The sequence below is a fragment of the Scardinius erythrophthalmus genome (assembly GCF_964197995.2).
Source record: "Scardinius erythrophthalmus genome assembly, chromosome: 1".
Classification (NCBI taxonomy): Eukaryota; Metazoa; Chordata; class Actinopteri; order Cypriniformes; family Leuciscidae; genus Scardinius; species Scardinius erythrophthalmus.
In genome coordinates this window covers 32,179,606-32,436,790 of record NC_138221.1, presented here as the reverse complement: position 1 = coordinate 32,436,790, position 257,185 = coordinate 32,179,606, and the positions used below count along the sequence as shown (strand labels likewise).

Genomic DNA, 257,185 nt, shown 5'->3' with positions numbered 1-257,185 from the left:
TAGATTGTAAAGATGGATAGATAGATAGATAGATTGTAAAGATGGATAGATAGATAGATAGATAGATAGATAGATAGATAGATAGATAGATAGATAGATAGATAGATAGATAGATAGATAGATAGATAGATAGATAGATAGATAGATAGATAGATAGACAGACAGATAGATAGATAGATTGTAAAGATAGATAGATAGATAGATAGATAGATAGATAGATAGATAGATAGATAGATAGATAGATAGATAGATAGATAGATAGATAGATAGATAGATAGATGGATAGATAGATAGATAGATAGATAGATAGATTGTAAAGATGGATAGATAGATAGATAGATTGTAAAGATGGATAGATAGATAGATAGATAGATAGATAGATAGATAGATAGATAGATAGATAGATAGATAGATAGATAGATAGATAGATAGATAGATAGATAGATAGATAGATAGATAGATAGATAGATAGATAGATAGATAGATTGTGAGTTCATCCAAAGAGATCATCCATATGGCCTTATGATTAAATATTTACAGGCCACCACATTTCCAACCAACTCATGAGAAATTCATGGAGATCTTGCATTATGGGATGGTTCTATTCCTCCTCACTGCTGTTTCCCATTCCCACAATAACTGGAGGACAACCAAGGGAATTTCCAGATGTCATCTCAGTAAACATGATGATCTCTCATGCTTTTAATGTGCGCACGATGACCTGTAATACTTACATTTCAAGTGCCATACATGTGTGGTTTTGATTTTAATGACGCTTTGTTCAGTGATTGCATTTAAATGTAGTTATTTAGCAGATGCTTATTCAATGCAGCATACAAATGAGGGAAAACACAAGCAATTTATTATCGTACATGAGCGAACAGCTGAAATGCTAACACTTTACAATAAGGTCTCATTTGTTAACATTATAATGCATTAGCTAACATTAACTAACAATGAGCAATATATTCTTACAGCATTTATTCACATCTTTATTAACTAACATTAACAAATGTTCACAGTGAATTTCAAGCTTTTTAAAGCAGAATGGATTCTGATGTTTTTATTGTTCATCAGCCAGTGTAAAATCGTTCTGAAAGTGATTCCAACAGTAGTTTCTCTGTGCCGTTATCATTATAGTTGTGGACTACACTATTCTTTTATATTTAGAAAGATTTTTAGAACTGTTTATCTTTATCATTATCATTATCGTTATCATCTTCTTTCTTCTTTACTTTGAGATGGAAACAGGCTTCCAACTATGGAAAAATTATTCACCAAATGTCCATATTTTGTTGCGCGGCAACACTGTTGTAAAATTGAATATAACTTTACACAGAAAAGGTTAGTAACCCAGATATTTCTAACTCTTTTATTGCATTTAACCCACAAAAAGCTGTTGATTAGGCTATGCCACATAAGAAAAAAAGTTATGCTCTAGTATCATAATTATGACATAAAAAGTCAAAATTGTTTTGTACATATAAGTATGACAAATGTTGAAGTTATGAGATAAAAAGTTGAAATAATTTAGCATACTAAGTCAAAATTATAGCAAAAAGAAATGACATAAATCATAATTTGGACTTGGAATTTCTATATAGGCCTATGTCATAATTTTGACTTAGTATGTCATCATTTTGATATTTCATCTCATTATTATGATTTACCAAAGCATGTTTTTTTTTTTGTTTTTTGTTTTTTTTGCGAAAATGGGCTTCCATAGTTTAGAATTTGTTCAATCTCTTAAATATATGCACTTGTCTTGTGGGTGTTTTGTGGTTAAAATGACTTGATATGACTGGCTCGTTCATCACACTCTGGAGCTAGAAAGTCAAGTTGAGCACTTTGCATTTTGAGCTACAGGATCTCTTTCAGTGTGCGGCTGTAAACTGCATCTGTGTGTGCGTAGAACTGTGTAGTGCACACACAATATATGGTATGGTAGTGTGCCATTCTGAACATACTGTAGCCATATACTGTCAAGATGTTTGACCGCTCCATAAGAAGTAAATAATCAGCGACGCACATGCAGAGTGTGACATTGCTCATGTTCTCATCCTGCAGGCGGATCTGGAAGTCTCCATGTCATTGTTTAAATGATTCCCCTTCACTAAACTGGGAACGAACCCAAGCAAGAAGTACACGTGAAAGCACCTCAGGAGGGGAGCATGTTCAGCGGGGAGCTTTTCAATAATGGATGTACCACATTGAGCTCCCGTTAATAATGTGTTCCTGTCACCGCGGGAGACAGAAAACCGCATTTTAGAGGCGGACGAGAGAATAATGGGATGCAAAGTTAGGGAAACTTAGTCATAACTCACTCTGGCTCCTTTTCAAACATTTTCTGTGTCTTTTGGCATTGTTTAACAGGCTAAAAAAAAAAAAGACATAAGCATTGTGATTTTTAGAGCACAATGGCTTGTTAACCCATGAACCTCATCATCGAAGCTGTTATTATCGTAATTGTGTTTTTTTGATTATAGTGTTTTCATCAATCAAATTATGGATTGAAGCAATGATCCATATGTCAGTGAACATTAGTGTAATAGACACGATTTAAAGGAATGTTTCAGGTTTGATCAAGTTAAGTGGAAAGCTGTTGAAAATCATTAGTTTGTTAAAACAAAAATTGTGTTCACATGAATACATTGGAAATCTATGGGGTCAATGGGCTTTTAGTGGTGGGGCTACATTTCTAAAGCTGGATGCATTGCACACTGTACAATTTTTCTAATAGTCCTTTAGAATTGTTGCTTGTCAGACTGTATGAACATGATCCTCGCTGTAAGCCATGTCACACTATGGGATCTCAGACAGACAAATCGTGGCCAAAATCATACAACATGCTTCCAGCTCAAGTTGATGAAGTTCACGTTCCGAGTAAATTTTAAAGGGGTCATGACATGTTTTTTTCTTTTCTTTTATTGTGTTCCCTTAGGTGCAATTATAGTATTGCTATAGTTTTTTGCACAAAAAACGTTTAAAATTGAGTGATTTATGACCTTTTCCCACCCTGTTTCTCATGCTCTGATTCAAACAGTCTGTTTTGGGGGTGTTTCCCCTTTAAGGGTTCAGTGTTAACACCCACTGTTATGATTGGATAACGTCAGTGCCTATGCATCAATTGTTAACGCCCCCTTGTCAAAATGTGCGATTGTTCTCAACTGTCACTCATCGTTGAAATGTGGAGAACACACGCTTAAATTAACACTGCCGTGACTGGGACTTCCGCGAAAAATAAACCGCATCCATCTTCCCCTGACGTCTGGATCTTTCAGCAGCGTATATTATTCAAACATGTTGTTTGTCCACAGCCAGGAACAGCACATGCGTGACATGCAATCTTCTTGTAAATGCAATCTTCTTGTAAAGACCCACTCCTGCACGTCGACTGAACACATGTGAAGTGCGTGACAGATGCGATGATGAAATGAGGTAGCCTAGTTATCTTGCGCTTGAAGCGTAGTTGTCTACGCTGGAGGCGGTCATATGCAAACGACTGCTACGTCACTTCGTACCGTGACGTCACTTCATACCATGGATCCAGAACGAGCTGTATTTAGAGCTTGATTAAATAAATGCTTCGTTTATAATGGGGAGGACGTCTTAAGCTATGAAACTTGCAGGACGTTTTAATGGTACAAAGACCTCTTATATACCAAAAGATCAAGGCAAATTTGGTTTCTCATGTCATGACCCCTTTAAAAAATGCGGGTCGGGTACAATATATATATTTTTGCGGTCCGAGTTGCGGGCGGGTTAGTTGAAACCGTCGGTCGGGTGCGGGTTGTTTAATACATTGACCCGCGCATCACTGTTAAACATTGATTGTACTTAAATTTAAGGCAGCAACTTTTTTTTTTACAGTGTGGTATCCTTGTGCATGTTGTGTGGAAGACATAGTTAGTTATTCATGTTGACATGTATAATGTTGAAGTTTTGTGGCTATACTTTTTAAATGGCTTTAATGTTTATCCCAGTGCAATATTTCTCTATAGACCTTATGTGCTAGAGAAACAAGCATGCAGCCTTCTTTAGATTTTTGTTTTTGAATTTCCGTTATAGCGGCTTTGTATATTTCTATGGCATTGCTGTTGAAGAGTAATTAACTTGTGTAATGGATTTACTTACTGTATAATGAAAGTTATCATGAGCATTGTAATGTTTGAAGCGGATGTCATGTCAGTTGACCGAGAAGTTTTTTAAAACCGGCGGCTCATTCATAAATCCGTAAGATCTTACCTTCATGCTGTGGAAATACAAACCGGAAGACATAGGCTAACACAACGAGTGCAACGCTGAAAAGGGGCAGGGATACATTACATATGGTCTATAGATTCCATTATAGGCATTACTGTAAACAAGATTTTAACTTGGGGATGAGTTTAAATTATTTTCTGTGGTAATTGATAGCATGTCACTTATACAATTCATAGAGCCTAAAGTGTTTTAAACTTGAACATTGCTTAAAGGGATAGTTCATTCGGGGATAGCCATTGAATTTCATAGAATGGAAAAAAATACAATGGCTACCGTCAACTGTTTGGTTACCCACATTTTTCAAAATATCTTCTTTTGAGTTAAGCAGAAGAAAGAAATTCATACAGATTTAGAACAACTTGAGGGTGAGTAAATGATGAGCGTATTAGTGAACTATCCCTTTAAGTAAATTAAACTTCCAAATTAAATGTGGAGGGAAAAAACGATAGCAAAGCCATTTCTTCTGGTTTTTAAAACTCTTTACCTCAAAAACATTGCCTGTTTGTCTTACCCCTCTCAAATGTGAGAGCAGATTTTGTTCCCATGGCTGTGCATGTCCACATTAATAAGCGATTTGACATTTATGTCATGCTCTCTGTGTCCGTCTCTTGTGTCTTTACCCATTGGGGACCGAGCCGGGCTCATCGTCCAATCAGAAGCCGAGCCCTTCTGCTGATGCTTTGAAAATGGATGCAATGCCAGAGGCGCTAAATACAGTTAATGGTCAATGAATTCAAATGTCACCATTATCTGATCGCATCTGCAGTTCCGAGAATAAATCCATGTCCTTTTAGTGCTTCCCTTCCAGTCCACTTCCAGTACTGGATCATTCATACTGATAAATATAATACTATACCTAATACCTGTTAAAGATTTACTTTCTATATGTAAATTATATCAGCACAAACACAGTTTTTCTCTGCTTTGATTTCGATGACAGGTATAAATGCAGAGATCATATGAAGCGATCAGATGTTCTCACCTTTGTCAGGGTTAAGCTGATCTCCCTGAGAGCTGACTCATCTCACACACACACACACACACACACACACACACACACACACCGTCCATCCATTGCTGTGGGTATTGTAGACTGGCAGAGGGTGCAGGTGGTGCTGGACTGGTGCAGACTTCGTCCCGATGCTCCCATGCCAGTGCCATCTGTCATCAGCTACAACATCTGCAAATCCAAGGTGCCCTTGATGCCCGGTGCCACTGTGGCCCGCTTCGGATTTCTGCAGGGGGTCGAGTGGGTAGAGAAGCTGCTCCCAGAGCACTAATCACATCTTCATCACTAATCATCATGGTTTGATTGTTGTTGATTTTTATTATTCTAGCAGTGCTGTTACAGGATTGTTTTCCCACTTATTTTCCCATATCTCATATCGGATGGCTCACCTCACACCACCCACCACTGTTCAGTTGAAATATATTTGTTATGTGCAAAGCGAGCAAGACAAAGGCAATTGTGGCTTGGAAGTTATAACTAAGATGAGTTGAGGAAACTATCCATTTCAAATGAGAAGAGTAATACTCATCATAATGGAGTATGCTGAGGTCTTGAAATCCTTCCATACCTGCAAGGCATCCATTAGACCACATTGCAATTAACATTCTTGGCTATGATCCTGATTACTTTGTAAACAAAGCTCTATATTGATTTAGCAATAACATGTAACTAGATTTCTGAAGTGGTGTCTGCCCGTGCTGTCATGATGATGGGGTGTTTTAGGTGGTTATTAGTGCATCAACATGAGACGCTGTGTGTCTCAAGCTTTGATATTAGCTGCGTTTAACTCCAACACTCGTGAAAAACCACAAGCCGCGTCTCAGACAGCGCATGATGCCGAATTCAGTTCTCTTCCACAGCTTATATGGCCAAATAGACACAAAATTATGTCAATATATATTGGAGCCATACAGCTCTTAAAGTGACAGCAGCCTAATGAACCTGCTTCCGCCTGTGTGCTTTATGTTAATCAAACAACAAAAGAAAAGAAAGAGAAACAAATAAAATAACTCACTGCTTTTTTGTAGCTTTAACAAGAATCAGTATGTATTTAATTCATACAATGAAAACTAAACAGAGTTTTATTTTTACATTTGATTATTCAATTTCTGTTGTTAAATAAGCCTAATGTGGGATTACCTGAAACCCTAAACCCCCTTGTTTACACTTGCATTAAAATGAGTCTTACTTTTTATCATAAATTGTTAAATTATAACATTATTGCAATGTAAATCACAAAAGTTTTGCATTAGGGCATTTATTGAAGAAAAATGCGATATGCGATAACTTAATGCGATATTTGATACAATAATGCTTTAAGTGTGTAAAATAAATTTGTTTTACTGTTGCATTAGATTTACTAAGTTAATATTAAGACTTGTGTCAAGAAAGAATTTTTTATATATATTTACGGATTGCTGTTTTTCCCTAAACTGCTTTTGAATCATAATGTGTACTCCAGACTTAGGGCCAGATTTACTAAACGGGGCAGGTTAGCACGAGAGCGCAATGCCACAAAAGCACCGATGGGAGTGGAAAGTTCTGCGCATGATCTACTGATGATGCACAAATGAAAGAACACAGCCGGATTATTTCCATAAATGACCAACGCAATCTACCAAGAACAGTGCAACTTACTGATTTTTTTTTGGGACAATAAATAATAGCGCAAATACCAGTAAATTGACGAGCGCAAACCTTAGTAAACACCTTGCATGATTTATTTAAAAACTCTCCTTTAGAAATTTTGTGTCTGAAAGGGTAACTCCTACAAATGCATATGCAATAAGGTCAGCCGCAAAAATAACTGTGTCCATGCCTTTTCAACACTAATTTTTCACTGCGTGTCTTTAGTAAATCCTGACAGTAGTTTTTTTAACGCCAAAAGAGGGGTTGTGTTGGCACAAGTTGTTAGTAAATCTGGCCCCTAAGGTTGCAAACTAAAAGCAGATTCTCTTTTGGAAATGGGAAATGCAATTTATGATATTGTTACAAAATAAATTTAATATGAACTTAAATATGTTAATTTGCTGTGTGATTGCAGGGGACCAAAACAACCAATTGAAGAAAGCGAGGTGACATTTAAAATCCTGCAGAGCACCAAAAACAGTTAGCGAGGACGGAAATCTAAAAGAGAAAGGGAGAAAAGGATGTCTGTTTTGTTGCCTAATAGGCGACTGGGGAAAAAGAGGCCTAAATCAGAAAGAGTAAAGCTCTGAAAAGGGAAGACAAACAAACTAAAAGCATCGGCACCAAGATCTCAACAAGCCGCGCCAAAATTGTTTGGCACTCGTGGTTTTTAAAAGGAACACCTGCGAAGCGGCAGTCGCTCCTTTACATTCTCCTGAAACCCCGCTGGTCAGCGCTCCACTACTTGGCATCTGATCCTTTAGCCTGTGCCTTCAGACGCCAAGAAGAAAGGAAATTGCTCAAGACATAAGCTCGCGTTTCTGTGGTGATAAAAGATTCAGTTCCCCCTGCACAATTTGTCACCTGTGTGTTTGTTTTCCCACCCCCTGAGTCGAGAGCCCACCTTAATCTAAATGAGCTCATTAGTTGGCAGCGTTCGCCGCACAGGTTCACATAATGAGGCTCATAAACACGGGCGCCATCCACTAAATGAGGCCTGTCACCTCACGTTAGGCGAGTTTGCATAAAATACCGGCTCATTTAAATGAAAACATTTTCATTCGAAACTTTGCCCGGAAAATGGTTGTTTTGATGAAAAATATGTTCAGCTTCAGTCTTCATGCTGAACTCACGGTCTTGGAATGTGTAGGGTCGACTGCTTTATGCTGAATTCCCAAGAAGAAAATAGAGGTGGATTTTTCGAGGTAGACTATTGTGCCTGTTGGACGCAGCTCAAAGGAAAGGTATGGAACATAAAATGTGGGTCTTCTCGGTTTCCTGTGTTTGGGTTGAGGTCCCATGGCGCCGTGCAGCATGCTGGCAGCGGCTCGAAGCATATGGCTCCATAAGGTGATTTGTGGATTGCTTTCCTTGCATGGTGGGCAGGAGGTTTGGGGTTCAGCTCAGGACAGCCCGGAGAGACTGAGGAAGGCCTGAGCATTGTGTTGAATTATTGGGGCCTTATTTTGTTACTAGTAATGTTTTTGTTTTTTTTTCAACAGTAAAAAAAAAAAAGATGCTTTTTAAAATCTGAAAAATGCATTTAAAAGAAAATGAAAACTGGACTTATATTCTCTCGCCCCTTTACCAAACCAGTAGGCTTTAAAAAAAAAAAAAAATTTGAGTAATTAATCAAAGTACATTTCCTCTCAAACTGGGAACTATAGGTGCATCCCATTTCGCGTACTTATGCACTATTCTATGCTATTTTGCACTAGAAGTAGTGCGAGTACGAGTAGTGTGTTCACTCTGAAAATTCCAAAAGGAAAAAGTTCACTTTAAATACCCGGATGAAGCACTTAATTAACAAAAAAACGAAGAGTGGAATGTGTTGGACACTTCATGCACTCAGCTGTCGCAGCTTAAATTACGCAGCTGAGGTAAAGAGGCTATCAGACTCAGATGTTGGATGACAAAATAGCCGTATAAAATTCATACACTACAAGGTTGAAAACAGAGTGCAGTAAGTCCGTAGAGCATAAGCCCAAAATGCATAGTACATAAGAACATGGTGCATAAGCCCATAGTGCATAAGCCCATAGTGCATAAGTCCGTAGAGCATAAGCCCAAAATGCATAGAACATAAGAACATGGTGCATAAGCCCATAGTGCATAAGCCCATAGTGCATAAGTCCGTAGTGCATAAGCCCATAGTGCATAAGTGCATAGTACATAAGAACATGGAGCATAAGTCCATAGTGCATAGTGCATAAGCCCATAGTGCATAAGCCCATAGTGCATAAGCCCATAGTGCATAAGCCCATAGTGCATAAGCCCATAGTGCATAAGTCTGTAGTGCATAAGCCCATAGTGCATAAATCCGTAGTGCATAAGCCCGTAGTGCATAAGCCCATAGTGCATAAGTGCATAGTACATAAGAACATGGAGCATAAGTCCATAGTGCATAGTGCATAAGTTCATAATGCATAAGTGCATAGTGCATAAGTTCATAGTGCATAAGTTCATAGTGCATAAGTCCATAATGCATAAGTGCATAGTGCATAAGTTCATAGTGCATAAGTCCATAATGCATAAGTGCATAGTGCATAAGTTCATAGTGCATAAGTTCATAGTGCATAAGTCCATAGTGCATAAGTGCATAATGTATAAGTTCATAGTGCATAAGGGCATAGTGGATAAGTACATAATGCATAGTATAAGTGCATAGCGCATAAGTCCATAGTGTTTAAGTACGTAGTTTATTAGCGCATAAGTGCATAGTGGATAAGTTCATAGTGCATAAGTGCATAGAGCATAAGTACATACCTAGTGCATGGCCAGTGTAATGTGCATCTGGACACAACTGTTATTTAATTTTTATTGCTGAAAAAGCGCTTTTGTTTTTAAATGGTAACCAGGATGTTGCACTGCAGTTGCTAGGGTGTTCAAATTGGTTTTTAGCATGTTGTGTTTATGAAAGGGAGTTTTAGGTGGTTGCTAGGCTATGCATTTACTGTACCAAATAGTTAGAAGTGTTTTTTGGCCTGTTGCTAAGGTGTTCTAGATGGTTTCTAGGTATTTGCTACACAGTTATAAAGTGTTTGAACGGCACTGGGGTTGAATACATATAGGAACGAGATCTGAAACTCAAAGCAGATGGTTGTGTTGGCACCTGTCTCACTCTAAAATCTGTTTGGAGCTGTTTTCCACATGTATAAAACAGTCAAGACCTTCATGTGCCAAAAAAATAAACACCTCAGATTTAACCCTCCACGCACAGCGAGTCTGTCTCAGTAACATATACATCTAATGTGATTTGAGTTCTCATGTGCCATCATGTCATGTAAGCTATAGTCGCCTCATATTTCAGATACATCAACTTAAAACAGTGTGAATGGTCTTGAAGACTAAAAGTTAGGCCTATTTGCTTGCTCTCAACAGGTCATCTTTGACTTACAAAATGTTCGAATCCAGCAACCAGTTTTAATGGATAAAACGGAAGACGGTCACATTAATCTGCATTACGAATAAACGCCTCCAGATGAGACAACGGTTATTGTCATTAGATTCTCATTAGTTGCTGAATTTTTACGTACTAAAACAGCGACAGTTAGGGAAACCACAAATTGTCGCCACATTTTAACAGAGAGGAAGTTGTGTTACAGTCCCAAAACACACTTAAACTGTGTGTATTTATTGCTAATTAAAATGGCATTGAAACTTTTACAGCTGTTCTGCGTTTAGAGTGATGCTTGCTCATGGAAAACTTACTGCCATAATGCAAGGGTGCAGCCAAAGTATTGTGATGTGGTTGCCAGGGTGTTCTGAGTGGTTGCTAGGTGGTTTCTTATATGGGCCCAAGTCAGAAGATTCCGTTCTCAAGTCTCTGTGATATTCTGGTCTCCGATTCCTCCGTCAGAGGGATTTTTGCTGCCCATTTTGTCTCTCATATGTGAAAATCGTCTGATCACTTAGAAACTGAAGAGTAAACAACAGTAGTGATGATTGACTTTGCAAATACTGACAGTTTTGATCTAGAGCCGTTGACATGCAGACAGATGTCTGTGGTCACAGCATTGCAGCCTGTGCTGTTTTGAGCATCTCATGACATGAGTGTCTTAATCCACAAATTTCTCTTAACCTTTGTGTTCTGTTCTATTCGCTAGTTGATTTAAAAAGAAATGCATAGTGTTCCTTTTATGTTTTTCCAGTCTCTAAACTGTCAATCAAATGTTTGGGATCAGTCAGATTTTCAAATGTTTTTAAAAGAAGTCTTTTATGTTCACCAAGGCTGCATTTATTTGATGAAAAACTGTTTTCAACATTGATAATTATAATAAAAAATGTTTCTTGATCATCAAATCATCATATTAGAATGATTTCTGAAGGATCATGTGACACTGAAGACTGGAGTAATGATGTTGAAAATTCAGCTTTGATCACAGGAATAAATTACATTTTAATATATATTCAAAAAGAAAACAGCCTTTTTGATTGTAATAATATTTCACAATATTACTGTTTTTTTGTTTGTATTTTTTAATCAAATAAATGCAGCCTTGGTGAATATAAGAGACTTCTTTTTCCCAAACTTTTGAATGGCAGTGTATATGTTACAGGTTTTAATGTCACATTTCGTAATATTTGCGTTGTTTTATTTTTGCAATATGGATTATTTTCTCATCCAATTTTTTTGAGGATGCATTGTCTAGCTTGCCTCCTTGGAGGAAGGACCCTGATATATATATTTTTTCATAAAAATATGCCCTTCTTGTTTTACACTTCATGCATGTGTGTTGAATGTTAAATAAGTTAATAATTATAAAGGAGTTATATATTAAGAGTTATTTCTTTTCTGCCAACTGGCTATTTTTTACTCATTTAAGGGTAGGCTATATTTACACAACAACGATGTACTAAAAACTGTTTTTTTTTTCTGTTTGTGCTGTTTTTTTCACGCAATGTTGTAAAACGATCGCGTTCACACGGATCCACGAGAATGACTAAAGATGCTGTATTATCATGCCAGGCCAGTAGATGGCGATGTCACATTGTAAATAAATCACCGCTTTCACAAATTCATACTTTTGTAGTTTACACCAAGACAATAACTGTATCTTTTCCAAAACGTGCTTTTTTTTTCATACCCGTTTTCAAAAGTTCACGTTTTCAGGCCCCCGAACGGCCGTTGTCGTGTAAATGAACGTCCAAAAGAAAACCGATAAAAAGTTTTGCATTTTTTTTTGAAAACTATCATTACGTAATAAAAACAAAGCAAAAAATCCTTCACCAGGACAGCCCTATTTAAGGGCACCCTGTGGGTTTCCTTCAAAAAAAGTTTGATTTTTAAAAATGAAGAAAATCAGTGCATTGTAATTTTACTGTTGTTATGTAAAATAATAATAATTTAGTCATTTCTAAAATAGTAATTTCTAATTTTTTTATATAATAATTTTTACATTATAATTATTTAATTCTTAATCGCATTGTAAATCACAATTGCAATAAAAAAAAATAAAAAATACAATTCATTCCCCACCCCCCCAAATCGTGCAGCCATTGTGCACCTCTTTGAAATGTTGTGGAAGAGCAAAGTTATTTAATTACAAAGGACACCCTTAGGGAATATATCTAATTTTAATACAGGTTAGTTTAATTACACTTGTTACTTACCAATTATATTGTTATATTAGCCTATATTATATTAATTATATTACATTACATTATATTATATTATATTCTGAAAAGGCTAGTATGAACAGAAAAAAACAAGACATCCTGAAAGTGAAAAGCTGTGACGGTATATTGATGACGAGGTTTCTTCTCTTTATCCGCTCCGGCTCCGTCCTGAACCTGAGTGTCACACGGGGTGAGACACGCTGCTCTGTGATTGGCTGACAGTGAGCAGCACTGGGGTTGAAAACATGTAGGAAAGAACGAGAGCTGAAACTCAAAGCAGATGGTTGTGTTGGCACCTGTCTCGCTCTAAAATCTGTTTGGAGCTGTTTTCCACATGTATAAAACTGTCAAGACCTTCATGTGCCAAAAAAATAAACACCTCAGATTTAACCCTCCACGCACAGCGAGTCTGTCTCTTACAGTAACGCTCAGAGTCATATACTGTAAACATGAGAGTGCTGTTTTACACATGCAGCTTATAGACATCATGTGTGTTAAATTAGATATAAAAAATGCCAAAGCAAGTGGATGCTAAAGACAAATGAGTCAATTTTTGCTCTATTATTGTATTATATTATTTTATAGATATTTTATTTCAGTTTTAGTTTAGTTTGAGTTATTATAGGCTACATCAAGTTAAAATGAGGATTTTTTTTAAACAATATATTTTATTATTTTTAATAGTTAGGCTAATGTCTATTTTATTTCAAGTAATGAAAATGTTTTTTATGGTTTTATTTTAATAAATAATAAATAATCAGTTTTTTAGCCTGTTATGGTTGTTATAGATGACACTATAGTGTTTTGCATTGCATTGCAATTGAATATCTTTTTTTTTTTGTGAAATATTTTGTGTACTTGTGCTTTCTTTGCACTTGTTAAATGCCATTTGTTTTGAATTTTTTGTTATCTAATTTTTGTTTAAAATTTAGGAAATGTGAATGTTTTTTTTTATGTTGTTGAAAAATAAATCGAAACTTATTGTCAGTAGGTTTTATCCTCTAAAGACCTTTGGCCACGCCAGGTTATTAAAATAAAACCATAAAAATAAAACATTTTCATGACTTGAAATAAAAAAGACATTAGCCTGACTATTAATAAAATAATAAAATATATTGTTAAAAAAAAAGACATTTCTCATTGTCATTTTAACTTGATGTAGAATGAACTAAAATAACTCAAACTAAAACTGAAATAAAATGTCTATAAAATAATAGCGGTGAGACTAAAATAAACCTGCTGTTGGCTTTAGATTTGCATTGTTTTAGTGTTTTTGTGCATAAAATACCACAGCAACAATATTACACATCATATTTTATTAATGCATAAATGAATTATATTAACCATTATTTTATGTATTCTTAACATTTCATATTCTTCTTATACATCCAAATGCTCTCAGAAAAATATAGAAAGGGTTGGCTTCAACAGTATATCTGTGTCGGTGGGGGTCCTGCTCCATCTCTATGTTCCTCAAGTGTGTTAAATCGGCTTGAGTCCTCTGAAGAGATTCGTGAGTGCTGTGATCTGATCCAGCAGAGGGCGCTGCAGCACGCGCTTCACATGCACGCGCACCTGTCCAGCTCAACCCTCACCCGAATAACGACAGCGAGTCAAACCACTAATTGCCACCATGTTTTCACACATGGTAAGTCGTGTTTCAATTCCAAATACATTTAAATGTGCGCTTTCATTGCGAATTAAAAATGACATGGAACATGTTACAGCTTTCATGCCCTTAAGGTGAAAGATGAAAGAAAGAACTCGTTCACTTTACAATAACACACATGCAACGTGAAACGATATAAATAGTGAATCAATTATTCACCACAATGCCAAATAAACAATGCATAAATAATTGTATAAATGCTGTCTTAATCATTATATTGCTGTTTAAAAAGTAGGTTGTTTGTTTATTCATTGTTCACATTGTTAATTTTATAGTTATTAAATCTGTAGAAAGGTTAAACCCGTAAATATTAATAGTGCTAAATGTGAATGAAAGTGTTTTTTTTTCCTGATCTAACTGAATGTCAGTGAGATGACTGTTTAGGCTACGTGGAGGTTTTCTGTCTTCACCCTTTATTTTTAATATTTATCCCAATGTTTGTCATCAGATTTTGAAGGAATGTCCACATGATTTGTGTTTGCTTTGTAGTGATTATCAACACATGAGAGATGCATTGTTCTGTATTAAAACCAAATGGAGAGTATAACAGCGTGATGGACTGCTGTGTAATGTTTCTCAAATCTATTACCTCAACATTTCGGAGAAAATGATTATCTTGATTTAACCAGGAAAGTCTCCATGAAAACATTTGTCTGAGAAACAAGGGTGAAATAATGCTAGAAATAATCCATGAGAAAGTTATTTAAACACGAGAAAGGTCTAGTCTTTTGTTCATATCTTGTTAGTTATCTGACTGTGTGGAATACCAGGACATGCTTTCCTATTATTATGATTTTTTTAAATGCATATTTATTTTTATTTCTAAAATGATTGTCAAAAGCAAAATAGCTCAAATGTATAACATATGTCTCAAATAAAGCATGGCAAAGTGCATGTAAATATATGATTTCTTTCAAACAGAACTATTCAGCTTTTATCCAAATTGTATAATTTAAAAAGAATAATGTTTGTTATGACAGAAATGTTTAGAGAGTGTGGGATTGGGACATGATCCTGGCTGTGCTGTTTTTTTTGTTTTGTTTTTTTTGTTTTTTGTTTGTTTTATGGAAGTAACGGCTTTTGGGATTGGGAAATAATCCTGACTGTTTTTTTTATTTTATTTTTTTTTTACTTAAAAAAAAAATTGGGACATGACCCTGGCTGTTTTGTTTTGTTTTTATGGAGGTAAAGGGTTTTAGGATTGGGACATAATCCTGACCTTTTTTTTTTTTTTTAAATAAAATTTTATTTTATTTTATAAATAAACATTTTTATGGAGGTAGAGAGTTTGGGATTGGCACATGTCCCTGGCTGTTAATTTAATTTAATTTAGTTTTATTTTATTTTATTTAATCCTGGGCAGACTTAAAAATTTGTGAGTCTTGTAATTTCTGCAATTTTATCAATATTATGTTGCACTAAAGTTCAGTTTTGTTCTAAGGGATTATACAGTATTGCGTCTGTCCATAATTTCATACATCATTTAAGTCAGCATTTTGTGGGATCCGTATAATCAGTTCCTTAATGAAGCAGGTGCTCGGACAGGTGTCGTGCTCCTTCTGCACAGCTTCCACACTTTGGGAAAATCCATATTCGGCTTAAAACACACAACAATAAATGCACATTTTACAGATCTTTCTTCAGAGAAAGGGTTCGCATAAGAGGAGCTAGGCCTATCTATTGTTTGCTTTGCTGCGAGGCATCGCACGTCATTGATCAAGACCTTGGCTGGATTTCTTTCGACATGCACTTTTATTAAATTGGTTTGCTGTTGGGTGAAGGCAGCTGGAGACAAATCAAGTGGCAGATGAGCTGGCAGGCCGTGCCACAAGTGTGAGGTGAGCGCTAGAGAGATAGACAGATGGACGGACAGATAGAGCAATGATTTCCAGAGGAAAGACAGGAATGGTAAGCTAGCGAGGATAAGAAGCAGCCTGGCATTATCCCGTGCCCTTTAGTATTTAAAGGATGCTGGCATAGCATTTAGGTATTTGGGGTGGCACAGCCACGCAGAAAGCACGCTCACACAAACCCCCCAACAATCATTTGCTTTATGAGGTCTGCTGATGCCATGGTAACCCTCCTGTCCTGGGCACGGCTCAAGCGCTGATGTGCCAAAAAAATGCCATGGCAACTTTTTTTTTTTTTTTTTTTACCCACGTTGCCCAGGAACCTTTGAGATTTAGTAAGTGAAACCAGTGGATTCACAAATTAGGCTCTGAGAGAAACGTGAAGTTTAGTGTTTCCAGTTTCTATGCACAAATTGCCCAGAAACAGTGTGTGAATTATACTGTGACTTTAATGGAAGCACTTCGCTTTTAAAAACAAAGAATTCTAGTTAGGGTAAAACTATAGGGCTGCAATCCGTTCAGGTTCATTCATCTCGCGTAACTCAGATTTTCCTTGGGCGCCCTTGCATCAAATTTAAACTCAACATAATATTTGTCGTACTCGTATTTACTTTCGTTCCTCATCATGAACGGTTCATCAGTCTAGTGTTTTATTAAAAACTCACTCTGCTGTGAAACATCTGACCTTTTCAGACAACAACACCATGAACCCATATTTTATTAGCCTGGTTCTACCAGACTCTCGTACATTTCATTTGTACAGAGAGTCTGGCCTCGCTCCATTGAGAAACGTTTACTTCCTTGTAGGCGGGTTCTCTGTTAAAGTTCAAAACTATTGGATCTGCCCAGAGTCACTCAGGATCTGCCATAGCCAATCGCTAACGTGTGGTCGTCCGAATGATCAGAGGATTATGTTTAGAATAAGATGTCTGTCTTTTATAAAGTTTATAAAGCGACGAGAATACTTTTTGTGCGCAAAAAAAAAAAAAAAAAAAACGACTTTATTCCACTATTCATTTCCTTCTCTCTGTTCCTCGAGTCTTGATAAAGCAGCGCGTCTGTGTGTTGTACGTCACACGTAGGCTCACTATTGGCCGACGCTAGTCATGTGTGTGATCACATCAACGTCATCGTTCTCAGCCACTCCCTCTATTCGCTGATTGGTCCTACAAAAAATTTGTTTCTGGAAACCTAAGAATATACAGCAGTCCCAGACGTAGTACTGAAGGAAAATGAAATTGAGCGGAAGTACGTAGGAGGGCGGAGCCAGGCTAATATTTTATACCCCCTCTAACCATTTTTTATGATTCAATCAATTTCTGATGGACAGCCATTTTTTTTATATCCTGTTTCACTCAGAAAAAATACGTTATATTGTGAAAGTAAAATTTTACAACAAGTTTGTAATGTGTAAAGTTAATTTAAAAGTTATAATGACATGTAGGCCTACTCATGTCTGATACAGATCCTCAAGCCATTTGCTGTTGTTGTTGTTTCCACTCCAAGTAAATGCGAATAATCTAAAATTACATTTACATTGACTTATTTTAACTTTGTAAAAAAAAAAAAAAAAAAAAAAAAACCTAACCCACCTGTGGCCGTGAAGTGAACTGCAGCCAGCAACTAATTGCTCGTGCTCGCACTCTTGCGGATGTAACGTACTTTTTGTTCTTTGCTTAGAAGTAATAAATAAGTTGGAAATACCTTTGCAGCCATACACTGTAAATGAACATCCAGCGTCGCTAATAGTATGTAGCTAATGTAACTATACTGTGCTTTCTTCTCAATAACACAAATTAAACACAACAGAAATGACAGCGGTGAGAAAGCAGCAGTTAAGAAAGCATCATGGCGATGTGGATGTGTTTGCACGAGCTCCGCGATTCACCGGCATAATGTCGACAGAGGAGGAGGTAATTAAAATGACACTTTTATGATAGTTTGATTATATATTTGAGAATGAGATTATATAGACTAGGCCTATATCTGGCTATGTGAGACTATAGTTTAAATTAATCCCTTTTCTTGGCTTGACACATTGACATTACAGTACAGAATGACTCTTTCTGCATTATCCTAGTGCTGTACAGCTGTTACCACACAATACAAATATTAAAGCAAAAAAAAAAAAAAAAAAAAGTATCAATGCAACTTTCATGAAGTAAAATAACTAAAAGCCTTCCTTCTGCTGGAAAAAATAGTCCCTGACCTTGAACAGCAACAGAAGTTACATTATTTCGCCCATAGATGGCGGAAAAGACTGTCTTTATGAGTGAGTCAGTCAGTAGAGAAGACTTTTATATTGAAAGAAAGGACTGAAACTTTAGCCTGGCAAGCCAGACCAGAGCCTGTCTACGGAGAGCCTTGGCACTTCCTATTAGCCCCATTGTATCGATCTTGGTTGCAGTTCCATTAGAATTCCACTGGAGGTGATCGCGGGCGAGGGCAGACTGAATGGGAGTCTATGGGGCTAAACGGCTAAATGTGTCTCTTTCACCTGATAGCCGTTGAGAAATCTCAGAATTTATTGTAGGTTTTGCAAAGGTCGAAAGTTGAATGAACGAGCACTTATGTCCTTTCGATTTCTTAGAGGTTGAGTTGTTGTTGCCCATAACACGCTAGCATTCTGCTAATGAACGCTGATTGGTCAGTGAAGGACTGATTACGACCAGAGATACCGCTTGATGGCATCGTGGCATCCGCAGCGGGACCAGAAACAAACAAAACAAAAACTCGTCTAGCACATGTGTATTTACCTGTGTCAGCTGTGTTGTCGATGCCTCGAGAGAAAAGAAAGTGCAGAGCGCGAACGCACCAGAGTGAGTGAAGGATTGCCGTGAAGCAGTATCTCTGGTCATACGATGTGTATGACGTCATTGACATTTTAAAAGACTTTTTAAAGCAAATAAGTGACTCTAAAAAATCTAACACCCAGCAATGTGTAATTTCTTTGCATCTCCGTTCAAATACAACATTCAAATTACTAGACAAAAAATTATATCCTGAGAAAAGTGGATTTTGATGGGTATAGCGCCATAGACCTCCATTCATTCTGCACTTGCCTACGAGCGCCCCTGCATGGACAGAGATGTGTTACTGCAGCCAGTCCAGAAACTGGAAGTAACCAGAGAGTGCCCATTCATTCTCTTCCTATTAGACATTCTCTGGCCAGACCTACATCAAGATGTTAGGTCTGGCAACTCACCATAGACACGGCTCACTCCGAGGGGCGGGATAAACAGTTGTCTTTCAAATTCCCTCTGCACGCAATAGGACAGCGCTTCAACCAACCAGAGCGTTTTCCCAACAGCGGCGCTAATGTTAGTTGATAGATTCAACTTTTGAATCTGGCCGGCAAAACTACGAACACATCTTCCTTTTTAAGAATGACTTAAGTGCCGTTCTTTGCTCTTTCTCAAAGAAGAACTTAACTCCAAGTCCTCCAGAGTCGCGGCTAAAGCCGATTTGAAAGACTGTTTTCCAGCAGCAGCCATTCTTTGTTTTCAAGCAGCGGGGAACCGTCGCAACTCTGTCGTCATTAGGGACTTTAAGCAACAGCTGCGAATGGAACGGCTACGGCGACCGTATGCTGTCACACCGCCGTAGAACGTAAAAATCACTAAGCAACCATAAACAGGACAGCGCAACTTGGCATTAATTCATTTTGAGATACAATTGATAAAAAAGTTAAAATTAGCTTAAGTTTAAAACATTTTAACACATATTATATAAAAGACTGGTACAATCATAAACGGATGCAATTACAATGCCATATGCCATAAAACATAACATTTATTTACCTAATCTCTCACGTTGAAGCGACTCCGGCAAATCAGCTGTTCTCTCGTAGTAGCCGTTACAGTAGAATGTTGCAAAGTAGCAGTTAAATTCGCGCATGCGCAATACAACGCCAGAATGCCGTTGCCGTTTCACCAGAGGCTGTTGCTTAAGGTCCCTAATATGTTAAGCCCGCCCCGCCTACTCTATACATGATGTGATTGGCCTGACCCAATTCAGGTTTTTACAGCTCCGAAAGTCAACGGAGAGTTGCTAGACTACCCTGGCTGCAAAATACATTTTGTTGCCGCTAGGGTGCGTCAAGATTTCTAGGCTACTGAAACTTGTGAACATGGAGAAGCAAGACGCAACTGACAAATGACTAGCGTGTGTCAGGCACTGGAAAACTCCTTAACTGTAACTTAAAGGACAAGATATTGCAGCGGACTAGTATGTAATTACGAATATAGGACTGACCTGAAGGAAAATGCTCTACTGTAAATGCAGGTACACTCACTTACTCGATCTCTCACAGTACTCTACTGTATAAGCTTCAATGAACAATATCAATGAGACTATGTTCACCTTGCTAATAGTGGTTGCTAAGGGTGTTGTGTTGTGTAGTACTAGTGATACATAGAACCGTTGGGTGAAGCGGTCATAGCCGTGTTTTATCGTGAATAAAACACAGCTATTGACCAATCAGCATCAAGGACTGGAACTAACCGTTTTACAACAATTTGTTTTTATCATGACGTGTCATTGGAAGAGATGCTCTCGGGACCGCGCGTATTCGTCACATCCTTTTGTTTTCCCGTCAAAAACGTCCCTAGTCCTTTACATAAAAATTAGACTACAGGCTTTATAGATGAACTAGGGGAAAGTTGGGGAAAGTCTTATTTTAAATTTTTTTTTTTTTTTTTACAAGCTGTTCACATATTAGCAATAAAAAAAATCGATAATACACTAAAATTCTCACAAATTGCCCCCCCCCTTTTCTTAGTTTATTTGAAAAAAAAAATATATATATATATACAGACATGCATACATATTTAAAATTAAAATAACAGCTAAATAAAGTCATGTACTTCTCAGCACAATCTTCCAAAATTATTGTAAGTAATTCAAATTAGAATTTAAGTGGACATTGGTGTTTAAAGTTTAATTACATTAAAGTTTAAATCATGGCACTAAAAGTGCCAGTTCCGTAATGACATCATATTCCAGGATGTGACAGTTTTTGATGGGAAAACAACAGCACAAACATCCGTAGTTTTTAGTCTATTGTTGTTTGTTATTCATTGCTTGGTTTATGACCCTCTGAAATGTTAGAATGACAGAAACATTTGATTATTTGACCAATGATCTTTGAAAATACCAACATTTTAAAAGAAGTTTAAAAACAAATATGAAAATGAACTTGATGTCCTCATTAGGTGTAAGCTGACTGGCAATCCGTCACTTTAAATAAAAAATAAAAAAACTTGCAGAGGTCAAAAGGTGCTGGGATAACACCTTATGGTGCCGACTGGTTGGGCGCAAGTATGTTTATTGATCATACCAAGCCGCAATATTTCTGTGTATCTCTATGAATTCAAACACACAACTGTTTAAATGACATGAGCCCGTCACAGTATAACATTTCCATATTACCCTGGGTCATCTAGACGCTCTCTCTCTGAGGCCATGCCAGCTTAGTGCCAGTCCTGCATCACACACTCTCTCACACGCACACAAAGAAGTCTTGTTTAGCTTGTTTTAATTCCCTTAAATTAGGGAGCCGTGCCAAGTCCTGCACCAGCAGCCATCCCACCACAAGCAGACTTATAATTGTCCCTCATCTGACACGCAGGGTCTTCGTCACAGCTTTGTGTGTCTCTAAAGAGCGCTGCTGCTCCCAGGACTGCATGTGCTCTCTCATTCACTTTCACACATTACATGCATGCATGACTGCACCGTTTAGATGCGGCTGGACGAGGATAATCAAATAATCAGCACGGAAATATTTTGAACTGAGGAATGCCACTTAATTAAAAAAAAAAAAAAATGAAAGAATTGACATGCTGCTTTCAAGCTAAAGGAAACTGTAGGACGCCTGCTTGTGCTTTACATTTTACATTAGGGACTGCAGCATGAACATTTACCACGGTAACCAGAGTTACTGCCAAAATAATTACCATATAGTTAGTTACTGCTTTCTCATCATAGTAAATTAATGTGGAATCTCCTTCAGACAGTGTAATCATTCTTTGACTTTTTGTGAAATGTAATTATGCATATTTTGGACGAGATTTCTCTTAGTGTTTGTTCAGTGTAATAAAAACGATGGTATTTATGTATTTTTAAGTAACTGAAATCATTTTAAAGAAAATGTTGTCTTTATTATGTTATTTTACTCATTATGTTTTAAATAATTAAAACATTTTGTATTCATTTGGTCGTAATTATTGTTTTAGATGTTAAATAATAGAAATCATTTTCCAGCAATTTAGTCTTCATTTTATATATTTAATTCATGATTATTTTTAAATAATTAAAATGATTTAAATGCAATCTGACTTCATTTATTTAAAAAAAATCAGTTTTTATATCTTATAAGTAAATATAAAAATATATTTTTATTTACTTTACACATAAAAAAAAAAGATTATTCATTGACAAGGCTGTCTGCATTTAAATATATTTATATATTACACTGTGCAACATTTATAGCCAAATTTCTGCTGGCTAATCAGCCTGATCGATATATCAGTCTGATACAACTAAAGTTACTATAATTTTTATTTATTTTTTTCAGTTTCCTATTTATTTGCTACAACGTTACATAAGTTTCGTACATCATGGGTACAACATGCAAGTTTTCAGTGCAGCTTAAACTGTTAAACACACTAAAAACCATTGTAGGATCACAATTTATCCAGCCAAACAAAAGTACACATCAGCTTCCGGCCATCGCTGTACAATAGGCCTCAGAAGAGCCTGTGTCAGACAGCAAGAATTAACAAACACAATATGTGTATACCATGGTGGCAATTCAATTTCACTAAAGTCAATTCAAATGAAAAATAAGGCAGGTAAGCGTAGGAAGCGCGCAGATTGACCACCCGCCGCTCCTGTAAACGCTGTCTTTGAAGTAAATATGTGTTTGCATGTACACAGAAACACTCTGGTGACACCCAGAGCCCAGTGTTGGTTGGCTGTGTGCGATCGGTGTGTGAGTAAGTCTGATGGCTGGCGCTGGCTCCGGATGGCTACAGCTGCCCGGATTGAGCTTCCTGGCGTTTTCTATGTCAAAGTCCTCTCTCCCTCTCGCTAACACATACTCACACAAACACAGGCATGCATGCTGGCTGCATCCTGCATCCTGCACGCACGCTCCTTCTGATTGGTGCTCGCTGGGCGCTTTTTCTTTTTTATTTATTAATTTTTTCCCCCATCCCAGGAAGAGGATTTCTTCTGGCAGGAGGCCGCGGGAATGGCGCTGGACAGGCAGGCTGACCCAGGGTTCAGGTGGCAGCTGTGTTATGACTTCTCTGCCAGGTCGTGGCTGATGGTATGACCACCCTCTCTTTCTTTTTGCTCTCTTTCACTCGCTTATACCACAATGTTTCCCACTTTTTTCCCCACTTCCTGAAACTCATTTTACACCAGATTGCAAAACATCAGTTTTCTATCTATCTATCTATCTATCTATCTATCTATCTATCTATCTATCTATCTATCTGTCTATCTGTCTATCTGTCTATCTGTCTGTCTGTCTGTCTGTCTGTATATCTATCTATGATAAGATTGTTGCTGGTCTTCAAGCTGCTGGTAAATGAGTTTGCTGTCTATTGAATTGCTATGCACTTTCTGATTTATTGTGATTTTAGTGTTTTATTTCTTTATATGATTATTTTATTTCACTTTTTATACTATTAGTTGTATAATATAGCAAAAACATTCCGTTTCCGCATGTTTTAATCCTTTCACAAATCATATGGCCTTCCTGAGGACTGGACTCTTTCAGCGACAGCAGGTAAATTATTTAGTATTAATTAGTATTAATTAATAATTAAAATTATTAGTATTATTTAATCTTAAACTAGGTTAATTACGGTTTTAATTCATTTCAGTGGTCAAATAAGGTAAAAAAAAAAATCAATTAAGGCAACAACTACACATTTCCCCCTGTGTAATTTGTAACAAGTCAACATTTTAATATAATAATTAAATTGGGATTATTAAATCCAATATCCTAATTAATCATTTAGAAAATCTCTTCAGAAAAAGGAGCTGTTTTATCAAACCATTGCATTATTGTTGGTTCTCCCAAGTCTGGATCTGAGAATATTTACATTTTTGTGCTACTTTCCCCTTTTCAATTAAGCCTAATTAATCATGGAAAGGGATGTAATGCACAACCCCTAAACACAGAGGGTCCTCAGATGAGGGATTTCAGAGACTTCTGTATACAGAGCCTTATCGGGGGATCTGACACAGTTTAAACCTCATGGGCCTTTCATAGAGACTGCCTGCTGTGCTACTGGCTATGTAGGGCAGCGAGAACCAGGCGCCCTGTTTGTGTGTGTGTGTGTGTATGTTTGTGAGGAATAAGACCGATGAAGAGCTTCAGTCCTTTGAGGACATACATGGAGCAAACTGGAGTTTAACGTTGCAAAATCATGGGAGAAAGGTACTACAGGTTGTGTCTTCTAGAGTTTGAGCAACTTTGGTTTTGGTTCCAATTAGAACCTAAATGCTGCTTTAACAGCATGATGTCATAGAAGAACCAGCTCGAGTTCCACAAAGAACTTTTATTCCTTAGTTTTAATGAAAAACATCCATGAATTGGTGCTTTAGAACACAGAAACCATGCATCAGACTGATCTGAAAAGCTTAGAATGAAACATCAAGGACTTACCGAACCTCCAAAGAACCATAGTCAAATTAAGAATCTTATGCAGATCATTATGCATTTCAATGGACTACTTTTCCATTTGTTTTCTTTGTGTTTATGCGCTAAACGGACGTCTTTGACCATTGCGCCCGTGTCTTTTGCATGCGTTTTGCACACGACACATCATTCCAAAAATGAGGCACTCAAGTTAAAATAAGTTAAACTTCAAAAACTCATCTCGATACTTTTACATTTCACTGCTCGCATCTTGCGTTTTTCAATGCAACAATGTGTTCTGTGTGAATGGCCTCTAAAAAGGTGCGAACCATTGAAGAACTTTTAATAAAGATGAGTTTACGAAGATAATACTAAGGGTTAGTGATCGGAACAAACCCCTAACCCTAACTATTGAACCTACTGCAGGGAATATTATTCCTTAAATCATATGGAGATGTTTACTGTTATGTTCCTAATTGCCCAGACTTAGCAGGCAATGAAAAAATCCCATAGATTTACATTGAAAAATGAACTCATGTTGGTTGACTCTTTTGACCTAACCTGCCAGCATCCGACTTTTGCATTATGTTTTCATCTATAAAAGGTAAAATTCTAGTATGCAGGAACTGGCCTTACATACGAGTATACCACCATTTTCCCCCCAATCCTTCAGCGATCTCTTTCTCTCGCACGCTAGCACATCCCTGTCATCTGTTCAATTAATCCTGCTCTCTTGTCCTAGTCCAACTTCCTCTCTTTTTCCTTCTCGTCTCGCCTTTCCTCTTCATCCATCCAAGTGTTTGTCAATCCCTGGCTACAGATGTCCACACCTCTTCCTCTCGCCCGGTCCATATCTCTGTCTCTCTGTGCACAGATGCCCGCTTTGGCCTGCAACAGCTGCCCCGCCATGTGCTGCTACCAAGTGTTGATGCGCTGTTAGGAAAGGGGGGGGGCTCATGAATATTCATGTTAATTTGGAGCCATTCTACCAAACAGAGCCTGGCACTGCCAAGGAAGCCCCTCCCCTTGATGAGATGGTGGAAGAGAGGAACCGTAAGACTAGGCCAGACTCTGTGGCCTGATTCCACGAATTAAGGCTCGACGCTGAGAGTTGTGAAAGACAGCCGACAGAAAAGCCAGAGAAAAGAGAAGACGACACACACTGCCTGAGATATTTGGAAAAAAACAATATTCATAAGGATGTGCATGGATTTTAGAAAATTAGCCCATCATTTGGATGTTTTGAAGTTCACCAGTGAGCAAACAAAATGAACCAATATTCAGTTTAGATTATTCAAGTTATTCAAATGGATATTATCTCGACTGTTTATCCTAAATAGTGATGAGACTAAATTGTCTTAAACATGCTTTTGATGATGCATTTATAGATTTTTTTTTATATTGACATATTGGTTTCCACCCACAGAAAATCAAATATTCCCAATGAGATCTGACCAAAATTGGCCCATCTTTTGAAAGTTTAGGAGTTTGCATTCACAAGTGAGCGAACAAAATGAACCGATATTTGGTTGAGATGTTTACGTTTAAAAGTAAGGTTCTTCAAATGCTTATTCGTAGCACACTGGAATTGTCTTAATGGTTCTTTGTAGATTAAACGTATTTTTGATGATGCATTCATATTGACATATGAGATCTAATGAGATCTCTTTAACATCTTGATAGTTTCTCCTAAACAGTGATGAGACTAAATTGCCTTTATGGAGTTTTCGATGCATTTATAGGTCCTTTATATTGACATTTGTGTTTATCCACAGAAAATCAAACATTCTTAATAAGATCTGACAACAATTGGCCGATCATTTCCAAGTTTTGGAGTTTGCATTCACAAGTCAGCGAAGAAAATGAACCGATAATCAGTTTAGATGTTCAGTGAGTCATTGGAGCACATTCAATTATTCTTTTTGAGCACGTCGGAATTGTCTTTATGGTTCTTTGGAGATTAAACATGTTTTTGATGATTTCTTCATATTGGCATATTGGTTTCTCAATTGTTTCTCCCAAACAGTGATGAAACTAAATGGAGAGCAAACACCAAAACGTTTCCTTATGCTTCTCTTGAGAAAAAGACCCAGTGATTTCCGTAGAAATGTCAGAAGAAATCTAACTAATGTCTCAACTGTGCTCAAATTTGCCTTAATATGAACTTGAGCACTTTTCATCAAAGACCATATGATCTTTTATAGCTCTAAACTCTTACTTTAGGCTTTTGACAGGTCTATCTCTTCAGCAGAAACATCAGCAACAAAGCTGATACGTGAAACACAACTGAAATCTCAAATAGTGTTCTGAACTATGAAAGTGCAACCGGTGAGCAATCAAAGTGGGTTCTTGGAAGAATATCACATTGTACATTTATCGGAAGTCAGTCTGTGTAGAAACCAAACTGAAGTTTTAAAGGATGGAGACAGGAAGATTAAAAAGGCTGGAGCAGGTTTTAAGCACAGAAGACCTAAGCCGGGAAGGGAGGACAGATGAGGATTGAGGGAGAATGGAGGGAAGGAGCAGAACGGTAGAGGTATATGGTGATAACAGATGAGAGCGGCTCGAGCTGGAGGAGGGGGTCAGTCTCTGGTGTGTGTGTCCTCTGCTCTCTTTCATGAAGAGCCAGAGAAGCAGATTATAGCAGGCCTCCTCTTTCAGTCCCTCCAGGGGAGGACAACCCCTCTCCCCCAGCATCCACTGGCTTTAATGCTCGGCATCCCCCTGGACCAGCCTGGATCCAGACCAGACACACACACACACACACAAGCTGGACATCCCAGCCAAGCCATCTGATGGATTTGATCTTGACTTTTTTTTGACCCTGCTGCACTAATATGCATATTGAGGCCAATGCACTGCATTTCTTGTTGTTTTCGATTAGCTCTAATCATTTCTGTCTTTATAAGCATGCTTAGGTAAGAAGTCAGATATGTGCAAGTTTACTAAACCGCATGCAACGAGTTGGGCTCTCCTCACGGTCTCTCTCTCTCTCCCTCTTGCTGGTGTAAGATAAGCGTAGCGCTCGCAGGCGTTTTCTCCCGAGACTCGCTCTCCTGCAGCAATGCTGTGCACCAACCTGATAAGGTGTGAGAGCCGAATTCTGCTCCAATCCCGATGGAGCCTCACCACAGGTGACCAATCACTGCGCAGCTCTCCGTTGTTCATCTCATCGCTGAGCATGCTTGATCAGGTCAGGCCGAGGTTTATATCCCTCTTCTATGATGCATTAGCCACACATGTGCTGATATGGTAGATTATGACTTTACAAACACGTGTTACATAGCTTTCTTTAGACCATGATAAACTTGCAAAATCTTTATCCCAAATATTGCTTTAACTTCAATAGTCAGATAGTTTGATCTTACCACGTCTTATCAGCCTCTGCTTCATTCCACTTTTTCAAAACGCTTTCAAAGTCTTCTCAAGCCTTTGCCAGATTAACCGCGTGGTCTTCAGGGGACTGAAACATATACACCTTTAAGATGAGAGGCACTTTGAACATTTAAATTAGGTACAGTTCCCAGGGAATATTTTTTTTTCCCGGAGCCCACAAAGGTTAGCACACTTTGCTTTGAAGGTAAAACATTTTTCTCTGCTGCAGTCAGTCTGTTGGGGAGCTGGAACATTTGCTTTTCTGTCATATTTTATTTTATTTGATCACTTTCATTGCCTGTTATGGTGAAGTGCATGTCAGTCTTCTTTGGATTTCTCTCTTACTCTCATAAAATAATTATTTTAATAGATTTCAAAACTAAATTAATTATGGATCCTTTTCACAGACAATTTTAAAGAATTTATTGTACATTTGTACTGTAATTTGTGTTATATTACCTTGACATTCAATTTCAGAAAATTAGTCAGTGCTGTTGCATGAGTTTTGTTTTATACAATGGCTGCTTTGGGAGTGAGAGGCAAATTTGACATCTTTTCTTTCAACGCAATCAATCTCTCCATATTTTTTTCTCTTTTGGAAAGAAATGCTATCGTGGAGTTTTTCTTTTGCTATATTGGAGCAAATGGGAATGCATAAATTATATTTGCAGTATTTTATGCTCAGCACTAAATAAGTTTACCCAACTATGACAAAGCCTGGAAATTTTAAAAAGGTTTATTAATTTAAGTATTAAAGTGGCAATATGTATTTTCATGTACAGCCTATTAATCGCTTTTTTTATTGCCAATATGTGAACAAGCTTACAAGTAACAAGTAACAACCCCTAAAAACTGAGACCTTCACTTCCTAGGCTGTCTCTGAAAGCCTGTATCCACCTTATTTTCGAACGCGGAAGTAAACATGGGTCCAATATCCGGTTTTTGTGCGGCACTTCCGTTTCCTCGCTTCCCTGGGCTAAATAACATATCGATCGCGAAGGATTATGCAGAGTTGATAGAAAATGTTACACATGCCGTAGCAGATGAATACTACAAAGAACTAAAGCCCCGCCTCACTCAGTTAGGGTACCGGACCTGGTTGAAAACACTCATGCATCTAGCTGGCAGAGTGACAAAACTTCACCGGCGCCTTCAGCCCCGCCCTAAACATAGTCGAGCCAACGCTGGACTAATATGGAGGTATTTTGTCATGTCAAATGTATTAATAATGCCATAAGAATGCAACCAAAGCATAGGATGGATAGCAATAAGTAGATGGCTATAAATAGTTGTAAATCATACAAAATAAATGCCATGATCATGCCATTATGCCATGATCACTAGATTTTATACAGGGGTTACTATAATGATTTTGTTTCTCCTTGGAGTTTTTATCATGGTTTTTATTGAGACTTCATAGCCCAGCCACTTTTCTGGTATCGGGTGGTCTTCTATAGGTGCTCACGAAATGAAAAGAACAAACATACGGTCGTTTCGATGGTTTCTTCAAATGTAAAGCTTTTAACCACAGGCGAAGGGATTCCTCAGGCCGGCGACACACTGCGTGTCCGTTTTTATTTTGGCTCCCACGTTAACAGTTTAGAACGTGCACACTGCCTGCGTGACATGCGCGTCTCACAGGCGCGGAAAACGCGTGCATGCTATAAATAGAATCGACGCCTATTTTTCACGCGACACGCAAGCGTTTTGGAAGCGTTTCCAGACAAAATAGAATAGGAAAAGATCTTTGTATTTAATTTTACATGAATACATATTAATAAATTACATTTTGATGTTTGAAATTTTAGGTTTTGACAAATGCAGATATAAATGCAATGAAAAAAAATCGATTTTCTAAGGGGCCGCTCACATATCGCGTCTTTTGCGCGCGCAAGTTCGTTATTTCAAATGTAGCCGCGCGGTATGCGCGCTCATAATGGAAGCGACGCGGTCGCAGTGCGACGCGCTCGTTTTTTCCAAGCGCGTCCGCGCCGCATCGAGATAAAAACATCTCAACTTTTCAGAATGCCGCAAGCGCACCGCAGGTCACGTGACAAGAACCAAGCTTAGCAACGACAGACGCCTCCGGAGCGCAACCACCCGAGCGCTTTGGAAAAAAGGAGAACGCGGCGCGCCTAGCGTTTTCAACGCGTTTTTAGGCGCGATATGTGAGCGGCCCCTAATATTGCACCTGTCAATACAGAACGAAATATTCTGTAGCCTGTTTTGCCGTCAATACTGCCGACGTTGTCTTTGCTGCTATATATATGTTTAACATTAAAGGCCTTCCACAACTCTCTCCCCATTATGTCGAATATAATCACCAATGAATGAGGATCATATGTCACCTAGCAGTGCCGCGTCAGACACGTTTCTGGTGTGCAAAGACATGTAAAACGCCACGCAACAGAAACGCCACGCAGCCAGTGTGTCTCTGGTCGTAGGGCGCCTGATTAAAATGTCAATGATTTCGATGATTAAAACACTCCTGCTCCAAGTAAACCTTTCTTTTGTATCAGTTTATGACAACCTCTAACTGCACAAACAATCCCGGTCTTCCCCGAAGCCATGACATGAGTTAGTTGTTAGGAACACTTGTTTAATTAACCGATATGGTGAAAAGTGATCAGCGCGCCAGTTACCGGAAGTCTCGCACAAAATACCGTCAACTGGCTGCGTCCGTATTTCCGTTAAAAATAAGGTGAATAGACACATTTTTATGTGGAGGACTCGTGAGGTTTTTGCCGGGAAAATCAAAAGGATTTGACCGAGAGCATCTCTTCTGTTCAATGACACATAAAACGATTATACAATACCAAAAGAGCCATTCTGTACTGTAATGTCAATAGATTTATAGCCAGATCTATAGTCTCATTTCATAACAGTGTAGGCTAATTTTAATGAACTCATCTGTCGACATGATGCCGGTGAATCGCGGAGCTCGTGCAAACATATCCACATCGCCATGATCAGATGCTTTCTTAACTGCTGCTTTCTCACCGCTGTCATTTTTGTTGTGTTTAATTTGTTATTGAGAGGAAAGCACAGCATATATTTACATATTCATCTAAACGTCGCTCTCAGCAGCGTGGACGGCGTCTGGATGCTCAGTAACGGTAAATCACTGTAAAGGTAATTTCCTTTTTACTTCTAAGCAGAGAAAGAAGAAGAACTTCGCCGTGAGTTTATCGGGGCCTTGAATCACGTTCAGTCTCTTGTACTTTACATGAGCATTAGCAATTTGCTAATGTTGCAAGTTGCTGGCTGCAGTTCACTTAACGGCCACAGGTGTCGCTAATAACGGGTTTCTGAATTTTAGAAAGTAAAATAAATTTAATAAATAAATTGTTAAATCTACAAGAAAAAAACGTTTTGATCTTGAGAATTTGCCCTTGTAAGTGTAAAGGTCTTGTGATATATTACATATATCATATCATATTACATATCTGACAATTAGATGAAACGACTTTTTTTTTTTTTTTTTTACACTGTCCAAAATAATATTGCATTGTCCGTTTTACATGATGATGATGATGAATTGATTTTAAAAATTTTAGAAGAAAAAGCATGCGAGACTTGTGTGTAAATCTTAAGGCATTTCTTGATGGTTGCTAGGGTGTTTTGAGTGATTCACCACCAGTTCTCTGATATTCTTATCTCTAATAATGGCTCAGATCAGCGGAAGTCTGTGACAGTCATACCCACATGTATTGTCTATCAAGTGAAAATAATAATAGTGATGCTTGCCAAATAAAGTCTACATGGTGTTCATTATGCACTGTATCATGGGCAGTGTATTGCAAGTAATATACATTTTTGGACGGGAGGTGTAATGGTTAATCCAGACATTTTCAAGGCTCAAATGGTTCTTTTGCTTTAGGTTGAGGGAGGTTTGCCTGATGTGTGATTATAGCTGTGCACTACCTCAGTCTTTGGCCCGGTTCACTCGCCAAGGTCAGCATTCCTGGCCCGGCCGTTGCTTAGCTGAATCTGAGCTTCATGCTCTCAGTAGCCCTGCTAAATTAAAGACAGGCAGTCAGAAATTAAAGCCAAGCCAAGGAACCGGCAGTAGAGCCTAAATTCAATCTGGACTGTGCTAAATAAATGACACTCCTGTTTGAAGTGAAAGGAAAAATGAAACGGCGTTATCTACTTAAAAAAAAGTAGTCTATATGAGAAACTTTGTGACTCTTTGGTTTATACATTACATCTTACATTTTAAGCTTAAAATAAGCCAGTGTTAAATAACATGCTCTACTAGTGAGATTTGCATTTACACAATTTTTGAGATGCATTCAGTCTCATGATGTAATCACTTTGTTACCATCTCAGTTACTCAAATAAAATGTGTTGAATTTTGGCCTGTTTTGGTGCAGTTTACTTTACATCACCCTGTGGCTGTTTTTTCCCCTCTTAAATTGTCCTTTAAGATAATCATATATATATATTTGAAAAGTAATGAATTATTGAATAATTTACTACAAAGCGCAAGGGGAAAGAATTTGCAAAGGTCACATGGGTCATATCGATCTACTATTGGGTATATATATCAACTACTCTTTTTCTCAGACCCAAATTAAGCAATAAATCATGCATTCAATTCAATAACATTTTACATTTGAACATGCATTTTTTATCTACTTTAGTTAGTGATCCTCTGGCTGTTGCAGCTCTGGTAAATGAAACGCCTTTTCTTTCTTTCCTCACTTTTTCTTTGATTGAACGTTTGCAGTGGCGGTAAAAATCAAGGATTCGATATTTAGATACAAATATAAACTAGTGTAGTTTATAATAACATCAGTTTAAAATTCGTAATACTTGTTTAGAGAGAGATTTTTTGGTAGTGTTTGTGAAGTCAGTATTAAACGCACCTGCACAAATCATCAGTGTGTTCTTTCTTCCGTCCAGCATTTAGTTCCGTTCAAAAATGTTAGGGGAAATAATCATTATTATTTTTAATCACGCGTATTAGCGTTCAGATTTATTTTAAAAGAGAGATCCAAGACGATTTTTGCATTCTCTGTTCTGATGTGAATCATTTCAATTGCGATCAGTCTAAAATGAGATTATTATTATTTTTTTTAAATGATGTTCGTAACAATGACGCAATGTAATTGCAAATTATAAGATTTCCCCTGCTTAAATATAATATTTTAACTCTACACAATCCAGAACTTACACTATTTTTCTCCATAGCCTAGTCTATGATGTCACACGGAACAAATGTTCTTCGTTAATTAATGAAATCATGAGCATAATAAAAACATAGGCATATATTTACATTAAGTGTTTTAATTTCGTTTAAATTGAATTAGTACACATTCGTGATTTCGTTTTTGTTTTTTTGCTGTTTGTCTGAGATGTGGTGTCGGACAATCACCGAGCTGATGTCATATATTTAATAAATGAAGAATATATTAATACAATAAATTAAAAGAGCAATAATTGCTCATAATACACGAAGTGATTTGTCAGACTGTTAAATATGATAATATACTTAATGTTGATTTAAACTGATTAATATATGAACAGTATTTGTAATTAACAAATATATAATTAAGGCACTATATATTAATATTATTATTAATCTTTTTTCATTTATTATATTTATATTTCAGAATACTGTGAACTGTAAATACTGTGATCATTTTATTTAACTGATGTTTTAACACTAAGGCTCAGAAAGCTCTGACGCTCGTTTGTGTTTTTGACGGTGTTTGATTTTTAACGCCCTAACGAATATTACTCACGAATAATTATTTAAGTGTTAATTCATTTTCTATTGGCTTAATGAAAAATGTGATATGGCATGTTTTCAGAAATGTTTAAAAACAGGTGAGAGCGTTTAGAAAGAGAGAAAACTAATACTGGGTCAACAAACTCAACCGTTGGGTTACATTTTTAAATGACATATTAACCCAACGTTTGGGTTTGTCCATATTGGGTTAAAACAACCCAGCATTTTTAGAGTGTTAAATTTCGTAGCTTAAATCTGCAATCAAAAATGATTAAATAAAATATGCCATATAAGAATATAATATGAAGAATGCCATGATTGGCTGTTTAAAATTGTGTTTATTAGATATGCAATGCTTATATAAATAGCCTATTCGATTTCAAGCAAGGAACAATATTTTTTTTTCTTCTCCCCTGATTTATTATTTATTATTCTCTTCTCAACGTGAATTATTGAAGACAATTTCCGTTTATTAATTCCTTTTTGTTTTGTTTCATCTTTATCTGTATTGTTTGTTTCAATCATAATCATAGATTACAGGCTCATTTTGATATATAAATGCAGTAAATAACTTAGAAACGTTACATACATTTGTTTCATGACATGAAAATTACAGTTAGCAAAAACATAAATAATCTCAGTGAGTCTAGAAAATAATGAATGCTAAACAATATATTTTAAAAGGATTTTGCTAAGATGTGCCATCTTTATATACACAGGGAAATATAATTCAGTTGTGTTTGTGTTTTTATTATTTTATTTAGCATTTGTTTCTTTTGACAAAAGGAAAATGAATTTGTTTGATAATGTAGTTGGCAGGTGCATCAGGGCTTCGCTGAAGGTCAACGCGTGTCTCCTTCAGGTCGTGTGGAGGTCTTTCTTCTGTTTTAGCCCAGGTATGTTCAATTAATTAAAACAGCCACAATTAACCCTCAAATAAGATGACCTTTACGAGTTTTCCTTCATCTGACATCTGGCTTACATATATTATGAATTAATTAAACCTTAGGCAACCAATGGGGCCTGACTATACCTTTATAAATTACCGTTGAACAATAAAGTTTTTTGTTGTTCTTCGACTAAAGCATCACTTTTTACACCCATGTAATATTTTAAATGTGAGGTCGACAGCAAATCGTTTATTTGAGAATATTAAATATAGTGAACAGAACTGTCTGCACACTACACCTGTTCACTTCTGCTAAACACTTTCATCATTGGAGAATTAGGGTTTACATTTTACTTTTGCACCACTGTATAGACTTGACTTGATAACATAAAAATAATCAGATTTACGTCACCGTTTAACAAAAACTCTGCACACTTCGTACAAACACATCTCTCTCTCCCTGCCTCTCTCTCTTTCTCTCTCCGGTGAACGGTATAATCCCCTGCCGTTCCTGCTTCTCTCCAAGCCCGTATTTAATTCCCTTAAACCCCCAGCTGCCGTTCTGGTTCCTCTGTGAACACGACAGACTGTGAAGCGCTCCCGGTTATTAATAATTCACCAGCCACTGCACGAATCCGTCCACAGATCAGCCCGACCGTTCCGCACGGGCCACGCAGGGCTAGCGCGTTTATTTTGGCAACTACTCTTACTATAGGCTACTTAACATACATTAATTAGTTATTCGAAACCTTCGCGCGTTATTCGTTTTGGCGACATAAAAGTCCACGTTCCTCTCGCGCGTCGCGTGTGATTCCGCAATATTGCCCATAATGACGTCCTGTCCATAATAATTGATCGTGTAATCCATGCACTGAGGAGGAGGAGGAGGTCATGGAGATCAGGTCTCCAGTGAGATGGATGGAGACTGAGCACCAATTCACCCAGAGTCCGTGAGCTGAAACTGCGCAGGCTGAAAGTTGCTGTCGGTGGCGCACGGCGCGAGCTCGACTGAAGCCACCGGACCGGAGAGACGCTCAAACCGGGGGATTCGTACCAGAGGAGCGGTCGTGCTGAACCCGCTCCGGCCCCGAAGCTTTCGCCCCTTTTTTGCATCTGCTGAAAGACAGAAACGCGCCGGCTGATTCCTGCGAAAGTTTCTGTGCGTAAAAGTTGGTCGTTTTCCACGATCCACGGGCCCGTCCCGCAACCCGGTTCTTCTGCTTCCGGTATCAACGGAGAGAGACGACTCATTTGCTTTTCGTCTTCTACCGCGCTCCCTTTTTTTCGGGGCAAAGTTTTTTTTTTCTTCCTAAAGGAGTAAAATGGGTCTTTGAGACTGTTGGCAATATTCCCCGCTCCACAATGGTACGTGCTGTGTAAATCAACTTTGCTCTTTTTATTTCTGCTATAACATGCTGGTAAACATGGAGAGAAGGGTCTAGATTGATAATATGCCAAGCAATAACTGTCCCAGATTAGTTTTTGGCGGTTTTAGTTTTAGCGCAACTCTTGATGCACAACAACATGTGCAATCGTTATCGGTCGCCTCGATGCACATAATGCCACTGTGTGTGTGTGTGTGTGTGTGTGTGTGTGTATACTGAATAACGCTCTGTTATGGAAAATGCTTGAAGTTGTTCATGTTGATTGGGAAGTTAGTTTGAAACTGTGCATAATGTTTTCCTGTATCATGGCATTATGACATTTGCTGTGCACTATTTTATACATATCATTTATTATATGGCCATAATATATTAGTCTAAAGTGAATACAGAAGCAATGTATTATCATAACGCAATATCATAGTTTAACTTTGACCCTGTGGCACTCCAACTTTCATCATCACTGGTGTTCTGGATTCATCTCTTTATATGTCGGTGGATAATGAAGTGTTGTGTAGGATAATAAGCCTTCAGTTTACACGCTTTCCAGTGTTATTGGGATTACAGGCGACACATGCACATGTAACATGCCATTACTGAAATTGTTCCACTGCGCAAGCTTGTCACGGGACGACAGTCGCCGCCCACATGTCGTCTGTCAAAGAGAACAAAAGCTCTGAGGGGTTATATATAGAACAATAGTGCTGGATGCAACTTATTTCGTGCCCATGCTAACTTTTTTTTTTTGGACTGCAGAGTGTTAAAGTCATTGCAATGCATTTTGATTAGCACTGATTAATGCATTGCAATTTTGCTTATTTATGCCCATGTTGTAGTTTTAACACTAACTTTTAAATAAGAATAATTGGAACAATTATAATTGGCAAAATATTTATATATTGACTAGGATGATAAATCCATAGTTGGCCGATAACTGCACTCTTAGAAAAAAGGGTTCAGTACAGAACCTTGACTCAGTTTTAAAGACCCCTTTATTTCAAAAAGGTTCTATAAGGAGACATTTCTTAAATTATTGCATTATACTTTCATGTTTAACTGGTTATTTAATTTTCTTTTAGTGATAAAGTATGGTTGCAAGCTTTGTGTTTAAAAATAATTAATTAAAAGAAAATCTAAATGATCCCATGATGGGAACCCAAATGTATATAGGCATATGAAGAGCCTGACATAAACCTTTAAATATGTATATAGTACCTTATCTTTTAAGAGTATGTGTGTGTCCACCTGGCCGATTAGCAGAAGTCAGTTCAAAAATCTACAGCTCAGTCCATGTATTTAAAGCGCAATTTGTTTTTACAATTTCAGAAAAAAGTGCATTGTCATGTCAGTTGCTATAATTCAATTCTATAGTCTATATATGCACTAGTGTTGTCACGATACTGGACTTTCCAACTTCAGGGAGGCTTTATTTGAATCGTAAACTACATTTACAAAAAAAGAAAGGTAAACAGCCAGTAATAAAATAAGAACACATATGGCAAATGATAGCACAAATAAATACAATAGAATAAAGAGACAAATGACATGAACAGTGCTTTAAGTTTGTCAGGTGGGTCTAACAGTAATACTCAGGTAAGACACACTACAGAAACGTAAGAAGTCAATGTAAAATAACACTGGATATTTTTCATTCTAAAAATTAAATACAGATTATTGCTTACAATTGAAGCAACAAAGTTATTCAGTCAAGAGCAGCGAGGGATTTTCTCAGAAAGCAGCAGGTTTATTAGGCTACTGTCACTTTAAGAGTTAATGCACTGATCCAATATACTGTTACACAACATGCGCTTCCTCTCAACTATTACTTTACAAAACTGACAAGATGATAATATTTGGCAAGATGGGCATTTTGACATAATTTTGAATGTTTAATTTGGAACTCGCAAGCTTTTTGAGAGGCGGCTTTATGAGAGCGGTACTTATCCACGGTGCGCTCGCTTTTGCCGTGCAGCGCGAAACCATGTGAGAATGACTAAAACGTTGTGCAATACAAGCACTTTTCAACCAGAGCGAATGGCGCTAGTGAGTGAGAGGAGGTGGGTGTGTGTCTCGCCGTCGGTGAGAAGAGAGAGTGAGAACACCATTTCTTTGAGTTTTTAGGATTTTATTTATAGGACAGTGGAGAGGACATTTTGCAGTCTGACACGTGCAGCTCTTTCAAAACTAAAAACACACGGAACTTGCATTTAAATATCATATCGGCTGTATTTTCAGATCTTCAGGAAAGAACATCTGTTCGGTGTTAGCTCAGCTCTAACCTCAGATAGCTCGGTTTTTACTTCTCACCAGACAGGCCACGAGAAGCCGATCTGAGGAGACATCAAGCTATTGGCAATCAACTAAAGCACATTACCCAGGTGTCCTCATTTCAGAGTCTAAACGTTCAGCTAATTTATGCATCGGCCTTCTTTATTTTCAACTCGCTGCACACATAGTTTTCAGTTCTCCTCCACTTTGACTGGCTTCGGAATCCGGATTATATTTGATTGCATGACTGATGCAATATAGGCTTGTACTTGTTGATGATTTCCAGATGGGCCTGAATATCAGCACATTAATGTGGATAATTATTTGTTTACCCGCTCTCTTAAATGGCACCAACCCAAATAGGCCAGTGCAGAAAGAAACGAGGGAATCTATTCAAAGCTGACTCCACATGGGATTAACTTCTTCTCTTAAAAAAAAAACAAAACAAAAAAAACAATTTAATTAAGCTTCCAAATCAAAGATATGACGCTAGATAGTTGACGGCATTGAGCTATAGCTGGCCTCCGTCAAACAGCGACAGAAATGCATCTGGGTTATACTTTGATGACAGTTGGAATGAAGAAAAGTTCTACAATAACAAACAAGGCATCCTATAGTTTGTTAAACAAAAAGGTTTTATGTTGACTGCAAACTTGGAAGCAGAATAATGTACGTCTTTGACATCAAAATCCTTTTTTTTGCAGTCAGTGATTGGTTTGTTTATTGAGAGAGTGGATATATTTATGTTAGTATAGCAATTATAACGTTCAATTGAAATTTAGATGTTTTGGAAATGAACACACATGTATGAAATAGCATGTGTGCCAAGTGTTACTGCCCCCTCTGGTGAAGTGGTGTTAGTTCACCTGTCAACTGGACTTGATTTTATGACCAATCAACATTATGACCAAGTCATTTGACACAGATGTCTCTGATTAATTGGCTGTTGGTTTTAGCTTTTTCTTCTATTGCAAGCCAATGATGTGATGTTAATGAAACGCTGGTTATCTGCATGTTGTCATGTCCGTCAGTTTCATTGTCATAACTGCATAACTAGTCATGATGATTAGTAGCATATAGCCGTACATTAGTCTGACATCAAATAGCATTTTAAGAAGTCTAAATCTGCACAAAGCTAACGGTTCCAAATCATCTTAATGCAGTTGCTTAAGTACAATAGGCCAATAAAAAAAAAAAAAAAAATCAAGTCAAATTTAATAACCAGTCTGAGACAGTTCAGTGAAGGATCCATCAGACTTAATCAAATCAGTATCTCATCGGTAAAAGAACAGACTCATAAGAGCCATTTATTGAGGAGTTACACTAGCCCACGTTATGTTTTTGATGTAGGCTTCTAAAAAAGTAATTTGTTCAACAATTGAATGCAAGCCTTGAAAATACAATGCATTAAAATGTATGCACTGATAATGAAATGATTTTTTTTTCCAATTATTGCAATTCAACATGCTTTTTTTTTTTTCTTTTTTTTTTCAAAGACATTTGTTTACAGTGTTTACTTCCATGGGACTACACTGCATGCTCTTATATTTTTTTCATTCACTAAGAAAATAACCTGAATCACTAAAAAGAACTGGCTCATACGAGTCATTTGTTCAGAACTCGGACTACACTGGTCACACTTTATGTTTTTCAATCACTATACAGAACCGGCTTATATGCTTATATACACTGGTTGCGCTTTACGTTTTTGAATCACTAAAAATACTGACTCATACGAGTCATTTGTTCAGGAATCGGACTACACTTTTGTAACCGGTCCTACTCGACCTGCTCCAAGTGGGATTCGAACCAGCCTCTACGGCATGGGATGCGGGTGCGCTAAAAGCACGGGACACATCAAAAACTAGCGGCGACGAAAGCTGACTGTGCTGACTGCATCTATGCGAACTTGAACACAACAAACGGTCTAAAGATGACTCTCAAGTAACTAGCATGTGCTTTCTGCTCCTGCGTTTAAGTAAACCTCTGTCTACATCAGCAGGTATCAACAGAGCCGGATTAACGCAAAGGCAAACTAGGCACGTGCCTAGGGCCCGATTGGCGGGATGGGGCCCAGACAGAGGGACAAAAAAAATAAAAAAAATTAAATGTCCTATCTACAATTTATTTCAAAATGTAGCCTATTAATCAACTAAAAATAGTGACAATGTTTATCTTAACCATAGACTGTTACATTACGTCACATTAACGCCAGCCCATGACTGTATAGAGGCGCCAGCCAGTTTAGTCCGAGGGGACGTCAGAGGCGATCAGAGGCGGTCAACGAACGCATCCATCAGGTGCTGCGAGTGCGAAGCAAAAGCAGAAATAGGCACGCAAAGAAGCACAGCTCGTAATGCAGGTCATCGATTTTGGTGTGATTGCAATGTATTTTAAATATAAACTTGTGGGATACTGTAGATCAGCGTCATTTCTGGAAAAATCATTCACCGCTTTGTGAATTTAAAAGAGCGCGCGAGCGTCATTAACGTGCCCAGACGCGACGCTTTGAATTTGCGCGTACAATCAATGAATAACATCGCGTCCAAAGCTAACTAGTAAAAAAGCTACAAAAGTAAAAGACAAGACGTTTGTATTCAAAGTTAAAAAACCAACACACTGCAACATTTTTAAATGTTTCAAATAAAGGATCTCATATCTATGGGTCTATCTTCTATATGCTGATGCTGATGATTAGATAATACCCTGACATCATAGCCTATACGAATATCAGTTTAGATTTTTTTTTCCTGCTCAGTAGCGATCGTGTCTTTCTCTTCCACTTGATTTGTGTATAGCATATTTAAGGTAGCAATGCAATACATAATAACATATTACTGATATTAATAATATGACAATATCTGCAGTCAATATTGATTAAATGGGAGGGAAAAATCCTGCCCATAACGCAGAAAAATTATAAAAGCACGTTCATGTTCATCTACTGAAGTGGTATTCTGGAACTGTGAATAAACTGAATAAAACAGCAAAATAACAACAAGAACAATAACATCTTCATTAAACAAAAAAGAGATTAGCTTAGATAAAGTTTGATAGGCTACCAGTAACAAGTCTGGACCCATTACTATTTTTAATGTTTTTGAAAGAAGTTTATTATTATGCTACAAGCCTGCATTTATTTGATCAAAAATACAGAAAAAAACAGGAATATTCAGCAAGGATGTGTTAAATTTATAAAAGTGATATTGAAGACTTTTTTAAAACAACTTTTTAATAATCAAAGAATCATGAAAAAAAGTATCACATGTTATAAAATAAATATTAAGCACCATTTCTAACATTTGATAATAAATCAGAATATTATAAAGTTTTCTGAAGGATCACGTGACTCTAAATTTAGCTTTGCATCACAGAAATATATTTTAAAGTATAGCCTAGTAAAATAGAAAACCATTATTTTAAATTGTAATAATATTTCACTATATTATTTTTCTGTATTTTTGAACAAATAAATCCAGGCTTGATGAGCATAAGAGACTTCTTTCAAAAACATTACAAATAATTTGTCCAAACTTATGTACTGTGTAAGTAAAAATATACTAAATTTAAAATTAAATGTTTTATAAATAAAAAGGTTAGGAATCATATTTGTTTCAAGTGTGTTTTATTGGGGGTGGGGGGGCCTCCAACATGAATTTTGCCTAGGGCCTCCAAATGTCTAGATCCGGCCCTGGGTATCAATAGTCTATTTTCGTCATTCAAAAAGGGAACTAGGGACTGCAGATATACAGCTCTTGCTTACATTGTTGAATATCAATCACTCTGATCACTTTCTTCATTCCAGTCGGCTCATGTTATTATGAAAATATTTGTTCATTCGAATGCTCAAGATGTCGTAAAATTATAACTGCCTTCTGTCATTACGGTCTTGACTTCTTTGCTCGCTTTCTTCACTTTTGCTTTCATTCTCGTGCACGGACTCGTTCTCTAAACGGAACAGCCTAGCAGAGCTCTCTCTCTCACTGAAACCAATTCAACATGCTGAATCGGCCCCCCAAAAACCCCAATGGCATCTGACAAGAACCAACAGTGTGGATAACACAGAAAAAACTAAGCCAACCAATGCTCAAAAACGTCTTGACATTGCCGACCGCCGGCTTGGTGTGTCTCGGCCTAAAGAACGCACGTCTCCAGCATCCCACTAAACATTGGACGTCGGATAGACGTGCAGATCATGTCTATATTGGGTCCGTTGGTCCATGACCAATTCTGGACATCTATTCGTCGTCCAAACTAGGTCCACTATTTGGACGTCCAACCATGACCCAACTTGGACGTCATTTTGACGTTCAGCATTGGACCTTTGAACTGGGTAATTTTTTTCGACGTCCAAACTAGGTCCACTATTTGGACGTCCAACTATGACCCAACTTGGACGTTATATTGACGTTCAACATTTGACCTTTGAACTGGGTATTTTTTTTGGACGTCATTTGGACGTCTATGACAGGTGCAGGAAATTTACATGATTATTTTTTTTTTTACGCAATAAACGCCATTTAAAAAAAAAAAAAGAGTTTGTCATGTCATTTTGCTGTGTACTGAACCTATTCGCTCCATCCACGTTTCATGCCAAATCTCTATTTCCTTGTTTAAAATGCGCCGAACCTATTTTTAGCCTAAACGCGATATATCCTCTGGACTAATCAGAATTATCTCACTCTCTCTCGCTCTCTCACCCTCAAATCACTCGCACGTCCGCGCCGCGCTAAACGCCCCATTCGCGCATTATCAACATGATTAATACATATTCAAATAGGCCTACAGATTGTAGCTCAAACAGTAGTGCATTGGCGTTTGTAACGCTAAGATCACGAGTTCGATTCCCAGGGAAAGCAAGAGTAAGGGTTGTGTGTGTGTGTGTGTGTGTGTGTGTGTGTGTGTGTGTGTGTGTGTGTGTGTGTGTGTGGAGAAGCCGCTTTTTTCTTTTTTTTTTGAGCGCGTTTTGATTGAGCGCACTGAGCGCGATTATTGTTTGGAAAAGACGCACAGTATCTAATAAAACACACGATCCACAGCAAGCCAACCCCGTCTCCTTCCTTCTTCCCACAAACGAACTTTGGACGGACGTCAACATTAGACGTGCGGAAGACGTCGGAAAAAGACGTCATCTGGCGTCACAGTCTGCACCTTCAAGGGGAGCAAAATTGGACGTGCAAAAACGACGTAGAAAATACGTCGTTTCGACCTGTCTATGCGCAGTGGGATCAGTCGCCAGTGCGCCTCCTGAGGCCAGGGGAGTGAGGTTTACTCGCACAGCTCTTACTGACTGGCCTCCGTTACACTGGTCGAGCTTTGTTTTTGAATCACTAAAAAGAACCAGCTCACAAGAGTCATTTGTTTGGCAATCAGACTCTACTGGTCGTGTTGTAGCCTTGTTTTGTTTTTGCTTGCATCTCGCAAGGACTCAACAGAAACACGTTTCTACACGTGTACAGAACACTATATTTGCATTGCTTTGCATTCAATGCACACAGCAAACTCACAATCACAACTGAGATTTTTAGAATATGAGTTCTTTAAAAAGCCGCTGATATAGGCCGAATTTTCTTTTTGCTGTGGCGCAGATTCAGCAGAAGGAGAATCGCCGCTGTGATTCTTAAAGACAGGGCTGGTCTTGAATGAACATCAGTGGAGAAAGATGCCTTTTGTGTCCAAATGGTGTAGTTACGACATCTACCAGCAGGGGCTTAACTCTAACCACAAGTAGTCATATAGATTTTTCTGCACTTTTTGTGCTGCATCCATGAATGACTCCTAACTGTAAGGTAAGGAACCCAAAGCACCAATCAGAACACTCGGCATCAAGGTGGAGTATTTTGTGTGGGCATGAAATAGTGTATCTAATTATTTTTAATGTCACTCTCCTGCCTTAGTTTTTCCACTAATGATAATGAGCCATTTACTTAAAAAAGGTTAAATATATTATATTTTGATTTTAAAGAGGTAACATAATGATTCATCCTGTTTAATAGCTTATAATCAGACACAACTCTGGCTTGCAGTTCCTGTGCGGACAGAATCAATGTTTAGTGCCCAAAACAGCTCTGAAATCAAACAATAAGCAATCTAACAGCCCACCCTCCTCCTCGGGTTCATTATTACTGCTGCTCCTCGCTCATTTCGCTCTTGCGGCTCCTCTAGAGATGGAGGTATGAAATATCACATTTTCCCAGCATTTCTCCCTGAAGTGGCCCTGGCACGCGTTCACACGGCATACATTTCTGCTTTCATATATTTCCCCCTCTCACCGCTTTTAAAAAACAAATCCCCTCCCTCCCTCGCTGGGCTTTGATGTGTCTGCTGTGTTACCTGGGTTTGTAGAGCGGTAGCAGTTGTGTAGAAGTTCTGTCGACTGTCAGTTTCTCTTATCTCTGAACACATGAATTGGGATGTAAAAAAGGTGGATATTGTGAAAATAGTTTTAATTGTGGGTTGTTGTTGTGAAGTTATACATTTAAATGAACGTATATACGCCAAACCATGTCCAGGTCACGTTTCACTCCAAAAACAAAAGAAAAAAGCAAATAGCAAATTATAATTATCCATAAAGAAATTTTTTACTATTTTGAATAGCTTGAGAAATCACACCTGTTTCTGTAACATCACTAAAGATTCAGGAGCGTTATCCGCGCTTTTTTGCCAACCAATAAAACCAGCCAATAAGAAACACCCATTGATTCTGAATAATTTTGCTAGTTCTGGTTTGCTGACGTGTTTTAGTGGGCGAGGTTTTTGAGAAAGGGTCCATCGATGACTTAAACAAAATGGATAAAATATAACGTCTTGCATTGTCACATTATTTTCATGACAATTAATACAAATTATTATGGTAGCGCAGACCTTTTTTCCCTAAATGCCATTATTTTCGACGATTCTCATAAAAAGTCTAAGCAAATTTTCAAACCAGCGCTATTGATATGTCACGTATTTTAGATCTAAACGACAACATTCTCACCTAAAAACTCTTAAAACTGCATTTCGTGACACAATAACAGTAGTATTTCAAGGTATTTGACAGGAAACCACAGTCATTTCACCTTTGTCCAATTCTTGAGAAGTATCAACTACTAAATTTTGAAAATCTTAAAATTTTTAAAAATAGCTGTCTTATTTATAAATCTATGAATGGAATCGCCCCACCACCCCTCTGGGATTTTATCAAAAAGAGAAATAGTGAGATGAGGACTAGATCATTTACCCAGGGGGATTGTGAAGTACTATTTAGAAAATCTTCGTTTGCACAAAATGTCCTCTCTATTAAAGGCTGCACAATTTGGAATTGTATACCAACGGTAATTAGAGAGAGCCCCACTTTTGTTTCATTTAAGAAAAATCTTAAAAGATGGCTGAATAATAATCAAAAATGTAATCATTAAGTATGCAGGTAAAATTTGATAGGTAGTTTTATTTATATATTTATAATAAGCACTTTAAGATGTCTATGTACAGGCATTTATGCACTTTAAGTTAATATTACAATAAGTACAATAAGGTATAGGAACTTTTAATGTTTTTATAGCTATATATGTATATTTGTTGATATGTATATTGTCTGTTTGTTTTTTGGTTTGTATTTGTTTATGTTTGGGACTACAGATGGAAATTAGCATTGTGCTAAATCCGGCGTATTTACGTTCAACTTTGATTGTACGTTCATGAATATGCACTGTCCCATTTAAATAAATAAATTGAAATTGAAATTTGTAAACTTAAAGGTGAACTAAGTAACTTTTTTTTACCTTAACTAAACAGCTTCGGAGTCATTGGAATGGTTATATTACTTATTTCGGGTTGAATGGTGGTCGTTTCGCACCCCCCTGGTGCCCGTGAGCGTAAAATACGCACTTGCAACTTTGATCAACTCCCATCTGCTTTGATGTCGTTGATCTATAGCCTCTGGTGTCTGAGAATCACCAACGAGTTTTTACAACAGTGTTGTCAAATATCTATTGCGAAGCTGTGGGGGGAGCTCTACAGAGGAACCTGCGAGAGAAAAAGCGAGAATACAGCGCAGAAATCCCGAAGCTACTGAGTGCTGCTTTAAAGTAGGTTTGCTCCTCCACCATTGACGCAGTATAGATCATGCAGAAACAAGAGGAGTTATACACATTGTAAAAAGGTTTTCGTGTGATATTAGTAGAATATTGCATGGCTGGAAAAAGCTCTCATCCAATCAGATTCGAGAACCAGAACTAGCTGTTGTATATCTTTTGATTGCAGCAGTTGGTATCCTGGCAAACCTGATCACACTACTGAGATCACTTCTGGAACACTAGTTCTGGTGTTGACCTCATGAGAAACATCCAATCCATCTCACGGGAAAACGTAACTATTTTACAAGGTGGCGATATCGTATGAATTTGTACTATATGAATCATAAGATTTTTTTGAAAAAAAGTAAACGTGTAGCTCCACCCCTAAACTTAACTGCCAATGGGGAGGAAGCTGATCGTATGAAAACGTACAAATGAGATTATACGAATTCATACTAATTAGCCACCAATTCGCCAAACACGTAAAATAGTTACGAAGTGCCATGAGATTGCGTTGCAAACATCTGAGGCTTTAGCGAAGTCTCCATTTCATTGCTGTCTAGGAGAAACTATTGAGATTTTGAGATTGGCAACACTAAAAACAACACAGAATACCTTGCCAATTAAGCACCACTCGCATTTCCTTCAGAAAACGTAAAAAAATCTGGTCCATTCAGCCAATTCAAATTCTGAAAGTTTTATCACCAGTCAGTTTTATCACCAGCCTTGATCATGCAGTTTGATAATTTAATGATTTTTTTCAACCCTCATTTTCAAACAGACACATCTCACATTCGTCACGCTTTGATTATGATTGCTACACTACTCCCATTTCCTATTATGTGTTAAAATCTTCATATCAGGGCAGTTTTGAGATCCCCTGTGAGCAGACACGAAATGTAACAGGCCCATCATTGCGCATTAGCAGACATTTTGAATATGGCTGTTCATCGTTCGGCTCTAAATATGTTTGTGTTGATACTCAAGAGTTAATTATGACGGGCCTAGGGACCGGTTTCGCTCAGGGCTGTCCATATGGATCGGGCATATGCTGCATATATATAGAAAAGGGTGGCATGTTTAATTGACGCAGTTCCACGCTCCATAAACATCCACAGCGAGGGAGAAAGAGGACAGATCTACAGGGAACTACATCAAACAATCAGCGGAGACTCAAACACACCATCTTACTTTAAAGTGTGAAGGCAAACCAAGCGGAAGAGAGGGACTCATCTGTCTCTTTGTTTCACCTGCCCCTGTTTCTCTGTCCATCACTTTTAGAAAAGCTGTTTGACATGAATAAAAGAGTACATTTTCATATATTATGATATGGAGCACAGTAGTAAAAACCCCAAACCTTCTTTGGAGACTAAATAAACACTGTTTCTACACATTCTGAAAGTATAACAACCAGCTGAGTTGGTTGAACCTTAGTTCTCGTTCTTCAGTTTGTTTAGTTAATCGCTTTGATTTATGGATGTGTTGTGAGAGGAGAGAGAGAGAGAGAGACAGAGAGAGCGTATGCAACCTTTCATTGCTGTGGATATGAATAGCTGGTGTTGCAGCCACATTTTGGTTAGCCAGTGTCTGGGATCTATTATAGTATCGTATGCGCACACACACATCTTTGCGTCTGTTATTTTAGTGCTGCATGTATTTTTATAGGAGTGCATTTTAGAGACAGGTTTAATCCAGGGAATGTGTGCAGCAGAGTTTGCTTGCACTGAAATACAGTATATATGTCTTACTCCTGAGGACAACAGGAATTCTCCATGTCTGGGATGCTGGGGGTTTCTTTAGAGGTTAAGGGACGGGTTATTAAAAATATCAGATAACTTTAATATCTCAAATGGTTATTTTTAGATGATACTAAGTGCTTAGGTAGCTTAGAATCTCATTTTATACACACACACACACACACACACACACACACACACACACACACACACACACACACACACACACACACACACACACACACATATATATGTATATATATATAGGATCAAATTGAAGATGTAACATCTGTATGTTTATTATATTATATATTTATGTACATATTTAAATATTTTTAAATATGTACAGTATGTACATTTACATATATAATATATGTGACGTTGTATTTATAATAATAATAATTATTATTATTATACATATTTTTAAATCCATCCATCCATCATAATTATTATATATATTAAATATATTTCCATCCATCCATCCATCCATCCATCCATCCATCCATCCATCCATCCATCCATCCATCCATCCATCCATCCATCCATCCATCCATCCATCCATCCATCCATCCATCCATCCATCCATCCATCCATCCATCCATCCATCCATCCATCCATCCATCCATCCATCCATCCATCCATCCATCCATCCATCCATCCATCCATCCATCCATCCATCCATCCATCCATCCATCCATCCATCCATCCATCCATCCATCCATCCATCCATCCATCCATCCATCCATCCATCCATCCATCCATCCATCCATCCATCCATCCATCCAAGTAAGACATATTTAGTTGATTCTGGAAAAACATTCCTGCCCAAAAACATAGTCCAAACCCTATCCCTACCCTTAAACCTAACCCTAACCATAACTTATCCATAAAACAAGAGTGAAATAATAGGTGAATAACCTAACCCTGGTTGTAAGCCTAAACTTGTCATAAACTGTAAATGTTGTTCCAGGATCAACAAAGATGTCAATCCAGGAACATGTTGTACTTGGTGAAATTACATTCACCGTTAGTACAGTTTATTTATGATGAAATACAGTATGTTTATAAAGCCAACCAAAGTATGTGATTTTTGCATAAGTGTGGTTTCAGTTGTTCTTTCATTTTTTCTATAAACTTGATGAATCATGTTTTGTTCGTGAAAACATTTGCATGCAGATTGCACACAAATATTGAGCACGCTCGTGGTTAATGAATGAGACCCATGTCTCGAACTGTGCTCTTATTTGCCCAGGCACCAAAATCTGCAGTCAACAGTCAGATTTGTTAATCTGGACTCAAACAAATTCTATCAAGATCAAATGATCTGAGCTGCTATCCACATTCATTTTAAATCACTATATTCTCACTGTGTCAGTGTGAGTCCCATTTTATTCCTCAGGAGACAAAGCTAATACTTCAGATCTTGGTTAAGTCTTATTAAGATCAACCCATGTGAGCTAGAGTTTCCATCTGGGTTTTTGTGTACTAGTTAATCACTTTTACTTTAATATCAACTGGTATTGACCTCTCGCCCCATAATGCCGCTGTGTGAACAGACTTTGCTTTTGCCCCTGGCTTTGCTGTGGGATTTAACATCGTCCCACTAATGGATAAATTGGAATGGGGGCTTATTCAGTTCCGCACACCCAGTCAGTGCACCTCCCAGCATACAAATGAACTGGGATGAATGGACACGACACTCTGAAAAAAAAAAAAAAAAACACCTTGGCGGTCGTGTCGGGAGAAAGAGTCGCTGTGTGAGAGGTTTGTGCTGAATAAGTCACGGATATACTGGGAAGTCAGGAGGTGTGAACGGGAACCAGTTTGGAGAGTCTGGTCTGACTGTGCACAGCATGCAGAGCTGAAATAAGTTTAAGATGAAACCCGCTGATTACAGGCGCACGAGTCCAACGCTGCACATGGGCGGCATAAAGTTTGGCCAAGATGTGTTCAGTCACAAACTTTCAGAATAGATTTGAATCTTTCTGAAGAAAACCTGTGGTGTTTGCACATGGGTGCTAAGCTGTTTCATTCTTACTGGCTCAAGTGATACGAGTCCACCTTCAAATTTCTTTTGTTATATATATATTTATATTTATTAATTATTAGATATCATCTAATTTTATTTTAAAATGATATAAATAATAAATTTTATCTTTATGTACTTAAAATTAAAAATTTGTAATATTTGTGTTAGTTTATATACATTTATAAAAAAAAAAAAAAAAAACGAAATATAGATAATATAAAAAGGGTGCAGGATGAGTTGTATTTTTAAAATATTTATGTGATTTATTTATTTACTATTTCCATTTTTGTTATTGTCCAAATATTATTATTGTTAATATAATATATTATTAATGCAATGCTGTGCAACGAAATTAAATTTTGGTATGTTTTAGCTTACCTCAAGGGCATCCAGGTGTCTTTTTTTCCGAAGTAGTTTCAATTTTGATATTTTTAGGTCAAACCGTTCTTGTCTGTCAGTCATTTCATGCTGGTCTATGGTCACTGTCTCAAAGAGCATGCACAGAGTCCAAATTAAAACAATTCCCCATCGTCCAAATTAAACAATTCCCCTAGTGTATATATTTCTATGCACCAGTCTGCGCACACAACAGGAAGCGCGCGCACCCTCAGATCACTTGGACGTGGCTGTGTATAAGAGGTAAAAACGATATAAATACTGTTCGTTTTCTCACACAAACCGCTCATTTTGTGTCTTAGGCCATCAATGTGTACTTACGATGGGGAATTGTTTAATTTGGACGATGAGGAATTGTTTTAATTTGGACTTCACTGTGCATGCTCTTTGAGACAGTGACCATAGACCTGCATTATACGACTGACAGACAAGAACGGTTTGACCTAAAAATATCAAAATTGAAACTACTGCGGAAAAAAAGACACCTACATCTTGGATGCCCGTGAGGTAAGCTAAAACATACCAAAATTTAATTTCAAAGTGAACTATCCCTTTAATCACATCCAAAATAAAGGTTTGTGTTTACATAACACGTGTGTGTGTGTGTACTGTGTATAATTATTTTGTATATATAAATACACACATATGCATGTATATATTTAAGAACTATTTGCATGTATATATATTTATACATAATTTATATTATATATAAATATAAATATTTTATATATTAATAACACATTTTTCTGAAGGCTGGCTGTGCCACCGGAGGCCTGGAGATATATACAAAATATATACAAAATAATTATACACAGTACACACACGTGTAAACACAAACCTTTATTTTGGATGTGATTAATCGTTGAACAGCCCTAATATATATTATGCTTAAAAGTTTATATATACATTCAATATATCTTTATATTTATGCATAATTATTTATTGTATTTAATATAAATATATAAATATGAGTTGTATTTGTAAAATGTTCATGTGAATTATTTATTTTTCCAATATTTGTTAGTGTCCAAATGTCAGTTGAAAAATGTTAAGTTAAAATGTTTTTAAGTTTTTAAGTTCTACAAAGGGCGTTTTTTTCTCTCTTTTTTCTATGATTTGAGTTTTAAGAACCCAGAATCCAAAACACTGATCTGAAGATCTTATAAGAGAATAAAGAGCTTTTTGAACATCTAAAGAACCACATAGCATTTCAAGAACCCTTCTAAAATAGTTGAAAAACAGAGTGAATGGTAAAAAGGAGCAACAGTATTGTGATTATAATGCTGATGACTTCTATCTGTTATATTATATTTCAGGCCACCGAACCGTTCCTGGTGAATGAAGACCCGTCCAGAGGTCCCGGGATACCAGAGTACCAGAGTGCTTCGTCGTGTCTGATTCCTACAGGGTACGTCTCCATATTACTCCATTATTCCTTCAGCATTGTAATTGATGTTGTGTTGAGTCAAAAATATAACCATGATTATTATTTCCATATGCACATATGCATATGCAGTAAAGCACAGTGAAAAAAAAAAAAAAAGAAGAAATCCTGCAAAAAAAGCAAGTCTCATAATTTTACCGGAGCACTGTTTTCTTGTGGGAAATGAAAATTATAACCTGCATACTTCTATAAAATGAGAAGTATACATGAGGGTAAGACTGCAAGGAAGGGAGGGCGAAGAAAAAAATACTGCAAAGCAGAAAGAAGTGCAGCTTTTAAAATTCCACCCAGCGAGCGAGCTGGATTTACAGCGATGGGAGTGAAATAAAATGGTCATAAAAACAGAAGGGCGGGACGGAGAGATGGAGAGATGGGAAGGGGAGTCTGTGGATGACTGAAAATGAGACTGTTAATGAGCTGGGAGCCGGTTTTCTATTCCTCGTTTCCAGCGGATTGCTTTTGCCAACGTTTCGGGAAAAAAAAAATCTGGGTTGCTCCGTCGTCTCAGAAAGCAGGCTTTCGCAGAAATGGAGGGAAAAATGATGAAACGTGATTGGCTGACAGTACAGAAAAAGGGCTGAGGTGTAAAATATAGCTGTGCTGGATATCAGGAATGTGTCAGACTGCATCGTCCTTCAGGGTAATTTCGAGGAAAAAGGAGGGCCTGGCTATATTTTGTGCTGATTTTTGTAGCAGTGTGTTTTTCTGTTTTTATTTGGTGTAGAAACCAGGAGAAGTTCGTTCATTCTAAAAGTTTTGCCATGATGTTTTAGTAGCCGATGAATCAGTATGTAGATTTGAATTTTGAGTGGATCTCAAATGGTGGGTTGTGACCCAAAAATGGGCCTCAGTTTTGATATATAGAGTCTCGGACAGCAGAGAAAAAAAAAAAAGCTAAATGCAAACAACAAAATGCTATTTAACCATTTTATCATGCATGTTTATGATGCTTATCAACCTATATAAGGGATGAGAAAACGGCTAACTTTTGTTGTTGATGTCCGTGCCTTTAAATCCAGCTGAGAACCGCTGAACTTGACCATGTTTAACGCTGAGAACAAAAAAGAGCAAGTAATATATCAAGCTTTTACTTGCAGGTTAACAGTTTTCTTCAATAGCTCAACTGCAAGCAACTGCATAGAAGCTTAAAGGTTTCTATCAAGCGCTAGGGGTTCCCATCACTTTATGGATTTAGTTCATTCAATTTTACTTTTGTTTTAATTCATTTCTAATTTTAATGACATTTTATGAATGGAACGGCTTGTAAACATACTTTATCAGTGGGAAAAAAGTAAATAACCTGTTAAACACAAGTATCACGCAATCATTTAAGACATTCTCCTTGTAGCTATATAACCTTTTTGTCATAAGGGGTTCTTTAAAAATGAGAGGGTTATATATAGAACACCATTCAATATTTTTCTAAGACTATTGGCATTGATGGTTCCATTAAGAACCTTTAACATTCATGTACTTTCTTTTTTTTTTTTTTTTATTGGTAAGAGGCTGTAAATATGCTACGGTAAAAAACTGTTAATTGTTTAACAGAACGTTTCTGTTCTCTATACGGTGAATAACTGTAATAGATCTAACCATACGTTTACACTTTTTTGGGAGTAAAAAAGAACAAGTCATTGTATAATTTACAGTGAAATACCGCACTTAGAAAAAATGGTTCTTTTAAGAACTGGAGGTTCTTCAGGTTCTTTCTTTGGGGAACCAAAAATGATTCTTCTATAACATACTGGGGCGGCAGTGGCTCAGTGGTTCATGTAGGTTGTCTACAAACCCCGTTCAATCCCCGTCCATGAGCAAGACACCTAACCCCAGTTGCTCCCGACGAGCTGGATGGTGCCTTTGCATGGCTGACACCGCAGTCGGTGTATGAATGAGTGAATGAATGGGTGAATGTCAGGCAATATGTAAAACGCTTTGGTGGCCGTGGGTCTGTTGAAAGCGCTATATAAATGCAGTCCATTTACCATTTTACATCACTGTGAAAATTCCCAGTTGGAGCCTCTGCTTTTAAGTGTAAAAATCTGCCAGATGAGTAAATGTATCTAGATGTAAAAGCTGTTGATTTACTCCTCGTGTGTGGTTGTGTCGTGTGTTCGTTTAGTAGTCTTGCACCCACTCAAACCACTAAATATGGGGCACATCTTGAGAGGTGGTACACGAGCTATCATGTTGTGTTTGCCGTTGCTTTGGTTTGGAGAAACCTCCTCTCCTCTCACCACTGCAGGGCTTTGAACTGGTTTTGTGGAATTTTGTTACAAATCAGTTCAGGATTTTGTTGTGGAAAAGACTAGGATATTCTCTCCATCCATCTAATCCCCATCCATCCATCCATCCATCCATCCATCCATCCATCCATCCATCCATCCATCCATCCGTCCATCCATCTAATCCACATCCATCCCATCCATCCATCCATCCCATCCATCCATCCATCCATCCATCCATCCATCCATCCATCCATCCATCCATCCATCCATCCATCCATCCATCCATCCATCCATCCATCCATCCATCCATCCATCCATCCATGTAATCCACATCCATCCATCCATGCATCCATCCATCCATCCATCCATCCATTTTTGAAACAGTCTTAACTTTCTCTAAACTGTAAGCTCAATTGTCACAATTGTTCAATTGTTGTTTTCTGGAGCATCAGAACATGGCATGTCTGCAAAAATGCAGTAACTCACCCAAAACAGATATTCTTTTATCGTATAGAGAACAGTTATTGTGAAACCTAGTTATTGTGTCAATAAATTTGCAAATTACACCAAAATAAAAAAGTGTTTTTGTCATTGTGTGAGCCACACTGGTCAAAATGTTTGGTCCCACTTTATATTAAGAGGCGTTAAGTACTATGTACTTACATCTAAAAATTAGTACAATGTACTTATTGTGTTCATGTTGTATTGTAAAACACTTTTGCTGCTATTGAGGTGTGATACGGGTAAGGTTAGGGACAGGTGTGGTGGATTGGGTAGGTTTAAGGTGTAAGGAAAGGGTCAACTGTGTAATTACAAATGTAATTACATTAATTAATTACAGCTGTAACTACATTTTGAATTTTTAAAATGTAGGTACAATGTAAAAACATGTAGTTACACAATAAGTACATTGTATCAAATTATTAATTTCAATGTAAGTACATAGTACTTAAAGCCACTTAATATAAAGTGGGACCAAATGTTTAGATGTTTTTTTCTTTTTCACTATGGAAATATTTGTTATATCTATGTTCATGTTTTTTTCTACTTTTTTTGACTAACTGCTTTCTATACTATAAAAGAATATCTGTTTTGTCTGTGTAAATGCAGATTCAGAGAGTCAAAGAAGAGTAGGAAAAAGTTTAGAAATAGTTCCCAAACTTGATTGGTTGGTTGGTTGTACAGAGAGCAGTTTTCTAGCAGTAAAAAAAACCATGAAATTTGTATATAACAAATATTTCCATGGTGATTTTGATCACTGAATGGATCAGTTTGCATGTGATGGCTCACACGATGAAAGAAAATTTAGAAGATGTGAAGAGTTTGACAGTTTCACTGATAATCCAACTCATCAGCTTTGATCAACTGCCCGGCATGTGTATTTAGTAATTGTGCAATTTATAGACAATTGTACTCATTGTACTCTTTTGCACGCATTTGCCAAAGCACATGCAATTTGCTTAAATCAATAAGAAATTCAAATCTGATGTGTTCAGAAATGTGAACTTGTTTGAAAAAAAAAAAAAAAAGCCAAAGCGATTGTGAAAAACCTAAAAAAAAAAAAAAAAAAAAAAAGTAAATGATACGATTTATGGCTGACTCAATCTGACCAAATTAGAATCTTATAACAAAACGGACAGGTCATGTGGAAATAATTCCTTTAACAACTGCATGTGTTCTCTTTTTACATTATATAGTGATTAAAATCATATTACAAATGACATGTTTGACAGCTAAAAGGAATAGTGAAAACGAGTAAAGTATACATAGAAATCTATACATCTGAACCTAAAACGCTGAGCTTAAGTGATTAAAGGTGGTTGACAAATAACAGGTGAAAGTTCACATGAGGTAACGGTGCGATGCGATGACGATTCACACAGGTATGTGTTTCCTGTGTGGTCGTCCAGAGCACTTTCCTCTTCTGCAGTTCTCTTTCCCCCTCTCTCTCTCTCTCTCTCTCTCTCTCTCCCGGGTTCCCTGGATCTGTAATTGGCCACACAGAGCCCAGTTCTCTTTGTTTCCCCTGCAGTGGCTTGCGGTGGAACTGCACAGGCCTCATAAATCTCCAGGCCTCCGGTGGCACATCCAGCCTTCAGCTCCGGTTCTGCTCAATGACTTCACCCCCACCAAAAATACCCACCCAGGGACACGCTCCAAAACTTTATTCCTCCACTCGCCGCCTGCTCTTTCCTTAATGTTCACTCCTTTCATGTTTTTGCGAGGCACGTTCATTTCGAAGTTTGAAGAAGGACAGGCGCTGCCATCGCTACAGTGTGTGTGTGTGTGTGTGTGTGTGTGTTGTAGTCCAGATGATTTTCTGCCCGTCTTTTACTGCTAATACAATACTGAGTACAATACATTTGCATTTGACAGTCATTAACAGACACAAATACATATATTTACTGGTTTTATTATTAAGATAATTTACATTAAATATACTTTTTTTTTAAGACAAAAACACACAAAATGATAGCATTTGTTCATGTTTTTGTTTACTTGCACTTGCACAAGTCTGCGTGCCATTGCAAAAACAAAGTGTCGTAGAGACCTGCAAATGACAGTAACACCTTCCATTATTCATGCATGACACGTTCACTTATTTAATATCTTCGTATATGTATTAAAAATATTACTCAAGATACATAGATATGCAGCAGTGCATTACCTATATTTTTGGTTACTTAGAGTACTCTATTAATTAGAGTTTTATTTGGACTGACATTTGTGTGTTTGCAAGTTATTCATATATATACAATATATACAAACTATTTTTTGTAGTTATAATATTATAATATCTATTATGTATATTTAAATGTATTATATATGTAATTGCATATTTATGTAATAATAATATTTAATTGTATATGTAAATCTTTTATATTTTAAATATAAAATATTTTAATTTATAGTTTACTTTTATCTTTTATATATATAAATTGTATTACATATTTGTTTTGTACATACATACATATGTGTGTGTGCGTACGTATATATGTGTATGTATATATATATATATATTTATAATATTATATATGTATATTACATATGCATGTATGTTTTAAATATAACTTGTTTATATATTAATACAATTAATTGATAAATATATTAATATATTATATATTAAAATTTGTCCTATATTTATTTAAATCTGTATGTGATTATATCTATCTATCTATATATATATGTATATATGTGTGTGTGTGTGTGTGTGTGTGTGTGTGTGTGTGTGTGCGTGTGTGTATGTGTTTTATAATTATGTATATTACATACTTTGTGTGTGTGTGTGTGTGTGTGTGTGTGTGTGTGTGTGTGTGTGTGTGTGTGTGTGTGTGTGTGTATAAGTTGTACTCAGGTTGATTCAAACATATGACTTTTGACCAGAAAATGTAGAAGTCACCACGTCTTTACTTTACCTTAATCTACTCTACATTATTACTATGCTAATCTTACCCTGTACAGCTCACGTGTGATAGTCTCCACACATGTATATATTTACACTGAAATCTCATATCGGTTAGGCTGATAAGACGCCTATTCAGTCAGAGAGAGAGAGCGAGAGCGAGAGAAAGAGAGAGAGGCGCGCTGTGGAAGAGGGAGGGAGAGAAAGTTTTCCTCCTCGCAAAACTTTGTGCAAGCTTTCACTTTCAGGCGCTTTAGGCGGAGTTACAGCAGCGCGCAGTGAGCGAGAGCGGGACGGCAATGCCACTTCCATCCCGCGTCAGTCACGCATCTCACATATAACATGTACTCTCCATACTGCCTCACACAGGTAAAGCATTCCTTATTCTTCTGCTTGAGTGATTCGCGTTCGTGTCTGTCAGCTGTTCCCCTCGACCTCGGGACAGTTTCAGTTGTACTAGCGCGTGGAATCGTCAGCGCGTTTGGTGGCACGTCTCCAGCTGACCTTCTTTACGCGTTTTCAGCGCGCGCGTGGTTTGGGCAGAAAATGGCGCTTCGCTGGAAATTTATTTAATATAAAAGGAGCGCAGAGGAGGTGGAGTGGATATGTCTAGAAAGACTTGAACTGCGAGTTTAGCTCTTCGTGTCATTTTTATTTTTGATTTTTTTCTCTCGCTTCGTCCCACTCTGCATATCTTCACTTGGAGAGATTGTAAGACGCGCGCGGGCTTCGGAAAGTCTAGGGTTTTGACGTTGTTGCTGTAAAAGTTGAACTTGATCGGTTCGCCTTTTTTTTTTTTTTTTTTTTTTGGGATATGTCAAGGGTCGTCAGCATTGCCCCAAAATACCACTTTTACCAGCGTTTCTTAGCGGAACTGCATATTCTGTCTTTTTAATGCATTAATATGGATGGTTTGTTTGGGATTGTGACATTGTGAAGTATGACTGGGGATATTTCTGAGGTTGTAACTTGGTTTAAATGCAATGCATCTGTATAATTCCTCAAGCACATCTGAAACCTTTATCGTTTATACATGCGTTATAGTTTCCTGAGGTGTTTACAAACGTATAAGATTTGCAAATGTATGCCTAACAACATAAATTCATGTTCAAATACTTTTCATGAGAAATTATTTGCAGTTTTTTATTAGTTGATGTAATTTTATCTTCAGAATGCAGCACTGCAACTGTTTATCTGCGTTTTTGACTATTCTAATTTTAAATTGAATAACAGCAGAGTAAATAATGTATTAAGGGTTATGTTTTTGTATTGTTTTTGGGCAGTATTTTATGTGCAAGAGTCTTTTCCCACATTTTCTGGCGCAGTCAGCTGTTACAGGTTTACCTTTTCTCTAGCATTTTGCCATAAACTACTTTAAGATATCAAACTTTTACAAATGTATGTGTATCTGATTATTTGATACTTTCCTGTTGCTACAATAAAAAAAAGATAATGTATATTATAGAGCTTTAGTTTCAGTTGAAGCAATGTTTGCCATGCAATCAGATGTCATTACTATATTTGTTGTTGTTGTTTGCATATATATATATATATATATATATATATATATATATATATATATATATATACATATACATATACACACACACACACACACACACACACACACACACACACACACACACACACACACACACACACGCACACACGCACACACGCACAAACCAACATGCTTTTACATGCAAACTCTGACTCAGTTTTTACTGAAAAACAACAGCTTTTAAAACAGGTGTTTTCATATTATCACTTCAGTCACGTTAGAAACAAAGAGACATTCTCATTCATTACGTCTGCTTCTAAACTCACAATCGTACATCATAGTGCGCAGCTGAACAGGGCTGACAGTGATTTTCCATATTTCTAGAGATTCTTTGTCTTCAGGAATATAGCTGGCTCTAATTCACGATGGTTCCTCAAAGTTGTCCTGCCGAAGTCAGTGCCGTCTCTCTGTCATCTGGCGCAGTTGTTTATATTTCTGCCATGGCGTTGCGTGTGTCATGTGTAATTCATTCCTGAGTTTTACAGTGGTTCTATTAAAACAATTTTAACTTCCATGCCCCTACCGCATGCTTGCAGAACCAGGGAGCGTGTGTTTTTCTTCTGGGCATGCAAGCAGAGGCCTGTTTCCCATTTAAAACACAATAGTTACTGTGCACAGCCCTGTTCCTTAATTGATTTGAAGTGGTGCAGTTTGAACAAGGAATTATTCTGTTATTTAATAAACATCTCGAGTCTGAAACAGGACGCCATTTATAATGATGTGCTTGGTCATTTATGGCCATATATCACCATTCTTTTTAGTGTAAATGCATGTTTATGTTCTGGCACTGTATGTCTTATACACATGCATATTACTGTAAGTGTAGTGTGGGTGTTTTTTTAGTAAGCAGACTGCAACAGATTTATCTCTTGGGTCTGAAATCGACATATTTTCCTGTTTATATTGCACTGAATCATACCTGTTTCGGCTCCAGAGAAAACAACGGCAGTGGGTCAATCGCAACTGGAAAAGCAAATATGCTGTATTATTATATTATCGGATGACTTCAAGCTTTTATTGGCTCGATTAAAGGCTTTAGAGCTGAGCTGTATAAGTTCTATCTATCTATCTATCTATCTATCTATCTATCTATCTATCTATCTATCTATCTATCTATCTATCTATCTATCTATCTATCTATCTATCTATCTATCTATCTATCTATCTATCTATCTATCTATCTATCTATCTATCTATCTATCTATCTATCTATCTATCTATCTATCTATCTATCTATCTGATAAATAGTCCTGGTTCTTTGTTTTTTTTTTTTTTTTGCATTAATTAACCACAGAACCTGAAGCCAAATATATTGCATCAGCTGTATATATAAATGCTAATCACCGTTTTAATAAATTTAAAGGAGGTTTTGGATATGGAGAGTCCTTGTGCTTTGAGGGGAGAGAGAGCAGGTCGCCAAGTCTCTAGTTTTGCGCTTGGATTTCAGAGCTTCGTGTCTGATGAATACATTTACATTTTGGCTGTTCAAAATCAAAAGCAGGCCTAGAAGGTCATTCATGATATTAAATGTAAATTAAAAAAGCTTACTTTTCTCGAGTGAACGGCTCGAATGTGAGGAGTTTTGGGAATAGTGCGTATATAGAGGAGCTTGCATTAAAGCGATGTCAGATGTAGATGGTGAGGGTCTGAAACTGAATATAGTTTATTTGATTTAAACAAATGCAAAAACAGGACTTTTCCTTTGCAGAAAGTAACATTTATTTTATAGCTGTGAAAAAACTGCTTCCCATTTACATTTTACTGCCTAAACATCTAACATACTTAGCCATTGTGAGAAAAACATGAAACCACTTAATAAATAAGTTTTTTTAATTTATATGACCATAGTGTCACCAAACGAGTTTCCTCTTATTTAGTAAAGAAATGTTACTGGCCATTGAAGGTCATTTTGAATGAAATTAATTTGCTTCATGCCAAAAATCAGGGTCGACATCAAAAATTATATCTAATTATGTACTTGTGTTTTGTATAATTAAAGAGAGAGTGTGTGTGTGTGTGTGTGTGTGTGTGTGTGAGAGAGAGAGAGATTATCACATACAGCTGAAGGGTCACACCTGCCTTTTTTAAGCCTGGCTGGATGTGCAGCTCACACTCAGTCATTAACACTCAGTCATTAAGATTTCAAATCCTGAATTCAGAAACATTCAACCACAGTCAAGAGTAAGCCTGTACCTCGGATAGAGTTGATTTATTTAAACACGGATAGATTTGGGAACTGACATTTCTGTTAACTGGCCTTTCAACATTTGCAGACAATTACAAATCAAAATCACAGAATGGCCACAAGAACCGATTTGGACATTTTAAAATGATTTTAAAATGATATATTTTTGAAAGCAATTTTAAAAAAATCACCACGATTTGAGGAAAATCTGAATATATGTAGTTAGTGATTTTAGACCAAAAGTGCAAAAATCTCTTTTTATTAACCCCAGCCAGGTGTAACTTTTGTGAATCCCGTGGATTTGATTTGCAGCCATTTTTTATGACCGTTCCGCATCTTACGGCAACCGGATCTGAATTTCACAGAGCCGAGGAAAAACCTTTTGTATCTCGCTTCAGGAAACTTTAATCAGCGGCGAAGAATATCTGTGCATATTCGGCCAAATAAAAATCTCGTGTGAGATGGATGAGGCCGTTCGGCCATGACAGGCTTAACTTTCTCCCCAAACCTGACTTAGTCACTCTAGAGTCACTCTAGATTCTCCGGTATCGCTCGCTCCCCGGGCCTGGAAAATGAGTTGGAGCAGCTGTTCTCAGGATTAAAATCTGATGGAGCCGCAGTCGGAATCAAGACACTGCTTTGATATTTCAGACTTTAGTACTTTCATCATCTTTCACTCTCTGATTCACTCACATGAAACTGTGTCTCTAAGCTTGAATTCTTTCTTGTTCGTTCCTTCTTGTCCTTCTTTTTCCTAATGCTGAAGCTCAAGTGGTTTTATCACAGGATTAGGGAGCATTGCAGGACCATGTTGAGACTCTGGTTGTCCCCTTTCAGTCTACCCGTTTCTTTGCCTTTCTAAGTCACCAGTGGCAGAATCACACACACAAAAAGTATAAACATGTTTTTTGGGACATTTTACCATGGTAACTGCTTGTTTTTTATGGCAAAAGTGTGCAAATCTAACCCAAGTGTAGGACACAATGAAAAAAAAAAAGTATGTTTGCTTTTTCGAGAACTATATTAATACCTTATGAATATGTATATGAAGATGTTAATCATTTAGTACCCTGGAATTATCATCTGGACACACACACACACACACACACACACACACACACACACACACACACACACACACACACACACACACACACTCTACAGGTCAGAAGTTTGGAATAACTTAACTACATTAAAATAGAAAAAAACAATTGTAATAATATTTCACAATACTACGGTTTATATATATATATATATATATATATATATATATATATATATATATATATAGAACATGTATGGTGAGCATATATTGTGTGTGTAGGTATATATATATATATATATATATATATATATATATATATATATATATATATATATATATATATACAGTATATGCTCACCAAGCCTGCAAGTATATCAAATTATATATAAAAATATCATTAATTAACTGAAAACAAAACACACACATTTTTTTCAATTAATTAATTATATTTATGTATCATTTAATGTATATATTTATGTATAATTTTATATATATTTATGAGTATTTCAGGTGATGTTTCTTGTCACCTTTTCTTTGAATTTTTTTCATTTTTTTACCACCCTTTTGTCTTCACTAGTTCATTTTGAATTATCCTGCTGTCTGAAATGAATTTTTAAAAGTGCAAAATTTCTGAATTAGAGAAAAAAAACCTGAATGTTTTTGTAGCTATGCAAGAATTTGTATACTTTCTCATTACTTTCAAATAATTTTGGATCAATTATAGGGTTTCGCACCACGGGACCCTTGATAAGAAGTGATTTTCACTTATGAATATTGTTTTGTATTGATAAATAGGACAGCATCAAATGTTGCGGTTGGATGATCGCAGATTTGGTTCCTGTTGAATTTCTCAGACGGGGTACGGGAGCGACTTTTGAAGAGGACAACTAGTTGATCTTACATTTCACTTCAGAGGGCCGTGACGGTATTGTGCGCTCATGTGATAGGCAGTCTGAGTCTGCCGGTGAAACCGGAGTCTCGCGTTTGTCCAAATGGTGTCCAGTGGCGTTGAGTCGAGCTGGTTTGATGGCACAGAGACGGAGAGAGGGATGGTTACAATGCCAGACGGGCACAGGGACACTCTGTTCCTTTTACTTATTCATTCTCACGGGGCGTCAGCCGCGTCCCCTAGCCGAATGTCAAAGCTCCTGTTCACCCGCCGTACGGTCAACAATAATAAAACACCACAAACAAAGACATTCCATAGCGCTGTTCAGAGACTGCAGGATCATATCGCATTTATTTCCCTGAGCTGCACTTACAGAGGTTTTTTTCCCCCTAATATAGTTTCTCATTACCCTCTTTGTTGCATGTTTTTTTTCTGTCATGTTTTAACTGAATAGTTTTATCATTTACTCCTGTCGTTCCAAACCTGAATGACATTTCATCCTCCGTACAACACAAAATGAGGAGTTTAGCAAAAACAGCATCATAAAATAGTCCATCCATTCAAAAAAAGGTCTAAATGTAAGATTTATGTATTTGAATTGCATATAAAATGTCCATCATTTTTAACAAACTTAATGTGATGCAAATTTGTCAACGATCATACATATAAGAAACAGGTAAGAAACAAGCAAGGTGTTTCTATATATTCCTAGTCTTTTGAAGATTTGTGTGAGGATCAAATTGATATTTAAGGCATTATTTGCTGAAAATCTTCAATGCAATATCTTCAAATGCAAATGCGATTTAAGAGCTGTGGTAGAAGGGAACATTTTCAGCAGATAAACTGGCATTTCGTTTGGTTCCTCACACAAAACTATCACATGACTTCAGAGGACTTGGAATATAGTCATATGGACTAATGGTCATTTTGGCATCTGTGCATATGAACTTTTCCTCTTAAACGTTCTCATTTGTCTTTCACAGAAGAAAGAAAATCATCCAGGGTTGGATGATATGAATGATACCATCCAGTGCTGTAACTACATACTACACAGACGGAGAAACGTTCATCCCGTTTCTCAGAATAGCAGTCCATGCATATGGGTTTATGACAGATTCTTAAGCTCTTACATTTGGTCCAATATTTTTAGTTTAGCTTATTTGGTTTGAATGTGGGTGGTCACTGGTCATTAATATATTTGGGTTTTGGTGATCATACATCCAATAAAATGACATTTTTGCAGATTAGTTTCAATAAATGCCCTTTTTGCCCTGGGAAGTTTTAGTTCTGCACAATACAGTTTGTTAACAGTGAGTCGAACCCTTTTTTTCCGATAAAGTCAAGAAAATGTCATTTTTCATTACACAACCCTTATAAGGCCATTGCCACCTATTACATACTCTCTCAACTAGGATTGGGTATCGTTTGAATTTTAACTATTCCGATTCTGTTTATGCTCATTGATACCGATTCTTATCGATTCCTAATTTCGATTCCAATAAGGTAAAAAAAAACACATCTTTGATATCATTCATATTTGTTCTAAGTCTTATTGCAAAACATTTCATTGTAGCTGAGTACCATGAACAAAAATCAACAGTTAAACAAGGAACTTCTGACTATGGTTTAAAAATACCATTAAAAAAACCTAGCCTAACTAATATAAATGTCAAGCATTATTAAAGACAAGTAAACACTTATGAATTAAAAAAGAACAAATAAACAAATTAGCAATCACACAAATAGATACAACTGAACAAATATACGATTGAAATAAACAGTGTTTTAAGATTTTCAGGTACAGAATCAAATGTAAAATAACTGCACTTTATAAATAAAATATACATTACAAATCCAGTTACAAAAGTTATTCAGTCAAGAACCGAGTTAATTTTTTCTTTTTTTGTTGTTTGATTAACGTTATTATGGAGACGGACCCGCCCCATAAGCATGCCGTCAAAAAAACGCCTCTCTGTAGACAGCCTAGGCTCTGAGATCTGCACACAAAAACAATTGGTTTCACCAACCACTCAAAACCAAAATAAATAGGGTTCCAACCAATCACCGACAGGGGCTGGGTGTTGTGAGGTTTTGCGCAAAACCTCACAACACCCACCCCCCTGTCGGTGATTGATTGGAACACTATTTATTTTGGTTTTTGGTTTCCAATATACTGATACACATGCGTTTTCTTTCTAAACTGTTTACGTTCACTTAAGACATAACCGACTGTGTTTACGAGGATATTTTGACTTTGTCCATTTAAGCGCAAAAAGAGAAAGAGAACTCAGTTCAGTATCGCTCACTTTTCAGTATGAGTGGCAGCTTTCTGTGCGCACGTTTTTGGATGTGTGTGCAGCACAGAAAACAGAGCGCGGGTCTTCTTGCGCTTGAGTGGTTTAAAATCTTATTAAAATGGATGCAAAGGAATCGCTAAGAGGAATTGAAATTATAATATTGCAGCAAGTATTCGTTTCCTGACCTTAAGTATCCAATTCCAGAACCCTACTCTCAACTCAAGTCATTCCCTCACCTTTTTCCACATAAAGACCCTTCAAACAAACACATCAAGGTTTATAGTGAGACAAACACTGGAGGAAATTTTCAGTCCATAAAGGACATAATAAATGTGTCAAAGAGCTGTTGTATTTCTGCTGTTCACTGTATTAGGTGGTGGGAAACACAAAGCCGGCCTGAGTCAGATGCACGTTGGCACGGAAGAGGCCGGCCTAGAATAAAGTACCTAGTTTTTATCTTAAGCTTTAATGCAGAAAGGCCCAAACCAATCGGCTCTCATCTACTATCTGCACAGCTGTCCCAGTATCCGTGGAGAATGGATTCCTACTGCCATTGCCATGGGAGTCTCCAGCCAAAAGAATAGGAGGATATCCAGTCTGTGTGTGTGTGTGTGTGTGTGTCCTCCTCCCTTCCCCTTCGCTCATGTCACTCCTGGCATGGATTAGGCCTTGGCATCGGCCTGGCAGTGCCCGTAGCTCCACTGCGGCTCTGTGCTTGCTGATATGTTGTGCTGTTTCTATGGTAATGGAACACACACTCGAACGCAAATTACATAATTTAGCTCGCATATACATAAGCCGTGAAATGTAGGTTTTTGTACGGTCGGCTAACAGTGCTGATCAAAACCATCTTTGTGAAAACAGAGCAGGCCTCAGTCCTTCAAACGGGAAGAAATGGTTCCCATAGCAGCTGTTTGAGGGCTCGGGATAAAGATGGACTGATAGACATCATAGCAATCGTGTGTTCTACATGCAAAATCAGATCCGTTTGCATCCCTAAACCTTTGATTACTCTTAAAATAATCAACAATTCTTTATTGGCATCTGTGGTTCCATGAAGAACCTTGGAACCTTTCCATTCCATAAAGGTTCTTTAGATTTAGAAAATGTTCTATACTCTGATTTTTTTTGGGGTGGTGGTGGTGGTGGGGGGGGGGGGGTTTGGGGAACCAAAAATAGTTCTTCTATGGCATCCCTGTGAAAACCCCCTTGTGGAGCCTTCCTTATTTTTAAGAGTGTAGGACACTGTGCTTTTGGGACTCCTCTGTGAGGAGTTTTCTGGATTTATGGGTGGGATGGCTATGCCAGTGTTGGCACTGGTTGGGTTTGCGGTGTTGCTAGGCAAATTTCCCCGCTCTGGCTTTGTGCTCCGTTGGTCCCATCTCTGTCTGAGCAGATCAGTTTCTCTTTGTTTTACTTTGTTTTTGTTTAAGTGCCACTCCACGACGGACCACAGCGGGATGGATCAAACGCCCTAGACGTGTAACCCGCCGACATGCTTATTATGAGACGCAGCCAGAGGTCAAGGCCATACGACCCTGTTGAGGGACGCTGGAAAAGCTGGATGTAGTTCTGAAATACACTGATCCTAATATAGACCGTGGTATTAAGAGTGGGCGCTATGAATATTAGTTGTTCATTTTATTTGTAATTACTAAAAAAAAGTTTTTATTTTTGTTTAAAATAAAAATAATAATTTGTATTAAAATTTTAGGAATGACTGATTAATAATTATAATTTTATTTGTTTATTACAATTGCGTTTTATATTAAATCATTACGAAATTATTCATAAATATTAAATTGTTATTAATTATATTTATTCATATATCCACCCATCCATCCAGTCGTTCCATCCGTTCCATCATCCATCCATCCGTTCCATTCATTCATCTAGTCTTTCAATCTGTTCCATCATCCATCCATCCAGTCGTTCCATCCGTTCCATCTTCAAAAAAAAGACTTTATCAAGCCTATATTCAAACTATCTTGACAAACTTAGATTTTCTTAGTTAGTAATTAGTTAAAAATCTGATCATTTTAATTCTGCTTCCTTCCAATGAATATGAATTGCAAGTCTGCATTCTGTTTGCAACTTCAATTCAAATTCCAGATTTGAAATTGAAATTTCATATTTTTCTGTTAAACTGAAATTGAAGGCATTCTCAATTCCGTTCTAAATCATGCACAATTCTAGTAGAGAATTCACAGTATGCAACTCAGTTTTCATTGTTTCTCTTCGTTTCCTTCCTTTTTGTCAATTAACAACGCAAATTTAAAACACTCTATCCTTATGCATAATGCATCTGGACGCAAGCACACGTGTGCACACCCTCGCACCTGCACACACTTAAGCGCATGAGACGCAGGTGTGCATTCTTTACTCATCCGTGCCAATCTGGTGGCAACTGCACACATCACGGCCGGCACCGATACAGCGCATGTGAGGAAACGCTGCCACGTGAGCCAGATCCTCGCCCGACCCATATGCCCTCCACAACCTCCGACAGCCAGTCAACATGCATCACATTAGCACATTTACTCTGAACCTGGCCACACCTACAGCTGACTGTTTATTGTTTACATTGTCAAGGAATATGATTGGCCATGATTTGGATTTCCTGAAGAGTTCCAGATTTCTTTTTTGAAAGAAATAAGAAAAGAAAAATCACAAATGAGATCTTGTTTATATCCCAAATGTTTCTCCTAGACAGCAATATGATATAATTTAACATTCACTGAAAATTGACCTGTTTATCTTTTTAATACACAGTCCTGCGCTTTTTTGTGTATGATTCATTGCAGCACATTAATCCAAATCTTAATCTTTCATCAAAATGCAATAACTTGCTCTGCCTCTGAAATTACTTTCTTTTTTCGGCTGCCTTCACAAAACTTATTCAGCCCTTTCGTTCACCTGGTGTGCAATTCTAACTCTTCTTCATCATTCAATCTTTTCCCAGTGGGTGAAATCAAATCCTGTTGAAGGAAGAAAAGTGAGTTGCAAATGGCATTTCATATCAAGATTCAATGTCTTCTGCTTCTCTCCAAGAATAAGACTAATCTCACACTGGTCTTTTGTAGTTTCAGAAAGATCTCAAAGATTTACCAAGTTCCCAAAGTTTGCAATCAAAATCTTTTAGATATTAATATTTCTATAGACCAGAATCCCAGAATACCATAGAAGCACCATAGCACATTTTCATCAAAACATTATACTTTGTTGTCTGAATTATGCTATTCGCATTAATGTCATCATTGCTCTGTACTATGAAATTGACTGTGTCAACAATTGTCTCACTTGCGTCTACTTTTATTTTCTACCACAGGATTTTAAGAGAAACATCTGTGACTAAATTAAAATAAAGTTACAATTGTGAGAAGTTGCCACTGAAAGAATTTAAGTTTAAATCGTGAGAAATTAAGTTGGAATCATGAGATGGAAATGTGCAATTACGAGAAATGACGTTGCGATTGTGAGAAAAAAAAAAGCTTTTCTAAAAGAATAAAGTCTCAATGTGAGCAACAAATTCACCGGTGTGAGTAATAAAGTTGCAATTGAAAGAATTTAAGTCTAATTCATGAGAAATTGTCACAGTTATAAGATAGAAAAAGTTGCAATTGTGAGAAATAAATCTCTTTAAAAAAGTTCTCAATGTAAGAAATAGTCATAATTGTGAGAAATAAAGTTACAATTACCTTTTTATAATTTTTTTTAGTCTGACGTGGAAACAAGGTTCCATAGTGACAAATGTGCCTAAATGAAGCAGCAAAACTGTCAGTGCAAATAGAGTTTTAGCAGTGAGTCTGTGACCTCTGATGAGCTTCATAAACTCATCTCAGATAAGATTATTGAGCCCCAAAAATCATTAACTAAAACATAAATGTGTTCACACTGAGGTATTTCTCCAGCGAGTGTCTCACGAGTGAACCGTGCAGCCAGAGACAGTGTTCCTGTCTTGGGATTGGTGGGTGTGGAGGTGCGAGAGGAAAGCTGCATCTCTCTCTCTCTCTCTTTTCCTTTCTTTCTTTTGCTAGAGTCTATCAAAACTCACAGAATCGCTGCGCAGCAACCTGAACGATCTGCATGCGAATGTTTCATGAAAACAGAAAGCAGCAGCGAGGAAAGACAGTAGATCATAAACAAGCGTGTGTGTGGAGTGTTACTCCCGGCCACATGGCGTGGCGCTCCGTGCTGTTTATCCAAGCAGTCCTGCAAGGAATCGCTGCCTGTTGCTGGCGGGAACAAAGCCTCGTCAACAGCTCTCGTCGCCTGTCTCTGAGCGAGCAGGAAGTTGGCCAACCTCCAGTGGTGGAAAATCTATACACGGTTGCATAATATAGCATATCTTTACCTCGCATGAACCCTGAGGAGGCCCGGCAGCTGTGAGCAAAGAGAGTGCGAGCGAGCAAGGGAGGGCGTGTGTGTGTGTGTGGACAGGATTCCTGTGAGCGTCTGCTGGCAGTGGTTGCAGGCCACAGGCTTTTTCTGACAGGCTCAATGTAGGGTAGAATAAATGCAAAGAAAGTTGCCGCCCTGCACCACTATGACATTGTGCGGCTCTACCAAACGGTTAATCATCGGTCCCGAGTTTTACAGAAGGATGTTATGACCGAAATCCATGCTGGCAAGCAAGTTATGGTGCAATGTTTGGGTAGGCCTACTAGTTTCAGTTTTCTTCTACATTGAATATGACGTCCATTAGGTTTAAATGACTAGCATGATCTTTTTAGTAAATGAATGTCCCTCTATTAAAAACACATGCATGAAAATTCTGCACATTCAAAATTGAAGAATTGTCTCATTGTGAAATCATGAGTGTGAATTTGAATTTGAATCGAATTGGCCACACCTCTCAATTTGCATGAATTGTAATTCAAAGACATTCAACATAGCTGATGCATTTATTAATTTACATTTACATAGGCTTCATATTTTTTACAATGCGTTGAAAGAGCAACTAAGCCGTTCAGTATCAGTCTAAATGTCTATATTATGATCTTTCCATCCCATAAATATATATAGAAAACAGTTATTTTATATTGTAGTAATATTTCACAGTAGTACTGTTTACTGTATTTTTTTTTATTTTTTTTTTGATAAAGTAAATTCAGCCTTGGTGAACATAATAGACTTTCAAAAACAAAAGTATAGTTTATTCCAAACATTAAAAAATATATAGTTTCATTTAAACAAAGCCAACATTCATACCAATCTTTGGTTTTCTAGTTAAAATTAGTTATATGATTTCTTTGCATTTCAGTTCATTTTAATTCTACTTCCTTACATTCAATTGCTATTCTGCATCCTCTTTGCTTCCTTAAAGGGTACATAACATGTACAGTTTCACCTAATCTCATGTTAATCTTGAGTACCTATTGAGTAGTAGTGCATCTTTAAAGGGTTAGTTCACCCAAAAATTACAATTCTGTCAGTAATTACTCACCCTCATGTTGTTCCAACCGCGTAAGACCTTCGTTCATCTTCGGAACACAAATTAAGATATTTTTGATAAAATCTGAGCCATGTTTCACTCCTCCATAGGCTTCCAGTGTGACCGAAACTTGCTGGCCCAGAAAAGTTATTAAAGAGATCGTTAATATAGTCCAAGTGACTCCAGTGGCTCAATCTTAAGTATATCAAGCGACGAGAATACTTTTTGTGCGCAAAAACAAACAAAAATAACGACTTTATTCCACTATTCATTTCCTTCTCTCTGGATGTCTAGTTGGTTCGCGTAGTGTTTTTGCGCAGCGCGTCTGTGTTACACGTCACCACGTAGGCTCACTATTGGCCGACGCCGGTCATGTGTGTGTTGCGTGATGACGTGCAACACAGACGCGCAGCGCAAAAACACTACGAGGCTCAGAGAGAAGGAAATGAAAAGTGGAATAAAGTCGTTATTTTTGTTTGTTTTTACGCACAAAAAGTATTCTCGTCGCATGATAAACTTAATGTAGTGCCACTGTAGTTACTTGGACTATTTTAACGATGTTTTAATAACTATTCTGGGCCGGTGAGTTTCGGTCACACTGGAAGCCTATGGAGGAGTCAAAATTCTGTCAGATTTCATCAAAAATATCTTAATTTGTGTTCCGAAGATGAACGAAAGACTTGCATGGTTGGAACAACATGAGGGTGAGTAATTACTGACAGAATTTTCATTTTTGGGTGAACTAACCCTTTAATATCTCCAAAAAGTGTTTAGTTTTATTATATTTATAAAAGGAAAATACAGCTTTCCGATTCTCTCCGGAAAAAGCCGAGCTCCTGGAGGCGGAGCTATAGAGTCAAGCGGTAGTGCATGATTTCCAGCAAAAGACAGAAATCTGATCCAGTTGTACTTACATGAATGGGGTCTTTTATCACTGGGACCGCTCCACGTTTTAATAGCAAACGATTTGCAAATCCAGTGTCGACCTGGGCCTTGTTAATAAAACATTTGTCACTGAAATGACCAGAACACACAACCGCACTTCCTACACTCCGTTGCTGCCCCGGAAAAACAAACTGCATCCACTGTCTGTTCCTGTAACACTGGGTTCTTTGGAAAGCTGAACACGGTAAGCTTTCCCTCACATCCAAAAACACACTTTTTTGGAGACATTCTTGAACAAATCCTATGCAGCGCTGGCTGCCGATGATTTCCTGTTGAAGCGCGTTGATGTGCGCGGTCTCGCTCTCCTCTGGTCGACGTGTTCGCGGGCGAGCTTTTCCGAGAGAAATGCTCATATAAGGACTTCCACTCTCATCTACGTCATTAGATCCACGATCGGAAAAAAAACAGCCGAAACTTGTACCAACCCGGAAGTAAGATTTTCGGCACAGAAATTCTCCGTTATTCGTCCAAAATATTTTTTTTTTAACTTTGCCCATGTTTAGCATGAGAATCCATCTCTTTAACACTGTAAACAACTCTGAATACATGAAACACCATTGTACCCCCCCTTTAATTCAAATATGAGCTGTGTTCAAAATCACCCCATATTCACTATTCTCCACATTCCTCCACTAAATATAGTCCACTGGAAGGAGTGAATGAAAACGAGAATTCGGACAGTGAATGCGCCGGAAGGGCTGCGGCTTTTTGCATGATTTGTGCTTGCTGTTTAATAATCATTTGAAACTTAGGAAACTCCAAGGTCCAATAGTAATGAAAACATTTATCTTGAACTCTGTCATGGAAACTAGCATGTATAAACCTTAATTAAACAATTTAATAATTTATACCTTTATGATATTACACTTTTGCCACATTGGACCAGCGGTTTGGAAAATGCATGGATGGATGATTCGGCAGCAAGCGCCATCTTCTGGTGAGACGCTGGAATTCATTCGGCACGACCCTCACTGTGCATTATGGGTATTCTCTAGCCATTGAGTGTTCATCTGTTGTTATTGCAGTGCATTATGGGATTGAATGAGTGCACTCGATAACGTCCACTATAGTTTCGGACGCCACTACAAATGTCTGTCCCCTCAAATAGTGCCGCATTTAAGGGGTATAGAGGGCGATTTCAGACGCAACCTTAGTTAAAGTACAGCAATTGCATTTGCAATCTCAATTTATTTAGCTCATTAGCTTGCTACATTCTCTTGAATCTGACAGTAGAAGAAGCCGCTTTACACTAATGCCCTTTAGCGCCCCTTGTGGCAGCACTGAGTTCTTGCATTGTGACACATTTAGTAAAAATTCCATGAAATTGCGTTTGCATAGCTAGTAGCGTTTGTGTTCGTGTACATAGTGTTATATGTAACTCGCACAAAAGAACAAACAGACTTTATAGCTTTGTGCACATTCGTTAATGACCTGCTCTGGGACAGATTCAGTTAATGTCCCTCTACATATCATCTGGAATAGGATCTGGACTGAACTCAAGTTAGCTCATGATATCACATTTGTGGCTCCCTATTGGTGATGGAGTGTGTGTTAGACTAATCATGGCTCCACGCTTCAAACGGGTCAGGTAAAAACGCTCCGTTCCCTATCCGACCGTTCCCCTAAAAGATAACCAGATGTCCAGCTGTTTTTATTCCTGTTTTGGTTCATCTCTTTAAGAACAATGTCTTTCTCATATGACTGTACTCCTAGTCTATGTAGTCTAGAGGCATTTTCCCCATTTTGTCTTAACATTTTAATGGGTAAAGACTGTAGTGAACCAATAGGAACCTCACCTTGGTTCACCCGTCCTCCCATCGGGCTTTGGCCGTTTCAAGAGAAGTATAAATGAAATACAAATGTGCGCCAGCGTAATGCAGGATGACATTTACCATGTGCCGGGACTTACACAAACAAAGAGAAGACGGGCCATCCAAGAAAAGTTCCACATCTCCTTCCTTACATTCGCTTGTGTTTGCTTTCATATGTCATTTTTTTATTTCCATACTAAAGTTAGAACGGCATTGGCTGAAGCTCCGGGAGTCTCGCAGAAGCCAGGAAGTCATTTGGACCCTTTCGCTCAAGTCCTGTGGCCAAGTGTGCGGTTGAATTAACCCCAAGACGACATATAAAAATGATCCGAGAGCTGCAAACAACAGACATTTTAGGATTTTTAGGGTTATCCTATCCTTGTTTGACCTGAACTCAGAGATTGATATTTGAACTGGGTATTTTTCTTTAAATATGTAGCTAGTATTAAACTATGTGTGTGTGTGTGTGTGTGTGTGTGTGTGTGTGTGTGTGTGTGTGTGTGTGCAACTCGTCCTGCACCCTTTGTGCTGTAGGCTTGAATAATTAGGCTTTGTTGAGGAGAGGCTTGCTTGTTCTTTTCTATAATTTGTTTGGACATTTGATTTTCACCTGGTCAATTATAAAGTAGATGAAGTTTTTTAATTAAATGTAATTTATAGAGACTGAAAGAGTGACTGAATCAAATCTGTAGACATTTTGGAACATTCTAGCATAGCAATGCCATAGTAACAACCCAAAAACAATTTAGCAATGCCTTAGCAATCATTTAGAACATTTTACAACAATCTCTTTTTAGAATCTGCCTAGCAACGCCATAGTAACAACCCCAAAGCAATTTAGCAACCACCTAGCTATGCCCTAACAACCATTTAGAACATTTTACAACTACCTCTTTTTTGCATCTGCCTTGCAATGCCATTGTAACCACCCAGAACAATTTAACAACCATTCAGACCATTCTAGCATTTACCTAACAATGCCATAGTAACAACCCAAAACAATTTAGCAACCACTTAGCAATGCACTAGCAACCATTTAGAACACTTTAGCAACCAACAAGGACATTCTAGCATATACTAATGTAATAGTAACCACCCTGAACACTTAGCAACCACCTAGAAACCACATTGAACATTCTATCTGCTACCTAACAACGCCATAGTAACCACCACCTACAACATTCTTGCAACCATCTAGCCATGTCATAGTGACCATGCAGAACATTTTAGAAACCAACTAGCAACATCCTAGCAACCACCTAGTAACATAGAAACGCCCTAGCAACCACACAGAATGCCCTAGCAACTGCAAAAGACCCACAGGACTCTAACATCATGTGATCAACGCTTGGACAAGCATCCCTCACATATTCTTTAGAAAATGTCGAACTCTAGTTGGCATGTGCTGCTTTCTCAGTATTCACTGGCCTCTTTCTCTTGCTCTATCTTTCGGCGGCGCTCTCCACCCAGCTGCAGACAGCCTGACGTAGCTCTGATAAACATGTGGAATAGGAGCCATATGTGAAAGCAGAGGAACGCACAGGGCCCAGAAAACAGGCCGTTGGAAACCACAAGTGAGAGATCAAGCACGCATGAAAATCCAACCTCATTTTAATCGAAAGTCCCATGTGAAGAATCTCCACTGCTGTGCGTCAGCATTTTGTATGTGCAAAAGAACAAGACCTGCTCAGGTCAAACATCCTCATAGTTCAGCCGTTGAGTGTTGTTTTCCCACTGAGATTCTTTGGTCATAACATGAGAAGTTTGTGTACAATGTTGTTGCTTGGTCCAGGAGTATCGCATTTGGTCTTGATCTGTAAAGTATGCATCATAAGCATAATATACATCAGTTAAGGGCACTTTACAATGTTTGAAGACCAACATCTTCCTCCTCTCTAAGATCTTAGTGAAGTAAGCGGCACGACAGCAATAACGGCCAAACAAACGAGATGCCTTCGGCCTTAAAATACATTTGTTGTGAGAATGCCATGTCGCTGGTACAATCCATCCACTGTAAAAACAATGGTGCGGTTGTGCTCTGTAACCCAATTACGCCCCTCTGGAGTGCGAGAGAGAGAGACTCTGTTACTGAGTCTTGATCCATGGCTTTATTCATTTCGCTCTGTCGGTATTGCCCACCAAACTTGAGATTAAATTAGGCATTTTTTTTTAAATAATATTTAATAAGTATAATAATTTTATAATTAAGATAAGAATATGTTTCAGATTAATTCATATTTATACTTATTATTTAGTATTATAGTTAGAAATATTATTTAATAACTATATTTATACTTGTAATATTATTATTATTTTGTACTGTCAAATCAATGAATTGTGATTAATTGCATCTAACATAAAAGTTTGTATATATACAGTTGTGGTCAGAATTAATGGCACCAATGGTAAATATGCCCAAAAATGGCTGTAAAAAATAAATCACATCATGAAATAAATGTTTTTTCTCCAAAACACGTTGGCCACAATTATTGGCAACCCTAGAATTTTTTACGTGTAAAATATCTCTGAAGTATATTCTCATTAATATTTACCTTTATTTAGCACACCAGGGTGACTAGGAACATGAAATTGTCTAAAGGCGGGCGTACACGGTGCGAGTTCGGAATAGGATCGGACACTCGGGAGGTCGTGAGATATTGCACACGTTGCAAGTCAGTTTAACTGATAATCGCGTCAAAGCAGCTGGTACACGGCACGACTGTCCTGCACGAATTTTATCCCGAGCCGGCAGCAATCACGTGAGCTTTCGCGCTAAACACAGATACCGTCAATGTTGCATGTAGGCAAAGCTTCAGATAGAAAAAATTACAGAAATGTGTGTGCAAATGATTTGTTGTAAAGCAGAGAACAGTAGCCATTCCTTTCAACATAAAAACTAGAGAGAGAGAGAGAGGTGTGTGTGTGTGTGTGAGTGACAGTGTATGCACACGCTGTGTGGTTGCTGCCACTAAAGGCGGGCATACACTGTGCGATTTTCGTCCGATTTTGAGCCGAATTCTGACTCGTGCGACTCTTTTTCGGGTCGGGCCGATTTTCAGCTTTGTCGTGCGTCGTTTGTCGTGCAGTGTTCGTGCAGTGTACAGGGGGAAAAGAGAGGCGATTAACCTCTCACGACCGGCAATCGGATGGTCGGATGAATTTCAGGCATGTTAGAAATTTTGGTCGCTCCTCGTGACTATATCGCACAGTTGAAGCAGAGCTACGAACCGATTGCCCTAAACTCAGTGTTTTTTCCCTCACTGCGCCTGCGCGAAAACAATTTCATCTGCAGCAAAAAAAAAACCAAAAAACCTAACCCTAACCCTAACGAAAAAAGGGAGATCTTTAAGTTCTGTAGTTCAAAGCTATTACTGTTGCTTACCTCCAGTTCGTGTTGCAAAATGGATTAACCATTACCCACTTCTTCCAAGCCACCTGCGATGTAGCCTACACTTTGCCTCTTTTATTATTAAAAAAATGTTTGGAAATAAAGCTGTTTTTAATTTTCATTGATGAATTATTGCAGTGTTCGGACATATTATAGACTGTTAATAATTAATTATATGTATAATTCATTGTAATCGACCTAAATGTTTTAGACAATTTTTAATGAGGAGAAGTAAAGCTTCTATGTAGGCTAATATTTTATTATCCTCACAGCGCGTTAGTTATGCGGTGATGCGCTATGAAATTGTTGCGTGGCTATGTAATTATAATAGCCTATCAGTTTAATAATAAAAGTAGCCTTCCCTAATAATAATAATAATAATACAAGCCTACTAATAATTTAATATATAAATTGGAAATGCTAAATCTTCTTGATATTGATAGCTGATGCTTGTTTTGACAATATCTCTGGATAGGCTACATGATATCGTCCATAGGCGCAACCCAGCACGAGGATTTATCGTGCTGATTCGCGCATATTTCACACGTATAGTGTGAGCAGTCAAGTCGCAGCTCGACGTTCGGACCGTACAGTGTGAGCACATAAATCCTGAGCTTTGGCTTTACATCGCATGCGATCTACTCGTTCAGTGTGAGTAGGTTCCTTGCTGAAATCGCACAGACATCGCACAGTGTATGCTCGCCTTTAGGTATAGCCCCACGTGGTTGTGTATGTTTAGCAATAGGGGACAGCTGGTGAAAATCGGGCCGACTCCCCGAATTTTTTAAGCATGTTTAAAAATGATCGGGAGGTCGGGGAGGTGCTCATAACGTACTCGGCTCGGCTCGTAATTCCTCTCACACGCTGCGAGCCGCGACCATGCGAGCATCACCGATTCCACTCGATTTCTCCCGAGTGAAAAAAATCATCTGCGAGCTCGTAAAAACAGCAAAAATCGCACCGTGTACGCCCGCCTTAACTGTGACTTCTTGTTTCACAGGAGTTTAAATATGAGGAAACACAAAGGCCAAATTCCCTTAATCATCCATCACAATGAGTAAAACCAAAGAATATAGTTCTGATGTGCAGCAAAAGATTGTTGAGCTTCACAAAATAGAAAGTGGTTGTAAGAAAATAGCTAAAGAACTGAAAATACCCATTTTGACCATCAGGGCAATAATTAAGAAGTTCCAATCAACTAAAGATGTTACGAATCTGCCAGGAAGAGGACGTGTGTCTATATTGCCTTAATGGACGGTGAGGAGGAAAGTTTGAGTGGCCAAAGACTCTCCAAGGATCACAGATGGAGAATTGCAGAGATTACTTGAGTCTTGGGGGTCAGAAAGACTATAAAACAAAAAACCAAACAACCCCTTCATCCCCACATGTTGCTTGGGAGGGTTTCAAGAAAAATGCTCCTCGCTCCACAAAAAACAAACTCCTGCATATTCAGTTGTTAGACACGACTGGATCTTCAAAAGGGACCGCATTCTATGGTCAGATGAAACTTAAAAAAAAGCTTTTTGCCAGCAAAGCCACCAGATGTGGTTGGTGCAAACAGGGATAGCAAGTACCCCATGCCTACGGTTAAATATACGGCTGGATTTTATATGTTGTGGACCTATTTTTTTGCTGGAGGTCCTAGACATCTTGTTCAGATACATGGTATTATGGATTCTAGCAAATACCAACAGATAAAAAATCAAAACCTTACGGCCTCTGCTAGAAATCTTATAATGGGCCATGGTTGGATCTTCCTTCAGGACAACGATCCTAAACAAACATCAAAATCAACACAAAAATGTGTTACAGAGCACAAAATGAAGCTTCTGCCATGACCCCGTCCCAGTCCCCTAAACTGAACCCTATAGAAAATGAGTGGGCTGAACTGAAGAGAAGAAGCGCCAACATGAACTTGTGAATATGAAGGATCTGGAGAGATTCTGTTTGGAGGAATGGTCTCTGATCGCTTGTCAGTTATTCTCCAAACTCATCAGGCATTATAGAGCTGGTAAGTCCCGCCCATCCGTAAAACCCCAAGTGGACCTCTAGGTTGAAAAAACGTCAATGCAAGTGAATGGGAGAAAATAATTATTTTCTGGTCCCGTTTGAATTGTGCCCTGAATGTGAACGTATGTTGTCTGTGAATTTTGTAATATAATTTTTCATGTTACGAGTTTGACAGTATATGGTATGATTCTTCAGCTAGCAGTTGTGGAAAAGACATAACGAGAAAGACTACATGTCGCCTATGTGACGTCACCCCATAAAGTTGACTTACCCGTGGTTTTCGCCAACCTCAACGATTTTGTCCTCTCCCTGAAAGAAGGCGGTGAAGTGCACCAAAGACACAGCCATGTTTAGCGGGATCCGTGAGCTAGTGTCCGTGTGCTAGTGGTGGTGACGTTTCAAATGCGTCGAAAGCAAGAGTTGTAGTCCACAAAGTGCTCTCACACAAAGTCTAACCGTATCAAACTTCTACCCGCTAAATTGTAGCATTCTTTACACGAAAAATTATATTAAAAATTCACAGACAACATATGTTCACATTCATGGCACAATTCAAACGGGACCAGAAAATAATTATTTTCTCCCATTCACTTGCATTGACGATTTTTCAACCTAGAGGTCCAGGGGGGTTAGCGGAAGGGGCGGGACTTACCAGCTCTATAGGAGGAGACTCAGAGCTGTTATCTTGGCAAAAGGAGGTTGCAAAAAGTATTTAATAAAAGGCTGCCAATATTTGTGACCAACGTGCTTTGGAGAAAAACATTTATTTCATAATGTGATTTCCCCCCCACTTTCAATTCTTTTAGCTTAATGAAAGGTTAGATTTTTGGCATTTTTTTTAATGAAAGATCAAAAGGATAAACAATGCAGATTTATTTTTTACAGCCATTTTTGATCATATTTACCAGTGGTGCCATTAATTATGACTACAACTGTATGTGTGTGCGTATATATAGCCTACATGCGCACACACACACACACACACACACACACACACACACACACACACACACACAATCAGTATATATAACTTTTATGTTAGATGCAATTAATCACGATTAATCGATTTGACAGCAGTATTATTATATTTAAACAGAGTTGTGATTGTGAGATTGTACTCTAAATTTTTGTTAAACATAGTCCAAAAGAAAGATATATGTTCTTGGGAACTTGGGAATTAACAGCTGCAAGATAAAATGCTGAGTAATTTATGTAAAAAATATACATAAAAATATAGATAAAAAAAAGCTACTACTACTAAAAAAACCCTATTCTTTCTTGAATATATGGGGATGGAATTGCATTGTACTATTCTTTAGAGACTCACCTAATTGTTTAACCAAAAATTCTGAGAAATGTATAAATATCAAGATCTCATTTAATATCAATATCTCATTGTGAGAAGAAAAACTATTTAGATGAAAATAAATGAATGCTGTTGCTTGAATTCCAAGGTGTGGTCAAAATCTTTAGGCTAAAACCTATGTCATTGAATAAAGGTCACAACCTTTGAAATGTGGTCAGATTTAATCCATCTGTGCTTATTTTGTTTTATCCGACCTTCCAACTTCTGATTTAATGCTTCAGATAAGCACTGTGAGTTCTCACGTTTGCTGGTTCCTTTGTTTTGTTTACCTCCCACCGCTGTCTGTCGTCGGCCCGCTGGTTTCCTGGAGAGGTGAAGTTGCTCTATCTTTATTAATTCAACAGGAGGAAGTTTCGGCAGGAAACAGGGAAAGGGATGTGGGCAGTCATATTTACCGATAGGAAGAGAGTGTTTAAGTTGAACCGCTCTACTGAAATCTCTCACTCCAGTCTGACCTCAGCATTAACACTTCTCTCTTCTGGTGTCACCATTATAGAGGGTGGGAAAACTATTCATTTTTATTACTTTAGAAAGTACTAACATATAAGTTACAATGCGTGTTATATTGTACTCTTGTAAAATGAAATTAAAGTTTTTGTTTCAGATAGATAGATAGATAGATAGATAGATAGACAGATATTTAATAGCTCAGGTGTGTGTGTGTGTAAGTGGTTTCCTGCACTGTGTGTGTGTGTTGGCACAGGTCTCTCTTGTGCCTGCATAAGGGTGACTGCAGAGGAAGAGTCTACTGGCCTTTTATTTAGGACTTTCTCCTTTTGTCCGTACTTCTTTCCTTCTAACACATATCAATAACCTTTTTTACCCAAGTTAATCAAGGTTTGTTTCAGCAAAACAGTCATAATTTTGTCACACCCATTGTACCATTTTTAACAAGGGGAGCATTTTGCACAGAACATTTTGTTAAAAAAAAAATCAATAAAAACAAATCCTGTTGTCTATGACATGGCTCCTTTTAAACACTAATATGTTCCACTCAATCCTGATGGACATAATCAAGTCCTTTCCTACATTTGTTTCTTATTGAATATCCTATTTCGCTTAGAAATACATCACATTATGCAAGTAAGATGAGTTTCAAACTCACTTTGTTTTAAATTTTTTGTTTACTACATCCCAGATTAATGTGCGAAAGTCAGTGTTGTTATTGTTGGCTAAAACTAGAACTATTAAAGGGGTCATATAATGCCATTTTTGTACAAGCTAATATGATTCTTTAGGGTCTAAATTAAAAGTTTGTAATATACTTTAATTAAAAATTCTCATTAGTATTGTAAGAAAACACTCATTTTACCTGGTCAAAAACAGCTCTGTTTTCAGCACGCCGTTTCAGTGCATGTGTCTTTAAATGATAATGAGCTTTGCTCACCCCGCCCCTCTGTTCTGTGCGTACACCGTATTAGACATTCTCTGACCGTATCTAACACAATAACCACGTGTTATTCGTTATAAACGTGGGATTATGAATTATATTGAGAACGTCGTACATAGAAAACATGCCGTAATGTACCCTGAGTGTAAACCTTAGACGCATTCATCATGAAGCCTGCAGCAAGGTTTGCAAATTTCGCAAAGATTAATATAAATACTAATATAAAGGTTAATAAAACATTACACTCACATCTTCTGGAGGTTCAGCAGGAACACGTTGGTACCGATCCGTTTTTTTCTCGTTTGTAAAGCTGTCTGGTGTGAAATGATTCGCGCAAACATGAAAGCACAGACGATTGTGGGGAATCCCCGTGAGGGAATCCCCGCGTCAATCCTTTGGGCATATCGCTTCAAAAACAAAACTCAGCCACTGCTTCTTCAACGGCTCGGATTTAGGAACATCCAAATGACTGCTGTGTTCCTTATTACATAAGAACAGAACACCACAATCGCTTAGACGCCATTCTACTCCAGCATATCAACAATGGCGGACTACTATGACGACAGCTGTCACAGCTCGCTCAGGGCGGGTCTTGTGTTGAAACACGGCTGTCAATCACAATCGCGCGAGGGGCGTACGATCTTATGACGTCACAATATCGAACGGCTTGATTTCAGAGATGGTCAAACATATAAGGAGATTAAAACAAAACCACTGGATGGATTTTTATCATGATAGGATGGTTGTGTACAGGCACTGCCAACAGACATTTCAGTGCAATCAACTTGTAAAAGTGCATGTACCATTATATGACCCCTTTAAAACAAATTGAAATGAAATGAATATGAAATAAAATATAAATATTAGATGAAAAAATTAAGTTGAAGTACTAAAATTACTAAAATAGATATAAATTAAAGCTAAATGCAAATAAAAAAATGAAAAAAATGACAAAAGAACAAAATGACTAAAACTTGAAAAATAAAAAAGAATTTAAAATATTTGTAAATACTATAGTAGTGTACAAATAATAGTAGTCAAATCGATTAATTGTGATTAATCACGTCTTTATATTTACTTTGTAAATATATGATATACAGTATGTGTGTATATGTGTACACACACACACATACCACACATACTTTTATGTTAGAGTGATTAATTGTGATTAATCGATTTGACAGTTCTCAATAATACTAAATTAACTCTGCTGTAACTTAATTCGCCCTCAATTTTTTGCATCTTAACCAGCCTAACACAGCTACATTGATTGAACCAATGGTGCGTGTTTGGGGGCGGGACTATCTGTTTATCTGACCAATAGCAGAGAGGGCAGTGTTCAGGAGACTGTTTGAAAGTTATTACTTTTTCAATTTCATTTGGAGGCGTTTGTGGCACAGAAAGAGTGCTTGATATTTAAAACACAAAAACAGATTTCAACTTGGTTTGTTCTCTTCGTAATTAGTGAATTTTTAAAGGGACAGGAAGGTGCGGCATCGTGCGCAGATAAAGAAGGTGTTAAACAGAGACAACACAAGGCTGCTTAAAATGACAGACAGAGTGCCACAGACCCAGCAGAAAGGAGACAGTAGGGGTTGTGATTTGGGGATGGCAGTAAAGCATTTGCATAAAGGGCAGGGCAAAGTGCCCGGCAGTGGAAAGGGTTGGCAACACGCCTCGCAGACTGGCAGAGGGGCGACTGAAGAGAGAAAAATAGTAGAGAGAGAAAGAGCGAGGAGGGGAGGGGGATTTAGTCAATAGTGCATCCCTTGTTCTGCGAGAGGAGGGCCCGGTTTGTTGGCAGAGGCGATGGGGAATCTCTTGTTTGTGTGCTAGATTGCCCCTTTATTTCTTTGATTGCGAAGCGTTCAACACTCGGCAACTGTAGTGCCTGTGTGAATTTGCGTGTGTGTGTGTTTGCAGGGGCATCTGTTCCTGTTTCAGAGTCCCACATCGTGCTTCTAAACTGTGTCAGGGTGTGCTTTAAGTTTTTGCCCCTTCTCTCATTTAAATTCATTTCGCTACGACCACCACAATCAATTTATTGACGTATTCAGCCTAATACGTGATGCTAAAGCTATTAAAAATGGGTCTCTGGGTAATCTCCTTCATTCTAGGTTCTTCATGGGCACAGCTTTGGCATGGCGACTAATCCATTTGCATGCAACATCTCTCTGCCAACCAATCAGAGGGTTTTAATCAAGGCAGAGACCCGTGCCTTCGGCTTGACTCACAGATCCGGCCTTCAAGGTGACGGTCAGCACAGTTACGCTGTAGGCATTTCATGTGCTGCTCGCTGTTTTCTTTTTTTAATACTTTTTTTTGCTATTTAAAGGGTTTGTTCACCCAAAAAATCCCATAATTTACTCACCCTCAAGCCATCCTAGGTGTATATGACTTCTTTGTTTCAGCCAAACACAATCGGAGTTGTATTAAAAAATATCCTGGCTCTTCCAAGCTTTATAATGGGAGTGAATGGAGGGGTGAGATTCAAAATCCCCCCAAATAAAGACCCAAAAAGGGCATCCATCCATTATAAAAGTAATCCATCTGGCTCTAGTGGGTTAATAAAGGCCTTCTGAAGTGAAGTGATGCGTTTTTGGATGAAAAATATAAAAAAATACTTTATAAACTATAATAACTGGTTTACGGTAACAGCCGTACGTGAGTCTAGTTTCAGCGGACGAGTGACCTCTGACCCGACACATGACGTAGGATGTAGGAGTAGCGTAAGCTAGGTGAGAGTAAAGCCTCTCGCGGTTCAAATAACAAACTGAAGTTCCTCCCACATTTCTCTTTTAAAATTCTCTTTAAAAATTTGCTCTATCCTCTGCGCCTCCGTGTTCATCAATACGTCATGCGTCGAGTCAGAGGTCACTCTTCCGCCGGAACTAGACTCGCGTACGGACGTTACCGTTATCTTACTGACCCCAAACATTTGAAAGATCTCTTTGACTATGATCTTTTGACTTGACTTTGAAATATTGACTAATTTGATTGCACTTTAAACTGTTGAGAGTTTATTTAATGTCTTTTGTCTTAAATATATTTTCATGAGAACTAACAACATCGACGCCCATTGACTTTTCAATGTATGGACAAAAAAATAAATACTGAGACATTGCTCAAAATATCTTTTATGTTCCAGAGAAGAAAGAAATCCAAAATTGGATATTTCTCTGCCATATAGTAGGTGAAAAACAATGTGTGACAAGAGTAGTATGTACAAATTCACAGTACTCATAAAAGAGTATCCTAATGACCTAATACTTCCAGCGAGATTCTGAAGTGTGCATATTATGGATTTATGAATGGCAGTGAATCGACAACTGACGCCGTAGGTCGTCATACTACACACACTCATACTATATAACATACTTTTTAGGAGTCGCAAAGTACGTACTTGTTCAAAACATGTGCCTACTCGAGAGCATGTGATTTGGGACGCAGCCAGAATTTTCATTTTTAAGTGCACTGTCCCTTTAAATCCACTGCAGAAGGAGACGTCTGGGCCTGGTTATCAAAAGCAAAGATATGCAGGACTAATGATGTTTCTGAAGGTTTCCTGTGTTCTCCGTCATGCTCTGTAAGCAGTGCTAAGCCTCAGTTTGATTCTCAACGCACATGAAATCAGTGCAGTGGCGGTGGTGTGCATCGGGCCGTATAGATAACTGTGGTATGTCGAAATCGGACACAAGTTAAGTAGGCTCAAGATTTCTGATAATGCCCTTACAATGCAATTGGACGATCAAAAGATCTTGGCCACCAGAGATTAAATTTTTTTTTTTTTTAAATTATCTTTCATTCATTGTAGCAGTAGTTTAGTATAGTATTTTCACTTTAATTTATGTAAATAATTAGCATTTTTTTTTAAGTTAATGGTAATATTGATACATTGGAATCTTTCATATTTTAAAGTCAGCATGTAACAGATGCAATAGTCCTTTCTTCTGATTTTATCCGAGTGAAATGGCTTCACAAATTAGAAAAAAAAAAAGTATGGTGGGACTTGATTTTGTCCATGTGCAATTGATTGGGTGGTTGTGGTTTGCTATTGGTGGATCTCATGTGAGTGACAGGTTGCCCCGCCCTCACACCAATAAACACATCATCAGAGAAGAGAAGAGCTGCAGGAGGGAGGGCAAATATAACAAAAATGAATCATGTGCACGGATAAATCATTTATACTGCAATAGTCCAGAAAAATAAGATTTGTCATTTTTAATTTGATTCCATGGTGACTTTAAAGGAGAACTCCGGTCAATTTTAACATGTTAAACGAGTAATCGATTGTCGAGTTCACGCGCGTGATCATAGGTAACTAAACCTATGCGCGTGAGCTCGACAATCGATTACTATGGACTTCGACCGAAAACAGGAAGTAAACACAGGTATGTGCGCTGGCTGAAATAACATCATTTTTATTAATATCTTTCACATCTACTGCAGTCAGATTCACCGTGTTCACTCTGAAGGAATCACTCACATTGGCTGTGCACTTGTAATGACACATCAAGGATGTTTAGAGGCTAAAAGCAGGTTTAAAACTTGCCCCATTGAAGTCAACAGGGTGCAAATTTTAAAAAGAGGATAACATGGTGTAGGCACATAGACTGTAAAAGTGTAGGCAACACCGATTTTTGTCGTTGTTCTCTGTATTGACAGCACTCCAAATTTACAAAAAAATTAGCTCAATGTTAAAATCGACCGGAGTTCTCCTTTAAGTGTTTCTATCTATCTATCTATCTATCTATCTATCTATCTATCTATCTATCTATCTATCTATCTATCTATCTATCTATCTATCTATCTATCTATCTATCTATCTATCTATCTATCTATCTATCTATCTATCTATCTATCTATCTATCTATCTATCTATCTGTCTGTCCGTCCATCTATCCATCCATCCATCCATTCATTCGTTCCATCCATCCATCTGTCTATCCAGTCGTTCCATCCATCCATCTATCCATCCAGTCGTTCCATCCATCCATCCATCCATCCATCCATCCATCCATCCATCCATCCATCCATCCATCCAGTCGTTCCATCCATCCATCTATCCATCCAGTCGTTACATCCATCCATTCCATCCGTCCATCCATCATCCATCCAGTCGTTCCATCCATCCATCTATCCATCCAGTCGTTCTATCCATCTGTTCCGTCCGTTCCGTCCATCCATCCATCCGTCCAGTCGTTCCATCCATCCATCCGTCCACCGTTCAAACTATATATTTTTTATCTGCACATGAATTCCCTGGGAATTGAACCTTTGACCTTGGCGTTACAAGCGCTAGTCTGCCATTTGAGCTATACAGGAACATCACTGCCAGCCTGCGTGTGCAATCCTTCATCCCTCGTTCCTTTTGGAATCTCTTGCCTCTGGCTTTTTTTGTTTTGTTTTTGCTAAACTACATCCTTTGCAACAACACCTACTCAAGGAATCATGCAGTAATGATTTTCATCAGCGAGCCATCATTGTTTAGTGCAATTACGTGTCTCCTGTTAGCCAAGCGGAAAAGAAAAAACATGTGCATGTATGACATCACAGTTTCACCACAGTATGTTCGAAGGAACTCATTCTGTAGATTTAATCTGTCATCTCCTTTTCTCCTTTCTCTAAAATGTACTTGTATCTAGTCGAGTTTCAACGGCACCGGTGTTAATCCACCGTGTAGCGCAGCACACCTTAACCATTTCCTCCTATTAGTCCCAGGGAATGTGTTGACAAATGAGCTGATGAATTTGGGCTTGATATTTCGCAGGCCTTAACCCTAAAGTGCAGTTCTTCCCAGAGTGCCGTGCAGCTCTTGCGCTCCAGTCTCTCAGGGCCCTCTGGGATACATGTGCTCTCTCTCCACTGCCACAAATTGCTTGCAGATTTTTCACACGTAGTAATGTGCTGGTTTGTAAACTGGGGTAATTGCAAACACCACCGAACAGCTTCAGCTATCGTCATGCATCACTAGCTAGCCACGATCTGTACGGGACGGGGTGCGTCCTCACACCCAAACAGTTTATGGTGGTACGCTAGTACTTGTTAATTCAAAAAGGAAATCTGCATTCATGCTATTAGCAAATGGGGTTGCATATAAAGAAAAGAGAAAGAAGTGTGTGTTTTAGTTCTCTTTGTATGTGTAAACGGATCTGAGAAACAGTTTAACTGATGGTGAAGACATTTTGTTAAAGTGATTCTTGCACTGAGAAGATCCTAAATGATGGTCGTGTGGGGGTATATGGGGCACACAGGGTCACTGGGGCTAGTTGTCACACTTTGTTCACACATATTTCTCAGAGTATAGGTTTATTTTTTAAATTTAAAAAATCTGTAGACACATACTACTGTTCAAAAGTGTGGGGGTTGCAAAGGCTGAATATATTTAATGAAAAATACAGTAAAAACTGTAATATTATTACATTTTAAAATAACGGTTCTCTATGTGAATATATTGTAAAATGTCATTTATTCCTGTGATCAAAGCTGAATTTTCAGCATCATTACTCCAGTCTTCAGTGTCACATGATCCTCCAGAACTCATTTGATACTCAAGAAACATTTCATATTATTAGTATTATCAATGTTGAAAACAGTTATGCTGCTTTATATTTTTATGGAAACTTTTTCAGGATTATTTGATGAATAGAAAGTTCAAAAGAACAGCATTTATTTGAAATAGAAATAACATTATAAACTGTCAGTTTGGATTTATTTAATATCTTTGATGAATAAAATTATTTCTTTTAAAACAAAATTGCACCATTATTTGTAAAAACACAATTTTTGAGTACTTTTGAGTACTAAGTTGTTAAAATGAGAATCTGACAATTCATTATAAGGCCTATATAAAGCCCTAAATTTCATATTAAAACAATCATAAAGCAAAATTATTAATGAAATGGCAATAAAACAATAAAATAGCTCAAATAAATCATATTTAATGATTTTAGTTTATAAAATTATATCCTATAAACCATGTACAATGACTTAAATGTGACAACCTGCTCTGGCATTTATGAAAAATCTTTCAGTTAAAATCTTATTTATCCAATATATATTTTAATGTATCCCAAAAATATTACTTTAAAGGATAAAATTCACTTTTCCCCCTGATTTTAGACTGTTAACAACATGCAAAACCAATTCTTGCTCCCATGTGTCATTGGTAAAAAAAACTGCTGTTGTTTGGAATTGCACATAAACTGCAGGTGTGTGTCTCTGATTGCGTTGATCACCGTTGATGTCACTCGTCGCTGCAAGCGCTCAGTTTTTACTGCGTCTGACTCATCTCAGACTGTCTTTCAGAACTCAGACCTGGAGCGAGAGGAGGCACATGCTGTGCTTTACCTGTGCCAACACACACACCTGCTCTAACCTCACGCTTACACACCTTCACACACGGCCCATGTCTCTGAGGTGAGAGGTTATACATGAGAGTGTGTCCAGTGTCAGACACAATAGACGGCCGTGTGTGTGTGCGTGTGTGTGTGTGTGGGTCAGCTGTCTCTTTACCGCCATGGTTTTGTCCACGCTGGCATGTCCTCCCGATAGCGCGTGTTAGCACATGATTCTCCACCTCCCTCAACGTCTGTCATGTTGGTATTTATCACATTTTTACTCTGTCTCTCACTGTCTCATTCGAGGCCGGCCTCCTTCCTCTTTTAAAAATGATTCCAACAGCCTCTTTGTCTCTTTATTGTCAGAGTGTCTTTGGCCTGTAAGGGGCAGAATCGGCCATCACGTCTGTCTTCATTATGCAGTTTGAGGGTCACGGTGGGTCACACCCGCAGGGAGGGTCACGGACGCGCAGCGGGCAAAACCAACAAAACCCAAAATCTCTCTCATTAAACCTGCCTGCTTTCCCCAGTGGTCCACACACCAGAATTATACCTGCAGATAAAAAGACACTATATGACCCAGAAACAATATCTAATATATTGTAGAACATGCATACTTATTCATTCATCTTCAGAATTAAATATTTTCAATAATTAGTTATTCATTTATATGCGTTTCAAAACCTTTTAGGATGTAAATGTAGCAATCACTTTAATTAGTTATAAACTAAATCTAGCAAATATACCACCTTCTCCAAATATTTAAATTCATGTTTTTCTTTTGCATTTGACTAAAACATTTTAATTTGTGATGTATGATCTTTCAGGCTCCAGACTAATTTGACTCATTTAGCTTGGGTGTTTAAAAATAATAATAATAGTAAGAGGAGGAAGGCCTTTTATTAGCTTTTTTAGAGTAGGCTAAATATATTTCATAGGAGAAGACATGGTCATTTCCAAGTATTTAAAAGCATTGATGGTTCTGATATTTCTTAGAAAGTGAAGTCACATTTTTAAATCTAACATTTCACCATAACACAATTTTTTTTCACTAGCTGTCTCTAAAAATTATATTCATTCATGATAAAACAATACCATGATTTTAATATCCAATATTTTAAAAAGCCTTTGCCTTAAATATCACTGCTGCATTGCTGGCACTGAAAAGCGAGGTAAATGAATTTTAACGGGTGTGTTTTTATTTCGTTTTCTGTTTCAGTAAATCACGGTCGGTGAGTTTCACTCCTCTCGTTTTGGGTATCTCAGAAAATGATCTTATTATTTTATCTGATATTACGCGATATTGCTATCTAACATTTCGATTAAATCTGTTTCTTATCAATATAATGATATCTTGTTTAAGCTAGACTAATCACTGCAGTTGTCAGGAGTTATTTTTAAAGCGCTGGACTGTAATTGAATTCGTCTTTCGTGCTGTAGCCTGTTCAATATTAGGCTATGTTCTCTTTCCCCCCTCTAAATAACCCGATAAAATGCGCCTGGATTCGACATCGTTCTATTCAGTAACCGAATATAATAATTTAAAGTGCTTTAACAGAAAGCATCCGAAAAGATTCACAAGGGAAAATCATCAATATTCAACTACCAAAGGCGGCCGCGCGCGTTCTCGTGTTTGATTGAATCGCCAGTCAAAAATATCTGAGAAACTTTTGTGGATTCTTGAAAATTAGTGTTTTTATTTTAGGCTTCCAGTGTTTATTATTTTTGTTTTTCATGTTTTTCCCCCCTTTATTGTTGCGTCAGCTCTGTAAAACTAATGATCACATTTCCTTTAGCCTAGAGTGCAACTTTGCCAACTTGACAGCAAGTTCTCAGTTTAAATAGGCTAGGCTATAGTCCTCTATTGTTATCTATAGCTCAAATATCTAAACAAAATTTAGTTAATAACAAGATTAATCATGTGAGTGGGTAAAGTTTTTGATTGGGCTAAGAAAAGTTTGATAGGCCTTACAAGAAAAAAAAAAGTCTTTCCATCACTGCTTTGTTTCTCCTATCGCAGCATGTCGTTTTAGACTAAGTGTGTTACTTGATTATGAATTTTGAACATTTTATGCCAGGAAAATGTATTTGCTTTAAGCCTATATGCCAATAATTTGTGCAATTTTTGTTGTATAGCCCAGCCTACATTATTCCAAATTGTGCCTGCTTGGATGATCAAGTAATTTTCTTTGGCCAAACAGTTTTTTTCCCCCTGCATTGATTGGAAGGTGCTTGTGTGTGTTTTTGTTATTATTAATTGATTTTACCGTCAGTGACAAACTAACACAAATGATTCTCTGGCGCGCGACTCCAAACACTCTTTCCAGCTCGTTCATTTCCATCAGACTGCTGCCTGGCACACACTTGAGAGATGATGTCTTCTCTCTTTTAAGCATTAATATTGTAAGAAACAGGCGAAAGGGAAAAATAACAGCTATTATTTTTAATTGAGCTGGCAGAAATCTTGGGCTCCTCATCATTTTTGTTCAAAATGGCGGACGTGATGCGCACGTATCACGCGCCGCTGATGTTACTTGGCAAACGTTAAGAAACAAACAAGTAAACGTTAAACGCTGATTTTCTAACTGTGAACGGTATTTCAGGATTTTCCTGACCTCTTTGATGAGCAACAGGCCTTGTGGTGGGATCTTAGGTAAGAAACCAGGCCATTTATTTGGTGACAGGACAGACACAGGGTTGGAAATAATTGCCGTGAATATAAAAAAAAAAAAAAAAGAAAAAGATTTAACTTCAAACATTTAAACCCTTCAAATATTTAACCTTTCAGTTGGCTTACTAGTTACATTTTTGGTGAAAATCTTTTTATATGTTCGAAAATCTCATTGAAAGCAATGACAGGCCCAGAAGTAAAATAGTTAGCCTAAAGCGGTTTATGAATCTTCCATGATTATATTTACAGTAGCAAAAATAAAATGCACAAATGTTCAATTGGCTAAATCTAAGGCCAAGTAATAGTAGGATATATAGTTCATTAGCCTAATAACTTTGTCAGCTGTTTATGGTTGACAAGCAACGAATAGCCTATAATATCGTTAACTGTCTAGTTGGCCTATAAACAGAATATTTGGACGTTTTTGTTTTCAACACTTAATTGGCGCTTCGCAAATTTTTAGACAATAATAGATATGTTTGAGTGTCCATGAGACCTTGATTTTTTTCTTGATGTTTTTGGCAGGAATGACAGCCTACTGGAGTGGGTTGCACCTTAAGTTTATGAGCTAAATGTGTAACATATAAACTACTTATGGATATTATTGATTTATGATATTTTAGTACACAAGCAAAGGACAAATCATGTGAAAAATCACTTTGTTTCAGCATCTAGTTTTTGCATAGTGACATAAAAAGCAAAAAGTGTCTCTACTGTACTCAGTCTACCCCTAGCTGTTTGTTATACTGTTATAGGCTACTTAATAGTTGTTATTTATTAGTCTGTAGGCCTAACAGTTTAATATATTTTAAATAACTTATTTTTTAACAATAATAATATATATATATATATATATATATATATATATATGTGTGTGTGTATATATATATATATATATATATATATATATATATATATATATATATATATATATATATATATTTAATTATTATATTATCTTTTTTTTTTTTTTTTTTTACAAATCAATAGGTCTACTAATTAAAATTTAATTAAAGTATTATTCAAAAAGTAATAGCATGTTTTTGATTTTGTAAAATGCCTATTCTCGGACGCTGCTATCCTACAGAATAAGTGATTGTGCTTTAGGCAAGTGAACTTTCAAATGCACATGTTGATCAGGACCTAATTATCTCATACCCGCACTGGTAGGAAGCCATTAAGGGCTGTGTTTCAAACAGAGAAGGGATTGTTTGAAATAAAGGTGCTGCTTTTATTGAATCAAATGCATTCATAAACAAATTCTGCTCTCCTCTGGTTGTGTGCTTCAATTAGCATCTTATTAGAGACCTCAAGCAGGTGTTGGTTTTGACACGTAGGCTCAGATTTGAAAGAGGAAACACTAATGAAGAGTTTTACTGCGACGGGAGAGCGTTATCACCATACATCCGTCCAATGAGGCTTCCTTGGTCTCTCATTTAAGAGATATTTGCATATGTTTGCTAATCCAGCATTTCAAATCAATTTCCTTGTCTTGTTTTTTTTTTTTTTTTTCGTGGGAAGAACAGCATCCAAGCAGTCATTCAGTGATTTTTTTTGTTTTGTTTGTTTGTAGAACATCAACAAGAATTGATCAGCAGCTCCGTCTATGACTCGTTCAGGTTTCAGATCTGAATATCTCCTGCTTTATGCTGTAAGCAGCTGTTGTTTTAAATTCTTTTTGACTGCATGATGATAGTATTCCCGAAACTCAGATAAAAGTTTACGATTACATGTGCAGGGGAAAAAAACACACACAGTATTTGCACTCACAGTTAAATCAATCAGTCGAAAAGCGTTTTAGATCATTCACTGGCAGATTTCTGATACATATTAACTTTGAATTGAATGCTGGAAAACCTCACGGATGTGACCAAAACAAGTTCTCGTTTTTCCCTTTGGAGGGATCTTATAGAATCTGTCGTCATACTCATTAAAACCTTCACGAAGATGGCTGATGGGAGATTTCAGAGCTGACACAACTTCTGGTACAATAGTTTTTTTTTTTTCAGCAAACTCAATATTTATTCAACGTCACCCCGAACAACTTTTGCAAAGTTTTTTGAGCAACTAAGTCAGATATGCTTCATTGCGCTCCTTTGTGTTGGGTGTTTTCGCAGACAAACACAGCATATGTTTGTTTTAAATTAGAGATGCACATGGGGAGCGCGGGGTGCGCGGTCGCTTTCGTCTTTGTCTCGGCCGCTAAATCCACAAGCAGCTGCCGGCTGCAGGGTCTGCTGGGAGTTTTCGGAGCGCTTTCTCCCATCAGCCCGTGCCAAGGTGGCATTACGCAAGCCGGGGAGAGGGGAGGTGGAGGGAGGGTCTGGTGGAGCCACAGCGTCGGTCAACGCAACCCAGACTTAACAACACAGTTGCCATGACAAGCTTGATGGGATGCTGAACTTTGCCTCGGTGGTGGATCGGAACTTGTCAAACTGGCAAATTGTGCACCATCGGACTGGACTGGGTGCTCTTGCTCTCTCACTCGCTCTCTCCCTCTCTCTCTCTCTCTCGTTCTGCCACCAACCCCCCTCCTCCTCTCTTTCCCCTCCCTTTCAGCTCTTCAAGCTAACGTATTGGCTGAGCTACAGGCATCTTGTTGCCAAATAGGTGGGCCCTATACTCGTGTTGGCAAAGACTCAGGCAATGGTTAAGGAAAGAACGCGGAGAGGAAGAGAGCGATCGAGGGAGAGAGAGAGAGAGAGAGAGAGAGAGAGAGTTGGAGAGAAAAGGAGTAAAAAAAGCAGCAGCACTTGGGTTTGCCAGCGGTCCTGCGAGCTCGTCCAACATTGATTCGGTTCTCTTTTTTTTCCTGCCTGTATTCTGTTCTTTGCATTAGCCAGCTAACTCCCCCCACCCCCCACCCCCCTTCGTGCATGCATGTGCGCGTGTGTGCCTGCGTTGTGTGTGTGTGTGTGCCGCGCTCTCTGAGTTTTCTGCCGGATCCAAAGATCTAAGAAAACACTCATTGGTCTTTGCCAAGGATTTTTTTTCCCGGCATTGTTTAGATTTTTTAAAAAAAATAATTTGGAAAGCAAAAGCATTTATTTTGAGCGCTGCCGCCTTTCTAGTTCTATTTTTTTTTTCTGGTGCACACACACCTTAATTTTTTTCAAAATTATTATTTTTTTTTTTCTTCTTTCTTTTTTTTCTTTTTTTTTTTTTTAAATCTTGTCATTTTACCTGGAACCTGTTTGCGGCAAAAGCAAAGCAAAATTTCCTGATCTTGAAAATTAACTTCTTTCCGCCGGCAATTGGAGCATCTCCAGTCTTCTTTCCTTTTTTCCCCAAGTTTTTTTTTTTTTGTCGCCAATTCTTCATCGTTGCCAAGCCAGCAGTTGTTGTTTCGGCGTGAGTGGCAAAGAACTGGTGCGGGTGGAATTTTTTTTTCTATCCTGAACGGCGTGCCAAATTTATGATGAGAGTGCAAAATGGTAACTACCAGCCTTTCTCTCTCTTTCTGCTCCTGTCTGCAGTGTGCTTTTCATGGTGCTATCTCGATTGTGGAAATGTGAACATGCCTGGATTTCTGCAGCACAGCAGCCCGCAGAGAGCTTTTGATGGCAGGTCTTGAAGGGACGCAGTTTAACCGCGGTCTTGTTGTGGCGAGAGTTGGCGGAGAGGGTCTGGGGCACGGCGGGCCTGGCACTGGGGCACCGTGGCGCGGTTTAGGCTTTGTCACTGAGCGTTGTGTGGTGAAGGTATTATTGGAGAGCTGAATGAGTCTTCCGTTGCCGTGGGGATCGCCAAGCTTTTCTTGGCCTGTCTTGAGCTAAAGAAGCTGCTTTCTGTGAATCGCAGAGCCCTGGAATTCCTGCACTGGCTCTGCAACGTTTTACTTTGCAATTTACTTAAGTATTTTATTCATTTAGAGTAATTGTGTCTGAGCTTAAGGAGATTTTGATGCATGCTTCTGTGAGGAGAATTTTCAATTGAAAGTTAATCCTTGTAATGTAAATCCTTATTTTAAAGTATAAATATCTAAACGTCGGGATAAATGTAAAATGTAAAAAACGGGATAAATGTACTTGAGGAACAAAATTGATTAGGATAAGAAAATATCCTGAATTAAGCTTACTTTATGTAAATGTTTTTATACTTTTGATTTCAGCTTAAAACTCTCAAATTTGTGAGCTTTATGCTTAAAACTGAAAACTTCATTCAGCATGCATTCTCTAGTATTTGAACTATTTTCTTTTTTAGGATGTTTGAATGTTTTTACTGGAAAAGCAAGACTAAAATAAATATAATTGCATGCAATGCACTGTTTTCCAAAGTTCTCAAATATCTTCTCATTTACTTGAGCTCTGAAATCCCTCTCTCTTTTTTTGTTGTTGTCGTCCACCAGGATGAATTTCATCCCTTCATCGAGGCTTTGCTGCCACACGTCCGTGCGTTCTCCTACACCTGGTTCAACCTCCAGGCCCGCAAGCGCAAGTACTTCAAGAAGCACGAGAAACGCATGACGAAGGACGAGGAGCGCGCCGTCAAAGACGAACTCCTGGGCGAGAAGCCCGAGATCAAGCAGAAGTGGGCGTCCCGTCTGCTCGCCAAGCTCCGCAAAGACATCCGCCCGGAGTTTCGCGAGGACTTCGTGCTCACCATCACGGGGAAGAAGCCGCCGTGCTGCGTGCTGTCCAACCCCGACCAGAAGGGCAAGATCCGGCGCATCGACTGCCTGCGGCAAGCGGACAAGGTCTGGCGCCTGGACCTGGTGATGGTTATCCTGTTCAAGGGGAGTCCGCTGGAGAGCACGGATGGAGAGAGGCTGGTCAAGTCCCCGCAGTGCTCAAACCACGGCCTCTGCGTGCAGCCGCACCACATCGGGGTGTCCGTCAAAGAGCTGGACCTGTATCTGGCCTACTTCGTCCACTCGCCAGGTGAGTCCCGCCGCCGTGTAACCCGGTTCAGGAAACACGGTCCAGATCCGCTCCGGGCTGCGATCCAAAAACACACTCCAATGCAAATGTATGCAAATAACAGTCTTTGTTGTGTTTATTTCTTTGTGTTTTTAGCTTGGTGTTCTGATCATTTCTGTGAAAATGATGACTTTTTGCTTGACTTTGTGTGTGTGTGAACTGGTTTACAGGTCATGTATGTTGCAGCGTGTAACATAGTGCAACCATGTCTCTGATAGTTGTGCTTATGTGTCTGAGTGTGTGTGTGTGTTTAAATGTCAGATTGTGTATCGTGGCAGTGGCAGCTGGCCTTCTCCCAGCTGGTGTGAAGGCTACACACACACACACACACACACACACACAGGTCACTTACACCGCTGTCCTTAAACACACACCTATAATCAGAATGATCACATTCTCATAGACACATTTACTTTTAATTTACATTTTATTCAGTCTCAATTTATGCATTTTATTAATTAATTTAATAATTTATTTTTATATATTTTGCTCAGGATTGAAAGAAATGTGAAAATTAGATATTAAAATCAGTCCATTGGCATTAAAATTGGAAACAATCAAATTATATTCATTAAACTTCATGAATTGGATATTCATGGATATTTTTCCAGGTTTTCAGGAAGAATGCCTTTACCAATATTTTTATAATAATAAACAATATAATGACCAAGACTAATAACACAATTAGTGTTTAATTTTATGCATTTTGTTCATTTAGTTTTTATGTAAATTATTTAATTATTTACTAATGTATTTATTTTTATATTTAAATGCATTTATTTATCTATTTATTTATTTATGTAGTTATGTATTTGATTAGGGTTAGGGTTGTGGTTATGGTTTTGTTGCATTTGCAAGTATTTATTTGTCAGATGCACTATATGTTGGTCACCATATTGGTGGCAGTTCCTGGGAAAAAAACAGAAATAGACACTCGCAAACAGCACAATATTATATCTGCAGCTATTTGCTATCTGCAGCTCAGACGTTTAGCTATTATCTGTGCACTCAGAACAGGCAATATATGAACAGGCAACATTTGACGATGGTTTTTCTCCTTTGTTGTGACACAGAGCCATAATTCTGTTTGTTGGCAGGGGCGCTGAGAGAGATTTTGTTGCTCATGCCGAGTTTCCCTTTTGCACCGCGTGGAACTGAGCGTCAGTTAGCCGGTTCACCATGCCGTTCTTTTCCTGTTTAACGGAATGCCAGGACTCAGATTATCTCCTGCTGACCCGGCCCAATCTCCTGCCTTAATCCGGACGCTATTAAAACGGCCCGATGGCTCATTGTTCCGGCCACATCCGCTTTGCCACATCCACACTGATGCAACATAACTGCCCCGTTTTTCACTCTCCTTAAACGCAGACAGACCTTGTTTCACGAAGTCTGTATTTTCTAAAGATTACACTCAAAGCAAACACTTGCGTGTATTTTTCGACTGCAGTTTAAAACGGCTAGAGCAAGCTGTGGGAGCGCCTGCCAAAAAACCAGGCCTGGTTTAGATCACTTCTGCTTTTGCTGTCTCTAAAAATCAGCGTTTACATTTCGGCCCCGGCATTCGAACAACAACACGTACTGTGATGTTTGCGCGCTGTAGGTCAGGTGTTATAAAGCACGATTTGTGTATCATTTACACTTCAGGTTCTGTTTCACCAGCACATGCCGGACAAGCGGCCGTTTGGTGGTTTATTGAGGAGATGCGTGTCGTATCGCCCTTCGGGAGCGATTTAATGACGTTAAACTTTGCAGAAACGCGCTGGTTAAATACCTAGGAGCACGATGGCGTAATTACGCTCAGTCTTCTGGTCGTGCGCCGGCTGTATTAACGATGATGATTAATGGGAGTTGTTGACGAGCATCTCAGATCGACCGTCTCGCGCCGCTCCCAAAAAAAAAAAAAAAAAAAAATTGTGTTTTTCTTGCGTTTGTCAGAATGATGGATGCTTTCTCTCGGGTTAGTCATCGCTGGAGCTCACCACGTCATGCGGCTCCCATTATCGCGCAGTCATGATAAAAACATGTGCCTGCTCTCATCTCTAATCGAGCTGTGTCCAGCTCAGACAAGCCAAGTTCTGGAGTCAGACGGCGGCTGTACAGATCTGGGTTGTAAAGACGAGAGAGAGAGCCGTACACGCTGAAAGGAGGGGAACTAATGCTGGCCTTTTCCTTTCAGAAAAGGAAATGGATGTATATAGTCGAATGACAATAGGCTCTTAAAGTGCGGTCAAGCGTTAAATCGCTTGTTTCACAGCGAATCATCCATTCAGGATCGTTTCCACAGCTTTCAGAAGTGTTAGAGATATCAGAGAGGTGTTGCGATTCTAGCGGGAGCTTAAAAATAAAGAGTCTGCTGACTGTTTAAATTAATATTTACATTTATCAGTTTTTTTGCGACGGTTTGGGCATCTCTCCAGTAAGATTGGTTGCCGTCAGACCTTTGGGCAGCCGTGTTTCTTCTTGGCTGGTAAAGAAGGTGTTGTGGAACAGATTCCCGCTGCCCCAGGCTTTGAGGCCCGTAAGCCAGACCGACAGCAGACAGTCACCCGCACTGACCACTGACATGACACTTTACTCACCTTTACATTTCATTTGGACCTGGAGTCTTTTTAGCAATGTGATTGAGTTAGTTGGGTCACATTCAGGAAGCTGGTTTTCCTGTGTTTATTGTGTTTGTGAGAGAGAGTTTGTTTAATTACAGGTGCTGGAAAAATATTCCATTTGGATTTTGCTAAATCTGTATGTTATAACTAATTTGTTTGGATACTAGAAAATGGAGAAAATGCTAAAATATTTACTTTAGTGCTGGCAGGAAAAAACATTATTGTAATTTTCATAATTACATTTTTATTCTAAACATTTAAAAACTTTTAATATTAGGGTTCATAAAATATTTTTTATTTGTTAATACTATTTTTAATGTTTTTTGAATAAATGTATTCATGAGTCTAATGATTTTTTCAAATCTTCCATTTTGTCAGCAAATTTATACATTTTTAAATTCGTTATAATAAAATAGAAAGCAAAAAGGCATGAAACATCATTTAAATTACATTCTAGAGTTTTTTATTGGTGTATTTGTAATACGTTTTTTTTAAATACTTTTTTTGCATATCATATAATTATCTTTGCTTTATTTTTGTGTGTAGGTAAAATATACAAATACTAATTTCTTTAAAGATTTTTACAATAGTTGACTCAGCAATTATGTGTGTGGAAAACACAGCATATCAGATGATATACATTTATTTATTAATTTGATGGAAATAGGATGGAAAAAAGCATGAGAAATGTAGTGTGTGCGTTTGTGGTTCAGGTATTCTCTATGTTCCCTACATTTTGTCCCACATGGATAGTAAAACCATTTTTTTTTTTTATTATCTTTTTTGGTCATATATCATAACATATATCATGCAAAATGCTATTGTTTTGAAAGCATAAAAATGCAGAAGGGGTAGGGGATAGAATGTACAGTATAAAAATCATTGTCTAATAGAAAAAAAAGCTACATAAAACATGAAAACCCAACGTGTGTGTGTTGTAGTTGAGTTGTTTTTCCTCTGTTTTAACACTCGTGATCTCATCACCAGGAGAGAAAGTCAAAAACAGCAGAATTCAGAAGAAATCTATAGATGAGAACAAACGGCGCAGCTGAAATGGAAAATGGGAGAAATGTCGGAGGAGGAGAAGGATTGACTTTGGCTCGCACTGCTTTTCTTTACGGCCTTTCGTTTGGATGAAACGGGCCAATAAATCTTGCAAAGATTTAAAACCATATACTAGACACACAAACATACAAGCAAACACGAGGAACAAAAATCACTGTTAACCAGAGATTTGAATATTCTCTGGCAGTTTAAAAGAAATAATTTCAACAATAACTACACCAAAATGAATCCTCCTCCTTATCAACCATTAATTATTGTTAATATAACTATTTGCATTGTAGCATTTGTTAAAACGGAGAATAGAACAGCGGGCAGAGAATAAAGACGGTGTAAAATGCCAAGATGGAAACAAAAGCCGGTCTGCGAAGGGAACTTCGGCTGGTGTGTGTGTTTGGCACTGCCGCACGGATCTCAGCTTTTCAAATCACGCCACACGCTCTGCCAACATCCCTCTCTCTTTCCCAGCCTCTCCTTCCATTTAACCCGCTTTTTCAGGCCCTATCCTCTGCTTTTCCCCTCTCGCCATCTCAACACCTCCGTCACGACGCCGACGGGAAAAACAAGCCTCTACGCAATTCCGTGTAGAAATACGGCTTTCTTTCGCATTTATTTCAGGGCTCTTGTTTTGAAGCATTTCTCTTTTTCTTTTTTTTTAATGATTCAGGAATTGGCCGCGGCGAACGATCCCATACGCTGCGATAGCCGTGTTCCAAATCAAAATGGAGAGTTTGGCAGCGCTGACTTTGGCTGCCGGGCGTCTGTCTGGGATGTTAGACGTGAAAAAAAAGACTGGTTCGATAGATCATCCGGCTAATCGTGTTTAAGTACATGTATTTTTACACCCAAATAACCCTTCACGCGTCACCCCGAACGGTCAAACTGTCGCCAGCCGAATTAAAGTGTGTTTAAACTTCTAAAGTGTGTCAGTGGAACCGGCTGAAGCTGGCATGAGTGCATGACACTTTTGACAAGCGGGTTTTACCAGATGAGAGTCACAGAGTTTGACATAAGCCCTTATAGGAATGCCGTGTATTTGCGCACTGGCGTTGTTTATATATGGGTGTGTACGGCGTGCTATGAGTGACACGGCGGACAGGCTAATAGCGGCAGTCAGACTGAGCGAATAATGATTGGAAAATGAGGGCTATTATTGAAGTAGAGTAAACAGCACAGGACTCTGGTGAAAAGACCTCATTCAGCACAGCGCTGGAGTGCAGGGTCTTTCTTCTCCTCAGGGGTCCTCCTGCCGCTCTCAGAATCCGCCTTTTGTTCACCGCCGAGACGGACAGAGAGAGAGAGGGATGAAGCCCGCGCCGCGCTAACCAGACCGCCGTTTGGTCGTGTCCACGGGGCCGTTTCTTCACCGCAACAGTAGAAGCACACAAACTGCCCTTATGAAAAGAAAAAAAAATCCAGCACGGTAATGCAGTAAATCTGCTGATATGCAGAAATTTACCATGCTATATCGAATGGTACTGTGGCAGAAATATGAACTATACAGTGATGGTATCAGATGATAATGCTATGATACGAATTTTTAGTGCCGCAGCTTTGCCCTTAGAGAAATTTAGTGTGTGTGTGTGTGTGTGTGTTTTACCATAGTAATACTGATTTGTATTTCCCCTTACAAAATTACCATTTTATACGAATACAACCACCATGTTTTATTTTTACATACCATGGTGATATAGTAAATATTTGTCCCTCTGGTTTGTTTTTACCTTATGTTATTAAGTTAAACTAGCAAAAAAGTACCTTACATTGGTAGTACCATGTTTTTTGTATATATATATTTAGTCACTTTTACCAATGCATGACAACATCGTACCATTATAATACAGCAAATTTATGACTTGCTGATTTGTATTTCTCTTACAAAGATTTCTATGACGTACTAACAAAAACAACAATTGTATTGGACTACCATGTTTTTTTTTCATGGTACCATGGTGATAGAGTAAATATTGTACACATAAGTTTGTTTATCCCATTACAAAAAATGTATTACACTAACAAAAAAGTACCATGATATTTTTTATTTTTTTATTTAGAACTTCTGTCCAAGTGTACCATGGTACTTTTTACTCTAACATAAATTTGGTACTACCATGGTGTTTTTGAACATGGTTGTAGCATTGTGAACAGTACATTTACTTTCCTTACCAGCATTTACCATAGTAAATTAACAAAAAGTACCGTGGTACTACCATGTTGTTGTTGTTCTTTTCAACAGACTTGCATTTGTCACAACATAGTGCCATAATAATAAAGTAACTTAATTTATTTATAGTTATTTTCTGATGAATACTAACAGAAAATTACCTTGGTATATTTGAAAAAGTACCATGGTTCAGTACCATTTTATATACAAGTAAAAATAAAAAATTAAAATAAAAAAAAACTACTGAAACCAAACTTTTAAATGTTAGTTTTTTATAACATTGATACTAATAATAAATGTTTATTGATCATCAAATCATCATATTAGAATGATTTCTGAAGGATCATGTGACACTGAAAACTTTGATCACAGGAATAAAGTACATTTTAAAATAGATTTGCATAGTTATTATAAATTGTATTTGTAATATTAGAATATTTCACAATATTACAGTTTTTACTGTATTTTTGATCATATAAATGCAGCCTTTGTGAGAATAAGTTACTACTTTCAAAAACTGTATATATATAAATTTCCAAATTTTTTTAGTCAGTCAGATTTTATGACTGGTGGTTAAGGTTACCACATTTTTATTGTAGTAACATCCACAACTGAACAAATTTGTAAATGTTTCAGAAACTTCTCACAATGCTTCAGGGCTGCGTGGCGCTGTATGTGAAGAGTGAATGCTAATGCATGGATGTTTGCTTGGAGTCAGTGCGTGAGCAGGTTTTCATCTGTGTGAAAGCACATGCTTCTGTGTGTGTGTGTGTGTGTGTGTGTGTGTGCGTGTGTGTGTGTGTGTGTGAGTGCACGCGAGCGAGAGAGAAAAAAACGCATCAGGGCAGCTCAGGGGCGCGGAGTGTAAACTAGGTGCTAATGCCTCCTTTTGCCTGTTTTGTCAGTGCAAACGTTCTAATTAATGGGAATGGAATAAATAAATTAAGCGGCCACGTCTCTCCACAGCTGAGCAGAGAGAGAGAGCGAAAGACAGAGAGAGCGGCTGTGAATTTCTCTTCCTGTTCCACTTATCATGTTATGACCTATTAGTCCGGGCTTTGATGCAGAGGCTTTTGTCAACACACACAAAGGCAGCTTTATTCCGTCGGATTTATGAGGTATTCATGTAACTAATAAAATCATTTTCCTCCAAATTTGAATTCATTGTGCATGTAATTAACTTTGCTGAGGGAGCGCTAAAATATATGCAAGTAAAGAGCCAGTGCTGGTTAGTGGTGTTTACCGAGTCAAGCATCACTAGTACTGTTACTTAGAGGTTAAGTGATTTGAAGTAACTCAGAACACCAAGTACTAAACTTTGTGTTTGTGTTGTGGTATTTTTCCATTGGGAATGCCTCTGTCCCATAATCCCTTGCATCATTCACAACCTGTACAGACCCCTGTTTATCCTGATACTTCTTGGCGTTCCAGTCTTTGCCTCCCTCTCTCTCTCTCTCTCTCTCTCTCTCTCTCTCTCTCTCTCTCTCTCTCTCTCTCACACACACACACACACACACACACACACACACACACACACACACACACGCACACACACAGAGGACGGCCAGTGCAGGTGCAGTGATTAGAGCAGATTTATTGTAGTCTCTTGCTCTCATTTAGTCTAATTTTATAGAGCCGCTTTAATTACAGTGCAGTCCTGAACCTCTGAACCTTACCTTCTCTGATGATAATGCCCCATTCACTCTCTCTCTGTCTCTCTCTCTCTCTCTCTCTCTCTCTCGGGAGGAGATTTTAAATACATCATAAGGTACATTAAAGGAATTATTCACCCAAATCGCCGCATATTATTTTCTTTCTTCCGTGAAACACAAAATGAGATGTTGGGCAGAATGTTCACGCTGCTCTCTCTTTTAAAAAAAGCACACTAAGAAAGTACCTAAAAAAAATAAGAATAATGAAAACAAAAAAAATGCTCAAATCTGATGATATACTCTTAAAAATAAAGCTTCCAAAAGAGGTTTCTCTCAAGCTTTCGCACCGGAGGAACATTTTCATAGTTCCTATAACTATTGGCATAAACATCTGTTTTTCGCTGTGTTCTCACCGCAGGAACAGAGAATTTTAGGCATAGGAAAGCCTGTTGGGAGGACTAAATCATCTCTTACTTCAGAGTAGGGTCTAATCTAGCCCAATATGAACTACCAGTGATGTGATGTCAACATTTGAATGTGGGTAAGTTTCATAAAAAAGCAGCATTTTGAGCAAAAGCTGAGAAAAACAAGTTTTTTTCAAAGACTATGTCCAGATGGGATTCAGAAAGATGATCAAAACATAGATGGAGTTGATCTAGTCCATCAACACCCCTAATGCTTGCACAGTCCTGTAGCTCGTCCCGGGTCGACATTTCATTCATTAACGTTAGGCAGTTTTGATTTAAATGCTGTTTAATGTTGATGATCGCGTTATTTTATATATGATTACACAGCCTGTTCTCATCCCAAGGCGTCATATACTGACGCTTTTGACATTTCGTCGACATCGAACGCACATGGCACCCTTTAGCGTCAATATGAGATGCAGATAGATATGGGCCAGAAGGCGCCTCCTAGCGGTCTAACCCTAACCCTACCCCTACCCCAGACCTAAACCTACCCATAACCGAACAAAGCTCTGTGCGTGTCATATTGACGCTAAAGGGTGCCATGTGCGTTCGATGTTGACGAAATGTCAAAAGCGTCAGTATATGACGCCCTAGGATATCGCTTGTTTCTGCTTCTTCTTCCCCTGTTTTTTGATCAGAAGATGTGTAATAGCGCCCCCAGTGAAAACACTGAAAGCCGGAAATTTTCGTCCTCCATTGCCATTGCTGTTGTTCTTTTCTCAGCTTTGATGATATGTAGCACTGTGAGTTGTCGTAGGAGAATTCGTCCTTTTTGCTTTTACAATCACATAAATTATACGTCTACATTCCATCGTCATTATCACGAAACCCACGACACTCAACAAAAACACAGCCATGATCACAGCATCCTACTGTATATCCTCCAGTTGCTGACATTGTTGAATGTCACGCTTAAATGACGGCAGGCTTACGTCATTTCATAGTTCCTACTGTAGTTGCCATTGTTTTAGTTTTAGCAGGACTGTTGAATACAGATTCAACCATTCACTGCCATATTTGCAGCAGCTTGCACTTTTGTCTTATTCCTTAATTTTTTTCTGGAAAAAACCTGAGGTGGGAAAGCAGAACCACATTCGATTTCTGTATTTATTTATGCACAAAAAAAATGACAGGTAGTTGTAAGTAAGCTACTCTTACGGTCACTAATAGGCCTACTGGTTATTGGTGGGTTTTCAGTACAAAACAGCACTAACATGCTGCAAATATCACAGGACTTTAGTTAATTCAGTCATTTTGGGCCGCAAAAAATAGAAAAAAAAATCCAGTAAAAAGACATGTTTCAGGCATGACTTGACTAGCATGTACGTTTAGTTGTGCATTGATGTAATTTTGTGCAGATGGAAGTTATGTTGCGTGTATGTGATTTAATCTCATGAATAACATGCATTTGGGTTAATTAACCCACTAGCAAAGTGCTTCAGTCACATTATTGACTATGACTTTTTGAGATAATCATTTTGTTTCAAGATTTTTTCTTAATAGTGCATTAAAATCTTACCATATTTTCATCAACAGTATGTTTTATTTATAGCTGTTTCGTTATTATCTTGTTGATGAACTTCTTTATATACGCTAATCGGATACAGGTGGTTGTTTGTCTCTAGTTCATGCATTTTTAAATGCAATTTTTGATTGTTAAATTATTTTCTAGGGAGCTTGTACTTGAAAATTCTTTTAACATGACCCACATATAGATGAATGAAAATATTTTAATTTCAATGAAAAATCACTTTGACTGTTGTGCGTGATGTTCCTTGTTCTCCTAAAGCGTGTCCTCCTGAGATTGTGAAGCAGCTACACGTGTTCCCTTGCAAGCACGTTTCCTTTCATTTTATCATTCTGTTTTCCTCCTCTCATCTGTTTTTCTCTTCATTCGACATCATCCCCTGTGACTCCTTGAACCAGAGATACAAGAAAACGTGTTGGTGCCTGTGAGTGTGTGTGTGTCTGTATACTGTATGTGCACATGTGCGTCAGAGTGCGAGACTAGGCCACAACAAACAACATCTGCAGATATCACATATGGGCATAACCATCACAGATCCCACACACACACGTCCCAGAGCAGCTGAACCCCTCTTCACACCTGATGCTGGGGGTCTGTGTGTTCCACAAACACAGATGGGACCCTGAACCTCCAGGACGGGCCTCAGACCGGGGGCTTTCCTGGCTGTCGGTCCAGGCCTGTCGACTCTGATTGTGGTTGTGCAAGTGCTTCTGACGGGCTGGATCTGAATCCACAGCTCCTTCTGCTTATCTGTCACCGCTGTCTTCAGACACTACATACAGGCTTAATGTCAGATTTTAGAAGAAATCGTATGCTTATAAAGAAAATAAGTTTACAACAATTAGTTACGTTTCTCTAACTTAATTGACCAAGCAGCATTCCAAGAGTGCTGCTATGTATATAAAATAGTTTATTTTTTTCTGTGTTGAAGCACCTCCTTTTGAAACAAGGGCATATATAAGAGCTTGACTTTATAATATTATTTATTTTTTCCCAAAAGCATTTTGTTTACATCACATCCTAGCAAAACCAGCAAGTTTGACCTTACTACCATTGGTTGCAGATCGTATTAGGCAAAAAAAAGAAACAAGATTTGCCTCAATTGGATCTGTCTATCTGTCTTTCTGTCCATCTGTCCATTACCTGTCTGTTGTTCTATCTTTCATTATATAGTTCTATCTATTGATCTGTTCATAAGGCCTATAAACTCCATCCAGTCGTTCCATCCATCCGTCCATCCAGTCATTCCTTCTGTCCATCCAATGGATGGATTGATGGAACGATGGATGGATGGATGGATGAACAGACGGACGGAAGAAACGAATGACTGGATGGATGGATGGATGGATGGAACAATGGATGGATGGACGGACGGAAGGAACAAATGACTGGATGGATGGATGGATGGATGGATGGAACAATGGACAGATGGATGGATGGATGGACGGAAGGAACGAATGACTGGATGGATGGATGGATGGATGGATGGATGGATGGATGGACAGAAGGAACGAACGACTGGATGGATGGATGGATGGATGGAACGATGGATGGATGGATGGATGGATGGATGGACGGACAGAAGGAACGAATGACTGATGGAACGATGGATGGACAGATGGATGGATGGATGGACGGACGGACGGACGGACGGACGGAACGAACGAACAACTGGATGGATGGAACGATGGATGGACAGATGGATGGATGGATGGACGGACGGACGGACGGACGGACGGAACGATGGATGGACAGATGGATGGACGGACGGACGGACGGACGGACGGACGGACGGACGGACGGACGGAAGGAACGAACGAACAACTGGATGGATGGATGGATGGATGGATGGAACAATGGATGGATGGATGGATGGACGGACGGACGGACGGACGGAAGGAACGAACGACTGGATGGATGGATGGATGGATGGAACAATGGATGGACAGATGGATGGAACGATGGACGGATGGATGGAATGATGGACGGATGGACGGCATCCATTTGTTCTTCTATCCATCCAGTCGTTCTATCGGTCTGTCCAAAAATGAGAGTTATGTTAATTTCTTTGAATATCAGTGTATTTTTTATTGATAATGATGCTTTCCATTATATAACGACTCAGATGAAGCTCACAGTTCATCTACAGTAACTTGTTGGGGGCGGAGGAGCAAAATCTGATGACGTGTTTGTGAGGTATGCAGCCGTTAGCATGATTGACTCAATTCTACAGAAATGATTTTCCAGAACTTTCTGTTAGAGCTTCTTTTATATCAGATAAGATACCCATCAAGATTATAGAGCGCGGTACTGCCAATAGCTGTAAATAAATCAATGAAACAAATGACACTTTTGGCTGCCTGATGTGTTATTTTAGTGAAATGATCTGCTGTTGTTGTAACGCTCTGGGAATGGCCATGCTGTATACATCATATATAATCTTACAAGAGTCTTTTTTTATAGCAAGGTCTGTTCAGCGTTAAATGTTATACTGAATCAAGCCTTGCAGAATAAGTCATTGAAGATTTAGGGATATAAAGTGAGGCTGTTTATTCTGTTGCACACACACACACACACACACACACACACACACACACACACACACACACACACACACACACACACACACACACACACACACACACACACACACACACACACACACACACACACACACACAGAGAGAGAGAGAGAGAAAAGAGTAGATTTCTTTCTGGCCTACTTTTGTGGTTAGATTTTAATCTGTGGTTTTAGCCATTAAGAAAACCCAAAGGTTTTGATCATTTCATTAGTTACTGTTTTTCTTTGAATGTGACTTTGCATTACCTTTTTTGTTTTGTGCAGAAAACAATTATTTGCTTGTGGATGGTTACTAGGTAGTTCCTAAAATTAAAATTTTTTATTAATATGGAATCATGATTGGTACTCAATTTAATATGAATGTTCAGAATTGTAGGGTCAGTAAAAAATAATTTCAAATAAATGCTGTTCTTTTGAACTTTCTATTCTTCAAAGAATCATGAAAAAATATATCATAGTTTCATCAGAAATATGAAGCAGCACAACTGTTTTCAACTTATTCAGAAATGTTTCTTGAGAATCAAATCATCATATTAGAATGATTTCTGAAGGATCATGTGACACATCAGTCACTGGGTTCACTGAAGAAAAGACTAGTTCACTGAGTTCACTCATTCACTGAAGAAAATTCAGCTTTGATCACAGGAATAAAATACGTTTTAAATATTAGAATAGAAAGATAGTGTAAATTCTAATAATATTTTACAAGATTATATTATTTTTTTAATCAATTAAATGCTGTCTAAGACTTTCATAAACATTTCTAAAAAAAAAAATCCTACTAACCCCAAACTTTTGTACATTGTAGAAGAAATATTTGAATATATAAATTTAGTATCGGTCTTTATTGATATACAATTGTTTTGCTTATTTTAAACTGTAGATGCGAAGATAAAATAAAAAGGTTTATATCTTGCAATTGCGACTTTACATCTATTTATCTTGATATTGCATCTTTATATCGTAAAGTGTGGCTTTGTCACAAATTTCTTATTTTACATTTTACTCACAATTATAATTTTTAATGTTTTACTGTGAGGTGGAAATGTTTCCATAATCTTTTCTTTCTCATCATGTCAGCTGATCCATATTTCATTCTGCACATTTATAATGTGATGTCTAAATCTGCTGCATACAAACTATTTATTTAACTTTTTAATGTGTTAAATGTCAATATAACTTGCTTATGTTGACATCAAAACACACTAAAACCTAGAATGAATAGTTCATATGCTACAAGTGAATTTAGGCATCAGTCATGTGAACGTCGAGCTCATTGCCGATTCTTATTGTGGTCAGATTTCTCTGTCGTCCTAAAAGCAGCTGTGAAGCGCCTCGCACTGCTGCTGGTCTGTGATTATTTAGCCAACGCAGCCACAGAATTTGCCTTTATATAAGCTGTGACATCATGGTTGATGCTGACTTGTGATAGGACACAGTTTAATGTTGCAGAAATGTTCTCACAGTTACAGTTTGAGAAAATAAAGAAGCTTTTGTTCAGTCGCTCGCGTTGTGGTCTACTTGCATTCATTTTTGAGGGGGGGAAACCTCTAATTTACCCACAGGTGACACACAAAACCAAAGTAACTCAAGCAAAGTCTGCGTCTCTGTCTCTTTTCCCTCCTTTAATGTAATTTGATAAGCAAATGCAACACAAACAGTCTCAAATTACGCGTTTTTCCGGTTATCGAATCACTGTTACGGTTTCCGAACCTCGTTTGCTCTCTCTTTCTCACATTTACCAGTGCATTTCTCCCACTTTGCCTCTCTTTTTCTCCCTCGTTCGCTCGCTCGCGCGCTCTCCCTCTCTTTCCGCTCATTTTCAGCTCTCTCTGAGGAGTTGTCCTGGTTAGACCTCCGCTCGAAACGCTCGGCAACACAGAGGCTCTTTGTGGTTGCGTTCTTTCACAAGGTGTTTGTGAGAGAGAGCAGGATTTCGCTCCTGTACTCTCCTGCTCTCTGTGGTTTGCTCAGTAAACACTCGTGTCCTACACATGCAGTTCATCATATCGAGACAAAGCTGCTGAATCTCACCTTGAGCAGGCCAGATTAAACGCACACTTTCGTTTGAAATTCACTCTCTTTAGGGTTTCTCCTCTGCTTGACTTGGCCGTCTCCACCCAGGCTGTATTTGAATGCTCTTAAATACACACACACACACACACACACACACACACACACACACACACACACACACACACACACAGATGTGCATATACGCATTTAGAGGTCAGCTGCAGCGGATGTGGCCATGGCCATGGTGACATTTTTTCAGGAAGACATCTGTTCGTAGACTAGTGTGTTCTCTTTAAGAAAGAGTATCTTCTACACACACTTTAAAGGGAAAGTTCACCCAAAAATGAAAATTCTGTCATCATTTACTCATCTGTCTTCTGCAGAGCACAAAAGAAGATTTTTTTTGTCTTTTTTCCCTATTGTGATGTATATCCAAGTGAAACGGCTTCTCGAACAGGAAAATTGAGGGCGGGACTTGATTTTGTTTAAGTGGAATTGATTGGATGGTTGTGGTTTGCTATTGGTGGATCTCATTTGAGTGACAGGTTGCCCCGCCCTCACACCAGTAAACACATCATCAGAAAAGAGAAGAGATGTTAGAGGGAGGGGAAGTTATTTTGGTTATAGAGTATGAGGGCACATGAATTAACAAAAATAATGATATGCACATATATATATAATTTAAAAGAAATCATGCACTATTCCATTTGGATTTCATGGTGACTTTATGCATGTACAACGAGCTGCGTGACTACAAGTGTCTATGTGTTTTGTTCTTGCATAGAGTATGTTTCTGACCTTTGACGCATTGACACATCTAGACATGATACTTTCGGACTGCATTTAACACACACACACACACACACACACACACACACACACACACACACACACACACACACACACACACACACACACACACACACACACACACACACACACACACACAAACACACACACACACACACACACACACAGATGCATGCAGGCAGAAACACACACTTGTGCTCCTCCAAGCCCTGTCATTAGTACAGCTTTCATGTGGTCAAAGGGTGGTACAGAGACCACTCATTATTCTTTTTTACAAGCACTTTCACTGTCCGACTCCGACTCCACTCACTCACTCTCTCTCTTTCGCTCTCTCTCTCTCTCTCTCTCTCTCTCTCTCTCTCTCTCTCTCTCTCAACCAGGGTGTTGAAATGAAAGAATGTTAGTGACTTTTATGTGAGTAAAACTGTTCTGCTGTTACACACACACAGGTTCTCATCGAAACACGAGTGTCGCCTCAGGCTTTGTACTCGGCGGTGACTGCGACCGACACAGGCTGTGTTTGTGTTCAGATGATGTCATGGCGCGTGACCCCGTGGCCTAATGTGTTGTATATTTCGTCTTAAGGCTCTCGTCATGCCGTTAAGAGCTGATCATGGGAAAGTGAACGCCACTGCCAGCCGCTATGTTTTCCTTTCCTGATTTACATCCTTGCGCTTGTTTATTAAACACTAGAAATTTATTTCTGTTGCTGACCAACACTATAAAAACAGTAGAATCAATTGTGTTTTTTCAGAGAGGATAGATAGATAGATGGATGGATGGCTTTTACATTTCTGTGAATGACTGTTTCATTTTTGGGTGATATTTCACTCGCTAAGCTTGCAAATGATTTTACATGGTCTGGGTTTGATTTGTACGTTATTTCCCTTCGCCATCATTGACTGATAAACTGATTCTCTGCTAGAGACTTTCGAACTGTGTTTTGTGGTCTGTGGCTTTGATCAACTCTGTGTGTGTTTTCTAAAACTCAGAACATTCAGAGTAAAATAAAACCATTATGATATCAAATTAAAAAAGGATGTGTTGACTGACTGCGCTTAAGGAAATGAAAAGCGCCAAATGTTTTATTTATTGTATGCATTGTATGATCAATGTAATTGATCTCAGCAAAATCCGTGTATCATTCGTTCAGTCGTTTTTTGATTTGAAGTGCCCCTATTATGCTATTTTAAAGTTTCCTAATGTTGTTTTGCAGTCTCCTACAACAGGTTTACATGCATCAAAGGTCAAAAAACTGTTTAATTTCCTCATAATATACATTTGCACATCACCATGTTTTTCAATGATTCTCAAACGACTCGTCAAATAGGAGCCGTTTTCTAATTTTTCTACTCTTAAAGCTGCAGTCGGCAAGATTTTTGTTGATCATATTCACTGAAACCGACACTATGCTCCGACAGAACAACATAAATCAGCCGCGAAAAAAACCTGCGCTTCTACCCGCGTACACACGCCACAGATCCCCCCTCGCCCCTCGCACACGTTACAATATCATATGCACAATTCTGAAGTTCGCAGGTGTGTTGGATTGTACGAAGCGTGATGGCGGAGAGAAAATCGACTAACAAGCTTCCAGTTCCTCGGTTATTGCTATCTATGGATAGATTAGCCAGGGCAGCCTACCTCCGAGTCCAAGGTGTTGATCGATGCTGAAGAGACGGGCTCATTCACAGAATATCTGGTGCACACGCGTACTGAAGAGCACAAACTCGATGGGAGGGTGCTCTGTGGTAGTGGGGGAGGGGCATGATAGTTGTAAACATTCAACATTTTGGCTAAGTCCCCTCAATCTGCCAGACTTGCCGACTGCAGCTTTAATATTAAATAAAAAAAACGACTGAACGAATGTTACACAAATTCAACAACCCTACCAGTGCAAACGCACAAGTCTTGTGTGTGGACTTGGTGATAGCAGGAGAGGGTGTGGCAGTGTGCTGGTTCACACGAGGACACGGGCAGGTAAATCCAGTTTGAGTTCTCAGCCCTTGGGCTCTGAATGTTCTCAGCAGGATCAGCCCTGTGTCTCACCTCTTCACCCTCCTCTATCTTTATCTGCTCAGGACCGCTGAGAGCTTGCTTGCTTTTTGTCTTGCTTGCCTGCTTGTTTTCTTTTGTTCTGTCTTTCTTTCATCACGCCCATTACCGTATCTGAATTTCAGCTCTGGATCATCCTCAGTGATATGAACATTAACGATGGCGTCTGTTTTTCCCATAGACTGTAAATATGGACGTAGTGTACATAATGTCAATTGAGGTTTCTGAAGAGCATTTTTGAAGCTCAAAGTGGGCGGAGCCAGCCTTCGCCATCTTGGCAGTGCGTCACTCCCGGATAAACGAAAATAGGCAAAGAGGCGGGATTAGCTGAGGTGACGTGATGCTAACAGACAGCAGACAAACGGCTAGTAGTGACAGCAGCCGCAATCCACCTGTCACTCAAGTGACCACGCCCTTAATTATGCAGAACTTTAAGGCTTAATATAATTTAAATGGATGAGTTATAAAAAAAATCCACCTCCCTCACAGTTGTCATGAAGGGCAAAATAGCTATACCAAGACCAAACCACTTTTTGCACCAGGCTATAAACACACTTTATTCTGCTGTAAAGTTGGGCATATTAACATGGGGGGTTTATGTGATTGACTCTCTTTTGGAGCCTGTCTCTAGCAGCCAATCGATGAATTGCAGTTTAAGTCACTTCCGTGTTGGCTTCAAGAGAGAGACCGGAATATTGCCGCTTGGTTTTTCCGTATCAATTGCAGCGTGAGTCCTCAACTTTTGGAAGTGCTTGCAGATTGGATTCGCAGTGATGAAAACAGTATCTTCTTGACATGTCGACAACACGACTCCAGTCTCAGCTACATCTACAGTGTTTGAGGGTCAAAGTAGACGTTGTTCACGAGCAATAAGTGAAGACCATAGGCTGCCGTTATGCAGATTTGTTACATAACAGGAAGTGAGACTGGAATTACTGACGCCTCGCTTCGGCAGTTCAGAATCGATCCTTTGTTTTGCTGTGCACTTTGATCTTTAGAACTTTGTAGACCTTTTACGTTCACAAACAGCTAGATTACACACTCCATGAGAAGTAATATTCGAAAAACCATAATAGGGGGACTTTAATATGTTGTGGATGACTTTGAACCTAAATCTGTATTCAGAGAAAGTCAGGACAGTTTGCCCCTCACAAAATTGTGCTCTTGTCTCAGGCCATTAGCGTGGGGTTATCACAGCTAACTTTGTTAGCTGCTAATTTTATTTTTGTTGGGCAAAACCCCATGACCAGTTTAAAGTAACTTCCCATCAAGCCACAACTCAGTTGTTTGGGCTTGTTTCAATAGAAAAGTCTCTCAGGTCTCTGATTTTATTATTTTAGTGTTTGCTCCACTAATGTGCAACTGTAAACGGTAGAAGTCAGGATAGTATTGAATAATGATCTTGGGATTGTCTAGTTAACAGTTGAACGTGTACAAGATGTCTGTGGCCCAATCTGGAAATAATTAATTTTGTTATATCAATCAATGTGCCGATCATAACGGGCCCAGTAGAATAGCTCTCAATCAGTGCAGGAGTCTCACAGCATCTCCGACCCGGGACAAGTGGTTTCGTTTGGCCCGGTGGGTCTCCTGAGGTCAGAGCTGCAGAGCTCACAAAGACACGAGGAATGCCTCGCGGCCGCCAACACAAACACGGCAGACTCGATTCTGCAGCCTCGCGGGACTGACGCTCCTGCTCACAGCGATCCACGTATTACAGATGCAGGACCATATCATGTCTGATGTCCAGAAGGTCAGCGGATCTTCCTGGTGAGGTCATAAAATGAGGGTTATTGACCTTTAGCATCAACAAAAGCAGGATTTCATGTAGAAAAGCCAAAATAGCACATCGGCCTGTTTTAAAAACAGAAATAGTGTTTGATTTTGAAGCAAAAAGTTAAGTGTACACTGTAAAAAAAAAAAAAGTTGAGAAAACTTAAAAGTTTAAGGCAACCAGCTGCAGGACATTTTTGAGTTTTGTCAACTTACGTGTTTGAGTTATCTCAACTTTTCTCATGTTAAATAGTTGAATAAACTTTAAAAACTGATTTTTTCATACAAAACGTAAGTTAGATTTTTTACAGTGTAGTTAAACACATTTGCTGAGGAAAAAGGATAAAATTTTGATGAAATTATTTTAATAATGAGTATATAAAGTAATAAAAAAAAATTTTGGGTTAGTGATATGACACTTTTTTTCCATCTGGACTTATACATTTTTATTGTAAATACTATTATTTATATTTTTACATTTATATATATTTTTATTTATATAAAACATTTAAGCAATTGTTCTTTTTTTGTGGTCAGAATATTTTGCCAGACCAATTCATTTTTATTTTAAATATATTTTATTTATATAAAAAAGTAAAATTAAAATCACATGTATTATATAACATTATATTATTATTACTAATAATATTAAAATGTTTTTTGGTCAAATGTCAAGGTGAACTGTCCTGAGCTCATAATGAAGTGTCCATGTGAGAGAAAAAGAGCGAGTGCGTGGAGGATCCATCTTCACATTTGCTATCAATTTAGGACCTGAGAATAAGCAGCGTCTCTCTCTCTCTCTCTCTCTCCTGAGCAGGATCGAGATGAGGAATGTTTTTATATCAGTGGGGGAAAAGGATTGCGAGGGGGAAGGTATAAAGATGGCGTGTAATAACAGCAGTCTTCCTCCAGATGTGTGGCAGAGATTCTGACCTCATTGTGACCTGCAGTTTGATCAGTTTCAGTCATCTGCCACCTGCTGACCGTACAGCACACACACACACCGCCACACGTCCTGTGCATTGTGTTATCATTCCACATGGTTGAAAGCCAAATTCCAGGACACACACTCTGTCATATTCATTCCACAAGGCCGAATGGAGTTGCCTGCTTTTTGCAGCAGTGTATCAGTGGAAGACTTCCCTTGGTTTTGCTGTGGTTTTGAAAAAGCTGTTAAATATATTGAGTTTGATGCTAACTTTAATCTGATGTACTTCCAACCGGCATCCCAACGGGAACTTCAGCGTGCGTGTACGGCTAGGCCAGCTTCCAGGTCAGGATCATTCCTTCACGACCGTGAAAAATAAAACTATACAATGCGGTATCATTTACATAATTCCCAGGATGTATTTAGTGTTTTTTCTGAGGTATGACCCTAATATACTAGTATTTCAAGACCTTTAACTTAGACCGTACCACACTGTTTGTGCTAAATGAATGAAACTTTGTGGCTTTTTGAGCCTAGTGGATGATAAATCCTGAAACAATCCCATCTGTTCAAAAGTTTGGGGAAAGTAAAAGGAAACAAATAACATTTTTGAAGGAAATTAATGCTTTTATTTAGCAAAAATGCATTAAATTGATCAAAGTGTCAGTAAAGACATTTATAATGTTGCAAAAGATTTCTAATTCAAATAAATGCTGTTCCTTTGAACTTTCTATTCATCAAAGAATCCTGAATTATTTTATTTTTTATCTCAGTTTCCACAAAAATATGAAGCAACACAAATGAAGCATGTTAGTTAACAATCAAAAATGTTTCTTGAGCATCAAATCTTCATATCAGAATGATTTCTGAAGGATCATGTGACACTGAAGACTGGAGTAATGATGCTGAAAATACAGCTTTGATCACAGGAATAAATTACATTTTACTATATATTCACATAGAACACAATTATTTTAAATTGTAATAATATTTCACCATTTTTGATCAAATAAATGCAGCCTTGACATTAACATAAGAGACTTATTTAATTTAAAACCAAAAATCTTACGGCCCTCAAACTTTTGAATGGTATAATATTGAATGAAGGACTCGAGACATTTCTAGAGACCAGAACTTAAGAAAATGTTAAAAATAATAATAATTTTATTTCACATTACTTTTATCTGTTAGCTGTTCCAGCTAAAAACAGATCTCGATGGAGTTTTCTCTCTAATGGCTGCGTCTTCACACTGCGATCTGTCATAGCAGATCTTTTTGTGGACCTCAGTTCCTCGGAGTACGGCATCGAGGTCCAAATGGAGAGAGAGACCAGATGTTTCTTTTGTTTAGATTTGAACTGGGCGGAAAGGAAGGGTGTAGGAGTCGGTGGGCGGTCGGGTGTAAGGAAACTAAACCATTCACAGTTGAATAGCTCTGTACTGTACATGTCTGTGTGCGTGTGTGTGTACCAGAGAACGCATATTTGCCCTTTGTAAACTTATCTGAATGTATACATGAGTGTTTCAGACACACAAGGATTGCAGAAACTAACTTGAAGTTGCAATGCTTCTGAGCCACATTTTTCATTAGTGCGTCTAGTTCAGCTGTTTTCGAAACATGAGCTTTTTCTTATTGGATTAGATTGTTTGAGTGCTTAACTTTAAGGATACATGTTATATTACAACGGCCATTGATCGATGTTAGAGACTTTATTTTATAAGTATCATTATTGGACATGCTTCAACAGATGTTGGACATTTAGTTGTACATGCTAATTTTCCCCATTACCAATTTTTCCTGTCATTTTTAAGCTGACATCAAATTAATCTTTAGTATTAAAAAAAAAAAAGATTACGTTGTCATATTTAACATTTAAATAATTGATTTTTATTTTGATTTATTTATACAAAGTAGTATTTTTGAAATTAAATTATGGGGGACAGCTAATGTAAAGGCCAGATGTATTAAGTTATTTAATATTTTAAAAATGTACAATTTTTAAAAGATATATTTTGTAAAACTTCAGTTGATGATTGCCTTTGGCTTGCTCAGTTGGGGATATTTGGGGATATTTAATTTAATTAATCAATCAACGATACTATTGATCAGCATTACCAAACGTAGACGTTCCACTAGAAACAAACATTGATGTATTGTTCTAATTTATTACTGTGAAGCTGCTTTGATACAGCCTGTGTTGTGAAAAGCGCTATATAAATAAACTTGACTTGACTTGACTTGACATGATATTTGATAATTCAGCTGTTCATAAATATGCTTACAATTAAAATGTATTATTGTCTTAAGTTCAGAAATAAGTAATGTTTTTTTTTTGGTAACAAGCAGAATTATTAAAAATAGATAGATTTTCAAAATAGATAGATTGATGGACAGAAGGACAGACAGATATATGAGATGTAAGATATAATAGATAGATAGATAGATAGATAGATAGATAGATAGATAGATAGATAGATAGATAGATAGATAGATAGATAGATAGATAGATAGATAGATAGATAGATAGATAGATAGATAGATAGACATAAATATGCGATAGATAGATAGATAGATAGATAGATAGATAGATAGATAGATAGATAGATAGATAGATAGATAGATAGATAGATAGATAGATAGACATAAATATGCGATAGATAGATAGATATATAGATAGATAGATAGATAGATAGATAGATAGATAGATAGATAGATAGATAGATAGATAGACATAAATATGCGATAGATAGATAGATAGATAGATAGATAGATAGATAGATAGATAGATAGATAGACATAAATATGCAATAGATAGATAGATAGATAGATAGACATAAATATGCGATAGATAGATAGATAGATAGATAGATAGATAGATAGATAGATAGATAGATAGATAGATAGATAGATAGATAGATAGACATAAATATGCAATAGATAGATAGATAGATAGATAGACATAAATATGCGATAGATAGATAGATATATAGATAGATAGATAGATAGATAGATAGATAGATAGATAGATAGATAGATAGATAGATAGATAGACATAAATATGCGATAGATAGATAGATAGATAGATAGATAGATAGATAGATAGATAGATAGATAGATAGATAGATAGATAGATAGATAGATAGATAGATAGATAGATAGATAGACATAAATATTTTATAGATAGATAGATAGATAGATAGATAGATAGATAGATAGATAGATAGACATAAATATGCGATAGATAGATAGATAGATAGATAGAGAGAGAGAGAGAGAGAGAGAGAGAGAGAGAGACAGATAGATATAAGATAGATAGATATAAGATGGATAGGGAGTATCATTGCTTTTTGTGTATTTTGTTTTTAGCTAGCATGTTGAACTGTGTAACATCTTGTATCTTTACAAGTTCTAGTTTCAAAGTATTTTCACAGCAGTGGATTCACATTATGCACAACTGCACATGTATGTGTGTTGTGAAAGTGTTGTTTCGGCAGCCGATCATACTGTGTCTGTGTGTGTGTGTTTGTGTGTGCGCGTGCGCATGTATGATTACCTACCAGTAAAAGCACATTCATCACAGTCATCACACGGCCGTGGCAGCGACTCAAACCTCAGACCTGACTGCAGCGCCGGTACCCGTGGATCCCACACGCCAGGCCATCTTGGCTCAGGGTCTGCGGTGGAAGGTGGGCCTGTGTGAGGAGAAACCTGAGCCGCATGCGTGGAGTCTGAAACGTGCTGTTCAATCTCACTGACAGGGTCATTACAGGCAGAAATCATGCTTTGGGTTTATACCGGACATTTGGCTGCATTTATCCTGCTCTTTTGAGTGCGTGTGGGCAACGCCGCTGAGGCCGATTCATTTCAGGCAAATCAATTCGTTCAGATGGTTCTCTTAAATGTAACGGTTGAACAAACATTGCATTGATTTGTTCACAGCATCACTCGACCATTCCCAGAAGTCAACCAGCCACAACACCATACTAATGTGGCAGAATGCTCTTCATCGATGTTAGGAATAATTGACGACAGGCTGTTGAATTGTTAGAAAACAATGCACACCCGAGGTAGTAACACAGTCATCATTTACTCGCCCTCAAGTTGATTTCTGTCTTCTGTTGAACACAAAAGATGATATTTTGAAGAATATGGGTAACCAAACAGTTAACGTAGCCATCGACTTCCATAGTAGGAAAAAATATATACTATGGAAGCCAATGGGTCCCATCAACTATTTGGTTACCCATATTCTTCAAAATATCTTCTTTTGTTTCATACAGGTTTGGACTAACTTGAGGGCGAGTAAATCGACAGATTTTTTATTTTTTTGGGTGAACTACTCCTTGAAGTGTGGTTATTCTGCACAGTTTGAATGCATTACTGCAACTATTGACGTATAACTGTATAATCTCCGCCGCGGTGTGTTTAAAGTAGTTTCTCTGGACTCTTCCTCATCTCTAGATAAGAGCGCTTATATGACTCCAGTAAACAGCCTTTGGTCGTCTCCTCTCCTCTTTCTCATTTAACTTACTTTTCTCTTCCTAGCGCCAGAAACACGTTGTTCTTATCTGGCGTTTCCTGCGTGTTTCTTTGATGCGTGTGTGCGTGTGTCAGCCGGTCGCGGAGGGTTTGATCAGACTCGGGGTCAGGATGGGACAGTGTAAATGAGGAAAGCACATTCATTCTGTTGCTGTGTCTAAGCTTTACTACACACAGCCCTGGCCAAGGTAAATCTCAACGCGTCCAGCTACTCCTGGATCTGCTCCGGGTGACACAGAGTGTGTGTTTGTGTGTGTCGGGATGGGATTTGTTGGGTTCAGCGTGTTTACGTGAAGGTTTGTTGAGATCCTTGTATGTCCAGAGTCATGATTTCTTGCGTCTGCTCACATATGTTTGGGATTTATTGTGTTTGTGTGTGTAAATGTGTATGAGAGTGTTTGGTGTAGCTTCTGAATGGCAGAATCTTGTTGAGGAAGAGGAAGACCAGGGTCATATTACAGGAACTAAATGCGTTTTTCCCTCTGAGGGATCATATTTTTTGCTGTCTCTTTCGCTCTCCATCATTCTGTATTTCCTTTTGTTTCATTTCATCCACAACTGTAATGCAGCCTTATAATACACTTTTTTTTTTTTAATTAAATTAAAAAACAATTTTTTTCTCATTTGTTAACATTAATGTATTAACTAACATAAACTAAAAATGAGCAATACATTTGTTACAGTATTTATACATTTTTGTTAATGTTAGTTAATAAAAAGTCATTCATTGTTTGTTCATGTTAGATTAACTAATGTTAAAAAATACAACTTTTGATTTAATAATGTATTTGTAAATGCTGAAATGAACATTAACTAAGATTAATAAATGGTGTAGAAGTCCAGTTCATTCTTAATTCATGTGTAACTAAAGTAATGTTAGCTAATGAAATTGTAAAGTGTTACCAAATTTGTATTTATTTTGTTTTATTTATAAAAAATTTTTTTTTTGTAAAATAATTGTAATACCTATTAAAAAGAGCATAAGTATTGCAATTAACATTATTTTTAACAGTCAATAGAATAGTTAAGTTGTAAACATATGTAATAAAATGACTTCTTATTATAAAAAATATATCCATCAAAATATTGTGTGTATTACTCCATATTTGAGTGGCCATATTCAGTGTGTTGCTGCTGACTCAGATCTAGTCATCGAGGGAGAGACTCTCCCAGATGTTGCGGTGTGACTCCGCTGGTCTCTGATTGGTGGAGGGACGGGGTTTGAAGTGGTTAGTGTGAAGTGTGTCAGGGTCAGAGGTTAAAACAATCTGCCCTCCTTCCCTTTGTCCTCTGCCCCCCCCCCCATCTCTGCTTCTCTAGATCACTTCCAGACCCTTTCACCCGAGCCGAGGGGAACTATCTCTGATCAAAACAGCTTTCACATGCTTTTATTGTGAAACCTCAAATGGCTGTTGTGTGTTATAGTATTGCCTCTATCTGAGTCTGATACTCTAATAAACAAAAACAGACTACACACAAATATTTGGTAGAATAGTCTATTCTGTTCCACTGCTCAAGTCTACTTTGCAGCTGAGTTTTGGAACCGAGCGTAGCTGTGTTCATTATTTGTCTGAGAAAATCATGCAAGGGAAATCTAATGGCAACCTGTTTCTGTTTGTTAAGGATTACTGAAGCTGCCAGGATTTACTCTGTAAACACAAATGCACACTAAACACATTGTAATAAAGCTTCATCTTCCACCTGACGTTTATTTTTATGCGATGCGTGTACGTTTTTTGGATGGAAATACTTTCTGCTGTCCCAGAGACACCTCTAAGGTTCTGCTCCTGAAGAGTGTAAACACTCTGTGTTTGTTTGAATGGTCGACTGCTGCCTCAACCAGTGGTGTGAGTTTGGGACAAGGCTACCTCATTGACCATCACAATCACAAGCATAATGGCTCTGTTGGATTGTTTTTTAATGGAATTTATTTAATTTGTATTTTTAATTTATTTTTAAATGTATTGTTGTATTTATTTATTATATTGTTTTTTTTATTTTTAGATTATTTATTTAATTGAATATATATATATATATTTATTTATTTTGATTTATTTATATAATATAAAATTTAGTATTAATTTATATACATTTATTTTTCATTTTATTTATTTTATGGAATTTATTTTTAAATTAATTGTTTTTAACTTTTGTTTAGTTTAAACTACAAAAAAACAACACAAAAACAACAACAACAACTGTTGAATGCCTGAGCCTCAACCAGTGCATTTCAATGTACAAATTGTCTTTAACATTTGTATATATGTGAAATAAACTAAACTTTATTTATTTATTTAATGGAATATATTTATTTTTACTCTTATATTTTATATATCTAATATATTATTATATAAACTTCTTTTATTTTTAATTTAATTTATTTTATGGAATTTTTATACATTTATTGTATTTATATAGTAGGCTACATTATAAAAAAAATATATTTTTTTATATACATTTATTATATGGAATTTTATTTTAATGGAATATTTATTTTTACATTTATTTTTTATTTATATAATATATTATTATATACACTTATTTGATATTAATTGTTATACATTTATTTATTTGTATTAAAATTTTTAATGGACTTTTTTATACATTTATTTATATAAAATTACATTTTTATACATTTATTTTATGGAATTTTTTAAATTGTAATTGTTGTTTATTGTGTTTGTATTGTGTTTCGCCTTTAAAGTGCAACACGCATACATCTGTCTCTCATTTATGGTGCCATGCCTTTAGAATAAATTAAATTATTGTTATTATAAATTATTGTCCTTTAATGTGGATGCTAGTTATCATTATAGTTATCGTTAAAGCTTTCGTTCTTTAGGCTAATTTTTTGTATTCGCAAGAGTGTCTGTTTGTGTTTATGCTTAAAATTCTTCAGCATGTGCAATCATTATACTCTTTGATGAGCAGAATGCAGTACTGTGAGCTACTCTGAGAATGCGTGTGTAAGTGTGTGTGTGTCCATGTGTGTAAAACAGTGTGAGGTCGTGTAAGCCTCTCAGCCCTCGGCATGCCAAGGAAAAGCCTTGTAATTCTAATGAAAGCACTTCCAGTTTCGAAGCCCCTCGGATTGATAAGCTACAGATGGAGGGAAAGACAAAAGACTCCAATTAGGATTTTTCGCATACATACAAACTCCCAGCAGTACACAAACACTATCACATTTCTAGGAGCGTTTTCACACTCTTCACGCTGCCATCCAGATCTTTTCATCCTCTGATGGTTTCTTCACATTAACAGACATGTGTTACTGGACTCAAGGTGTGTGCTGTATAGTGACAAATACTTAAGATCTGTGTTTATTTTCTTTTTCTCATTTCATGTGCTGCGGTTTCTGTCATCCCAACCAAAGGTAAGAAAACAAATCTGCTTGTACTAATTCATTTATGCATGTCTGGTTATTAACATATTCATGGTTGAATCCCCATTGATAGCGGAAGAGAACAGCACTCCTAGCAGTATTGGGCCTCATTCTGATTCTTTGACCACTTTTTATTAATACAAAAAAGTTAAAACAGTTCATATTTCTGAATAGTTTTCAGTTTCTTTACCGAACTTTATTCAGTTCCAAAACCTTGTGAGCTGAGACTCTGCCTACATAGGCAGCAGACTTCTGAGGGCAGCATCCTAACTCAAACAGAACTTCAAGTGGCTGATTTGGAACACTTAACATTGGAACTAAACAGTTATTTAAATACTGGGAATCTGGCGATCCATTGATATTCATAAATGTGCATACATCACATATTAGCAAGTCGTTTATTTATTTAATTAATTAATTTTTGGAATTTTAATTGGTTTTATTTAGTCATTTCATTATTTTTATATTTTTTTTGGGGGGGATGGATGAATGAATGAATGAATGAATGAATGAAAAAAAAACAAAAAAAAAACTGAAATATACATTTTTAAAATGGTTTTATTTTGTCTATTTATTTATTTGTTTATTTAAGATCTCCAAATCAACATTTCTTTTTCCCCACAGAGCTTGCATTTTTTTTTGCTGTTTTTTATTTTATTTTTATTTTTTACTTAAAGCATGCATGTGATGCCACCTTATATTTTGGCCTGACCAAGATATCTAAGAAGGCAGTATGATTTATGATGCAAAGACCAATTTTAGTGTGCATATGATGTCTTGAAATGCTGTCTATGGAGTCAGCTCACTAGGTTTTCTTCAGTCCAGGTTTTGGCCTTTGGTTGTTTTATAGAATAAGGTCTGATTGGATTGACTTTGCTCTAAAGTATCATGGGAAATTGCCACGTCCACTGAATCGATTGCGAAAAGTCTGATGTTTTTTTTTTGTTTTTTTTTTGCTCAACTGTTCTTTAACAAGTTTAACTGGTCAGTTGCGATAACTTTGTGTCATGGGTAGTCTTATCTCTTGTCATGCGCTTCATTTATGATCTCAGAATCAGATGAATCTACAGAGCATATTTTACATGAGATGTTTTATTGGCATATGCTCTTAAAAATAAAGCTTCTGAGGTCTGGTATAAATATGACATACAAAAATGCATTTGCTTTGAAACTACGATTAAACCATTATATTTAAACCTGCTTTCGCACTGCGGCTGATCCAGAGAGAGCAGGCCTCATGTAAGCTTTATGTTTGAAACGTCTTCACAAACAGACTTTTCAAATACACGGTAGGCTGTATTTCTGTGTTGCAAACTAAATAATAATGAAATTATTGGGATAAAAGTTTGTCCGGATATAGTATCTGATGTAGTCTCTGATGACCTTGGTTTAATGTGTAAGAGTGTAGGGTTCTTTTGAGTGTGTAGGATTCTTCTTGAGTGTGTAGGGTTCTGCTTGAGTGTGTAGGGTTCTGCTTGAGAGTGCATGGTTCTTTTAAGAGTGTTTGGTTCTTTTTAAGAGTGTTAGGGTTTTGTTTAAGAGTGTAGGGTTCCGTTTAAGAGTGTAGGGTTCTGTTTAAGAGTGTTAGGGTTCTGTTTTGAGAGTGTAGGGTTCTGTTTTGGGAGTGTAGGGTTCTGTTTACGAGGGTTAGGGTTCTGTTTAGGAGTGTAGGGTTCTGTTTAAGAGGGTTAGGGTTCTGTTTAAGATTGTAGGGTTCTGTTTAAGACTGTAGGGTTCCGTTTAAGAGTGTAGGGTTCTGTTTAAGAGTGTAGGGTTCTGTTTGAGAGTGTATGGTTCTGTTTGAGAGTGTAGGGTTCTGTTTGAGAGTGTAGGGTTCTGTTTGAGAGTGTATGGTTCTTTTTGAGAGTGTAGGGGTTCTGTTTAAGAGTGTAGGGGTTCTGTTTAAGAGTGTAGGGTTCTGTTTAAGAGTGTAGTGTTCTGTTTAAGAGTGTAGGGTTCTGTTTGAGAGTGTAGGGTTCTGTTTGAGAGTGTTAGGGTTCTGTTTTGAGAGTGTAGGGTTCTGTTTAAGAGTGTTAGGGTTCTGTTTTGAGAGTGTATGGTTCTGTTTAAGAGTGTAGGGTTCCGTTTAAGAGTGTAGGGTTCCGTTTAAGAGTGTAGGGTTCCGTTTGAGAGTGTAGGGTTCTGTTTAAGAGTGTAGGGTTCTGTTTAAGAGTGTAGGGTTCTGTTTGAGAGTGTAGGGTTCTGTTTGAGAGTGTAGGGTTCTGTTTAAGAGTGTTAGGGTTCTGTTTTGAGAGTGTATGGTTCTGTTTAAGAGTGTAGGGTTCCGTTTAAGAGTGTAGGGTTCCGTTTAAGAGTGTAGGGTTCCGTTTGAGAGTGTAGGGTTCTGTTTGAGAGTGTAGGGTTCTTTTTGAGAGTGTTAGGGTTCTGTTTTGAGAGTGTATGGTTCTGTTTAAGAGTGTTAGGGTTCTGTTTTGAGAGTGTATGGTTCTGTTTAAGAGTGTAGGGTTCCGTTTGATTGTGTAGGGTTCTGTTTGAGAGTGTAGGGTTCTTTTTGAGAGTGTAGGGTTATGTTTAAGAGTGTAGGGTTCTGTTTGAGACTGTAGGGTTCTGTTTGAGACTGTAGGGTTCCGTTTGAGAGTGTAGGGTTCTGTTTGAGACTGTAGGGTTCTGTTTGAGACCGTAGGGTTCCGTTTGAGAGTGTAGGGTTCTCTTTGAGAGTGTATGGTTCTTTTTGAGAGTGTAGGGGTTCTGTTTAAGAGTGTATGGTTCCGTTTGAGAGTGTAAGGTTTTTCCAGCACTTTGCCTCAGGTCACTCAGTTTGTTTCCTCTCTTTAAACTCAGCAACAACAGTCACATGATTGAAACACCTAGTCGGCTGAAATGCAATCATCAGAAAGGGAAGTCGTCTTAGAGGCGGAGCAAACTAATATGATTGATAAAAAAATGTTTTTTACTTTAGACTAATATACACAGATGAATCGTTCTCGATCAGACCAGGAATGTGGATCAAAGTAAACGGGGTCAGTTTGATTTATCATGTTGACTTTAAAGAGGCTTACCGTCTTGATGCGCACGTCCCACTTGAAGACCCTGTGTGTTACTGATAAACAGGACAGGATCAGCTAGGTACCACTTGAAAAGGGAGTACATGCTATTCGCCGCTTAGCCTCTTTGTGCCATTTGCATCAGTCTCCATAGAAACCGGGGCCTGCTAACGCCGTTTTCTGGTAGGATGCCAACGCAAACTCGAGAGGGCCAAACACACAACATAGCAATGCGGATTCACTGTGCCACATAACAATGACTTCACACGCATGATTTCCCATCATGCTTCACACACGGCTGATGTGTTCAGCAGGAACCTGAAGCACTGTTGGAACTTTGCCTGCGAATGTCCGTTTTACCAATTATGCACGCATGAATTGCACGGTGTGGATGGGTTTTCTCCTCTTGTAGATTACTGAATTAACAATCACTCCTGATGTCTATAAAAGTCAGAAGATGAACCGCAGTGTTCAATACGCTTTCATAATCATTTGTTGGACATGGCAAAATCATATGGCATTTTACAACTTGATGTGTTAATTCAAATGTAATCTATTCATTGATTAAATCATACAAGATAACCCAATCTATGATATGGACTTTTATTACAGTAATTTATTTTATTTTATTTATTATTTTTTGTAATCTTATTTGAAGAGTTTTTTTTTTTTTTTTTTACATAATTTAATTAATAGTAAAGTCAAGTCATCATCTCTGGTGATATATATATATATTATTGTTATGATCATGGTTATGAGTTTAGGTTTTTTGTCATACTTTTTTGTATGATTTCTTACAATTTTGCCATCTCATAGGAATTATTATAACATCCGATGAGAGCGAGTTGAAATGCCTATGCTGTGTCCATCGCCCAACCTGCAGTATCGGTGCATTTGCAGCTGTTTTTGTAAAGCGATCTTCATCCTCGTCCTCCTCTTCCTCATTGACAATGGAACTTTGGAGGCTTTTCAGTCTTAAGCTCCATTCCAGATGGTTTCTGTTAAGGCTTTTTTTTTTTCGCCCCATTATTTTATACACCAAAGTTCGCACAGTGTCTAAAGGCAAGATGTGTGTGTGTGTAGGGTGACAGGAAATGAAGAAAGTGATATAGAAGGGTGAAAAAAATGTATTAAAGCAATTATTCCATCAGCGAGAAGCAGCTCATTGCTCTTCTGGGCCCTTTTCGGTTGGGTTTCCTGTTTCTTTTTTAATAAATAAGGACATATAATGTAATATTGATTTAAATCCCATCTGTCAGAGTGACTTCATCCACCCCCACTCCCTCTGCTCTTTCTTGGAAAGGAACCATGGACTCGGGCTGCCAGAAATAATTGCTTGTTTGCTGCTATTTGGTTAAAATCTGTCACAGAAAGAGAGAGAGAGAGGGAGAGAGGGGAAGGGAGAGAAATGAAAAGCGAATGCTTGCATGTTTAGGCCTCACAAAATGTAACCGTTAGCTTAGCTTACTCAATGTTCATGTGGCTAAAGTTGCCGTTTTTTGTTTGGTTTCTCATCGTTGGGTCTGTGAATAGTTTCAGTCTTGTTCCTCTTGTCATGTTTCTGAGCATTCAGGGGTTTTAAAACACAAATGTTTGGTGTAAACATGATAAACATTGTGATTTGTGACTGTCAACTGCAGCAATATGGTTAACATTGCGAGGTCTTTGACTTCAGTGTAAGTGACAGTGTAGCTGTGTGTGTGTGAGTTTGAGTCTGTCTGCAGGGTAGAGGCTGGATTGCGGCCCAGTTTGGCCGGAGCCCTGCGCGTTGTGCCAGGCTAGTGTTCACAGTGTCTCCATGCTCCCCTCCCCAAAGAACCATAAACAATAAACCCTCTGTTACTTTTAACCCCCTCACGTGTCTGCCTCTCTCGCTTGCTCTCCACGTCCCGTCTGTCTCTCTCATACGCTTCCCCCCCTCAGTCTCCGCTCGTTCTCACTCATTTCGTCTGCTCGGGTTTGATCCCGTTCACCTCTTCGGCGAACGCACATGGCACTGTCAAAGAATAGGGTTCACGTTGGTGTCTTGTTTGTTCTAATAATGCATTTTATAAGAATTATTAGAAATATGAACCGTTATCTATTATGAAATTAACCAAGCATGAGAGGTTGCTAGTTGTAAATGCATCACGTCTTATCCAGCGATTAAAATTTAATCGTAATCGTAATTCGTAATTCGATCTAATCTGTTAAATTGATTTTTATTGTAGTAATTTATTTTATTTTATTTTACATTTTATATTATTTTATAATATTTTATAAAATATGTAACAATAAAATGTTTTATATTTTTGTTTGTATTTAATTAATCTTATTTTATTAAAAACATTTTATAATACTTAATAATGTTAACATTTTATTTTTTATTAAAAAACATTTAATATTGTATATTTAATAACATGGAAAACAAATATTTAAAAATCTAAAATATTTGTATTTATTTAATCTTATTTTATTAAAAACATTTTATAATACTTAATAATGTTAACATTTTATTTTTTATTAAATTATTTTTATTTAAATATTGTATATTTAATAACATGGAAAACAAATATTTAAAAAAAATCTAAAATATTTGTATTTATTTAATCTTATTTTATTTCAATATTATATGTTATTTAATAACATTTTCTAAAATTGTTAGAAAACATTTTATATTTTAATTTAATTTCTTATTTTTACTTAATTTGATTTGAATATTTTTTCATTTATATTTTAATTACATTTTATGAAATATTTAACATTTTATAAAATATTTTAACATTTTATAATTTTTTAATTTCTTATTTAATTTAATTTAATAACATGTAAAAATAATATTTTTAACATGAAATATTTGTATTTATTTTATCTTATTTAAATGTTGTTATATTTAATATTTTATAAAATGTTCAAATTGTATATTTTTATTTAAAAATATATATATTTAATAACACGTCAAATAAAGTATTTTATAATATTTAATAACATTGTATAAAATATTTTAACATTTTATATTTAATAACATGTAAAAAACATTTTTAATGTTAAACATTTTATCTTATTTAAATGTTATTATATTTAATATTTTATAAAATGTTAAAATGTGTATTTTTAATTACATTTTGTATATTTAATAACATGTAAAATAAAATATTTTATAATATTTAATAACATTGTATCAAATATTTTAACATTTTATATAAAAAAATGATATTTGTATTTATATTTAAGTATTTTAAATATACTTTTATTTAAATGTTTTATTTTTTAATATTTATTTTGTTTTCTTGTTTATTCCTTTATATATACAGTAGGTTTTGTGGTAAATGTTGGTGATGGTGCAGGAAATGATGAGACTTTTTAAAAGTTTCTGTATTTTTTTTTTTTTTTTGCCCTTTTGGCTGAAGATACTGAATGCGTGAACACAGCCGCAGCTTCACTTTCAGGACAGCAGTATATTTTATTACGCTGCTGAGATGAATTCTTTGTTTATGCCCTCAATGTATTTGGTTTATCTGTAATCAAAACAATAGCTGGATAGTAATGATTTTAATAAAAGCCATGCAGTGTTTCGGCCGTGGCCCAGTACTAACCTCTCAGATTGCGAGTTTAATGTGGCAATCATGTTCCTCGTCACAGGGCTGTTATCCCGAATCCCTCCACACGCACACACATTACGGGCCCGCGACTGTAAACAGATGTTGCTCTAATCATTCTCTAATGAGACCGGTCACTCATACCCCCATCTGTACGTTTCTACATCACTGAATAGACTAGGATGAATGTAAAATTATAGGAGGCATAACAGAAAAGCCTCTGCGATACGCTGTCACTATTTTTCATTGAAAACAGAGGCGTTTCTAAGATGTTTTTGGAAATTACATCACTGTGCACTTTTGCCAACCATATATAAATCTTGCAAATGTGCCAAAACGTAAGATTTTACTGGTCGTAACATGACAAGCGTACATATTTGTGCAAAAATACATGCAGCAATGCGCAAATACAAGTAGGTGAATGTGAAACTGAGTTGAACTGTTTACTTTTGATCAACTTTTTGCATTTAGTTCATGCATGGTCAAAGGTGCACATGGCCACTGATGTGATCGAAATTTATCATTGAATTCCCAGGAAAAAAACAGTAAATCGTTACTCGTACTATAGTAACTTTGGTTGTACTGCCCACCTCTAGCTAAAAATCACATGTAAAATGCTAAATTGCATTAGTGTGGTTGCACAAACAAGTCTAGATGAAAGAGTGCTTAGCTTTCAGGGCCAGAAATGGGTTATTTGGACCAGAATATTCAGCTGTTGTACGTTTTACGTTACATTTCAATTAAACACCATATGGTGGAACTTAGTGGTGATGTTCCATAACAAGCATGAAACCATTATGGATACATAAACATTCACCAGATATTAAATAACGTCTCCATTATGGCAAGTTTTTCTTGTTAGTCCCAGAGGGCGTTTTCTTCGCTCTCTCCTGGCACACGACGCCCCCTGGTGGCCTGGAAGAGAACTCAACGCTTTTCCAACTGTTAGTCAGGGTGTATATATGTATATATATTTATGACATGTGTTTTATTTTACTCTTTGACAGAGGCTGTATTACACACAAATGGCCCACGCGCACATGTTCTCCGCCACTGAGCTGCTTTACCCAGAATGGCAGCATACGTGGGTTTTCTCCGCTTTACCGAATTGAGACCACAGTTTGAATTTTCCACAGCCTCACTCGTGGTTAAAGACGAGGGAAGCCCAAAACAATGTGACACAGGAGAGAGAGAAAGAGAGAGAGAGAGAGAGAGAGAGAGAGAGAGAGAGAGAGAGAGAGAGAGAGAGAGAGAGAGAGAAGGAGGGAGAACAACAAGGTCATTTAGTGTGTTCTCCAAAGAATGACTTCACTTAAGCCATTAAGAGTGAATGAAAAGCAGACGCCCTGCTCAGCGCTGCTGAACTTGTGATGGAGAGGGAGATTTTAGGAGAAAGACAGACGAGAGACACCAGGAAATGAAAACTGGGTCGAATCAAGATGTTTGAAGAGCATTGATGAGTAGACTAGATGAGTAGGGTCACTTTAGAGACACTATTTTCATTTTGTGGTGTGATATCTAAAGCTGTGAAAAGCACTATGTATAAATTTGACGAATGAAAAGTGCTTTTTATGACTAGTGATTCTTTGGATGGTTCCTACTCTTTTGAGAAAGCACCTGTGTGTTTGTTGTTGCGTGCAGAAGCAAGGACCATGATGCATTAGAGGTGCAAAAAAGTGCATATTAGTCGAGTAGTAATATGTACTCTAATATTTACAGTGAGGTACGACTGTAAACTTTTTAAACTTAAAGATGTCCCTTTAAGGGAACTGCCCCAGTGACTAGATTTTGTACCCCTAAAGGAACAGTTTTTGCAGTTTTCTGAGAGTGTAGTATGGAAAGTATACTATTTTTAAGTGTCAAATGTCTGTATCCCACGGTAAAATAGCGCATTTGTTTATTATTTTATTTCTACCTGACACATCAGAGGTCTTGGCCTTCTTGACTATATTTAACAATTGAAATACAAATGTCATAATTTCGACTTAATCTAGTTTTTTTGTTGTTTTAATTATTTTAATTATTAATACTTATTTAATTAACTTTATTTTAATTAATAAGATTATTTTTTTCCCTTTATTTTTTCTTTTCCATTTATGCATAGTTTTTTTTAATGACCTCATTGCATCTTTTTTTAAGTGCTTTTTAGTTACTTAATATTTGTGACTTAATAAAATGATTTGGATGCATTGAGGACCATGCTAAAGAAAGTCTATTTATTTTCTTTATATAGTAGTCTTTATTATAAACTTTATTGTATTTTGTCCATCTTTACATTCATCTAAAGCAATGTATTTTGGCGGGGTGCTCATTTTGTCTGGGTATTTTAGTAATGTGTCCCGTCCACAATGTGCGTGTTCTTTGATGTAAAAACTCATCCTGACAGCAGATGATTGCACCAATATATTTGAAAGACACATATAAAATAGATTGATCTGCCCCAGTTTGGAAAGTCTGAAAGATGCCGGACAGATGTGGCAGAAGAGTCTGACAAGAATAACTACATACACATGCCTTTTTTTCTACTCCAGATAGCACGAGGAACGATAGAAGAGGACTGTCTGTGTGTGTTTATCAGGCTCAAACCCCTCTTTCTCTCTCAAAGACTATACGTGGCGCTTTTGAGATCTCCCACGTGGGAGTTGATCAAGGTTAACAGCACCGAGACTGAATGGAACAAATGATGGTTTTCACACGCGATGAGAAGATACAGGCGAGCAACCGTCTTCTCTGTGGACGAGGAAAGACATTAAACCTGAATGTTTTAACATTCTCCTCCTCCACAATTCTCTGCAATTAATTCAGTCCAAATTACTTTAGCATACAGTTCTGAACTTACTTATAAGCACGACCTCAGTGTTATGGTGTGCTGAGTTTTACAATTAGGTTTGAAAACTGTTAGAATATTAGAAATCAAAGTGACATTTGGGACATTTCTAATCACTGCTGATGATGGCTTGGTAGTTGCTGTTGTTTTTTAGCAGTGGAGATGCTCAGTTTTCACTTTATCACCATGTTTGTCATGCATTGTGCATTAAAACAACACAAAAGGTGTTCAAATGCAGAGAGTTATGCATGAAACGGTGAGAAAGGTTCCAGATTGTGCACAGTATCTCATATTCTTGTCTTTTCTCCGTGGTGTCCTGTGCTTGTGTGGCCCGGCGCTGGGCTGTGGAGGGAAGCAGGAAATGTATGAACCGTGAAGGCATGTGTTTATGCTGGATAGAGGCGATACTCACCAGCCAGAGGGAAAACACACACCACGGGCCTGTTCACCAGCTCTCTCTCTCTCTCTCTGCATCTTCAAATGTTTTTCTTTACAAAAAGAAACCACTGCAAACGACCTCTTGTTCACTAAACGACCCATCAAAAGTTTGTACATCTACTTTATTATTATTCTTTTTCTGCATTTTAGATTGTATGTTCAACTGCTCATTGATGCAAATATCTAATCAGCCAATCACATGGCAGCAACTCAATGCATGTTGACATGATCAAGACGATCTGCTGAAGTTCAAACTGAGCACCAGAATGGGGAAGAAAAGGGATTCAAGTGACTTTGAATGCGGCATGGTTGTTGGTGCCAGACGGGCTGCTCTATCTATTTCAGACACTGTTGATCTACTGGGATTTTCACACACAACCGTCTCTAGGGTTTACAGAGAATGGTCCAAAAAAGAGGAAATGTCCAGTGAGCGGCAGTTGTGTGCTGAAAATCCCTTGTTAATGCCAGAGGTCAGAAGAGAAAGGCCAGACTGGTTCAGCTGATAGAAAGGCAACAGTAACTCAAATAAATACTCGTTACAACCGAGTTCTGCAGAAGAGCGCAGTCACCAGATCTCAGTCCAATAGAGCAGCTTTGGGATGTGCTGAAATGGGAGATTTACATCATGGATGTGCAGCCGACAAATCTGCAGCAGCTGTGTGATGCTATCATGACAATGTGGACCAGAATCTCTGAGGAATGTTTCCAGCACCTTGTTGAATTTATGCCACAAAGAATTAAGGCAGTTCTGAAGGCAAAAGGGGGTCCAAATCGGTGCTAGCAAGGTGTACCTAATAAAGAGGTCAATGTATATGGTAGGCTACTTGAGTATTGGTATTTCAGAATTAGTGACACAAGCTGTCTGTATCCATTTGGTGTCTATATTAATAACCAATTAGGACTCATGATGCTGGCAATATAGACACATCAGCTTCTAGTGGCACCATGTTTGGTTTCTCTGCCCACAAGTCACAGCACAAATGTGATGCCAAATCATGTTGAACTATTAGCACATTTTATCAACCAGTGTAATCATTCTCACAAACTCCTCTCCGGCCAGACGGGCCCGTATGTGTGTCGACGCACACGTGTGATCAACGGCATGTGGTTTGGGTGTTGAGCTGCACTGTGCAGGGGAGATCGGTGAGGTTCTCAACCTGACGGCACCCTCCCCCCGGTGCATCCTGGGAAAGCAGGAGGTATGAAAGGGAGGGAAAGAGTATAGGGAAGTGAGGGATGAGGGTTTGTGGTTGTTAATTCATCTTGAGATTTGCAGGGAGAAGCAGATTTAGATGCACACATTTTTCTCTCCTTCAAAGTTAATTGTTACAATATTTTTCTGTGTGTACAAATCTTATTCAAAGCAGCTTAAAGAAGCAGTCTTAGTTTAGTTTTTTGTGTTCTACTAGATTAGGTTTTCATTGCTGAATGTTCAGAAACACACTATTTTTCACAGATTCTCCATTTCTGCAGCACCTCTCTTCTCAGTCTGTCAGTAACGCTCTGTTTAGTTCCTGTCTCTGTGAAGCCCCTCCTTCTGAAAGCTCAGTGTGCTCTGATTGGTCGGTTGGATCAGTGTGTTGTGATTGGTCAACCGCTTCAGCGTGTTTTGGAAATGTAACGCCCCTCACCATAACCGTGATTTTCAACACACTACTAACTAACTCAACCAGGCCCCGTCCCTTTATTTTGCGTATGCCTTGGGTGGGAATTATGTAAATGAAGAATATTGTGACATGTTTGTTCCCAGAAGAATCTCAAGCCTACAATAGAGGCCTTTCAGTGTAAACCGTGTAAACTGAGAATAACTCCCTCTGGAGTGACTTTGTGCTTTGTAACTTTGCAGATCTTTTTCATGCTCAAACAGCAACATTACACACTAAAAAAAAGCTGAAAATGTAACAAAGCACAATAGGTCCTCTTTAAAGTATGGTGTATCTATATGGATGATCTCACTGGAGTAAATTAGCAGGGTTGTGCATCATTCATTCAATTTGAACTGAATTGAATTGGAAGTACTGTAGAACTATAATAAACTGAAGTGCAAAGAAATTCATAAAAGTGTTGTTTTTAACTAGAAAAACAGATGTGGTCATCATGACAGATTTTAAATGTTGGCTTTAAAATGGCCTTTTGGCAGATATAACACAATTTAAGTCGTCTGTCAGGAAAATGGACCAATTTAGACCTAATTGGACATTTTGGGGGTTTGTGGCAGCCTGTTAGCTTGTAATGTTTGGTAATCTTTTTTTTAATTGATTTGACCTCCAGCATTTAAAGAAACTGTGGTTGTAGGCATTGACCTGCAGAAACTGCCCGAAGCTGTGTAATCGTGACATTTCCACACGCACAGTTGTACTGAGGCTTTAGTGCTGTATGTAAAAAAAATCAAGCTTCTTATTGATTAAATCAGTTGAGATTTAGTCTGTTATGCAGGGACGTTACATGGTGTACAGTGCTGGTACATCAGCGTGAGACAGTGATTATAGCTGGAGGGATTACAGTAAGTGCTGTACTTTACTGATTGACGGGCTCAGCGGTTTAGGCCGAGGTTAGTATGGCTGATTGATCCACTTTCCCATCATTCTTTCAAACAGCAGCTTTATTTGGGAGATTTTATTTGCGATTAGCACCAGATTTACCCCAGATTAATATTGTTGCTGCAATATGTATAGAAATGGGGCTCGTGGGGAAGTTGTCGCAAGGACTATATCTCTATAATGAATGTCAAACGTCCAATTACACAAAATTACACACATGCTTGTTTTCTCTAGAGCGTCTGTATGTTGGTCTCCAACACCTAGTCTTAAATTAGATTTGATATTTGTGAATTTGTAGGTTTTAACTGAAAGGTGTTCACAGGATAAGAGTATTTTTCATAAATGTCCGGTTGGGGCAAGATGAAAATGTAATTGTATATGATTTCTATCAGCCAAAACAATGATATTGTTTAATTTTGTTGTATGTGACCTTTTACATTTGTTGTTGCCTCCTGAATTTTGTTGAAAAACAAATACATTTATTAAATCACATTTAATACATTTTTAATACTTTGGAAGCCCATTTTTGCCACATAAGAAAAAAAAAACATCATGCTTTGGTAAATAAAAAAAAAAGAAAATTGAAATTTTGAGCTACTATGTCAATATAACAATATAATAATGTAATATAATATAATAATATAATTATGACAAAAAGTTGAAATTGCTCCAAAAATCAAGTTGAACTTATGAGAGTCAAAATTGAAATAAAAGGTCATAATTATGGTCTAAATTGTTCCAAAAATCTATTCGAATTTATGACAAAGTCGAAATGTAAATAAAAAGTCATAATTATGACTTAAAAAAAAGTGAAATTCAGATTTTAAAAGTTGTAATTATGACACAAAATTGAGATAAAAGGTCAATCTACTAATGGTATATTATGCTGAAATAGTAAATATTTTAGCATGGAATAAATCAAACACTTCACCTATAAGAGCTTTTGTTAGTGAAGCTTCTGTTTAAGCTCAGTAAATTCAACAGAAACAGTGTGATTTAGACTTTGCTTTTCCTCTGTAAGACTTCAATTCCAGCGTGGGTTTGGCCTTCTCTGTGATTGGCGCTACCACCCCTGTCGTTGGCTCCTGTTCATATTGTAAGATTAATTTTCATTTTGAGAAATGAAAACCTGCAAATGCTGGGGTGAGCTGATGTTTTGTTTAGTTTCCCATAGTCAGACGACCGCACTTCATGCAGCAAACCTCGGCGGAGCGTTTAAGCGAAGGACATTTTTACACAGTACTGATATATCATTAACCCTCTAGACGCGTCCTTAGAGACGCTCACCATTGATCTTTTATGTGGCCTGTGGAATCCCGCCGTTCCTCCATTCGATGGGACACGAGGGGCTTGGGAATGCAGCGGCAATTGCTCGGCAATTTAGCGACTGGAGAAATAAGCTAATTTTCGTGCGGAAAGCAGCGCTATACGACGTCTCATATAACTCTAATTAAAGAGCCATTCAGGGCCGTGTTCTGCTGAAACCATTTCCAGACCTGTATCCTCATCCCCCTCCCCTCCATCCCTGTTTTTTTTCTCTTCATTCGTTCATCTTACGATCCCAGTGGGGTATTATCGGTGAGGTATTTCCTGCAGTAAGTCTTTCCTGCGTGGTTCTCGCGCTCTGCCCAGGGAGCCGTGAACCAAAGCAGGCGCCCAGACTGACAGCAACAGGCCATCGGAGAGAGAAACCCAAGCTTCATCTTGGAAGAGTGTCCACGCTACGTCTCCCAGAATCAAATCCAAAATCAGCTTGTCCTCTTTTCTGTGCTGCCTTCAGTCGGCAAGACAGTGCTGTGTACAGAACGCGTACTGGGGTGAATCTCACGAAACTTTGGCCAGATCAGATTTCACACACTGCAAAAAATCTTTTTTCTTGTGTGATTTCTGTATCTGTGTGTATATGTGTGTAGAAGTGTGTATATAAGTGTGTGTTTGTGTGCCCATTTTTTTGTTTACATTTATGAGTAGCCTATATATTTCTTAGTATATATTTGCATGTGTATGACTATATAGTAAGTATAAAAAGTTTAAATCATATATATATATATATATATATATATATATATATATATATAAATGTGTACACACACATACATCATTTAAATAATTTATTTTTCATTTTGTTATGAAAAAAAAGCCATGCAAAATTGTTTAATGGGACAACAGCACAGATTATTTTTTCATATATTTTTTTTAATTTTCCTTTTGATTTTGGATGTAAAATGTGAGCTAGATGGTGTTCTTGACAGCTTTTCTCAGCTCACTGAGAGTCAGAGACAGAGATGTAGTGGCGTCATCGCTCTGCCTCTGTTCCCTGACCTGAAAGAGACGTTCCTCTTTGAGTTTCTGTCAGGCGCCGTGTGTGTGGAGCGGCAGACGAGCTCTATTGTTGCTGCTGTACGAGCGTAATGAAGATTTACACTGCAGACTCGTCGTTCTCAAAGCCCCGCTCGTCCCAGTCACTCCACTGAAACAAGTGTTGGCTGTGCTGTTCACCGAGCGCTTCTGATGTGCTTTTATGAACGTCAGTCATGTGGTAGAGGAATCTTAGTTGATTTGTCTTGAAATCTGATGAGATTTAAACTCTAAGGCCAGTAATATATTGTATATGCTTGACGTGCTTCTTGCTTTACTGTGACCGTAACTGACCCCAGTACTGGAGGGGGCGATAGAGTTCATTTCAGATCAGGTCTGTGCCGTTAAACCAGCCGTGGTGTTATTCAGGTAGTTAGATATAGAAGTTAACCGTTTAACTAGCTTCTCTTCAAACTGTTGCTGTGTAATGACAATAGTTGAGTGAAAAGAGGAAAAAATACTTCAATTGCATTCAAACACATTTCAGAATGAAACATGCAAAACTTTTTCAAATTCCTTTTAAAACTTTCTTGTGAACATTCTTTCCTTCAAACTATCTTTACAACTTTCAAAAAATTGAAAAATTTCAGAAGAATTATTTTTCTTTGTCAAATTGTCTTTCTAACTTTAAACTTCCTTTCTAACTTTATATTGAATACTCCTTTTTAAACTTTCTTTCATTCTCTCTTTTAAAATTTCGTTCAAAAAATTGAAAGAGAAATTTAGAAAACAATTAAAGACTTTTTTTCAAAATTTCTTTTTCTATCAAACTTTCTTTCTTTCTTTCAAACTTTCTTTCTTTCAAACTTTATTTCTTTCTCTGTTTGTCTTTCTTTCTTTCAAACTTTTTCAATCTTTTTAAAAAATGTCCTTCTCTTTCATTCTTTCCATCTTTCTTGCAAAATTTCTGTCCTATTTCATTCTTTCCAAGATTAAATTTCCTGAAAAAGTTTGAAAGGAAAGACCTTTCTCTTAACCTGTCAAACTTTGTTTTCTCCTTTCAAACTTTTTAGAATTTGCTTTTGAGTGTTATTTCCTCATATAAAACTTGGTCAGATTTTCATGTGAATAATCTTTACTTCAGACTACATGTTGGAGGAGCTTCACTGTAACAACATCATTCTGCATTGCCAAAAGCTCTGTCAAAATGATAACAGCAACGAAATTATAAAGTGTTGAAGAAACTCAAGTGCGCTAGATACTCTACTCTTTCTCTCTTCATCTTCTTTATTATATGTGTGGAGCTCGTCCTGTGTTTATACAGTATGAGATAGGAAGTGGTTGAGTGTCTTTCCATTCCCAGTTGTATTTCCTCGTTCGGAGCGGCCGGTCCGGGGGTAGCTGCGGTCAGCTGCCCACATCTGCAGTTCGGAAAACGGTGCAATTTAAAACCAGGGCAAAATATACAGGAGAGAGTCTCTTTTCATCTCGCTTCTCCCACAAAGGAGAGCAAGAATACGAGATTGGAGAAATGAGGGCTCAGGCAGACCTCTGCCGGATCTTCTTTCCATTTGGATGCGAGGCGTAATCCAGCGTAAGTGAAATCACATGGTGAATTATCCCATCGAGAAGGCAAGACGAGCGCTGAAGGAGACTTTAATGATGATGAAGCTCTCCGGTTCCTCTAATGAAGCCGTTGATTGGATGCTTTCTTCATCCCAGCACGCCAGACTGCAAACGTTTCCTTCTTTTAGACGTTTTAGACTTCTTAACTCAAGCAATTACTTATAAACCGTTAAAGACAGACATACTGTGAACTCCAGGGTCGTTATTTGACGGTATATGAGTTGGTCCACATTATTTCAAATTGAATAAGCATGTTTAGCAGCAACATTCCTGGTGAAAAACTGATTCTGTAAAGAAATCTCTTTAGCTCCGCCAACCCCCATGAAGCACAGCGAAAACTACTTAAATCTTTAAGTCGATAGTTTTATATTTATGCATCATTTGTATTTTGATTGTCATTCCCAATGCTTCATGGCATTGTAGTTCATTTTCTGATTACATCTGTTACGTACACAATCTTTACCTTTGTCTTTTTGTCAGATTTCAAATAGTTGTTTGCTTCAAATCTAAGTGTATAATGTTGTGATTCACCTGATTGTTTTGGTTCATGGCTTATAACACTATAGCTCTTTCCCTATGAGAAAAATGGGCAGGTAGTGTTGCACTCTATGGCAGGACAAGTGGGTGTGGCTTAATATTCTGTCTCTCTTTAAAGGGATAGTGTGTCCAAAAATAAAAATTCTGTCATCATTTACAACAGTCAACATGATAGCTTTGTGTGAGGAAAACTAACTGAAAATCTCATTTGATTTAAATACTGTGGAGAAAGTTTAGCTAGGTTTGATTAGGTTTTAATTTAGGCCTGAAACTGCATGAAAAGTAAAACAATTATAAAAGCTGTGACTTTAGGAGTCGTATGGACTAACGTCAGTTACATTTATGGTGCTTTTTGTCATTTTTAGAGCTTGACAGACATAAATTTTTATTGTATGAAAACGAGCTCCTGCAACATTCTGTTAAACGTGGTTTGGATCAACATGAGGATGCGTAAATAATTCTTCCTCTTACGTTCTTCCTCCTGTTGAAGACTTGTCTGTGGGCTAAAAGTAGGTCATCACCAAACCTGTTGCATTAGCCGAGTGTGTCTATCTTCATTTCCCACTCTTTCTCTGGACCCCCTCCTCCTCCTCCCTCTTCCTCCTCCTCCTCCCTCTTCCTCCTCCTCCTCCTCCTCCTCCCTCCTCTGGGATTTTTTTCATTTGCAATTACAGTAATATATAACATCAGGCATTGGGAGATTTAGAGCTTTACCTTACATAACCCAGTGGATTTAACTTAAGGGCTTTGGTTTGACTCCAGCACTGCCTGTGCTCAGAAACAAACGCAAACTCTATCTATATATCTATCGTTCTGTCTGTCCGTCGTTCTGTCTGTCTGTCGTTCTGTCTGTTGTTCTGTCTGTCTATCTATCTGTCTGTCTGTCGTTCCGTCTGTCGTTTTGTCTGTCTGTCTGTCTGTCTGTCTGTCTGTCTATCTATCTGTCTGTCTGTCTGTCTGTCTATCTATCTATCTATCTATCTATCTATCTATCTATCTATCTATCTATCTATCTATCTATCTATCTATCTATCTATCTATCTATCTATCTATCTATCTATCTATCTATCTGTCTGTCTGTCTGTCTGTCTATCTATCTATCTGTCTGTCGTTCTATCTATCTATCTATCTATCTATCTATCTATCTATCTATCTATCTATCTATCTATCTATCTATCTATCTATCTATCTATCTATCTATCTATCTATCTATCTATCTATCTATCTATCTATCTATCTATCTATCTATCTATCTATCTATCTATCTATCTATCTATCTATCTATCTATCTATCTATCTACCTACCTATCTATCTATCTATCTGTCTGTCTGTCTGTCGTTCCGTCTTTCTGTCTGTTGTTCTGTCTGTCTGTCTAATACACTACAGTTCAAAAGTCTGGGGTTGGTAAGATTCTTTTTAATGTTTTTGAAAGAAGTTTCTTATGCTCAAATTATACTGCATTTATATGATCAAAAATGCAGTAATATTACTACCCTGGAAATCCAGAGTTCTCGCGAGAGCACAAGTTGAATTTGCTCAGCGAGTTACTCTGGCGTCGAGTAATGATGCTCATTAAATATGCCCTTGTATCCGAGCTGCACCAATCACATCAGGTTATCTGATATAGGCGGGCCAGAGGCGAACTAAACAGATGACGACAGCGCTGTCAACAAGTTAGACTTGGGTTTTTCTCTAAAAGAGGAACAGAAGACGCTGCTCGAATCCTTCCTTTGCAAGAAGGACGTTTTCGCTGTTTTGCCGACCGGATACGGCAAGAGTCTGTCTACCAGTTAGCTCCGCTGATAGCTAAGCGTATGGGGCTTATTGTTGTGATTGGTTGTAGTGTTATCCAATTGCATGCAGTGAGATTTTCAAATGCATGATTGGTGCCGCCCCTCGAGCTGGACGATTTTCATTAGTCGATGCCAGATCATTCATCTTTTAGATTTAGGTCTGGATTTCCAGGCTAGTAATATTGTGAAATCTTATAATTTTGAAAAACTATTTCTATTTGAATATACAGTAGTCAACATTTGAAGTGGATTGTCCTAAGGCAAGAATGGGTATTGTTCAAAATTCATGTATAACTTTGATTAAAGTTTTTGATCCACTTCAAATGTTGACTACTGTATATTGAATTTATTGTAAAATGTAATTTATTCCTGTGACAGCAAAGCTGATTTTTCAGCTTCATCACTCCAGTCTTCAGTGTCACATGATCCTTCAGAAATCATTCTAATATAATGATTTCAAGAAAATTTCTTATCAATGTTATACACAGTTGTGTATGTGTGTGTGTGAAATGCATTATGATTATGCAGCGAGAGTGTGTTGGCGTGTTCTTGTCCAGCTGTCAGCTCTTTTCTCCATTAGAGATGATTTGATGTGACTTTATTTGAGTGAGGTTGGCCGGTTTCTGCTCGCCCCACTACAGCCAGTTTGTGTTCCTGTGGCCCGCTGGTCCACCTGGCCAGAAACCACAGCCTGTAAATCTCACATAACGAAGCGTTCCAGCTAGCACCGATGTTGGACAAGGGCAGCGAGCGAAAGAGAGCGATCTGACTGGTGCAGCAAGAGGGTGGGATATTAGCAGAGAAGAACGTATTTCAGAGTGTTTAGAGGAGACATCATGTCATTTGATTCAGCTTGTACACTCAAGAAGCATTTTAATTTCTTTGGCATCTCATGTATTGCAGCTCTGGGAGTTTTAAGATGTAAAGCTTCAGGGATTAGTTTAGTAAGAAGAGGATGAGGAGGAGGAGATGTGAACGAAAGGGGCCGCTGACTCGGTCAGAGGGATGTCAGGGCGGTCAGCGCAGAGATTAGGAGCGAGTGATGGAGACAGATAGAGGTCTTGCTTACATCAACTCAGTGCTCACGCAACCTGGAGATGAGTTTGGGTTTAGTTCAAGAGCAGGACCTCACGCTGCAAGACTGCAATCTCAAAGACACTGACACTGAAAAGGCTTTATCAATGCTTCTAATACATAAAATTATACAAGTTATAACATGAATTAATTCTTTAGGTACCATGAACTAACAATAAACAAAATGTTTTGCAGAATTTATTCAACCTAGCAATGTAAATTTTATTAACAATATTTACTTCATATATATATATATATATATATATGTACATTTTATTACATTTTTAATCTGTCTGTCTATTTATATCTATATCTGTGTTTATAAAGTGCACATATTTATGCATTTCTTAATCTGACAAAGTTATTATTTATTTATTTATTTATTTTATATATCTATATTGTGCACTATACATTTTTTTACCTATCTGTCTGTCTATATTCTTTGCATTTAAAAAAAAAATGCACATTTTAATTCCGTTTGCATTGGAAAAAAAAAGTTTGCAATCAACCAACTTTGATTTGAAGCGATAAACAACTAAATTGTATAAAATAAGGTAAAAATCGATTTAATCAGGCAATTAAATGCTCATTTCTTGAAGCATTTCCTTTGACGTATTTAACGATGGTACAATGTAAAACTCATGAATACAAGTCATTGACTATAGTATAAATATGAATTATCTGGATCTCAGTGAAGAATTGTGGGTAGTGTCAGTGAATTCAGCAATGATACAGACTTTTGGCTGACTTGCATTAATCATCATCATTTATCAACCTCAGTCCAGGAACTTATGATAGATCTCAAAAGATTTATGTAATCGATTTCTAAAAAATAATAAAAAAGGTTTCTCTGGAGAAAAATTATGAGATTTTTACTTATCATTGATGTTGCGTTATAGAAAAAAGGGTGAAACAAACGCGAATCGGTTCATTTTCCAAACTATCGTGTGTCTTTGCAATTTTTTTTTTCTTCATCAACATTTGTTTTAATTTTTCTCCTACTTATGGTGATGTTCTCTGCCTGGTTTGACGTTTCATGTTTTGCTTTTCATATTAATAGACCTCTGTTCAACCAAGAGACATAGTTGGGAGAAAGAAAAAAGAGGCATAAAAAAAACAGAGGGAACTAGAGGAGAGCAGAAAGGGAGGAACAGGGTGGGAAGCCAGAAGTGAATCATGAACTAAGTGCATTTCCAACCTTTGCAATCGGATTTTTCCAGTCCATTTTCTCAGTGTCCGTGTCCCCTTCTCCAGTGTGTGTCCCTCCCGCGATACTCTCCGACTTTTACTATCACAACATGGAAACTCTGCTTTTCATCATGGCATTTCTAACGAAACATTCTCTGTTTCTGATTAAGCTTCATAAAAATAAATAGCTCGCTCACTATTAATAATATTACTGCTTAATAATAATATGAAACAAAATAAGAATTTGCTATTGTAACATTTTAGTGTAAAATGAAAATGGAGTATAAGAAATAATATCTAATAGTACTTTGAAATTACAATCCTTCGTAACACTTAATTTTACATTGTCCTTGTTACATGTACTTAGTAAATGATGCATAATTACATTAATTGCGCTGGTCTAGTACTAAAACTTGAGTTACTTAGTTACGGTACTTCCTAACACTTTTACATTATGAAGTTTCTGTCAGCAGACAAGCTAGTGTTTTATTCTCATCAGAAGATACTTTGATCATGTGAACAATGCTATTTCTTAAATATTTTGGCTAATTGGAACATAATTTCAGCTTGCAATAATTGTGTAGCACATTTGGCTCCGTTCCAAAATTCAATTCCGCAAAATTGCAGCCCAGAGAAAATTCCCATCGCTTTTCCCTCAAAATTAGTGCAGTAAATGGGTGAAAATCCGGCATATTCCACGTGGGCCTATAATGAACGGTGTAGCTCCTGAGTTTTTATGGCTTGTCAGTCTTGTTTAATTTCATTCATTCAGATCTCTGCTAGCACACATGCACGTCTCCCCGCATTTTCATCTGCTTTTCTGTTTCTGTCTTTCTGTCGCTTCCCTCCACCTATTTCTCTTTTTCTCCATCACTTTCCCTCACACCTCCTCTGCTTTTCCTGTTTTAGTCTCACCCCCTTGTCCTCCCATCTCTCTCTCTCTCTCTCTCTCTCTCTCTCTCTCTCTCTCTCTCTCTCTCTCTCTCTCTCTCTCTCTCTCTCTCTCTCTCTCTCTCTCTCTCTCTCTCTCTCTCTCTCTCTCTCTCTCTATCTCTTTCCAAAGCTGTTTTTCATAAAGCGTTGGCTGGAATGGCAGATCCCAGAGGCGTAGTGTGAAACACTAGACTCTGATGGAGCGAGAGCCAAACAGATGCAGACCCTCGTCTCAACATATACCTCAGCTCTCTCTCTCTCTCTCTCTCTCTCTCTCTATCTCTCACACACACTCTCACTCTCTCTCTATCTCTCTATCTGTCTCTCTCCACACTGTCGACATGCTCCCAAAGTTCCTCAGACTCTCCAGCAACTCTCCTCTGCCCAGGCGCTGAAAAACGCTCTGTGCTTTTGTACCAAGTTAATATAAAAGAATTGCTTGAGGTGTGTTAATATGCACATTCGCTTTTCGCTGAGATTCAGTGTTTATTTGAGCCTGAAATATTTGAGACTGAATTGTCTCATCAGGCTGAGATTCTTAAAGGGACAGTTCATCTAAAAAATGAAAATTCTGTTTGAATCTTCATGTCGCTCATAATGATTATGAATATGAGTGCAATAATTTTCATGATTCGTTTTATATATAGAACACAATAAGCCATTAAATATGTGCCCTTTATCATACGATGACTTCGGCTTAAGACTAGATTTTCACTGAATGACTTGAATTCAGTATTTTTCAGAGTGTAAAGCTATCAGAATATAGCGCACAAATCATATGTGATGCGATCTGGGAAAACCCGTCGGATGTCGCGCTGGGCCGTTTTCAGTAAATTCCAAAATAGTTTGAATGTCAGTTTTTTTGTCAAATTTTTTTTTCCATTAAATTATTATTCTATAACATCTTTTCTCTTATCTCTGAAAATATCTTGGCAAAATTCCCTTGTTTAGTGCAGAAAAACAGCGATTTATAGTGTCAAGCTGAAAATACTCTCTTTCTCTAATGCATTCTATGCGACCATTAGCGCCCGGCAGAGGTGAAAAAAAAAAAAAAAAAAAACAATCGCCGTATATCCCATACACCTGTCCGTCTCGTAAGACTACAAAGATAGTTTACCTTTAAAATAAACCGCATACATGTACAGTGAATGTGTATAGTGCGCATTTCGCGCCAATCCTGTTTAAACTATAACGTCACGCAGTTTCATAACAATCGCGAGATGGACGCGTCTCAACGGTGACAGTTATTTAAACCTGTTTTTCTCAAAATTCCGTTCCAGAAAATCATAGAGATCGGCCGACTTCAGATAAACATAACTTCTGCTAGCAACAAGCTATGATAAAAATAAAAACAGATTTGGAAAGGGCTTGATACCAGCATCCATATGATATCAAAACCTGTAATAGGTAAAATTTCACCATGTGGTGGGTTTTCCCAGATCGCATCACATATGGACATCTTTAAGGAGCTTTTTCAATACTTTTTTGTGAGATATGGAGATTGACGGCTACAATCCCTATTAGTGCTGCACGATTAATTGAAACAAATCCGAAAATCGTGATGTGGCTTAGTGCGATTATCAAATCACAAAGACTGGGATTTAATGAAACGAGTAAATGCACTTTTAAACCTGCTTTTGTCAACAATAATGAAGCTTGAAGAGCTCCCTGCAGTCTTTCACCAAAAAAAAAGGATTGTTTAATGTTTGAAAATGAAGAAATTACAATAAATATTAGCATTGTAATTTTTACAGTTTTACTGTAAAATTATTATTATATTGGTATTTTTTTCTTAAATACTATATTTTACAGTGAAATATTACAAATTCATATTTCTTTTGTTAAATTTTTATTTTGTAGTAGTAATAATATTTATAATAATTTTCTTAGACTTATTTTACAGTGAATACTTACAATATCTATATTTTTTATTTTGTTTAATATTCTTTAGTAATAATTATAATTATTATTATTATCATTATCATATTGATATATATTAAAAAAAAATTGGCCCAAATGTGTAGCCCAACAAACAAGCACATTAAACCTTGAGCTTTTCTCTAAGTCACTTTATAAATCAGTTGCAATTTTTTTTATCAGATCAATTGCAATTAGTTTTTTCCCCCAGTCCCTGTTCACTATCATTAAATGTACAAGAGCGTTTTTAGCAAGATGAGCCGAGGTGTTTGGGAGGACGACCGTGATGGATCCTCTGGGTCTGGTCTGAGGTGTTTCCTCCTGTGGGATTCTGTTTCCTCTCAGCGAGCGCACGCACTGCCAGCGTTCCTCATTCCTGCGAGACAGACGGAGAGATTTAACCTGGTGTTTATGACCGGGATGAGTTTGACGCATGACCTCCTGACACAGGATCTGATTTAATATTCTCTTATCGTGGAGGTGGCGTCCTGATGAACGAGCTGAGAGCATTAACGTCTTATCTGCTCCAACAGGCCCAGAGACAGATGAGATACAGGCTTAACTCTGCACCGACAGAGACCGGATTAGATCACGCTAGTTCAGGTTTATGAGTGGATTGATAGACGATGGAAATCTATTAGCTTGAGCGTGGGATCGATGGTGAGCCGCTAAAAGCTTAAACGCGTGAATCTCCTTAAATGACCTTAAAGACACTTGTGGGAACAAAAACTCTTTTTTTCTTTCTTCTCATTCACAACCCATTTTATTTCCATAGTGTGAAGTATTTTTAGATTAAAACATGATTTGGGTTATCCCTAAATGCAACAAGTTTCACACTTAAGAAAGTAAATAGGGTTAATTTTAGTTTCATTTGGAGTTTCTCCTCACAGATTGACAGAGAAATATCCCGTTCTCACATTCCCACATGCGGGACATGAAGAGGTCCGTCTGCTGTTGGGTCGTGTGCTTTTCTCATGGTGCTGTGTATCAGTAATGTGTGTAGGATAGGGGGAAATGTAACACAAGGAAGTGTGTGTGTGCAGGCCTGGCTGTCACTCGAGGCTTTTAAAGAAAATAGAGAGTCTAGACGTGTTTATTTGTTCGCCCTATCAGATCATGAGATAATGCTCGGACATATGAACTGGTGAGTTTCTTTCACACACTCTGTTGCTTCCTCATTTCCTCATAAGTTGTCTCACTATAGCGCCATCTGCAGGTGGGATGTCTCATCTCACGGAGACTTAAAGGCTGCAGATGATTTCAAAAATAACTATTTGTTGTTTTATGTTTAAGTTTTTCTTTGTGTTATATTATTTCAGCTTCAGAAAATGCTTTTACTTCTGTAATTGTCATCTTAATTTTAGATTTAGTATATGAAAAAAACTAGATTAACTAATTGAAAGCAGTGTTATTTTAGTATTATTTATATATGATTATAATATTTATTAATATTAAGAATTAGGTTCTATTTTACATTTTTTAGTATGTTTTAGTAATTTTTATTGTGAGCATTTTTATTGTATTTGTATTTTTTTCAGTAATTGTAGTACTCTTATTTCAGTTAGTTGTCAACATTTCTAATTTTCATTTCAATGTTTTTCATCTAATATTTTTTTTTATATTTTTATACTATATATTTTATAATTTATAATTTTAGAACTAGCCTATAACAACACTATTAGTAAATTAGTTTTGTTAGTTAGCAATAGTGTAAATTTATTCCGATTTGCACCCTAAATGAGATCTCCATTATCAGAAAAATACACTTCTGAACAGTGTAGGGGAAATGCTTTACAATATTGCATTACTCCCTAAAAAAGTGACTAATTGTTTTACTTTTAGTCATGGCCCTTATGTAAAGGCCCTTTAACCCCAGAAGTGAACTGAATAAGCCTCAGGCTAAAGGAAATGCTAATTCACACCTGTACATTAGAGAGCACAAACATTTCAGCTGCCATTCTGGATTGCAGAGGAAGAGGACATGAGCAGAAAGTCCAACCCACGTGATTATTTTGTGTCATTTTTTTGTCATTCGTATGGTTGAATTGGATCATTGAAGGTCCGCAGCAAAGACATTGGTTAATAAAGTGAGATTAAATGCATAAAGTACATTTTTATTATTTAACATACTTAATTATTGAAGGTTTGTGTAAAATTCTGATTTTGCAATTCACTGTTTTCATTAATTTCGTGGAATACACCACGCACACAACGCCTCTGAACTTAGGATTTCTCTCAACATGGGGACAGGAGAGCTGTCAGTCAAACAAAGTATGCAATACTTTACTAGTTACTTGAAAAAAGCAATCTGATAGTGTACCCCAAACACGAATTCTGAATTTAAAACGTGCTCAGAAATATATTTCAAAAGAGAGTTTGCACTTTAAATGCCTTTAATGTAGTGAGCTACTTGTTTCAGTACAGTAGCTTGTAGTGCAGCTAACAACTAGTCTAATAGGGTGACTGTAGTTTAACTATCCCTTCATGATACAGCCGTATCCCACGCTCCTCTCTCTCTCACACTATCTCTCTCTCTGTCTCTTTCTGCCATTCAGACGCTCATTAGCTGAAATAAGCACATGCACTCTTTAACAGCCGGTCCTTTATGTGTTTGTGTGTAGTTTTACAGCGCTTGTAAAACACCTCCACTCAGTTTGGAGTGATTATCTGTGCGTTTACCAGCCCAAATAAATCCAGCGAGGGTTTTCAGCTGCTGGAGTGTTTTTGCTCTGGATTTCATGGTTTTGATTGCGCAGTTGTGTAACTGAAGGGAGACTGCACTGAAACCCTGCACTGGGTTTCAGTTGTGTTGTTGCTCTCTTTTGGGCCGGTTTGTTATTGAGATGCTGGAATACATTTCAGAGAAATGGTGTGTGAATGGTACTTTATAGTGTGTGCATTGTGTAATGGTGTCGTGAAGAGGGAAGACTTCACATGAAAACCAGATGGACGTCCTGAAACAAAGAGAGAGTAGAGTAGTCTCGGCATTAAGCCTGGTCCACTTTACATCTTATTCTGGTCAAAAAGCGTCCATTTACACGGGAAGAGAGCGTCTGATTGACATGTGAATTGACCAACTACAATGTGTGTTTCTTAATGTGTGTTTGGAGTGTGATTTACTGCTTGTTTATCGCTTTTCTAAAGCACTCTTCATACTGAATTTTTTTTCTTTTTTCTAAATGACATTTCACTTGCATTTGTTAACACAAGACATCTGTGATTTCATGATGTCGGTAGATTTCTAAGGTGGGAAATGTCTGTCGTCTGAATGTGGCCGTTATGGAAGGTCATGTGAGCTGGAAACTTTCACATTCATTTATATCATTTTAATTTATAAATATATACCAATCATTAAAAAAAAATATGTGTATGTAAATGTATATGTATGTGAGTGAGTGTGTGTGTACACACTACTTAATTAATCAAATTAATAGCACATCAGATTTGGATAAGAAATTACCCCCAAAATATAATTTAAAGGCATTGTGTTAAATGAGAAAAACATCACATAGACATTACAAAACATAGCTTTAGACCTTTCTTTTTTCTTCTTTTTGATTCAACAGAATTTATTGTACATAAACTTTTAGGCTTCAGTGGCCATGAAGGTAAATGATGACAGAATTTTCATTTTTTGGTGAACTATACTTTTAATAGGCTTTTTATTCGTATTGAAATATGAAATAAATGTTTTAATGAAATGATATTCTAAATAAAAAACTAAAACTGCCAGGTGGGTGGCGGTAAATGTCTCAGTGAGCAAGTCATTGAATCATTCATTCGATTCGTTCAAACGGCTGATTCATTCAGAAATGAATGGCTCTCTTTATGAATGAGCCATTGCTTGATTCACTCAAAACGCGGATTCATTCAGAAACGAAACACAGCTGTGTGTTGCTCAGAGACGCACAACAGTTCTTTTACTTTTATATTTTTGTTGGCAAAATTTAGCAAAAACAGACAATATTATGTCTAAAATATAACAACACAATATTAACTTCCTATATCAGTATCACATTTGCACTCTTGCTATTCGGAACATCACTCGTGTGAAATTTCGCTCGTTACTCGTGTAGTGCTACATCATGATTAGGGCTAGGACAATAAATCGATGCATCATGAATTGTGAAATTATAATAATTTTATAATTTTTTTTTTTATGCATACACACATTATATATATTATTTACAGTATATATAACAACGTCTTTGCCTACACCTCAGTGTTTGCTCTTTTTGACTAAGATTGTGGATGCTCTCGCTGCTTGCTTCACTCTGCTTTCAATCCCACAATCCCCTGCGTCAGCCATAGAGAAAGAATTGAAGACACACACGCATAAGGTCAGGGTGTGATGGCGTGTGTTATATTGTGGTCGTAGCCCCGCTCTCGCTCTGTTGCGTTCACTCCATCATACAAGAACAGACCAACTCTCTCTGATCTCAGCCAGCACGTCTCTCTTTCGCTCTTCCTTCTACACTCCCCCTGCTCCACTTTCTTGGCAAGGTCCGACGTTCCCACAGCTCAGCCACGTCTCTCTCCCTGTCTGTCTCTCCCTCTCTCGGTTTCAATCTCTCTTTTTGGCGAAACTGGCCTCACATGATCCACGCACACACGCTCATATCATCCTCATATCTTTTATACTCTGATATACAAGCTGACTTGTTAGCATACTTCACATACTTCAGCCTGTAAACAATCATCCCAGAACCCCATTATTTCACGTTGCGCCTGATTTGTAGTTTCTGAAACCGTTTTTCTGTGATTATGAATCTCTCACATGAAAACAGTCTTCCAAACAGCACAGACATACTTAGAAAGTTATCATTTATTAGTGGTGTGTGCTGCTAAGGCAAGAATCACTATACTTCAGGTTCATACTTGGTGTTAGTGATCTGAACAAACCCCTAATGCTAAGTATGCAACTTTCATGCATAATTCATAACATGACAGATGTGAATTAAATCTCAAATCATGTGTTTGTTGAGTACAGGTGTGCTGTTTTTTTTAAACAATCGGATGTGATATTTTCAGATTATAAAACTAGCAGGAAATTCCTAGACACTAAAAACACACTCAATTACTTTAAATTAAATTAAATTGATTTAGTGACCATTTAACAGTGTCACATTTTCTTCAAAAAGAGATGTTTAGAAATAATCTGTTATATGAATATTAAAGCCTGCATTAAAGAATAATACATACTGCATGGTACCGTTTAAAAGTGGGTATGATTTTTTTGGTTGTTGAAAGAAATATATTTTTATTCAGGAAGGACACATTAAATTGATCAAAAGTGCCAGTAAAGACATTTTTTATATAAAAAGATTTCCATTTCAAATAAATGATGTTCTTTTGAACTTTCCATTAATGATAATTGATGATAATTCTGGAAGAAAAATATATCATGGTTTACACAATAATATTGTTGCAGCACATTGATAATTGATAATAATAGAAATGTTTCTTGATCATCAAATCATCATATCAGAATGATTTCTGAAGGATCATGTGACACTGAAGACTGTAGTAATGATGCTGAAAATTCAGCTTTGATCACAGGAATAAATTACATTTTAAAATATATAGAAAACAGGTATTTTAAATAATAATATTGCACAATTGCACTGTTTTTACTGTATTTTGATCAAATAAATGCAGCCTTGGTGAGCTTAAGAGACTTCCTTCAAAAAGTATTACCGACCCCAACTGTAGTGTATCTTTGGAGTTCAAAAGAAAGCAAACATTATAGAAAGTTGTGTAAATTCTCTCTGAGGTGTAGCACGTCATCTTTTTCCCTAGCTCACCGACAGGTCGTTTCAGTGTGACCACATGTTTTACTCTGAATAAAAGTAAGTTTATTTCAGGCCAGCATTTACCTTCCTGAGGTCAGCAAACCCTTTTTTCCAGTGTCCTTCGCTCCCTGGTGGCCGCTGAGAGTTACTGCACCCCTCCACACTCAGATTTCATCACAATCACCACTGTGTGATACTATTTGCACCCCAGACGTTGCATTCGCACACGCTGATGTGTGCTGCATTTATAAGTGGCAGTGTTTGCATCGATGTAAATACAGATGGAAGTTTTAAATGCTACATTTTGGGCGACGGCACTGAAATCACAGCGTGCAAAACACCCACGGAGAGATGCGTCCGTGTGTGTGTGTGTTATCGCTCTCCTTTAGGCTCAGTTCTGCATGGGTAGTAAATGGATTAGATTACGATAAGGTGTGTGTGTGTGTGTGTGTGTGTGTGTGTGTGTGTGTGTGTGTGTGTGTGTGTGTGTGTGTGTGTGTGTGTGTGTGTGTGTGTGTGTGTGTGTGTCTTTGATGTGTGTACATAGTAAATGTATAGATTAGATGTTGGCCGTTATCCTCTGAGAGCGGCAGACTGTGTCTATCTGTGCCAGCTGCTTGGTTACATCTCTCTAATCAGACGAGAAGAGGACAAAACATGAAAGAGATGGGCGGCACGCCAACTTTCTCTCGCTCTGTTTTTCTCTCTCTTTTTTCTCCTTTTTTTTTTCTCCATTTCCAGTTTTTCAGTTCTCAGCCATACCGTGTGTCCAGGCTTCTTTTGCGTTAAAGCTGCTGTTGTGAACGTCTCTATTCCCCCTCCCCGCTCTGGTTCTCACCGTCTTTCTGTGCGCCGGGTGTGTAGTTGGCACGGAGCGGGCACAGACGGGCACACAGATGGGCAGCGGGCGATGCAGGGCAGATCCCTACACACCTGCTCCTCTTTGGCATGACCCAGACCAGACAAACACACACACACACATGCGTAACAGAAACGTAGAGAATCTACATTTGTGTGTCCGTAAACAGAACGTGCGCAAGGGCCTTAAAGGAACAGCTCACCCGAAAATGAAAACACTGTCGTCATTCACTTACGCTCATGATGTTCCTAAAGAGTCTTGTTGTTGCTAAATACAACTAAAACAAAAAACAAAAACAAAAAAAAATCATTGAAATAAAGCTGAAATATATTATAATATAAATATTAGCTGAAACATTTGAATGAAAATGAGAAATGTTGCATTGCAACTACAGTAAGTGAAATAAAATAAATTGAAGTACTATGCTAAAACGAAAAACTGAAAAAAAAAAAAATTTGAGGCTGAATGGGAATATAAAAAGAAATGAAAACTAATAAAAATGACAAAAGCACAAATATTACTAAAACTAAAATGAAAATAAATATTTTCATGTATGAATAAATACACATTTTATACTAGTTTAAATTGGTGTACCGTATACTAATAACTTATAATATTTGGAAAATACTTGGTTTATATAAATAATTTTCTAGTCATAATAATTTATTTCAAATAAAAAATAAAAATAAAAGGTAATTCAATATAGTAATAAATACAATAACATACAAATAATACTAAAATAATAGTGCTTATAATTTTTTAATCTGCAACACTGAGGAAGTGTTTTTCTTTATATACTAAAGCTAAAATTAAGATGAAAAATATTGGGGGAAAAGCATTGTCTTAAGCTGTAATAAAAAAAAGAAACTTAAGAAATATGGAAAACATGAAGTCATTCAGGAAACAGATTATATCTTTTTTTTTCTTCTTTCTTTTTTTCAATAGAATTTGATGGTGACCAAAAGCACTATACATTAAAGCACCATACTGTATGACAAAAATTAGGTTTCAAAAGACTTCATATAGAGTAAAAGCCTTTTAATGGCATCTTACCACATTTACTTTCAGTGTGTGGAAAAGTGCAGCGTGAACGCTCTACCAAACATCTCCTTTTAATGTCCACGAAAGCAAGTTAAATGTGTTTTGAATCACATGAGGGCGAATAAACAATGACCAAATTTTCATTTTTGAGTGAACTATCCCTTTAAATTATCCTCTTAATTATACATGTACAGCCATCATGCAAACGATGCTCAATATGCAATATGTGTGGCCAGCGATTGCATCAACAACATTCACACACTCACCCAAGCGCATACAAATGCACATACGTGCTCACAGACATGTGTGCCAGAGGAAACACAAATCCATGCCCAGTTTTTCACCGTAATACCCGTGTGCATATGCACGCACATACGTGCTCGCACACACACTTACATGCAAACTCCAAACACACCTGCCACTTTTACACGTTCCCATTTCATATCCGCTCCCCGTGAGCGTTCACATACATATTAATCTAGAAGCATGCACAGGGCCGGGGGGGTTCGGAGCAGGTATAGACCCCCTTTAAAAGCACAAGCTGCCTGATTTCATTCGCTGCAGGGGCTGCTGGGAAACGCAGGGCTGAGGGGGCGCGGGCACAGGATGGAGTGTGCTTTCATAAGATAGGAAATGAATAAATAAGTGCCGGTGGAGGGGGGCAAATACTCAAATAAAGTCCAATAAAAGAGCTCAGAGAACATCTGTGTGGGATCGCCGTGGGGATTAGGAGGGTTTGGAACATTTTAAGCGCATTACGGATTAAAAAAAAAGGTCAGAATGTTTAGCAACATACCGATAAACCTCTTAAGCAAAACCCAATTGGAAAAGCTGTGCTGCCTCTTCATTCTGCACCGTTGTGTGTGTGTGTGTGTGTGTGTGTGTGTGTGTGTGTGCGTATGTGTGTGTACCTAGGGTGTGGAGGCGTGTGCATTGGGTTTTTTTTTTTTCAGGGAAATGCATTGCACATTTTCATGCGGTATACATTTTCCACGTATTTGTCATCAAAAGCCTTGACGTTTGAATTCAGGGGATCTAACAAGTCTCTCCAAGTAAAACACACACACACTGAGAAAGAGAGAGGGGTAATGTTTTCTCTTTAGGGTAAAGATAAATTTGGACCAATTTCACTTAAAGTTAAGTCAAAGCTGACCCTTTTACTTTCTTATTTTACTTTTTGTGCTTTTGCACTTTTTGTTGGCTTTTTGTGCACATACTTTTTGTGTTCAAAAGTTTGGGGTCAGATTATAAGTTTATATTTTAGTAATCTTTCATAGAAATGTAATCAGTTCAGATGAGTTCAGGTTAGAGGCTCCGCCTCTAAAACAACTATGCTTTCCAGTTGATGCCATGTTTTTTTTATGTTGTAGATTGTTTTAGAGTTGTTGCTAGGAGTTAAATTGAACTATAAAACCCTCATACAGAAACAAATTGTTGAACCATTTGTGGTAGTACTTTATAATAATATTTACTTGTAGTATTTGAAGTAATATTCAATAAACAAGTGTGTTTAGTTGGGAAGCGCTAGTTAGGATGCCATGTAGATTTTTAGCATAGATGCTTTGGTGTTTTGCATGATTATTGAGTGGTTAAAGTAACATTACAGATGGCACAGGTTGAGTTATGTGTCAAAGTTGAATATTCAGGGTTAGAGGTTTGTTTAGTTCACTAACACAAACTTTAGGAAACAAAGTGATGCCTTTGTGAAAACATTTTGAAGATCCTATAGGCAGGGCTCTCAAGTTTTACCAAAAGCTTGGAGTGAGATCACATGCGGTTAGGGGAGGAGCCCTAATGGAGCCCCGCCCCCATATGTCCCCGCCCCCCAATTTGACCCATTGTTCATAATTAACCAGCCCAAATTGAAATTATAACAATTGGTAAATCTGATAAATGACAGAGCAATTCATCACATCAAATATACTCTTTAATGTTATATTTCAAAATTACAAATAAGTTATACAAAAATATAACAAATTGCTCCAAACAGTTTGAAAAAACAAATCTTTTTGCATTTTGAATGTGTCTAGTCAAAATGGTATAATTATTTATTGTGTGGTGCATGGGACATTGTGAACAAATGACATATTAGAGTATTATTAAGGTGTGTGTGTGTGTGTGTGTGTGTGTGTGTGTGTGTGTGTGTGTGTGTGTGTGTACACAAGAGTACACACTCCAGCTTATGAAATGTGTTTTGTGTTTGAAAAATACAAATGCAATGGCAATGATTAATGTATGTTTTCACAGGATATAAAATATTACCCAGAGCACTCTGCTTTAATACATGTAGCCTTAATGTAACTAGAAAGACTATTAATACAGTATAATATATAATTTAAAATAAAATAAAATAAACTAATTTAAATGTATTTAAAATAAAATGAAGAAATACATCTTCATTCCTTCCCATACCCACTAACATTCCCTTAATTTAAGAAAACGTAAGCTAGTCAAACTGAGCCAAAGCTTCTGGCCTGGTTGCAGAGTAGTTGTAGAGTTTTTGACTGCAACAATAATAATGTATACGATGGGTTATATATTAAATGTTCTAGCCTAAAAATGTTAGACGAGCTTTCTTCCAACTTACCTTCTCCATCACGACGTGTGTTCACGCGATGTTGTTGGTTACCTAGTAAAGAAAGTACGGTGGCCGAGAATGTTCCGTCATGTGTTCGCGCATATGTGTTGCCTTGTAACAAACGCAATCTGGCCGAGATACGTGCTGGCGGCAGGAAACTTCACTTTGTGTGCCTGCGCCTCGTATACAACGTTATATATAAAGCTCGCAGGACAACTTGGTTGACATTGCCTTTTCAGCGTGAGAAATACACGGTGTGGCGTGTGAGCGTGTGAACTGGTTGAATTGCGTGTGTCTCACGCCCAATGCGTGAGACTTGAGAGCCCTGCTATAGGTCAAACCCATTACGTTTACCTCTACAAAAGGCAGAACAAACCAAAATGGTGAATATAATAACAAATATGTCTTTGCTCTCACAAACGCAGTCATTTATGAATATGTGCATGCTAAATTAATCAATTAGACGTCGTCTTGTAAGAAATGGGTGTGTGAATGATCAGCACTTGCTGTTTATGGATGGTAATAGTTTTAAATACCCTGTCAAACAATCGTTTTCAATTTTAAACTTACTGAAGAAGTGCTTTTTCATTGTAAAGACACTTTTGTAATGTTAAAACCCCATTGCCACTGTGTGTGTATGTGTAGCGCAGTATCTTTGGCATGGTGTGTTCAGGGGTCCTTTGACTGTGTGTGCTGGGAAGATAAGGATTAGCATGAACATTGTTGGATGCAGTAGCATGTGTGTGTGTCTGTGTGTGTGTGGTTGCATGCTGATAACAGTGTTGATTGGACTCCATAGGCTGGAGTCTGTGCTCTAATAATGGACAGTCTCTCCTTTGTGTGTTTGAGTTTTGATGATCTGGCCCCCTGCTCATCCACGCTTTGTCTGTGCCCAATAGCGCGGCCTCTCTCATTCACCGGCGTCCAGTTCTGCATAGTGAGCTTCACTAATGTGCCATGTAATTGGATTGGAGGTCATCCGAGACGTCTCCTTAAGCTGCGCTCATACTTCCACACCAGCAGAGGGCGCCAATCAATTCAGAATATATCAATTCCATTAATTGGTAGCCATTATTTTGTTTTGCTATTTAGTTCTGTGTTCAAAATTGCCCTCTATACCCTCATTCACTATTCCCTACATTACTCCACTAATATGGTCCATTTGAAAGAGTGAATGAAAACGAGTGAGTGAATTCAGAGACTGTGTCATCTGGTCAGATGTGGGAAGTCATTCGGCACGACCCTCAAACTGTTTCAAACAGTGCATTATGGGTATTATCTTGCGTTGAGTGTACATTAGTTGTACACTCATTATTGTGGGATAGACTAAGTGCACTCGATAAGGTCCGCTATGTTTTCGGGAACACCACTACAAATGTCTGTCCCCTCAAATAGTGCCCTTTTTAAGGGTGTATGGGGCGTTTTCAGACACAGCCAATGATTCTGATTAGAATCCAATTTACATTATAGAATGCAGTGAAATGTGATCATTACCGGCCTGCACATGGCTGCCAGATTACAGCACTTATATAGCACTTAAATTAAATAAAATATTAAGATACTTGCATGTTTTATTTCTACTAGTCGACAAGGCAACATTTCTCATTTCGATTTTTTTGTGTGGAAAATGTAAAATAATAAAAAAAAAACTAATTCAAAATATGAATAAAAACTATTATAGGTAATACAAAACATTTTTTTATTTATTTTTACAGATTTTTAGGAGTTAAGTTTTTTTAGGGGGACTCAGGTGAAAGACGGGGACTGAACTACTGTATATCATGCTACCACTAAAGTAGTTTTTGTTAGCATTTTTATAATATATAACATTTAAAATGAGATTGGATGAGTAAATTAAAGGGCTTTACATCCAATTGGGTGTGCTAAAGCACCTTTACTGACGTGTCAGCTCACGGTATCAGCTCACAGTATCAGCATCTGCGAACAAAAAGCGATATTTCCCCCCGTCAATTAGCATTTAGCACAAGTAGCTGAAAATAACCTTCATTTGCGAGCCTTTTAGCGTATAGTGTGTTGGATGAGAGTTTTTCTCTCTGTGAGAGGAGTGTGTGTCTGTGTGTGGGTGCTTTTGTAAGCTAGCTGGAATGCTCTGGTACCGCCAATGCTAAGATGGCTGCCAAGCGCTAAGATGGCTGCCAGGATTCCATACAACAACAGCAGCAAGCGAACGAGGGGTGCGAGAGAGAGAAAAGAAGGAAAGAGGGGGCTGACGCGTTTGTTTTTTCCTTCGAAACGTATAGTGTTGTTTTTTTAAACCACATTCTGTTGATGCACATAATTAGTGGTGCATGCTAAGGCTAAACACCACTACTGCTATTTCTCATACTTTGAACAAATTCAAGCCATATATTGAGACCAGAATATGGGCTAGTAAGCGCGCACCCAGAACCCCCCTAGCAACTAGCAAACATGCTAAAAACACTTAAATGACATAAGTATGATTGGCTGAAGAGGTGACATATGTATCAATGCTCAGCAGAGACATGGAAAGGCCAAAGTAACCAAGTGACATCCTTCTGAGGGTCTATAGTTAGTCAAAACCACGGTGCATATAAAAAAAAGGGGTTAGTGAGTCTTGGCCAACTCAAACAGCCGCAGGGGTCTGGTCTCTCTCCAAGATCACTATACTTTCTAAGATAAAAAGCCTACGGAGACATTGTCAAAACAACTCGATGGCTGCACACCAGCCTTTGTCTACATCTTATGAGCTATACGGCAGAGTTGGGTTTCACCAGGCTGCTCTCGGATGTGTATTTTGCAGATTTATATTTCAGATTAGCAGCGCAACTTCAAGCCTAAAATGGACTAGCCTAAAGCGTGTATCGCTGTGTTTTTGCTCGCTAGAAGACAAAAAAACAACAACTGTAGACCCGGCTGACCAAGTCCTGAAGTGTTTTTTTTAACACACCTGGGGTCTGTGTTGCCGGGCTAAAGATCTTGTTTCATGGTCGAAAGACTGTTTTGTGGTTTTATGACTTCATTTTGATATTATTATATTAAAATAATAGAATATAATTTATTACATTATATATTTATTATATTATTTATTGACCTAGGCAGAATTTGATTCTGAAAGCAATGTGATTTGAGGTATTATTCAAGTCTGTAGTGCAGGCGTTTAGTACTTTACAGGTTTGTTTACTATACTAACCAATCCAAAGTATGAGCAATAGTAATTGTAATGTGACAAACCTACACTACTGTTCAAAAGTTTGCTGTCAGAAAGATTTAAAAAAAGAAAAAAATTAAAGGAAAGGGACACATTACATCGATCATACGTAAAGGCATTTATAATGTTACAAAAGAATTCTATTTCAAGTAAATTCTGTTCTTTTGAACTTTCTATGCAGCAAAGAATCCTGAGAAAAAAAATCATTACAGTTTCCAAAAAATATGAAGCAGCACAACTCTTTTCAACATTGCTAATAATAATAAATGTTTCTTGATCATCAAATCATCTAATGTTTTCTGAAGGATCATGTGACACTGAAGACTGGAGTAATGATGCTGAAAATTCCGCTTTGATCACAGGAATAAATGACATTTTACAATATATTAACAATTATTTTGAATTGTTATAATATTCGGCAGTATTACAGTTTTGCTGTATTTTTGATCAAATAAATGCAGCCTTGGTGAACATTAAAGACGACTTTCAGAAACATGAAAAATTCACACCGACCACAAGCTTTTGAACGATAGTGTATGACAAGTCAAATTCCAACTAACAAGACAGAACATCAGATTTCATGTATAAAGGTCCAAAACTTTCCTGAATATCATGTAAATGATCCAGAACCGGAGCACATTTTGCATGTCTCATTTCCAGCTGCGTCGCCTCAGCGCTACATTGAATGTGTGCTGGCAGAGAATATTCTGAATGTTCTACATCTGCTAATTGATTCTGGCACCTTTGGACTGAACCCAGACGTCCCATGTTTAATCGGCTCTCTTTCTTCCCTCCTTCCTTTCTCTCTCTCTCTCTCTTTCTCTTTCTGTCGGCTTTGCAGAATCTGGACAATCGGATAACTCCAACCAACAAGGAGAAGCAGACATCAAGCCTCCGCCCAATGGTGTGTCAAGCACGACGAAAATCTTACACACACGCACACACACACAGACTCTAACATCTACACATCCTAAAGGTTACCAAAAGATTTTACAGTCTAATGCCAGACGACACAGAAATTTAAGTCTGCATTTATCTAAAACTTCACTAAAAGGTGCCTGGAAGAACCAAAAAGGGGTTCTTGGTTCCCCCTAGAAGAAAAATGCAAATTACATTTAGTCAGACAAATCTATTTTATTGGTTGATTGAACTATATTATGGCAAATTTTTGTTATTCAGAATTAGTTTGTTTTCCTGTTGTAGTGTTTGTTGTATAGAAGTAACTCTTTATAATCTTGTCAGTTTGCTAAACAAAGTGAAACACAAGTTAGACAAACTAAGAAAGTTATAATAATCTTTTCCACTGCAAAGAATCTTTTCTCCAATGGAAAGGTTCTTCATGGAACCATAATGGAAATAAAGAACCTTTAGTTTTAGGAGTTCTAATGTCTTTCCAAACTCATGACTTTCTTCTGTGGAACACAAAAGGAGATGTTAGGAAGAAGGGGTCTCAGTGCCCACTTTCATAAAATTAGTGTCAACGTTCTGCTAAAGTTCATCTTTTTGCTCAACTTTGTTTTCCATAGAAGATAGAAAGTTTTAAACTGACATAAAAGGCAATTAAATACTGCTGGATTTTATTTTAATTTTAATTTTAATTTTAGATGTGCTATTCCTTTTAAAACTCCACAAATAACGTTTAATTCTCTTGTTCTTTAGAAAATCATCTAGATAAAAAGTTAGTCCTTAAAGTTCCTGGAACTATAAACACTAATCTGAAGAATAATGAAACATTAAGAACTATGAAATTAACTCAAGTCAAATCAACTCTGAAAAATATTGGTTCTTTATTGACAGTATGGTTCCACATAGAACCTAATTGAACCACAATGGTTCTCTTTGCAAAGGAAATAGCCTTTGTGGTTATATTAGGTTCTACGTGGAACCATAATGCAGATTAAAAAAACAAAACCTTATTTTATAGTTATTAGTAGTTCTTTAGATTTTTTAAATGTTCTATACACTAAAAAAGATTCTTTTACAGACTGTTCACTGTATGGTTCTTCTATGACAGTGCCATATTAACCCCTTATTCATTCACCCCCCAAAAAATGGTTCTTCTAGAGGGTTCTTTCTTTGCTGAACATAATATTCTACAAAATAAAATAAATAGAAAAAACCTGATTGTTTAGAAAGCAGTCTGCTTGAATCTTCTAAACTCTCATCTGATGTTGTCTGATTAGTTAATCTGATGAATGCCAAGCTCTGGTTAGCACTGGTTGAATCGGCATGATGAAATCCCTGCGCTAATCATCGTGTCAGTCACCATATTCCACTCCAGCCAGTCAACAGATGGATCTGTGGGTGAGCCGCTCTCCACAGACGCACAAATACGGGGCGATTGATACTGTACGGCGGTTTGTTTACGTTAGTAAAGTCACATGCACATCATGTCTTTCGCTCGCCGCGAGAGTGCGCTGAAGCGATTTCCATCAGAGTTTATTATAGTACAGTGTTGCTATGTCGGCTGTGACGGAGAATGGTGAAACGCTTATAAATCACTCCGTGATTGGCTGATGGGAACCACATGGCTGTGGCGCGGGCGACACTGAGCTCATACGCTGGCCTCGCTGCGGTTAACCGGCACACACACACACACGCACACGCGCTGACCTCAGCCAGCACTACAGATGGGTGTGGAAGCATGGCTCATTCACCCGTTTTGCCCACACACACAAAAGTACAGATTGAAATCCCATATGCACTACAAAAGCAAATACGTTTGTATATTTGTATGCAGCGTCTCACACACACACACTTCAGCTGAAAACATACTCTTGAGTGTGACATAAAGCATTTTTAGTGTCCTCATTAAGCTTTAGTGGAGATTGGAGCGCTGGGTTGGAGTTTAACCATAAGTACAGGGTAGCCTGTTATTCCTTCGAGATGGAGAACATGTGCCAGCCGATGACTGTAATTATATACTCCCGGCCTTTTTATGACAATTGAGCCGTGTTTATTTTGTGTGTGCGTGTGTTTGACAGGTGCAGATGAGTAAATATGGGTTTTTCCCATATTTGTTGCTGTAGTGTGTTTTCATTTCTGGTCTCTCTGTCTCTGTCTCTGTCTCTCTCTCTCTCTCTCTCTCTCTGTCTCTCTGTCTCTCTCTCTCTCTCTCTCTCTCTCTCTCTCTCTCTCTCTCTCTCTCTCTCTCTCTCTCTCTCTCTCTCTCTCTCTCTCTCTCTCTCTCTCTCTCTCTCTCTCTCTCTCTCTCTCTCTCTCTCTCTCTCTCTCTCTCTCTCTCTTCAGGGCACTTGAGTTTCCAGGACTGCTTCGTGACGTCAGGCGTGTGGAACGTGGCGGAGCTGGTCCGTGTGTCACAGAGTAAGTCACATGAGCAGCAGCTTTCTGATCAACAGCCATCACTCTTAAATATCAACATTTTATTTTTTATTATTGTAAATACTTATATTTAAAAAAAATCAACTGTAACATACTAATAAACAGCGAAAAGCTAATAAAATAGAATAAAATGTACACTTGTATATTACAGACAAAAGTAGGGTTCTGTGTTAATGTTAAAATGTAATTTATTCCTGTTACTTCAGTGTCACATGATCCTTCAGAAATCATTCTAATATGATGATTTGATGCTCAAGACACATTTCTTATTATTATCAATGTTGAAAACAGTTTTGCTTAATATTTTTATGGAAACACTGACATTTTTTTTAATGATTTTTTGATGAATAGAAAGCTCAAAAGAACAGCAATAGAAATATAAATCTTTTGTAACATTGTTAATGTCTTCACTGACAAGGTTTTTATAGACTCACGTCACTGGAGAAGCATGTCATGAGTACAGCGATGGATGATGGGATTGATTTATCTGACTTCTCTCTGTCTGCATCTAATTCAGCACCAGTTGCCACAGCATCCGGACCCAACTTCTCTCTGGCCGACCTTGACAGTCCTGGATACTACAACATCAACCTGGGTCGCCGCTCCATTACGTCCACACCATCCACCAGGTGCGCGCACACACACGCACACACACACACACACACACATTTTCCTATGCCAGATGTTTTAATTTTTTGGGTGCCAATTGCCAAATAAAAGGGGGTTCCACGCAAGAGACAACCATGCTAAAATGTAAAAGTTAACATGTTTAATGTGTTTTAATGTATACAGTTTTTTTATTTTTATTTTTTTTAAAACATCTGATTAATGTCATGCTTTCTGGTCAATCTTTAGAAATGTAAATGTAAATTTCTTTAAATTTTAACATATATTTTAGTTAAGAATTAATTATTATTATTTATTTTTTTTCATGGACCCCCTACTATTCTTACAACAATATTAGTTCCCTGAATATATATATATATATATATATTTTTTACTATTAATGAAAGATGTTTTTTTTCCCTCATATAAATATTTCGAATTAACTAGAGGGCTAGAATATATATTTTTTTCATAACATCAGATGTTATGCATAAAAAAAACTGCAGAATTATAGAGCAAAATTTTGAATTTTGGTGGCATTTTTGCCTCAACCCCTGGTTCATTTCTGACTCTATACTAATAAACTCTTGCATGCTTTAAAACAGCTTTACAAGTCGATCCGTCTCTGGTTTAGTAGCTTTAATGCATGTTGGCAGCACTTACACGTTCTTGCTTTCCTCTTTGTCCATATATATTTCTGTCTCTTTTCTCTGCTGCTCTCAGCTGTGTCTGCTCGACTGCTGTCATTGTTGTCTCTTTACCTTTCTCTTCTCCTGTCCCTTCTCTCTCGTCTTGTCGTCATGTTTCCAACGCTGCAGGACTGAGATGGAGTTGTATGCCAGTCTCCCGCGGAGGTACTCCACACTTCCATCTCTGCTGTCTAACTCTATACTGTCTTTGCTCATCTAATGTCTCATTCTGCTAAGTGATCTTACGTTGCTGATGATTTTGGGTGGGCTGTAATGTTTAAATGGACATTTTTCAATTGTAAAATTATTTGTAATTAAAACATTTCCATTTTTAAGACCAGTCAAGAAAAGAAAAGAAAAGAAATGCAAATGATATTAAACCAAATAATATTGCATTTTCAGATGTTACTCAACATGCAAGCTTTCGTTAAATGAAATCTTTCTTTTTCTATTCTCTTTCAGCTCCAACAAGCGTAAATCCATTGATGACAGTGAGATGGAGAGCCCGGTGGACGATGTCTTCTATTCGGGACGTTCTCCTGCCCCGGGAGCGTCCCAGCCCAGCGGCTGGCCCAATGATGTTGATGCAGGTACAGTCACTTTACCCAGAAACCCTCTGGCTCTTCACACGCTCCACCTGTAAAACCTATACATTTCTTTATATTTGGTGCTGCGCCAATGGAAGTCTACATAGTCAGCGTAGACAACGAAATGAAGTTGACGTAAACGAAGACTAGGCTGTGAGGGACCGGCGTTCAGTATTGAACGAGCTGGACAATTGTCCATTGAAGGCTTATTTCTTGTTCTCGTCAAATGAAAAGCCGTCTATTCTGACAAAGCTCTACAATCGGATCCAATTGGACTCATTTTTGATCAGTACATTCACTGAATAAGTGGACACAAGGGCTGTGTGAGGGGCCAGACTTTTCCTTTTATCCATCAACCCATTAATCTCTCTCGCGCTCTCTCTCTCTCTTTTTTCTCTGTGCCTGCCTAGCATCTTCCCATACTTCTATAGACCACAAGAATAAAATGAGATTGGGACAAAATGCAACATTAGCCGCTTTTCCACCGTCAGGCCAAACGGTTCTCATTGCTCAACCGCTCCATTCGTGCCGATCCGGCCCACTTGGTACGGATATGGTTTCATTTTCCACTCTAAAGGCTGATAATGGACCTCTTTTGAATGTAACACAAATGCATCAGTTGTTGCAAGAATTTACAGGAGATTTGATATGTAAATAGTGAACGCGTTATGGAGGATGTTTAGATATTTCACTCACATATCGAGCTTGGCCCGCTAAAGAGAAACTGGCAGCCAGGCAACAGACGAGTGACCAATCCTGAGTCACTGTCACTACACTCAATTATTAGCATCACGGTTTGTAATCGTGCCATGCCGAACCAAGCTCAAGTGAGTGTATAACTGGAACTGGCCTGACGGTGGAAAAGCTGCTATTCATGCAACTGGATTGATAGAAGCATCTCTCTGTTAGTGAATCTGTTTTGTTTGGTGCTCAGCTTAACAAGTCTTAAAAGCACTTACAATCACCCTCTAAATGATAATTCATGTGTGCATGTAATGATCTCACAGAATTAGGGCTGAAATTTTTTTTTATATGTAATATTTCTTTATTGACACTAAAACATTAGTGGCTGTTAGCACAAAAAAAAAAAAAAAATACAAGTTCGATTAAAAATGTTCTTAATTTCTTGTGTAGCTTGTTAGTCATAGTTATGGCATTTAAAAGGTGAATTAACTCAAAACAAATATGATTTTAAAAATATATATTTTCACACATTTTGTCAGATTTTGTCACATTTTACCATATAAATAATACCGTTTTACCCTATCAAAAACATACTTTTTGATCATTTTTGTTTTCAAGTTTCACCTTTATAATGCTGCATTTTATTAAGACCTTAAATTAAAATTTTCTGTATCAATTTCTTGTGTTTTTCAAGCATTGACTATCTATTCAAAATATTTACCATGGTAACCACAGTGTCTGGCAAAATACCATGGGATTTGGATCTCATTCAAGCAGTGCAAGAACTCTTTTTTTTTCCAGTGATGGCTAATTTAAAATTACCACATAACTGTAGTCATTTTTGTGGAAACTGTGGATACCATGGTATAATTCTTTTGTAAGTTTGAAAAGGCAGTTTTGTTGTTGTGTTGCACAGGCAGAGAGTGGGGATGAAATTATTTGAACTTTAAAGTAATTTTAGATTGAGCAGTGCTGTTGTGACATGTAGGTCTTTTACCTGTATCCTCACACCAGACCATAAAACATGCACCATTCCCTCAATACATCAAAGCAATAAATAGTCACAAATGTTGCTTTGCTCACGCCACAATCTCAAAACTCTGCCATGTTAGATTTAATGTTCAAAATTCATTGGCTGCATCTCATCTTAAATTTTCGCTGCTGCTGATTGGACGGTTTGTGGGACATGTGTGGCTTTCACTTCTATTGTTTAAGTGCACTCAGAATGGGTTGACTCTGGGAGATAGTGTGCAATACTGTCTTTGACCTCATGCATATGATGTGTATAGTGCTTATGTATTGATGATGATTCAACATCGGTCCCAGATTCTCTCCATCTGTCCATATGATCTCAATCTCTCCCTCTCCCTTATTCATTGTTAACTCTATTCTTTTCCCTTGTTTGGGTTTTTCAGTGCAACACCATTTGGCCAGTATGCAGGAGAGGAAGATAAAACACGAATCCGATGGCGTGCAGTTTCCTTACCATGGTTAGACCACATTACCCTCATATTATATATGATTGATGTATACCACGCACACAAGTGTATTCAAATGTGTCTGTTATCTCTGTCTCTCTTTCAAACTCTCTGCTGCATCACACACCTTCTCTCTGATTTTCTGTTTTTCCTGGTGATCTGAGGTGGCGGGTGTTTTGTGGCCTGTAAATGTGCTTTCATTTTGTTTTGTACATCAGAAGTCTCTCTGTACATCCATTGCTTGTGTTAGATCCTGATATGGGATCCCTTTGGACCGAAGCAGAAGTCCAAATCCTGATTTTCACATTACATAAACACTTACAAACGTGGCTATTGTGTTGCACACAACAGCGGGTCTTTCCAGATATTTACTTAGCACTTTTGTTTGTTTCTTCTCCATGCAGGATTTATTTTAATTAGTCTTTGTGCTTAAAGGGGTTTACATGCTATAAGCAATATTTCAGCTGTTTATTCAACGCGCCTATGAGATCTCAAAGCTGTGAGGCCTGAAACGTACTCTGTGCAAGTACGTGAATGCGAACACAAGCTCAATTTCACACATCATTGCGTTCCACACATTGTTAGAACCCAATTCATAACACAACACCATATACTAATAAATAAAGTCTTAAATGAACGTAGATAGTTTTGAGAAAATGAGACGTGTGTGTGTGTGTGTGTGAGATGTGCATCATCGGCAGATCTTAGTGACAGCAGCCACTAATGATGTCTGTCATTAATGTTAATCAAAGAACAAAGGTTTTGATAACTTTTGATAACTTTATTCAATTTCTGTATATATTTCCTACTTGTTAGACAGGTATAGGAAGGGCAACTGTAAATATGACATTTATTATGGGTTTATATGAGGATTGTTTTAATTTAAGTTCACATAAATTAAATGTTATATTTTTTAAAGCCTCATAAATCTTAAAGGGTTAGTTCACCCAAAAATTACTCACCCTCGTGTCGTTCCAAACCCGTAAGACCTTCATTCATCTTCAGAGCACAAATTATGATATTCTTGATTAAATCTGAGAGGTTTCAACATAGGCAGCAACGTTATTGCAATTTTCAAGGCCTAGAAAGGTAGTAAAGACATTGTTAAAATTGTCCATGTGACTACACTGGTTCAACCTTAATGTTATAAAGCGATGAGAAAACTTTTTGTGCACAAAAAAAAAACAAAATAACGACTTAATTCAACAATCTTTTCTCTTCCACGTCATTCTCCTCCGCTGTTGGTGTAGTGTAAACAGAGCAGCGCTTCCAAGTTCTACGTCAGAACGCCGCGTCACTATTGGCCAACGCTGGTCACGTGTGCATGATGCTGATGCAGGAGCTGGCCAATAATGAGCCGGCGTTCTGACGTAGAACCAGGAAGCGCTGCTTTGTTTACACTACGTAGATTTCATCAAAAATATCTTCATTTGTGTTCCGATGACGAACAAAGGTCTTACGGGTTTGGAAAGACGAGGGTGAGTAATTAAAGACAGAAATTTCATTTTTGGGTGAACTATCCCTTAAAAATTGATAGCTTTGTAATGTTGAATGGCTATAATTAATGTTTAAAATATTTTTCATCAAGATATCAGTAGCTATATTAGTATCAGTAATACTGGCCTTCATTCATAAAAAGATGCCATTAAACAAATATTTAACTTATACTTTATATACCTTAAATCTTTGATGTTTCTACATTAATTTGGAGATTAACTATGAAATTATTACATTCTAAAATATATTAAAAACATAAAAACTGAAGTGTTTTTAATCACGATTAATCACAGAATTTTTTTTATTAATCTAGTTTTTTTTAGGGATTGACAGCACTATAATGCATAATATATTATGTATATTAAATGCAATTAATGTTATATATTTATTATTATTGTGTCATACAGAGACACATTTTTCACTATCCAATCAATTACCCCAAAACAAAAAACAAGTCCAACTTTAACTTTTTTTTTCTCGCAGCATATTCTGTTTCACTCTCACGTACATCAGACCGGGCGATTCAGATTGAATTTAATGGCACAGACATTTGAAGGTAACCATATCACCCCTTTGAGTACGCAAAAGCAGATTACGCAGGAGTAGCCACAGTAATGCAAGAATGCGAGCTATGTATGTACAACGGGAACTTGTGTACTTGCTCAGAGTATGTTTCTGGCCTGAGGGTCCTCCTTCATCTAATCACATTCACTGCCGCCCACGTCATGATAAACACACAGGCGCACAGATCCTAATCTAGGGAAACATGGGTAAATCCCACCAAAAAAAGCCAGCATGCTCAGGTGCTCCTGATGTCATGGGAATACACAACACACACACACACACACACACACACACACACACACACACACACACACACACACACACACACACCAGAGCTCTGGTCCAGATGGCTCCACCATGTGTCGACAGCGTTGGGAGCTGCTGGGTTACAGAAGACATCTGTTACGCCGATGATGGCGGTGGTGGCGCTCCGAGCGCGTGTGAGTGTGTGAGAGTGTGAACTGCGCTACGCTTCAAAGGTGATTCACTACCTGAATGAGGCTTTGGCAACCCTGCAAGGTGACGGTGTCATTTATCATTAAATCTGGTGTCGCCCGGGGTACACGAGCCGTCTGTGAACCCATTCACACGCCGGATCGCTTCCTCATGCCCTGGGCTGACACGGATATCATCTCCTCATATTTTTCATTCTCCCGCACTCTCTTTCACCTTGTTAGACTGTGGCGCTTTGTCTGTAAACATCTGTTTGTGACGGTTTCGAGAGGTCAGACAGTGAAGGGGTTCCCACGGGCATGAGAGGCCTAGAAATTCATGAAAAATGTGAGGCCTAGAAGAATTAGGCAAACACTTGGACATTTCTGTGGTGGTTATAACATTTTTAAATGCAGAGAAATATTTAATTTCATGACTAAAAATATTTTAGAAAAATCTACCGACTGCAGAAGTCATGGAAATTTCGGTTTTGAATATAACATATTTTTATTGAATGCTTTAAAATATTTAAATGGCATGAAATTTGTCTCAGAGTGTAAAATGGCTGTAAAATTTATTAAAATCAATCACCTGAAAAAGTCATAAATTCAAAAGTGAATATATAATGTATTTATTAAATGCTCTTTTATTTTTATATATATAAAATTATAAATATATAATTTGTCTTTTTTTAGTGTTAAATGAATACACAATTATTTTTTAAAACTGATTGACTGAAAAACCCATAATTTCTATAGTGAATGGACAATGATTATATTAAATGTTTTAAAATATTTAATTTGCAAGAAACTGGTATTTTCGGTGTAAAATTATTAAGACTAAATTATGCGATAATTTCTACATGCAATGTTTTAAGTAAATGCTTCAAAATATTTTATTTGCTATTTTATTGGCAAGTGTAAAATAAATGTGATTTTTTTTTTTTTTTTTTTTCACTCAACCCTGTGTGTATTATTGCTGTTAATTCATGGTAGAAGTGTGTCATTCTTTCTGTGTGTGTTTGTAGAAGTGGGACTTTCTGATGGTTGGACGATGAATGTGTGTGTGTCTGTTCAAGTGTTTGAGGAGGCGTTATATATGGCGTTTCTGACAGGTCAAGGTTTGTTTGGTGGCCAGCTTGTTAGCGTGGCGAGACTGGAAGGTCACGGGAGCGTTTGATTGGCTGCCAGTCTGCCTGAGTGTCGCGGCTGGCACAACTCAGAGCAATAACACATAACCCATTTTACCTTACACTCTCTCACACACACACACACACACACACACACACACACACACACACACACACACGCAGGCTAATGTGCATGATTGCAGGAAAAGGAAGATCATAGAAACTGTCAGCTGTGACTATGAATGTGTTTCGGATGGCAGAGGTTTTCAGCAGAGATGCTTGTTTTTAGATATTGCCGCGAACTTACTTATCCTATTCTATTAATATATTGCACTATAATTTGCAGTTTCCATCTTGTTTGTAATAGTATTATTATATTTTAGAAAAATGTAATTCTTTTTGTTTGCATTGGGCATTAGAAATGAATGTTTTTGACAGTTTTATCTTTATTTATAATAGTATTAATGTTGATTATTTTTGCTTGTTTGTTATATATAGTTATTCTGAAAAAATAAATAAATGTATATATATATATATATTTTTTTTTTTTTCTCAGTAGAACAGAGAGTTTATCTGGAGTTCCCTGAGAAAAAATACATAAATCTGTTTGTTCCACAGTTACCCCTTCTTGACAAGAAACAGCTTGACTCATTCATTTATCTCTCCCACAATAACTCATGATAGATGGCATAATAATGATTTATCTTGTGGTTTTGTGAGTGTTTGTTTAAAACATAACAAATGCTCAGTGATCTTGTGTAAATGTCACACTTTGTTGGATTGTGCAACACAAACGTTCTCAGCAGACAATGTTGCTTTTAACGGCACCAATGAAATCCGACACTCGTTTTTAATTAAAGCACACTAAGATTATTTTCCTCAATTATATGCAATTTGCAATTCATTTGTCTATAGGTATTTTTGATAATAGATTTGATATGCTGCAAAAATGTAATTTGTCTGTCTCTGAGTTACTTTTTTGTTTGTTTTGATATATTTCAAGGAGGCAGAGATCCACTCAAATGTGGCATTAGCATAATTAGCAGATTTGTGGCTTCCTTAAACGGCTCCTTAACCTCTTAAATTGGGTATTTAAATCACCACTTCTAATAATTGTTTCCCTCAAAACCAGCCAGAGGATTTGATGGTAAACTCCTTTTCCTCTCCTTCCCGAGTCTTGACATGTTTGGCCGTGTTTCTGGGTCACTGGGTGAGCGTTTATGCCAAACTCAGGGCAGCTCAAGCTAGAAGCCCTGCGGCCTCGGTCTGACATTTATAGGATCAGGATGACACATTAATACGACGTTATATACGAGGAGACCCAACCATCACATAATTTCCCTCATCATTCTCACATCACGCTTCCCGCCTGTCCTCCTCTTTTTGGCATGAGCGTTCGGACCTGCCACTGGAACAGAACCGCTTGTGTTTTACTTTTTCCCTCAGCGCTGAAAAGTCAAGTGAAAGCCTCTGATTTGGTTCCCCAGGTGACGTTTAGGGTGTTTTTCTGTCAGAGTCTGTAAACAGTTTGTATTTGCGTTTATTTACTCATTTGCATTTGGTTTGTGAAAGCATGTCGTTCTGTTCGGTGGGCATTACTAATGCGGTTGCTCGGGTGTATTGGAATATTAAAGTTATTTTGAACACAGATACACATAAACCAGACAAGTATGCTAGTAAATATCATTGCTCCAGTCTTCAGTTTCACATGATCCTTCAGAAATCATTCTAATATGATGATTTGCCCAAACTTTTGAATGGTAGAGTATGTTTTGATATATTACTAGTAATTTGTAAATCTGCTTTTTTTTTTTTTTTTTTTACTATCCTTGGAAACTAACGTCGCTGTAAAAGCTGTGAGAAATGGTGGCAAAATATTGACACTGATGTTTTGACTACTCTTTCCTTTGAGATTTGGAGACTGAAAGAGACAGACAGACATGAGTTATTATGGGATCTGCTGTCGTGGCATTTATTTTCCCACTTAAAGCTGCATAGAGACCCTTCCCGGCCCTGTCCCAACCCTATCCCACTCTTTCCTGCACTCCAATGCTTAAAAGCAAAGCTCGCAGACTGGACCTGTTCGCACTGCAAAAAAAAAAAAAAAAGCATTATTTAATCAAATTTAGTATAGTTATGCAATTATTGAATCAAATTTGACATACGTTAAGCCTTTTTTTTAGAGAGAGAAAGAGAAATGTTATTTAAATTAATGAAATTTATGCTTAAATATATTTTTAACATTCTTTAGAAATTTGACTGTGTGGTAAGAAAAAGAAATTCATTTGACTTTTTATTTGTTGAATTTTTTTTGTCTCATTCCCCAGTAAAAACTTATTTAGAAAGATTTATTCTATATAATATATATATATATATATATATATATATATATATATATATATATATATATATATATATATATATATATATATAAACATCTTTCTAAAGAAGTTTTTACTGGGGAATGAGACAAAAAAATATTGATTTATATTATTATTATTATTATTTATTTATTTATTTATTTTTGCAGTGTGGCTGGCTTCTCTATAATTCACAGCAAACAAACAAAAAACTAGCAGTGTCTTATCTGTAGATTAAAAGACATTTGTTAGTATTATTATCAGCAAATTTGTAGCATTTTAGAAGCTGAGATGGATAAGATTTTTTTTTTTTTAGATAAAGATCAAGAAGCAAAACCCTGTTTAATTAAATCCACATCTCTGTTCTGCCATTTTGTTGATCCCATTTTTACCAGGACTCTCTTCGCCTGGTTCTCTTAAGAAGTCGGGGAAATTCGATTTCAGCGCTCTGTCCGGCCATACGAGGTCTGCACGCATGCCGTTCACCCATCACCCGCTGCCCATGCTGGCAGGTGTAAGACCAGGTGAGAGTTCAGAGCCCCCCTCACCCCACCTCCCACATCCTTCCCCTTCCTGTCCTGCTCCCTCACGCCCCCCGGTGGGGTCGGATGTGGTGAAGTTCGGGGAGAGGCGAGGTCGTGTTTACACCACGGTCGGGTCGGGTGAAGGCGTTCGCCATTCGTCCCCCCCACCCCCACCCTTTTTCTCCTCTGTACCGAGGCTGATTTGTCTTTTTTTTCTTTTTTTTTTTCTGTCTGTCCATCAAATGTGATTGGTTGGTGGTTGGTCTCTCCATTTCCCGACTTCATTTCCCCCCCGCTTGTAAGATATCATTTAAATGCTGTACAGCAGTGATCACAGTACGTATCCACTCTGTACAATTTTAACTGTTATACAAGACTCACAGGATTAGAAAACCAAATTTTCATAGATGTTCTGAAGTATCTTGTCATCTATTATCGATTAAACTAGACGGAAGAGAAGGAAAAAATTGTAAATGGGCCAAAATTAGACACGGCAGGAAAATCTTGCCATCAAATCAGTGGCGTAGATGTAGATGTGCTTTTTTGATAGACAGACAGAGAGATAAATAGACAGACAGACAGACAGACAGACAGACAGACAAACAGGCAGATAGACAAACAAACAGATAGTTATACAGATAGATATGAAATCAAATATGGACAAACCCCCACACCTGCTAGGAGAAAGCCCAGCGAGCTCAAACCTGGCTGTGTGAGGTCCTGTCACGACGAAAGAGCCTCCAGCGGGACAGAGCTACCAACACACTCACTATACGCCTAGAGACACTGATATAAATATTATAAGATTAAACATTTTAATTGCTATGTTTATTTTCATGTAAAAAAAATGTATTTTTATTCATTTTTTTGTTTATTATTATTAATTTATTAATTATTTTTTTATTGTAGTGTTATTAATGTTTTGGCAATGTAACGATTTCTTTCACTATGCCAATAAAGCTATTTGAATCTTTGAATCAGACAGACAGACAGACAGACAGACAGATAGATAGATAGATAGATAGATAGATAGATAGATAGATAGATAGATAGATAGATAGATAGATAGATAGATAGATAGATAGATAGATAGATAGATAGACAGACATAGATAGATAGATAGACAGACATAGATAGATAGACAGACAGGCTGACAGTTAAACAGACGGATGATGGATGGATGGATGGATGGATGGATGGATGGATGGATGGATGGATGGATGGATGGATGGATGGATGGATGGATGGATGGATAGATAGATAGATAGATAGATAGATAGATAGATAGATAGATAGATAGATAGATAGTTAGATAGTTAGTTAGATAGATAGATAGACATATAGATAGATAGACAGACAGACAGACAGACGGATGGATGGACGGACGGACGGACAGACAGACAGACACAGACAGACAGACAGACAGACAGATAGACAGATAGATAGATAGATAGATAGATAGATAGATAGATAGATAGATAGATAGATAGATAGATAGATAGATAGATAGATAGATAGATAGATAGATAGATAGATAGATAGATCTCTGTGTTTGTGTTTGTTTGTGTTTCAGTTGTTTTTTTTTATGTTGTGTACATTCGGATTGAGTCGTAGCCTTATGCTAGCGATGCCCTCTTGTGTGGCCATGTGTTGTTTTGTGTAGCCCGGTTGTGTTTGGAGCTGTTGTTGTGTAGTCACTCCATGTGGGAGGGGGTCTATGGTGGTGGTAGTTTGTGGTGCCATTTGCCTCCTCCTTGAAGCCTTGGCTCCATCCCATTCCCTAATGGGATTAAAGAATGGATGATGAAAGAGCGAAAGAAACGAGGAAGAGGAGGGAATAGCAGTCTGCACAGCAGAGAGGGTTAAAGCAGGGCTTTGCCTGGGAGCGAGGCGCCCGCGTCTGGGTTACAGCGAGGCTCTGGATGTTGGCAGACTGTCCCGGGCAGCTGGGGTCCCGTTTGGCTGGAGGAGACAAGACCCCTCACCCTTCCACTCGCCAGTCGCACTGTTACTCTTCATGCAAATGAGAGCGTGTCATGACTTCACATTAGGGTTGTGCTGACACTTGTTTTCTTTTCTCATGCAACTTAATTTTAGGTCCTTGTACCAATGTTTTATTAATTTATGTGCCTTCATACCATTTCCTACTATCCAATTAACGAAGAAGGCGGTCATCTAAAAATCTGGAAGTGATATTTCACAGTGCGCCTTTATGAGGTCCCGTATTGGACAGAGTTGAAGCAACAAAAAAACAAATCACGCACTCTCTCTTACATGTTTGTGGCAGATAGACAGACGGATAGTTTGGGGGCTCTCTTGACAATTAAAAATTGATACATCATCTGTGACGAAATCTTATGTTAAAATAAAGGCAATTAAGAGGCTTTTCACTTGGATAGCGTGTTTGTGTGTCTGCATAATAATTTTGAGTTTCTGTGAGAGGTTAAAATTGAGTGTGAGAAAGAAAGAGAGGACCACATGTTTTTTTTTTTTTTTTTTTTTTTAGCAGACCAGTGTTCAATTTTGTGTGATCACTTCATGATTCATACAGCACTGATGCAATGTGATACACACACACACACACACACACACACACACACACACACACACACACACACACACACACACACACACACACACACACTTACATTGATTGTTTTTATATAAAGCTAACTGAAGTCTACAGAATAAGAGCTTAACCTAAATCCTTAATCCAACTAGAAGAAACCTTTAAGCATTTTGGGATTTAAAAATTAGATTATATAGTGATGTATATTTCATATATATTCATATATTTCTGAATTATTTTTACCAATCAAGACATCGCCTGGGATCCTAAGAGAGGGTTTTGTCCGATTTAGCTCTATTCTGCGAACAGCTTTGTTCCCCAATTATAGTGTACACACACACACACACACACACACACACACACACACACACCATTTTTCCTGAACTGCTTTCCATCACTTCCATCTCATGTCATCTGTTGTATCCTTGTGTGTCAGTCTTGCTTGGACTAATTATTAATATACTACTGTACTTGTACAGTATAATAATATCTGTCACTAACCTCTCTCTTTGTGTGTGTGTGTGTGTCTGTCAGCAGGAAGTCCCCGTGCCTCAGCTTCTTCCCTGCACTTCCCCTCGCCATCCATCATCCAGCAGTCCAGCCCGTATTTCACCCACCCCACCATCCGATACCACCACCACCCGGGACAGGACCCGCTCAAGGAGTTTGTGCAGTTCGTGTGCGCCGACGGATCAGGACAGGCTAGCGGTCAGGTAAGAGGAAATGAGTGTTGGTGTGAACGTCTGAATTGAACTCATCATGCAGCTGTTCTCTGAATAAACACACACTGGTTTAATAGTGAATATCGGGAATGCCGTCTTACAGTATCATACTACTCATACTATTTTTGCAGCATGTATACTGTGAACCGTATGCAAATTTTCTGTTTGCATTAAATACCCAGTATACATTATACAAAAGAGAAAAACACATGAAATACTCTATCCCACAATGCAATGTGTTCAACTTGATCTTTTAGGACACTTTATACTAATACTCCATTTTGTATGCAGCCATTGTCACAATCCACTGTATAAAACATATATCATTGCTTACTGCATATTGTTTCACACACTGTTTGTTAAAATGTTTGGAAATATAGAGTATATAATGTGCAGTACGCAATTGTTTAATGATAAGACATTTCATTCTTCCAAACCAAATGTTGATGAAACAGAATTTAGTTTTCATTTTAAGCAAAAATACTTTATTAATTGATATTGAATGTATTCTTTTTCTCTGTGAAACTAACGTTATCAAGCATTTAAAGTAATGTGTGAAGACACAGGGCTCCAGACAAAAAAAATCAATTAAGGACCCGTTGGCTCCTATAAGGGAAAAAATTAGGCGCCAAATTATTATTTTTTTAAGTGCCACAAAAAAGAATAAACGTATTGTAATTTTGTCATGTGTTGTCACGTCTGCCCTCCTTTTACAGCATCAGCATTTTCATCCATCTTGTGGATGTCCTGGGAACTAAGATTCACTTAAAGTAGGAACTGAATTGTTTTTCCAACTTGACAGTCACAAGGAATCGTTCTTTACACAGAATCTGAACCAGTCACAGACCATAACAATGTCATATAAACATTGTTGTATGTCTTGCACAAACCCAATCTATTTTTCTTCATGAGTAATATCTGAGGTCAATTTGGTGAAAGGCAGCTCTTCATATGAAATTATACGGGCGGTGGTGAATTTCATTTTTAGCTCCTTGCATTCTTCCTTATGTAGACAACAGGTTAAGTAAAAATATAAGTATTGTGTGATATAGTGCATATATTTAGCAAAATGCCCTTTTCTATAGTTATTTTCCTTGCTGACTACTGAGTTTGAGTTTTGAATGGCTTTTCTGAGGTAAATTTGATGTTACGTGACATGATTGTTCTCAAGCTGTTTTATACAAGCTCTTTCCAAGGTCGGATCGCTGATTGAGCGATCTGTCTGTCAGGCCACATTAAAAAGCGCCAAAACGACATTTATTGCTTGTATTTCATGACAAAATTGACAGAATTTGAAAGCTGAAAGCTTGTTAATTGTTTACTAAAATTAACAAGCACATTACAGGTGACCATTAAGTACAAATCTTACTGTGATTATGGATGGCTGCGTGGCAAATACTGTGAAGTTCAGGCAGTAACAGAAAAACAGCAAAGAAGAAAAGATATTGAGAATAAGAATCCATATCAGTATCAATTAAAAATGAGAATTCTTATCATTTAGTTTGCGTCCACACAGCTGACATGTTTATCTTTAGTAGTTTATCCACGAAATAGATGCTGCCTTCCTGAATTTTTACTGTACTTGCATGGTTCAGTCATTGACACGTTTCCGTCGTTTTCTCTCTCACAGCCATCAGCGTTGTTGCTCGATAGAGATGAGGACTTTAAAAAAGCAGATATTTTTCGTTTTGACATGCGTTTCTGACGCAGAAAGCTGATCCTCGCTGTCCCTGTGCATATTTTGGTGAGGTTTTTTTCCACTTCAACTTTGCTGCACGTTGTCTCATTTTATTACGACAACACAACAAAAGATGTGATGGATCACAGAACATGCATGTCAAAAGGCATGAATTTTTTAACCATAACATGCAAGTTTATATTGTCGCCAGTGGCAATCTCTGCAAAAATATCACTCGCAAATTAATATTGCGACCGTTTTAGTCGCAGTCTGGAGCCCTGAGACATCTGTCGCAATTAACAGACCAGCTAAGATTGAAGTTTGCTGTTATCAAGCATCCAAAAGCTTTTTAAATAATTCACAAATGTAGATAATGTATGTACTTTTTTACTATATACACACAGTAACTGCATACTGTCTTTTCCGATGGAAACAAAAGTGTGCGTTCCTTCCTTGTCTTTGAGGCCGACTAATCGGTCACTGTTATGTATCTTGTGCTTGTCTAGACAATCTTGAGTTAATCTCTCCTTCTCTGTCCACTTCCACTTTAAAACCCATCTGCGCAACAGCTGACGACCTCTGCGCATTACAGCGTAGCGCATCCCTCCTCTGTTCTGCTTCTGCCATTTTCAGCGTTTTGAACGTGGCTTTTTTTTTTTTTTTTTTTTGCCCAGATTTTGATTTGGAATCATTCCATGGACCAAAGCTCACCTCACCATTCGTGCGCCCATTTCTTCTTCTTCCTCACCTTCTACCTAAAGTCCTCCATTTTTGTTTTTTTCCAGCTCCTCCACTGCTCCTGTCTATGCCTGTGGTGAAGTCGACACACAAACACGCACACAAACACACCCTTTCATAAACAAAAGCAAACAGACATTCACCATCCTTTTGGTTGTTTCCCTCTCAACTCTTTCCACTACCAGCCACCCGCCATTCCTTTATTTATTTTTTTTTTTTTTTAAACGAGTCTGCGTTGTTTTTTCCATTTGTGGGGTGTCGGGCGTGTCCGTACTCCTCACCCTGTTTGTGTCGTCTGCAGCCGAACGGGAGCGGCCAGAGCAAAATGCCGGGCTCCTTCTTGCTGCCTCCACCCCCCCCTGTGGCGCGTCCAGTGCCCCTCCCAATGCCAGACTCTAAACCCAGCAGCACGCCCCCCGATGGCGGACTCACCTCACCCACATCTCCGTGTAAGTGACCCGAACCCCCCCCCCATTCCACCAAACCCCTCGAAGGCTGGGAGAAAGCCAGTTGTCTGGCCACAGCTGGGCCCATTTTTGCCATCTAGTTTGTGTTTCTTGAGTTAACATCTACTGCCCATTATTCGTAACTATCGTGTTAGCACTAACTGTTGGGTCAGACCTAGTCCTTACTTCTTTTATTTTATTTTTTCAATCTGAATGAAACCAATGCAATTTTCGTGCAGGTCTTTTTTTATGCATCCTAATTCAAAGCATGAATTTTAGTGGTTTTTAGTGGCTTAACCCATCAAAATGTCACTAAAGTACGGAGCCCATAAAGGGAAATAATAAAGGGGGGAAAATGAGTTGGGAGTAAAATATGTATTTCAATGGTTTTGCGTTCTCTCTCAAAACTTCTGCGTTTCCCTGAGAAACTTTTGCATTCACTCTGAAAACTTTTGTTTTCTCTTGCGAAACTTTTACGAGCATTTGCCCATATAAATTTTGCATTCGATCACAAAACTCTTCCTTGAGAAACTACTTTTTCTTGCAAAACATTTGCGTTCCCCCGAGAAACTGCGTTCTCTCACAAAACGTTTGCGTTCCCCTGAGAAACTTTGCGTTTGATCACACAACTCTCCCACAAAAACTGCGTTCTCTCACAAAACGTTTGCATTCCACTGAGAAACTTGGTGTTCTCTGAAAAAACTCTCCCCTGAGAAACTGCATTCTCTCAAATATTATTTGAGCTACTCTGATAAACTTTGTGTTCAACCACAAAACTCTCTCCCGAGAAACTGCGTTCTCTCAAAAAACGCTTGCATCCCCCTGAGAAATTTTGCATTCTCACAAAATGTTTGCATTCGCCTGAGAAACTGCATTCTCTCAATAAACGTTTGCGTCCCCCTGAGAAACTTTGCGTTCGATCACTAAAACGTTTGCGTTTCTCTGAGAAACTTTGCGTTCTTTCACAAAACGTTTGCGTTTCTCTGAGAAACTTTGCGTTCTTTCACAAAACGTTTGCGTTTCTCTGAGAAACTTTGCGTTCTTTTACAAAACTCTACCCGAGAAACTGCGTTCTCTCAAATAACGTTTGCGTTCCTCTGATAAGCTTTGCGTTCTCTCACAAAACGTTTGCGTTCCTCTGAGAAACTTTTCGTTTAATCACAAAACTCTCCCCCAAAAAACTGCGTGCTCTCAAAAAACGTTTGCGTTCCTCTGAGAAACTTTGCGTTCTTTCACATAACGTTTGTGTTCCTCTGAGAAACTTTGCGTTCTTTCACAAAACGTTTGCGTTCCTCTGAGAAACTTTGCGTTCTTTCACAAAACATTTGTGTTCCTCTGAGAAACTTTGCGTTCTTTCACAAAACGTTTGCGTTCCTCTGAGAAACTTTGCGTTCTTTCACAAAACGTTTGCGTTCCTCTGAGAAACTTTGCGTTCTTTCACAAAACTCTACCCGAGAAACTGCGTTCTCTCAAATAACGTTTTGCGTTCCTCTGATAAGCTTTGCGTTCTCTCACAAAACGTTTGTGTTGCCCTGAGAAACTTTTTGTTCGATCACAAAACTCTCCCCCAAAAAACGGTGTTCTCTCAAAAAACGTTTGCATTCACCTGAGAAACTTTGTATTCTCCCACAAAACGTTTGCGTTCCTCTGAGAAACTTTGTGTTCTCCCACAAAACGTTTGCGTTCCTCTGAGAAACTTTGTGTTCTCCCACAAAACGTTTGCGTTCCTCTGAGAAACTTTGTGTTCTTTCACAAAACGTTTGCGTTCCTCTGAGAAACTTTGCGTTCTTTCACAAAACTCTACCCGAGAAACTGCGTTCTCTCAAATAACGTTTGCGGTCCAATGAGAAACTTTTTGTTCGATCACAAAACTCTCCCCCAAAAGACTGCGTTCTCTCAAAAAACGTTTGCGTTCACCTGAGAAACTTTGTGTTCTCCCACAAAACGTTTGCGTTCCTCTGAGAAACTTTGTGTTCTCCCACAAAATGTTTGCATTCCTCTGAGAAACTTTGCGTTCTTTCACAAAACGTTTGTGTTCCTCTGAGAAACATTGTGTTCTTTCACAAAACTCTACCCGAGAAACTGCGTTCTCTCAAATAACGTTTGCGTTCCTCTGATAAGCTTTGCGTTCTCTCACAAAACGTTTGCGGTCCAATGAGAAACTTTGCGTTCTCCCACAAAACCTTTGTGTTCCTCTGAGAAACTCTGTGTTCTCTCACAAAACCTTTGTGTTCCCCTGAGAAACTTTGCGTTCTCCCACAAAACGTTTGCGTTCCTCTGAGAAACTTTGCGTTCTCCCACAAAACCTTTGTGTTCCCCTGAGAAACTTTTTGTTCGATAACAAACTCTCCCCCAAAAAACTGTGTTCTCTCAAAAAACGTTTGCGTTTACCTGAGAAACTTTGCGTTCTCCCACAAAACGTTTGCGTTCCTCTGAGAAACTTTGCGTTCTCTCACAAAACTCTCCCCCGAGAAACTGCGTTCTCTCACAAAACGTTTGCGTTCCTCTGAGAAACTTTGCGTTCTCTCACAAAACTCTCCCCCGAGAAACTGCGTTCTCTCACAAAACGTTTGCGTTCCCTGAGAAACTTTTCGTTCGATTACAATACTCTCCCCCAAAAAACTGCAATCTCTTTCAAAATTTTGCGTTCCCCTGAGAAACTTTGCATTCAATCAGAAATATGTCCTCCGAGAAACTGCGTTCTTCCAAAAAACGTTTGCGTTCCCCTGAGAAACTTTGCAAATGCTCGTAAAACCTTTGTGTTTTCTTCTAAGAAACTTTGTTCACTTACAAAAACCTTTGTGTTCTTTTGCAAAACTCTAGTGTCCTCCCAAGACTCTTTGCATTTGCTCCCTTTTGTGATGAAAACAATATGAAGTGGGAGGAAAACTGTAATTTAGAGCTTTTGTTAGTGAATGCAAAATTTCTTGGAGGGAAAGCAATTATTTTACTTGAGAACGCAAAAAGCGCTCAAACATAGATTTTCCTCCCATCTCATATTTTTCCCTTCAAATGTCCCCTTAGGGCCTCCGTACTGAAGGGTGCAAATTTAGGGCAGTAAAAGTGGACTCCAAATTGTTTTTTTAATTTTTTATGCATTTTAGTTCAAACAATTTTCGCTGACTTTTTGTAATGCAGCCTCTGATTATTGGACAGTGCTGGCGTGAAAATCAAAACAACATAGAAGAGTGTTTATCCACCCGACTAAAAAGACCAGCTTAGACCATCTTGAACTTTCATTTTGGTCCAGGTTGATTTGTGCTGGTCAGTGTGTTGAAGAGTCGATTGTGAGACACGGAACCCATGCTTTGTAATTTTACGTTGGTTTGATTTGAGTTTGTTTTGGTTACATTCACATTGCTGGTTAGCTTTTGGCTTGTGGAAATGTGATAGTTGAGCTCCAGTGCTGGTCTAAAGGTCAGTTTGTCCCGTACTCAAACCAAATTTAGGCCGTTCAGAAAGGAGGTGGCGTATCGGGGTGGAGAATCAGACAAAATATTTTCACTCACCACAGACGGGGCACTGGACGGAGCACTTGCATTTCTTTTCCTCTTTTCTTTCATGTTTCTTATTTTTCCTTCCGTTTCATTTTTTTTTTTTTTTTTGGGCTCCATTGTTTTTTTTATGTTGTTTGTGTGTGTTGTCTTTTTATGTGTTTATATGTTGCTGATTCTCCAGAATGCACTTACCACACCTGCTTACAAATATATAGAATGGCTATTTGCTTATGTTAAGCATTAAGCATATAGTGGTCATGCATTACAATAAGTTCACTATGGTTAATGCGGATTATTAAGGGTAAATATACCAAACGAATGGCCTAAAACCCCTTTAGTTTCTTTTAGCAAAGTAAATCCTAATCATTTAGTGCTTAGCTTAACATGTAATCTCCAAAATAAATGTATGTGTATTATATAATGTCTCTCATTAAACAAATGCAATAATATATATTTTTTTAAATGAATGAACAAAGCAGCATTTCATATCTTTTTGAATGTTTGTTAATGAAAGCGCTAACAGCAAACTGTAGAACAAATACGGCTCTTTGGCTTTGATTTTTTTCTTGTTTTAGATATCCATATTTGATGAACGGTTACAGAGTCCATCAAATAAATCCAAAACCTGAAACTGCCCTAAATTTCATAATGACTTCAAACCTGCAGATTCAAATTAAATTTTAATTGATTGATCTTCAACTGTGTGAACCAATGACAATCAAGCGTAGTATATCTTTGATGATAAGTTCTTGCAGTACATTCAGTACAGGAGTTTTTCAGTTTTCACTAAATATTTCATGAAATTTGCTCAAAGCATCTGCTGAGAATCATTTTTTTTTTGTTCAGATTGCTCTTTAATTAACTAAAAGATTTTATATTGTATAGGGTGATTCATGAAAATGCCAAATGTCGTGCTTTTCTGATGATTTTCTGAAATCTTTTTGTTTTTTATTTATATTTTCTGTCTCTCTTCTTCTCTCTTTCTTTCTCAGCATACTCCACGCCAGGCTCCACAGCTCCCAACAGGTTTGTCAGCATCGGATCACGGGACAACAACTTTCTGAACATACCCCAGCAGACGCAGGTGATTGTTATAATCAAAACAAACCTTGTTTCTTGTGTTCGAGCATTTAAAATCCTCTTTCTTAGCATGTTAGCCTGCTCCTCCCCTCTTTTCCCATGATGCTCTATGCTATGCGGTGACGGGCCCATCTGGAGCAGGCCTGCGATAACTCAAGCTGATCGGCGCGGCGTAGTTGATTTGAGCGTTGCGAATGTGCGGCCACCACACTGCGCCTCCTCCATCACCCAGTACACTTTACTCATTAATGTGTAAACCACACCCGCCCCGGGCTGGCTCCCTGCTCCTCAACACATGGTGACCATCTGAAGTCGCTAACTCGCCCGCTCTCACCTCCTCCCTCTGCTGGACGGCCTCTCTGGATTTGACCATTCATTTCCCTCTCTTTCTGCCTAACCTTTCCTCAATTCTCAGTGTTTTTTTTCACCTTCTTTAACTTGTTTCTCAACTCGCTATCACCCTCTGCTGGTGATTTTTTTTTTTCTTCTCTCCCACCGTGACTTCTTGGCTGTGACTTCGCTTTGTCCGATTTTGCACATTTTCTAGTGTGTTCACCCTAAATTTTTTAAGGGTAGAGGAACCACTTTCCTTTTGTCCTCTAAGACTTAAACAACTTTAGTGTGCAAAATAGCATAGCTGGGTATTATAAGTAAATGTTTTGCAAAGATTCATTATTTGTTGGTGAATATATATATATATATATATATATATATATATATATATATATATATATATATATATATATATTATTATTATTATTATTATAATTATAAATATTATTATTAGTATTGCACTTTTCTGGGTGCAATAATTCATTTATATAAAATTATTAAATGTAATGTAGACAATGAAAATAGCTGGTCATTATAAGTAAATGCTTTGCGAAGATTCATTATTTGCAGATGAATATATATATATATATATACACACACATAGCAATTGCATATATTTCTATGCTATGCAATGCAAGTAAAGAAATAAATATATAGTGCAATAATAAAATATTAAAAATATTAAATGTAATATAGACATTTATGAAAGATAAAGAGGCAGTGAGACAATAGTGAAATAATACATTTATTATTAATTAAAAAAATAAATTCAATGTAATACGAACATTGATAACAGCTAAAAGAGGCAGAGATACAATGGTGAAATAATAAATTAATTTATTTTGTTTTTATTTATTAATTTTTAATTAAATGTGAAAGTTTTAAGAAAGTGTATTAATAATTATAATTCAGTGTAATTTACTTCAAAGAGCTGTTTCTTGAAGGATTCAGTGAACTTTCAAGTGGCCTAAAGGGTATTTCAGCAGTTAAGTTAAACTTTAAAATGTTTGTTGACAGAATATCAAAGCAAGTGGCATGTATTTTGAAGAAACAGCAAAAGAACACTTTTCAAACATTCCACAAAAAGTACTTTGTGAGGTTTTCAAAGATAAATCAAAAGAACTAGAGTTTTTGTTTTAGGTGATAGAAGCTTTATGTCAGTTCATAGTCGATGAGATTTTCTTCACCTGAGTGAACTGACTTCATACATCCAAGAAAAATCACCACAACTCTAGTTTTGTCCAAAGACTCAAAAGAAAAGTGACATGATTGAAGAGAAAAGATCCAGTAGCGTTTCAGACGCACAGATACAGACAGATCATTTCATGTAGTGCCAATCAAACCTGTTCCTTTTAAGTGTTTGAAAACCTTTTCGGCCCACTGTATGTCCATACATCTCCGTATGAGGAAGTTCTCTCCGTTCTCTCTGTTCCCTTCCAAAGGAACAAGGAAAGAACTGCGGAAAAGTGAGACAGGCCCGGAGAAAAGAGGCAAAGTTTAAGCACGGCCCCTAAACTGAAAAGTCACGTCCCAACTGTCTGGTTGCCCGCAGCAACGAGACATGATGTCACAGGCAGTTGAACTTGAGAGGTGTGTGTGTGTGTGTGTGTGTGTGTGTGTGTGTGTGTGTGTGTGTGTTTGAGTAGAGCTGGTCACTGCCAAGGATTACAGGGGGAAGATGGGATTGCGAGAGGGAGGAGTACAGCTTAGAGGGGAAGAGTTACTTTGCCCGAGTGGCTGTTGGGCTTTAGCCAGGGGCGAGCGAGCCGGCCGGGGAGGGGGGGGACGGGGGGGATGTGCCGGGGGTGTTTGTGTGACCTGCAAGAGTCACCCAGAACAAAAGTTACCCACAGCCCCTCCTCCCAGACACTCTCAGCCAAAGTGTTTCCAGGATTTGACTTCTAGAGAGTTTTGTTAAAGCCAATCAGGAGAAACAATCCCGCTCTCTCTCACTGAGCTCTCACTGTAATCCAGAGCAGAATCTCTCCTTCTCCATCTCTCTTCACACTGATGGAGTCGAGCTCTCACCGTAATCCAGAGCAGAATCTCTCCTTCTCCATCTCTCTTCACACTGATGGAGCCGAGCTCTCACTGTAATCCAGAGCAGAATCTCTCCTTCTCCATCTCTCTTCACACTGATGGAGTCGAGCTCTCACCGTAATCCAGAGCAGAATCTCTCCTTCTCCATCTCTCTTCACACTGATGGAGCCGAGCTCTCACTGTAATCCAGAGCAGCATCTCTCCTTCTCCATCTCTCTTCACACTGATAGAGCCGAGCTCTCGCCGTAATCCAGAGCAGAATCTCTCCTTCTCCATCTCTCTTCAGACTGATGGAGCCGAGCTCTCGCCGTAATCCAGAGCAGCATCTCTCCTTCTCCATCTCTCCTTCTCCATCTCTCTTCACACTGATGGAGTCGAGCTCTCACTGTAATCCAGAGCAGCATCTCTCCTTCTCCATCTCTCTTCACACTGATGGAGTCGAGCTCTCGCCGTAATCCAGAGCAGAATCTCTCCTTCTCCATCTCTCTTCACACTGATGGAGCCGAGCTCTCGCCGTAATCCAGAGCAGCATCTCTCCTTCTCCATCTCTCTTCACATTGGAGTCGAGCTCTCGCGGTAATCCAGAGCAGAATCTCTCCTTGTCCATCTCTCTTCACACTGATGGAGCCGAGCTCTCGCGGTAATCCAGAGCAGCATCTCTCCTTCTCCATCTCTCTTCACACTGATGGAGCCGAGCTCTCGCCGTAATCCAGAGCAGAATCTCTCCTTCTCCATCTCTCTTCACACTGATGGAGCCGAGCTCTCGCCGTAATCCAGAGCAGCATCTCTCCTTCTCCATCTCTCCTTCTCCATCTCTCTGCACACTGATGGAGTCGAGCTCTCGCCATAATCCAGAGCAGAATCTCTCCTTCTCCATCTCTCTTCACACTGATGGAGTCGAGCTCTCGCCGTAATCCAGAGCAGCATCTCTCCTTCTCCATCTCTCTTCACACTGATGGAGCCGAGCTCTCGCCGTAATCCAGAGCAGCATCTCTCCTTCTCCATCTCTCTTCACACTGATGGAGCCGAGCTCTCGCCGTAATCCAGAGCAGCATCTCTCCTTCTCCATCTCTCTTCACACTGATGGAGTCGAGCTCTCGCCATAATCCAGAGCAGAATCTCTCCTTCTCCATCTCTCTTCACACTGATGGAGCCGAGCTCTCGCCATAATCCAGAGCAGCATCTCTCCTTCTCCATCTCTCCTTCTCCATCTCTCTTCACACTGATGGAGCCGAGCTCTCACCGTAATCCAGAGCAGAATCTCTCCTTCTCCATCTCTCTTCACACTGATGGAGTCGAGCTCTCACCGTAATCCAGAGCAGAATCTCTCCTTCTCCATCTCTCCTTCTCCATCTCTCTTCACACTGATGGAGCCGAGCTCTCACCGTAATCCAGAGCAGAATCTCTCCTTCTCCATCTCTCTTCACACTGATGGAGCCGAGCTCTCACCGTAATCCAGAGCGACATCTCTCCTTCTCCATCTCTCTTCACACTGATGGAGCCGAGCTCTCACCGTAATCCAGAGCAACATCTCTCCTTCTCCATCTCTCTTCACACTGATGGAACCGAGCTCTCACCGTAATCCAGAGCAGAATCTCTCCTTCTCCATCTCTCTTCACACTGATGGAGTCGAGCTCTCACCGTAATCCAGAGCAGAATCTCTCCTTCTCCATCTCTCTTCACACTGATGGAGTCGAGCTCTCACCGTAATCCAGAGCAGAATCTCTCCTTCTCCATCTCTCTTCACACTGATGGAGCCGAGCTCTCACTGTAATCCAGAGCAGCATCTCTCCTTCTCCATCTCTCTTCACACTGATAGAGCCGAGCTCTCGCCGTAATCCAGAGCAGAATCTCTCCTTCTCCATCTCTCTTCACACTGATGGAGCCGAGCTCTCGCCGTAATCCAGAGCAGCATCTCTCCTTCTCCATCTCTCCTTCTCCATCTCTCTTCACACTGATGGAGTCGAGCTCTCACTGTAATCCAGAGCAGCATCTCTCCTTCTCCATCTCTCTTCACACTGATGGAGTCGAGCTCTCGCCGTAATCCAGAGCAGAATCTCTCCTTCTCCATCTCTCTTCACACTGATGGAGCCGAGCTCTCGCCGTAATCCAGAGCAGCATCTCTCCTTCTTCATCTCTCTTCACACTGGAGTCGAGCTCTCGCCCGTAATCTAGAGCAGAATCTCTCCTTCTCCATCTCTCTTCACACTGATGGAGCCGAGCTCTCGCGGTAATCCAGAGCAGAATCTCTCCTTCTCCATCTCTCTTCACACTGATGGAGCCGAGCTCTCGCGGTAATCCAGAGCAGCATCTCTCCTTCTCCATCTCTCTTCACACTGATGGAGCCGAGCTCTCGCCGTAATCCAGAGCAGAATCTCTCCTTCTCCATCTCTCTTCACACTGATGGAGCCGAGCTCTCGCTGTAATCCAGAGCAGCATCTCTCCTTCTCCATCTCTCCTTCTCCATCTCTCTGCACACTGATGGAGTCGAGCTCTCGCCGTAATCCAGAGCAGAATCTCTCCTTCTCCATCTCTCTTCACTCTGATGGAGTCGAGCTCTCGCCGTAATCCAGAGCAGCATCTCTCCTTCTCCATCTCTCTTCACACTGATGGAGTCGAGCTCTCGCCGTAATCCAGAGCAGCATCTCTCCTTCTCCATCTCTCTTCACACTGATGGAGCCGAGCTCTCGCCGTAATCCAGAGCAGCATCTCTCCTTCTCCATCTCTCTTCACACTGATGGAGCCGAGCTCTCGCCATAATCCAGAGCAGCATCTCTCCTTCTCCATCTCTCCTTCTCCATCTCTCTTCACACTGATGGAGCCGAGCTCTCACCGTAATCCAGAGCAGAATCTCTCCTTCTCCATCTCTCTTCACACTGATGGAGTCGAGCTCTCACCGTAATCCAGAGCAGAATCTCTCCTTCTCCATCTCTCCTTCTCCATCTCTCTTCACACTGATGGAGCCGAGCTCTCACCGTAATCCAGAGCAGAATCTCTCCTTCTCCATCTCTCTTCACACTGATGGAGCCGAGCTCTCACCGTAATCCAGAGCGACATCTCTCCTTCTCCATCTCTCTTCACACTGATGGAGCCGAGCTCTCACCGTAATCCAGAGCGACATCTCTCCTTCTCCATCTCTCTTCACACTGATGGAGCCGAGCTCTCACCGTAATCCAGAGCAGAATCTCTCCTTCTCCATCTCTCTTCACACTGATGGAGTCGGGCTCTCACCGTAATCCAGAGCAGAATCTCTCCTTCTCCATCTCTCTTCACACTGATGGAGCCGAACTCTTGCCGTAATCCAGAGCAGAATCTCTCCTTCTCCATCTCTCCTTCTCCATCTCTCTTCACACTGATGGAGCCGAGCTCTCACCGTAATCCAGAGCAGAATCTCTCCTTCTCCATCTCTCCTTCTCCATCTCTCTTCACACTGATGGAGCCGAACTCTCGCCGTAATCCAGAGCAGAATCTCTCCTTCTCCATCTCTCCTTCTCCATCTCTCTTCACACTGATGGAGCCGAGCTCTCGCCATAATCCAGAGCAGCATCTCTCCTTCTCCATCTCTCCTTCTCCATCTCTCTTCACACTGATGGAGCCGAGCTCTCACCGTAATCCAGAGCAGAATCTCTCCTTCTCCATCTCTCTTCACACTGATGGAGCCGAACTCTCGCCGTAATCCAGAGCAGAATCTCTCCTTCTCCATCTCTCTTCACACTGATGGAGTCGAGCTCTCGCCGTAATCCAGAGCAGTATCTCTCCTTCTCCATCTCTCTTCACACTGATGGAGTCGAGCTCTCACCGTAATCCATAGCAGAATCTCTCCTTCTCCATCTCTCTTCACACTGTTGGAGTCGAGCTCTCACCGTAATCCAGAGCAGAATCTCTCCTTCTCCATCTCTCTTCACACTGATGGAGTCGAGCTCTCACTGTAATCCAGAGCAGCATATCTCCTTCTCCATCTCTCTTCACACTGATGGAGTCGAGCTCTCACCGTAATCCAGAGCAGAATCTCTCCTTCTCCATCTCTCTTCACACTGATGGAGTCGAGCTCTCACTGTAATCCAGAGCAGCATCTCTCCTTCTCCATCTCTCTTCACACTGATGGAGCCGAGCTCTCGCCGTAATCCAGAGCAGAATCTCTCCTTCTCCATCTCTCTTCACACTGATGGAGTCGAGCTCACCGTAATCCAGAGCAGCATCTCTCCTTCTCCATCTCTCCTTCTCCATCTCTCTTCACACTGATGGAGTCGAGCTCTCCCTGTAATCCGGAGCAGCATCTCTCCTTCTCCATCTCTCTTCACACTGATGGAGCCGAGCTCTCGCCGTAATCCAGAGCAGCATCTCTCCTTCTCCATCTCTCTTCACACTGATGGAGTCGAGCTCTCGCCGTAATCCAGAGCAGCATCTCTCCCTCTCCATCTCTCTTCACACTGATGGAGCCGAGCTCTCGCCGTAATCCAGAGCAGCATCTCTCCTTCTCCATCTCTCTTCACACTGATGGAGTCGAGCTCTCGCCATAATCCAGAGCAGAATCTCTCCTTCTCCATCTCTCTTCACACTGATGGAGCCGAGCTCTCGCCATAATCCAGAGCAGCATCTCTCCTTCTCCATCTCTCCTTCTCCATCTCTCTTCACACTGATGGAGCCGAGCTCTCACCGTAATCCAGAGCAGAATCTCTCCTTCTCCATCTCTCTTCACACTGATGGAGTCGAGCTCTCACCGTAATCCAGAGCAGAATCTCTCCTTCTCCATCTCTCCTTCTCCATCTCTCTTCACACTGATGGAGCCGAGCTCTCACCGTAATCCAGAGCAGAATCTCTCCTTCTCCATCTCTCTTCACACTGATGGAGCCGAGCTCTCACCGTAATCCAGAGCGACATCTCTCCTTCTCCATCTCTCTTCACACTGATGGAGCCGAGCTCTCACCGTAATCCAGAGCGACATCTCTCCTTCTCCATCTCTCTTCACACTGATGGAGCCGAGCTCTCACCGTAATCCAGAGCAGAATCTCTCCTTCTCCATCTCTCTTCACACTGATGGAGTCGGGCTCTCACCGTAATCCAGAGCAGAATCTCTCCTTCTCCATCTCTCTTCACACTGATGGAGCCGAACTCTCGCCGTAATCCAGAGCAGAATCTCTCCTTCTCCATCTCTCTTCACACTGATGGAGCCGAGCTCTCACCGTAATCCAGAGCAGAATCTCTCCTTCTCCATCTCTCCTTCTCCATCTCTCTTCACACTGATGGAGCCGAACTCTCGCCGTAATCCAGAGCAGAATCTCTCCTTCTCCATCTCTCCTTCTCCATCTCTCTTCACACTGATGGAGCCGAGCTCTCGCCATAATCCAGAGCAGCATCTCTCCTTCTCCATCTCTCCTTCTCCATCTCTCTTCACACTGATGGAGCCGAGCTCTCACCGTAATCCAGAGCAGAATCTCTCCTTCTCCATCTCTCTTCACACTGATGGAGCCGAACTCTCGCCGTAATCCAGAGCAGAATCTCTCCTTCTCCATCTCTCTTCACACTGATGGAGTCGAGCTCTCGCCGTAATCCAGAGCAGTATCTCTCCTTCTCCATCTCTCTTCACACTGATGGAGTCGAGCTCTCACCGTAATCCATAGCAGAATCTCTCCTTCTCCATCTCTCTTCACACTGTTGGAGTCGAGCTCTCACCGTAATCCAGAGCAGAATCTCTCCTTCTCCATCTCTCTTCACACTGATGGAGTCGAGCTCTCACTGTAATCCAGAGCAGCATCTCTCCTTCTCCATCTCTCTTCACACTGATGGAGTCGAGCTCTCACCGTAATCCAGAGCAGAATCTCTCCTTCTCCATCTCTCTTCACACTGATGGAGTCGAGCTCTCACTGTAATCCAGAGCAGCATCTCTCCTTCTCCATCTCTCTTCACACTGATGGAGCCGAGCTCTCGCCGTAATCCAGAGCAGAATCTCTCCTTCTCCATCTCTCTTCACACTGATGGAGTCGAGCTCACCGTAATCCAGAGCAGCATCTCTCCTTCTCCATCTCTCCTTCTCCATCTCTCTTCACACTGATGGAGTCGAGCTCTCCCTGTAATCCGGAGCAGCATCTCTCCTTCTCCATCTCTCTTCACACTGATGGAGCCGAGCTCTCGCCGTAATCCAGAGCAGAATCTCTCCTTCTCCATCTCTCTTCACACTGATGGAGCCGAGCTCTCACCGTAATCCAGAGCAGAATCTCTCCTTCTCCATCTCTCTTCACACTGATAGAGCCGAGCTCTCGCCGTAATCCAGAGCAGAATCTCTCCTTCTCCATCTCTCTTCACACTGATGGAGCCGAGCTCTCACCGTAATCCAGAGCAGCATCTCTCCTTCTCCATCTCTCCTTCTCCATCTCTCTTCACACTGATGGAGCCGAGCTCTCGCCGTAATCCAGAGCGGCATGTCTCCTTCTCCATCTCTCTTCACACTGATGGAGCCGAGCTCTCGCCGTAATCCAGAGCGGCATGTCTCCTTCTCCATCTCTCTTGTCACACTGATGGAGCCGAGCGCTGTGTTAGTCACGTGTCAAACGCTCAAGCACTTCCTGATTAGTCAACGCAAGGGTGTTTCAGTAAATCTCTGAACAAGAGCTCTTGAGCAGATTGTAGAACAGTATTGTTTTAGAGCTATTATAATACATATTTTATTTAAAACAATAATTTTATATATTAGTTTAAATATATATTTATATATTAAATATATATTTATATATTATTTTATTCATAAATAATATAATTAGTGCTGTCAAATCGATAAATTGCATCTAACAAAAGTTTGTGTTTTCATAATATGTGTCTGCATATATTATTAAAAAAATATATACATGTATATTAATGTGTGTGTATGTGCATGTCTGTACCGTAGACATGTACCGTATGCAATATATACACTGAACAAAATTATAAACGCAACACTTGTTTTTGCCCCCATTTTTCATGAGCTGAACTCGAAGATTTAAGACTTTTTCTATACGAGTAGTACATTTAGAAAACAGAAATATTTTTTCATATATATATATATATATATATATATATATATATATATATATATATATATATATATATACTGTATATATATATATATACATATATATATACTGTATATATATATATATATACATATATATATATACATATATATATACGCACGTACAGACAGACATGTATATAAATTAGTATTTAATTCAGCATATTTTATATAAAATATTTGTATATTATATTTTTATTTGTAAAAATATGACATTTAGAATTGTATAAATTTTCTATAAATAACTAATGTTCATTAATATTAATTAATTATTTACTTGTATATTATCAATTGAATAAGGACATAAACCTTCATGAAAATATTAATCACAGTAATAAAGGACTGTCCTTCCTCTACTTACAGAAAAATGTGTATGTTTAAAATATGTCAAATTTTATTCTGCTGCCATTTTTCTTTTTTTTTTTCTTTTTTTTTAACATTATAAAGGTTAAATGAGTTTCCTAATTAAAATTAAAAGTTTGACAAGTCGTAAAGTATTTTTACTGGGAAACACAGTAATTCCAAGATAACGAGAACGCACTATAAACTTTGTCTAAATATTTCTCTTTGTAAGAATGTCTGTCCATTGGCGTTATCAGTGTGATATTTGAACTTTATGAGCTGAACTCCTGAGATGCATTAACAGAACGTCTGTTGATGTTAATAAAGTCAATGTGTTGGTATGTAGAGATGCGTCAGAGCTCTCTTGACATGACATTCCCAGAAGGGAGGTTTGCTGGTTTAGTTCAGGTCAAACTGTGGCGTAAAGGCCCATATGGTGAGCAGGTCAGACTGAGCGCTCTGTGAGAGTCAAGCCTGACCTCTAGTGGTGTCGTCTGTAACAGCAGTCTTCACACAATCGAGGATTAATGGTGCTGGATCAAGTCATTTCGGATAGATTGTATTTACGAGTTGAACGCATATGAACGCCACCACAAAGTCGCAAATACGAGTTAGAAGCTCAGGATTTTCTTTAAGCTCTAATCTTCACGAGTTGAGGGAGTTTCAGTGGGAAATGTGGTGAAATACCACAATATTAATAGGTATTTAGAAGTGGCATTGTCAGGCTTTTTTGTTTAAAGGGGTAGTTCACCCACAAATGAAAATTCTGTCATCATTTACTCACCCTCAAGTTGTTTCAAACCTGTATGACTTTCTTTCTTCTGCTGAACACAAAAGATGATATTTTGAAAAATGTCTGTAACCAAACAGTTGATGGACCCCATTGACTTCCATAGTAGGAAAAAAAAAATACTATGGATGTCAATTGGGTCCATCAACTGTTTGGTTACAGACATTTTTCAAAATATCTTCTTTTGTGTTCAGCAGAAAAAAGAAATTCATACAAGTTTGAAACAACTTGAGGGTGAGTAAATGATGACAGAATTTTCATTTTTGGGTGAACTATCCCTTTAAAACAAAATAAGATAATTGTATGCACAAAATATAACAGCATTGTAATATAACAATACAAAATGTAGCACTAAAGTTGACAGTGGCTTCATAAATTAATAAAAACATAAAAACCGGATGCACATTCTTTGTTTTATAGAAGTAGAGTTTAAAAATCTTGCTGTATTTTTGTGTAATTAATTAAGAGAAAGTACACCACCATCTTGATCCGACCAAAGTGACTTATACACACCTGACGTCATAAGCACGACTTCCCAACTCGTAATACCAACTTCCCAGGAGGACTGGAACGCATCAATATTTTACAATATATTAAATTATAATATGGTATATGTTATAATATCTATGGTATATATGGCAATAAAATGCATTTCATTTAGTTTAAAGTTTAAATAATACAAATATAAAAATATAAAAAAAATAAAATAAATTATAAACAAATTATGAAATTATAATGGGTTTATGTGACGTTTATTATGCTTATCTGAAATAAAATAAACGTATGTTTTGTAATTGTTGTTTATGACTGATAAACAAAAATGGATATGTGAGATGTTAGTTTAGTCCTATGTTATGTTTATTTTGGCTTTCAAATATAATGTTTATAAAATTAAATACTCATTAGATGTATAATGTAACCTATAATGATTAAAATTAGTTAGAATAGCATTTTTATCCTCAGAAATTGTAAGAATCTATATGAGCAATATTGGCCTTGATAGTACTTGTGATCAAAAAGAAGTCTGCACAAATAGTTTTATAATAATACAGTATTCTCACTGAGCTGGTGTATTTTCAGATTGAACACTAACAGTGCTTTTTTGTGTGTGTGTTTACAGTCATGGTTCCTTTGACGAGGTCCTGCCTGCAACCTGTCCACACAATTTGGAAGTTTTATGAAAAAAAAAAATCCTGTTTGAAAATCCCCTCCGACCTGAAATGCACCCTAAGAAACGTGAGCAGAATATGATTGGGAAACGTTCGACCCTGTATTTGCCAACCGTCAGACGCCCTTCAAGCCCGCTCCTCCACCTCCGTTACAGACGTTCAGATCACAGCAGGAGGTGACGGACTGACACACACCTACAGCATCTCGCAAGAACCGTCAGAAAAACAACGGCAACATAGAGGAAGAACCTGATGAACTGAGACAGAAACAAGGATGTAGTGTACAATGGCTGGGATTATCAACAGTTTCAGTGGTGAGGATTCAGACACAACTAAATCGAAGATCTTTACTAATTAAACTTCAGTTTTTTGTTCTCTAAACACTTAAACGTCATTTCACATCATAAGACGTTTTGCAGCATTTGTAGCTAAATAGCATGCAGTAGAAACGTCTTTTTCGGTCAATTACTAAACTAATTATGAACAGCAGAAGTATTGCACTACAAATATGCGAAGAACACTAGTTTGATGTGCACTATTGAAAATGGGATCGACGGCGAACATTATTTGCACATTTTATTGCGGAGAAAACAAAACCCCTCACACTACAGCTACGCAGAGACGCATCTCAGAGGAAGTCCTCGTTTTCAGGCCTCAAACAGAAGCGTTTTAATGAAACAAACGTCCAATTCAGGCCCTTAGTGCCAACTAGACAGCACCAGATTTTAGTTAGTACTCCTATAGGACGAAAAATGCCAACCAGAACACACACACACACTTTAGGCGCTGTCACTTGCGCAAAATTTCGTGGGCGAAAAAGGTCCGTTGTGCATCGCTACAATATTGACTGTACAAAGACCATCTTGAACTTAATGCGAAATCTGTACTAATCTTTGCGTTCTTTTATTATTTTAAACTCATATCCTTTTTTTATTATTAAAGCCACATGTCTGAAATATAAGTTTTCTTGCACAAAAAAACTAGCACAAATTTATAATTTGGTAGAATATAAAATATTTCAATACAAGCATAAATTATATTTATTCTTTGTCAGACTTGGCAACCCTGGTGAACCTTCACAGCCATGAAAAAAGTCAGAGATAATCATTGCATTCTTTTTTTCTATTTCTTTTATTAAAGCCATATGTCTGAAATATGTTTTAAATTCATTGTTAAAAATTGAGTAAAAACTCCTTGGGGATATTAGTCACCCCCATTATTCATTGCATAGATTCCTATTTAAATGATGGTATTTCGTCCGCGAAATTTCGCCAAGCAACTATAAATGTGACGGCACCTTAACAGCCATGTGACCGAGCTACAATTTTAAAATCCTTTTGTTTAAAAACAAAACAAAACTGCGATAATCATTGCATTCTTTTTACTTCAAACTCAATTTTTAATTAAAGCCATATGTCTGAAAAATAAGTTTTAAATTGTTTGTTTAAAAACATAAAGCTCTTAATTAGAAGTTGGAGACTTAAAACAAAATTCTAGTCAAGCAAGGCATAATAAAAGTCCCAAGTTCATTAGCGCTAATAAAAACGGCCTTAGAGACACGCCCACTTCTGTGTTTTGTTTACGTACCTGTTTACACTCCCAGAAGTCCTTGTTCCAAGAACACGCGACCTCGCTGCGGAGCAAAAGAATGTGTGACATATCATAGCCGTGCTCAGAGGGAGGTGGGCCGCTCGGGGGCCGCTTTTATTAGGCGCCACGCTTTACCATTCACTTCAACAGCAACATTTGGGCAATGTTTCGGCATGGCCGTCATAAAAGTATGCGCATACACGCACTGTCCTCCGCAGGTTGACTACAAAGGGAAGCCTTTAGGGTGAATTACAGTAGCTTCATCCGCTGATAAAAACAAACGTTTAGCTTTCAACGCAGCTGTAATGGACAACCTCACTAAATAACTGGACTGCCTGACCATGTATCTCACTGCAGGGAAGCATTGTTGCCGGACGGCGGCCGTGTCATCGCTTTGCTAGAAAACTAACACGGTCTTTTCTTTTCTAATCAAAGGAAGTGCCTCTGTATTCCCATTATGCAATTTGTTAAAACATGAATTCAGGTTATTTTCTTGCATATAAGCTATAGAGGAGCGTGAAATTTTTATGAGAAGAAAAAAAAAAACAAGCGTCAGCTCACTAGTTACAAACATCTTTATATATACAGGATATATCCATATATATTTATATATACATTTTTTTTTTCTTATTTGCCTAATAAGCTCAATGGCAGTCTAGTTATTTTTTGAAGTATGACATGATCATGAGTTATCATATATCAGAAATCAGAAGTTCCAGTCCCGAAACCCAGTTCTGCACTTAATAAATTAGAGCGAAAAAATAAACTGGCGGAAATCAGATTTCCGTGGAAAACGTTATTGATAGCGTAGGGAGAGAAAAAAAAAATGCACGGCTTTTGATTTCTTTTGTGTTTTGGACAGGAAGTATTTGTTATTGCAAAATAAAGTGTGTTGATTGAGCCATGTGCAATGCCTTGGGTAGAAACTGTGTTTGTCTCATTGTTAGGGTGTACAGGAAAGCGTAGAGGTGAAAATCCTTCTATTATAGTAAAGTCCACGCTGTCCGGGACTCTAAACTACAGGGCAGAGAGAGAGAGAGAGAGCGATTGAGAGAGATAAAAACGGTCTTTGTAAGTTTTGGGAATTTGTTTTGTAATCTTTCCTTTTTTTCTGCTTTTTTTATTGTTCATTTGTAATGATTTGTTCTCAAAACTTAGGAGGGCTGAAGCAGCTGTTTTTTTTGCGACACGTAAGAATATATCACTAAATAAAACAGGTGCTTTTTATGGATCAAAGTACGATCAATCTCTATTATACATAAGAAGACAAAAAAATAAGTGTTATCAAGACAAACTTTAGGGGGGGGGGGGCACACGTACATTACTCTTTTTCCTTTTTATATTTACTAAAGGGGGGAGGGGGTTCATTGTGGTCAAGGTTGTGACAAAAGGCATTTTTCCTCCAACCTTTTCTCCGTAGCGATCGATGAATGACGACTTCCTAAGAGGTTTTACGGTTTTTACCAAGCTAAAATGCGGTATTTTTGACTTCACGCTATGCATTCCAGTTTTGTAGGACTTCCATACTTTGGGTCGCCCTGAACCGCCGTAGTCCTTAACCAACTTCCCGCCGGAAATTTGCTGGCTTTTTGTATGTAGAAAATTTCGAATTCGTTTGAAAGTTATGACAAGATCTTCCCTGTTTATGGGAGAGGCTTTAACGCAGCAGGAATAAACTAAAATGCCCGTCGTAAGCTAGAAACTATGAAGAGACGGGAGATGTGATGTGAATTTGTTGTTTTTTATATTTTGATAAACTGGTGAATCTTACAAAAACATGTCATATTTCACTCCAAAATCAAAAGAATAAAAAGATCTTTGGTCAAAAACAGTGCAGAAACATCTTAATGGTCCTAAACAAATAGGCTTAATTTTTATACTTTATACACAATATCATTTATTTTGATTTGGGAGTGAAAAAAAAATCTATATTTCTTAATAAGCTTCACCCAAACAGACCCCCAAACAACGTCGGCGACCAATCAGAACGAGAGAGTTGAAACTGAACCCCTCCCCCTCCGAACTCGCAGCGCCCTCTCCTGGCCCTCCGTGTAAATGACTCTAAATATTTGTTTTGTGATCTAGTGTTAGACTCAGAGCATCATAAAGGTTGTCCCTAAAAAGTGCCTTTTGTTCACAGACACCATCTTGTAATCCTGAGTGCCCATCTCAAAAAAAAAAAAAAAAAACATTAAAAAAACAAAAACAAAAAAGTCCCCTCCTTCAAACTTCTGTATTTCTCCTTCCGCGACTTCTTCAAAGCAGTATATATAGTACTAAAGGAAATCGGTGTGACTTAGTTCCTCTTTTTATTGTTGAATAATTAAGAAAACTGTAAAAAATGACAAAAAAAAAAGACCAAAAAAAAAACTTTCTGTCTTGCTTTTCCTTCCTCTGTAATCTTGTCTTCTGCCTCTTTTGGACACTGGAGTAGTCTATAGTTGCAAAACCATCACCCTTCCCTGTGCCCCTTTTCTATGAACGGAGGGGTTTTAAAATAATAAAAAAAAAAAAAAAGAGTAAGAAAAAAATGTTGTCTGAGCAGAATGCAGTTAGCTCACATGTTATTCTTGTCTGTACGCTTCACGTTGTATTCATACCGATCTCTTCAGCTTCTCCATTGAACAGTTAATGTACGTGAACAAGTTACGCCGGTGAGCTCTGGTGGGCCGTCCGACGGACAGATGGGCGTTTCGGCTGCGAGAACGATAGAGGCCGACCGCTGGGGTAGACTAGGCGAGTTTTTGATCTATTTATTTCTTTTTTGTTACCAAATTCATTTGATTTGCTATGATCTGTTTGTATTGATATTGCATTGAGAATCTGTATTGATGATGCACCTTTTGAATGGTTGTACGTGACCAGATATTTAATTTAAATAATAATTAAAAAAAAAAAGTTCCTGTCTAGACAAAGCACCTTAAAAACGGAGTGGTTTCAGCCCAGGGAAAGCGACAGACAGTTTCGAAGCCCAGCGTTACGAGCCAAACCCTTTAGACCAAAGTGACGCACGCCACAAAAAAACCTAAAAATTAACTTGAAAACTCACCAGCAAAAGCCGATGTGGGCTTAAAGACAACTTGCTTCCTCCCACAAACAAAATATGCAATTGTTTCACTTTCCCGAGTCCGTGAAGCCGGCGTCCGCGTTGGCTGCGATTTATTAATAACTGTAATAAGTGAAAGCCATAGCGACGGACACGTGTTTGGCGCTCTCATCGTCCCTCCCTGGTACTGACCGTCCATTTTCTTTCTTTCTTTGGTATTTACTTTTGTACTCTTTTGTTGAGCGGGGCATTGGAATGCGTTTAGAGTAGCATGAGCCCTCGGCGGCTTCGGTCCTGGTTTGAACTCCTCGAGCGGCGCCCGTCTCAGTCCCACACGCCTTCCAGAGCTCATGGTGAAATGCATGTGTTGATTACAATTTCTTTTCCATAATAAGAAAAACAAGAAAGAGCAGCACCTTTAACTGATTGAATAAAAGGATGTTCTTGACTGTAAAGACGACTCGGTGTGGTTATTTTGATCTTCAGATCCAGTTTAGCCTCAGCGAACTTCCAAGATGATTTAAAATAAGACAAAACAAGCATTAAAATAAGCTAAAAATCAAGGTATTTCTTCATTCACCCCATAACTAATATTTTCTCATTTTCCAGGGTTCCCACGGAAATATGAAGTTGCCTTATCTAGACCTGGAGATGTCATGTAAATGAATAGTATTTTATAACTCCATGTGTGTTTTTATACATTTTGATACTTTTTAGTCATGCAAAGCTCTCAAATGTTTTATTGGATAGAAATTGAAGGGAAATCCTCAATCCTTATCCAGAAAATCACAAACAACTGGAAAAGTCAAGCGGTCTTCGTCTGTTGATGGACAATGTGAGGCCAAAAGATGGGGAGTCAAAAAGTTTGAGAATCGTAGAAATGTATACATAGAAGCCACATTCGGCCGCTCCAGACATGTCGACGTGTCCGCCATCTTTATGAAACTGTTCATTACAAATCAATGCAACAAATGTCACAGCATTGTGCGGCCTACGGCTGTTAAAACCACCACTGGTTTGGTAACATATTGATCACGCACTGATGTAATATGTAAATATATTCACAAACAAACCATTTTTAAGTTACAGCAAGTATTTATTTCATGTTAAATTAACAGTCTATAAATAATTATTTAATGAATTTCCCCCAAGGGATTGTGTTCGGATCACAAACATCTGCTAAAAGGCAAGTTCTTCTAAAGTTCTTTTTTTTAAGTATTAAAGTATATTGTTTACAGAAGTTAGTTAAAGCACTGTGTGTGTGGTCACTGGTTAAAGACTAACCAATTAAAATTGTAACAATAATTGCTTTTTAGAAACAATTATGAACCATTAAAGCTTTTGTTTTGACTAGTACTTGTGCAGCAAAGCAGAAATAAGTCATTTTTAAAAGATTCAAGGCCACCTTTTGTCAACATTTTCTCCAAAAGGTTTTTTTTCCTTCTATTTTTAAAAATATTAATAATATATAACATTTCAATTTATTTACATTCAACAATTTTACATCATTTGTGCACTTCAGCATCAGCATTTATGTGCTATTGAGGAAATTGACCTGAAATCGTCCCAGCTGAGCGTGATCAGACAAGTACAGTCGTCGGCCCCTCTTAAATGTGGTAAATGCTTTTCTGATCGCATCCCTCCCAGTCGACGAGCTCTGAGGAATGAAACCACAGCGAGATCTCCCGCTCCGCTCCTTCCACAGAATCAGAGGCATGCACCACATTTCTGAAGGAATTCAACAGTCATTAAAGTCATTGCATCCATGCCACTCATTTAGGGTTTGACTTTGAACACATAATTACAGCTGAGATTCTTGGTAACGCTTTATAATAAGGTCCCATTAGTTAATGCATTAAGTAGCTTTAACTAACACAATTGTTACAGAATTATTTATTCATCTTTGTTAGAGTAAAACTACCGTTCATTGTTAGTTCATGTCCGTTCATGCCGCATGTCCATTAGTTCATATTGACAGATACAACTTTTGTTTGTGCCCCTATTATGCTTTTTTGAATATTACTTTTCATGTAGTGAATAATATTGCTGTTTGTCAGTTTCAAAGGTCAAAGTGCACGACAAATAAAGTTAATGTCTACTAAAAATAAAATCAATTCTGAACTGCCAAAATGAGTCTTCAGTAATTCCACAGAAAGGCTCATTTACTGTTACATATCTACGTAACAATGTAGCACATTTTCATGATGTCAGCCGATGATCTTCATTGGTTGCTCGTGATAATTTACTTTGACCCTCAAACACTGTAGATGAAGCTGAGGCTGGAAGAGTTTGGTTCATGTTGTCGACAAGACGCTGTTTTCTGCTCTGTGGAAGCAAATACACTTTACATATATTTCCAAAGGATTTATACGGTAAAACCGACGCCATCGTTACTGTTCCCCTCACTGTGTATCCTGTGCTGAGGAAGATCTAGAGCTGACCAATCACAGACTCTGCTAGATAAAAAGACAGTTGTGCTGTATCAGCTTCACCTCCGTTCATAAATCCTCTCCTGTGGCCTCATGGGACAGTAAAGTGTCCATCGTATGCGAACTTCGGAATCACGGCAGAAGTAGTTGGTCATCCGGGCACTTTTCGCTTGCTCTTTTAATATGAATACCATGAATTTAGACACTCCGCGGCTCACATACTTTTTTCCGCATACTATATAGAATGGAAGTGGCATTTTCATACGCACCATGAGTCTTTCAACGAACCATTTTAAGACTCTTTGAAAAATGAGGTGATGTGCAATGTATATTATGAGAAAATGAAAGTGTTTTTGAACTTTGACGTGTGTAAACCTATTGTAGGAGACTTCCAAAGCAAACCTTTAAAGTTGCATAATAGGGGCACTTTAATAATGTGTTTGCAAATATTTAAATAAACATTAATAGATGCTTTAGAAGTAACTTTAAATGTTAGTTCATGTTAACTAATTGTAATGTTAACAAATGGAACCTTGTTGTAAAGTTTTACAAGATCTTTTTCTTGATTTTTTTTTTTTTTTTTTATGTTACTACCAGGAGTTTTTGCAAAAAAAAATAAAAAATCCCAAAACAACCATTTCTGAGATGATAATCAGATGCAACTCGGTCAATTTAACAACATGAAATGTGGTGAGCTCATGTGGCAATAATATAGTACACTACTGTTTGAATATCTATTTTTTCATCTATTTCATTTGTTTATTTTTTCTTTAAACAAATGTAAAAAAGAGTTTATTATTGAACGTAACATTTGAACATTTAAAAAATATATAATCACTATAAATATATAGTGTGCAGTACGCTAGTTCTCATAATGAGTGTGTGTGTGTGTGTGTGTGTGTGTGTGTGTGTGTGTGTGTGTAAGCACCTGCTGATGTGAATGCTGAAATCTCCTCTAATAGTTCCAGGTGAAGCTTCAGCAGGGTCAGTGTCTCCCACCAGCATACGGGACGACCTCACCACATTATGCCCCTCCCACACCTGAAAACAAACCAATGAGAACTACTCAATCTTTATGACAGAATGTTTTCAAACAGTTTGAAGAACACAGTTTCAGACAGTAGTATGCTATACCTTTTTCTTCATTGCATATTTAATTAGGCGAGTGGCATCTACTTCTCATTTAAAATGTAATTTTGTATTTTGAATAAGTTGTGTAAAACTTACTTTTGGATGTTCATTAATCACATTGGAAATCAAAGTAAATTGCACACAGTATCTTCTGGTTGGACACATTTTGTCAAATGCATTAGGGGTTTGCTCTCTTTGCATCCTGCAGAAATAGTATTACAGCTGTATGATATTCATAACTGGTGGTTACTGTACCATGGCGACTACAGGGCCAGAGGTCATGTAATACAGCAGGCTGGAGTAGAAGGGTTTCTTCCGCAGCGAGATGTAATGCTGAGCTAAAAGCTTGTCAGAAGCCTGAAACACACACAGACACATGATGTACAAACACGTCACACACACTCATGAGCGTCTTGTGTGTGTATCACGCACCTGCAGCATCTTCAGACCCACCAATCGGAATCCTCGCTGCTCGAAGCGCTTGATGACATCACCGATCAGACGCCTCTGAACGCCATCAGGTTTCACAGCGACCAAAGTGCGTTCTTTAATGCCCGACAGATCTAAAGCAGTTCAAGAACATGTCAATACATGTCAGTTTTCATGGCAACTACTCACATTATTATTTCAGATTAATGATAAATTTGTTAAGCAAACAGCGCCATCTACTGCCCAAGGGTGAGACAATAGTGTGAGTGTATATATACACTCTCTGCACGTCCCTGCTAAAAGCTTCCTGCCATTAACATTGTCATTGTCTCTCAATATTGGTAATTTATCAGCATTTTGAATATTCATTGCAGGAACAGTGATATTTCATCTGTTATCATCAGGAAAATGACATGTATCACCTGACCATCTCTTACAGGGATACTAACAGTCTATTAAGAAAAGTTCCTGCAAACGTGACAGACACGCAATCACTTACAGTCGTTCCTTGAAGCTTTATCAAATTAAGTTGGTTCCACACACACACACACACACACACAGACAGACACACACACACACACACACACACACACACACACACACAGACACACACAGACACACACTGACTCACATTGGCCTTCAGAAGGACCAATCACACACACTGTGAAGAGGGAGTTGGAGGTCACCACAGTTAGTCAGGTCTAACTAGTACCAGTCTGTAGCAGTACCACAGTACAGTGATGTATACAGTGGTAATACTGTGGTACCTTTAGGCCTATATGTATTAATTAAATATAATATATTTTATAATATAATGTCATTTTAGTTTTATTATAGTTTTATCATTTTGAATTAGCTTTTATTTGTACAGTTTCCATGTTAATTTGAGTTTAATTGTTAGTAATTCCCCATTGTGCTTGTCATTTAATTAGGTTTTTTAAATATCGCTATTTAGGTTTAAGATTAATATTTCAGTTTTAGTTCAGATTTAGAGGTATTTACAGTAGTCATCATTTGAAGTGGATCAAAAAAGTTCATCAAAGTTGTCCTAAGATAAGAACGGGTTTGTTAAAAATTCATGTATAACTTTGAAGAAAGGTTTTGATCCACTTCAAATGTTGACTTGTATTTCTATTTAATAATTTTAGTTTTTTACCAAGGCAACATTTCTTGTTTTCATTTAGTTTTTTTTTTTTTCCCAGCTTTATTTAATTTAACTGAAATGTAGTAATATGTGCAAACATTTTGGTGGATTACAGTTGAAGGAGTGTTAAGTTTGAGATGTGAGTATTTTTATGCTCATGTGTAGTTTTTGTCTTTGATTTCAATTTCAGTGTGTGATACAGAAAGCCATTGCAATCTTGACCTGCGACACTAAATCTTTTAAGTGTGAGACGACACCACTTGCACGAGCTCCTAATGTAGTCAGCACTCACCCACGTGAGGACGCAATAACACAATTAACCAATCACTGATCGCCTGAGGACAGAGCACATATACTGTATCCTAGAGATAAAACTGGATTTAAAAAATATAGCCTAGCAAAATATATCGAATTAGCCTAATTCGATATATTTTTGTAATGGCTGTAACAAAATACTGGTATCATATGGTTCTGGTACATTCGTTTAGGCCTATAGGCTTAAGTTATACAGCGTGGCATAATATTAAAATGATCAAATTCAATCATATCATGGTCGTCGAGGTATTTCAATGGATACGTTAGGCCTACCATGAAATGTTTCCAAAATCAGCCTATCAAAAAGTAGGCTACCATGGAAGAGCAATGTGATTCAAATATAATACAACCTTACTAAAAGAAAATTACCCGCGTGATGTGTACAAAACTCATCGTAGTCCAGTCTTTTTTACTCGTTGTTAGTGAAGCATTACTGGTACACATCCTTGAATATGTTACTTCCACGCTAAAAGGTCAATAAAATGCTACTGTCATGATACTTTTAATTTTCCCTGTTCTAAAACTTCTCCATAAAGAGCACTTTTATCACTAAACCTGTTTGTTCTCCACACAGAGAGAGAGATGGATGTAAACAGACCTGTGTCACTGCTGAGGCTTCGCGCGTGCCCGTGTCCCAAAGCGCGCGTGGTGGAGCTCAGTGTGGCCGCTCGCGCTCCGTGGACGCCGAGAGCAAATCTCACAAACATCATCTTCATTTCCAGGTCAAGCCCTTCTCAAAACTTAACCGAGCAGCGCTTTTACAACTCCGAAACTTAAGAGCGGTCCGAAACTTTTAACCCCCGGACCGTTACACACACGCGCGCGCGCGCGGTCATTCACCTGACAGGACAAAGTCAAGCGACCAGTCACAGTATGTGCAGATGAGGAGCGCGTGTGTGTGTGTGTGCGTGTCATGGGAAGAAGAGACCCGCAAACTACAGTGTAATTACTGCTCATCACGTGCACAAACAGGACCTCTTAATTAACACCATTTCCTGTTCGGAGAGGCATGAAAGATAGACGCACAAAAATGCATAAACCATATGAAAAAGACAGCTAAACAAAAAACGGAATTGAATTAAGAGCTTGTTATTTAAATTATTTTTATTCTCTAGAAATAATATTTTGTCAGATTTTATGTTAACTTCAGGGGACATTTTGTTTTAGCTATTCTGTCCCAAAAGTGAAGTGAGGTCGAAAGACAAGCACACATTAATCGATTGCTGGCAGGGAGACAACACAATAAATGTTAGCCTTTGGAGAACAAACACAAATAGAACTGACTACTTTTGATCATGTCAAACAGGATTAAATCCCATTAACTGATCACTGACAGTAGAGATGTAGGCTACGTGTGAATAATTCTACTAGCCTTGATCACTGATAATGTGAGACAAATGTGAGAAATTACAAATGATTCAGTTAGTGTTAAGAGACTTTAACGTTCAGCTAAACTTAGCATGTTTACTCAAGTAATCTTAAATCTTTATAAATGAGTGAGGGAATGTAAATATACATCATCATTGACCACTAGAGGTCGCAGTTTACATACTTTACTAGTAACAATTGTTATTGCATTAATGCACTTAATTTAATCACATTCGTTAAGTGATATTGCATGTGTAATTAAAATGGCTATATGACTATATGATTAGATGTGTCATTTTAAACGAGGTCAAGATTTATTGCAATATAAATTACACACACACACACACACACACACACACACACACACAGAGAGAGAGAGAGAGAGAAAATAAAAAAGTCTTGGCTGGAAGAACTGGCCTCAACTTGCCTCACATGAAGGCAATGTAAACAGAGACATCACACTGGAATGAGAAGTTTAATAGGATTCCTGGTAACACTTTACTACAAGATCTCGTTACTTAACGTTAGGTTAGGCGATCTGGTGGAGGAGGCGTGTCTGCAGACCTCCAGCACCGAGCCCAACTGGAGCTGCAGAGCCAAATGAAGTCCAGCTCCCTCTCTCTGAATGTAATGGGTGGAGTTTGACCTTGTCCAGCTGGCCTGCTCTACCTCTGTGGATCTAAAGGGGTGGAGTTATATTCAGTGATTAGGGTTAGGGTTTGGTTGAACCGTCTACATCAAGCTCCACCCATTGGCTCTGCAGCCTCTGGCAATCAGTAGCCCCGCAGCACTACCCTAAAACTCGCCCTTAACCCTCTGGGGTCTGGGCTGTTTTTGGGGCCCTTGAGATGTTCTGACATGCCCTGACATTTGTGCTTTTTTCAGTTGCTTATAAACATATTAATGGCAAAGGTGTAAATTCACTCTATAAAGCACAAACAGGGCTACCATAATATGTGAGCCATGTGTATGTACATGTTTTCATTTTTGAGAGAATAATGTTTATGCGTGGTTATTGAAAAAAATAAAAAATAAAAATTCTGAAATAAGGCCACAAAACACATAGTAAATATGTGTCAATAAGACTTTTGACAAATGGATGTCCTCGCCTAGTGTTTTTTCTTCAAAATTATGTGAAAATAGTCTTGCTTTATCGTTCACATAAAACCATACATTGATTTAAATTGATGTAAAACAGGTTTTGCTTGGAAAGCCAATATGCGAGGGGGAGGAGTAGTTTACACCTTAGATTACAGTGTCCCACCCACTTTGCATAATGATGAGCCATTCACTCAGGTGTGAAACTGACTGAGCCACAATACAAGAACAACAGATATATTTAGAAGACTTATATTGACCATTTAAGATTTTGCTTACATCTATCTTGTAAATATGTTTTGCTATTTTATTAAAAAGGTTACAATTACAACAATAATTACAATTTCAACAATATTTCAAGTGTACTCTTTCTTTGTAAAAAAAAAAAAAAGATTATAGGCCTACATTTTATCTATGTATTCATATTTCAGTCGATTTTTACTCATCTCAGTAGCAATTCAGTTTGCTAAAACATCATCATTCATTCACACACGCGATTTAAATTTAACTTCTGGCAAAGATGAAGTTGACGATAGGCTATTGACTCGCGATCTTCGCAGTAGGCTAGTGTTTTGGATGGTTTGTTTAGAACCAGCTTTCTGTAAATATATTTCACATTTTTTAGACATGTGAGGCGAGTATAGGCTACGGTCTGGTTCATGATGATCTCCAGTTCAAGCACCTTATGTTGTGATTGCTAGCCTATATTTACTTTAAATCCAGGAAATTTGTTAATGAAAAAATTATTAAAATTAAGATACAATTGATACAAAACGAAATTCGTTTTAAAGAAAGGATTTGTACTTTCTGTTTTGAGGTCTCTGTGAAAGTTTGAAAGTCTTTTAGTGCTTTTTTTAGAGCGCTCGCGTCCATAATGGAGAACTGTCACGTAATATTGTTTTTTCCTCATAAATGCGAACACGAAAAATAAAAGACAAAAGACTTTTAAATAAAACTTACTCTGAAATTGTGTTCTCGGCGGAATTCGCTCTTCAAAATGCTGCCGTTCGTCCTCTGAGGAAAAGGTGCATTCTTCCTCGCTGTCCAGAATCATCTGAAGGGAGTCTTTATTACCGGAGAAGCGTGTCATACTCAAAACGCGATGAACTATCAGTCTGAAGTCTGATGAACAAACTGTGTTTTTATGGCATTGATCGGGGGGCGTATGCGATGCATACTAGATCAGGTAAACTATTTACATGTGAATCGCGCCGGGGGCGGGGCGGCTGCAGCTCATTTAGAGATAATGAAGGGAGAAGGAAAAACGGTACCTCTCCTTGCTTTCAAAGGGATTACATGAGTTAAAAACATTTGTTTTTTATATAAATTACTTCATTTAAAAGAGGAGATTTCAAGCTTCATAAAGACATATCTCACGTGCCTGTGTGAGAAGTATTCGCTGAGTTATGATTCATTTTCGGACGCGTTTCAGAATGGACTACACGGACAGAGAGAAGGCAGAACTCGCTTCGTGATTATTTTTCTTTATTTGGCAAAAAGCACAACATTTTGTTTTTATTGTGAGTATACACAAAAATAATACACATTTAACAGAATCGATTGATGTATGAAACTTGTTTTATAAAATCAAAGTCAAAAGAGTATTTGGGGTCTCAATTCAACTCATAAGGAAAAAAGCGAGCAGATCACGCCGGCGTGATCTCCGACCTCTGAGGGTTAAAGGAGAACTCCGGTCAATTTTAACATTGAGCTCATTTTTTTGTACATTTGGAGTGCTGTCAATACAGAGAACAACGACAAAAATCAGTGTTGCCTACACCGAGTTATTCTATTTTTAAAATTTGCACCCTGTTGACTTCAATGGGGCAAGTACTAAACCTGTTTTTAGCCTCTTAACATCCTTGATGTGTCATTACAAGTGCACAGGTCATGTGAGTGATTCCTTCAGAGTGATCACAGGTGAATCTGACTGCAGTAGATGTGAAAGATATGTATAAAAATGATGTTATTTAAGCCAGCGCAAATACCTGTGTTTACATCCTGTTTTTCGGTTGAAGTACAGAGTAGTCGATTGCCGAGTTCACGCGTGTGATCATAGGTAACTAAACCTATGCACATGAACTCGGCAATCGACTACTTTGGACTCCAAATGTAAAAAAAAATTAGCTCAATGTTAAAATTGACCGGAGTTCTCCTTTAACACGCCTCCATAGAACAACCACACTAAACTCACCATTTCATCAGTTAACTGAAAACTGGCTAGATCGCAAAATCAGCATGACAGAAGCGAATGGTATTTACTTAAAGACTTAAAATATTAATTCACTTCAGAATGAAAATTTCCTGATAATTTACTCACCCCATTACGTCATCCAAGATGTTCATGTCCTCCTTTCTTCAGTCAAAAATAAATTAACGTTTTTGAGGAAAACATTCCAGGACTTTTCTCCATATAGTGGAATTCAATGGGGTCCAATGGTTGAAGGTCCAAATTGCAGTTTCAATGCAGCTTTAAAGGGCTTTACACGATACCAGCCGAGGAATAAGGGTCTTATCTAGCGAAACAGTCTGTCATTTTCTAAAAAAATAAAAAAATAAAAGAAAAAAATAAACATTTATATACTTTTTAACCACAAGTGCTCATCTTACACTATACTCTGCGATGCGTCACCCATTACATAATCACATTGAAAGGTCACGCGTGTTCTGGGTCAAAAATGTAGAGTAGGGTGAAAAAACATCGCTTTTTCTCCTCCAACTTCAATATTGTCCGACACCGTTATTTTACCTTTTATTTATTATGACCGCCGCTAGCGTAGCTAGCGAAAGCGGTCATATAGGGATTGTCAAAGTTTTTTTTTCTTTTTTTTTTCGTCACCTTACTGAATTTTTCGTCAACGATACCAGGGACACCGAAACACCGGGGAACATGAAATTTGGTGGGCATGTAGCCCCACTAGACTTGTACGGAAAAATTTCGTTTGGTCCTCGGGGGCCACCCCCCCCCCCCCCCGCGCTGGGCCCCCCCAAACCCCAAAAAATGCAGTTTTTCCTAAATAACTACCTGAACCGTGGCACCGAGGATGAAGAATTTTTTATGGTATGTTGGTCTACTAGACTTTTACGAAAAAATTTCGTTTGGTCCCCGGGGGCCACTCCCCCCCCCGCGCTGGGGCCCCCGTGAATTTTTCGTCAACGATACCAGGGACACCGAAACACCGGGGGAACATGAAATTTGATGGCCATGTAGCCCCACTAGACTTGTACGGAAAAATTTCGTTTGGTCCCCGGGGGCCACTCCCCCCCCCGCGCTGGGCCCCCCAATCCCCAAAAAATTCAGTTTTTCCTAAATAACTACCTGAACCGTGGCACCGAGGATGAAGAATTTTTTATGGTATGTTGGTCTACTAGACTTTTACGGAAAAATTTCGTTTGGTCCCCGGGGTCCACTCCCCCCCCCCCCCCCCCGCGCTGGGGCCCCTGTGAATTTTTCGTCAACGATACCAGGGACACCGAGACACCGGGGAACATGAAATTTGGTGGGCATGTAGCCCCACTAGACTTGTACGGAAAAATTTTATTTGGTCCCCGGGGGCCACTCCCCCCCCGCGCTGGGCCCCCCAAACCCCAAAAAATGCAGTTTTTCCTAAATAACTACCTGAACCGTGGCACCGAGGATGAAGAATTTTTTATGGTATGTTGGTCTACTAGACTTTTACGGAAAAATTTCGTTTGGTCCCCGGGGGCCACTTACCCCCCCGCGCTGGGGCCCCCGTGAATTTTTCGTCAACGATACCAGGGACACCGAAACACCGGGGAACATGAAATTTGGTGGGCATGTAGCCCCACTAGACTTCTACGGAAAAATTTCGTTGGGTCCCCGGGGGCCACTCCCCCCCCGCGCTGGCCCCCCCCAAACCCCCAAAAATGCAGTTTTTCCTAAATAACTACCTGAACCGTGGCACCGAGGATGAAGAAATTTTTATGGTATGTTGGTCTACTAGACTTTTACAGAAAAATTTCGTTTGGTCCCCGGGGGCCACTCCCCACCCGCGCTGGGCCCCCCGTGAATTTTTCGTCAACGATACCAGGGACACCGAAACACCGGGGAACATGAAATTTGGTGGGCATGTAGCCCCACAATAGATTTTATGGGAAAATTTCGTTTGGTCCCTGGGGGCCACTTCTCCCCCCGCGCTGGGGCCCCCGTGAATTTTTCGTCAACGATACCAGGGACACCGAAACACCGGGGAACATGAAATTTGGTGGGCATGTAGCCCCACTAGACTTTTAAGGAAAAAATTTGTTTGGTCCCCGGGAGCCACTCCCCCCCTGCACTGGGCCCCCCAAACCCAAAAAATGCAGTTTTTCCTAAATAACTACCTGAACCGTGGCACCGAGGATGAAGAATTTTTTTATGGTATGTTGGTCTTAAGGGCCCACATCAACCTAGCCCATAATCTATTGTCAAAGTTTTTTTTTTTTTTTTTTTTTTTTTTTTTTTTTTTTTTCTTCGTCATCTGAATTTTTTGTCAACAATACCAGGGACACCGAAACACCGGGGAACATGAAATTTGGTGGGCATGTAGCCCCACTAGACTTTTACGGAAAAATTTCGTTTGGTCCCCGGGGGCCACCACACCCCCCCCCCACCCCCCCCGCGCTGGCCCCCCCCAAACCCCAAAAATTCAGTTTTTCCTAAATAACTACCTGAACCGTGGCACCGAGGATGAAGAAATGTTTATAGTATGTTGGTCTTAAGGGCCCACATCAACCTAGCCCATAATCGATTGTCAAAGTTTTTTTTTTTTTTTTTTTGTCATCTGAATTTTTCGTCAACGATACCAGAGACACCGAAACACCGGGGAACATGAAATTTGGTGGGCATGTAGCCCCACTATATATTTTACGGAAATATTTCGTTTGGTCCCCGGGGGCCACTCCCCCCCTGCGCTGGGCCCCCCCAAACCCAAAAATGCAGTTTTTCCTAAATAACTACCTGAACCGTGGCACCGAGGATGAAGAAATTTTTATGGTATGTTGATCTTAAGGGCCCACATCAACCTAGCCCATAATCACTCATTTGTGATTTGCGCCCCTCCCATAAAAAATGAAAATGCAATATTATTCTGCTTTAATCGCCCCTATCTTCAGTTCAGATGTTCAGAACTGCACCATATTTCATGTGTATGGGGGTATGCTAAGTTTCGTAGAATTTCATCCATGGGGGGGTATAAAATAAATTCATTTATGTGCACATTTAGTGACTGTACACTCATCGGCCTGTAGATGGTGGTGTTGAGCGAAGGGTTGCTGGTTTAGGATGATACTGTCACACACACACATGCAGGAATACAAACAAACGCAAGCATGCACACACACTGACATCCACACGCACAGACACACACCCACACACACACATACAAATCCACATGCACAGACACACACACACAAACGCGCGCACACATGTACGCACGCATACACACACACACACACACACACACTATGAATACATTTCATCAGCGTTATGGACATAACATGAAATACACACACTTTACAAGTGTCCTACAAACTCTGTGAATTATTAAACAAACTGCCGATGTAGCATGAAAAAGACTTGCTTGAACCTATTCTTTACAGTCTATGGCTTGAACACAATAAGAGTGTTTTTGAAACTCATTTTTGTAATACATTATGTAGGGAAAACCACTGTTATGGATGTGACGTTTTCACATTATGGATGTTAAGTGTCTAAACTAATGACTTTTGATATAAAACTTAAATAGTAATGGCAAATAATTACAAAAACTCTAAATTATCCATGATCCACAGGAATACTCCAGACAGTCTTTTAAAATATACAACTTATATACATAAACACGCAATACAGCCAAATTGCTCCACGTCATTTATTTTTGTGGAAAGCCAGTGCAGGCCTGAGCGGCGGTCATATTTTGTACCGCCATGCGGTACATCTAGTTTATTTATTTATTGTAAATGGCCTCTTAGTCGGCACAAACTTAGTCTTTGTACATTCTCTTTGTAAATACTATAGGTCTGTACTTCCGCCTACATCACCCGTGACCTTTCAACATGATAGCGTAATGTGTGTGGCGCATCGCAGAGCTAGTGCAAGACAAGCATTTGTGGTTAAAAAGTATATAAATGTATATTTTTTTTAGAAAATGACAGACTGTTTCACCAGATAAGACCCTTATTCCTGATTAACTCACCATGAGTTGCAGCAGCGCTGACAGCAAATCAAGCCAATGACAAACACAAGGGAAACACGCAAAAATGAACACACAGACCCATATACCGACTCACTTATTAAGACTTGCCGCCAATACTGGCAAAATTTTAGATCACTAATCTCATAACATTATTCATGCAACTGTACAGTATATAAACATCTAAATAATAATAGTATAGCGATAGTAAAAATATAGTCATTTCTGTCAGTAATGATTTTGTTCGTTTACCAATTCCAGCGTAATGTCAAAACAATGAAAAATGTGTGAAATTTTTTTTTTTTTTTTTAACATTGAAGCATGAACACCTATTCTAATAGACCGACTTTGGAAAAGATGATACTAGGTCTCCTTTAAACATGAATTTGTTAAGATTATGCTTTAAATAAGAAAATAAAACTGTATGTTTTGCTATCATCACATAGTATCGACTCACCACATGATATTCCAGTGGTTTTTGAAGTATTTAAGGCAAAAAGTTTTGATGTGAGAAAGACCAATGTGAAACAGCAAATACCATATGGTTCCAGCAAAGTGTAATAAATACACGAAATTTATGTGACGATTCGCAAACTAATAATGACTTTAGATCGATTCATTTTGATGAATATCTAAAACTTTGTGATACTTTGTCTCCTTTTTTTTCAGTTATCTAAACTTATTTTATTTTAAATTTACATTACAATTTAGATGAGATTTATATTATAATGATGTTTTTGATGTTTTTTTTTTATTTATTTCCAGAATAAATTTTATATGTGATAAACTGTCTTTTGAAATGTATTCCTGGTTTATTGTCAGTAGTAGGGTCACAGTTCTCCCTATATTTGTGGATGCCTGTATTGTGTCATCATCCACATCTGTGTTCACTTGATTGTGTTTTCTTTTGATTAACATGTCTGCCATATTTCAAATCAGAATAAAATGAGGAGTGTCAGTGTGTGTGACAGAAGAAACTACAGCAGGTTTATCAGCCTGAATGATGGGAGGGACTGTGTCTGTTCACGTGTTACAAGAGAAAGTGGAAATAAACCAGGAAGGATCTCCTTACGATCGTACTAAACTTTCATATGGACACAATTTATTAAGACACTCTTGAGAACACAGTGAATGTTGAGTTGAAGGTAAGTCATGGAAGAATCAGAAACACATTTACCTGAAGTCTGGCATGAGCGTGACTTGAGGAGCATGTTTGAGTTCAACAGGTTTAATGCATATAATACTTAATCTTGTAAATAAATGAAAGGTTTTTGAATCAAAATTATAGATATATTTGCATTTTTGAAAATGAAATCCTGATTCAACAACCTTCAACATGTGTTTATATGTATTTATAAGTGCTACATGTAGATTCACATTGTGTATTTATATCCTGTTTTGTCTTGACCCGTTTAACCGGTTTTCTTTGAACAGAAAGTGATTGTAAATGTGCATCTCGGTTTGGGACAGAAGGTTTAGTGTAAGTATTATTCTAAGGCAAAAAGCATGTATGCTGACAGACTTTTCTGTAATGTTTTCTCTTTTTTCATATTTTATTTTTAGCATCTGTGTCTCAGAGATGAAGTTCATTTGTTTGACTCTCCTGCTTGTTAGTGGAATTACAGATTCAAGATCTGGTAATTTATTCATCATTGTGAATAATACTTTATATTTATTGCACATTACTGTTTGTCTGGAACAACATTAGATTAAAAACCTTTAGGATGTGTAGTTCAGATCTGCTCTTTCTCTTGTAACAGAGCAGTATGAAGTAGTGGGACCTCCAGATCCTGTATTTGCTGTAGCTGGTGAAGAAGTGACTCTGCCCTGTTCAGTCAAACCCAACATCAGTGTTGTGGACATGAGAGTGGAGTGGTTTAGACCTGATCTGAAAGACTCACCACTAGTGCATCTCTATGATGATCATGAAGACAGAAACACAGATCAGATTCAGTCCTACAGAGGAAGAACAAAACTGATCCATCAAGAACTACAGAGAGGAAACGCATCACTCAAACTCTCAACAGTCCGAGTCTCTGATGAAGGACATTATGTGTGTTTAATTCAGTCCAAATCCTGGTATGATGACGCCACTGTTGATGTCAGAGTTGAAGGTGAGGAAACCAGTGATAACTAGCATGCTCTTTTCATGGAACAAACTAACTCAAACAATCCAGAATAACTACAGAATGTTCTTGTTGATCTGCAGCTGTAGGAAGTCCTCCAGTGATCACTGTAGATGGGTTTGATCGTTCAGGAGGGCTTCGTCTACAGTGTGAATCTGAAGGTTGGTATCCTGAACCTGATCTTGAGTGGCTGGACAGTGAAGGAGTCAGTTTGAGTTCAGAAACTCCAGAGACACACAGAAACTCAGACAGATTCAGTGTCAAACACACCATCATTGTTTATCACAGTGGCAAGATTCACTGCAGAGTCAAACTGAGACATCACATGCTGGAGACACTGATTAACACCACAAGTAAGTAATGACACATCTGTTAATGTACATTGTACTTGTCTGTCATGTTCTCATGACATTTTTAGTAAAATAATGAATGATTATCAGCTTATTGTGAGAAGCTAAGTAAAAGCAATAGCAGCATTAGGTTTATAATAGAGTTTTGTATCAACATTTACCGTGTATGTGTCATTCAGATCTGAACATTATGTGCTTATTTACTGTTTTGTTTTGCAGATAATAGGATTATTTCTTGGAGGACGTCAGTCATCCTGATTTTAGTTATAGTTGTGCTTGTTGTGATTGCTGGAATACTGATAGCTGTGTTCGCTTATAAAAACAGAGGTAAAGTTCTTGTTTTCTTACTATTTTATATGTTTTATGTTAATAAATATGGCAAGATTATAATCATCTGCATAACTGAAACACACACAGACATCAACAATCAGCACATGAATCTCAACAGTTTTGACAATCAAAAGTTTCATGTCGCAGTGCATGCTGGGTGCCAGCATAGTACAAAACTCCCAGCATGCATTGCAGCATGAATAAATTATACAGCTGAATGGTCTTACCATTTTCTGTGTTTGCTTGTTTTTTTGCTAATTTTTTTTGTTGACTTTTTCTGTAGCCTGTTTTGTGATTTTCAGAGTATTATAATTGTTTTGATTGTCACCATTGTTCATGGGCTGATATTTGATGTCAGTGATGTTATAACTCTGTTTTTGTTCATGATGTGTTTTTAATATCTTCATTATAACTGAAGGCTGTTTGAACTATTGCTGTTGATTCACAGTGGTATACATGTAAAGTTTAAGTGTGTTAATAATGTAACACTTTTGATAAAGGATTGGACACTGGATGAGATCAAGAGACTCATCCGAGGTTCTTGTTTTCTTGTTATTTTATGTTTTATGTAAATAAATATGGCAGCCTGGGGATAGTTTTTTTTTACATTTCTTATTTCTATTTATGAACATCAGACATACATCAACAATGAATCAAGAGACCACAAGTGTTTCCCGAAAGCATCGTTAGCCAACTATGGTCGCAATTTCCGTCGTTATCAGCATAGTTCAACGATTTGGTGTTTCCCGAAACCATCGTTCCAACGAACGTTCGCAAACAGCATCGCAAACTTGTGTGGTTGGAACGACAGCTCTTGAGCTGTGGTTAGAAGCATAGTTTCTAGTTTACATAAGATGTAGACTGAATAAATCATTATCTTTAGCAAAATAAGCAAGCTAACATTCAGTACAACCCGTGTTATTTATTTAGAATACATACAAGTGTAATTTATGTCTTTTAGTTTGTTAAGAGATTTAAAGCACCTTTTTTGAAGACTGCGCATGTGCGAACGTGCTCTACTATGTAAGAACGAGCCAAATATTGAGTCTGGTAATAAAGCAAAATAACTGAGAAAAATTAGAAATGGTTTTCAGATGCCATGTCTGTAACTTATATGACAAAATCTAGCGTCAAAATCTATATGACAAAATTGTAATTAATCTCAAACAGATTAATTAAAATAAGTTATTAGTCCACCACGTGCGAGACGTCATAAACCAACGTGGTTGAACGATACTTTGCGACATACGGTTTCGGGAAACAGTCGTGACTAGCTAGTTGATTTCTCCAACGATGCATCGTACTATAGTTAAGTAGCGGGCTATATAGTTGTACGGGAAACACACCCCTGGTTAGTAATAAATGTAATGATGTGTAATGGCTGGAAGTCAGTTGTAGTTCTTGTGTTTCTGCTCATCTCTTCTCCTTTTCTGTTCTTCTTGTTTCTCTTTCCTTCAGTGATTCTGCTTCAGAGCACTTCATTATCTCATTTACTCATTAATGTTCTGTTGGGATTGAAAGGGTTTCTGTTGTCTGAGTTGTTGTGGGTCATTGTGTTTAAGAGTAGAGTCTGTGCTTCAGTCCAGCAGAAGATCATGAAATACTGATGTTATTCTGACTGTTGCTTTATTTAAAACCAGTAACTGTGTAGTTGAAGTGATAAGCTATTTGCTAATTATATTAGTTCATGCATGTGTGCTGTTATCTGAAAGAGATTAGTGTTAAATTGATTGTTTTAATGTTTTTGTTTAATTTGGTTCACTTTCCTAAAATAATTTTTTTGTGGATTCTAAAGATTTTATTGATTTGATTGATTTGCAGTTTATATGGCTGACATCAGATAGCTTATTATTTGCTGTTAGAAATTAATTTAAATGGTACACTGTAAAAAAAAAATAAGTTATGACAACATATGTATATTATACATATATTATACAACAATTTTTTTCAAGTCAGTTTAATGTAATTTAAGGTAAACATCCAAGTTGATTGTACTTACATTTTTAAGTCAGCATATATTATTTTTTTACAGTGTAATAAAAAAGTTATCAACTGAAACATTTAAAATAAAATAATCATTTACAATTTAAATAAAAAAAAACAACTGAAATAAAATAATTATTTGGTTGAACTACAAAAATAAGCCAAATTAGGCGAAATGAAAATGAACTTTGGTATAGAAAACTTAAAAAGTTCACTTTACTTTCATAGTTATTTAAACTAAATTTATAAGTTCAAAAAAACATTTTATTTTCAAGTTGAAAATACTATGTAAATACAGTTTAACTGAGTCCATGTAAAAAGATAACCCCAAAAGTAAAGTGTTGACAGTGCATGTATGACAGGTATCGGCTCACGCTTCATCTTCACTGATGTGAAGAACTGAGGAAAATGGCTTTGTCTCAAACACTATGGAAGGAAATATATAAGCTTTATATTTAATACTGTTTTCTCTTCTTCATATCTTTATCCTGAATTTTCTTCAGCACACAAACAACTACAGGATGAGCACAGGATCATTCAGAATGAGAAGAGCCGAATACAACACGGTGAATCTGTCTTTATTAACTCATTTAATTCAGTATTAATGTCAAGTCTGGTTTTTTTTATCCACAGAATATTTAATAAAGTCATTATGCATTCACACACTTGTATATCTCCTGCAATTTGTAGTTATTGTTCCTCAATCAGAAATTATATCTTATTAATGCTCATGTTGTCTGAATTGTTTTCTCTTGTCTTTATTCTGAATATTTTTCAGCACACGATCAACTGCAGGATGAGAAGAGCCGAATACAACACGGTGAATCTGTCTTTATTAACTCATTTAATTCAGTATTAATGTCAAGTCTGTTTTTTTTATCCACAGAATATTTAATAAACAGTCATTATGCATTCACACACTTGTATATCTCCTGCAATTTGTAGTTATTGTTCCTCAATCAGAAATTATATCTTATTAATGTTCATGTTGTCTGAATTGTGTTTTCACTTGTCTTTATTCTGAATTTTCTTCAGCACACGATCAACTGCAGGATGAGAAGAGCCGAATACAACACGGTGAATCTGTCTTTATTAACTCATTTAATTCAGTATTAATGTCAAGTCTGTTTTTTTTTTATCCACAGAATATTTAATAAACAGTCATTATGCATTCACACACTTGTATATCTCCTGCAATTTGTAGTTATTGTTCCTCAATCAGAAATTATATCTTATTAATGCTCATGTTGTCTGAATTGTGTTTTCACTTGTCTTTATTCTGAATTTTCTTCAGCACACGATCAACTACAGGATGAGAAGAGCCGAATACAACATGGTAAATCTGTCTTTAATAAGTTATTAATTAATTTTTCATTTAAAGTCTGTTTACAGCCATAAAATATCTACTCAACAGACTGTGTGTATTAATTTAGTTTGTGTATATATTGGGTCCTATAAATGGTTATCAGTTGTATATAATGTATATTTATTTAGTCACTGATGTACTTATGATTCTTTGATTTGTGCACCCAGAATGCATTGCAGCATGAAGCTGATTATTGATTGTCACCATCAGAGATTCATACGCTGATTCTTTGTCTGTGTGTGTCTAAATAATAGCTCAAAACTTAAACACCAATAATCATAATGAATTAAAAAAAATATATATATTATTTTCAAGAAAAAAAAAATCAACATAGAGCTCAGTCTGTTAATCATCAGAAACAGCTATTATAAACTTGTCAAAATAAATAAAGGCAGTCTGGTTATTAATAAGTCAAGTCAAGTCACCTGTATTTATATATCGCTTTTTACAATTCAGATTGTATCAAAGCAGCTTCACAGTGATAACATGAAAATAATACAACAAAGTTTGTTTCTAAAAGAAAATTGCATCATCGTCCACCTTAAATAAGGCAGATCAATAATAAGCTGGTAATGCTGTTTGTGGAGTTGTTTAATCCTCTTCTGCTGAGATCTTCACAGATTTAATTGATTTGATTTGTAGTTTATATGTTTCAATGGCTGACATCAGATTGCTTATTATTTGCTGTAGAAATTAATTTTAAATGGGAATGTAAAAAGATGTCAACCGAAACATGACTGAAAACATTTTAAATAAACTAATCAATTACAATTGAAATAAAAGAACAATTGAAATAAAATAATCATTTATTTGGTCGAACTAAGAAAATAAGCAAAATTATGTGAATTATTATGAACTTTGGTATTGAAAATGTAAAAAGTAAGTTCACTTTCAGAAAATTATTTAAACTAAATGTATAAGTTAAAATAAATAAATTTGTCATGTTTAAAATACTAAGTAAATACAACTTAACATTTTGAGTTATCTTTTTTTCAGTTAAGTAAAATGTTGACAGTGTAGTACAGGCATAAGACAGGTATTAATTAATTGTTTATTTAAAGTCTGTTTTCAGCCATACAATATCTTCTTAAAGGAGAACTCCGGTCAATTTTAACATTGAGCTCATTTCTTTGTACATTTTGAGTGCTGTCAATACAGAGAACAACGACAAAAATCGGAGTTGCCTACACCGAGTTATTCTATTTTTAAAATTTGCACCCTGTTGACTTCAATGGGGCAAGTACTAAACCTGCTTTTAGCCTCTTAACATCCTTGATGTGTCATTACAAGTGCACAGGTCATGTGAGTGATTCCTTCAGAGTGAACACGAGTGAATCTGACTGCAGTAGATGTGAAAGATATGTATAAAAATGATGTTATTTAAGCCAGCGCAAATACCTGTGTTTACATCCTGTTTTCGGTTGAAGTCCAAAGTAGTCGATTGCCGAGTTCACGCGCGTGATCATAGGTAACTAAACCTATGCACATGAACTCGGCAATCGACTACTTTGGACTTCAACCGAAAACAGGATGTAAACACAGGTATTTGCGCTGGCTTAAATAACATAATTTTTATACATATCTTTCACATCTACTGCAGTCAGATTCACTCATGTTCACTCAGAAGGAATCACTCACATGACCTGTGCACTTGTAATGACACATCAAGGATGTTAAGAGGCTAAAAGCAGGTTTAGTACTTGCCCCATTAAAGTCAACAGGGTGCAAATTTTAAAAATAGAATAACTCGGTGTAGGCAACTCCGATTTTTGTCGTTGTTCTCTGTATTGACAGCACTCCAAATGTACAAAAAATGAGCTCAATGTTAAAATTGACCGGAGTTCTCCTTTAACAGACTGTGTGTATTAATTTAGTTTGTGTATATCTTGGGTCCTGTAAATGGTTACCAGTTGTTTATATAATGAATATTTATTCAGTCCCAGATGTACTTGTGTGATGTTAACACATCCCATAAACAACTAAATGATTTGTTTGTCAGAGTTATAAAAATTATGTAATTTCAATGTTATTTTCACATATTGTTCACTATTTTTCAGATTTTTCTTTAGAACGTGATCAACTTTTACAAAGTCAGAAGATTATTGTAACACAAGGTGAATTTGTTTATAGCTTTATTAAAATATGAATTGCTTTTTAATTTTTTAGCAAAACAATTAATGAATATACTGTGCATTCATATGTCTACACTATTCATTATATTTGATTGTAAGATACATTTATTATAAGATATAAAGTCTTCTTGGATTTTGTTGCTCTTCATGTGGTGATTAAAATTATTGATCTCATTATTGATCTAGAGATTAATTCTGTTATGAGCATATAATTTCATAATTTCTGTTTTTAGCTGTCCCACATTTGAGAAAACACATGGGTGAGTAAAATCTATGCATGTTCTTTGACATAATTATTTATTTTAATAATTGTATTTTCCCAAATCATCATGTCAAATATGTATTAATATATGTATTCAATGTTTTTAAGAGATTGATATAATGCACTGCATAAATGCAATCAAACGTCTCAGGCTCTTTGACTCACAAGCAGAACTTACAACACATGCTACACATGCTAGCAGTGAGTAGTTACATGCTAATAGGGATTAAGTGTTAAAACATGCTAAAACACTAACTAATTAGGAAAACATGATAAAAACAACTCAAAATATGCTAGCATAAAGTTAACAACATGCTAACTCATGTTAGTATCGCCTAGTTTTGTGTTAAAACTATAAACATGTTAAAAACTATAAAAACTCCATAGTAACCATCTGTGACAAAGCAACTGTCTAGCAACACCATAATACCACAGGGAACACCATAGCAACCACCCACAATACCATAACAACCACTTAGAATTGCACTAGAAACAAACCTGAACACCCATTTTCCATTAAAACAGTAATATACCGTAGAAAACAATGTATTTTGGGTTATATTTGTAGTTTTCGCGAAAGTAGCCTACAGGAATATACTGTGAATTAACAGCGCTCAAAGTCGACACACAGACTGTGTTCCAAATCACACCCTATACCCTCATTCACTATTCCCTACATTAATTCACTAATATAGTCCACTTGAATGAAAAAAAAGTGAGTGAATTCACAAACTGATGAACATGCTGAACCCATGCTGGGTTCCAGGATAGTATACAATTCCCAGTATGAAAAAAAGAGACAGAAATAAAGTCATACTGGTTAAAGGGTTACTTCAGGATTTAGCATTAAGCTTTGTATTAGTAGAAAACCTGTAGTATTTTCGAATTACCATGCTTTCCCCCCTCATATCCCCCTGAGAGGAGAGATTTATGTATTTTTTGTCTGGAAAAAATCCTCCGATGACGCAAAAATCGTCATTTTGCGTCATCGGAGGATTTTCTGTCCAGAGGCTAAAGACTACAGCCAGTAGATGGCGTTGTTCCGCATGTTTTCAACCCGCCCATACAGGGTGGGATCTCACTCACAGAATGTACACAGTATCAGCCGTCTTTCTTTGGAAGCTAAGCTAGCATGCTTTTGTTCTGTGGAGAAAGCTGAATAATAGGAGAAAGCTGAGTAAGTAGGGGTTACCATCTTCCTTTTCCCGGACTTGTCCGGAGGGCGAGATCGTTCAAAATGTCCGGGATTCGGCTTTTGCGTTCTGCGGTCGCCATTCATTGTTTACATGCATGCACACCTCTCGTTTCAATCTAACTGAATTAATTCCGATCGGTGAATCTGACTGTAGTGTTTACATGAACGCTAAACAAGTGATAGGTTGATGTGCGTTTTAACATTGCTAAGAAAATTTCCGCTCCTCCGTGAGAGATGCGAGACCCGGCGCGTCTCAGTAATGAAGCCACCGGCCTCGCGCCGTTCTCCCGCGGCCGTCAGCCTCGTCCTGCTCGCCACAGTAAACATGATGAATGGCGACTGTAGAACGCAAAAGCCGAATCCCGGACATTTTGGGTCTCTAAATCCCTGGCAAACTCATCACTTACTTAGGCTAGCCTTGTTGTTTTCAACTGTGCTCTCTAACCGGTAGGCGTGGCCTCCTAAGGCAGCGAAGCAAGTGCATTCTGGGAGTTGTTGTCTTTCATCCACATAAGCCAAAAATACATTTTCTGGCTTTTCTCAGTCTAGAAAGCTCCAAATTAAAAAATTTCTCCACATTTCTTCTACTTAAATGACCTATTTTAAATACACATTCATCTTCCCAGAGGTGAAGTATCCCTTTAATAATAAGTGTAATAATGTGTAATGGCTGGAAGTCAGTTGTAGTTCTTGTGTTTCTCTCGTTTTGTGTTCTAGTGTTCCTCTTTCTTTCAGTGATTCTGCTTGTTAACAGCAGATGTTCATCACTAATGCTCAACAATCACTTACATATTCTCTTAATTATCTCACTGCAACACTGCGTCAATGCTACTTTTACTCTTTGTAGTGTGGATTTTCCAGTGAAGTTGAAAGGGTTAACAGTGTAAGATAAAAAGACACCCACAAAATGTATTTTAACAGTAATAAACTGTAAGTTATAAAACAGGTATATACTGGCAACACTGTTGCCAGTAGTTTACTGTAATTTTTTGTGTTTTTTGGGTCACTATTGTGCTGAAGAGTAGAGTCTGTGCTTCAGTCCAGGGGAAGATCTACATTGATGATATGCTGCATGTTGCTTTAACAGGCGATGATTGTAGTTGCTGGTCTAGTGGAAATGTCTTTATTTATTATTTATCTCAAATCAAATAATTGCTCACATTATTAGTGCATTATACATTTTAGTTAATACATTTAAACGACACTTGGTCAATTAAAGGCAGTCGGTTTCTGCAAGTGAAATTAGTTAACTTTTTACAGTAATTGCCAGTATTTGACTGTAAAAAAAGCCTGGTAACAATGCCCAAGAAACCAACGAGAATACCCCATAGCCAGGGCTGGACTGGGACAGAAAATCGGCCCTGGCATTTTGGCCCAGACTGGCCCACTACATATGATCATAAACACCACCCATCTTTGCACGCCTTTGAATATGTTTTTGTTTAACTCCTATTCATTAAAACCGCTAATGCCATGTAATGAGTGAGTATAAACGAGTGAGAGTTAACAGATGAAATAAGTACAAAATTGTAATTTATTAATACAGTCGAACTATACTCCACAGTGATGAATCCAAAAAACAAGCTATAAGCTGCATTGACAGTGTTTCTCAAAGGAATTTTGGTAAAACTGTGGTGGGTGGACCTCAGTCCTTCTAGGGGGGTTTGGGGGCATGGTCCCCCTAAGAAATTTTTTTGCATTTTAATGTTAAATTCATCAATCTGGTGCAGTTTGAGGGTTCAAAATTAAAAGCTCCAACCCATATTCAGTGTGCAAGTATAACAAAGAAAACAAATCAAACCTCTTTTAATAACAGTGTCTGTCTATATTACACTACTACATAATAATAGTTATAATATTAATCTCATGATAGTAGCCTATATATTGTAAAAAATAATGCACCGAAAAATAAAGAAAACTTTCATAATTAGTTTTGTACTAATTTCTAAACTTGAAAGAGATAAGCACATGATCTTTTATTTTGACGGAAACTGCATCGAGCTTTTATTTTGGCGGAAAACATGGATACAAACGTGTCTCATTAAACTTCTAGTAAATTGCTGTAATTGTCAACTATGCAGATGTGGAAATTATCTGTAACTGGGTTATGGGTTCCTACACTCATAGCCAAAGTGTTTTGAAAGTAGTTCTGCTTACCGCGGACTCTACGTTACACTTTCTCATCTCTCTCTCCTGATCCTCCTCACTATCCTCATCATCAGCCACTGGAGCTGATGAAGGTCCTGCTGCTGCAGAAAACATATATATCTTGACACATTTTACAGCGTCTGCTTGAAGGGCCTGTATCTATTTTTCACGCTATTTCTCTGCACATTCCTTGCGTTTCTTCTCCATCTCTCAGACTATTTTGACAGATACACACTTGACACTGCACGCTCGCTCAGAGCCCAGAGGGGGAGGTGTTTAATGATGTGATTGGCCCAGCCCAGTGTCAATCAAGATAACAACCAATGGGCCGCTGATCTACGCGTTTCATGGGCCGGTCTGTCAGTGGAAAAAAAAACTAACGCTTACCTTTTTTTGACCAATGCATTACACCGGCACTAACCCAGCACTGTCAATTAAACAAAACAAAACGAATGGGCCGCCGATGTACGAGTTTTATGGGCCGTCAAAAAAAAAAAAAAAAAAAAAAAGTATGAGATGTATCGGCCCAAAAGCACGTCGGCCCACCGGGCATTTGCCCGGTATGCCAGATTACCAGTCCAGCCCTGCCCATAGCAACCACCTGGAACACCATAGCAACCACCCATAGCAATCGATCGCACAGCAACCAGCTCAAGTACCCTAGCAACCACATAGATAAAAACCCTGAACACCCTAGCAACTTCAAACCTTTTAGACTACTTCAGACTTTCTGTTCAGGTTTTCTCAAGCCAACTTCAAAGTTGGCTTAAACTTTTTAATCTAGTTTACAATTAATGCAGTATTTTTTTATCTTGTTCTAAAGTTACCAGGATTCTTATAAAAATAAATAATTGTCTTTATTTTATCATTTACTCATCTGTAAAGCAGACTTTTCAATATTTTCAACAGTGAAGGTGACTCTGGATGCTGATACGGCTCATCCACGTCTCATCGTGTCTCATCATGGAAAACAAGTGAGAGATGGAAAGAAAGGACTGAACGCAGTGGATGGGAAAAAATACATGTTTGATGAATATCTTGGTGTTCTCGGGAAGGACGGATTCTCCTCAGGGAGTTTTTACTTTGAGGTGCAGGTGAAGGAACAAACTCAGTGGGATTTAGGAGTGACCAGAGAATCCAGTAACAGGAAGGGCTTGTTCAGTCTGAGTCCTGATGATGGATACTGGACTGTGAGACGGTTTAATGAGAGTTATTGGGCTCGTGACTCTTCACCTGTCCCTCTTTCTCTGAGAGTGGAGCCTCAGAGGATCGGGGTGTTTGTGGATTATGAGGAGGGTCTCGTCTCCTTTTATGATGTGAATTCCATGTCTCATATCTACTCTTACACTGGTCAGTCTTTTAATGAAAAACTTTATCCATTTGTTTGTTTGGGGCAATGGGGGAATGAAAACTCCACACCACTGATTATCTGTGATGATTATTAATGACTTCAGTGAATGAATTTACTTGATCAAGTGAAATAAAAGGAAATACAATACATTAAGTGTAACAGCCACAGATACAAACTATTATTCACAAATGTGGACACAGAAGTGTGTGTGAGGGGTTCATCTGATCACTGTTCTCCATCAGCACCTCCTCATCTCCACTAGATAGTGAATGAAAGTCGTCATGAAGTGCTGATCGCACAGTTAACTGTTCCTCCCTCAATAGTGTTTGGTGTTTGTTGATGAATGTCCAGATTGAGGAAAGCTGGAATCAAAGAACAAGCTCAAATATAAGACATTTTCATGTGTATAAAGTTTTGCACACTTCATCATTCCCACAATGTTTTGAAAATATTTTTGAAATATCTTTTTTGAAATATCAAAATATTTTCATGTCTTTTCAACCCTGTTTTTATTTTTCTATTAAACAGAATCTTGAGATGTTATCAGTGTGTCAGTGAGTATCATAGTGAATCTTTGTGTTTTATACAGTAGATTTTTATTGTTAAAGGCAGGGTAGGCGATTTGTTCCAGAAAAAAAATGTGTTATGCTGGTTGAAAGTCTCTTCAGATAGCAATAATAAGTTAAGTGTTCTAATGTATTTATATAGCCGTGTTTCCACCGAAATTACCCGGAACAATTTGTCCCAGGAACTTTTTTTGCCCCAGACCGGTTGCTTTCTGCATTTACACCTCGGTCTAAAGTACCGGGAAGATTATGTAAATTGCGCGCAACTGCTCCTCCCAGTCTGCGACGGACAGTAATCAGTTTTGAGCGCCACATTTATAATCAGTATGGAGGAGATTCAAACTGTGCTGCAGTTGTTTGTGATATATTGGTTTAGGTTAGAGTTCTTAACGGGCCTGAAAATTACAACCCGACCCAACCCGGCCCGTGGCTTTTAAAGCCCGGACCCGATGTAACCCGACACATAAACATGAATTATCTGCCCGAACCCGGATTTTTTTTTTCTCTCATACACGTATTATCATGACCAGCAGATGGGAATTCAAATCAACCTTTAATGTTCACGCCTTTTAACAATACAAACAACTGAAACAATAAACTTTAAATATATAAATAGGCTGTAGTAGCGACGGTGAATTCAACTGCGGCAAGTTTACTAATCACAACTCCATCTTCTTCTCCAGGCTAAAGGCGTGCACGCAGCGGCGTCAGGTCTGCCCCCGCCCCTCTCCATGATGCACGTTACACGCAGCAACCAGACTTTCTTTACGGTGAACAGCAGCGATGATTAATAGCCTAATTTTTTTTTTTTTTTTTTTTTTTTTTTACTGAGCGGAAAAGATTAAGCCCGAGGTCCGACCCGACCTGAGTCATTTGCTTATATTTTCGACCCGAACCCGCGGGTCCCGTTGGGTTTGTCGGGCCGACCCGACCCGTTGAGAACTCTAGTTTAGGTAATTAACAAAATGTCAGAAAGGAGACGAGCACTGATACTAAAGAGTATTCAGAAAGCTCGTAATGCTAGATATAAAACATATGTTGTTAGCTATTGCGGACATTGACCCTTTTGAAAACTTTTTCTTCGTCGAAGCAAGAGACCAGGAGACGTTGGGGATCACGTTCAAACAAAGTTATTCTTTATTGAGGACTTTGCGTTGACGCGGCTGCAGTTCTTCCCAAATCATTCTGGCTAACATAATTCACATGGTTTCTTTATAGGACTTTCAGTGGGCTGTCCTTAAAGGTGCTAAACATACACACATACAAATCTAATCATCTAAAAACAATAGAGGCAATTGCCCCCAACTGAGATAATGGTACCCCCCCCCCCCCCAAATGGTATACACAACAAATGGTCACGAGACCTTAGACTAGGTAACATTCACACACAGTCCAACTCTTAGTTGGAAGATCAAAGACTATTACAATGTTTAGACAGCTGACTTAAAGCTGACTTCTGATCAGTAAATTGATGCCATCATGTTCACCTTGAATGCCCAATACAGTGTAATAGGGCTGCAGCTATCGATTCTTTTTGTAATCGATTAATCTAGCACTTAATCGATCGATTAATCGGATAAAAAAATGTGTGCGTTTTTAAACAACCAAAACAAATAATGCATAACGAAAATGAGGTATTTATTCCAACTCCAACATTTGGCTCCAAAACTAAGCCGATTTATTGCAATCTTTACCCATTTAGTATAAGTTCCAGTGCCAACAATTATATAACAATACAGTTAAGTCAGCTTTATACTGTAAAACATGTATAACATGACTATGAATACAAACTTAAATAGTAAAGGCCATTTGGCCTTAGTTTTTTTTTTTTTTCCAACTTTTCTTTTTTATTGTTTTATATGTTTTTTGGTAGAACACAAAAGAACAGAACAAACAGGTCACAAGGGGTATAACATACAATTATGTTATTCATAAAGTGTTACTGTCAAATCCGGGGTTACTCTCCCAGTAGTCTCAGAGTAGTGAGAGGAGAGAGAAAGAACTTTTCCTTCTCTTCTTCTTTTCTTCTCTCTTCCCTCCCTTTCTTCCTCCCCTCCCCCTCCTTCCCTTATAATAATATCCGGAGAATAATTGTAATTGTCCTTTCAAGTCAATAAAAGGTTCAAAGTCCCATCATACAACATACAAATACAGAATGTTTTCATTGGAAAAGTATTTTACATACTGAAAAAAAAAGAAAGAAAAAAAGAAAGAAAAGGGTGGAGAGTCTCTCAGATATAGTATTATCAATTAAATGTAAATGAGAAAAGAATAAATAAAATAAAAATAATAATTTGCATTACACTCACATCTCTTTATGCTCAATCCCTATTCCTATATATTAGCCATTTTGACCAGTACTTGTAAAATGTATCCATGTCTAATCGTAAAGAGAAGGTCAGCTGTTCCATATCATATATATGATTTACAATCTCTATCCACTCATCTTTTTTTGGAGGACTCTCGTGCAACCATTTCTTAGTTATTGTTTTTTTGCTCGCAACTAATAATACATTAAGTAGGTATTTGTCTTGAGTATTAAGATTAGTTGGTATATTTCCTAAATATATAGTACTGAAACTGTACTCCATCTCGAATCCCAGTATAAATTTTATTTCAGTGACTATCTCTAACCAAAAAGGTTGAATCATTGGACATTTCCAGAATATGTGAAAGTAATCTGCCATAGAAGTATTACATTGTCTCCAACAGAATGCAGATTCTGGTTTACCATTCTGTAAATATTTTCTTTTGGGAGTAATAAAGAATCTTATGATAGTCTTCCATGAGAATTCTCTCCAATGACCCGAACTGGTGGTAGTATACTGTGTTTTGCAAATGTTTAACCACTCTTCATCAGATAAAATTATGTTAGTTTCCTTCTCCCACTTATCTTTCACATATAATGTAGAGTGATTTTTAGAAGATTGTATACTTGAATATATTCTTGATATCAGTTTCTTGTGAGTCCCATTCTTATACGCATCAATAAAAATATTGATCATATTCATTTCAGTTTGATCATTATTTTTAATATTTTTATTATAATGGTTCCTAAGCTGTAAATATCTAAAGAAATCTTGTTTTTCTAAAATATAGGTGTCAGTAAGATGTTGGAAGCTCTTTAAACCTGTGTTGGCTGAGATTGTACAATATGATGTAATGCCTTTCATCATCCATTGTTTAAACCTTGAATCTAACTGTGCAGGTTTAAAATCATTGTCATAGGCCACCCATCTTAACAACCGTGCTTGTTTCTCGAGCTTAAAATTTTTACATTCCTTGAACCAAATATTGAGAGGAACCATCGTCCAATGACTCAGTTCACTAGAGTATTTATTCTTAGTGGCTTTATCCCCCAATAAGGAGGGAAGGGGAATGTCCAGCTGGCTAAATTCTAATTCTTTCCATCTTGCTTCATACTCATTATTACACCAACAAACTAAATATTTCAGCTGTGCCGCTTTGTAGTAATCTTCTAAACAGGGAAGAGACAGTCCTCCTCTCTCCTTTGATAATTGTAATGTTTTAAGTCTGACCCTAGGTTTCTGATTTTTCCATATGAATCTAGAGATCATTCGGTTCCAGTCATTAAACTGTTTTTTCGGAATCTCTACAGGCAGCGATTGGAATAGAAACAGTAATCGTGGTAAAACATTCATTCTTATACTATCAATTCGATTACATAAACCAAGGGGTAAGGGCATCCATCTGTCCAAATCTGCTTTTAGTTCTTTAGTTATGGGTTCATAATTTATAGTGTAAATTTTTGTCATATTCTTTGGTATGATAACTCCTAAGTATTTAATATTAGTTTTCCACTTAAAATTATATTTATTACGTATGTTCTCCTGTGGTGAATAATTAAAAGAGAGGGTTTGAGTTTTGTCTAAGTTTAATCTATATCCAGAGTACCAACCAAACTGCTCAAGGCATGACATAAGTTTAGGTAAACTGGAGTCGGGGTCAGAGATCGTCATAAGAATATCATCTGCATATAAACATATTTTATGTTCATTTCCTTTAAATTGGAATCCTGGTATTTCTACATCTTCTCTAATTGCTTGAGCAAGTGGCTCTATGAATAGTGCAAAAAGTGTGGGACTTAAGGGGCATCCCTGGCGACATCCCCGTTCCAGTGTAATTGAATTAGAAATGCTACCATTTATTTTAACCTGTGCTGTCGGTAAATGATATAGTGGTTTAAGACATCCTATAACCTTTTCATTGAAGCCAAAACGTTGCAGTACCAGGTACAAAAACTCCCATCGTACGGAATCAAAAGCCTTTTCGGCATCGAGGCTAATTACCAGAGATTTTGAGTTACTTTTGCTTATGCTATCAATCAAAAATAATGCCCGTCTCACATTATCTTGTGTCTGCCTATTTTTCACAAATCCTGTTTGGTCGGTATCAATCAACTCAGGAATTATATTTTCTAGTCTTTTTGAAATTATCGAAGCATATAATCTATAATCTATATTTAAAACCGAAATAGGTCTATATGACCCACATTCCGTCTTATCTTTTCCAACTTTTGGTATTACTGATATGATAGCTTGCTTCCAGGATATTGGTGTCTCTCCCCCCTTAAGAACATGGTTAAAACATTTTAACAGCATAGGTTTTAATAATTCCTTAAATTTTTTGTACCACTCTGCTGGATACCCGTCCCCCCCTGGTACTTTATTTGTCTTTAAATTTGATATGGCCTTATCAATTTCAGCTTCTGTAATTTCTTGTGTTACCAGTTTGTTTTGTGTAAGTCCTACTGATGGTAAGTCTAGAGATTCCAAAAAATGTTCAATAATGGAAGGGTCCGCTGCTTCTGGTTGAGAATATAATTTTTTATAGTAGATTTCAAACGACCTTAATATATCTTCTGTTTTATAGCACGTTACATTGGTTTCTGGATTTCTAATTTTGAAAACTGACCTTTCTGTTTGCTGTTTACGGAGTTTCCACGCTAACATTTTTTTAGCTCTGGGTCCATTTTCATAATACTTCTGTTTAATATATTTAAGTTTGATCTCTACTTGTTTATCAAGTATCTTATTTATTTGTTGTTTTTTTACTTTTATTTCTTCTAAGATTTGAGGTTTATTTAATTCAATATGTTTTTGTTCCAGTGTTTTTAGTGAGTTTGATAAATCAGTCAATATCATCTGTTTTTCTTTTTTTTTCCTTGAAGACCACTTTAACAGCTTTCCTCTTAACACTGCCTTAGCAGCATCCCATATAACACTTGAAGACATTTCCTCATTATTATTAAATTCCGTGTACTCTTTAATTTCTTTTTTAATATACTCTATACATTGGGGATCATTTAAGAGGCTAGTGTTCAATCTCCAGACAGTATTCTTGGGTTGAACATCCAAATGGAGTCTTAAATAAACTCCTGCATGATCTGAAACATCTTTAATTCCTATATCACAACCTATAATTCTATGCCTGTCTGATTGGAGCATGAAAAAATAATCAACCCTTGAATAGACTATATGAGGGTGAGAGAAAAATGTAAACTGTCTCCCACTTGGGTGGAGTTCCCTCCATATGTCAATCATGCCAGCTTCCTTAAGCATTTTTTTAATATAAAGAGATTCAGAATTGATCTTTTTTGCTGGATTTGAAGAGTCTAGGGTATAGGATTCAGCTGTACATTCCAGTCCCCTCCGCATATAAGTGTGCCTAATACTTCTGAAGTTATTAGCTCAAATATTTTCATAATTAGTAATTTATCTTTTCCAGGTGGTCTGTAAACATTAAGTAATGTTACTTCTTTTGAATCAAGGATTCCTTTCACCAGAATATAACGTCCTTCTTTATCAGCTATTTGACTGGAGAGCTGGAAAGTCACCTTATTCGATATCAGTATTGCAACACCTCTTGCATTTCCTTTAGTGTAGGATGAATAAAAAGTGTTTCTAAATCCTAACTTTCTCAGTTTTTCATGTTCAGTTTGTACTAGATGAGTCTCCTGCCAAAAAATAATATGTTGGTTCTCTCTTTTCATTTTAGCTATAAGTTTACTTCGTTTGATAGGATTTTGCAACCCATTAACGTTAAGTGTAATAGTTCTATATTCTTGTTGTGACATTTATCTTCTGATGTACTATCATATAAAAAATCCCAAGTGACCTTAACATTGTAACACAAATAACACAGAACAAAAAAGTGAAAAAATAAAAAAATGTACAATCAATGGAAACTACAACTTCCATAATCAAAGTTCCTTTTAAAGAAACTTCTATTTGGAAAGGAAAAACTTCGATTAACGAAGGGCCTTCCCCGTGCAAACTGATTCTATAAATCAGAGCACGTCTTTTCCTCAGCTCCCAGACATAGCCGTTGTACTCATTTTTACAAGTCTTTCAAGCTATAACGTCAGCTCAACTAATAATAAACCGCCGAAATCAAGACTCTGAGCATGAACATACACAGATATAACAGAATTCTTGTGTAAAACTTAACGTTACCCTTGTTATATTAAACTACTATTTTAGTTTATTTCGAACGTCACGGTTTTACTGATAATTTACCCTGAGTGAGAGTCAAACAGTTTCTCCTGTGTCCCGGCGGAAATCCTGGAGTCTTTTCCGTGCCCTCTCTTGATGGTCATCTCGGTTGCGTCGTGGTTTCGCGCCCGCTGTTTCCCAAGACATTTTACTCAGCCTCTCCATTGAAGTTGACGTGGCGGTGTCTTCTCTGATGTTGGCTGTGGTCAATCCTTTCTTTTTTAGGTCCTCCATCGCCTCCGTTGCGCTGTTATAAACAATGGGACCATCTTCAAAAAATACCCGAAGTTTAGCGGGGGGTGGTGTCTGGAAACGGAGACCCTTCTCTTTGAGTAATTTCCTGATAGGAGCGTACGCCTTCCTCTTCTTTTGAGTTTCAGCCGGATAATCCTGGTCGAAGTACACTCGCCTCCCTTTCAGGTAAACTTCCCTCTTTTTCCATGCCGAACGAAGGACCAGCTCTTTAATCCTATATTCAAGAAAGTACAAAACAACCGATCGGGGATTCGCATTTGGCGGTGGTTTAGGGCCGAGCGCTCTGTGACAGCGCTGTATCCCCAGTTCAGTATCGGGGAGGGACAATTCTGTCTTGATGAAATTTTCAACAACCTCCTGTATGTTGTCATCTCCGGCCTCCTCAGGGATCCCGTACAAGCGTATATTGTTTCGTCGTGATCTTGCTTCAAGATCTGTCAGTTTTATTTGCATTTTTTGTTGGATGTCGAGGGTTTGACTTAGCACATCTCTAGCCTCCGCGTTCCACTCTTCCAAATCCGCCACCCTGTGCTCGGCCTCTTCCACTCTATTCACCGTGTCTTTCAAATCTTTGGCAATTTCGTTCAGTTTAAGGTTGATGTCTGTACTCAGGCTTGCCAAGTCTGCTTTCCAGTCTCTGGAGAAAGTCTCTTTAAAGTTGTTTAATTCTGTGTTCACGTCAGATCGGAGTGCCTTAATTTCAGAATATATAGCGCTGATGCAAACTTGCATTGGATCCGCGGGCTCGTTTTCGCCAGCATTGTCATCGTCATCGTTCTCCTTTGTTTGTCTCTCGTTTTTCTCAGGTCTTTGGGTTGATTTGCCTCTAGCTTTTCGTTGTTTCTCCCCCTCCATATTTGTTTATCAATTACACGGCGTAAAGTTATATTAAGCAGGGGAGTATAACCGACTTGTCTGGGAGCTCGCTTTCTACACTGCCACTCGCCTCGACGCCATACCGGAAGTCCCATTTGGCCTTAGTTTTTGTCTTCTTAATACAACATTACAAAAAAAAAGGATTGCACCTTCTGCAAATTAATCACCGGAGAACAAAAATAATTTAAACGAATATAAAATATCAAGCCAAACAGGTACACAATGTATACAATTTATAAAAAAAAATAAGTGTAGCTTTGAAAAGGGGAATGTTTCATTGCAAATATGCATTTTGTTAAATAAAAAAAGAACATCATTTTGTTTTTCACTTAGGCTAGTTGAAGTATATTAGCACGTTTTGTAGTATTATATTTTTTTTTTGTTAATTTGAAAAATGTAAAAAATGTTCTATGCTCAATTACTTTGGTAGCCGATTATGTCTTCCCCAAAAGTACGAGTGGATTTGGAGAAGCAGGCTGGGCCGGGAGTTTAATTTTTTGTTGTTGTCTAACTATTTGGCAGACAAGACATAGCCTACAAACAAGGTCTCGCAAAGACTGCAATATTTGTTCCTCCATCACGTCCCGGTGTATACAGTGAATGCATGCTGAAATTATTGTTGCGTGGCTACATCAAAGTTTAAGCATATGTGATGCATTGCCGCAATTGGTCTGACTGGCGCGGAGAGAGACGAGGGTGCGCGCGCGCGCATGTGTGTGTGTGTGTGTGTGTGTGTGAAGGGGTTCTTTTTTTAGGCAGTACCAGGGGCGATTCTAGGATTTTCATTTTAGGGGTGCTCAGGCCCCAATGAAGGTATGATAAAAAAAAAGTTAGTTTATGGTCTAATGCTCATTATTAACTAGTTACATTCATTCATCCAGTAACATGCATATGGCAGGGTTTTATAATCACTGAGGTACCGAATGTGAGGTATTTAGGGGGGTTGGGGGGCATGCTCCCCCGCGAAAATTTTGATTTCTCTGATCTACATATGTGCATTTTTAGATGTTTTGAAGGCCAAAAAAATTGGATAACAATAGCTTTAAAACCATGTACCGGCAGCTGTTTTTTTTTCTCTCCTCATCAGCATCACACTCTTTTTTCTCTTTATTTTTATCTTGCTCTGTCTTTTCCCCTCCTAAAGCTGAGCTTTGACTGATATAGGCTTTTCATTTTTGTCTGTCATTGAAGAAAGTAAACATTGGGTCAACTGATAGGTTGATTTATGAATCATTTTCTCAGACAAAGCTACCAGGAAAGCTAGGTAACTAAGTTTATTAAATTAATTCACAATATGTACACATTCATTATTGATCTAGGCAGGCCCGGCTGCAGGATGAAATGACTGAGGGGGCATGTGAAATTGTTAAGGGGGCTTAACTTTATACCATCAATGAACAATACACACTGATAACTTGCTTAGTAAAAAAGATAAGTCAGCGTCATTTATTATGAATATATTAACCCTTTCACTCTTAATTTTAATATTCTAACTGACTCCCCCAGCAAGCAATTTTGCGTCTAATAGACGTCTAATAGACGTCTAAACATAGCCTAGACGTCTAGGCTAAAATCAGGCTAATTTTGGGCTGTCAGTGAAAATCTAATAGACGTCTAACCATAGCCCAAGAATAGACGTCAAACCATAGCCCAAGAATAGACGTCAAACCATAGCCCAAGAATAGACGTCTAACCATAGCCCAAGAACTAGTCATTAATTAGACGGCTATTAAACGACTACATATATACGTCTAATAGACAGTCAATATGGGTCTAGGCTAAACCAAGGCTGAATTTGGGCTGTCAGTGAAAATCTAATAGACGTCTAACCATAGCCCAAGAATAGACATCAATTACACTACATATACATGTAATAGACAACAAAATGAGGCATAAGGATTTTCACTCAAATATAACAGGTTCTCATAAAGGAAAATCCATCCAAACTAATTGAATATAAAGGATTTATTTAGAACAATTATATTAACAACTTAGACAACATTCAAACATAAAAATGAACATAAAATATTGGAAAATTTGTAAAACGACTTAAGATACTAAATTTTTTAAGAATTAATTGTTAGCTTTATATTCATAACCACCACTCCCTGCTCTCCCTGGTGCTTGTTTAAAATGACCAGAAATTAAATTTTTTATTTCCCATTCGCCGAAGGAAAGTTGGTCATCACTGCGTCTGTCAAATAAGAAAAAGAAAAATATTATTGCTCAAGAAAAGCATTGTTGACAATCATTTTTAACTAATTACAGTCATTCACTTTTGCTAGGTTGCACACTAGAGCTGGCCAATATAGAGTTAACGGAATATAGATTGAGACTATATAATTTATATCAATATTATGAATAAATTAATATCAACAATTGAAATTTTTTGCCTGCATAATGGTGATGCACTAATTATATATATATATATATATATATATATATATATATATATATATATATATATATATATATATATATATATATATATATATATATATATATATATATATATATATATATATATATATATATATATTTTAGGGGTGTAACGATACACGTATTGAACGATTCTGTACGAGGCTTTTGGTTCGATTTCAGTATGGATTTTTAAACAGAACTGTTCATTAGACAATTTTTCCTGCTAACCAAAATTTTTTAATTACAAATGTAGGCACGTCAAAAAGCCTGCTCTTAATGTAAGAGAAATCATAACAAATCGTGACAACAATCGTGCTCTTTCAGGTAGTGACCATATAGACCTGCATTATATGACTGACTGACTGACAAGAACAGTTTGACCTAAAATATCAAAATTAAAACTACTGCGGAAACAAAGACACCTACATCTTGGATGCCCTTAAGGTAAGCTAAAACATACCAAAATTTAATATTAAAGCAAACTATCCCTATAAATCATTCTTTATCACTTACTCACAGTGGCGGATCTAGAAAATTTTACATGGGGGGGCAAAGGGGTGGCAAGAGGTCTTGGCAGGGTGGCAGGGGTAGACGGTACATGGGAATCCCTATATATGAATTGCTTTAACAAAACAAACACAAAAACACTTTTTAACTACAGTAGTTATTGTTTAATCATGCCCTTACACACTACAACGGTTTTTAATTCACAACAAGAATGGCTGGTTTCATTGCTGTGATATCTGAGAGGAATTGGATTTAGGACTGCTTAGCTAATCAAATGATCGATCTCCTAACTGGCACTGTATTGTGAGTTGTAACGTAATGTCGGTGTAACGGCACCCATCAGTAAAATTATGGATTATGGGGCAGTTCTAAGGGCATTGGATATTCGGTGCTTCAGCCCAAACTAAAATTGGGTATTTTTATTTAAAGGAATTAATTAATCATAAAAGTGATTTAAGTGAAAAATAAAGAAAAATAAAGTCTTGTTGTATTAGTGAAATAATTGTAACTATTTGCAACTTATTTATTATTTTTAATTAAACATGCATTCTCTCTAAATGAATCAAGGAAATTATAGCATATTTTCAATTCAAAACGGCAAAATTTAATAAAAAAAAAAGAAAAAAAAAGTTGAGTAATTTTCGTCACCGGATAGTGTCGGTAGTTGAACTTTTCCATTGTAAAACAGTCAAATATAAAAAAATTTATCTACTTACATTTTACCAGGCATTCGTTAATCATTTTGATATTGATGAGCTGGACTGCTGAACTTTTAGTCTTCCTAACAACAAACAGAGCGTTGCGTAATGTAGTGCATCAGAGCAGCATCAATAATAATATCAAGTGAATCTCTTATTTGCATCTTAAGTTTATTGCCAATAATAATGACAGGTTTGGAGTCAAACACGAACGTGAACTCATGAGCTCAAGCAAAACACATCTTCAGCACAGCGACTCATTTAAACGCCTCTGATTGGCCGATGTGATCAACAGACATGTCTCTGATTGGCTACAATGCTCAACGCTGCAAAAGCACGTCAAAAGTACCTTTATGCAAAGGGAAAATATAGCCTAAATAAAAATGTAATATGCACTGTTCATGATTAGGTAATCGCGGCCGCTGTAATCTTATTCACATTTGTTTTTCTGATTAATTGTTTTGCTCTATGAGAAAGACAATTTAATAAAATATTCGGGGCTTTAATAAAAACATTCTGTTTCTCTCTCTGGCTCTACCCAGCCCTAGCGCCGCCCATTAATATTTTAGATTTTTTTTATTAAGCTGTTCTTGTCTTTACTTAAATCAAAATAAGGCTAATCAAAGGGAAGAGTGCTCTTACAAATCACGAGGGAGCGATTTTTGACCGCTGATTTTGGCTAACGTAATAGACTCGCTGTTTTTGCTGATGCTGAATCGTCTTTAGCATACAATACATTCATTACAAATGTAACTGTAAGTTAAACATGTGTTTAAACTACACCTGGGGAAACTCACTTCACCTTCAGAGGCTCTGTCCGGGGCAGCTCCGTCTAGTCGAGTTGCAGGGCCACCGCACCGCAGCAGACTCGCTGTGTGTGAGCCAGACTGAGCGAACGCCGCACTGCACGTTTGAATCAGGGACGTAAAGTATTTGAGGGGCAGAGGGGAGGGTCGAAAAATACATTTAAAATTAAAAATTAAATTGTTCACTTTTGGTAAATGTATTAGACATAGTGGCGGGTTGTTTTTGTAAGTAAAGTTTTTGGATCATCCAAGTTAGGGGGGCAGCTGGGGGGGCAAGGCTCTAGAGTGGGGGGGCACCTGCCCCCCTGTAGATCCGCCCATGCTTACTCATATAACTCTAATGAACATAAAAAGATACTTATAGGGGTAGTTCACTTAAAAAAAAAAAAAAAATCATGTAATCATTTACTCACTTTCACTTGGTTCCAAACCTGTATGGCATTCTTCTGTTGAACACACACAAAAAATATATATTATGAAGAGTGTTGGTAACAAGACATTTAATGGTAGTCAGTGACAAGTGTTCTGTATATTCAATTGCTGTACTTTGTTGACTTATTGCTGGATAATTTGCGATAGTGTCTTTAAAGTGGATTACATCACTCCAGTTCTGATGTTTTTACACTGGCTATCTGTCTGTCAAAGAATTCATATCAAAATACTACAGTTAGTTATTAAATTAACATTTTAAGTCCAAAGTAAATTTCTAATCTTCTGATGCATTATGAACCATCCAGAGCAGACCTCTCAGGTCATCTGGGACAGTAGCCACTAGCCAGCTACTTTTATATCCCCAAAGTCAAAACAAAACATGGAGAAGCAGCATTCAGTTTTTATGCACCATATATCTGAAACAAATTCACTGAAAACTGAATGTATGCTGCATATTTGAATTCTTTTAAATCAAGTTTAAAGACTTTACTGTTTGCCACTACCTTTTATTAATTGGAAAGGAACAAATATTTTTTTATAATTTCTTTTCATGTTGCATATGTTGCTGTTAAGTTTTATGTAAAGTACTTTGAAAATTTGCATTAAATCAAAAACTATTATTACTTACTCTAATCTAATATAAAAACAAAAATATATTAGTATCTTTAATAATAAAATGATAAGTTTCATAGTTTCATGAAACTTCTCATTTTAAAAATAAAATAAGTTTCATAGTTTCATGCTTACCACCTTGAATTTAGATACATTTTAGATTAAGGGCACAGTTGCAATAACACGTGCAGGTAACGTTAACTTGTTGGAGAAAAATAGTAGGCTTACTCTGCAATGGTAATGTTAAAATGTCACGGTCTACACATTATAACAACTAACTACTTTAAACAATAAACATAACAAAATTAACACGCATACTTACAAGATCGAAGTAGAAATTTGAAGGTTTTCAGAGTGTCGCTCGCCCGTTGCTCTCCGACAGCTGCCTCGTGTAAAATAAAATTGAAAATGGAGGAAATGTGTATCGCGAGATCTGGCTAAAGTGATCTAGTCGCGCAATGCCAGTAGTCCCAGTAGTCATGTCTCAGTAGTGTTTCGATTGTGCCATCTAGCGGTTGAGAAATGCCATTGCATTTGATTTAATTTGAAATGATAGACAGCCATATCGTAGATTATGTATGAATGTTATGTTTATGTGTGACAGCAAACATTAAGCTGTGTGAGCGAAAACATTTTTAAGACTAATATTCTTATACTATATCGCTGGTCTGAATCAGGGCTATAGCCAAGCCGTACGTAGACTAGATTGCCTTCATTTCGCCAGGTGGGCTAAAGCAGACCGCATATAGCCCGTCCAATTCAGAGCTAAATCGTGACTACAGATCGACCATGTCTTGAAATGACACATTGAACCTTGTAGATATCATTACCAATGCGAACATGATGCAATATCAACCATCTCATGCACTGCCTGGCAAAAAACTACAATTAATCAGTTTTGACTAAAAGTGGGCTACAATAGCCGGGTCTGGATATGAGCTAAATCGTGGCTACGCATAGCCTACACATATAACATGTAAAATAAAGCAAACCAAACAACTTGTAATCACAGTAGACTTTGCTTACATGATGGAATATCATACATCTCACAAGTTATTTTGGAAAAAAATACATTTATCCAGATTAAATGTTATTTGGGCTAAAAGTGGGTTACGCATAGCCGGGTCTGAATACGAGCTAAATCGTGGCTACGCACAGCCTATAACATGTAGCCTAAAATAAAGTAAGCCAAACAACTTGTAATCACGGTAGACTTTGCTTACATGATGGAATATCATACATCTATCAAGTTATTTTGGAAAAAAAATACATTTATCCAGATTAAATGTTATTTGGGCTAAAAGTGGCTTACGCATAGCCGGGTCTGAATACGAGCTAAATCGTGGCTAAGCATGGCCTACACATATAACTTGTAAAATAAAGCAAACCAAACAACTTGTAATCACAGTAGACTTTGCTTACATGATGGAATATCATACATCTCACAAGTTATTTTGGAAAAAAATACATTTATCCAGATTAAATGTTATTTGGGCTAAAAGTGGGTTACACATAGCCGGACTATATCGGGTCTATATTTAACCCAGACGTTGAAAAGACGGCTATTGCTTGCTGGGCCCATAGTGAGTTTTTTCAAGGCGACTTATTTTAGAACGTTCCCCCTTAATGTTTCCATGGCGACGCGTCATATTTGTCACGTGACACACTGCAGCCACAATAACACTGACAGATGTATCGCTTTTATTTCCTTTTCCCTTTTTTATTCAAAATATTCACAAACTTGCTTAGCATGCCATCAACTATCTGATATTCCGATTCTCAAAAATGTGTATGTGAGTGTGTTTGGTCATTTAAAAACCTTTATCTTGATCTTGATCTGCTATAACGTGAGATCTTTGCGCCGCAGTTCAGAGAATCCTGTGGCTGAGAGTCACCAGTTTCTCCCGAAAAATAAATGCCGGTGAATTGTGAGAAGAGTAAACTTTATAGTTACTTCCACTGTGTTTGTCTGATATGAATAGCACACGTCGGCAAATTATATTTGAATAGATTATTATTGCTGCTTTCACATACATCAGTGTGTATTTTACAAACTCCAAATGTATTGTTTTACTAGTGCTTATGTGTATTTAAATGTCTGAAACCTAAAATAAACATTGTGAGGTTGAAAACACTGCATTGTGATATATGACAGCGCTGTGCGCGTCCGTCTCTGGCTCAGCGCCAGCCAACGCGCGAAAGCACAGTTTGAATCTGGCAGTTATGTCGTCACTGAACATTCTAAATCCCATATGTGGGACCGTACTTTCAGCACTGAAATAAAAATCCCATATACCGCTCAAAAGGTTAAACATTTCATTTGTAACCATGAATACAAAAATGAAACTGAGGGGGCACAAATCAGATCTGAGGGGGCAATGCCCCCTTTTGCCCCCTCGTGGCGCCGGGCCTGGATCTAGGCCTAATGCATGGCCATAGACAGGGCTTTATAATCAAAGAGGTCATAAATTTGAGGTTGTTATGGGGTTACACATTTTTATTTCTCTGATATGTGCATTTCAAGATGTTTGAAGGCCAAAAAAGGATAAGAAATAGATTTAAAACCTGCTCTCTCCTCATCTCCATTACTCTGTCTTTTTCTCTCAGTCTCCTCATCTTGCCCTGTCTCTTCCCCTCCTAAAGCTGAACTTTTTTAATTTACTGAAGGCTACAAATTGTATTATATTAATTCTCAACATGTACACATGCATTATTAATCTTGTGCCTATGAAAACGACTTTGTTAATGTTTCTTGTCCCCTCACAATGACATAATTACACGTTATATAGGCCTATTTTCAGCTCAAAATGGCGAAATTAGACAAAAGTTTATTAGTTTTCTAATTATTTTTGTCATTCGTTTAACATTTATGACCTAAAAAACTGTCAAATATAAAATGCTTAGTTTAGCTACTTACATCTTCTTAACTCACACTTGACCGTAAACTGAAGCGTCAGTCGTGCTGCTAATATTCGCGCTCAGCAGCTTCTGCGAACACGAGTTTGTGTAGCCTACACTTAATCACAAATGTTTAGGGGTGCTAGGCAGAAGTTTAGAAAGGGCCTAGTGACGCCTATGGTTCTCACTCTGCGTGTGTTTCGCGCTGGATGACGGTCGTGCCAAGCGGTGCAGGTATAGAGGAGAAGTAGAAGAAGAGAAGAGGATTACACCATTTGCTAAGCGGGGATGTTTTCATTTTCATCCGTAACACATAGCCTACATTTTAAACCACAAACTACAGAGTATGTTTTGGACATTATTTAACCTTGTCAAAGACGAACAACATTTTTAGAATAACAACATTTCTTACTCCAAGTTTTAGGGGTGCTGAGCTCCTTTTTAGGGGTGCTGAAGCACCCCTAAAAAGGGGCTAGCCTCGCCCATGGGCTATACTCTCTTGCAATTAAACGTGAATACGTTTACTACTTAAAAACATCAAAGCTAAACATCGTATCTAGTCAACCCGCATCATTCACGACATCACTACAAATACAGTATGGGATTAAAATCAGCAAACATCAATGTATAGGCTTAGGCACGGGCGGAAATATTGGCGCTGGGTCAAAAAAAATGCGGAGGACAGAATCGTTACCTTGTTTCAGCGACGCTGAAAGGAAGCGATCCCAAACTTTAGACATTCTCTGCCGTTTATGGACATCTTTACTCTCCGCCATCGCGCCAACTACATTCAAAATGTATCACGCGCCATGGTGTGCTTCCTTCCGGTCCGTGTGAAACAGATCCCTGCGCGCATAGTGCGCGTCATAAGAATTTAACAAGGAATTTTTGTAATCGAGTAACTCGATGAATCGTTTCAGCCCTACAGTGTAATTCACCTTAGTTTTTCATGTGATGTTATGTAAGGAAGTAAGATCAGCAGATCTTAAACATATTCTTAAATTTGGATTCTTCAGTCCCCCGTTTGAGAGTTCTTAAAAACTCTCACAAAATACAAATTTAAACACATAAAGTTAATTCTTGTAACTGTTGTAAGTTACAGGCACATCGCATATGTTCATTCTTGTAACTTGTGTAAGTTACAGGCACATATAACTTGCTCTGTGTTGTGTCCTTGATTTACATGAGTGTCATAGTTCTTCTCAAAACCATAACTGTTGACACCTGCGACGCAGGGTGTAAAATGTCACATGATTACACAGAAAACCATGTAGCATAAGAGTGGAAGTCTTGAAAGTCCATGGCGCCTGAATAGCTGTGAAGTCTGTTTCCTGTAGAGTCCATTTGTCATGTAGAGTCCCTCTGATGACTCGTCCCTCATGAGGTTTGTTCATGGAAATCTGAGGTGATGTTTTATACCAGGATGCAGCTTGTGAAGACATCATGGCATACACACATACCTGTAACACAATAAAACAAAGAAACGGCAGACCAGCAGTATTCATGCATGGACTTCATTCTTCCATAAGTCGCACATGTTCTGTGTTGATTTTCTGTAATTGCATGTTGACACAGAAACGAACATGCGATTAGGGTCCGTGGTGTCTCTGCGCTGTGTATTTTTCATTTTCTTTTATGGTTGGAACTCATTTTCTCTTGAACAAGTTTCTGAAACATGAAGAATTATCTTCAGTCATCTGGGGTGTAATTTTGTTGAAAGATCAAAATTGCTTGTTGGTTAACTTGACATTAACCCGGTGCAGCACTCATGTAATGGTGCAGGCTTGTAGTCTTGATCATGTCGATGGATGACTGAAGGTTCTTTATCTCTCTGCGTTGTGTATTTTTTCTTTTTCTTTTGTGATTGGCTCGTTCAGCAGTGGGTGAAGTTGTCTTCTTGAGGTTGTGGCTTCATATGCAGGTGAGACGTCTTTGCATATGGATTTTTGGAACAGCCATCAAGTGTTTATCTGCACAGAGGAAGAAAGAAAACAAAAGAGAGCAGTATTTCTTCAAAACACTACGTTTGTAGCAGTTTAAACACTATGGTTCTATCGTTTTCAGAGTCTACTGTTGTCGTTTCATTCTTTCCCTATTTCTTTTTTTTTTTTTTTTGATCAAATTTTTATTGAGTTACAGAGTGTTATTATACAGGAATAAAGAGTGTAAATAAGCATCACTCTGAATATATCTCTCCCCCCCCCCCCTCCCTCCCTCCCTCCCTCCCTCCCTCATTCCCAGGGCGACCATAACCCCCCCTCCCCATCTCCCAAATATACAATCAAAGCATACTCGGTTAAAATCAAAATACAAATACAATGAGTAAAAATAAAACATGAAATATAAAAATTATTAAAGAAGCTCCTTAATTTTTATAATGAGATCTGACCAAGATGAAATAGTCCTTTGAGAGGCTCCATGTAATCTTGCCACTGAGAGCTCCATGCTCGCAATGTCCAAAAAGGAATGCATCCAGTGAGTCCACGTTAATGAGTGCGGAGGTTTCCATCGTAAGGCAAGCATTTTCTTAGCCGCAGTAAGTCCACATAAAAGTGATTTTTTCTGAGTTAAAGAGCAACTTGCAGGTAAAAAAAAAATCTAAATGAATATATAACCGTGTATGAAAATACCATATGAAAAGATAATGCAGGATTTAAAATGTTTTAAAACGACATAATGACACCAATTTAGTAGATAAAGTGAGCGTTTCTTTGACTGCTCGTACAAACCGCTTTTTTTTCAACATCGCGTCATTTTACGTCACACGAGGGAGACGTGTGCTGTGCTCTGCCGCAGCTCAGTGCAGAGTAGGTTGGTATTCAGTAAGAGCGGTCGTGAGACAGTGTGTTTTCAGTAGTTTTTGTATTTCAATTTATCATCGTCATGATAAATTTATGTGTTTGTGGAGCTTGCAAAAACTCCAGCCTGTCAGGATATCGAGTCCACCGGTTTCCTAACAGGAAAAAGGACGGTGCTATCTTTCGTGCCTGGGTGCGGGTTGTGCAGGTGAAGAGACGGGATTTCTCTTCCGCGTCGGCTTCGGAAAACGCGGTCGTGTGTAGCGTTCACTTCAGATCGGAGGATTATCGTCCCGGCGATATGATGGAGTTCAACATGGGATACCGAAGTAAGAACCGGGTGAGACTCAGAGCTGGTGCGGTTCCTTCAGTGCACGCATCTTCGGGTTCTCCCGCCGGATGTAGGCGCGAGCACATCAACTGGCGGAACGAAACTGAGCTAACAGTTACTCGTTATTGTGTTTGTGTGGACCGTTTATCAGTTTGGACCAGTGCAGCGCAAGCCTGATCAAGCAACGCTGTAACTGCGAGATCCAGTAAATAAAGCATTTGAATTCGCCACTGAAGTAATAACATCGCTCCGAGATCTAGTGAGAAATATTCACATTTCTCCGTTATTAACGAATCAAACAGCGCTGACGTGAAAACCAGGAATAAACATTGTGCAATGAATGAACGAACTATCCAGTGTCCATAGATCAGCAACATTCACCATGGCTTTACTGTAGTAACACTAACTGCAACCATGGAAGTTTGGCATTTTCCACTAAGGCCCAGTATGCATCCACCTCCCTGCAACACTGACTTTCCTCAGCTGTAAACATTGCCTCGCATTTCCCACACAAGCACCTATGGAACAAAAAATGTTAGCAGGAATAAATATCTCTCTGTCTCTCCATGAGAAACTGCTAAGTTATATCACGTAACGTTAGTCTGGGCGGATATTAATGAGCATGACAAACGCCTGATCAAAGCTTAGTTTCTGTTATTGTAAGTTCCAATATGTTCTGTCTAACATTAATCCTGGCCTGTCCCTGCTCTCTTGGCAGCCTAGCAGGCTGATAATTGTATGGCTGTGGTCCGTAAACAATTTCCTCAGCGTCCGAAATGTCATTGCAATCCATTTTTCCCTGTTGTTTGAATCGACCGCTCTCCCTCGTGCTACGTCACGACTCTCGCCCGTCACGCCCATTTTCAGATGCGGAAGTAAAATTTTCTCACAAAAACGACTCCAGAAGCCACTGTAGCATATTTATAAGTTTTTTTTAAAGAAAATCTAGTTCCTACATTATTTTTCTATACATTGACTTGTTGGGTCTTCTAACCTGCAAGTTGCTCTTTAAAGAAAAGGTATATGAGGAGTCATCATTTAGAAGCAAAAGTCTCTGGCAGCATGGTATCTCCAATTCCAAAATGTCCTTCAACGTAACGGAAATCTGTCTCCAGAACTCAATGACTTCAGGGCAATCCCAAAACATGTGCATATATGTCCCTATGCATCCAGTAGAGCACAAGTCACACTTAGGAGAGGTGGAAAGCTTCATTAAATGACGCTTCCTGGGAGTAAGATACATCCTGTGAGTCATCTTGAAATGAATCAATTGATGATTAGGATTTTTAGAGACAAGTTTGAGGTTAGCCCATATTGAGTCCCAACATATGTCAATACTGTCCTCTGAGTCAGCCCCACAAATATCCCTGTGCCAAATGTCCACCACAGGTAACCTTTTATAAGAAGCTTCTAAAAACTGAAGATACAATGATGAAACTATCCCCCTTGTGTTACTATATGAAGTAAACAACTTATGCAGAGTGAGACTGGGAATACTAGGGCCCCAAGGAACCCCATATGCGCGCATGGAAGATCTCAAGCGCAGATAAAAGAAAAATGAAGTACCTGGTAGATTATATTCTGCACGTAGCTCATTGAACATGCGTAACCCATTGTCCCCCCACACATCAGCCAAAATATTAATCCCTCTATCACTCCAGTCTGGGAAAACAAAAGGTTTATTGTCCGATAGAAGGCTATGATTATGAAATAATGGAGATTGAGAGTGCCATTTATGATCATTGCCGGAGATCTTTGAAGCCGCCCGCCAGGTAGAAAGAAGATATGCTATTATTGGACCAAAATGTTGTTTTGCGCTCTTTAACGGAATGTTGCAATAAATCAAATCCTGTAATCTATAAGGTAAAGCCAGATTAAGTTCAATTGATTGCCAAGATACAACCGAGCCAGGAGTCAGCCAAACTGTGAGAGGACGTAGTATAAAAGCCCAGTGATAAAGCTTGAAGTCCGGTAATGCAAGTCCGCCGGCATCCTTACAACGCTGTAGTGTTAAATACTTTATACGGGGGGACTTGCCATTCCATATAAATTTCGAAACTGATTTTTGCAATTTAGACCAAAAATCTAAGGGTGGTGACAGTGGTATCATAGCAGAAAAAAAATTTTGCGAGGCAAAATGTCCATTTTGATGACAGAAATTCGAGCTTGTAAAGATAGTGGAAGTGATGACCAACGAGTCAGGTCCATCTCTACACGACTATATATACCCTGGAAATTTTTCAGGGCTGTTGTGTGCAGAGATGGAAATATGTCCACACCCAAATATCTAAAGCTAGTTACTATCGGTATAAAAGATCGTAAAACAGAATTGGAGGACGAATTATTTAAATGCATCAAAGAAGATTTGTTCCAATTAATCTTATACCCAGAAAATTGACTAAAACTGTTAAATACTGACAAAATATGATAAATAGACTCAGCAGTATCACTAACATATAAAAGAATGTCATCTGCATACAATGAGATTCTATGAGAGGTATTACTGAAAACTATAGGACTAACCGAGGGATGCTGACGAATTTTCTGTGCAAGAGGCTCAAGAGAGAGGGCAAACAGAAGCGGGGAGAGGGGGCATCCCTGACGAGTTCCACGTAATATAGAAAACTTTGGAGAGGTGATACCCCCTGTCATAACCACAGCAGAAGGATTGGCATATAATACTTTAATCAAATTAATATAATTTCTACCTAAACCGAGGCACTCTAAAACTGACCAAAGGTATTGCCATTCAAGCCGGTCAAAGGCTTTCTCAGCATCTAAAGACAAAGTTGCGCACGGTATGGCCATACCACTGGTCGCGTATATAATATGCAATAACCGGCGCACATTATCGGCTGCAAGGCGAGATTTAATGAAACCAGTCTGATCGTTATGCACCAATTTAGTCATGAGTGAATCTAGACGAGAGGCCAAAACTTTAGCAAACAGTTTCACATCACAGTTTAAGAGAGACAAGGGTCTATAATTTCCACACTGAGTCAAATCTTTATTAGGTTTTGGTAACAGAGTAATAATGGCCATATTTGCACTATTATTAAATGAACCCATCTGAATGGAATAAAGAATCATATTCAACAAAGGTTGTCCCAACTCATCCCAGAAAGAGAGGTATAGTTCAGGTGGGATCCCATCCCAACCCGGAGACTTACCCCTCTTCATATGTGCGAGGGCATCTTTTAACTCGTCTAATGAAACAGGAGAGCCCAAAGATGCAGCTTCTGCTTCAGAGAGACGAGGAAGAGTCAACTCTTGAAAAAAGTTATCGCACAGAGTCTCACTGAAAACTAAATCTGGCCTATATAAATTCTGATAGAACTTTTTAAACTCTTGATTAATACCATTGGGTTCACTTATGAGGCCATTAAAAGATTGAATTGCCATAATATTTGAATATCTTTCACTATTTTTTAATCTGAGCGCTAAAAGGTGACTTGGTTTAGCTCCATTGAAATAATAAGTTCTTCTAACTTTGTGCATTATAAACTCAGCTCTGTGCCGTAACAGTGATAAGAGTTCTGTACGCATCACCTTTATTTCGTTCTGAACATCCTCATTGTGAGAGATTTGTTGACAATTCTCCAGCCTATTTATTTTTGTCTCAAGGATGCCTATTTCCTTCAATCTAGATTTATTTAATTGGGAAGCAAAAGAAATAGACAAAGACCGTATGCAACCCTTAATAGCGTCCCAAAGAAAGCGGGGATCATCCACTGAGCCAGTATTTATCTCTATAAACCATCTCAACTCTTTTTTGAGCATTGCACAGAAATCTTTATTTTGTAGCAGTGTGGTATTAAAGCGCCACCGGGATGCTCTAGTAGGTGCAGAAACAAGAGAAATTTTAGCTGAAACCACATTATGATCAGATAACGGACATGACTTTATATCAACACTGTGTGCTACTACTGAGTGTGCAGCATTAGATATAAGAATATAATCCAATCTAGAATAGCTTTTATGTCTGGCCGAGTAGAAGGTATACTGTCTTTTTGTAGGATAAAAAATGCGGTATACATCAATTAAATTAAGATCAGACATAAATTTACATAAATCAATAGATGATAAAGATGATGCTGGATAATTCTGTACGCAAGAACGATCAAGAGAGACATCCACTACCGCATTCATATCTGCACCGATGATAAGAAAGCAATCTTGAACGCGCAGTAATGTTGTAGTGAGGACAGAAAAAAAATTTGCGTCAAAATGAGGAGGAGCATAAATTGAAATAAAAGCAATTTTTTTACCCGCGATAATTGTTTTAATATATGCTACTCTACCCTCATCACAGCTATATCTTTCTAGAATATTAAATGATATCTGACGTCTTAACACAACCAGAGCCCCCCTAGATTTACTATCCAATGAAGACGAGGCGGCTACAAAATAAAACTTGTTAGAGAACCTCTGAACATCTGATTTTCTTATATGTGATTCTTGAATAAATGCCAGATCAACCTGCTGTCTATGTAAGTAATCTAAACATGCGGTACGTTTAATGGGACCATTCAACCCATTTACATTCCAGGAGACTATATGAAGTATTTCTGCAGCCATAAATTAACTATAGAATAACAAAGAGACCAAGAATACAATTAACTGGGCATAGAAAAATAACGAGAATGCATCACAGTAATATATACATTTTAAAGGGAGAAATACCCACCCACCCTGGTCGCCACAACCCACAAGAACACACAATTTCCCCAAATATAACAAATAACGCTCTAACAGAGCATCAACTAAAAAAACAAAATAATAAAAAAAGAAAAAAACAATCGAGTGAAACATTAACCACCTTATGAACAACGTGACCCCGAGAAAAACGGCAGACAAAATGTCCCCGCTCCCCACTCATTATTAACGGTTAGCAAACTAAATGTACTAATATATTTGCGCTCAACAATCATTATGAACAAACAAATGCAGAAAAAGACAGAAGAAACCCCCGAGAGTAGTATAAAGTAATGCCTCTTTACCCTTCCACATTCTCCTGTGTGTCCAAACCATTCAGAAAGTCCTCAACCTCCAAAGGGGACTTGAAAACGTGCTGAGTCGAACCTCGCATTAACTTCAGTTGCGCGGGATACAACAAAAAGGTCTGAAAGCCCATCTTCTGAGACTTATTAGTTACCTCCATGAAAGAACGGCGCCGATTCATAGTGAACGCACTGTAGTCTGCGGCAAACCTGACATCTTTCCCATCCACCTTGATTGGAGATTTCCTAAACGCACAGAGAATTGAATCACGATCCGTATAACGTAGCATCTTCATAATGACCGTGCGTGGTCTGCCGGAGTTGTTGGGAGGGCCGATGCGATGAGCTCTCATGATCTCCGGTTTAACATCGCTCAACGAAGGGAACCAAACAGGTAGAGATCCCGTGATATATGTCGTGAGATTCGCGGCTTCCACGCCTTCAGGGAGATTCATAATACGAACATTATCCCTGCGGCTCCGGTCCTCCAAATCAGCTATCTTTTCCTCCAAGGACGTCAATCTGGTGGCAGATTTGTCGTAGTTTTTCTCCACTTTGCCGACCCGGCTGTTCAGACTGGGAAATCGATCACGTAGTTCTCTAACCCCATTAGAGCAGATGGAAAGCTCCGATTGAATATTCTCCAGCCTGTCCTGCAACGTTTTAAACTGCGACTCTATGAATTGCTGCTGTTTTTCCATAGCCGAGGCAATCATGGCCGCGAGCGAGTCCTCCGTCTTCTCTGCCTCATGCGCCTGATCACGCTGCGTTTGCTTGCCAGCCGATTTTCCTTGACGAGAAGACATACTGCCGATGCCCAAAGTCAAAACATAAAACAAAATGTCGAGCAAATAGCGAATAAACGTGAATATATAAATGAAAATGAGTAGGGTTTGCGGAATCTGAACACTATGCTGCCATCATGCTCACAGGTCACGTGGCCATTCTTCTTTCCCTATTTCTTAATTTATTTGACACCTATGGACCAGTGAGGTAAGGATGGACTAAATGGGGAAAGGCCTATGAGGTAGTGTCTTCACCCTGGGTTCACCCCCGAACACCTGTTGCGTCAGTTCTTCCCAGGGCACCTCACTTGTCCGTGTCCTATCCTGTCCCTGTGTTGTGTACACACTGTACAGTGTGTGAGAAAATTGGCACATTTCCATTCTCCAGTGAAAAATCAGTCCTAATAAACATCATTAACAGAGGATGGTGTCTGATTGTAGTGTTCTGCAGTATAACATTTTAAGGCTGTGAGTATACTGAATGTCCCCCAAACAAAGGCTGTGACAGTCAATAAGTCTTTCATCTTTGCTGTGAGTTACTGGGGAGATTAAGCAATCACAGCCCAAATGGTTAACACTTCAAAAAGCTTACCCACGAGTCCAATGACGAGGGGAGGGGTTGCTTCAAAGTAGCAAACAAATGTAGTAAAAGCTGCATAACATTGTTAACTTGTCTTAAGTTATTCTTGTTTTTTCTACATTCTTTTCCAAAATGTCCGTGCTTGCCACAGTAAGAACAACTGGCTTCTCTAGGGCTTTTGCGTTTCTTTTACTTCTCTGAGTTAACCTTAAAGGATGCTGCTGCAATTTTTACTCTTGCCTTGACATCAGAGTCTCTTTCCCAAATAGCTAAACTGTCCAAGTTGTCTTGTAGGGTTCTACTGGACCATGTTAATTCTAAGTAAGGCAATGCATTTCTATGTTCTGACAGAAGACCCTGAAACCATGCGCGAAATAGGGGACCATTATCACCTAGCACCTTCTCTGAAGTGTCAGCAATCCCGCTGTAAGCGGCAGCGGTCTGGCAAAATCTTTCTGTGTACTCACAAACAGTTTCATCCTTCTTCTGTACACAACTAGTGAGCTTTGACCAGTCCACTTTCGGTCCAACAATGTTTTTTAACACTTTAACAACTTCCTCTCTCAATTCATCTTTACTGGCCTGTTGCAGTTCAGAATTATTTACAGCACTTTCAAAATCATTGAATTCTGACTCAGTCAAGATCTGTGATATTAGCTGGGTGACTTCAGCTAGAGTCATATCATAGAGCCGCATTTTGCTGATCAATGCTCTTCTAAACTCAGAAAAATTTCTTTGCACTGATGGCAAACTTTCAGCAATTCTCTCAATCTCTTTAGGACCTAAAGATGTTTTGATTGCTTGTGGCTGCAAAATGGGGGTTGCAAATGGAACTGTATCAACACCTTTTCCTTGAGGCTTTTGTCTACGCACACTTCAACTGCATTTACATCTGTATTGACATTGTCCTCTATACTATCAAAAGACTGTAAATCAGGATAGATTTCCTCTGACTGTTGGTCTTCTAAATCACATTTGGTTGAGGCTTTGTTATGGCCCACGTTTGTCTTGAGACAGGACACCTGAGTCTGCAATTGTTTGATCTGTTCTTTCAACTTAGCAATACACTGCGCTTGTTCTTGTGCAATGGATAAGCTAAATTCTCGGTGACAACCGATG

At 38.0% G+C, this 257,185-nt stretch overlaps 3 protein-coding genes across 5 annotated transcripts; 2 read left to right on the top strand and 1 right to left on the bottom strand.

Moving 5' to 3' along the window:
• The first annotated feature begins 14,033 nt into the window (after nucleotides 1–14,033).
• On the top strand, nucleotides 14,034–200,124 carry nfixb (nuclear factor I/Xb). The gene is given in 15 exon segments (XM_081375246.1): nucleotides 14,034–14,168; nucleotides 23,259–23,369; nucleotides 51,878–51,934; nucleotides 51,937–51,969; nucleotides 96,314–96,845; nucleotides 162,503–162,565; nucleotides 164,911–164,985; nucleotides 165,521–165,632; nucleotides 166,761–166,888; nucleotides 168,985–169,059; nucleotides 175,425–175,553; nucleotides 178,657–178,835; nucleotides 181,562–181,709; nucleotides 186,196–186,287; nucleotides 197,954–200,124. Coding segments are annotated over 15 exon segments (1,764 nt in total). The 5' UTR covers nucleotides 14,034–14,153; the 3' UTR covers nucleotides 197,969–200,124.
• Nucleotides 200,125–203,357: 3,233 nt separating this feature from the next.
• On the bottom strand, nucleotides 203,358–209,044 carry nme4 (NME/NM23 nucleoside diphosphate kinase 4). The gene is made up of 5 exons (XM_081375132.1): nucleotides 208,685–209,044; nucleotides 206,631–206,761; nucleotides 206,454–206,555; nucleotides 205,996–206,108; nucleotides 203,358–204,366 (listed from the first exon to the last, which is right to left on the bottom strand). Exons 1-5 carry the CDS (start codon nucleotides 208,800–208,802, stop codon nucleotides 204,246–204,248), a joined length of 585 nt encoding a protein of 194 aa, XP_081231258.1. The 5' UTR covers nucleotides 208,803–209,044; the 3' UTR covers nucleotides 203,358–204,245.
• An 8,731-nt stretch (nucleotides 209,045–217,775) lies between these two features.
• LOC308684427 (butyrophilin subfamily 1 member A1-like) lies at nucleotides 217,776–230,528 on the top strand. 3 transcript variants are annotated; one of them, XM_081355636.1, is made up of 13 exons: nucleotides 217,776–217,888; nucleotides 218,178–218,223; nucleotides 218,307–218,380; nucleotides 218,504–218,857; nucleotides 218,953–219,222; nucleotides 219,439–219,546; nucleotides 222,036–222,098; nucleotides 222,311–222,352; nucleotides 222,568–222,609; nucleotides 222,827–222,868; nucleotides 224,956–225,012; nucleotides 225,264–225,290; nucleotides 229,545–230,528. In XM_081355636.1, exons 3-13 carry the CDS (start codon nucleotides 218,323–218,325, stop codon nucleotides 230,078–230,080), a joined length of 1,599 nt encoding a protein of 532 aa, XP_081211762.1. In that variant the 5' UTR covers nucleotides 217,776–217,888; nucleotides 218,178–218,223; nucleotides 218,307–218,322; the 3' UTR covers nucleotides 230,081–230,528. The 3 variants fall into 3 exon arrangements, with proteins under 3 accessions (XP_081211762.1, XP_081211763.1, XP_081211764.1); XM_081355637.1 differs by lacking the exon at nucleotides 218,178–218,223 and having other exon boundaries at nucleotides 217,825–217,888; XM_081355638.1 differs by lacking the exons at nucleotides 218,178–218,223; nucleotides 222,568–222,609 and having other exon boundaries at nucleotides 217,825–217,888; nucleotides 229,545–230,522.
• Nucleotides 230,529–257,185: the final 26,657 nt, after the last annotated feature.

Bases quoted from the DNA above. Each gene is read 5' to 3' on its own strand.
- nme4 (XM_081375132.1), bottom strand. From the start codon at position 208,802: ATGAAGATGATGTTTGTGAGATTTGCTCTCGGCGTCCACGGAGCGCGA. The intron at 206,556-206,630 runs GTGCGTGATACA...TGTGTGTTTCAG, and splicing joins TGGGTCTGAAGATGCTGCAG to GCTTCTGACAAGCTTTTAGC. The intron at 204,367-205,995 runs GTGCTTACACAC...GAATTCCTTCAG, and splicing joins TTCAGCATTCACATCAGCAG to AAATGTGGTGCATGCCTCTG.
- LOC308684427 (XM_081355636.1), top strand. From the start codon at position 218,323: ATGAAGTTCATTTGTTTGACTCTCCTGCTTGTTAGTGGAATTACAGAT. The intron at 218,381-218,503 runs GTAATTTATTCA...CTCTTGTAACAG, and splicing joins AATTACAGATTCAAGATCTG to AGCAGTATGAAGTAGTGGGA. The intron at 222,099-222,310 runs GTGAATCTGTCT...AATATTTTTCAG, and splicing joins GAAGAGCCGAATACAACACG to CACACGATCAACTGCAGGAT.